A 288,358-nucleotide genomic window follows, 5' to 3' on the forward strand; every position below is an offset into this window, starting at 1 on the left:
TTAACTCCAGCCTAAGCACACACCAGGGTACTCTTTCCTTTCCTTATGGAGAAATATTCAAGTCCGATTCAATCTGTGTATCTTGTACTTGTTCCCCCAACTTACCCTCCTTGCCCCGTGTAAACATTTAAAAGCCAAAAATAAAGTCCTAACTAATACTTCACTGGTTAAAAGATATTAATTGTGCTTTGGGACTTGCAGTGGTGGACTTTTCTGGTTTTGGTTTTTATTTCTTGGCTTGGGCACAAAGCAATTAGGAATATTATCTGTAGTGCTCAGATCTTAGAGATAAATAGGGAAGGTAATGTAGTTAGTCACAAATTGAAAGATTTTGTTCAAGTATATAATTAGCTCTTAATATTCATTTTTAAAATTTCTCAAACGCTTGGATGGATGAGGAGGCATATGAGGCAGTCTCTTTCTGGGTGCCTAAGTGCAGCTTAATAATAAAAATAATAACAATAATCAAATGTTAAAATTCGTAGAAATGAACGTGATAGAAATAGAAAGCGTAAGTTATTTGCATTGTATCTAGACCATGCTAAAACGTCTAGATAAAGTCAGGTATCTGCATATTTAAAAACTGCAGATTGATTTTTGTCACCTTTTTTCTACATGCGTGGGATCTTGCAGATAGCTGGGGGCTGTTCATTCCACTCAGGGAATAAAAACAAAACAATTTGTTCATTCTGTAATATTGAGCCTCTGCACCATACTATGTGCACAACACTATACTTCTGTTGAAATCCAGGGCCTGCTCAGGAAGTATGCCTCCCACTCTAAAAGGTTTATGAATTAAGTCAGATACATGCACATAATCAGATAAATAGCTATTATAGTATGTACTGAACACTTTTTAGGTGTCCAATACCATACCTCGTCCTACCCCACAATCCTTCAGAATAAGATACTATCTCGTTTTATCTTCACAACAATGGTCTGAGGTTACTCATTAACAGATGAGGCTATTAAACCTCAGAAGTAATTTGCCCAACATCACACACCTAGAAAGTAACAGAGCTAGGATTGGAATGCTGGCATGTCTGATTCCAAAAACCATGCCATTATACTACATTGCCTCTCACTAACAATATATGATAACAAGGCTAATGATGGACGAAAGATAGTGACATTACACTCCAGCAGGTGGAACCGAGGTTAAACAGAAATAAGAACTTAGTTTTTATGGAAAGATTGAGAGACACTGAAATATGTTACCAAGGAAAGATGAAAAATCTCCTTCCAAAAAGATTTTATGAGATAGACAGATGAAAGTCTGGAATGGTTAGATGCAGCCTAAAGACAAAAGAGATAGTTTAATTGGTCGGTGATATGTAATTTCATCCTCTCAAACTTCATCACTGTTAGAATTAACCTTAAGTTTGAAACAAATAACAATTCTTTGTCAATTGCTAGTGGAGTAAAAAAATGCATTAATATTTTGTCTATGTTACAGAAGAGAAAGCAGATTTTTTTTTTTTAAAAAAGCACCACAACAACTGGTACGTTAGGGTGTTTTGTACGTTAGGGTGTTTTGTTTTGTACTTTGTCCTTAACTACCACAGCCTACCTTTTAATTTTTTTGAAACTAGATTGAACATAATATCAGACAATAGGTATCGATTTACTCCCCACCCCACTAAAGTGATCATTTCTAGAGTAAAAACCAGAGCCATTTAATGACATCACAAAACAGTTTAGCACAGGAAGCAAAGTAGGATACCATGGATGGCTGCTTCTGCTAGGGGAATTTAGGAAAGCAGAATGTAATCTCCCAATTTAGAATTTGGCCAGTAGACAAGAGTCTAACGCCCCTACTCTTGTGAAAAATAGCAAGGAATCTTTAATAAGCACCAGTAGTCATGTCCTTAGTTCTGCATTTCATCTAAAAGACAAAGCACTATCATGGCTATCCTGCCAGGCTAAGGGATTGATGCAATGGGAAAACCCAAAGACAAGGACACCCCAGCTGAATTACAAAAATAGTTTTTCCCTAGAGGATTTTCAATTCCAATTCCAAACCTCACTAGCATAAAGAAAATAGACAAACACAAATGTGATAATTGCAGAAAATACATCATTACCTGACCGCTAGGGGTTACTATCTATGTACTTTGTTGTATTGGCTGACTAAACGGGGGAAAAACACTAACCTTTATCTTTGTGTTAACTTCTCCTGAGCCTGGCTCATCTCCCATACTAACCTTGAGCCTCAAGATGCTTTATAAATCCCTTGGCAAGTAGTGGTGGTGGTGGTAATGTCTCCTTTAGGCCTTTGAGGAAATGCCTCTCCTGGCCTTGTTTTCTTGCAAAGTCACCAGCATAAAAAGAAACATATTTCATTCAAACATAAACGAAATCCACAGAACAAATTCTGTGAAAAAAATTTTTTACATCTATGCAAAGTGCACACTGGGTGGATAGAAAAACTGACCTTGCTCAGGATTCTCTTGACTTGAAGTATAAAGGTCAAAATATGATAGAGCACATGGTTTCTACCCACTGCTGATACTGGAGTGCAGTGATAATACCCTCCAGAGGAAACTTTAAGTTGCCTTCCTCTCTTTGTAACTGACTGTCAATCTGGGAGCTGAAGATTCCACTTAAAAAAAAAAAATAGGCCATAGTCTCTGTGTCAACAAAACACATTCAAATTGTGAGCATTTTTATTTCTGCAATTTAGAAGCAGCTGTAAATTGCTGTTAACTAACTCCTGTCAAAGGCTTTGTTTTACAACTGTGGGAAAAAATACTTGAACAGAGGTTATGCATATTATTTATTGTGCAGCAAAGCTAGTAATTGAATTAAACCCAAGTTACTTAATATATTATCATTGCCTCAATTTGTTCTCATGTTTACAACATAGTTATTTTTTCATTTCAGAAAATGAGAATAATTATAATTCGATGAGGTGGTGAACTTAATGTTGCAAAATTATTTTCTTAGGTTTCTGGGGTTGTGAGTAAAAGGAGGAACATTCACATATTTCATTGAAAAAAAAAAAACCTGCCATTTATGCCCAAACAAGTGTTATTTTTATCCTCTGTCATCAAACTTTCTCAACTGTCATCCTTGAACAACTGCAGAATGTAATATTCTTAGCTACCACTTTGATCTAACCTTGTACACATATAACACATGGTTGTTGTGGTGGAGGTGGTAATCAGTTCCCTTTTATATTTGAATGAATACGTGAGTAAATACTGAAATTCTTTACCTACTTTTCAATTCAAATTGGTAAATCAGTTTTTGTTTTTCTGAGCACAAAACAGATCCTTCCTTCCAAAATTCTTTCTTTATCTAATGAACACATTTATGAGCAAAAGCACCATGATCTACCTTGGATTGTTTTCTAGTTGTTTCATTTACATCTTCTATTGTCAACTTGAGTACAGACTAATTGAATGTTGTTTTGCTACCTATTTCCTTTAGAGAAAGTTCTATAAACTCCTTAATGAGATTTAGATATGCTAATATCTACTCTGAATGTGGAAGAATTAATAAAGCTAGCTAGTTGTAGATTGGAGAAAAAGGCTTTTTAGGAAGAAGATGATCAAACAGAGTGTTATTTGGGGCAGTTAGAGGAGTTGTGAACAATCAAAACATGAAGGTGTCTGCTGTAGTTTGGAAAAGTCTTTACTTGACTGTTTTTCTCTTTTCTCTCTTTTTAAAAGAAGAATTCATCTACTAGCTTCTGTACATATATTGGGGTTTGAAAATGTACGTAATGAAACCCAATTGGCCTCACCTCCAAAGTTAATTATAAAAATATAGCTGTTTAACTAATCTCATTGTGTTCTGGTGCACCTATTCCGGTTGGCTGGAGGTACAGTTTGGGCAGGGTGAGGATAAACATTGTCGATTAAAATATAAAAGTCTGTTCTGAAATAAGTCTCTTTTGTACAAATAATCAATTTAAAGTACAAACTCACTCATGGCACCGAGGAGCAGAAATCTGATCCCCATAACCTCTGCTGGATCCCAGTTGAAGTGTAGCTCATTTTGCCTCACTCTATTCACTGCTTAAATGTTCACAATTTATGGCTTATTCTCTCACCATGAGTAATACACAATGATTGTGTCAGGAAGCTCAGTCGTCTCTCATTACTTACTATTCAGGATTCCTATCCTAGCTCCTAATAGTGCAGCTAACCCTCCAAACTTCAGCCAGATCCTCCATCTGGCCCCTGACATTGGCTATCCACCCTACAGCCTTTTCTTTGGGGCTGTTCACCTTATGCCACAGCCACTGCCTGGTAAGTAGGCTGCTGCTTAATCCTCAGCTGCCTTCTGCATCCTCCACAAGATTCCACAAGGGATTCTAGATTTCCTTCATGCCACTTGACGGTCTTCTAAAACCTCAAGCTGCTATTTCTATTGCAGATACTTCATGGTAGCATATGGCTTTTCTAAGGGGCTTGAAATTTCCCATGCCACACTCTGCTCTGTGTTTCCTCCAAAATTCTCTTGGTTTGTTCTTTCTTTCTTCTTTTTATTGAGATATAATTCACAAAGGATACCGTCCACCCATTTAAATTTTACAATTTGATGATTTTTATAATATTCATGTAGTTATGCAACCTTCAACATAATCAATTTTGGACACTTTCATCACCCCAAAAAAGATACCCCATACCATTAGCAGTTACTCGCCATTCCTTCCTATTCCTCTTCAGCCCTGGACAACCTCTAATCTCCTTTCTGTCTCTATGGATTTGCCTATTCTGAGTATTTCATATACATGGAATAATAGAATATTTGCCTTTTTGCGTCTGCTTTATTTCAGTTCACATAATGTTTTCAAGGTTCCTCCATGTTGTAGCATCTACCAGTACTTCATTCCTTTTTATGGCCAAATAACATACTGTTATATGGATATACCACATTTTGTTTATCCGTTCATCGATTGACATTTGGGTGTTTGCACGTTTTGGTTGTTATGAATAATGCTGCAAAGAAAATTGGTTTACAAGTTTGTGTGTAGATGTGTGTTTTCATTTCTCTCATTTCATTTCATTTCTCTCATTTACCTAGTGGTGGAGTTATTGTGTTATATTGTAACTCTGTACTTAACCTTTTCAGAAACTACACACTGTTTTCCAAATTGACTGTACCATTTTAGAATCCCATCTTCAGAGTCAAAATTGGGATTACAATTTTAAACTTTTTTGTTAAATTTATTCCTATTTTATTCTTTTTGATGCTATTGAAGATGGAATAATTTTGTTAATTTCAGTTTTGGATTGTTCATTGTATTTTTTTTTTTTTTTTGAGATGGAGTCTCGCTCCAGGCTGGAGTGCAGTGGCATGATCTCGGCTCACTGCAACCTCCGCCTCCGAGGTTCAAGCAATTCTCCTGCCTCAACCTCCCAAGTAGCTGGGACTACAGGTGCACGCCACAATGCCCAGCTAATTTATGTATTTTTAGTAGAGTCGGGGTTTCACCATATTGGCCAGGCTGGTCTCGAACTCCTGACCTCAAGCGATCTGCCCACCTTGGCCTCCCAAAGTGCTGGGATTACAGGCGTGAGCCACCACACCTGGCCTCATTGTATAATTTAGATCTTGTATCTTGCAACCCAGCTGAATTCATTTCTTACTACTAATAGTTTTTTGTTGGATTTCTTAAGATTTTGTGTACACAAGATTGTGTCATCTGATAGTTTTACTTCTTTCTTTCCAATCTGGATGTATTTTTTTTCTCTTGTCTAATTGCTTTGCCTAAAACTTCTAGTACAATGTTGAATAGAATTGATGAGAGCAGACATCCCTATCTTATTCCAGATATAATGGGGAAAGCTTTCTGTCTTCTAGCATTAAGTATGATGTTAGCTGTGAGTTTTTAATAGCTTCCCTTAGGTTGAGGAAGGTCCCTTCTACTGGTAGTTTGTTAAGCGTTTTCTTTTTTAATTTATCATGACAGGTTGGATTTTTTGTCAAATGCTTTTACTGTGTCTATTGACAGGATAATGTGGTTTTTGTTCTTTATGTTGTTGATGTGGCTTATTACTTTAATATACCATAAAATTAATACTTTATATTAATTTTGGGATAGTAAACAAATCTTCCAGTCCTGAGATGAATCCCACTTTGTCATGGTATATAATTATTTTTTATATGTTGCTGGATCCATTTACTAGTATTTTTGAGGATTTTTACATCTGTATTCATAGTACATCTACATTCAGTGGTCTGAGTTTTCTTTTCTTGTGATGTTTTTGTCTAGTTTTGGCATCAGGAAAATACTGGTCTCGTAAATGATTTGGGAAGTTTCCTTCTTCTATTTTTTGGAAGAGCTTGAGAAGGATTTGGTGTTGATTCTTCTTTAAATGTGTGGTAGAATTTAACAGTGAGGCTATCTGGTCTTGGGCTTTTCTTTGTTGGGAGTTTTAAAATTTATTTATTTTTTAGTTTGAATTTTTTATGTGTTCATAGTGTATATATTTATGGAGTACATGAGATATTTTGATACTAGCTTACGATGTACAATAATCTCATCAGGAAAATGGGATATGCATCACCTGAAGCATTTGTCATTTTTTTGCATTACAAACATTCCAATTATACTCTTAGTTATTTTTAAATGTACAATAAATTATTGTTGACTGTTGTGCTATCAAATACCAGATCTTATTCATTCCATCTATATTTTTATAGCCATTAACCATCCCCACTCCCCTCTCCCTCACAGGGAGTTTTTATTATTACTGACTCAATCTAGTTATTTGTTATAGGTGTGTTAAATTTTTCTGTTTCTTTTTGAGTCACTTTTGATAGTTTGTATGTTTCTAGGAATTGGTTCATTTCATCTGGTTTATCTAATTTGTTGTCATACAAATGCTCATAGTATTCTATTATAATTCCCTGTATTTCTGTAAGGTCTGTAGTAATATCCTCTCATTTCTGATTTTAGTAATTTCAGTCTTTTCTCTTTTTGTCTAACTAAAGACTTGTCAATTTTACTGTTCTTTTTAAAGAACCAACTTTTGGTTTGATTACTTTTCTCTATTGTTTTTCTATTCTGTATTTCATTTATCTCTGTTTTAATCTTTATTTCTTTCCTTCTGTTTGCTTCTGTTTGCTCATCTGGCTTCCAAGATGGCAGGTTAGGTTATTGAATTGAATTATTTCTTCTTTTTAAATATAGGTATTATGGCTATCATTTTCCCTCTAAGCACTTCTTTAGCTGCGTCCCGTAAGTTTCTTTTTCTTTTCTTTTCTTCTTTTTTTTGGTTTTGTTTTTTGTTTGTTTGTTTGAGATGGAGTCTTGCTGTGTCTCCCAGGCTGGAGTGCACTGGTGCGATCTCAGCTCACTGCAACCTCCACCTCCTGGGTTCAAGAGATTCTCCTGCCTCAGCCTCCTGAGTAGCTGGAATTCCAGGTGTGCATCACCACGCCTGGCTAATTTTTTTGTATTTTTAGTAGAGACGGGGTTTCACCATGTTAGCCAGGCTGATCTCAAACTCCTGACCTCCAGTGATCCACCCACCTCGGTCTCCTAAAGTGCTGGGATTACAGGTGTGAGCCACTGTGCCTGGCCTATAAGTTTTGATATTTGTTGGTTTTGTTTACATTTGTCCCAAAGTATTTTCTAATTTCCCTTGTGGTTTGGCCTATTGGTTATTTAGGAGTGTGTTGTTCCATTTCCACATATTTGTGAATTTCCTAAATTTCCTTCTGTTTTTTATTTCCAGCTTCATTCCACAGTGGTAGATAATATATTTGGTGTGATTTCAATCCTTTTAAGTTTTTTGAGGCTTCTTTTATGACCTAGCTTATGATCTATCCTGAAGAATGTTTCATGTGCACTTGAGAAGATTATGTATTCTGCTGTTATTGGGTGGAATGCTGTATAGGTATATGTTAATTCTAGTTGGTGTATAGCATTGTTCAAGTCTTCTGTCTCCTTATTGAGGTACAGGAGTGGATCATTCGTAGCCATGATAAATAATTTGGCTTTTATTCAAAGAGAAATGGAAAGACACTGGACAGTTTAGTGAGATCAGTTTTGCTGGTATTTGGAGAATGTAATGCAGGAGAACAGAGCAGAGATAAGGAGATCAGTCAGGAGACTTCAGTAATTCAGGATAGGCCTGGACCTAAGTGGTGGCGGTTAAGATAAAAAGAAGGGAGAATTTCCATGTAAATTTTGGAGGTAGAGTCAAGAAGACTTACTGATACATATTTTGTTGAGGTCAGGAAAAGGAAAGAATTTATGATTATGACTAGATTTCTGGTTTGGGTAAACAAATAAGTGGTGATGACATATTGACATGGAAAAGATAAGGACAGGAGCAGGTCCACGGGATATCAAGACTTCTTGACAATATAAGTTTAAGGTGTCCACTAAATATGCAAATAGAGATATGAAATAGGTAGGCAGATATGCATGTCATGAGCTCAAATGAAAGGTCTTGACTTGATAAATAAATTTGGGAGTTAGCATACAGATAGTATTAGAAGCCATGGTCTGGACAACAGAACATAAAGAAGGAATATAAAGAAAAAAGTGAAAACCAGGATTGAGTCCTGAGATTGGGATGAACTGGCCAATGAGACTAAACAAGAGTAGCAACTGACGTAGTGGGAAAGCCAGCAGAGTGTTGTGTCACAATATCCAAAGAAGAAAATCTTTTAAGAAGGAAGAATGGTTAATTATGTTAAATACTGAAGGGACTTCAAATAAAATGAGAATAGAGAAGTGTCTATTATATTTAGCAACATGCATGTTGCATGTTGCAATAACATGAGTAGTTTCATTGGAGTGGCAGGGCCAGAAGTCAGACTGGAGTGCATTGAAAAGTGAATGGGGTGGTGGGGAGCTGTAGATAGTATATGTAGACAACTCTGTTGAAATACTTGACTCTGAAGAGGAACAAAGAAATGAGATGGTAGCTGTAGAGGAGCACTATGTCAAAGGAGGGTTTTTATTTAACTAGCAATAGTTCCTAGAAATATTATTTTAAGTAGTTGTTATTATTATCATTATTAGTATTATTTATTTGATAGTCATCACTACGGTGTTCAGTGAAATATACTTACAAGCAATTCTTGAACAGAAACACTTCTATCCTGAAAAGAGCAAATACTGAGACCTCAAAGCATCGATTATTATTCTCTTCTAGTCTCATAAATAAGGAGATCAATATAATAGGGCCTGCCAGAAAAGAATGAGAACTGATCTGGATGGAAATGATGAACACAGAGAGAAGACAGGCAACAAAATGCTGTTTATAGAGTTATGGAGTGAGAGAAATAGTTAAAAGGTAAAGAGGAAGGGTGTTAATTTTATAAACTAGCCTTGGGTTTCCAGTGAAAATTTTGATGTCATGATATTTTTACTGCTTCAGCAAACTTTTGTTCCCCAGATCAACAACAAGGCCTAGTGATTACTTTGAGCATAGCTTGGCTGGGGCTGTAGCAAACATCTTCTTAGGCCTTTAGCGTATCACCCATTCATTTACTGCACAACTTCAAGCAAGTAATTTAACTTCATTTTCCTTATCTCTTAAATTGCATATCAGTACATATTTTGTAAAATGGTTGTAAAGATTAAATAAAAGAATGCATCTAACTAAAATGCCTGTATCAGCTAAATGAAGTGTTCTAACAAGTAGACCCAAAGACATAATGGCTCAGTAAAACAAACATCTATTTCCTTTTTTCTTTTTTTTTTTTTAGGTGCTTGACTCTTTTTTTTTATATATATACTTTAAGTTCTAGGATACATGTGCAGAATGTGCAGAACATGCAGGTTTGTAACATAGGTATAGACGTGCCATGGTGGTTTGCTGCACCCATAAACCCATCATCTACATTAGGTATTTCTCCTAATGCTATCCTTCCCCCAGGCCCCCACCCCCTGACAGGCCCCAGTGTGTGATGTTCCCCTCCCTGTGTCCATGAGTTCTCATTGTTCAACTCCCACTTATGAGTGAGAACATGTGGTGTTTGGTTTTCTGCTCCTGTGTTAGTTTGCTAAGAAAGATGGTTTCCAGCTTCATCCATGTCCCTGCAAAGGACATGAACTCATCCTTTTTTATGGCTGCATAGTATTCTGTGGTGTGTATGTGCCACATTTTCTTTATTCAGTCTATCGTTGATGGGCATTTGGGTTGGTTCCAAGTCTTTGCTATTGTGAATAGTGCTGCAATAAACATACAGGTGCATGTGTCTTTATAATAGAATGATTTATAATCCCTTGGGTATATACCCAGTAATGGGATTGCTCAGTCAAATGGTATTCCTGGTTCTAGATCCTTGAGGAATCGCCACACTGTCTTCCACAGTGGCTGAACTAATTTGCACTCCCACCGACAGTGTAAAAGCATTCCTATTTCTCCACATCCTCTCCAGCATCTGTTGTTTCCTGACTTTTTACTGATCGCCATTCTAAGTGGCATGAAATGGTATCTCACTGCGGTTTTGATTTGCATTTCTCTAATGGTCAGTGATGATGAGCTTTTTTTTCATATGTTTCTTGGCTGCATAAATGTCTTCTTTTGAGAAGTGTCTGTTCATATCCTTCGCCCACTTTTTGATGGGATTGTTTGTTTTAGAAAAAATCCATTGTTAATCAGGCAGATGACTTTGGAGGAAATATTTTTTTAAAGCCATCCAGCAGAATGCCTTCTCATCTTTATAGGACCAACTTCCTGGTCCTTCAACTGTTTCTGTGTCTTCTCACGTTGAAAAAAATGAAATACAATGTACAGTAACCTTTTAATCAAAACACAGCATTGTAGGTGGAGACTGAAAGCTTGCCATTGTTTGTTGCTTAACAGCTGATCCTGGTATTCTGGTGATGCCACTGTGCTGCTTCATTACACTGAACACATCATTTTTTCACTATATTAATCGTATGTCATTTTTTTAAACCGTTAATACTTATGTGAGAATAAGTGTAAGAAAATGATTGCTTATCAGTAGCATATAAATTCAGAGTCAGGAATGATCGTGATGCCAAACAACCACAGATTGTCTACCTGGGTTGCTGAAATAATAACACCTTTGCTTTCTTCAATGTATACAAACTTTGTTTCATGCACAAAATTATTTAAAATATTGTATAAAATTACCTTCAGGCTATGTGTTTAAAGTGTATATGAAACATAAATGAATTTCATGTTTTTAAGTGCTTTTAAGCATTTTTAAGTGTTTTCCGTGGGATAGTTTGTATATCTAGTCCACCATAGTACCAGTATTGTACCATATGTTTTCTCCACTCCTGCTCTGAGGATGTAAAACTGTTAGAAAAAATAAATCACAAAATTGAGCTGATTGGCTCCATAAAAAAATTATGATTTTCTGCCTCAACTGAGCCTTCTCTATTGTTCTACAAATCTTTAATTCATCTTTATTCAGTTCCCTTTCTGATTTCCCACAGCAGCTGTTTCAACCCATTACTACACTTCAATCCTCCCACTCCAACCTCTTCATCTTTTAATCATTTCAGAAAATGAAGCTTCCTACTTCACGACAAAAAAAAAAAAAACGACTTTCAGGTGAGAATCCATTCAACCCTTCTTCATTTCATTCCAAAGTTTTCTCTGTTTTTCATCCTTTTCCTGCTTCCCTCCTCTCTTGGAAGAAGGGGTGTTCTTTCTTACCCCCTTTCCTGCTCTCTCTACCTATGATCTAGAATAGTGTTACTCAAGGTGTGGTCATGGACCCCTTCCAATCCTCAAACTGTTTGATACTGATCTACAACAGCATAAGCACTGAAATTGAGAGTAAGAATTTAGAAACTTCCATAGCAATTTGATAAATTAATTTTATGTTCATTGGCTCTAATAATGAAAAATTGGAGTTTATATTTTGAATGTCTTTGTTTCTGTAGTGCATTTTTTCTAGTAACTCATTTTTATTATGTTTCACAGAAGTACCAATCTGCAACAGCTTGAAAATTTGAAAACCTGATCTTTCACCACAGGTAGTTTGAGAAGTATTGGACTAAAACCCATCTTCCACTAACTTGTCTGAGATTTGACTCCATGCATTAACCCTTTTCTCTCTCATTTTTTCACTCTCACTCTCCATAGACATTCTTCCATATTGCCTTTGCCTACGGTGTTGCCAACTTATTTCTTACTTTCTGTTTACTTCCAGCCTACTTGAAAGAATAACTCTCATATACTGTTTCCACCCTCCTCATCTCTTTAGCCCTCAAACCACAGCAATTTGACTTATGCCCCTACTACTGCTCCAACAAAAGTCACCAGTGATGTCTAAATTGCCCAATTCATAATGGCCCTTCTAGTCCTTGTCCTATCAGACCTCTACTCTGTGTTTACTAAAGACCACCCCTTCGTTTGAGGACCTCTCTTCTCCTATGTTTCTCTAATAGCCCTCATCTGATTGTTGCTTTCTTTCTCATGGTCTATAAAGAGAACCCCAAACTCTCTTTTAGGGTCTTCTCTTACTCCAGCTACCTGTCCTTCAGGCCTCTATCCTCAGACTTTTCCTTTTGCTCTGCATTTATTGCCATCAATTTACTCAACATCTGTATGCTGATGAATCCCAAATATCTTAACTCCAACCCTGACTTCTCTAACCAAGCTGCAGGCTGAGTTTTCAATTGGCTTACTAGATAGTTTCACATGGATATCCCAAAGACACCTGAAATTCAACTTATCTGAGACAAAAACTTATTATACACAACCTTGGCCTTCTTAGGTATTCCCTATTTTGGTTAATGGCCTCTCTATCTACCTGATTACCCAGGCCTGGGAGTCATCTTTAACTCTTACTTATCTCTCATTCTCATGCTAAGTCCATCAATACTACCTTAAATCCATTCCACTTCTATCGCCTTATTTCATCAGCTTCTACTGAGAGCCATGTGGGTACTCTCTCTATATTCAGTCTATTTTTGGCATCTCCGTCAGAAGGAATATTCAGAAAACATTGTTCTGATCTTATCACTTTCCTGCTTAAAACCTTTGGTTAATTTCTCATGGTCTATAAGGAGAAACCCAAACTCTCTAGCATTGCATATAGGAACATTTACAATCACACTCCAGACTAGTTCTCTAGCCTTGTCTTTCACCATTTTCCTCCCCCCAAGACTTTGTACTCTGGTCAGATTATTGGCAGTTCCTTGAGTATGCTATGTATTTTCACTTCTCTATTTTTATTTTAGGAAATTTATTTTATTCCCTTCTTTGCCCATGCTGTTTCCTCTTCTTGGAATGTTCCTCTCCACTTCTTTATTAATAAACTTCAATTCATCCTTTAAGTCCTAAATTAAATATTGCCTCCTTTATCAGGCCACTCTGATATTATAGATCTATCCCCTTCTGCCACCTCGTCTCCCTTCCTTGAGGACAACGACAATGTTATGAATCTTTATGTCCTTGGCCCCATGACTACCACATAATGTTTCTTGAGTGACTACAAGAAGTAGAAAATAAAAAAGGAAAATACTCTCCATAAAGGGCACTCTCTAAATAAAATAATTATATCTATGAAATAATTTTTTTCATATTCTAAAGAAAAGAAAATTTTAGCCCCTTAGGTAGTGGTATCTGAAAGTTACCAGCAACAAACTGTCAAAGAGCATGTTGTGGATTCATTTCTTTACATCTCAAAGACAAAAGAATATATCTTTTTCTTCTTAAATATGCCATACAATACATAGTACAGTAGTAGTAGCATTGTGTGTGTTCAATAAATGCATACAATATTGAAATCAACTGCAAAAATGTAGATTCATGATTACTGCTGCTTACTAGTACCATGCCTCAAATTAAAAACTCCTGTTAAGAAGTGTAGCAGGGCTTGGGGAAGGATTATGTATTCAAATATTATTTTTAAATGATTTGTCCTTGTTGTTGTAGATCTTTTTCCCTCCTACAAATCAAAACATAGACAAGCCTTTCTGTTCCCCTTTCTTAGGTGCTTTTGCTTGCAAGGTCAAAATCAGAAGTTCAGGAAGATCACCTGAATCCAGAGCTTTTGATTTCAGAAGCCTAGGTTCATTGAGGAAAAGTATGCTGACTTGTCCCAGAGGGTTAACAGGTGAATGCTTTTGAGTAGAGGTGGGAGAAGCTGTCTGACATAGAAGTTGAGCTTCTCCGGGACGAGAGGAGATAGGAGTAATGGTAGATTCCATGAGCATCGAGGACTACTTTTGCTGCCTTTTAGTGTACTAAAGAAGATAAAAGATCTCAAGAGAGAACGGAGACATGGTACACTTAAGAAAGTCTGAATACTAGTCCATGAGGATGCCAACCTCAGCCAAAACACCCCGCTGTCACCACCAATGTGCAAGAGTGGCACAGAAGCAGCTACTCCATCTAACTTTAAGGGGATTTGCCTGACAAACATACCAACAATGTTGGGTATGCACAAAAGGGCATAGGACCTACACTGAAAGTTGTGTTCTGGGTATCATTTGCTAGGGTCTTCATACAACCTTGACAGAAGGAGGTAAAAACCATGAGGGAGATTGAATTTTTAGCCAGCTGGAAAGGTGAAAGGCTCAGAGCAGATTGAATTTTGTTGTAGGGATATAAAGAAATGTGACATTTTTTGCCAGTTAGAATGGCGATCATTAAAAAGTCAGGAAACAAGTCTTTGCTATTGTGAATAGCAAAGACTTGGAATCAACCCAAATGTCCAACAACGATAGACTGGATTAAGAAAATGTGGCACGTATACACCATGGAATACTATGCAGCCATAAAAAATGATGAGTTCATGTCCTTTGTAGGGACATGGATGAAACTGGAAAACATCATTCTCAGCAAACTATCGCAAGGACAAAAACCCAAACACCGCATGTTCTCACTCATAGGTGGGAATTGAACAGTGAGAACACATGGACACAGGAAGGGGAACATCATACTCTGGGGACTGTTGTGGGATGGGGGGAGGGGGGAGGGACAGCCTTAGGAGATATACCTAATGCTAAATGACGAGTTAATGGGTGCAGCACACCAACATGGCACATAGACACATATGTAACAAACCTGCACATTGTGCACATGTACCCTAAAACTTAAAGTATAATAAAAAAAAAAAAGTCAGGAAACAACAGCTGCTGGAGAGGATGTGGAGAAATAGGAACGCTTTTACGCTGTTGGTGGGAGTGTAAATTAGTTCAACCATTGTGGAAGACAGTGTGGCGATTCCTCAAGGATCTAGAACTAGAAATACCATGTGACCCAGCAACCCCATTACTGGGTATATACCCAAAGCATTATAAATCCATAAAGACACATGCACACGTATGTTTATTGCAGCACTGTTCACAATAACAAAGACTTGGAACCAACCCAAATGCCCATCAATGATAGACTGGATAAAGAAAATGTGGCACATATACACCATGGAATACTATGCAGCCATAAAAAAGATGAGTTCATGTCCTTTGCAGGGACATGGATGAAGCTGGAAATCATCATTCTCAGCAAACTAACACAAGAACAGAAAAGGAAGCACTACATGTTCTCACTCATAAGTGGGAGTTGAACAATGAGAACACATGGACATGGGGGTGCAGGGCTTATCACACACTGGGGCCTGTCGGGGGGTGGGGGTCTCGGGGAGGGATAGCATTAGGAGAAATACCTAATGTAGGTGACGGGTTTATGGGTGCAGCAAACCACCGTGGCACGTATCTACCTATGTAACAAACCTGCACGTTCTGCACATGTACCCCAGAAGTTAAAACATAATAAAATAAAAATAAAATAAAATCAGGTTGTTTGCTTTTGTTGTTGTGTGGTAGGAGTTCCTTATATATATTATGGATATCAATTCCTTATCAGATATAATATTTAAAAATGTTTCTTTTTATTTCATGGATTGCCTTATCACTCTGTTGGTATTCTTTGATATACAAAAATTTTGAATTTTCATAATGTCCAGCTTACCTCTTTTTTCTTTTGTTGTTTGTGCTTTTGGTGCCATATTCAATAAATCATTGCCAAAAAAAAAAAAAAAAAGAAATGTGACATTTTTGCACCCTGGTTGTGTGGACCAAATTTCATGGCTGCAATTCTAATTTGGTGTTGTTGGTTACTTACTTGCTCACTTTGTACCTTAAATTTATACTTTTTAAAAACAAAGATAAGACCTTCCCTCTACCTTACAATATTCTTATGACACAAAAATTAAATAAGGTAAGAAAAATTGCTTTGAAAAGGCACAAATGAGTATATTTTAGGAAATTACAGAAATCAGTGTGAAAAAGAAACCATATTTGATAGCTTTAGTTCCATATTGAACCTAAAGGATATATTATGATAAAATTGATAGCACAAATATATTTATTATCTTAATCTAGGTTGCCTGTATTGAGATATGTTTTTAATATTTTCTCTACAAATGCACTAGTTGTTTTCCTTAGCTTTTCTTTAATTTTCTTGTGTTTAATTGCTTTCAAATGAAAGAAGTCCAGATATATAGTTTCCATTATGAATTACATCTTCAATAATTCGATCTTTACTGAGGACAGTGTTATTCCTAGGGTGTAATGAACTGTAAGAACTGCTTCATAACATATAGTTGCTGATGCCTCATGTTCTGGACCACACAGAGTCAGACCTTGGCACATTTCTGCCTGCTTCATTGCCAGCTCCTTGAGCAAACCTTATAACCTGAGAGTGTCTGGGTTGCCAGAGTCTGCAGAATCAGATTGCCTAAGTGAAGGGAGGGCATATGTAATATATAAGAGGCACCATTGCACACTAATGGTTAAGGGCACTGACTCTGGATGGTGACTACATTGCACAACTCTAGGGGACACTTGGCCCAGCTTTGAATCCATTCTACCACATAACAAGTACATGATATTAGACAAATCATTTAATTTCAGCCTTGTAAAATGAGGGTAATAATAGTATCTTCTTCATGGGGTTATTGGGAAGATTCAATCACATAATGAATGTAAAGCCCTTGGCACAGTGCCTAACACTGTGCATACCAAATACATGGTAGCTGGTACCAATATAAAAGTATCAGTGGGCAGGGGGAGGGTGGTGGAGAAATGATTCCAAGACCACCTTGGGAGCAAAGATCTGGATTTGCTGGAAAGTCAAACGATCACTAGGAAATGCCATCTGGGAAAAAATACCACGTAGTTATGTGTCTGATTATGATTTGACACATACATTCCTCACTACAGGGCAGGAACTTTGTCCTGATTACTGTGATATCCAGCATAGAATGTTGCCTCACACGTAGTAGTCACTCAATAAACATGAGATAAATGAATCAAACTAGGGGTTGCCGATGGCATAGGTCCCAGAGCTCTCTAGCAGCCCACCACTGACAGCTTAGCACAATGCCCTGAATGTAGTATGTGCTCAAGAAAGAATGAGTGATGTAAGAACCTCAGACAGTGCTGTACTTTACCATATCAGTTTCCACTTTACCTTAGTTGGATAAATTACATCACCCAAGTTCAGCTTTCCTTGTGTTGCCTCTATTTCATCAGCTCCAAAGCCCTATCCCAATTTTAGAATCCCTAATTCATCATGTACATTCATTTGGCAAATACTCTTTGAGTGCTTAGTACATGCCAGGCATTATGCTAGATGCCATGAACCTCCTGGAGCTTGTTTAGTGGGGAGACTAGCAGCATGCAAGTCAACAAACAGATAAAATGATTTCAAACAGTGATAACTGAGTGCTATAAGAAAAGTAAAACAGGGTAACTTTATGGGGGATTACCTTAGATTAGGTGGTCAGGAAAAGGTCAGAGAGAGCCTCATTTCTAAGGATGTAACACCTAAGTTGGATGGTGAAGATCAGCAGCTGCAGAAATAAAAGCAGGTTGCTCTCTTGGAAGTGCCCAGTTTCTTCTGAAAAGCTGTGAAAAATCTCTCAAAAATGGAGGACAGTTAAACAAAGACTGGAGACTGCAGGAGGAGAAAGTGAGAAAGGATTGGCAAATTACCATCCTGCCTAAACCAGTCTTAACCTTTTTGAGCTATTTTTAGAGGTTAGGTGTTTCATTGCATGTCAAGGTTAGAAAGTCACTTAGAGATCATCCAGATCCGTGCTATTCTGTATGCTGTATATATACCCCTGGTGGTGCATGAGATGATTTTAGGTACTTGTAGATGAACATTATTTATTTTGATGTGTATTTTTTTAAAAAAACATCTAGGCTGGGTGTGGTGGCTCATGCCTGTAATCCCAGCAGTTTGGGAGGCCCAGGTGAGTGGATCATCTGAGATCAGGAGGTCAAGGCCAGCCTCGCCAACACGGTGAAACCCTGTCTCTACTGAAAAAAACAAAACAAAACAAAAAACAAAAAAAATTAGCCAGGTGTGGTCACATGTTTCTGTAGTCCCACCTACTCAGGAGGCTGAGGCAGGAGAATTGCTTGATCCCAGGAGGCAGAGGTTGCAGTGAACTCGGATTGCCTGGGCGACAGAGCAAGACTCCGTCTCAAAAAAAAAAAAAAATCTAATATCCAGCCCATGATTTCATGATTATTATTGCTTTGATGAAATTAATGTAGGAAGAGCCATGCCAAGTCACTTTCCAGAGATCAACTTGGTTGGCCAAGAATGGACTCTGGATAGGCTTATGGGATGAACCTGAAGTAGGGAAGGCTGCCACCCCCACCCCCAGGGAATGAGAGATAGAATGCCCAAATGCCCTTCCTGTAATTTATGTTATTCTTGGATATGTCAAAAATCATGCAGGTTATATACAGATGGAAATATTGATTTGACTTTCTTGCCTTTGAATTCCTTCCACAAAGAAATTATTTTAGAGCCTGTAAACATCTAAGGAAATGGCAGGTCTTCTTGGTGGTTAAGTGAAAAGCCTCTAGAGTTAGTCATTCCTGGATTTGAATTCCAGCTCTGCCATTTAATTGCTATGTGACCTTGGGCAAGTAGTTTAAACCTGTATACACCTTAGTTTCCTCATCTGCAGAGATGGGGACTCTAGGACCCATTTCTTAAAAGAGTTATTGAAAGGATTAAATGAGATAATATATGTGGGAAGTACTTTTCCTAGTGTCTGTCACATAGTAGGGGCTCAAAATACATTATAGCTCTAATTATTCAAGTTTTCTGGGGCAGTTTCCATTTCAAATATTCTGTTGTGTTTTTAGACTATTCGTTCTCATTTGAAATTCTAAAATGTCATCACTGTATTTTTCTTCAGCATTTGAAGGAGGGTTTGTTTTTTCAGGTATAAAGACACAGAACTGCCTCCACTTTCTACACTTGATTTGAAAATCTCAATCCTAGTCAGAGACATCTTATTAAGACCCAAAGCATAGGATGGCTACTATAAATAAACAGAAAATAAAGAGTATTGGTGAGGATGTAGAGAAAATTGAACCCTTGTATACAGTTGGTGGGAATGTAAAACGGTCCAACCACTGTAGGAAACAGTACGGCAGTTCCTAAAAAAATAAAAAATAGAATTATATGATCCTTCAATTTTGCTCATGGGTATACACCCAAATGACTTGAAAACACTGTCTTGAAGAGATATTTGTACACTTATTTTCATAGCAGCATTATTCATAATAGCTAAAACAGGAAGCAACTCAAGTGTCCATCAACAGATGAATGGATAAGCAAAATGTGGTATATACATACAATGAAACATTATTCAGCCTTAACAAAGAAGGAAACTCTACAATATGCTACAGCATGGGTGAAACTTGAGGACATTATGCTAAGTGAAATAAGCCAGTCACAAAAAGACAAATACTGTATGATTCTACCTATAGGAGGTACTTAGAACAGTCAAAATCATAGAGACAGAAAACAGAACAGTGATTGCCAGGGACTGAGGGAAGGCAAGAATTGGGAGTCATTGTTTAATGGCTAGAGTTTCAGTTGTACAAGATGAAAAGGGTTATGGAGATGGACGGTGGTGATGGTTGTTCAACATTATGATGTGTTTAATACCACTGAACTACACATTTAAAAAGTTAAGATGGTACATTTTATGTTTCGTGTATTCTAAGACAATAAGAAATTTGAGAAAAAAGAAGACCTAAGGCAGACTTGTACCCACAAAGAATGGAGAAGGGAAGAAGAGTGATCTTTGAACACAGAAGTACCAGGCAGTGAAATTTTGAGTTTTCCTCAGAAGTACAATGAGTGGACAGACAAGAAGCCAGGGTGGGAGAGACCTTTCATTGGGTGTGACCCTTCATTTCCAGTTCTACTTGAAGATTTTGCTTCAATTAACACAAAGGTGAAGCTCAGATTGTAGATGGCCTGACATTGCTTATGATCAGCCGTTTTTCTAAATTATCTAAACCTCATTATAATTATACATATGAAATGCCTGGTAATAAAATTGCACTGTAATTACACAGCCCTTAACATCAGTATTCAACCTGCAGGCTCCAGCTGCCCTCTGATATTCATTATAATCAGGTTTTGCCTGTTTACAAATGGCAGGGGAGGTAAATCCCCTCGATGGGTTTTGTTCTGGAATCTGTATGCCCTCCAGGGTCAGCTGAAACTCATAGAAAATTGTCCTTTAATATTTGAATCAATATACATGTATCCAAACTATATCCTTCTTCTTCATCAACTCTCTAGTTCTGCATACCTAATTAGATTCATCAATTCCTCCGTAGGCTTCCCAAGAGAGAGGAGAATTAAGCAATGGGTCAGCCAGCGAACTGCCTGGGGTGCCAATTTAAAAGGGATGTTTAAAAATCCCTGGAATAAAACATAAATATGGTGCTGCATACCTTGGGTTTCTGCCAGTACTTCCTAAAGTAATTGGTGAAATGAAAATTGGCCACTTCTTTCACCTAAGGAGGCTGGGACCTTTGAGTAAAAAATTAAAAACAAAAGCAAGCCAGTCCTCACTGGTGCCAACCACTCTATATTCATGACAAGCGCGTGCAAGTTAAAGGGTGTGCCACCAACGGTGAGATTAGCAAGCTGGGAGTTGCTGAAAGTAGGCAACTCTCCACGATCACCTGATATTGAGAAACAAAATACGGCATGTTGCAATGCTCTTTATCAAGAATGAAGGGTTCATTTCCTTATCTAAATTTTAAATCCTCTACTATACCTTCCCCAAAGTTACCTGGTTTGGAGAATTGCAAAAGGACACTGAGGACAAAATAAAAACTACAGAAAAGTGGGAAATGGTTTGTTGTCCAAAAAAAAAAAAAGGGGGGGGGGGAGCAATTCTAAGGTCTTTTGAATGTGATTTTATTTATTTATTAATTATTATTATTATTATTTTTCTTTTGGAGAAGGAGTTTCACTCTTGTTGCCCAGGCTGGAGTGCAACAGCACGATCTTGGCTCACTACAACCTCCACCTTCTGGGTTCAAGCAATTCTCCTGCCTCAGCCTCCCGAGTAGCTGGGATTGCAGGCATGTGCCACCATGCCCAGCTAATTTTGTATTTTTAGTAGAGATGGGGTTTCTCCATGTTGGTCAGGCTGGTCTCGAACTCCCCACCTCAGGTGATCTGCCCACCTCAGTTTCCCAAAGTGCTGGGATTATAGGCGTGAGCCACCATGCCTGGCCTGAATGTGATTTTATAACTATATACCTGTAAGTTATCTGATTTTATAATTATATCCCTGTAAGTTACTGCCATTATATTTAGTTTTGAGTGACAAAACAAACAAAAAAAGAAAGTAATAAATCAGTAATTTAAAATGCCAATTTGGATTTTTTGCTGTAGTTGAAGGCAAAACACACACACACACACACACATACACACACACACGCACGCACAACATATTGGTTAAGCTCATAGGCTCAGATGTGAGCCTACCAGAGATTAAATCCTGGCTCCACTACTTACTAGCTGTGTGATCTTGGCTAAGTGACTTAAACTTTGGGCCTCACCTATTAAATGGGGATGATGATGGTGGTGGTGATGATTACGATGATGACGTTAACAGTGCTCACCTCCTAGGGTTAAATGAGATAACGCATGTAAAGTGGTTAGCATAGTTCCTGACATATGGTAAACACTCAATAAATGATAGCTATTATTGTTATAAGTGTAGGTAGTGAATTTTTTATTTCAAACATAAGGGAACAAGGCATACACTATTTAAAATAGAAACTCAGTCTCTCCCTACTCTCATTAAGTAAATGTTGACCAAATAGTTTAAATATATTCAGGTGAAGAGGCACCAGAACATAAGCCTGCCTGGGGCATCCACATTATCTCATCCAGTCTTGCTGAGGAGGGCAACTGTGGTACAATCAAAAGAATGCTAGGTTTTTAGAACTGGAAAATCTGGCTTCAGGTCCCATCTCTGCCACTTAATAGTTACTAGTGTGACCATGAACAAATCATATAACCTCTCTGAGTTACAATTTCTTAATATGGAAATGAAGATACCTATGTTATAGATGAGTGGTGAGGATTGGAAAAGGTTGTATGGAAAAGCATCTGGCACATATTAGGCATTCAGCAATTGTTTATTGACTCTGAATCACAGAAAGAAAATAATTCTATGGAGATTTTAATACTTATCTGTCATCAAGGATGATGGCTCAAGTTTCTGAACAGCACTGATTTTGCCTCAAATTAGCTTCTGCCATTTCTTGTGAAAAGGTCAATATTGCTGTCACATCCATAAAGCTCCAAGATGTAATTGTGTATGCCTGCTAAGACTTTTTAAAGCAGGGTGATAGAGTTTGGCTTAAATGCCAGCACAGACCTTTATACATAAATGTAGTACTGAAAAAGTGCTGAAATATTCCAAAGATGCTACTATTAATACCAACTTCAAAAATGATGAGGAAGTTGATGGCGGCAACTATAGTAACATGTTTTAGTTTTTTATGTTTTGTTTCACTTTGTTTTAAGTCACTGGCAAGATTATACTCCAATTTGTCCTCTATTGACTACTGAACAATATTGTTTGTGGAACATTCCTGGAATCTGTTTGACTGTAACATAATCTGGTTTTGTGTACATAAAATTAGATTTAATACAGAAATAGGAGAAGTGAACAGCATCAAAATAATTCCAGAATACTCATAGGCCTTATAAAAATATTTGACAGCATTAGCTGACTTCCACTCTGATAGTTACAGAGCAAATTTAGCAGTCTCTAGAAGCTCTTATTCAAACATATAGTAATCCCTCTTTATACATGGTTTCACTTTCAGTGGTTTCAATTACCCACAGCCAACTGTCGTCCGAAAATATTAAATGGAAAATTTCAGAAATAAACAATTCATAAGTTTTAAATTATGGACGATTTTAAGTAGGGTGATGAAATCTTGCACCATCCTGCTCTGTCCCCTGAGACATGAATCTTCCCTTTGTCAGGGTAACCACGCAGTCTAAACTACTCACCCATTTGTCACTTAGTAGCCATCTCAGTTATCAGATCGACTGTTGTGGTATCACAGTGCTTGTGTTCAAGTAACTCTTATTTTACTAAATAAGTGCCCCAAACTGCAGGAGTAGTGAGGCTGGAAATTCGGATATGCCAAAGAAAAGCTGTAAAGTGCTTCCTTTCAATGAAAACGTAGGCCAGGCTCGGTGGCTCATGCCTGTAATCCCAACACTAGGGAGGACGAGGCAGGTAGATAGCTTGAGTTCATGAGTCTGAGACCAGCCTAGGCCACATGGTGAAACCTCGTCTCTACAAAAAATACAAAAATTAGTCAGGCATAGTGGCACAGGCCTGTAGTCCAAGAGGCTTGGGGGGCTGAGGTGGGAGGATTGCTTGAGCCTGAGAAGTCGAGGCTGCAGTGAGCTGAGATCGTGCTACTGCGTTCCAGCCTGGGTGACAGAGCGAGACCCTGTCTCATTTTTAAAAAATAGAAAAAAAAATAAAAGCTAAATATTCTCAATTTAGTAAAGAAAAAAACAACTTTTATTAAAATATATTGTTATAATTGTTCCATTGTTATTAGTATCTATATTGCCTAATTTATAAATTAAACTTTATCATAGATATGTATGTATGGGAAAAAACATAGTGTATACAAGGTACAGTACTATTTGCCATTTCAGGCATCCACTGGGGGGTAATAATGTCAGACAGATGACAAAGTAATGTATAAAGAGCCTTTTAGAATCAATAACTAAAAGACCATTAAAAAAGTGGGCATACATTAAAATGAATTTTCTTTTTTTTTGAGACAGAGTCTCAGTCTGTCACCCAGGCTGGAGTGCAGTGGCACAATCTCAGCTCACTGCACCCTCCGCCTCCCGGGTTCAAGTGATTCTCCTGCCTCAGCCTCCTGAGTAGCTGGGATTACAGGCACACACCACCACGCCTGGCTAATTTTTGTATTTTTAGTAGAGACGGGGTTTCACCATGTTGGTCAGGATGGTCTCGAACTCCTGACTTCATGATCTGCCCACCTTGGCCTCCCAAAGTGCGGGGATTACAGGCATGAGCCACTGCACTTGGCCTAAAATGCATTTTCTAGATGATTGAATAACAATAGTCCTTTGATATGAGATAATGACTTGGTTTATGGCCTTAATATACTACTTAATTACTTAAGACATTTATTAATAGAATGATAAATGTATAGAGTAACCTGTAAGCATGACATACTTTTGCTTTCAGTAGTTTCATGTAAACAAAAAAACTTGAACCAACCAAAAAAGGTTCAGGACCAGACGGATTCACAGCTGAATTCTACCAGAGGTACAAGGAGGAGCTGGTACCATTCCTTCTGAAACTATTCCAATCAATAGAAAAACAGGGAATCCTCCCTAACTCATTTTATGAGGCCAGCATCGTCCTGATACCAAAGCCTGGCAGAGACACAACAAAAAAAGAGAATTTTAGACCAATATCCCTGATGAACATTGATGCAAAAATCCTCAATAAAACACTGGCAAACCGAATCCAGCAGTACATCAAAAAGCTTATCCACCATGATCAAGTGGGCTTCATCCCTGGGATGCAAGGCTGGTTCAACATACACAAAAAAATAAACGTAATCCAGCATATAAACAGAACCAAAGACAAAAACCACACGATTATCTCAATAGATGCAGAAAAGGCCTTTGACAAAATTCAACAGCCATTCATGCTAAAAACTCTCAATAAATTAGGTATTGATGGGACGTATCACAAAATAATAAGAGCTATCTATGACAAACCCACAGCCAACATCATACTGAATGGGCCAAAACTGAAAGCATTCCCTTTGAAAACTGGCACAAGACAGGGATGCCCTCTCTCACCACTCCTATTCAACATAGTGTTGGAAGTTCTGGCCAGGGCAAACAGGCAGGAGAAAGAAATAAAGGGTTTTCAATTAGGAAAAGAGGAAGTCAAATTGTCCCTGTTTGCAGATGACATGACTGTATATCTAGAAAACCCCGTCGTCTCAGCCCAAAATCTCCTTAAGCTGATAAGCAACTTCTGCAAAGTCTCAGGATACAAAATCAATGTGCAAAAATCACAAGCATTCTTACACACCAATAACAGACAAACAGAGAGCCAAATCATGAGTGAACTCCCATTCACAATTGCTTCAAAGAGAATAAAATACCCAGGAATCCAACTTACAAGGGATATGAAGGACCTCTTCAAGGAGAACTACAAACCACTGCTCAATGAAATAAAAGAGGACACAAACAAATGGAAGAATATTCCATGCTCATGGATAGGAAGAATCAATATCGTGAAAATGGCCATACTGCCCAAGGTAATTTATAGATTCAATGCCATCCCCATCAAGCTACCAATGACTTTCTTCACAGAATTGGAAAAAACTACTTTAAAGTTCATATGGAACCAAAAAAGAGCCTGCATTGCCAAGTCAATCCTAAACCAAAAGAACAAAGCTGGAGGCATCACGCTACCTGACTTCAAACTATACTACAAGGCTCCAGTAACCAAAACAGCATGGTACTGGTACCAAAACAGAGATATAGACCAAGGGAACAGAACAGAGCTCTCAGAAATAATACGACACATCTACAACCATCTGGTCTTTGACAAACCTGACAAAAACAAGAAATGCAGAAAGGATTCCCTATTTAACAAATGGTGCTGGGAAAACTGGCTAGCCATATGTAGAAAGCTGAAATTGGATCCCTTCCTTACACCTTATACAAAAATTAATTCAAGATGGATTAAAGACTTAAATGTTAGACCTAAAACCACAAAAACCCTAGAACAAAACCTAGGCAATACCATTCAGGACATAGGCATGGGCAAGGACTTCATGGCTAAAACACCAAAAGCAATGGCAACAAAAGCCAAAATTGACAAATGGGATCTAATTAAACTAAAGAGGTTCTGCATAGCAAAAGAAACTACCATCAGAGTGAACAGGCAACCTACAGAATGGGAGAAAATTTTTGCAATCTACTCATCTGACAAAGGGCTAATATCCAGAATCTACAAAGAACTCAAACAAATTTACAAGAAAAAATCAAACAATCCCATCAACAAGTGGGCGAAGGATATGAACAGACACTTCTCAAAAGAAGACATTTATGCAGCCAACAGACACATGAAAACATGCTCATCATCACTGGCCATCAGAGAAATGGAAATGAAAACCACAATGAGATACCATCTCACACCAGTTAGAATGGCGATCATTAAAAAGTCAGGAAACAACAGGTGCTGGAGAGGATGTGGAGAAATAGGAACACTTTTACACTGTTGGTGGGACTGTAAACTAGTTCAGCCATTGTGGAAGTCAGTGTGGCAATTCCTCAGGGATCTAGAACTAGGAATACCATTTGACCCAGCCATCCCATTACTGGGTATATACCCAAAGGACTATAAATCATGCTGCTATAAAGACACATGCACACGTATGTTTACTGTGGCACTATTAACAATAGCAAAGACTTGGAACCAACCCAAATGTCCAACAATGATAGGCTGGATTAAGAAAATGTGGCACATATACACCATGGAATACTATGCAGCCATAAAAAATGATGAGTTTATGTCCTTTGTAGGCACATGGATGAAGCTGGAAACCATCATTCTCAGCAAACTATGGCAAAGACAAAAAACCAAACACCGCATGTTCTCACTCATAGGTGGGAATTGAACAATGAGAACACTTGGACCCAGGAAGGGGAGCATAACACACCGGGGCCTGTTGCGGGGTGGGGGGAGGGGGGAGGGATAGCATTAGGAGATATACCTAATGTAAATGATGAGTTAATGGGTGCAGCACACCAACATGGCACATGTATAGTTATGTAACAAACCTGCACGTTGTGCACATGTACCCTAGAACTTAAAGTACAGTAAAATATATATATATAAAAAGAAAAATACTTGAAAATAGTAATACCTGAGGACACATGGGAACAATAGACACTGGAGAGGGAGGGTGTGGACCAAGGGCTGTAAAACTACCTACTGGGTACTCTGCTCACTACCTGGGTGACGGGATCATCCATACCCCAAACCTCAGCATCACACAGTATACCCAGCTAACAAGCCTGCAAACCTCAGCATCACACAGTACACCCAGCTAACAAGCTTGCCCATGTGTTCCCTGAATCAAAAATAAAAATTGAAATAATTTTTTAAAAAAAGAAAAAGACAATAGTATTACCCATAGGACAAAATTTGTACTGTTAGCAATAATTATTTTGTGTCTCATTTAGAAACAATTTGACTTTTGTTCCAGAGTTTAAATTTTGACAAAAATGGCTTTGAATAGACCTTTATAACCTGATGCCATAAATACAAGGTTCTCTGATACCTTCATTTATTATATCAATATTGGGCCTAAAACAGTACTCTGTAAAGCTTAAATTGGTATTAAATATGATCATCTTGATGTCTATGATAGATAATAAACAAGGTCATACATACCTTACTAAGCAATTTTGGTTTTACACCAACATTTTATTCTTTAAAAGATTTACAGTAATACAATTATTTAGCATTTCAAGTTGTGTGCTTTATTTAGCAAGTGAGAAAAAATTAGAATATTGAAGTATTTGCATAAAAAGTGAAATGATAGTGTTTTATAATCTCTATTGTATTTCCTATTACATTTTTATATGTTACTTTCCCATTGTTCCTGAATTTGTTATCCTATTATAAACAGAAACATGGATGAGTTAAAAAAAAAGTGGACATAGGCTATGAGTAGATTATTCAAAAAGGAACTACAAATGGTCATATAATCAATAAACATATGAAAAAGTGTTAAATCATCTCACTAGTATTCAAAGAAATAATAAACCACAGTAAGTTACTATTTTTCACTAATATGATATTGCTAAATATCATTTTTTAAAACTTGCACACTAAATTTTATTGTATGTTGCTGCCAATGTATATAAAACAATTACCCTTGTGAAATAGAAATTCACGAAAATTCAAAGGTAGATGTTAAGGACTGACAAAAGTAGAATTTTGTATATTACAGCACATGTGTTACAGGGATAAGCTTTTGTACAGGCTTCAAATGTATCTCTCTTGAATATTCACTGGATCATAAGAAGTGGTTTGGGAAACCTTTGAAAGATTCATTTTACTACAAAAAGGAACAGACTTTCTGGGGTTTGAAGGGATTTGTACTTGAAGATACTCCAGTCAGCAGAGGGTCATGTTGAGCATTCTGCAGACAGAATTGTTTCAAGTCTGCTGCTGCCTGGGAAACTTTTACGCTGTTAAGCCCGGCCTCCAGCTGGAGCTGTTGAACCACTTTCTTCGTAGCGGCGACGCTGGAGGAGCCAGACTCGGTGAACGCGGGGGCCGGGTCGATTCGTGGGTCGGTGGGTCGTGGGCCGTGGGTCGGCGGTCGGCGGGGCCGCTAAATATCATTTTTAAGATGCTATTAGAAGGGCTCAGGAAAACCAGCATTCCTATACATTGATGATACAAACTTTATAGCAGGCAATGTGTGTATTGGTACCTGACATATAGTATTCCCTCAGTAAATATTTCTTCAATGAATGGATAATTTTGTTGCTGACATTAAAATAAATTTTCAGACATTTTGACAATGTGCCTTGGCACAATGCTCTGAATTCATAAAACTGCCACTGAATCTTACTATTGTTGGCTCCCAACCTTGTGGAAGTTTATAATGCCCTGCTATTGTTAGCTTGCTTTCATGCCATCTTTCCCCTTTCTTCGAAATGCTGTATGGCATATATATTTTTAATTAAAGTGCCTCATATATAATTTTGTTTTGAGATATTCTCAAAAAAACTCATGGTGAACCTCAGGATAATTGTAGCCACCTTAGAGGGTTGCAGATTTTGGGCTGGGAAGCACTGCTTGGCAGCCATCTGTGTGATGCTTTTCAATTGTTAGTTCTTCGCTAATTCTGTAATGTATTCTTCTCACAATGTGAACAGATCTTTTCTGTCAATAAGGAAAGCATAATTTTGTTAATGATAGGTAAGCACCTTATTATCTGTATTTGGCAGGCTTAGACATATTGCTGTCTTTTGGAGAAAAACAGCTGTTTCCAGATGTTATTAAAGCAGGCATTACCACTGACAAAGCTTTCTCACAAAGTATCTTACAACAGTTCTGTGTGCTGTCAGAGCTGCTCGTACCAAAAATTCTGTGGGAGTTAGGGCCCTGTACTTTCTAATTGCTAACTGCTTTGATTACAACCTCCTGCTCAGATATTACAGTGAGTGACATTTCCATCTATACACATGATTCCATCTATACAGATTTTCTTCTCTTATAATCACATGGCTTCAGTGTTATGACACTTCTGATCTTTGTGAATACTTGCCCAGAATTCTGACACTTCCATTAGTAGCACACAGACAGTTTGGACCTGTTGGAAATTGACACAATGTATTTTGCTTATTCTGGAAGCATTAATTTTAATTTCTCTTTTGTGAATTTATTTATGTAAATGTAATCATCTGACTACATGGTTACCTTTTTTTTTTTTTTGGCATTTCTCAATTATTTTGGCCGGTTTCTCATCCGAAAGAATTATTATTATAGCAACTTCTCAGTACAAAAGATTAATTATTGTAGTAACTTCAGTGCTCTTTTTCCACCAGATCAACAGTTACTTTGTATTTAATAAGCTTTTCAAGGCTTTTGTTGAACTTACTGATATCCACTTCAGTCTTCTTTTTCATTTATTCTTTCAATACTAGAACCCACCAGGAAAAATTATTCAAAAGCTGGTAATAATTTAGTGACTTGTTTTTCCTTCTGACCTATCTAAAGAAGTCCCTTTTTGCCTAAGTACTTAGCTTTCCATTCTGTCCCTATAACCTAGAATTCAACAAAACATTCACGACCCACGCAAACTATGAATTTGCTTTAAACTACATATTTACATACTACACTGTTAAACACAGGCTTTGAGAGAAAAAGCACACTGCAACTAGAGACTCATGATATTATCTTGAGAGCAATTATTAAAGATTTTTAAAAAGTAAACCAGTGATACTTCCATCTCTTGGGTTATTGTATTGCTATTAAGAAGAATGAGGCAGATTTTTATTGAAATGGAAAGATATCAAAAATATACTGTCAAGTAAAATTAGAAAATCACAAAACAATGTATAATACGGTATGATTTATGTAGAAATATATATATGTGTATGTGTTCTTATGTATAATTCACACTTATGTATATGCATAGAAAAAGGTCTGGATGGATATAAGTCAAATTCTTTTCGTTGTTGCTATCCCTAAGAAAGGGGAAGTAAAATGGGCAGGGAAATGCACGTGAAAACAGGTTTTACTTTTCACTTTTTGTAAAATTTGAATTTTTCACGAGTATATATTACTTTTAAAAAACTAACAGCCCCTTATGCCATTTGCTGTTATCATCCCCAGGCCTGAACTGTTATATGAGCAAAACAAGTTCAGTGATAGGATCTCATTGGCCTTAAAAGAAGAAAATAAAAATAAAGTAACAACAATAATAGTTGCCATTTGTCCAACAATTATCTTGAGTTAGATATTTCACAGGAATTATCTAATGCATGCCTTATAATAACCCTGAAAAGTAGGTTCTGTACCCGATTAGGTATGAAAAAACTAAATCTCAGAGGGATTAATTCGTCAGAGGCCACATAGCTGGTCTCTTAGCCTGTTGAGGCTGCTATATCAAGAATACCCCAGATTGAGTGGCTTAAACAACAAACATTTATTTCTCACAGTTCTGGAGGCTGAGAAGTGCAAGATTGAGATTAGGGTGCCAGTGTGGTGCAGGCCTTCTTCCTGGTTTCCTCACATGGCAAACCCCGTTACCTCCTAAACCCAGTTGCCCTCTCAAAGGTCTGACCTCCAAATACTACCACATTGGAGATTAAGGCCTCAACATATGAATTTTGAGGCAAACAAAGTTCAGTTCATTTGTATTTTTATACCAAATTCAGCTGGTAAAAGCAGTTGGGCAGGAATTTCAACCTGGATTTATCTGGCTCTTAAGCCCGTGTTGTTATTACTGAACAACATAGCCTAATTGGAAGTACATAAATGGAGTTTACGATGGTGTCAGGGACTGTTTTTAGTATTTTTATACTGTTCTAAGTACTTTTTGTATATAATAATTCATTTATTCCTCACAACAATTCTGAGTTAGGTATTATTATCATTATAGTTTTATCATCTTAATTTTTCAAAATGAGGAAACTGAGATACATACACATTACTTGTCAAATGTGTAAGAGGCAGAGCAAGGATTTGAATGAACCCAGGCAGTCTTATCATACATGCCACTGCATCTCTAGGGATCATGTGTAAGAAAGTCCTGTATGTGTCTCCCATTTCCCATTCTCCCATCAAGGAGATTAAGGAAAAGATGACGTATACTGGTAAAACACAGACTTAATCAAGCTAAATAAAGTCATGGGCTCAAAGAAAGCCTGCCATCTTATGTTTTACAAGTGAATTCTTAAGTATCTATACAATTCTCAGTAGGCTATCTTTCAAAAACACTTCCATCTGAAGTGAAATGTTCCCAGTTTGAAATCCAGAATAAGGTATAGGTCTGTGCCTTAAGGCATTCCCGCCCTGTTTTGAGAATATGAAACAGAAGAATTGTGCCATACCAGAAGAGAGAAAATAAAAGTGGGCCTGAGGTTTCCATCTTTGGTGAGGGGCTTCTAGTCTCAAATAAAGTTCACCTTACTCCTCAACCTGATAAAAGGCACCTATAGAGACCCGACAGATAACATCATACTTAATGGTGAAAGACTAAAACTCTTCTGCTAAGATCAGAAACAAGAGGAGGATGTTCACTCACCCCTCTTCTACCTAACACTGTACTGGAAGTTCTCAACAGGGCAATTAGGGAAGAAAAAGAAATAATAGGCCTCCAGTTTGGAAAGGAAGGATTCAAATGATCTCTATTTGAAGATAGCTTGATCTTATACATAGAAAACCCTAAAGAACCCACAAAATAACTATTAAAGTAAATAAAAGAGTTCAGCGATTTGCAGGAGAAATATACAAAAATCAGTTGTGTTTCTACACACTAGCAATGAACAATCTGCAAATGAAATTAAGAAAATGATTCCAGGCTGGGCATGGTGGCTCTTGCCTATAATCTCAGCACTTTGGGAGGCTGAGGTGGGAGGGTTGCTTGAGCCCAGGAGTTTCAGAACAGCCTGAGCAGCATAGTGAGAACCCCGTCTCTACAAATAATAATAAAAAAAATTAGCTGGGCATGGTGGCACACACCCTGTGATCCCAGCTACTCAGGAGGTTGAGGCAGGAGGGTCACTTGAGCCTGGCCAGTTGAGACTGCAGTGAGTCATGATTGCACCACTACATTCCAGCCTGGGCAACAGAGTGAGATCTTGTCTCAAAAAAGAAAAGAAAAGAAAAGAAAAGAAAAGAAAAGAAAAGAAAAGAAAAGAAAAGAAAAGAAAAGAAAAAAAAGAAAAGAAAAGAAAAAAAAGAAAAGAAAAGAAAAGAAAAGGATTTCATTGCATCAGAAGAATAAAATAGGAATAAATGTATCCAAGAAAGTATAAGAATGTACACTGAAAACTATGAAACATTTTTGAAAGAAGTGGAAGAAAACATAAGTAAATGGAAAGAAATTCCATGTTCGTGGTGTGCAGGAAACAATATTGTTAAGACAGCAATACTACTCTAACTGATCTATAGCTTCAACACAATCCCTGTCAAAATCTCAGTGGCTTCTTTGCAAAAAATGACATGATGATCTTAAAATTCATATGGAAATGCAAGGGCTCCAGAGTAGCCAAAACAATCCTAAAAACGACATTAGTTGGAGGATGCACACTTCCCAATTTCAAAACTTACTACAAAGCTACAACAATCAGTATGGTACTGACATAAGGATAGACATATAGATCAGTGGAATAGAATGAAGCATCCAGAGATAAACTCTTACTCTTATGTTTGATAGATTTTCATCAAGGGCACCCAGACATTTCCATGAGGAAAACAGAGTATTTTTAACAAATAGTGCTGAGACAACTGCATCTTCACATGCAAAAGAATGAGGTTGGACCCCTTCCTCACACTATATACAAAAATTAATTCAAAATGGAGCAAAGATCCAAATGTAAGGGCTAAAATTATAGCACTATTAAAAGGAAACATAAATGTAAATCTTTATAGCTTTGAATTAGGCCATACTTTCTTAAATAGGACACCAAAAAACACAAGCAATAAGAGAAAAAAATGATAAACTGACTAAATCATAATTAAAAACTTTAATGAATCAAAGGAAATTAAAAAACAACTCAGAGAATAAGATGTGAAAGTGTTTGCAAACCATGTTTGATAAGTACTTGTATCCAGAATATATAATTCTTACACAACTCAATAAAAAAATACAACCCAATTTAAAAACAGGCAAGGCCAAAGATCTGAATGTACGTTTCTACAAAGAAGATATACAAATGGCCAATCAGCACAAGAAAAAGATGTTCAGCATAATTGTTAGAGAAATGCAAACCCAAACCACCATGAGATACCCCTTCATGCCCTCTAGGGTGGCTATAATTTTTTTTTTTTAAAAAAGAGATAATAACAAATATTGGCAAAGATGAGGAGAAAATGGAATCTAAAGGGAATATTAAATGGCACAGCCTCTGTGGAAGATTGTGTGGCATTTTCTCAAAAAGTTAAACATAGAGTTATCATATGACCCATAAATTCTATTCCTAGGTATATGCCAAAGAGAAATGAAAATACATGTTCACACAAAAACTTGGATATGAATGTTCATGTCTGCATTATAGCCAAAAAGTGGAAACAACTCCAATATCCATCAACCAATGAATGGATAAACAAATGGTGGTATATCCGTACAATGGAAATGAATGGAATACTGATACATTCTACAACATGTAATGAACCTTGAAAATACTATTCTAAATGAAAGAAACTAGTCACAAAACCCATCTATTGTATGAGTCTATGCATAAGAAATGTTTAGAATAAGCATATCTATATTGGCAGGAAGTCGTTTGGTGGTGCCCTAGGGGTGGGGTGGAGAGAGGGTTTGCCAGGTAATGGGAGTGACTACTGATGGGCATGGAGTTTCTTTGTGGGGTGCTGATAATGTTCTAAAATTAATTATGGTGATGTTTGCACAACTCTTTGAATATACTAAAAACCATTTAATTGAACATTTGGAATGGAGACAGTATATGGTATGTGAACTATTTCTCAATAAAGCCTCTTTGAAAATTTCACCTTGAGTTCCTCATGCAGCTGCCAAGTGTGATTAGAAGCAGTGGCATAATTAATAAGAGTTCCCCTAATACTTTCAGATAGATAGCTGCCACATAAATTAACTCACCCAACAAATATTTATTCAACATGCACTATGTTAGCCACTGGACCAAACAGAGAAGGTGGAAAAAAACTGCCACCATGAAGCTTACATTCTGGTAGAAATAATAACAAAAGCTTATAGCATTCATTATTCACTTACCACAATGCCAGACATTGTTGTAAAACGTTTATATGTCTTCTGATTTAGTCTTGGTAGGTTGCATTTTTCTAGGAATTCATCCACTTGTTCTAGGTTATCCAATTTGTTTGTGTATAGTTGTTCATAGTAGTATCTTATGATACTTTGTATTTCTGTGGTATTAGTTGTAATGTCTTCTCTTTCATTTCTGATCTTGTTTATTTGAGTCTTCTCTCTTTTTTTCTTTGTTAGTCTGGCTAACAGTTTGTCAATTTTATCTTTTTAAAAAACCAACTTTCAGTTTTGTTAATGTTTTCTAAAATTTTTAGTCTCTATTTTGTTTATTTCTGCTTTAATCTTTGTTATTTCCTTCCTTCTGCTAAGTTTGGGCTTACTTTGATCTTCTTTTTCTAGTTCCTTGAGGTGTAATGTTTGTTTATTTAAGAGCTTTCTTCTATTATGATGCAGGCATTTATTGCTATAAACTTCCCTCCTACGACTGCTTTTGCTGCATCCCATGAGTTTTGGAATGTTATGTTTCCATTCTTGTTTATCTCAAGATATTTCAAAATTTCCTTTTGAAATTTCCTCCTTTGACTCATTGATTGTACAGGAACATATGTTTTGTTTAATTTCCACATATTTATGAGTTTTTCAAGGTTCCTCCTGTCGTTGATTTCTACTTCCATGCCATTGTGGTCAGAAAAAATAATATAATTTCAATCTTAAATTTGTAAAGACATGCTTTGTGGCCTAACATGATCTATCATGGAGAGTGTTCCATGTGTACTTGAGAATGATAGAAAACCTTAAAGACTCTACCAAAATCTGTTAGAACTGATGAACAAATTCAGTAAAGTTTCAGGTACAAAGTATGCAAAAATCAGTAGTGTTTCTATATACTAACAATGAACTATCTAAAAAAGAAATTAAGAAAATCCTATTTATAATTGCATCAAAAAATAAAATGTTTAGAAGTAACTTCAACCAAGTAGGTGAAAGATCTGTATAGTAAAAACTATAAAATATTGATGAAATAAATTGAAGAAAACACAAATATATGGAAAGATATCCCATGCTCATGGATTGGAATAATTAGTACTATTAAAATTTCCATTCCGCCCAAAGTGATCTACAGATTCAGTGAAATTCCTGTCAAAATTCCAGTGTCATTTTTCACAGAAATAACAACCTAAAATTCATATGGAACCAGAAAAACTCTTAATAGCCAAAGCAACTTTGAGTAAAAAGAACAAGGGTGGAGGCATCACACTCCCTGATTTCAACATACAGCGAGCCCTCTGTATCCATGGGTTTTGCACCTGTGGGTTTGACCAACTGTGGATCAAAAATATTCCCAAAAAAGTGTCTGTACTGTACATGTATAGACTTTTTTCTTGTTATTATTCCCTTTAAACAATATAGTATAAAAACTCTTTACATAGCATTTACATTGTATTAGGTATTATAAATAATCTAGAGATGATTTAAAGTAGGCACGAGGATGTGCATAGGTTATATACAAATACTATTCCGCTTCATATCAGGAACTTGAGCATTTGTGGATTTTATTATCTGTGGGACGTCTTGGAACCAATCACTTATGGATACCAAGAGATAACTGTATATTAAATAAAGCTATTATAATCAAAACAGCATGATACTGGCATAAAGACAGACATATTGACCAATGGAACATGACAGAAGGCTTAGAAATAAACCCAAGTATTTATGATAAATTGACTTTCAACAAAGGTGCCAAGACTATACAATGGGGAAAGGACAGTCTTTTCAATAAATGGTGTTGGGAAAACCGGATATCCACATGCAGAAGAATGAAACTAGACCTCTATCTCTCACCAATTCAAAATAAATAAACTTGAACATACGACCTGAAACTGTAAAACTACTAGAAGAAAATAGGGAAAAAGATCCACAGTATTGGTCTGGACAATGATTTCTTGGCAACAAGAAAAAGCAGAGGCAACAAAAGCACAGACATAGGCCACAAAAGCAACATTAGACAAATAAGATTGCATCAAACTAAAAAGCTTTTGCACTGCGAATGAAACAATTAATAGAGTGAAGGGACAGCTCACAGATTGGTAGAAAATACTGGGAAACATATATCTGACAAGGGGCTAATATCCAAAATACATAAGGAAATCAAACAATTCAATCACAAGAAAACAACCTGATTAAAAAATGGGCAAGGCAGGAGTTCAAGACCAGCTTGGGCAACAAAGCAAGACCCCTGTCTCTACACAATTTTTTTTTTTTTAATTAGCAGGATGTGGTGGTGTACACCTGTAGTCCTAGCTACTCAGGTTGGTGAGGTGGGAGGATCACCCGAGCCCAGAGGCTGGAGGTTGCAGTGAGCTGTAATTGTGCCACCACACTTCAGCCTGGGCAACAGAGCAAAACCCTGTCTCTAAAGTTTTTAAAAATTTAAAAACATGGGCAAAGGATTTGGATAGACATTTCTTAGGAGTTGTGAATTGCCAACAGATATGTGAAAAAAAATGCTCAACATCTATACTCATCAGGGAAATGCAAAGTAAAACCACAATGAGGTATCATTTGTTAAAATGGCCATTATCAAAAAGATGAGTGATACGTGTTGGTGAGAATGTGGTGAAAAGAGAATCCTTGCACACTGTTGATTGGAAGGTGAATTCATATAACCATTTGGAAAATAGTATAAAGATTCCTCAAAAAACTAAAAATAGAATTACCGTATGATACAGCAATGTCACTTCTGGGTATAAATCCAAAGGAATTGAGATCAGCATGTCGAAGAGATATCTGCACTCGCATGTTCATTTTAGTATTATTCACAAAGTCAAGATGTGGAAGCAACCCAAACAGGTGAATGGATAAAGAAAATGTAGTACCTATACACAATGGAATACTATATAGCCTTAAAAAATAAGAAAATTCTATCATTCAAAACAACATGGATGGAACTGGAAGATATTATGCTACATGAAATAAGCCAAGCACAGAAAGACAAATATTGTGTGATCTCCTATGTGAAATCTTAAAAAGTGGATATCATAGAAACAAAGAACAGAGAGGTGGTTACCAGAGGTTAGTGGGGAGAAGGAGGGTTGGGGAAAAGGAAGATGTTGATCAAATTATATAAAATTTCAGTGAGACTGGAGGCATGACCTTTTTTTTTTTTTTTTTGAGACAGAATCCTACTCTGTTGCCCAGGCTGGAGTGCAGTGGCACGATCTCGGCTCACTGCAACCTTCACCTCCTGGGTTCAAGCGAGTCTCCTGCCACAGTCTCCAGAGTAGATGGGATTACAGGCATGTACCACCACACCCAGCTGATTTTTGTATTTTTTTAGTGGAGATGGGGTTTCACCATGTTGGCCAGGCTGGTCTCAAACTCCTGACCTTAGGTGATCCACCTGCCTCGGCCTCCCAAAGTGCTGGGATTACAAGCGTGAGCCACTGCACCGGCCAACTAGAGGAATAACTTTTAATGATGTATTGCACTACATGGTAACCACAGTTAATAATAATATATTGTATATTTCAAAATTGGTAAAAGAATAGCTTTTTAATGTTCTTACCACAAAATAATGATAAATTAGCGAGGTGATAGATATGTTCATTAGCTTGATTGAATCTTTCTATAATATATACATAGATCAAAACATCACATTGTACCATATATATATATATATACATATATATATATACACCTTATCACTTGTCAATTAAAATAATTTTGAAAGGAAAAAATAATAATATTTTGTAAGTATTATCATATTTAATGTCCACATCAACCTTATGACACATAATATTATTATCCTCATTTTACAGATGAGATAACTAAAGCTCAGAGAAGTGAAGTTACTTGCCTGAGGTTGCATAGTTAGCAAGAGAGCAGAGGGAAAATGGAATCACTTCTCCCTAATTTTCGAGCCTGTGTACCTAACTACTACATTATAAATTTTGCATTCTTATATTAAAATATTGAAATGAGTAGCTCAATGAATTTAGCATCTATTTTTAAGCATTTTGAGAATTACTTTCCAAAATTCTTCATTTATTTCTTCTTTCCTCAAACCAATTCATTAGTTTGAATTTTGCAAATAGAAAAATGAGAACTGAGTACGTATACATTAGCTTAGATCTATTAGTATAGATCACACATATACATGAAATTTAACACTGTATTTTTGAAAGATTTAAATGAAAATTTAATAACATTTTTAGATAAATACATGGGAAAATCAAGTATTTGGTAGTCCTCCAAAGTAATGTAGGTGTATCTAATATGTTTCACAGCAAGTGTTGAGTGATAGATATACATAAAATCAGAAAAGAAAAAGTAACCACTTCATAAATCTTATAAATGGTGCCTTTTTGCACGTTTTACACTTTTTCAAAAGTATTTCAGCTTTTAATTTATTTGATTAGAACCATTTGAGAGACTGTTTCCTTGATATGAAATGCAAGCACACTTATTAGTGATCATGGTCAAAACCAAATGGCCAGTTTCTGCCAGCAAACGATTAACTTTGATGACAGATGTGTAAACCAAAAAGAATTAAATTACTTGGTAATCATTCTTCCTTGCTGTAGGCATTAAATAGTATTAGATCTTTAGGCATGAAATATATTTAATCCGGTTGTTAGATATAGTTACATTTTCAAAGCTGGATGAATCTTGTATTTTCACTGAGTACAGTTCTCCAACTGATGTGTCAAGGATGATGCTTGTATAACTATAGGAGGGAAATCCTCTGTGATTAATGCATGGAGAAGAAAACACTATGCTCTTCCCTGTGGGTGCAGGGCATGTTTCTACATACCCACATTGTGTGGGAGGCAGAGTGGTTATACTTGCCCTTCTTGGATTTTTTCTCAAGGCAAGATCCTGGCCTCATCCTCCAAATGCATGTTCCAGTCCCTCTCTCACATCAGGGGTGTTTACGAGCCTGACTTGGATAACTTTTGCAAAATATACTTGCCTGGCTCTCTGTCTCCCCATTGGACATTTGTTTCATGAGGAGTATCATTTCTAGGGTAAAAGCGAGCATTTTGAAAACAAAAATTTTCTTTGCCATTTTGTCATAAGAATTATATTTAATGAAATTAAAAATAAAAATAGGTGATTTTGATGTTCACCCTAGGCTAAGAGGACCACTGCTGTCTTTGAGGCATTTACAGACATATGGAAATCTGAAGCACACTTAGAGTTGCGGGTTCTTTCTCTGTAATTCTTTTAAACTGGGCATAAACCTCAAAGGGAGTGTAAAATGCAGAGTGTTGTCAACTTATCACTCCAAGAATATTTTTTTGCACCCTTTTAGTTTGGAAGGGTCAAATTGAGATGACAGAGGAATAGTGGATAAGAGCTATAGTGCTATTAAATTACATTCTAGAGTTGGGAAAATCGAGACCCATAATCCTAGGAATTATTAATGATAAGAGCTAACACTTTCTGAGTGCTTACCACATGCCAGGCCCTATACTGAATGCATCATGTCCATTTTCTCATTTGATCCTGACAACCACCTGTGAGGCCTCATTTTAAAGACAAGCAAGCTGAGGCTCAGACCTTGGATTTGTCCAAGGGCACTCAGTTGGTCATTTACAGAGCCCTGATTCAAACTCTCTTTTGCTTGATTACAAAGCCATTGCTCTAAAAGATTAGATTATACTGTCTGTATTTGCTTCTGGGAGCTTATGGAATTCACTCCTATCTGTTCTCACAAGGAACTCTATTGGGTTTTGAAAAAGGCTAAAGAATTGAAAAGAAACTTTGTAGGCTGGGAAACATAGTGTCCTCTGAGCAGTGAGATAGGCTAAGCTCAGAGGACTGGGCTCTGGAATGTGGAAAGGAGACGTGCCCACTGGAGAGCAAGTCAGAACTTTCGTGAGCCCTGCTCCAGGTCCCAGGAGAAAGTGCCAGCCATGAGGACTGGAGTATTGCCTGGTAAGGAGAAGATTATTATTTTATCTAACACATTCTTCTATAATGCTGTATATGCTAGGCACTGGTCTGCACTGCTCTAAGTACTTTATAAGTATTAACTCCTTTACATCTTGTAACACTTCCCTGGAAATAGGCATTATTATTACCCCCATAATACATATGAGTAAACTGAAGTTCAGAGATGTTAAAGAACTCGTTCAAGGTCACATAGCCGGTTAAGTGCCAGAGCCAGGCTTTGAACCTAGGCAGTCTGGATCTAGTGGCTGTGTTATATTGCTTCGCAACAGAAACTTGATTTTTCTTTCTTCTGTGTTTACCATCCTTTCTCAATCACTCCTGGGCAAGTCTACTTTGCTAGCAAATTTCCCTTACCCCTTTGGCTTTTTTTTCACCCATGAACCCTCTAATGTTTTCTGCAGCTTCTTTGAGCTCATTCTTTATCCTCCACACTGCCTCTTTTGGCATTACTCATGAACGACATGCTCTTTTCATCTGCCAAATATTTTTTCCATAAATTATCCCATCTCAACTTGGGAAGTCACAATGGGAAGTATTGTTCCTATTTTGTGAATGAGGCAACTAAGGCAAGCAACTTTCCTGGAGTCTCACACAACCATCTAGTGGCAAAGTGGACTAGAATCCAGATTCTCTGATTCTGAATCTAATGTTCTTGTCCATTGCACCATCTGATGGAATTTAACTATCTATTCATTAATTAATTTGTTTACTCATTAATATTGTAAAAATATACTGAGTGTCTTACTGTATGGTAAGGCACTGGGTGCAAAAGTCGGTATAAAAATTGTTGCTCTTAAGCAACAGACAACACAACGAGAGAAGGTCTCACCATAAAAAGTTAAATAGTAGCACATATACTAAGTGCCAAATGAGTGGTCTGGTCACATCATACAAGAATTTTGAGGTTGGATATATAGCATCAAAGACTGCTTTATCAGAAAGCTGAGACTTGAACTTGGCATAGAAGGGTACTTAGAACTTAGAGAAGAGAATGGAGCAGCACTTTCCAAACTGTGGGAATGGTGTGCATTAAAGCAGTCCTTTACAACCTTTATTGTGTCATGGCACGCAGAGAAACACATAGTATTTGTAAAGCACACTAGGGTGAATGGAGGAAGCAGTTTGACATCTAGAGACCAGCATTCTAGGAGATTCAACAGCACTGTCTCTGGGCTCAGCTGAGGACAGAGGAGAAATCTCATAGCCTCAGACACTTGTAATATGTTTGGGAAGGTCTGCACTAGGTATTGGGGGCACACTGTGGTCATGGTGGGTCTAAAGACCACTGACAAGCCCACAGGGATGAAATGAAGGGAATTTCCAGAGAAGCCATAGTAGATACCATTGGAAAGAAAAGTTATGGGCAAATGATGAAGGGCTTTTGAATTTTATTCTGTGGACCTACAGAATAGGTAGGCAAAATATACATAGCACTGTTTTAGAAAGATTCCACTGGTTTCCATATGGCAGATTAACTAGAGGGAAGAAGAGTAGTCAAGAGGCTCTTACCATTGTCCAGGTGGGAGGTGATGTTGTCTTGAACTAGATTGATAGTAATAGAGACAGAGAATGGTGGGCAGAATTGAGTTATATTTTGGAGGTAAAAGTGTCAGAGTTTGGTAATAGAATTGCACAATGGAGAGTAGAAGAAAGGGAGGTGACAAGGAGGATTTCAAATTTTCAAGTTTAAGCAAATACTTATGAATAGTGATGCCATTCTTTAAGATAGAGAGCCCAGGAGAAGTAGAAAGATTTTTTTGGAGGGGAAGAACAAATGAGATGATGAGTTTCAAGTTGACATTTGGAGGCAAGGAAACCAGTTAGGAGGCTATTGTAAAAGCCAAGTAAGACAAGGTGAGACGCTGGACTACAATGGTAGCAGTGCGAATGGAAGGAAAATGGTGAATTGAGAGACATTATACAGGAAGAATTGATAGGATTTTGTCATGGACTAACTTCTGGAGTTGAAAGGTAGAGGAAAGCTTAAAGCCTAAGATCTCTTCTGTCCTTTATCTTCTTAGTGATGCTCCGATCTTCGTGGCTTAATATACTATCTATTTGCTGATGAGTCACAAATTTGTATCTCCATACTTTTATGCCCAATTGCCTGCTGGACATATCAACTTGCATGCCTAATAGGTATCTCCAACTACCATGTTCACAACTGCCCCTGCCCACAACCCCCAACAAAACCTGCTGCACTCACAAAACCTGCTCCTCACAGTCTTCCCCGTCTCCCTAAATCTCAATTTCATTCTTCCAGTTGCTCAGGCAGAAGACCTAGGAAATCAATCTTGATTTTTCCCTCTTTCATATCCTACATTTATTTGATCAGCAAATCTTATTGGTTCTACCTTCAGAATATATCTAGAATCTGACCACTTTTTCATTGCTACTATCCTGGTTTATGTCACAATGATCTACTTCCTGGATTATATTGCACTAGCCTCCCAACTGTTCTCCTTGCTTCTGTTCTTGCCACCATCACTGAAGTCTATTATTCTCTCACTGTTTTTTTGGAATCAGGATAATTTTATTATGTGAATGTCAGATCATGTCACTCCTCTGCTCAAAACTCCTCCAATGGCTTCCCATCTGACACTCAGTAACAACAAAACCCCTTATAATGGCCCATAATGCTGTATACAACCCAGATATTGACATACTCATGTCCTTCAGGTGATGGATCAAATATCCAACTTGGTAAAATCTTCTCTGACTACCATATTTAGTATTGCAAGCGCCTTCTTGCCATTCTCTATCTGCCTTCCATGTTTTATTTCTTTATACTTTGAATACTACTAGATGTAATATGTTTATCTATTTATTTGTTTATCATCTGTCTCCTTCTGCTAGAACAGGAGCTGGAAAACTTTTTCTGTAAAGGTCCAGATAATAAATATTTTAGGCTTTGTGAGCCAAGCAATCTTTAACACAACTACTTACCTCTATCATTGTTATACAAAAGCTGCCACAGATGAGCATGGCTGTGTTCCAATAAAACTATATTTACCAAAAGAGGGGACAGGCTAGATTTAGCTAATGGGCCATAGTGTACTGACCCCTGCTAGAATGTAAATTCCAGGAGGGCAAGGACTTTTGTTTACTGCTATATCTCCAACATCTAGAATAGTACCTGGCATGTAGTAGGCACATGATGTATTTTACTGAATGAATGAATCAGTGGGAGATTGGAAAGCTGTGGAATAAAAAATATATATATAAGAGAGCCATTGATGGTGCAAAATCCTGAGCAAAATCTAGCTCAAAATGGGTTTGCAGCATATCAACTCTCCTTCCTTCTTTTTCCCCTCATCCCTACACTAACACTTAAGCTTGTCATATAAAGTAAAAGTTGCTTTCATTGCCTGTGCAATTCTCCCAATGTGTGAAATTTCATCTGACTTCCTTTAATGTTGTCATTTGTCTATTTAACCCTCCTGACTCAGACTCCCTCTAATAACAATAATAACTCAAATACTCTGTACTAAAACCAGAATGCTGAAATCAGTATTTTTAATTAATTTGAAACAACTGCTAGCAATAGCTTCTATTGACAACTCTACGCTTTTCAACATGTAATCATATTCTGAAGTACTCCCAGAAGCTGGGCGACTGTTACTCTTATGATGTGAGATGATATTTTCCTTCCATGCATTCAATGTGAATGGTTTGTTCTGAAAAACTTCAGCTTTCATGTACTCCTAATGGTAAGAATCACATGGTAGGAAATGTGATAAATGAAGTATTTACCAGTTCTTACTGACTATTCTTTCATACTTCCCTGGATCTCTTACAGGCACTAAAGATATCCTGTAGTTATATGACTTCCTATTGAAAATGCACATTCACTCATTCATTATTTTATATAGTCTTCCACACATTGCTAACATTTGCCAAACATTCACTATGTATGTGGTATTGTGCTGGGGGCTTTATATATATTAATTCATTTAATTCTTATAAAACACCTAAGTGATATATACTATCATAATTTTATAGATGAAGGAAATGAGGTACCAAAAGCTGAAGTAATTTGCTCAAGGCCCCACAACCAGCAGAAAAGGAAGCTAGCATTTCAACTCAGGTCTGCCCAACTCCAGAGCCAAGATTTATCTATTGTTTTTTGTCACCTCAACAAATATTTACCATATGCCATGCAGCACACTAGGCAATATCTACAAAGATGAATAGGGCATGATCTCCTTGGCCTTCCAGAGGTAACACTAGTTGGGGCTATATGGGTGGGAATGGAGTGTCAGATGCAGAAGCTAAGGAATTTTCTGTTTACAAACAGGTGGGTGAAAAAGTAGACAAAGCACTGTGAATTTGTGGAGTTTTGAAAAATGGTCAGAGGGCTACAGACTGAGAGGGAATAGGGCCACTAACTCCAGAATTAAAGTCAACTGATAGGGTAGAAACATGCCATTCTCAGGGGCTTAAGCTGACAAAGAAATTGCCCACTGTGGAAATGAGATTGGCTGCCCACAGAAAAGTATTTACTGATAGATAAGGGACCTCCCTATATGTCATTAAGGAGTAATGCTCTAAAATGTAATCAGTGGAAAACACAACTGTAGCCTTGGAAATGCTATGGCTGGGAAAGTCCATATAACTAAGACGGGGTTCATGATATTGTGACATGTACCAACAGGTTATTTGACCATTATAGAAAGAAAAACAAAAATAATTAGAAAGAGAAGTTGCTTTTATTACTCTGTGCCCTGGCCTACTGACACATTTATTGGCTTTCTGATAGGGTGATGGATGGATGCATCAGACTGAATAAACTACATGACTCCATCTTTTCAGATCATCCCACACCATATACTATCTCTTCACTCACCGGTAATAACAGTCACCATATAACAAGTGCCTACAGAGTCAAACACTTTACATAAATTATCTTATTTAATCCTCAAAGCAACTCTATGATATCATAGAATTCTATTATTAGTTCCATTTTCAAATGACGGAACTGAGGCTCAGAGAGGTTATGTGACTTAAGCCCATAAAACGGAATGAGTGGTATATTAGTTTCCTGTGACTGCCATAACAAATTGCCACAAACTTGGTGGCTTAAAACAGCAGATATTTATACTTTCACAGTTCTGGAGGCCAGAAGTTCAAAATCAAGGTGTTGCTCCCTACAAAGGCTCTAGGGGAGATTCTGTTCCTTGCCTCATCCTAGTGGTTCCAGGTGTTGCTTGGCTTGTGGTAGCATCATTCCAATCCCTGCCTCTGTCTTCAGATGGGCTTCTCCCTTGTCTCTGTGCCCTGTCTCTTATAAGGACACTTATCATTGGATTTACAGCCCACCCTAATCCAGGATGATCTCATGTAGAAATCCTTATCTTACATACATCAGCAAAGAGTCATATTCTAAATAAGTTCACATTTTGTGGTTCCAGTTGGATGTAACCTTTGGGGGCGGTGACACAATTCAACCCACTACATAGAGCCTAGCTGGGACTCTAGCCTATCTGACTCAAAAACTCTGGCTGTTTCCACTAACTAAAGCAGGCTGCTCCCACCAAACAAACAGCCTTTTGTCTTTATTTGGTTTCCTAAGTAGATTTCCTACTGGGATTTATCAAGATGAATTAATAAATTGACATTTTGGCTTCCAAATTATTGCCTTATAAGTTTAGGTTGTGTGAAATTTGTCAACTAGAGCCTGATCAATCCCTGGTTAAAATGGGCAAAATTGAGTTTTGGAACCTGTGAAGCTGATGAATGGATCCTGAATAGGACCAAGGTCCATTTACAGTATAAGCATCCCACAGCCTACCAGCCATACTAATTTCTTTACTATATATGTGACCATAATATAATGGGATAGCACAATATTCTGAGTCTACAGAAGAATGTCTAATCATCTAAGAGCTTACAGGGGGAATTTTTGTGTACCTTAATATTATATCCAGAAATATTCCCTGTAGTGCCTACTATATTTGTTCCTGAGCCTCAGCTCCCTGCATCGAGTCACAAGGAAGATGTCTCTAGGAGTTCATTATCACATTAAGATAAGGATTCTGTAGAAAAACGGGAATCTAGAAACAGTAGGGACTTCCTGTACCTCTACATCAGTGTCTTTGCAGGGCAATTGCCCTAGCTGACCAGTTGACACTGGCCTGCTCACACCTTAATTATGAATAGAATATTCCTAGGGATGTCTTTCTCAGATTGTGGTCAGTTTGTGTGCCGCCTATTGTGGTGGTCCACTGAGTGACACCTGGGAAGCTAGTTAAAAATGTCGGTTTCCTGGTCCTTATAGCAGGCTTACTGAGTTAGTGTATCTGAAGATAGGGTCAGGAGCCTGTATTTTAAAACAAGATTCTGGAATAATTCTGATACACATTCAAGTTTGAGAACCTTTGCCTTCTGGTGAAATCAGGCTTCCATGACGTTGAAATACAGAATAAACTCCAAATGTTCATTTACAATTCCAGCCAATAATCACTTACCATATTGCATTCTTGTAGCATGATCTGCATGCTTTAGTTCATGTGACAATATCATTTCATATAGCTTAATCTAAATGAAAGCAAAAGCAGTATGGCAAGATTTCTTAATCCTGCTCTCCTGAGACAATTTACATAACTTTTGGGGAGAATGCAATAACCTTTCTCTAATATCTTAAACTGATCTCTAAGGTTCTTTTTGGCTCCAACATTCTGATTCTATCAATGTTCCTAGGGCTTCAAATCTGTTTGTGCAAAACACATTGCTTGTTACAGACTAAACCTATTTTCCTTCTTCCAGGCAACAAGTTTCTGAAGAAAACTGGTTGCTCATGATCTTTCTGGGTGTTTTCTAATAATATATACCTTCTCACAACATTATTGCAAAGAGTGAGTGAGGTGATCTATGCACAGTGCCAAGCATAGTGCCTGACACAAGGAAGTGGTTAGTAAATATGCATGCTGCTTCCAGTGCATTGTGACAATACTATCTCTTGAATTATTGAAAATATAACATCAGGAATCTTCAGCTGAATGAAAACTAGGGAATTAGCTATATCGACAATATTAGGCTTATTTGGCTTTAGGGGAACTAGATAGAACTGAAATCTCTGCAGACTGGCTCAGCTGCAGAATAGAGAGATGGCTTGGGGAGGACATGTGTTGGTTCCTGCGATGCATATTGTCTTGGAGAAAAGCTGCTATGACTCTGGCCCAACAAAGGTTTTGTCCTAAAAGTCTGCTTCCAATCCCCAGCATGCTTCCTAAGCTAGCATTTCTCAAAATGTATTCCATGGAGTACTAGTTTCTGAGGATTGATGTTGATAGTATTACATAAAGAGCTCCATGAACAAGCAATGTTACAAACCACTGGGTTAGTCAAATGTGGTTTCCTGGCTGCGCGAATATTCAGAGTCCTTAATAGGTCAACAGGTAATGTGAATCTCCAAAAACTAATGGGGTATACCGGATTTAAAAATTTTTGTGACCTCACTCACAGAGATGGTGGTGAGGGACTAGTGGTTCTGAAAAATGCAATTACGAGAACACTACTCCAAAGTGACTAGTGACTTGCTAACAAAGTGACTTGCTAACAAGAATGGACACGTTTTATCACTTTACATGATAAAAGTTAAGAGAACAATTATGTGCTAAACTATAGAGTACTGTCCCTCAGCCCCCTAGTGTCTCCATTTTCTTCTTTGCTCAGCTTAGATTCTATAACCATCCTTAAAGTCACTGTTTAGCATACACCCTAGATTCCCTAGGCTCTCTCTGCTTTCGTGTGATTTGAATAACAGACATCCAATCATTGTTAAATCCTACTCTCTTTATTCCCAACCTGCCCCAGCAGCCGAATGAGATTGGATATACGCTTATAACCGTCCTAACCAGTCTTGCTTTAGATTCATGACCACTGACTTCAAATGGGCCCTTAGTACTATCCGCTAACTTCACTACATTCATTTCATCCATTCATTCTTGAATGTTCCTGGGTGGATGTTTTACATCTTTCCTTTCCTCAAACTTCCGACACTTGTTTCTACATTTTCCCTTTCAGCTGCTACCTTGCTTCCTATTTCACTGAGAAAATAGAAGTTGTCAGAAAAGAACTCCCACCAACCTATTTGTGTTTGTATCCACACACTCTGCCTTCCCTCTTGTCACTGTGAGCGAACTGTCTGGGATTCCACTGAATGCTGACTCCTCTACTTACGCACTAAATTTTATTTCTTTTTGCCTAATCAAGGTCATTACTCAAGTCATTCACTCCTCCCTCATGGCATCAATTTTTCTTTCACTGAACAACATCTTCAATGTTTAAAAAATCTGTTCTCTTCACCCAAGCCATAGCCTCATTTCTCTCCTCCTCAGAGCAAAAATTCTGGAATGAGTTGTCTCTGCTCATTAGTTCCAATTTCTCTCCTCTCATTTTCTCTTGAATCCTCTCCAGTCAGGCTTTTGCCATCATCACTCCACCAGAATGATTCATATCAAGGTCAACAATATCTCCTCAGTATTAAACTGAATGGTCATTTTACTGTTCTCCTTTTCTTTCGCCCAACAGCGGCATTTGACACAGTTTATCAATCTCTCCTTGAAACACTTTTTTCTTCCACTTGGCTTCCAGGGCACCATGCAATTCTTAGCTCTCTTTCTACTTCACTAGCTACTATTTCTTAATATCCTTTACAGGTATGTCTTCATTTTCCTGATAACTAGGTTGTCTGATTGGCATCTCAACTTGAAATTATCCAAGGTCAAAGTGACTACTTTCCTTATACCTCCTTCTCCCACAGCCTTCTTTATCCATTCTTCTGGTTATTTAGGCCAAAGCCTTGGAGTCTGACTTGACTCCCATTTCCTCTCGCACTGCAGATCCTATCTATCAGCAATACTTTCAGCTGAATAGTTGAAAGTTTATTTATTTAGAAACAGCGTCTGACACTGTCATCCAGGCTGGAATGGAGTGGCACAATCACAGCTCACTATAACTTCAGACTCCTGGGCTCAAGGGATCCTCCTGCCTCAGATTTCCCAGTAGTTGGAACTACAGGTACTCACCACAGTGCCTGGCTAATTATTACTATTATTATTATTATTATTATTATTATTATTATTATTTTGTAGAAACAGATGTCTTGCTTTGTTGCCCAGGCTGTTCTTGAACTTCTAGCCTAAAGTTATTTTCCCACCACGGCCTCTCAAATTGTTGGGATTACAGGTGTGAGCCACTGCACCTGGCCTAAAAGTATATTTAGAATCTGAACACTTCTCTACTGCTATAACCTTAATCTAAGCCAGCATCATTTCTTACTTGGATCATTACAAAATCCATTAAACATGTAAATCAGATCATGTCATGCTCCTGCTCAAAACCCTCCGTGGCCTTTTATATTGTTCACAATAAAAGCCAAAGTCTTTAGAATGACCTACAAGATTCTACATGATCTACCTTCATTCCCATTACCTCTCTGACCTCATGCCCTGCCACTCTCCTCATTGATTACTGAGATCAGCCATATGGCTTACTTGCTGTTTCTCAGACATACCAAGAAAACTCCCAGAGGTCCATTGCTTTTCCCTCTAACTAGGATGTTTCTTCCTCATAGAGCGTCATGCTTATTCACTTGCTTCTGTCAAATCTCTGTGCAAATGACACTTTATCAGTGATACTTTCCTTACCATCTTATCTAAAAATTGCCACTCTGTGCATGCTTCCTACAACTTTACTCTGCTTTATTTTTTCTTCACAGTGCTTGTCATTTTCTGATATATTAATATTGATTTGTTTGTTTACTGTCTATCTTCACCACCAGAATGTAAGCTTCAGGAAGGCAGGGATTTTATTTTGTTGCTGCTGTATCCCCAGTCTGTAATGTGGTGGCTGGCACATAATAGGTGCTCAATAAATTTCAGATTATTATAATAAAGAATGATTCCAAATGCAATAGGAATTCCAAGATTCCTGCCATCTTCAGATGGACACAGATATCCTTCATCATCTGCAGCAATCCCCCTCCCAGTGCCAAACTCTGTGACACTGCGTGTCTGGTAGTGAGTTTAGTCTTTGCATGAGGACTTCCAGGAAGTTCCATAGATTCTTAAGCAAAGTGCTCCATTATTGAAGCTATTTACCTAGAAAGATCTTTGCGGCTGTGTGCGGTGGCTCACACCTGTAATCCCAGCACTTTGGGAAGCTGAGGCGGGCAGATCAGGAAGTCAGGGAATTAAGACCATCCTGGCTAACACAGTGAAACCTCGTCTCTACTAAAAATAGAAAAAATTAACCAGGTGTTGTGGCACGCGCCTGTGGTCCCAGCTATTCGGTAGGCTGAGGCAGGAGAATTGCTTGAACCCGGGGGGTGGAGGTTGCAGTGAGCAGAGATGGCGCCACTGCACTACAGCCTGGGCGACAGAGCAAGACTCTGTCTCAAAAAAAAAAAAAAAAAAAGAAAAAGAAAAAAAGAAAAAGAAAGACTTTTGCCAAGGGTCCTTTCCTGATACATAATATTTTTTGAATAGGTATTAGGTGTACACGATCCAAAGTGCCAAATGTTCAAAGAGCAAGTAGTGAAAAGTATATTCTACCACTCCCACTGCTACCAACTTATTCCAAGCCACCCACATTTTTTAACTGGAATTATAGCACAATTTTTTTAGAAACAGAAGTTAGATGATGTCACTCCTCTGCTAACATCAGCCTGGGGCATGTCATCACGCTCAAGGTAAAAGCTAGAGTCTCCCTCTGCTCCTAGCCACCAAGATCCCTTCCTGGAGGCAAACACTCTTACTAGTTTATTGTGAATTTTTTAGAGATAGCATATATATTATACACACATATCTCCATGTGTATAATTCATTTTTAAACCGTACACACTATTTTTTATATTTCCTTTTTCTCACTTTATTCTACCTCATTCTTTTTAATAGCTACAGTTGTATCAGTATGGCTTCTGTATTCTCCAGAGATTCTTACTCTGCAGTCCATGTATGGGCTTCACTGGGTCTATGAATCTCCTGAAATTGCATGTTGACACTTGTGTGCATGTGTGCATGTGTACATGTACATCTTTTAGCAGAGCAGGCCCATATCTTTGATCAGATTGAAAGGAATCGGAGACCCAAAATGAGTAAGATACCACTATATTGAGTCTGAATCTGCCTTCCTGAAACACCTACCCTTTAGCCCGAATTCCACTGTTTGGAGCAGTTCTGTCAGGACCTAGTACATAGAGGACATACAACAGGTAACTTGTGAAATGGATGAAGGGACAACATAAAATGAATCTATTCTCTCCCTCTCTTTTTAAATTTTTTTAAATTTTTATTTATTATTTTTTAAAGACGGAGTATCACTCTTGTCACCCAGGCTGGAGTGCAAATGGCACAATATTGGTTCACTGCAAACTCCGACTCCCAGGTTCAAGCGATTCTCCTGTCTCAGCCTCCCCAGTAGCTAGGATTACAGGCGCCTGCCACCATGCCCAGCTAATTTTTGTATTTTTAGTAGAGACAGGGTTTCACCATGTTGGCCAGGCTGGTCACGAACTCCTGACCTCATGTGATCCACCCGCCTCGGCCTCCCAAAGTGCTGGGATTACAAGCGTGAGCCACTGTGCCCGGCCTATTCTCTCTTCTTTGTGTTAGCTTTTGGTTAGCCTGAGGAAACTATCATATTCTAAGTCATCCCTTTTCTAAAGTTAATGGGTTTCTTCCTCAAATGCCATCGGGGCAAGCTGTTAATTTAAAAAAGTGAAGTGGATCAGATGTGAGACAACAGCAAGTGGTGAGACCTGTGGAGTCCACATGGATAAGAAGTTCACATTCAAACTCACGTATAACACATCCGTAATCAAACAAAAAATATTTTCAGGCCAGTTTTGGACTATGGGCAGGCAGCTTGCAAATGTAAAAATTTGGACCTCGTACAGTTTGTTGATACTCCTTTCACATCTTCTGCGCTCTATCAATTCACTTTTGTCCTCCCCATAGGCCTGACAATTTAATCAAACTAAGGTAGTGCCTGCATCTCAAATACCCCTTAAGATTCCTTGCTATTATTCCTTTGCCAATATGGCTCTTTCTGTATAAAATGCCTTTGTGGAATATTCTCTATTTGCCCCTCAAGATCCACTTTTAAAAATAGACTATTTTGTAGAGCAGTTTTAGGTTAACAGCAAAATTGAGAGGAACATACAGAGAGTTCCCATTAGCCCCTAAAGATCCAGTTTTCACCCTTCTTCATCCTCTTTGTGTACCCCCTGAGACGCACCTTTATAGACTGCATTTAAAAAAATATTTTTAGTTATTGTGGGTACATAGCAGGTGTATATATTTTTGGGGGTACACGAGATGTTCTGATACAGGCATGCAATGTGAAATAAACACATCATGAAGAATGGGGTATCCATACCTTCAAGCATTTACTCACTGAGTCGCAAACAATCCAATTACAGTCCTTAAATTATTTTTAAATGTACAGTTATCACTGGCTATAGTCACCATGTTGTGCTATCAAATAGGAGATCTTATTCATTCCATTTTTTGTACCCAGTGACCATCCCCAACTCCCCCCAGCCCCCCACTACCTTCCCAGCCTCTGGTAACCATATGAATTGGCTTCCTTGTCCTCTGAATTCTTCTTGGATATGGCCAGTGTAAGGCACTAACAGGGGATTGGAGATCAGAGACAGGTTAAAGTCTGGGTATTAATTCTCCTGGCTCCCTCTTTATGGAGTGGGTGCAGCTTGGCCTTATCCTGTTAGAAGGATCTGCTGTGAGCCACAGACATTTTTTTGGCAGTCATCTTCTATAGCTATGGCTACTCTGTCTAGGTTCTGGTTAACTGCTCTCTCTCCTTGGCTTTTCAGGTCTCAGGGTGGTAAGTGCTCCCTGGGGTGCTTCACCATCCTTTTTGCTTTCCCTTAACGATGCTCACACTGTTATAAACAGTCTGTTCATTAAACTCCACTCACTTCCCTGTTGAATATGCTCTCAATATCCTACTAGATCCTTTACTGTTACCAATGCCTTCAACTCCCTTGTGTACTTGGTGTACTCCCCATTGTTAAGGTCCCAGCTCCTGGGACAATGTGGTGCATTCCTAGATATCACTCCCTCTGAGAAAGTTAGCTATTCCCCCACCTCTTTGAGAACATTTCTTACAACACTCTGTGTTTAGATCTTGGGCTTCTTATGATTGGGAATGAAGCCTATTCATTATTGTTTTCTCAACTCCTGGCCAAGTAGATGTTTGGTGAGTATTGGTTATCTTTTTATATAGTATTTTATATCTTTGTGAGGAGGATATAAAATCAAGGAAGGAGGATATTTGCTTTTTATTTCTTTCACATTATTTGATTTTAAAAGAAATGCCTACACATTATTTTTTAAAAATTAAAATGAAAAGAAAAAAGTAGTAAAAGTGGCACTGTCCTTCACATCCATGCTGGAAGTAACAGTGGTAATGGTTTTTGTTGTGCATCCTTCCAGTATCTTTTTATGCACATAAAGGCTTAAGTTTGTGTACATAAAATGTAGACTCACATATTTCTCTGCTCCTTGCTTTTTTTTTTTTTAACTTAACAACACACCTGTCTTTCTATATCAGCCAGTGTAAGTATACAGACATACTGCATTATGTTTTATGGCTGCATTGTATTTCATTTGATGAATTTACCATAATTTATTTAACAAGCCTCTATTATTAGTTAATCTAATATTTTCACTGTTAAAAGCAACACAACTTAAAACACAGAGACATACTGGATCAAATTTAAGCCCAAAAATATATGGCTGAGCTCCAGAAGCAAGAAAGGAAAACTGTCAGATTCCAGAGACAAGAGAAAACTCACAGTCACAGCAATGAGCATAAATTGAAACTTCACCACTCACAGGAAAAATGGGACCAGGTATATTCCTTAAAGGATGAGGTTATAAGTCCTCTGGAGGGCTTAGAATTGAATTAGAATTGTGCTTCCCGCATAAAACAAAGATTAGAAGGATGCTGCCCCATTTATTATTTAAAAGCAGATTTCCCAAATAGTCAGGGGTACAATAACAACAAATCTTACTTAGTACTTACTGTGTGCCAAGCATTGTTCTACATGTTTTACATGTATTTATTTGTTTAACAGTCACAGAAACCCTATGATATTAGGTACTATTATAAACCCCATTTTATAAGTAGGGAGTAAAACATTAAAGTAACTTGCGCAGCTAGAAGGTGGCAGCTCTAAAATTCAGACTCAGGCATCCTGACTCCAGGAACATGCCTGTAAGTAAATGTGCTATACTGCTTCTCTACAAACAGGATGTAGGTCATCTTCCTTAGGAAGAGGTGGAAATAAACTCACCCATAAGAAGTTTAAAACTTTAAACCTGAGCTGCACACTAGTATGAAACCAAAATTCACAGTACCCACATAATGCAGAAACCCTGGGGTGAGAACTTAACATAAAACCTGGCTCAGAGCAGGAACACAATGAAACTCTAGCAGAGGCAAATGAAAAACCGCCTGTAGACCCACCTCCATAGCTCAGAGTCCAATTCTCGTGGAAGGGTTCTAACAGAAAACAGTTCCTGCAGAAGATAAGCTCACATGCAAAAAAATGATAAAGCACATGAGGAAATTGACTGGAATGAGTTAGTTGGTATATACAAGAAATGGGAGAATTATGTCCCAAGAAACTACAGATAATACAGTAATCTGAAAGGACTTTATTTTTGGGGGTTGTCTCTTCTTTTTGTAGCCCTCATGTATGAAAGAACTTTAAAATGTTGTATGTTTGAAGGTTTCAAGATGTAAAAAAGGAACATAATACATAAAGCAAGAGCACAACTTCCCTCGGTGTGTGTACACAAATTAATAGGCCAGAAATGAAGAATATAGAAAATTTGGGATGAGCATTGTAAGATTTTAGTTCTAGCCCCAATGGAATATTTAAAAAGCCAAATGACAGTTTAAACTACAAATAAGTTATGAGTGAAGACAGAACAAATGGAATAACAAATAGAGCTGAGATAATCATAGAATATAGCATGGCACTATAAAAATGCTAAATATGAAAGGGAAAATAGAAGACACATATAATATAACAAGAAACTTCACATTCATCTAATAAAGCTCCAGAAAAAAATAGGAAGAGATAATATTCAAAGAGAAATAGCTGATAATTTTCTAAAACTGAACAGGACATGAGTCCTGAGATTAAAACCATGTACCTAGTTCTAAGCAGAATAAAGACAAATTGATACCCTGTAGATGCAACAGGGTGAAACTGTGGAACATCAAAGATAAAATGAAAATCTTGAAATCTACTATAGACAAACAATGCTGCAAAATATTTCTGTAGAATAGATTCCTAAACATGGAATTTCTGGGCCAGGGTATATGCACATTAAAAAAATGAATATGTTTTAAATGCATGAGTGAGTGAATTAATGAGTCTAATAGTACTTCTCTCAATCTGGACATGTATTTATTTTAGTACAGCCTGAGATTGGATCCCCCAGCTATCTATTTATTTATATATTTGTAACTGCATCACCACTATTGATTTCTATTGAGCATAAGACCAATTAAAATCCCCAGGACTTTTTCAAATGAAAGGCTGTCAAATGAGGTCCTCTTTAACATGTACTTAGGCAATTAATCTTTAAAACTTAGAAGCAGGGCTATTAAGATATTGGTGAGATCACTGAGAGCTAGAGCTGTTAAAGAAGGTTTCATAAAGGAAGTAGGACTTAGGCTGCGTAGAATTTATTTTCGGTGGAGGGTGCAAAGGACAGCTTCCATGTTTGTGGGATGGAGGTAAGAAGAATGATAAGGTGCATGAATAGACCATAGGATAGGAAATGAGCTTGGGGTGGATATGTAGAGGGTGGGTGAGTAAAGAGATAAGGTTCAAGGGAAGGGGTGGGACAAGATTATGGAGGGCCTAAGAAGCCAGGGAGAGTGTCTGCATATGATATTATACATGGGCAATTGGAAGTCCCTTCAGCCTTTTTAAAGGAAATTATATGTTATCTGACTGGCCAATGAAAGGCTAACTAATCCAGGAAGGAGCAAGAAGGCTGGGTGAAGTAATGCAGGCCCCTAGTTCTCCTGTTTCTGGGTTACTGGATAGGTTATATAGCAAGTAGTCAAGCTTAGCAAACAGCTCAGGGACACTAGGGTGACTTGATGTTAAACTGCCTGACTAGTGAGAATTAAGTGTAATAAAACTGGAATTGCAAGACTAAAAATGGTATTTAGGCAGAATACTCTACTAGCAAATTCAGGATTCTTTAGAGCTGAGTGGGAAATATAAGAAAGAAAGATGCTGGATGCAGGAGAACAAGAGATAGAATGAGAAAGTGGAATATACACTGGAATGAGCAACAGGAAACCTTAGTTCTAGTCTCAGCTCTACCCCTACTAACCGCACAACTTTGTGCAGATTACTTAAACATTGAGGCTAGTTTCCTCCTCTGCAAACAACCTAGAATACAAACTCTAGAGGGTGGTAACCAAATCTGCCATGTTCATCATTATATCTCTAGCCACTGGTACAGGGCCTAGCACGTAGTAGGGGCTCAGTAAATATTGGATGAATAGATGAATGAATGAATGAATGAATCAATCAATCAATCAATCAATTAGAGCCTGCCCTGCCTGCCTTACAGAGTTATTATAAACTTCAAATGAAATCAGGGATGGGGAAATATTACATGAACCTAAAACACTGAGCAATCCGATGGTAAAATACTACAGCTACTACTCACAATTATTATTTTAAAAATTAAATTAGAATGCTATTTGTAGTCCTTTAAGGGTGAAATCATAAGTGGGCTAATGATTTCAAGCTTTCTTAGCATGGAAAGTAAGAAGAAAAGGAAAAGTATAAGACATTTTGAGTGAGGTAAATAAAACATCAGAATCTGTGTTCTGAACCATGTTCTGTCATTTGCATTCAATGTGCTTATGGTAGGGCTAATATTGACGTCAGTTATAGTTAGCATTCATTGACTACATATAATAATGCTATGTCCTGTGTGTCCTTAAAAAAACAGAACACCCTTCAAAGAAGGTAGTCGTATTCTCATTTTAGTGATGTGGAAACTGAGATTCAGAAAGGTTAAATGACTTGCTTTTAAAACCATGGTAAGGTGGTTGCAGAACCAGACATTTTCTCCCAGATCTTTTTGTCTCTGAAGCCAGTGGGAAAAAAACTGCAGATAAATAGATTTCTCTACACCATAAGGAGGCCTTTGCTAAGAGACAGCAGTTCAAAGATGGAATGGGCTGCCTCCTGAGCTAATGAGTTTCTCATCACTAGAAGCAGGATCGCTATGTAATTTGCAGGGCCCAGTGCAAAATGAAATGGCCTTATGTCCAGGAAGCTGGTCTTGGCTGGTAGTTTGCAAGCAGAAGTTAGCCTGCCTCTAGACAGGGATGTCAGAGTGAGGCGTCAACATGAGCTGATGCACAGGACCAGATGGCCTTAATCTGAGACTCCATGGCTCTATTCTATTAGCCCAAGTGGGTTAAGGGAGCATCCCAAGGTAGCTGACATGACACCTTAGAGGCTTCAGATGAGAGAGAATTCTGCAAGAGGGCTCGGAGAGAGCCGTGGTGCTATGATCATCTGGGGCACTGAAAACATGCTCTGCCCTATGAGGCAGCACCAACACTTAGAAGAAAACAAAAAAGAAACTCTTTTAGTGGAGGTGAAGTGTAATGAAAAGAATTAGACAGATGTGGGTTCAAATCCTGGCTCTGGCAATTACTAGCTAGCTATTTGCCTTTGAACAAATCACTTAAACCTCCCTGTGACTGTTCTGTCATCTGGAATATGATCATAGTACCTGCCTTGCAGGGGTGTGGGGAAGGAGGCAAGTCAAGTGTATCTGGCACTGGGTAAGCCCTCCATAAATGTTAACTGTTGGATGTGTTTATAAACCACTGGGAGTGGGGACGGTATGACGTTGGGTCATTTGCCTTTCCTTGAGCACTTCATGGACCAATAGCCAAATCTGCCGGACCCACCTAGGGGCATGGAAACCATTTCCCACTCTAGTGCTGCTAACTACAGCACTGCAGTAGTGGTAGGCAGTGGGTGAAAGTGGAGTGGGGCCACTAGTAGATAGTAATTAACAATAAACTCTCCAGGAGAACAGGGCCCTCAAGCTTTTCCCCTAGCCTTGAAGATACTCACAGGAGATAACTGCCCAAGTCCAATCTTGGAATCCTGCTAGTTGAGTATTTTACCCACAATGACATTTCATGAGATCAGGACTAAGAATAAAACTCACTTCTGCCCAGTAGAGCTATACGCATTAGTCACTTGGAATAGCAACAATCTTAATATCTTTCTATTTGTCTGCAAACCCCACCATCCCACCTCTTTAAAATTCCATGAAATGGCCAGAATAGCGAAACACCGATACCTACAGTTTTCCGGGAACTTCATTGTCCCTTACGCAACATAGAAAGAATGGTATGAGAACTAAGGGAATATTGCAGTAAATCACTGAATTTCTTGGCTTTCTTTTTTTCTTTTAATAATAAAAAGCACTCCAATCAAACTATTAATTAACTGGGAAAAGGCTGGAACTACTATGTACTAATCCTCGCCCATATCCATGTGCTGCACGGTATTTTCTTACTCAGGACTGGTGGAACATTTCTTTTGTTTTTGTTTGAAAAATTACTTTTTATTTGGCCTTGGGCTGCTATCATAACTTCTCTTTTCACTAGATTGCATAAGCCATACATCTGCACACATTTTTGATTTGTACAGGGAGTTTGAATTTTAATATCTACCTCCATCTCAAAAACCTCTCCTCTTTTGTCCTTTTCTTCAAGATTCTGATTTCCTGTGGACATTCATTTTGAAATATTTCCATCATAACCTATCTTTGGGTATCAGAAGGTCCTTAATGTTGGAAGTTCATTGAATAATTGCTTATTTTAATAGGTGTTTATTTTCATTCACATTTCTCCCTCCACTCAATCCCTTGGGGCAGTACCCTAGTTCACCTCTTCATCCACTCTCTCCTTGAATGTTGCGATAGCCTCCTAAGCAGCCACTCCACATCCAATCTCCCCATATCCAAAGTATCCTAAACATAGCTACCAGTCATCTCTCTAAACCACAGCTTTTGGCAAAACATCCTTAAAGTTTCCCTTTTGCCTAAAGAGCAACGTACTAGCTCCTCATCCTGGCATTCGAAGCTCTCTATGTTTATATGTTTGCCTATCTTTCTTTTCCACCTTCTTTCCCATTACTTATCTGCATATAGCTTTAGCTTCTACCAAACTACCATTCTTTGTTTTCAGAGCACACCCTATACTTTCCAGCATCAGTGTTTCTTCCACCTGGAATTAACTGCCTGCCACAGAGATCTCTGTTCATCAGCCTATTCATTCTTTAATGCCCAAGACACATGCCACCAATTTCATTTGAATGGTCCTTAGAGACACTGAAATGGTGCCTGCTGTACACCCGTCCACCCTCGACCCCCGCTGCCCACTGCTGGCTCTTCCAGTCTTGTGAAACATTAACCTCTCCTAACAGCAATCACAGCTTCTCCATGGAGAAGACACTGAAATGGTGCCTGCTGGCCACCTGTCCACCCCCCACCCCTGCTGCCCACTGCTGCATCTGCCAGTCTCGTGAAACATTAACCTCTCCTAACAGCAAGCACAGCTTCTCCATGGGGCCTGCTCACTCTGGCCCTCTGGTCCCACCATTTTTCTCACTACTCAAATAAAGTTTGGAGACCTTTCCCTGATTTTTAAGAACACGCTAGCTCTTTCATGATACTCGTTATCATACCACCCCCGTCTGCTTTTCAGTGTACCTTTCAATTGCTCTCTAGTGTTCCATTCTTGATTGTTTTCCATTTCTATTATAGCTTTCAAGGAGAGTCTTTACTTGGCCTACTTTCTTAGTAAATGGTTTGGTGAGATTCTGATTTTCATCTGATATTAATTCTTTCTCCATGAGAGACAGAGAAAAATGAAAAAAATGTCTCGCCTTCAGTTATTCTTTTCATATTCTTTGAAATTCTAAGTCACAGAAGTCTTCTGTTAGGCTGCTACCTTCATTTTAAGAGACTCTTCCCTCAATGACAAGTTGTGACTTCAGAACTAATGGCAGCCTCTCATGGCTTTCTGCTCAGTCCCATTTTTCTTTTCTGGATCCACTCTGGGCCCTCTTTAAAGTGATTCAACTTCCCAAGCATGTGATTTTACGTATTTTAAAAACAAGTCTTGTTTTTTCAACTCATTCTGAAATGTGGCTGCTAAAGTAAATACCCAACCCTCTCTAACACATACATACCCTCTTTCACATACACATGCACATGCACATGCACATGTAAACATACTCCTGAGGGATGAGGAAAGCAATGGTAAATGAGGAAGCAAAAAAATACCATTTTTCATTTAGACAGACTTCCCAATACTGATGAACTAAAATTCAGGGATTTGTGATTTGAAATGCATGGATGGCCTTTGAGTGGTCTTTTCAAATCCCCTAAATATATCAATTTAATAACTTATTGAGAATCTACCGTTTGATGAGTGCTGTGTAGATGTATCTATATATATCATATAATTTATTTCTTGCTACAACTTTTTGAAGAGATTATTATAATCCTCATTTACAGATGAGGAAACTGTCTCTGGGAGAGGAAATGATTTGCCCAAGATCCCTTAGGCAATAAGTAGTAAATCTGACTTTGAAACACAGGTCTGATTCCTTATCCCCACCAGATTTCCCACGCATTCTGGTACAGGTGGTGTTTCAACAGATGGAAATGGGGCAGGGTAAGAAAGATAGTATGAATAAAGGTACAGACATGGGAAAATGTAGCTACGCATAGGACAGTAGCAGGAATTAAGGTTGCAAAATTGTGTTAGGGACATAACACACAAGGATTAGAAACTTGAACTTCCTTCCATTGTCCCGAAGGGACAATAAAAGATTTTGTACTAGGACAACAATATAATCAGAGAGCCAAATCAAGAATGCAATCCAATTTACAATAGCCATACAAAAAAATTAAATACCTAAGAATACATCTAACCAAAGAGGTGAAAGATCTCTACAGGGAGAATTAACATACACTGCTGAGAGAAATCAGAGGCAACACAGACAAATGGAAAAACATTCCACACTCATTAATTAGAAGAATCAATATTGTTAAAATGGCCATACCGCTCAAAGCAATCTACAGATTCAATGCTATTCCTATGGAATAACCAATGTCACTTTTCACAGATTTAAAAAAAGATTTTAAAATTCATATGGAATTTAAAAAGAGCCCAAATAGTCAAAGTAAACCTAAGCCAAAAGAACAAAGCAGGAGGCATCACATTACCCAACTTCAAACTATACTACAAGGCTACAGGAACCAAAACAGCATGTTGCTGGTACAGAAGAAGGCATACAGACCAATGGAACAAGATAGAGAATGCAGAAATAAAGCCACACACCTACAACCAACTAATCTTTGACAAGGTTGATAAAAAATAAACAATGGGGACGGGACTCTCTATTCAATAAATGGTGCTGGGATAACTGGCTAGCCATATGCAGAAGATTGACACTGGACCTCCAGCTATCACCATATACAAAAATTAACTCAAGATTGATTAAAAACTTAAATGTAAGACTTCAAACTATAAAAACTCTAGAAGGAAACCTGGAAAATATCCTTTGGACATCAGCCTAGGCAAAGAATTTATGACTGAGTCATCAAAAGCAATTGCAACAAAACCAAAAATTGACAGGTGGGATCTAATTAAACCAAACAGCTTCTGCACAGCAAAAGAAAATATATTTATTATCCACCCTACAGAACTGGATAAACTATTCATAAACTATGCATCCCACAAAGGACTAATATCCAGCATCTATAAGGAACTTATATCAACAAGCAAAAAACAACCCCATTGAAAAGAGGGCAAAGGACATGAACAGACGCTTTTCAAAAGAAGACGTACAAGTGGCCAAAAGACATGAAAAAATGCTCATCATTACTAATCATCAGAGAAATGCGAATCAAAACCACAGTGAGATACCATCTCACACCAGTCAGAATGGCTATTATTAAAACGTCAAAAACAGCAGATGTTGAAGAGGTTGCAGAGAAAAGGGAATGCATATACATTGTTGGTGGCAATGTAAGTTAGTTCAGCCCCTGTGGAAAGCAGTTAAAGATTTCTCAAAGATCTAAAAATAGAAATACCATTTGATCCAGCAGTCCTCTTACTGGGTATATATCCAAAGGAAAATAAATCATTCTACCAAAAAGACACTTGCACTTGTATGTTCATCGCAGCACTATTCACAACAGTAAAGACATGGAATCAACATAGGTACCCACTGATAGTGGATCGGATAAAGAAAATGTGGTACATGTACACCATGGAATACTACCCAGCCATAAAAATGAACAAAATAATGTCCTTTATGGGAACATGGATGCAGCTGAAGGCCATTATCCTAAGCAAATTAATGCAAAAAAAAATCACTTATTCTCACTTATAAGTGGGAGCTATACCTTGGGTACACATGGACATAAAGATGAGAACAATAGACCTTAAGGACTCCAAAAACTATCTGGGTGATGGAATCAATGGAAGTCTAAACCTCAGCATCATGCAGTATACCCTTGTAATAAAACTGTACATGTACCCCCTGAATCTAAAATAAAAATTAAAAAAATTTAAACAGCTGCATTTTAGACAGATTAATCTGATTCAAGTCTGAATCTGTGCTGTTGATAGTATTTTTAAAAATTATTTCCTAAGAATTCTTTATTCACTCCAGGCCTATGCTTTGGTCAGAATTCTCTCTTTGTTTTTCAATACTTTAGTGAAAATTCAGAAGGCCATGTGGAAAAAAACAGAGGAAACAAACCACACACAAACACAAGATAATTATATACAAGTCTGGGAAGAAAGAGCACAATGGGTCATGATGAACTTCATTGAACAGAGGGTGAATAAGCAACGTTCCAACTGCACAGGAAAAAAAAAACCCAGCAACCCAAACACCACCACCAACAATAAGAAACAAAAGCAGCCAGGATCTGGGAGACATGGATGAAGCTTGTGAAAATGGCACTTTAATACTTTCTGATTCCCTTTCTTAAAAGAGCAGAAGAGAAACTAAAAAGGATGAAGGGGAGAACCATGGATTTGAGGGTTAAACTTAAAAGGAAAAATAGAAAGGAAATAGGAAAGAAGGGTGTAACTCATAGCTGGTTTTAATATATCATCCCAGTCTGACAACCAAGGCAGTCTCCCTGCATTAGAAGGCCACACTAAAAGTAGATGAGTTGTAAGCAAACCTCCCACTGGTCATTAGTTTGGCAAATTAGTGGGTTATCTCTCAGAGTCCTCTCTTTTTCTCCTTTCCTTTTCCTCTGCATTCAATTTGTCACCCATTCCTACAAGTCTACCTCAGAAGGGTTGCCTGAATCAAAGCCCTTCTCCCCATTTCCTCTCACGGGGTCACTGTGTTAATTAAATTCCATGTCGTTTCTCAGCTGGACCAGGCTTCCTGCCTCTAATTCGTTTCTTCCTCCCTCTAATTGAGGCTTCAATCTGCCCCAATATTGAGCTTCCTATACTCTCTTGCTTATAAACCTTCTTTGGTGGCCCATGGCCTGTAAGGTACAGTAGAACTCACTCAGTTTTACATGATGCAGTGGGAGTGGAATCAAAGGGTTCCCCTAGACCCATGGATGAAGAGATGACTAAGGAGCTAAGTCTGGGATGAGAAACTCTTGCAAAAAGCCAACTAATAGCTTTTTCCTCCTCATCTCAGAACCACCCGTCTTCCCAGAGTGTGTGTATACGAGATGAGTTACTTAAGATTGCACCCAACCTGATGGTAGATTGGAGAAGGCTATCTGTCCCTCTCTCAGTTGAATATATGAGGGTCTTCTTCCCAGGAGGCTTGCCCACAACAGTCTTCTTTTCCACCATGGCCCATCTCCTTTCCAAAGAGTATACACTTCATACCCTCCTCCCTTCAAGAACGCCTATCTTTGCTTAGCAAAATTCGTTTCCCAAGCTTGGAGAGAGGAAAGGGGCCTTTTTCCAAATCAGGGGTAAATAAAAAGGGGCAGAATCTTACAGTAGACATCATATTAGAGCTCATTTTTATGAATTCTTCTACTGTATATAAGGTCCTCACTTTCTTATTACTCAGCCTACCACTCCAGTTTCATCTTCCACTTTTACTGCTTCTCCCCACCCCTTCACAATCCTGACATACCCTGAACTCCAGTCATACTGAACTTTCCAACATTCCTCAGATAAATCAAGCCTTTGCAGAAATTCATGCACAAGCTGTTCCTTCTGCTTAGAACATCCTTACTCTTCTTATCTCGCCAGTAAATTCCTACTCTCCTTTAAGACCCTGCTCAACTATTGCCTCTTCTGGGAACTCTTTCCAGACTGTTCCAGATAGAATTAATTAATCCTCCTTTGAGCTCTCATAGCATTTTTCCATATCCCTATGATAGCACCATCCTTATCATGGCAAAACAATATAACAACTAAAGGGATGGGCTCTGGAGGCAGACTGCCTGGGTTTGAGTTCTTCCTCTGCCACTTATAAGCTATGTGATGTTGAGCCAATTACTTTGCCTCTCTTTGCTTCAGCTTCGTCATGTATAAAACAGAGTAAATAAGATGATACTTGTAAAGCCTTTAGAACAGAACCTGACACATTGGAAATGTTAGGAAATATTATAAATCATCATTTCTTCTATTGTTTTATTGTTATTGTATATATAACCTACTTGTATATGTAATATACTTGTGTTATTATATAGCACTATTATAGCATTACTTAACTTTTGCTGTGTCTGTGTCTTGTCTTCCAAGCTGGTTTATAGTGTTTTGAGGGCATAGTGCCTGGTGTTAAGTATGGGCTCATTAAATATTTGTTGGGGTCAGTATATTATAGTGAAAAAAGCACTGGAATCTGAGAGACTTGGGTTTGGATCTTGATTCTGCTCATAATTGTTGTATGAGCTCAATCTTCCTGAGCCTCAGTTTCCTCATCTATAAAATGAGGATGATAATAAGAGTACCTACCTCACAGGGATATTTTAAGAATTAAATAACTTAGTACATATAAAACCTAGCACATAATAACATAAAAAGCACTCACTAAATGGTTCTTATTATCAACTTTGTATCCCTTTACATTTAACTTAATAAATACTTTTACTTGAATGAATGAACCCAGCCATCTTCTGGAACTTGAGGATCAAGGGAATCCACGCAGATACTCTAATTGTTCCTAAGAATCCAGAGGAAAATGTGAGTCATCTCCATTCTGTATCATGGCTCACTCTGAACTGGGTTACCATCCTCCAGAAGGTGACAAATGTGGCTGGCTGAGTCACTATAAGAGCTTTTCTGTAAGGATTTGCCCGAACCCCCCACCATAGCTCATTGGACATAGTATCTTTCATATTAGGTGCAAGGTGCATACCCTTCCTGAAATGGGCAGAATAAAGAGGTGCAAAACTCCTGGGGAATCAGAGTGGCTATGAATTCACTCTTCTTTCTTATTCTGTTGCCTCTTCCCTTTGTTTGGTTTATTTGCTAATCAACTTTCCCCACACTCACATCTAGTGTAGCCCAAGTCTGTGCAGAGAAGACACTTTGAAAGCCTATGACTATCATAGTTCCAGCAGAATAATAGAAAAATAACAAGTGTTGACTATTTGGTTCTGATGTAGCACTGTATTGAAGAACATAACATTCGAGATCCAGATGGCCTGAATTTGAATCCCAGCTCCACCACCAACTAGCTGTGAGACCTCAGGCAAATCACTTAACGTTTGCATCCCTCCATTTCTCTATCTGTCAAATAGAAACAATAAAAGTACTTACCTACCTCTTAGGGTTTTGTGAGGGTTAAATGAGTTAATACATACAGAACACTTAAAAGAATGTCTGGCACATAGTAGGTGCTATATAAATATTAGCTTTTAAAAACAGCTTTATTGAGATATAATTCACATATGTGAATTATATCTCAATAAACTCACCTATTTAAAGTGTACAGTTCAGTCATTTTTAGTATTTCACAGAGTTGTGCAACCATCACCACAATCTAGTTTTTAGAAAATATTCATTAACCCCAAAAGGAATCTCATACCCACTGGTAGCCGTTTCCATCCTTGAAGCTCCCTCTCCCCCTTCCCAACTCCAGGTAATCACTAACCTACTTTCTGTCTGTATAGATTTGCCTTTTCTGGACATTTTATATAAATGACCTCATACAATAGGTGGTCTTCTATGACTAGCTTCTCTCCCTTAGCATAACTGTCTTTTAAAAAATTGCAACTTTCATTTTAGATTCAGGGTGTACATGTCCAGGTTTGCTACATGGGTATATTGCATGATGCTGAGGTTTGGGGTACAGCTGATCCCATCACCCAGGCAGTAAGCATCCAATAGGTAGTTTTTCAGGCCTTGTCCACTTCCCTTCCTCCTCTGTCTAGTAGTCTCCAGTGTCTATCTTTCCCATATTTATGTCCATGTGTACCCAATGTTTAGCTCCCACTTACAAGTGAGAACATAGCATAATGTTTTTAAGGTCCATCCATGTTGTATATGTATCAGAGCCTACTTCCTTCTTAAGGCTGAATAATAGTTCATTATATGAATATATCATATTTTGTTTTTCCATTTATCAGTTGAGTGACATTTTGGATTGTTTCTATCTTTTGGCTAGTATGAATAATGCTGCTATGAATATTCATTTACAAGTTCTTGTGTAAAGATATGTTTTTAAATCTCTTGGGTATATATCTGGGAGTGGAATTGCTGGATCATATGGTAACACTATGTTTAATGATTTGAGGAACCACCAAACTATTTTCCAAAGAGCCTGCACTATTTAAAATTCCCTCCAGTAGTGGGAATGACACTTTCAATTTTTCCACATCTTCACCGGCACTTGTTATTTTATTTCATTTTATTTTTTATTTTATTTTTATTTTATTAAATTATTATTTTTTATTATATTTATTTTATTTTTATTTATTTTTTATTATAGCCATCCTACTGTGTGTAAAGTAGTATCTCCTTGTGGTTTTGATTTGCATTTCTGTGATGGCTAATGAGGTTGAGTATCTTTTCATGTGTTTATTGACCATTCTTATGTCTACTTTGGAGAAATGTCCCTACAAATTCTTTGCCCATTTTTAAATTGGGTTGTCTTTATATTATTGAGTTGTAACAGTTCTTATATATTCTGCATGCAAATCTCTTGTCAGATATATGTTTGTGAATATTCTGTCATTCTGTGTATTTTTTTCATTTTCTTGAAGCTATTATTATTAAATAGAAATTTGTAAGTTCACATATAATAAAGAGGACAGATTGTACTGGAAAGAATGAGATCTAAAATCACCTGATGCAGCCTATGGTACACTACCCTGCTCCTGCACTCCTTTGAAATTAAATTCAAAACAGATCAAGCTTCTCCCCTGTGCCAGGCACTGTGGGGGAATAAGACCTAACCTCTATTCTCAAAGAGCTTTGTAACTCAGAAGAGAAGATGCAAACATGTGGAAACTTAAATAATTATAACATGTTTAAATAGCAGTTCAGGACCACAACAGAAAAGATGCCACAGGGCACTGTATGATTAATTTCCAAATGAATTGCACAGAAAAGAATTGCTATGGGAACTCAAGGGAGGGAGAAAGCACTTGGGGCTGAGGTGGTCAGGGAAAGCTTTAAGGAGAAGGGATCTAAGCAGTCTGTAATTAACTACCGCTGTGCCTGTGTAATACTAAACAAAGACTTGGAGAGCAAAAAATATTGACTGTTTTTGAGGTAAGGCATCTTAATGATTAAATTGATACCACCATTTCTTTTCAACCTCTGCAGAAATCCCCACAGTCCCACCTTTCCAATGAAGACTTATGTGGCCTCTGTCTAGTCCAGAGGTTACCAATTAACAAAGTTAACAAGCCATATCTGGCTTACAGACACATTTGGTTTGGCCCAATTAAAATATTAGAACTAGCTGCTAAAACATTTAAGTGGACAAATTTCACATAAAATATCAATTTCCAGTTTCTCTAGAAAAATCAGAAGACCTGGCCACCCTGCATTGGAACATGCATTCTCTGGGACCATGGCCAATGGCACCCCTGCTTGCACCTGCAGAATTCAGTTTGAGACTTCCTAGAATCATAGTTCTTAGACTAAAAGGTATCTTAAGAGTGCATCTGTTTCTATTCCCTGCCTTTGGGGATGTATGGTATTATAATGTTACCCTCAATTTACAACTTGATTTAGAATATCAACTAAAACCCACAGAGAATTTGACTTGCTGCAGGCCACAGGGCTATTAACTGGAAGCGGGGGGGCTAAAACCCATGTTCTCTACTTCTCAACGGAATGTTCTTTCAACAATCTGTCTTTACAGTCTGGATGAATATTGTTTAGTAGCATTCTTCTGGCACTTCCTAATCACTGCTTTGTGTTGTTGGACGATTTTTGATATGATCGTTATCTCTCTCTCTCTTTTTTTTTTTTGAGGCGGAGTCTCACTCTGTTGTCCAGGCTGGAGTGCGGTGGCGCGATCTCGGCTCACTGCAAGCTCCGCCTCCTGGGTTCACGCCATTCTCCTGCCTCAGCCTCCCAAGTAGCTGGGACAACAGGCACCCGCCATCACGCCTGGCTAATTTTCTTTTTTTGTATTTTTAGTAGAGACGGGGTTTCATCGTGTTAGCCAGGATGGTCTCGATCTCCTGACCTCGTGATCCGCCCGCCTCAGCCTCCCAAAGTGCTGGGATTACAGGCGTGAGCCACCGCCCAGCCTGATCGTTATCTCTCTTAAATGACATTGTAACATCCCAAACTGCAAAGGGGCCCACATCAAGTTTTTCTGTGAAAGCCCATGACATGGAGCACAATGCTTTGTACTAAATAGGCACTCAGGTGATACTTGTTATTGATTGATAGGCTTGTGAAGAATTCAGTATGTAACCATCCTTCCAAACCTGGGTGTGTTAAAATGTGTTTATTGTTCAGAGACAAAGGTCTGGTACCTTTAAGAAGTCTCAGCTTTGCAATGAGTTTGTGGGGCAGCTGCTTGGCATAGATACTGGGGAGGGACAGGGAGGAGATCATTATGTAGGCACATGGCGCTAGGATGTACCTTACTTTGTCTTGGCTGTTTTCTGAATGGTAACAGGAAGGATGAAATAATAGCAGGTATAGGAAAAGTGATTTAAAGCCTTGCCTTAGATCAGTGGTTCTCAGGCGTGAGGATGCATCAAAAGCCCCTGGAGGGCTTCTTAAAACACAGATTGCTATATCCCACCCCTGAGTTTCTGGTTCAGTAGGTCTGAAGTGAGTGGGGTCCACAAATATGCAGTTCTAACAAGTTCCCAGGTGATGCTGATGCTCCTGGTCCAGGGACCACACTTTAAGAACCATTGCTCTGCCAAGCAGTTGGCTCAAGAGTAGCTAATTAGAGAAATCTGAGCACAGTTAGCAACTGGAAGCAAAAAGTCCATGAGGAAACTGTGTGATGTATGTAGTGGGGAGAGTGTGAACTGGCTAGGAAACCAGAATGGTCGGATTCCAGTACCAGGGGTATCATATCTTTTTAAGCAGTGTCCAAAGAATAAGTATATTTTAATTCACATATTCCTGACTCATTTTACTAGTGTTTCCCAAAATGTGCACTGTGGAACCCTAGAAGATATTAATAGGTATGCAATGAGATTAGAAAGGATCCATACTCAAAGATGTTGGAACATTTCGAGTTAAAGAAAATTGAACAGGATTCTTTACGGCTTCTAAGAGCCTTTAAAACGTGAATAAATGCACTGCAAAATCTCCAAGGAAATATAGAATATGCAGTATTTATTTTATTAATTTATGCAGAATATTCAGAATTAGTTGACCAAAGATGCTTTGTTAACACTTGGCTGTTTTTCTGTAAAATGTTGTTTAGGAAACCTTCATTGGTTTACACCTGAAATGCCACAATATTTTATCAATAGATGAGGTTGCTTGCAACAGTGGAAACAGCACTGGACTGGGAGTCAAAACATCTGGGATTTTGTTCTGTCTCTGCCACTTAGGTCTGCCACAAGTTGGCTTGCTCCCATGAAAAAGATGGGTATGATTGAAATTTATCATCCCTTTGCAAATGGTAGCAGCCAGTAGTAGCTCCACCCAAAATAAGTAAATAAAGTCTCACACAATCAATTTTTTTAAATCTAGTTTACCATACCCTTAAAGTTATTCAATCTCTTTTTTTTTTCTCATGTTACCTTGTGTAACAGGTATTCAACCTTCAAAGCCAGAAACATGAGAAGCCTTATGCTGAGAGTTTGATAGAAAGGAAGGGAGGAAGGGAGAAAGTAGAAAGGGAGAAAAGGAAGAAGAGAGGAAGGGATGAAAGGAGGGAGGGGGGAGGGAGGAAATGAGGAACAGCAGAAAGAAGGAAGGAAGGAAAAATAAGAAGTCAGACAGTCAGGTCATTGCAGACCATGAGTCCATCTGAAAAGAAAAGGCTGAGAAGCATAGACACATCCTGTGTTTATTTGATTCCTGGCTCTAGAAGAAAGTTTTATTTCACCAAGGACACTGAGTCAGCTCGCTTGTTTACCGCAGAGTATTGGAAGCGTGTGAAGTGTGTTTCTCCCCCAATTAACCATTAGTTGTTTTTTTTCACTTGAACAAGATACAAACTTGACCCAATGGAGAAACATTGCAAGTTGTATGTGGTAGGATGCCATAAAATATCTACATTGATATTTAAATAAAATACATGCCTACATTAAACAATGTTTGAAAAGAAACTGATGGGATTCAAGGCTGAATTATATTTACTGAATTCCTACAAGGTACATAAATATATGCAACATGGAGTCCCTTGTAGATCCATGATGAAAACATATTTTTTTTAAACACAAGGGTCAATTCAAGTTGAAAAATAAAATAAATGTTTACAAGCTTTCTGCCTTTTTTAAATTTCAAAGTGAAAATAATATTTAATTGCATTTAAATATATACATATATTTTAATAACTGATTACCTATTTGATTGCATAAAAGAATGACGAGAACATCAACACTGCTTTTAACCACAATATTTGAGAAGTAGCAGCCAGAAGTGTTTTTTTAAATATTTTATCTTGAAATCAGATCTCATGTACCTAGGTGAACTGAATATGCCCAGAGGATCTTAAGGGACTCTCCACTACTGTAGATCCAAAAAGCAGAGGGCTAAGTAGAAATCCCACTTGCTGTCATCCAGCAAAATAGAGATGGCTCTGCTGCGTTCTTAGATCATGTTTAGTTTCAGGAGGGGTTGAGCTGTAATGACTAAATTATCTGGTCACTCTAACCAAGCAGCTAACTAATCCAGTCAAACCAACTTATCAGTCACGAAAGTGAAATTTTTTTTTCCATCTAGAATTTGATCATAAGGGCTCTCAAGAAGGAAGCTCCTTGAGTCTCCCTTGTAAACCCTTTCTGCAGTATGCCTTTCTTTCCCACGACTGTTGAAAATTATTTATTCTTGAACCAGCTTCAGTGGTGAACAGCAGCTGGTTGCTACCCTCTCATACCCATTTTTTGTCATCTGGAACATGATTATTCAGCGTAGCCTCAACTTCAAAAGGTGCCTGATTTACTCTGGGATTGGGAATGGAGAGAATAATTTTGAAGCTCTTTCTCTTTGCCTGTTTCCTTCCTTCCATAACTTTGGGTTATTTTCTAGTGATCTTCAGTATTAAAAGGTATACTGAAAGCTCTTTTCTCCCAGGCTGATTTTCAGCTTGTCTACTGAGCTTTTTTGGGTTTGGTTTTATAGAATGAAATCCCCTTGTTTGGTTTTCCCCACATTCACACCGAGGCTGCGAATGTCCACCAACTCAATTCTGAGCTACAATTGAGTAGTGTATTAAGAATACATGTGACTGCCACATGGGCCCTGGACTGCTGAATTCATGGTCAAATCATTGTTTTCCCAGCCATCATGCTTGGGGGCACCACGTCAGCCTACAGTGAACATGGATTAATAAGTGCTGATTTAGACTAAATAGTTTTCTGATAAGTGGTACATTAAAGATTTCTCTTCCCCCTTTCTATGATTTGTATAGTAGCCACAATTTTCTATATCATCATTTCAGCCTCCCCGTACTACTTTATGTAGAAATCTTGCACATTCCTACCTCCGGCTTTTGCTCAGGCTACGATTCTATGGCAGTGGCAGAACCATTTTAGGAATGTCTTCTGCCGTAATTTTCTCTTTGTCCCACCACTTCCACTTTTAACTTCTGGTATATTCCCTAATCAAAGAGGCATCTAAGTTGTCTCTAGTGAGAAACCGTCTATATATATACAAAGCCATAACATGTAGATGAAAAGGACATACTGTCATCTCTCTTGTGCCAGACACCCAGATGTTGGCAAGTAGTACTTGGACCGAACAGCGTAGTCGTTGAACAGCATCATCTTCCCCTTTTTTAATTCATCCAGATGTTTTGGCATCACAAACACATAGCCAGATTTCATCCCTGATTTTGTCAAAGGCTTTAAAAATGTGAAAAATAATATGCTTCTCCTCTGATGAACAATTACCAATGAACTCTGTTCAAAAGGGAAAACATAATGTTTCCTTTTAAAAGACCAATAATATTGAATTAAGATAAAGTTCCCATGAGAGTATATTTCACATTCTCATGAATCACGGATGAGTTTATTATGATCCATGCTTGTAGGAAAGACTGACAAATAAATTCATATTGATTTGACATTTAAAATAGCATGTCTAAAAATGTACAGCATCACATTAAGTATCAAGTAATTATTCAACTATCAGCTTCAAATATACGTGGGAGAAAATGGGTCCAGAACCCAAAATGTAGTGAAAGATTTAAATGCTCAAATTTCTACCACAGTTTTATTTATTTATTTATTTATTTTTGAGACAAGGTCTCACTCTATCACCCAGTCTTTGTGCAATGGTGTAATCATGGCTCACTGCAGCCTCAAACTCCTGAGCTCAAGTGATCCTCCCACCTCAGCCTCCCAAGTAGTTAGGACTTACAGTCATGTGCCATCACGCCTGGCTAATTTATTTTATTTTTATTTTTCTAGAGACAAGGCCTTGCTTTGTTGTCCAGGTTGGTCTTGAACTCCTGGCCTCAAGCAGTCCTCTCACTTCGGCCTCCCAAAGGACTAGGATTATAGGCATGAGCCACGGTGCCCAGCCTTCTACCACAATTTTTAAAGAAGCCAATACCATACATTAATCCATTTACAAGGGCTCACGCAAGAGTGCCTTTTGAGCCTGTGTTTGACAGGAAATTTATATTCAGATCATTGTGCCTAGAGTATATAGAGGGGTTACGGCAAAGTGCTGTACTTTGGTTAACAGTAAAGTGACTCAATTGATGTACCAAGATATTGATCATTTACACCCTTTAGGCCTGAAAAATATACTTTTCTTTGTGTTCCATGAAATTAAAAAGGCAGGGAAGCATTAAAGAGACAGCAATAAAAAGATTTGATGGTATGTATATGGGAGTTTGAGTGTTTGAGCTGGGGTTGTGAGTTTGTGGGTGGATTAGAAAGCATATGGCTAAAGACATGTGCAACAGATGCAAGGGCCTGGGCTTTGGCCTTCCCTTTGAAACTTCTTTACGGGGACATGTGCTGCCTTGCTTCCTGGATTAAGACCACATTTGCACAATTTGCACATTGTCCCTCTTGGGCCTGCTTCCCACCGGAGACTTCATCTCCCACGAAAACCAGGCAAGAAGAACTTAAGAGAGCTGATTGTGAAGTCCAACTACATGGGTTCAAATCCTGGTACCATCATTAATTAGCTGGGTCATTTGGGACCAGTTAACTTCCAGGACCCTCATTTTCCTCATCTACACAAAGGGCTAATAACAGTATTTACCTCAGAGTTGTTATGTAAAGTGCTTATCCCAGAGCCTGGCAGAGAGCAGACACTAGTTGATCATTATGATTATTGAGCAATTACTATGTACCAGGTGCTTTATTTTCATCTCTGATCCTCACAACAGCCCTACAAGGCAGATACTATTATCTTCAGTTTACAAGTGAAGAAGCTGAAGCTCAGTGGGATAAAATACACTGCTCAAGGTCACGCAACTAGGAAGAGCAGAAACCAGGCTCCAAGCCCCTCTGTCCCTCAATCCTAAGGCCTGTGCTATTTGCCATATCATCATCCCACTGGTGCCTCTAAAAGTTTCTTCTTCTAGGGTTCATCCCTCTTCTCTCTTCATCCTCCTCTTGGCCTACCCTGGCCTAAGAACTGCTTGGCACAATCCTATACAGCAGGTCCTTGAATAACATTGTTCTGTTCAAAGCCATTTAATTATCATGTTAATGGGGAAAATTTGGTTTTCCCCAGGGCCACTGTCCATGGACAGGATGGCGTCCTGTCCAGGGTGGTTCCCACCTTTCGTGCTCCTTGTGCTGCCAGGATGGGCTCCGGCCACCTGTGACCCTGAACTGGAATCAGTGGGTTAGAAAATAACTGAATGAGTGAATGCAAATCATTGGAAAATGAAAACTCGTGAAGTACACAATGACCATACAAATCCGTGATAATAAATGGAAAGCGCTCAATGAGCTGCCACTTTTGTGATTCTTCTGGAACTGCTGGGTGGCAGGAGGTGCTCCTTATGATTTTGCTTTGCAAATGTTTATTCCTTGACCTGACCCGCCATTGCTACAACCGCTGTCACTCATTGATTTACCAAAAATTAGGCAAATAATTCTCTTACTTGTTTTTATTAATCTTTCCTAAATGTATGTGTAGCTCACACTTAATGTTTAATTAACTTATTAATGTTTGATATTAGAAGTGTTTGGGTGGTTTTTGTTTGTTTTTTTTTTTGTTTGTTTTTGAGACAGGGTCTCACTCCTCTCACCCAGGCTGGAGTGCAGTGGCGCAATCACGGCTCACTGCAGCCTCAACCTCCCAGGATTCAGGTGATCCTCCCACCTCAGCCTCCTGAGTAGCTGGGACTACAGACATGTGCCACCATGCCTGGCTAAATTTTTGTATTTTTAGTAGGGACAGGGTTTCACCATGTTGCCCAGGCTGATGTTTGGATCTTTATTTAGAAGTTTGGTGATATTTTTGTGACCAGAAATATGCTGTGGGTACTTAACTCTTGTTTATATCAATTAGCCTACAGTAAAATTAGTTTTGTTATTCGTTGTTTCACTTAAAGTCCAGTTCCCAACAACCTGTCAAGGACGTTCAGTGAGGGCTTACTGTACTCAGAGACAGCAGAGAGCAAAGGGCAAGAAGGCTGGATGGAGGACGAGGAGGCCTAGAGCCCCTTGCCTGCTTTTGCACATGCATCTGCTCCTGGTGGATGACTCACTTAACCTCTCCGTGCTTCTGCCTCTTCAACTGGAAAATGGAATCTGTAAGTTGCGGCACTAGGGTTGCTTCTGTGACATTCTACTAGTCCTTCAGGAAGAGGAGGCCATCCCTCTATATGTCCAGTCAGCATATGGGGAACAGTGGGGCTGTGTGTGACTCACCCTGTGGTGTGCCAGCCTTAGGCTTATACTCCCAGATCCTGAGCTAGCAGCTAGAGCTTTGGGATCTGGAACTGTTACAGGGCCAAAGAACCTGCTCAGCTTCAGGGCTGCTTCTAGATAACTGCCAGCATGTGGGCAAAGCATTTGTCATGGAAGATGGGGAGTGCATGTAGGTTGTTTCAGAAGGGGCTGCTTTGTGGGAAGCCAAACCTTTTGGCAATGGGCTCAGAACTGGCTTTCCTTTTTGGGTGTCCTCTAAATTCCGAGGGTGCCCCCACACCAGAGGGTCTCCACTTCTGCTCTCCCTAGCCTAGTAGGGAGATGAATCTGATCTTTTGTCTCAAAGCCCACATTAAAGAGGACCATTGCATGCTTCATCACCAGGCTGTGACTCTGAGACCTCAACTCATGTCTTTTTCCCTCTTCACCAGGGCAGAGGCTAGACTGTTTCCTCTCCTCTCCCTGAACAATAGCAGTGCCCAGATTTTGGAGGGCATACCACCTACCTGGCACTGTGCTAAGTACTTTGCCTGCATTTCCTTGGCAAGCCTCATGTAATCCTACAAGGGAAGTACCATTTTGTCACGATTTAACAGAAGAGGATACAAAAGCTCAGAGCCTGGAGGTGACTTGCTCAAAGTCACACTGATAGTAAGTGGTAAAGCTGGGACTGAAATACAGGTCTAACTTTTGAGACAACCTTTTTTCTTTTTCTTTTTTTTTTCTATTTCAATTACATAATCCTAATCCTGTGCATGTTTGAGGGGGAGAGACAGGTGAGGGAGTGAGACGGCAATTTACTTGTGACTTAAGGAGGCCCTGAAATCTCCTGGGAATGAGGATGGGGGGGCCTATGTGAGTTGCTCAGGGCACTGGTAATGCAGCCCACACCAGAAGTCAGTGATCTCCAACATGGAGGGCTCCAGGCCTGCCTAGCTGCTGGCTACTGGAGGCCAGAAAAAGACAGCTCCAGTGTCCTTCTAGGCTGGGGGTGGTTCTTGCCTCCAGGGCTTATGGAAGAACTTATCAGACAAAACTCTGCCCTTTCAAGCAGAAAAATACTTTCCAAAAACATAGAGAGGTGAAGTGGGTACTTTTCAATTTTTGTCTGATTATCTAATATCTAAATGCTTTTTCTTCACTTTGGAATCCTGACCTGACCTGTTTTGTGCCCTGTCCACCCACCACCACTGAGTCAAAGCTCAGGGCCTGGTATCCAGTATTAGTCATACCTATTTGTTGCCCAAATGAATGGGGCTGAACCCTGGTCTAACTCCAAAATACATGCTTGAAAAAAATTATTATGGAAATTTTCAAACACATACACAAAAGTAAAAAATATAGTATAATGAACCCCCAGGTATCCATCACCCAGATTCAACATCTATCATGATTTTCCATGTTAGCTTTACCTATCTCTCTTTCTTTTTCCCTTTTATGCTTTACCCCTACATGTTTCATTATGCAACTCAAAAATAGGGATTTTTTTATATACAGTGATGAAATTATTATCCCCCCTTCACCAAACTAACAATAATTCCCTTCAAACCATGCTCTTGAGCACTACACTGGAGTTCCTCCATTCTACTTTCTTTCCCAGTCCCCAACAGGAAGCATTTCTCAGGCATCTGCTCTTGCACCTCCTCAGAGCTGGAATTACAGTTTGATGTGTATTGGGTACTCACAATGTGCCCTTTTAGGTAAGCAGGGGGCCAGCTTCCCCTCTCCCTGTTTTACAAAGAAGAATGGAGACACAGAGCTATTAAGTGCCTTGTACAAGGTCACACAGTCAATTAGTGGCTGATAAATGGGACTCAAGCATTGTGGCTGGGTCTATACAGCCCCAAACACAGTTTGCAAGGAAATTAAGTGAAGGGACTCGTGTCCTGGGGACAGTGCCATGTGTTTTCTGTTGCTGTTGAAGTCATTGCACTTAGCCCATCAGGACAGCCTGATTGATGGGATCAGTTGGACTCCTATGTTTGTTTTCCTGCATTTGACTGGATTGCAACAATCACCTACAGGCAGGCTGGCCACACCCATGAGTTTTTCTCTTCTTTTTTCCATGTTCCTGGAGCTGACTCCAGAGACCTCATTTCTCCTGTCTTTCTAGGCTTGGACTTGCTCTCTGCCAAAGCAGATGACTCCCAGAGCAGCCACAGTCTGGGACAGGGCAAATATGAGAAGCAGAAGGACTAGCTTAACTGCTTTTCCGTTCCTGCCTCCTTCTTGTTCCAAAGACTTACTCTTAGGTGCTTGGCTCTCCTAGCTTGACCTCCATGTCTAATTCTCTAGACCTCTTCCACTCCCCTGATATCCCACCCACATTTTCCAAGTAAGTCTCTCAGAGCCTTGTATTCCAAAATACAAACTGGCTAGTGGAAAGAAGGAATCATTGCTGTTGACTAGTGGATGACTGATCAGTCAGAGTCCAACCAGGAAAATAGAAATCACTGAGTATTTATTTAAGGGAAAAGGAATTCAATGCAGGGAATTGATTACACAGGTGATGGAAAAGCTGTGATGCCAAGCAGAGGACAAAGAAGCAACCTAGAGATTAGTCACAGCAAGGAGCTGCTACTTTTCCTTGGCTAGAACCTCAGGGCTGGGACACTTAGTAGAAACTCGAGCCACAGTAATCCGGTCAGCAGTGCCAGAGCCACAAAAAGAGACACAGTCACTGCTGGGGACACCACATGAAGCAGAGCGGGAGGGAGAGAAATACCCTGGTTTCTCTCTCTCTTTGGCTTTCTAATATCCTAAAAGTGCCTTCCATTGGCCAAACCCATCAGAGCCTGGGGAACAGCCTGCAAAGGCCAACCTGTCCCATCAGCTTCCCTGCTACAAGAGCTGAGATGTGAAAAGGAAGGAATGGACTTGGGGGTGCAAACAGGCCTGGGGACAGCACAGATCTCCTCCTCCCCGCCACCCCCCAACTAACTTACTTGGATATGTCAGGGTCTATTTGGAAACAGTACATTTACTCAACAGAATGATTCTAAAGCTGACAAGAAAGGGTCTTAAGGAAAAGGGTGTGGGTGGAGCACGAACCCGCTTCCTTGACTACCTGCAAGTCTTAGCATCCAGATTCTACCCCAGTCCTCTTATTTCACTTCCTCCTGCACGCTCCATCCCTCCTCCTCCCACACATAGGCTGACTCCAACAAAGGCAGGCCGGCCATTTTGCTTTCTGGCAATGTGTGATGCATTCATTGGCTCCCAGGACTGTGTAAACCCAACCTTCTTGTCTGCAGGGTTTCAGCGTGGCAGCCAGGCTCTGCACTGCAATGCTGTCAGGCAGGTGAACCCACTGGCACCACAGTCCAGAAAACATATCTCCTGATTCCTCAGGTGTTCTACACGTTTGAGTGTGTAGGTGAAGGGAGATGGCTGGGAGGGGGAAAAGAAAGACATCAAACTATGTATGTGCTTTCCCACACCTTATTTCATTTACTCTCCACAACTCCTCAAGGCAGATGCCCTTCTGCCCATTAAAAAATAAATTTTTAAATCTTAGAATACTTTTAGATTTACAGGACAGTTGAAAAGAGAGTACAGAGAATCCCTATGTATCCTTCACTCAGTTTCTCCTGATGTTAACATCTTACAAAATCATCTTATGTCTTTTTTTTACAAATGATGAAACTGGGGCTCAGAGAGGTTAGTGACTTGCCCAAGATCATAGAACTAGGACACAGCAGAAGAAACAGGCATAAATCCAGTTAGATCTTAACTGTATCACACCACCAAGTTGAATTATTTGTTTCCCACTCATTATATTGGAAGTCACTCTCTGAACCTTGAACCCTTCACTTCACCTCATAGTTGGGTTGTAAACATTATCAGAGAGGATTTCTTCCATAGATCCATAGTACGTTAACACTAAAAGGTACATCTAAGACCATTTAATCTAGGGAAGGCAAATAAGTTTCATTTCATTTGCCAACTTTAATTGAGCAGTAGAGGCTGTTTGGAATTCAGTGCTGAGAATAATTCTAAATCTATGTCTTTGCTCATTAGGAAAGAAATGCTGTGACTGATTACTGATGCCTGCCATAGATGTTGAATAGGAGAGTGGTGGAACTCATGTTACCTATTAGCCATCTCTCAGTGAATGTCTCTGCCTCATTAGTGGTACAGCTAAGAACAGAACTCAGGCTCCTGACTCATGGTCTCTTGTTCTTTCTGGTTTCCAATGGACTCACAATAACAATAATAATATAATACAGTGGATCACCTAATGAGTGTCTACTCACTGCCAGGCACTCTCCTAAGCATATTCCACTTTCTGCACCTTACTTTTAATTCTCACAACAACCCTTCAAGGTAGGCACATTCAACCCCAAACTTAGAAATGCAGAAGCCTAGGCTCAGTGAATTTTTAAAACTTACCTAAGGTCCACAGTGAGCAAGTGGTAAAACTGGAATTTAAACTTAGGCTGGTCTGGCTCCAAAGCCTAAACCTTGTGGTCTCACTTCCTGCAAACACAATGTTGAATTTGCCCTCACAGCAGGTGGAGATGACCCTGGTCCCACTGCTTTGATTAAGACTAAACTGGAGTGAAAAAATCATTTTTGTTCTTACTAATTTTCTTAAAAAGATTTGTTCACAGGTCCTTACTTAGATGGAACTGATTTCTTTGGGCTGTTTCATATTAGATGTGATACAAATTGACATGTTAGGAGAGCTGATGTGAAAGGCGACCTGGTTCACTTACAAATAAATGATTAATATAATCTCATTGTGCGGCTAGTCTGCATTACTGATTCTCTCACTTGGGAGACTCAGAAAAACAACAGGTCAGACAATAAAATCCATGCTAGCGTAAGACTATAGTGTGGGATGACCATGGATGAGTCAGGGAGAATAAGAAGATAATTAACTAAGAGGGAGTTCTATGGAGTTCGAAGATAATTAAAAAATGTTCCTTCTCTATCCTAAGAATATCTGACATTATTAGCGAAGGCAATGAATAAGATAAGGAGAAGAGGTGAGTTAATTAGAATTATGAGATACAACATTTTAAAGAAATTGACAGGGATCACATTTCAAAGGAAAGACATTCAGTTCAACCGACTTCATTATAGCAATTCAACATTGATTAGGGACATGTTATGTGTGTGGCTGTGCTCTGTGTGCTTAGAGGAGCTATTGAGATGCTGTAATCTTCCTCCCTGACATTCTACTGAATAGATACCCAAGTTTTGGCAGCACAGTAAATCATCTCTTACACGCAGATTTGGGTGCAATTTCTAGAATTGTTTCTGCAAAATAGTATTATGTGCCGCTGAGTAGATATCTTGTATGCCAGATATTACTGTTCCTGTCAGGCTAAATGTTCAAACAACATGGAAGCCTCAGTGATAGCCAATCCATTATTTATCTACCTATATTCACTTCAGTTGCCAAAAGTATTCTAAATATAAGGAATCCCTTCCTTAGAGGCCCCAATATGGCTTTCCTTATTGTTCTGAGTCCTTTCTAACTGGTTAATGCCCATGCCATATTCGTTATCATAAATTTTGAATAGCATCTTTTCTCTGCTCAAAGGTGTCGCTCAGTAATACGCTACCTCTTCTGACTCCTCCTCCAGTGTAACCTCTCACCAGTCCTCACTACATCCTGAACTGATGTTCCAGCTCCACTTAAATCTGTCCTGTTTTGTTCCTTAAAATATGCTATTCCCTTTACTTGGAATACACTCTCTTTCCTTGTCTGCCTAACCATTGCTGCTTGTCTCGCAAATATTTTCTCTGTGAAACTTTCTCAGTGCCCTTAGGTACCCTCATGGCCCTCCTAAATTTATCTCTATTATAATGTTTTATATTGTATGGCAAGAGTTGGTTGGATCTTTGCCCACTTGAATGTGAGCTCCTTGAGAACAGGGACTATTTTATTTATGTCTGAGTCTCTAGGGAACAAAAGAGGGATTCAGGGCTTATGTGGTAAATGAATCAATGAATGCTCCCAGTTCTTCGTCATCTTTAGAGACTACTTCCAGGGCTTTTAAATTTGGACTCCCTTTTCTTCCAAGAGGTGGTGAGAGCAGGGTAGATGGACATGATATTTAATGAATTTCTTTTAAGTACCAGACATTGTGCTGAACCATTTACACAATCTCACATCTCAAGTCGATGTTTTTATTTTCATCCTCGTTTTACAGATGAAAGTGGAAAATTCAGACCAGTGACTTGCCACATTCAGAGGAGTAACGAAGATACATAGCAAGTAGGCTGCAAAGCTAGGATTTGAACCTAGGCTCCAATACGTGCATCAGCTCCCTTGCACTGTGCACTCTTCCCTCACTTGTGTGTATGGCGAGCAGAGTCAGCTCTGGGCAAAATGGTGAAATAAGCCAGGTTTGTCTTTAGTGTCTTCAGACTCCCAGTGTGTCTCGGGGACTCAGTACTACAGTGCCACCTACATGCTGCAACACCTACTATGGCTCCTACAGGCAGCCCATCCTGCTGAGAGCTTCTCCTTCCTAGCTCCTCTAAGACCTTGACCTCTGGTTTGTGTTTTCTGAAGGTAAACTGCCTTAACCTAACCTTTTCCAGAGCACATATTATATTTATTGGTGCCCTCCCAGAAAGCCATCTTTAGCTTAGGAGCAGGTAGCTCCCACGGGAGGCATGTAGGTGTTTCTGTGTTGTGGTAAGGGGAAGGGGTTGTCTGGGGGCCTCTATCGAGATACACCAGGGAGGCTCCTCCTACAACCAAAGGCTGTTTGGCCCCTTTCTCAGATGGCTGAGGGCCCTGGAGTCAGATCAATAAGCATTTGAATCTTGGCTCTGCCATTCACTGATTGTGTGATTTCCCACAATTAATCTCAGTGAGCCTTCGTTTCCTCCCCTGTAAAATGGATCTAATAACAGTTCTCACCTCCTGGACGTGTTGTGAGGATGACATGAGATAACACAGTTACGGTGTCCAGTACAAAATAAGCATGTAAAAATGTTACGTGTTCCCTTAAATCTATTTTTACTAGTCTTCTCCCTCACCCCCATAACCATCCAGGTCTCTCTTTGCTTCTTTGTTTCTCTTTTCCTCTTCTCACCAACAAGTCTCTTTCTTCAAAGTCTCCCTTTCCTTTCCCAACTCCCTCCCACCAGTACGCTCAACCTTTGGCAACCCTCTGTCCCACACTTTCCAGGTCAATCCCAATTCCAGATAATCTCTCTTGATGTCCAACTGCACGACCTGATTTGAATCGGAAAACAGTGAAACAGAGTCCCTTCCTCTGAGGAATGTTGCTATGGTCTATCTTAGATCAAGAAGACAAGAGCTGCCTTGGCGGCCCTACATCATAATCTGATGAGCATGAAGGCTCACCTTGCCTATAAATATTTGTTTTTTGCCTATGAGTGATGCCAGAAACCGTCATGGTCGGCATACAATTCCTTTGAGTCAAATTGCAAGGTTTGTCTGTCAGGGTTGCCTTGGTAAGGCAGGGTTATTATTTATATCTGAGTGCAAATTCCTTGATCAGAGCCTTTCTTGTCAGGGAGAGGAGACCGGAGGGTTCCAGGGAGCCTACTCCCCAAGGAAGAGGAAGGCTGTGCTAGCATGGATGGGGCATGTGAGTGTGGGAGCTCAGCTGACTGAGAGCTGTGTCCCCGGCTCCATTTTGCCTAGGGGCGGGCCCTGTGTGTTGCAACAGATGTGTGCTTTGGAATCACCAAGGTTGGGAAGCCAGGCCTCAGAGGGAGTGGCTGGAGGCTGATCTCATCCTGAAATGATGTGGGCTTGGATTCCCAGAGGGTGGAGAGGAGGACCTGTCCAAAGGGAAGGACATGCTTTAGGAGGGAGGTCTAAAGACAAAAAGAGGGCTTTAGTTATTTTTTTGAGCTTAGGTGTAGGTGATGGTTGGGGGTAAGTGACGAAAGAAAATAGTTCCTGAAAGGGGGGTGTCTCCTTTCGTGATTAGGAACAGAAGAATGAGCTTAAGGACTGCCCCCTTTTCTTCAGGAAGCAAACAACTTCTGAGGGTGTGACAGGGTTCACTGGGTGTTCCCCTTTAAGGGAGGTTAGCCCCTATGTGAAGCTGCTTGGCTTGTAGAGGATAATTGGGTGTTACCCAATCCAGATAAGCAGAAGCTCAGGTGCCCCTCCCTGTAGGCTTCTCAGCTTTCTTTATCACTTGCTAGGCAGGCCCTGCCATCCTTGGGAGTAGGTATGAGAGAGGGAGTTGAGAACACAGAACACAGCTGAAAAAGGAAGGCCAGAGATGTGACACCCCCCAGCCCCAGGGATTCTACCACACGTTGCAAACCTCACAGAGGATGCTTATTCTACAAAATTTGTGGGCATATTCATAGGTACTATGGAGCTAAGTAATTTGAAAACAATAACAAAACCCATTTACTGATTATTTGGTTAATAAAGACCTCATTCCTTCAAAGCATGTTGCTAGGAGCCACTGAGAGTGGACTTGACCTGAGGAGCAGCAAGGAGCTTCCTCCTGCTGTATACACAGACACACACAGACAGACAGACACACACACACACACACGCATGCGCGCACACACATGCACACGCCGGATCCCTCTCCAAACATGTCCATGATACCAGGGCAGCAGAATTGGGGCACATTAGAGACACAGGCTCTGCCCGCATTCTGAAGCTCCCTGTCATTCCCAGGTCCGGGTGCTGGGCCAGACTCCCCTTACCCAGACTCATAGCCTCATAGCTGGAAACTGAGAGCCTTTGTAAGTTTATGACAAACTCATTTGGCAGCGCAACTTGAACTGACACGAGGTTATTTATAGTCTTTATTTTTCACACCCTGTGTGAATATTCATGTGTTTTTGCTCCAGAAATATCAATGTACTTGATTACTGGGTACCGCCTCAGACCCCACTGGAGGTGACACATATGTGCTGTATACACCCAATTGCCTTTTAAAAGTCCAAAGCATTCTGAATTCCTTCAATTATACTAAGCCTCCCACTGTCTTATAATGATCTGTTTGGCATGTCTCCCTCATTAGCCTATGAACTTCTTCTCCAGTGCTCAGCACACAGTCCAGCATGGGGTGGAAGCTCGACTAATGTTTTAGGAATGAAGAATGAACAGTCTTTAGTGATTCCGGAGACTTGTTGTCATGTTCTTTCTTACATCTAAACTAAAGTACGTCATGCTACCATTCGTTTATTCTGTGCCATCAATAGCGAGGAAGAACAGTTGGTCAGGCTCTTTCATTTTTTTTCCTCTTGAGGCTAAATCGTCCTTATAATCCTAATACCTTTAACCTTTTCCCCTAGATCCTCTTTTCCAATCCCTTAATCGTCTTCATTGCTGTCTTCTGAAGTCTTTACAGGTTCTTCCCTTCCGAAATTGTGGCCTAGTGCTTAGGATAGGGCTGCAAAGAGCCCAGCTATTACACATAATAGGCCTCTGGTTTCTATGGTGCTTTTCTGATCAGTTTCATTTGGCTGGGCTAAGAAGCTTTGCCTTTAAAAATACACTTGCAGGACAAACTCCAGGGGCATGAACGACTTTCACCTGAGCATGCTGGTTGGCAATAGGAAGGGAAAATAGCACTGTCTGATCATAAGAAACTGTAATTACGAAAGCTGAAAGCAACAGGTAACACATGCAATAGGCACCTGTATACAAAAACCACTGTTGATAATTACGGTACCTCAGCCTATTATTTTTACCTTGGGAGACCCGGCCTCGTTTGTGGGCGTCATGTGCCTTTTCTCTAATAAGGTTGCTAAAGGCCGTTTCTGACCACTTCCCATTAAATTCAGGGAGTGAACCTGACTCTGTCAGGGTTGCTGCAAAATCACCGGATTAAGTTAAACTCACTAATTAAGCCTGTTAGACTTCCTGTAACTCAACGATTTTTCTTGGCATAAGTAAAAACATTTGACTCAGAGGCAAAATGTATTATATTAATAACCAGGAAACAACAAAATACACATAGTAGCATTTTTGGAAGCAAATTCTGTCATCCGCATTCTGTTGAAACGGCCATTGTCATTTCTCCTAATAGCCTAAAGTGTTTACTTTTGGGGTGGAAACTACATATACTGTGATGGAGATTCAGAGATACATTTTTTTTGTCAGTTAAATTCGAAAAATATATTCAGGTGTGCTTGTTGCTTCCCCCAAGCATGAGTCAGAGCCTTTTGTGGGGTTTTGTGTAAATGTATTTTCTAAGAGGTGCTGTTGGGATTTTGCATACAGGTCATTCTTTTTAAAAAGGTCACATTGCAATTTTTCTATCCTTTCTTGTGTTGTTATCCCTCAGGGAAGAAGATGTAGAATGCCAAATTGCAAAGGGAGCTTGTAAAGAGGGGAACATTAAAATTGGATAACCAGGAGCTCCCAGAGAGGGCCTCAGTGGCTGAAAGGAGCCCCTCCTGGGCAAGTGGGTAGCAGCATAAAAGCCAAATTAACCTGGGAGGAGAAGGTATGGAACTTTTGGAGAAACACTTTGTTTACCTCACCATCTTACCATGTCCAGCTGGCTGTTTCTCCAAGAATGTTAGTGCTCCAGAAGGGAGGGAAACCTGTCCCCACTGCTAATAGAAGAGGTTGGAATTTTCTTTCAGAGTTTCCAGATGTCCTTGGCAAATGCTAGCGATAGTCATTCTCTCTCTTTTAATGATTATAATAAGCTGCTTTTTAAGGGAACATTAACTGTGTGGTAGGCGCTATGCTAAGTGTTTTATATAAGGTGTCTCTATTAATCTTCACTATGATCCTTCCAAAAAGGTATTGCTATTACCCTCAATTTCCGTAGGAGGAAACGGGCCCAGAGAAGATAGACAACCTGGGCAAGGTCACCCAGCTAGTAAGTGGAGGAGCCAGAACTTAAACGCAGATCCATCTGACACCAACACCTGGTTCTGAACCACGGTGTGCAAGTCCTTGTAAAGTCAAACAGTCCCTTTAATAAGCTTGACTATATTTTCTCTTTTACCAAATCACAGAACATCTGGTCTGCTTAATTTTATGAGACTGTAATTACAGCAATGAAAAGGATGTTAGCCTACTCTGAAAACCCTAGCTGAAGGGCTTTCTATTGCTTTGTTTAGAGATTTGTTCTTTTCACTCCACCTCCACCCCCCACTACCCAAATTGGATAGTAAGTTCTTCAAGGAAGGTTCTGGAAAGTGTTTTTTTTTTTTTTTTCTTCAAGTTCTGTGTTACATGTGCAGAACTTGCAGTTTGGTTACTTAGGTATACAAGTGCCATGGTGTTTTGCTGCACCCATCAACCTGTCACCTACATTAGGTATTTCTCCTAATGCTATCCCTCCCCTAGCCCCCCACGCCCCACAGGCCCCAGGGTGTGATGTTCCCCTCTCTGTTTCCATATGTTCTCATTGTTCGACTCCCACTTATGAGTGAGAACACGTGGTGTTTGGTTTTCTGATCTTGTGATAGTTTGCTGAGAATGATGGTTTCCAGCTTCATCCATGTCCCTGCAAAGGACGTGAACTCATTCTTTTTTATGGCTGCATAATATTCCATGGTGTATATGTGCCACATTTTCTTTATCCAGTCTATCATTGATGGACATTTGGGTTGGTTCCAAGTCTTTGCTATTGTGAATAGTGCTGCAATAAACATACGTGTGCATGTGTCTTTATCGTAGAATGATTTGTAATCCCTTGAGTATATGCCCAGTAATGGGATCGCTGGGTCAAATGGTATTTCTAGTCCTAGATCCTTGAGGAATCTCCAGTGTCTTCCACAATGGTTGAACTAATTTACACTCCCACCAACAGTATAAAAGCGTTCCTCTTTTTGGTTCTGGAAAGTCTTATGCTCCTCTGCTTTCTATAGGTCTCACAGTGCCTGGCATATAGTGTGTGCTCCATGAATATTGACTGATTGATGAATGTGTGGAGGTTCCGTGCAATAGTTTTTGGGTTGTTCAACACCATTTCTCAATGCTAAGCAAACAGGTTAGAACCTTCAAGATGTCTGTTGTCTTAATCTAGCTGCTTGCACTGAGGTAACTTTTTAATATTATCTCTGCACAGGAGCTGAATGCCTTCTTTGGCACCTGGATGATTGATTGTGTTTTCTCCTTTTCCTCGGAAAGCTCTGGTATTGCGCAAACGCTGCTTTAGGTGATTAACAATGCCGCCACCTTCACCAGTCACCTTTGCAGACAATTCTTGAATTTTATAGGAATGTGGGAACCTGTTTAAGTATAGTTTCTAGTTAATTCTGCTTCCCCATCCTGGTTTGCTCAATGCTACATAAAAGATTTTATCTGTGGAATGAGACAGAATAGAAAAAATAAAAATACATTCTCGATGGCTGGGTGAAGAGAGTCCTTAAGATTTCACCAGCTTGGTATTTCTCACTGTTGGAACTTCAACCCAGGATGCAGATTCATCCTAGTGAGCCTCACAGGAACCTCTGCCTTGGTTACAGTGGAAATATATAGGATAGGACAGATAAGGTCAGCAGAAGCCACTTTTCAGCACATACCATGTGATTGCTAGAATAATAAAAATAACAACCATTTACTAGCAGATTTCTATGTGGCAGGTGCTGTGCTAAGCATTTTCCAGACATTCATTATTGTTGCCATTTTTCCAGGTGAGCAAACTGCAGCTCAGAGAGTCTAAGTGAATTTCTTTGTCTTTAAGCAGTATGAGATAGACCCTGGACTTGAACTCAGGTCTGTCTGATTCCAGAGTACACAGTCCTTTTGCGACAGTGCTTTGCAGGGAGCTGTGCTGGTTTCTCAAATGGATTGGGGCTATCTGTGCGAGGCTGACAAGAAAACTATTTAAAGGCTGGTAGAAGAGGGCCCTAACAGAAGGTCTGCCTCTCATTTTCTTTCTATTTGCAGAAGATAATTCTTTCCTGTTTCAATATCAGAAGGGGATCTAGCTGAAGGCAAAGGCCACAGGATTCTGGTGAGGCACAAGTTCAAACCTTGCTGTAGTTGGACCTGTTCTACTATCAACAGCCTGGGTCTGTGGGTGATGATAGCGTCGGGGGGCTGGAGATTGGAAGTTCAGAGTGGAAGAGCTGGCATATGCCGCAAAATGCACCCTGTTGGGATGGAGTAGGAAACTCAACTGCAGCTGAGTTTAGTGGGGCACCCAAAGAGAGTGGCAACAACAGGTATCAATTTAGAGAAGCACTTGGCTTTGGTGAAAGCAGAAGTCCTGCCCAGCCTAGCTGAATTGAGCAGGAGCAGGTGAGGCTTAGGAGTCCGGCCAGGTGCTAGTAGCAAGGATGGGACTCTAGTCCTTGGAGGCAAGGGTGAAGGAGTTGGGAGCCTGGGAAGAACCAGACAAAACCCCAGTCCCACAGAAACTGAATGACTAGACTGATGGCTCTCAACTGAGACAATACTGCCCCCTAGGGGACTTTTGGAAAATGCAAGCGGGTATTCAGAGGACCGGAAATGGGGATGCTAGATGTTCTCCAACGCCCACGACAGACTTGCAAAATGAAAAATAGTCTAGCGTCCCGAATGATTTTTGAATGTTCTGCTGGACTTCCATGGAGCTGAAAACTGCTTTTCTAATTATCTAAACTTTTACTATAAATGTTTTATACCTAAACACAAAGGGTTTTGCTCCCCCTGCCCCGACCCGACAGTTTTAATCAACTATTCCGTAAAGATATGGAAGATTACACGGTTACAGAGGTTCACACAGACTCATTCACCATTTCAGGAAATCATGTCAACAATTGTGATGTTGCTTTTGGAATTAATCAATATAGCATATTAGTTTGTGTCCATAACTGTTGTATTCATGAGGATTCTATATAAAGGCACAAGCTTCTGACTACTTCATTTAATCATTCAATGTAGTCCTGTGTGAGCATTTACAGAGTTAAATACATAGTGCTTTATTATGTATTGCTTTATTTTCTCTTTATGTGGCAGGACATATAGCTATCTTTTTGAACTTATGCGTGTAGGTACGTTATAGTACCTAGAAATTTAATTTCAGGATAGTAAAGGGGTGAAGCAAAAGCAGATTTATTATAAAAGAGAGGATGTTAAGTCTGATAAGGTTGAACACCACTGTGCTAGCCTGTTGGCTTCGTGAGGGCCAGGACCATGTGTTTTGCTTCCGTTTGGCCTAATTAACTGAGGTGCTTATAAATAATGAATAATGAATGTGGATGCAAGCACACAGCTGGAGTCAGGCATGTAGGTCAGCATAGTCAGGGTATATAAAACTGGCAGGAGATGGGGACTTTTTTTTTGAGACGGGGACTTTTGATCACCAAAAGAGGGCAGGATCCCAGTTATCAGAAGAGAAACCGTAATTCAGAGTTTGCCTCAAAGCTAGAGCATCCTAATGTCAAGGCCCAGGGCTTCTTACAGTCCTCTTATCTCGAGACATGCTGGAGCCAAGGGACTGACGTCAGATGGTCCCAGTGGTGAAGAGAGTTGTGTTTACATTCTCACTTGCTGGTATCAATCGTAGGGGCCCAAAGACCTCACTATCTAAAAAGAGGGCTGTTTTCCAGCTTGGCTGTACCTCTTTGCATTGTTTTGTCTGGCCAAGACAGAGAGGATACCAGGGAAAATGAGGCTCGAGTATTGTATGTATAATCTGTCAATGCCCTCCATACCCCCATTAGGATCTCAGGCTGTCTTGGCCTTCAGGCAGATCCAGCTCCCCCATTTTTCTGTTGTTGCTGCTGTTGTTTTTTTTTTTTTTTTTTTTTTTCACTCCCCTGATCCCATCAATAATAGGTGTACTCCTTCCTTCTGGGTCCTGTCCTCAAAGGTAACTGCTAAATATCTGACAAATGAATGGCTAAAGCCTTCAGGGCTCCTGATAAGAGAATGGGCTCCCACTTAGCATGAAGGGCAGGGGCAGCACCTCACTTAGAGATATGATACATAAGTACAGAGGGAGGTGTTGAACCGCCTGTTGTCAGGAGCAGAAGGGACCCTGAGGTCATCTGGTTCACTAGATCCCAAACCTGGCTGTACAATGGAATTACCAGGAATGCTGTTGAAATACAGATACAGTGTGGCTCCTAATCCTCAGAGTCTAATTCAGTAAGTCTGAGATGAGGACTTGAATTATCTGCCTATTATTAACAGTATCACTGGTGAGTTCGATGAGGAACCTAGTTAGGCAAACCACTCAGACTGACTTTCTCGTTTTATGGGTAGCCAGCTGCGTCACCGACAGGGATGATGACTCACCCCAGGTCACAGAGCAAGTCATGGCAGAGTTGGAAATGGAATTCAGGGTTTTTTCTCCGCTGTATTGGTGGTGGGACGATCTGACATTATTAGTGTGGGAAGAAGGACCTTAAATTTCACTGTACAAGCTGCTGCTCACTCTGCCTAGAGGTAGAGGACAGAGGGCATCTTAAAGGTTGTTTTTCCTTATAATAAGCAGTACATTTACTTCAGAGTTTGGAAGTGAATCAACAAAATACCCATCAACATTAGTAGGACAAGAAGAACTCGCCAATATCTTTGATGATGTCTATCCACGGAAAGCCAAGTGAAATAATGGAGGTAATTATCCACCTATTTTGTTCGAACACTTTGACCGAAAATCTCCTGGTAACTAAGGGAAAATAGGAGCTTTTAAAAATTGTTGTCTCAAGTAGCCTGAATGACTTCAACTCCCACTTCACTTTTCTTTTTCTGTGGAGATGCTCTCCCAGATGCCTGTCTCCTGGGGGTAGCAGCTTTCCACAGACAAAATGTCCACAGCTTTGGGAAGTATGGAGGGAGAAGGGAAACATTAGGTGAAATGGGATGTCAGGTCAAGCTGCGTTGGTGGTAATGTAGTCACCTGTCCTTTCAAGATAACCTTTCGGATCCTAGATAATATCGTAGCTGGGGCCTTGGGACAAGTCCCAGCAGCCTCCAAGCCACAAGCTTATCATTTTGGCATAATTCAAGGCAGCCTCCTTGAAAAGCTCCACGATGGCAGCTGCTCCATCAGCAACTGGATGGAAACAACGCCAAATCTCTTTATTTAAAATTAGACACTTCCTATTTTGGTTCCTAAATGGCAAATCTATCTGCTCTGTGCCTCCAGTCTTCTGTGTCCAAAGCTGCCTTAATGTGAGGTATTTCAGCAGCGATCAGCAAGTGTCTTCCTATTTATAAGCAGCAGAGCTGCCATGGGTCACTGCACTTGTATCTCTGAGCAAGAGAAGTCAGGGGGCCTATTGGAAAGGAAAAATGCTGTGGCCTCCAACAGTGAACCTTAGCGTGGGTCAGGGAAGACTGTTCAAGTGCACCAGAGAATGGAGCTGTGATGAGTTCAGTTTTGTATCACTAGCATGGAAGTCAGTAGCCTCAAGATCTAGGAAGAGTTTGGTCACCACTAATTTGCTACATGACCCTGGGCAAGAGTCGTCCCTTCTCTGGGCTTCAGCCTCACCACTTCTGGGGAAAAGGATGCACCATTTAATACATGGTGCCATTTACTGTGACAACCGGCCTGCCACCAAAATATAAAGCTGAATCTTTATCTCACTCCTTATTCCAAAATATAATCCAATTAGGTCAGATTTAGATGTTAAAAAGAGAAACCGTTAAAAGATTAGAAGAAGGCATAAGAGAATATTGAGGTAGGGAGTCTTTGCAAAGCAACAAGAAACTGTAGAATCTATAAAGAAAAAGAATGATAGATTTGACTATGCAAAAATTTAACAACCTGAGTATGGTGAAAGATATCTCATGCAAAGTGGAAAGACAACATATAAACCAGGATAAAGTCACAACATAGAAGGAAGACGATGGTTTATTATTCAGAATACTCCAACAGCTCCACTGTAAGAAGTGCATTATATTCTTTACAGCACTTACCATGATTTACAATGACACGATTTAGCTACTTGCTTTTCTATTATTTCCTCTGCTTACATGTTAGCTTCATGAAAGCTCAGGCTTTGCTTACTCACTATTATATTTCTAGTGCTAGACTGGTGCCTGGCATACAGTAGGTACTCAATAAATACTTGCCGAAGGAAGGAATAGATGAGCTTCTGTAGACCAGTGAGAAGATCACAAACAATTCACTAGCAAAACGCTCAAAGAATAATGAACAGGCAATTCACAGAGGAAATGCAAAGGGCCTATGCCCTATTAAAAGGAACACCAATCAGTAATAATTAAGAAATGCAAATTAAAACAATATTGAGATGATTCAGATGTCAGCTTTTACCTCTCAAATTGGCAAAAATTTAAAAGGTCACTAAAACCCAGGGTTTGTGAGAATGTGGTGAAACAGCACACTCATTCACTCTTGATGCACATCTGGAGGGCAACTGGAAATGTTATTTGAGTCAGCAAGTCCTCTCTTAGGAGTTTACCTTTGCAAAATGCTCCATGTATAAGGATGTTCATTTAAACATTATTTGTAAATAGGAGCAAATTGAAAAAACTAAATGACCTCGGTGAAGGACTGGTTAAATCATATACAATACATCCCAGTAATGACATACTAAGCATTACTATGCTAATGATTAAGAGTTTGAGCCTTGGTTAGACTGCCTAGGTTTGACTTCCTCCTCTAGCTTTTACGAGCTGTGTGACCTCAACCAAGTTTCTAACCTCTCTGTGCCTTTTCTCATCTGTAAAATGGGAAAAATAACAATTCATGAAGTTGTGAAGAGTAAATGAGATAATTCATATGAAATATTCAGATAGGACCTGGCACAGAGCATTTAATAATTGCTACCCATTACTATTCCAACTACTAGTATAATAATGACAATGACGATGTAGCCACAAATAAAGACAAGCTAGGTCTTTAAATACTGATGTGCAATGATATCTCCAATATAGTATTGTGATAAAAGCAAGTTGCAGAAGAGTAAGTAGAGTAGGATCTGATTTTTGTTAAGGGTATTATATGTTACACATACAGGAAAAGACTGGAAGGATAGACAGACTGTCAACACTGGGGAGTAGAATAGGAGAGGTACATTTTCCCTTGAGCAATAATTAGAGTTGTTTGAAACAAGCATGTGTTACTTTTATAATAAACAAAAGATGTAAAGGGGAAAAAAAAGCTCCGTTTGGAATTCCGAGGACAGTTAATCCCACCAGGCTTCACATCCCCTAGTTCTTGGCCACAGCCCAAACGTTAAGCCTCCTTGCTCGTCATCTGTCCTCTCCCATACCATCCTCATACTGCTCAGTGCTCCCATCCCCGCCACCCTGACTCATCCACCTCCCCACTACCGCCCTCTCTCACTCTTCTCAGTACCCTCTGGAAGCCCCCACCTTGCAGTAAACAATTCCCCCTACACCCTGGATAAATTTTACAGAACACTATTGTCTACCTCCGGGCCTGGAAGTGCTGAAACCTGAGTCTCCACGGCGGATCTCACGGCTTTGCCACCAGCGCCCTCTAGTGGACACTGTCCACACTCCCACACTACAGGCACCCTAGGGCTGGGAGGTGGGGTCTGTGCTCTAGCTTCCCCTGTTTGCTTCCAGGCTGTTAGTCCTCCGTCCTCAGCCAAGAACTCCTCCTTCTCATGCCATCTGGCTACTTCTCTCCTCGTTGACGCTTCTTTATAACCATCCCCTCCTGGTCAACCCCCCCTACCCCCACATTCAACGAAGAGTTCGACATCTGGCTCATTGTCTTCTTCTCCACCCCAAGTCCTGACATCATTCTGGGTGAGTTGGACATCCGTGATCCATGTACAGGACACACTCTCATCCTAGCCTTACCATGCTTCATCATCAGTCAGAACCCCCTACCATCTACACCTTGCTGGCTGGCCTCAACGCTCTTCTTTTTACCTCAGGAGGCTCTCCAGGTTTTTGAGCCCCCTCCATCCATTTCTTCCATCCCATCAGCCCCTTTCACCTTACTACCTTCCCTCTCCATCCTCGAACATGATGACGATGATGATAAGAGTAACAACTAATATGTATATGCCAGGCATATACTACCCATCTTATTACATCATTTCAGTAATCTCATGTTATCCTCACAATAACTTTATGAGGAAGATACTATTGTGGTTTTCCTTTTAATGAGGCTCAGAAAGGTTGAGTGACTTACCCAAAGTCCCACAGCAGAGATGAGATTTGAAGTCAGGTCTGTTTGCTTTCAGAATCCGGCGTATATCCCCAATTCCCTTGCCCTGTGTCTTTCTGCTGCATCCATGAGGCAAAATCCCAAGTCTGGATAAATTTAACTGACAGTTTCCTCCTCTGTGCTTATGCCCAGATGAAGGAACATTGCTGGAGAAAATCCCATCACTTTGTTGGTTAGTCCCACCAGAAAGTCATAGTTTCCAACCTCAGCGGGGCCCTCGACTCAGCTAAACAATCCTTCTAAGTAACTGTCCTGACAATAGCACTTGCAAACTTTCTCCACTGCCCTCTGGAGTCAGACTGTCTGGGTTAGAGTCTGCTTTGGCCACTTCCATGCTCCATACCATGCCAGCCTTTAAGAAAGGGTGAAGTGGAGCAAAAAGGATGAGGGGAAAGGGGAAGTGATATGTATTGAGTGTCTTCTAGGTACCAGCCACTGTGCCAGGTGCTTTGCATGCAGTATTTCATTTAATCCTGCCAGCAGCTCTGCAAGGGCAACACTCTTGTTATTTTTGCTTTACAGAGGGGGAAGCTGAGGCACAGACAGGTTAAGTCACTCACTAACATGACACAATTTGTATGTGGAGAAGCCATCTCGTTCGTTTAGACCTTCCTTGTCTTGATGAATTATTGTGACAAGCTGCTAAATGGCTCCCCTGTTACCTATCTCATGCCCTACAATCTACCCTCCATTCTGTTGCTGGGACAATCTTTCTAAAATGCACACCTGACTGTGCTACTACTCTGCTTAAAGTCCTTCCAGAGCTTCCCCTCGGTCTTCAGAATGAAACGGAAACCTTTGATCTTAATGATTTCGCCCGTCCTTCCTTTCTGACTGCATCCACTACCACTTGCCCATGCAGTCACACAGAACTATTTTTGGCCACCTGATGACACCTTGCTTTCTTCTGAAGAAAGAAGAAAGCCTATATATATATATATATATATATATATATATATATATATATATTCTCTGCCTCCCCATCCTCCACACCCTTTCCTGCCCACTTTAAATGCTCCTCTTCTGTGCTTTCACAGCATTCATGTTTATCCCAGTGTGTTATAATTTCCTGCTGTCTTGTCTGTTTCCCCCATTAAACTGGAAGCAGCCTGAGAACTGGGATTGTGCCTTAGTCATCTCTGTACTCCCCAGGGCCATAGCACCAGAGCCATGGTTAAATCTATGCTTGTTGAATGACTGAATTAATGAATGAATGGAGTGAATGAGAGAAGAAAAAGCTCTCACTTGGGAAGTTTAGTGACATGAACTGTATGGTATCTGATTCTTGGCTGAAGCTGCTGCAGTTTTTCCCTATGACTACAGTGCTATAAAAATATGTCTGCACGTGGATAAAGACTGGAAGAGAACTTTCCACACAAAACTAAGAGTTGTGTTAGAGTGGTGAGTGATGGATGCTTTTTTCCCCATTTTCAAAATGTTCTTTAGTGCTGCTTTTGGATTGTTTTGGCAATGTAGCAGACATTGTAGAAATGGAATGTGGGGCTCCCATGGAGGAATCGACAACCAATATGTACTGATGCCCACTGTACTCTTCTGGGTTCTGGGTGCTGTGGGGAGACGGGTGGGTAAAGGCGACTCATTCTGACTCGGGTTTGCCTGGTCAGGAATCTTGCCAATTAGGTTGGATTTGCTGGAATAAAATGAGAACTTTCAAGAGTTTTCCACGCTCCTGGGTTGAGGTATTTCTTTTCTCCCAAAGCTGGGCCGCAAACAAAGATGGCTTTTGTTTGCAGTAAAATACTCATTCCTTCAATTTTGTCCTGCAAAGTGACTTCTATAGCTTTGGGAGTCAGGTTTGCTGAGTGGGGAAGCTGATTTTCCATGCTTCATTGATTTAGAAATGACCAAAAATGTTTGCCTTTTCTGGCTCTTGAATAAAATGTTTAGGAATTTCATTGGCAAAATGATGAAATTATTCTTTTACTGCTGCAAGATTTCCAAAACTATATATCATGAGTTAACTTAACCCAGAAGAGGCAAAAAAATGGGAAGCAGACTCAGATGATGAATACTCTGCCTTAATTGGGTGCTTACTCACTCTGCCGTGGCAAGGCACTGTGTTCTGGACTTTGGAGATATCTCATTTAAAACTCTCAACAGCCTGTGGGGAAGGGACTGTTATTGTTCTCATGGTAGAGATGGTCATAGACGCTCAGCTCTGAAATCATGAGACCAGGATTTGAAGCCGAGTTCAGCTGGTTCCATGGGCACACACTAACCATTTGGCAACAGTGCCTCTAGACTAGTCTGGCTACAAAGGGACAGAGGTATGTATTTATTTTGATTTAACGAACCCTTGTTTAATGTTTACCATGTCCCGGGCACATGGTAACTGCTTTACAAATGTTAAATTACTCCTCATAGACAACCCTGTGAGGAGGTACTATTATTAATATCATATGACAGGTGGGAAAATGGAGGCACAGGGGTGTTAAATCACTTGCCCGGGGTCACTCAGGCTAGCATGTGACAGAGCTAGAGTTACCATCCAAGTGGCCATGTTCAGGTGTGTGGCCCATTACCTTGACTCTGTGCTGGTTAGCGTGCTACCGCCTGTGCCCTGTCTGCATAGCTCTGGCTCAGAAACACTGAAGACATGGGCCTCTTTTTGTAGTTTTGTAACAGATTTGTGCTTTTAAAAGTATTTTCCACCATTAAAGCCCTACGTTCTGCTTCTAAGGGTCCCGTGGGGTTGGTGGGAAGGGTGAATACATACTCCTGTCCTTCTATAGCAAGAGTAGCTTAGAGGCTAGGTTGCCCAGTGGTTAGAGCATGCCCATGGTGCCAGCTGAACTCAGCTTTAAATCCTGGCCTCATGATTTCAGAGCTGAACCTCTCTGAACGTCTGTATCACTATCTTTGCTAAAAGGAAGAGGAAGCTTTCTCCCGATATCTTCATTTACTTCCAATTTTCAGTTTTTGGGGGAGAGCTGGGTTTCCTCCACAGCTAGGCACTGGGTGGCGAAGGGCTTTTGGACTGTCACCACTTTTCATTCAACAGAGACTTCAGGATAGCACCCTTCAAAGGCAGTCTGTTTGGGGTCACCAGGAACAGACAGAGTGCTCTTCCCTATCGCACTCATCCCACCTAGCCCCATCTATCCTTACCCACTCTGAATCCCTCCTCTCGGCACTGCCTCATTCCCCAGAGCCAGGCCTAGACGATGGCGGCTGCTCAGCTCGGAGGGAGGGGGAGTGAAGAGGCAGCAGGCCCAACCCGCCAGCTTGAAAGCTTCATTTGACAGGGGAGGAGGCACATCTGGTTTGGGTTTTCAATTCAATTCAACAATGATTTATTGTGGGTCTGCCAGCTGCAGAGGTTCTGGGCTAGGCTAGGCAGCAAGAGATGCAAAGATAAGTAAAATATTGTCGGTGCCCTTAAAGGAGTTTTCTAGGTTGTAGGGGTGTGTAGACCCAAATGAGCATTTTTTTAATGTGATAAGCCCTGTGCTTAGCAGTTTACCTTGCCTACATTATTATGTCTTTGCATCTTCCCAGCAGGTTTTGTGACGGAAGTGGGTAAACTATTATCACTTCATTTTATACACATGAGGAAACAGAGCCTCAGAGAGGAAGAGACTGGCCCAAGGTCACTGGGTTAAGAACGGAGCAAACCAGTTCTGGAACTATTACATTCTTCTGCTCCCCAGAGATGACGAAGATGATGATGATGACGAAAAACACTTACTGAGCTCTGGAGGCCAAGTCTTGTGCTATGTGGGCTGCAGATATTATTTTATTGGCAACTTCCAACATCCCATTGAGGCTGATGTTGTTATCCCTTTTTCTAGAAGGGAAAATGGAGGTAGCCTTGGGAAGTGATGGAGTTGGAATTTGAAACCAGGTCATTCCAGTCCACCGGCCTGTACCATAAAAGAGGTGGACACAGGGTGCCATGTTCAGGGGCAAGAGCAATGAATTGTGCCTGGAAAAGCTTCATGCCAGAGATGGCATTTACATTTGGCCTTGAAGGGTGAGATGGGGTTATGATTGGTAGAGTTGGGAGAGAGGGCATCCCAGTTAGAGGGGATATTCTGAGCAAAGAACCCAAAGAGATGACTCGTGGAGCATTTTGATTGAGAGGCTGTAGGTTCATCCGGCATGCAGGCCGGGGACTCTGGGTGCAGAGGAACAATGTGAAGGAAACCAGAGATACGCCTGATGGTCTAACACATTTTTGTCAAGTTGAGGTTCTTATTTTTTTAATTAAGAGCAGGTACTCTGCCCCAAAGGCTTTTCAAATGATACTATCTTGCAACCCATGAGCAAACACACTCAAGACTCTCAATGTGTAAGTACTTCTGTGCTGAGAGCTGCGGTGAATACAAAAGAAAACAACTCAATTCCTCAAGCGTGTGCCGAAGGCCCCCGTGTGGTTGAGGAGGCAAGATACACACAATCAGGAAAAGCAGCAGCTAGCACAGGCAGTTAGTGATCAGGGCCAAATGAGTTTTTCCAGCCGTCAGATTTCAAGCAACATGAACGAGAGGAAGGCAGGCAAGCTTAAGGCCGGGTGGGGCAATCTGTGTAGCTAGCGTCAGGGGCTCTGGCGAGGCCTCCCTTCCCCAAACTGCCACGATCTCCAACCATGTCTTGATCCCCCAGAGTTTGTTAGGGAAGATGGGACCTTATGGGATCAGAGACAGCCCATGGGAGCTGGGAAACGGAGCCGAATACCTGATATTCCTGATCCTCCAATTTTCTACACTTAGTCTCATTTCCTGGCAGCTCCTCCAGCTGCTGAATTGTATGTGTATGTGTGAGCCGTATTTTAAATTAAGCAGTGAGTTCTTTCAGCTCATCATAAACATGCTAAAAAGCTTCAGCCACGGCCTGAGCCCACCCCCGCCCTTTACACACACAGGCAGCAGCTGGGGCCACTCGACCCCACACTCTAATGTGCATTGCCTATGACTCACCAGCAAAAACGACTGTATGTTTCAGTCTCCCTGGGTAGCTGATTCCTAGTTGTGGTGGGAAATCTCAGTCCGATTTGGAAGGCAAAGGGCCTCAGCCCCGCCCTACTGACTGTGAATTCTACAACATATGGAGCGCCTACCTTGTGCAAGGCATTGTGGGTAAGTCCATTCATCTCTCTGGGCTTTCCATTTCCTCAGCTTCAAAATGCATGTACTAATCCTGCTGGCTTTACCTCCCTCCTAGGGCTCTGTGTCTCAGCCACACTGGTCTTTCCATTTCTGCAACATTCTCGGTCTTTTCCCGCCCCAGGGCCTTTGCACGTGCTCCTGCCTGGACTGCCCTTCCTCTTGCTTTTGGCATGGGAGGCCCCTTCCTAACCTTTCAGTCTCAGCTTAATGTTATCTCCTGAGAAGAGCCTTCTCTGACCACCCACAGTTAGATGCCTCCTGTTCCTCCCTTACATTTCTTTTATTAGCAATGGTTCCTTAACCCCACTTACTGCTCTGGGTAATTATGTCTATTTATATTTGTCTATTTATGGTATGTCTCTCCCACTGGAATGTAAGCTCCAAGAGGACAGGGACCTTGTCTGTGTCACTCAGCAATGTGTCCCTCTCCTCTAGAGTGGTGCTTGGCACATAGTAGGCTGACATAAGCAAAACCATCTGGAAAATATTTTCTTCCTGAGGTTCTTGCCAGACATATGGTTGCTGAGGGAAAAATTATGGCAGAACTGTGTCATTCCATAGGAAAAAAAATCAGGCTGAAAGGGAAGAGTTTGTTGAAAACAGTTCTGTTTTAGAAACCAGTCCTTGGAGTCTCATCGCCAGACACAGTCTTATGAAATTAAACAAAAGAAATAAAAAGCATAAAAAGCTAAGTTTTTATTGGGTATTTACTATGTGCCAGGAACTGTTCTAAGTGTTCTACACAGATTATCTCATTTAATCCTCATCATAACCCAATGACGTCAACTCTATTATTAGCTCCATTTAACAGACGAAGGAATTGAGGCTCTGGGATGTTAAGAAAAGTGCCCAAGGTCACACAGCTAGCAAGAGGCAGAACCAAAAGTTGAACTCAAGGCAGTCTGAGTCCAGGTCCACAAACTAAATCATCTATGCCACCTGCAGCCCCCACCTCATGTTACCCTACACCTCCCACGCCACCCCCAGGCACGATTCTACTACAGCACTGGCCACATTGCAGAACAGGGGTTTGTTTACTTGTCTGTCCTTCCTACTAGATGAGGAGCTTCTCAAGTGCAGAGACTGGATCTTATTCATTTTTGCTTCCCCTGTGCCTGAAAGAGAGCTTGTTCTGGAATAGCTACCAAGGAATATTCATTGAATGAGCAAATGAGTGAGGGAGTAAGTGAATCCATATTCCTTAATATTTTCAGGCTTCAGGCTTATGGGCTCATGTGTATTTCCCTGGTCAAGCATAGCACTGGGCACAAGGGTATTCTGGTGCAAGAGGTCCCTCTCACCACAGGGTACAAGGAAGACTAGCTCTGACTGGGAAAACCAAAGCAGTGTTCCACAGAGCAAGGGGCTTGATCCAAAAGGTTTCATTTTATCATCGGTCTAAAAAGTAGCTGGACCTGTTTAGGACTTAAACAAACTTTCAGTGTTCCAATCCCATCTCAAATCCTTTGCAGAATGAGGCAGGGTGTGGGGAGGCGGTGGTGGGGCAGTTATAAATAAACAAATACCCACAAACCGGCTGGTTTTTTAAACAGAATTTGCTTCAGTCAGTGCTGCACCACATTTTCCCAACTGGCCTCCGTCGTGAGAACAAGTGGGAACTTTCATACTGAATGGCTTTATTTTTATTCCGACCAAATGAATGGCAGGAGTTTTGGCTCAGGAGGCAGGTTTCCGATCCTCAGCACACAGTTTGCTGCCCTACTGTGCCCCGTCCATCACACACAGCGCCCTGCACAACATACCCAGTCATTGCATCTGCTGCCTCAGCCCTTGAAAATAATTGGGTCATTGTTTTATTACACCAGCGAGAGAGCTGCAAGCCTGTTAGGATTATGTCATTGATATTTGCGTGAAAAGGCAATCATGATATGCTGGTCATTTAACACAGCTGGGAATGCAACTGTGTTGTCATTGTTTAAGGTTCTCATCCAGCCCCTCTGACTTTGTTGCACAGCCCAGCCAGTGTAAATGGATCACTCTGATGTATGTCACCTTTAAAATGCTTTCTAGCCCTTCAAGGGACCAAGCGGGATTTAACTCTTTTCATGCACTTGGACTTTGCTGCTTGTAGGCACAGCAGTCTGAAGGTGAGAGATGCTTGCTTTTCATGCGTGTGGGAGTTGTACACCCTAGTGGCAGGATGCTGCAATACAGTGTCATTTGTTCACTAACTGCTGATCAGAGCCAAGGACAATTTTGGCTCAAGAACAAATGAGACCTAATGTCTGTGAGGGAAGACTATGTAGATAAGTCACGGGTCAGAGTTGTGTTGTGACTTGTATTGTGTGCTAGTTTCTGTAGGACTTGTGCTTTCATTGCAATTGTCAGTATGCCTAAGCAGGGGTCTCTGCTAATGAAATTCGAGCATATTTGCATTTATCGACAGGTATTACTGATGGCAGAACATCTTATTTCCACACAAGGCAATGAGTAACATTGACTATAGAAGTGTAAACAAAGCTCAAATTTGTGTGCCAATTTGTCTATTTCAACTCATCGATCCTCTTCTTCCACTGGCATGCTAGCCTGAGTTTTATGGCATATGGCCATTAAAGTATTCTTCAAGGGAATCTGTTGCAGACGCCTGTTCATCCCTCTTCTGGTCCCGGTCCTTGCCAAACCAGCTCTGTGCCTTTGCCTACCACCTTGAGGTGTGACAGGAAAAGCTGACCCAATAAGGGAGTCAACTGAAGGGATGGAGTGGCTTAGATGCAATTCGCCAAATCTCAATGGCCATGGCTATAAGGAACACAGGTTCCTGAAGTTTTCTTGGCAACTGGCTCCAACTGCTTTGCCTTCTGGATGCTTTGGTATTTGTGTTGTTCTAAGTTCCCAGTTTTGATCTATTTTTGCCTTATGGCTGCAGCTTCCCTTTCTGGAAAATGGGGCTCTGGCTGGGATCAAATGAGAGAACACACCCAGACTTGGCATAGTGCCTGGCACAGAGTAAGTGCTCAACAAATGGTAGCTGTGGTTTCTTTTTCCCTGTCCAGGTTTCTTCTGGTTCTGTTCTCTGTACCTCCAGTATTGGCCCAGAACCAGGACCTGTTCCCTCCCCTGACTGGCAAGTCAGATTACCTGGCCCTCAGACAAGCTGGGCTCCCTTTTCTGGCAGCCTTTTGTTGTCCTTACCTGTTGCCATGTGCCACTCAGTGTAACCACAGGCAGACCTCTGCCAATTGCTGACTTTAACCTATTGAATCCTGGCAGAGAAGAGTAAGTTTGCAGACTGGAATTTGCATGTCTGGGCCAGATACGAGACCAGGAGGCAAAGCCCTATTTACCTGTCCTCCCCAGTTGTGAGCAAATCACCCACATTCTGGTTAAAACCAGATGTTTCACACCCATGACTGCAATGCCACACATCAAACAGTTGCTTACAAAGAACACAAAGTGGTTTTCACATCAGAAATGTAACCTGCAGGTCACTTCTCAAATTTCCTAGCAGCAACTACCATGCCTGGGTATTTTTCCCTTAAAAATGACAACCTTGTTGGGTCTCTTGTAGGGACTTTAATTTGGAAGCCCTGGGAGAACCTATATGCTCTTTTCAAGAGGGTCTCTGATGGCTTTAACCCACATGGAGTTAATATATTGGAAAAGATAGGAGATCTTCCCCAAACTCACCTGCTCCTTGAAAATGCTATTCAGTTGCCTTGGCGAACAGCCAATCCAAACATTAAAAAAGAGATAGAGAATGCAGGAATCCTAAATGCTATTCTCAGTGCATGTCCAAACAAGAACTGGGGGCTGAGGGGCAAAGAACAGAAAGAGGAGAAAAGACAGTTTTTGTAGCCTAGGCCGTGAGTTGATCCCACCCTGTCATGTCCTGTACCCTTCATGCTCATAAAGAAGACAGAGGAGGCCGGGCTCGGTGTCTCATACCTGTAATCCCAGCACTTTGGGAGGCCGAGGCAGGCGGATCACCTGAGGTCAGGTGTTGGAGACCAGCCTGGCCAACATGGCGAAACCCTGTCCCTACTAAAAATACAAAAATTAGCCGGGCGTGGTGGCACATGCCTGTAATCCCAGCTACTCGGGAGGCTGAGGCAGGAGAATTGCTTGAACCCGGGAGGTTGAGGTTGCAGTGAGCCGAGATTGTGTCTTTGCACTCCAACCTGGGCAACAGAGTGAGACTCAGTCTCAAAAAAAAAAAGAAAAAGAAAAAGAAAGAGGAAGGAGAAGGAGAAGGAGGAGAAGGAAAAGGAGAAAGAGAAGGAGAAGGAGAAGACGTGGTGGCGTCATGACTTTTCTGCTAGGGTTAATTGCTCAGCCTTAGAGGCTCTCCAGGCTGGCAGGTCACACTAGGGCCAAGAGTGAAGGGTCCATTCAGTAAGGTCACTGCCATGATCAGTTCTCAACCACTTTAACTCAGTTTTTCTGTTGCTGCTTTGTTGGTTAGTGGTGTGTTTGTTTCTACCCATTTGGGAGAAGGGTAGGAAAGGAACTAAGATGATCAACTATTCCATATGTGTCAGGCCCTGTACTTGTCTTTTCAAACACTTATTCACACTCTGAGGGACTCTCTCAGGTCCAGCAACTGTGTAGCTATGATGTGAAATAGCAGCTTCTCTCTATGCATTCACTGGGAATGGTTTGTTCTGATCACGCAATTTTTTCCAGTGCTTCCAACGTTAGGTGTTGCATGGTAAGAAACAGATGGTTAAGTATTGAGACAGTTCTTATTTGGAATTGTCTCTTCCTCCTTCTCCTCTCAGGCAGATGCTAAAGGATGTCTGTAGTTTTTTCATGGCATTTTGCTAAAGATGCACATTCATTAATTCATCAAATAGCTTTTTTTGAGACATTATTATGAGTGAGGTGTTGTGCTATGATATGCTTTCTATACCATATCTTATTTCATCCTCACCACAAAGCTGTGAGGTAGGTACTATCATTATCTTAATTTTACAATGAAGAGACTGAGGCTCAGGAAACATAATGCAAGGTCACACTCAGTTAATAAGTTGAGAGCTAGGATTCAAACTCAGGTTCATCTGACTCAGTTACACCACACTTCCTCCACATAGCACACTGTGGGCCTGTCACAGCTCTTGAGGACAAAATTCATCCTTAGAAAAGTTTTCTTACTCCACTTTTTGCTGATACTACTGCTGCTGTTGCTGCTGCTACTACTATTACTACTACTGCTACTGTTTCTCCCCCTCTATTTATCCAGAACTGCATTTTTCCAGCGCTTCTAGGTGCTTTGAACCCAGCTACCAGTTGTAGAGTTCAAACCCAGGCCTGCATGAGTCCCTTGCACCCATTCTACTTTTCTGCACTGCTTGTAATGTAACGCAGGAGGTATGGGACATCCATAACTCAGGTAGGTAATTGACTGCAAGCTTAACATTCACTCACCAATCATTTATTGAGCACATATTAGATGAGCAACCTATGGCTCCTGCCCTGGAGTTGTTCATAAGACCTTCCAGGCAGACAGCTATGGGACGAATACAGTTGAATTTATTAAATCTACCTCAGGCAAAAAACCAAGCATGTAATTATAAATAGTACATCAGAGTATGTGTAAATGGGGTTCTGTAAAAGGTTTGAAAGAGTCAGGCCTGGGTTAGTGTTGAGAACAAGGAGCAAGAAGCCTCTGCCACCAAATAACAACATGAGTGTTGTCCCGTTAATCTCTCTGGGCTTCTGTTTCCAGATCAGGGACCTCAAAATAATAGTCATAGTCACCATTTATTGAGTACTTTACTGTTAACCAGGCAGTATGCTAGGTGGTTTTCATTTAGTCTTGACAACAGTATTCTCGCTTTCCCTTTTCTACAGCTGAGACTCAGAGACGTTAGGTAATGTCTAGGTCACACAGCTCTTCAGTGACCAGTTGTTTCTATGTCAGAATCCTCTTATAATCACTGAGTTGTATCACTTCCCTTGCCTCCTGCTCCCAAGTCAAGTATTCTCTACTATGTCGCCTGAAAATTAAAATTAAAATCAAGGATAATCTTGTTCAACTGAGCCAAGAGGATAAACATTAGAAATAGCAATTAGTAGATAGAAATGTTGCCAGGAAGAGCTATACAAAAGCATAGAAAGGCAACCAAGGGAGTTAATGATGGGGGTGTGGCAGGGGTTGCATGTTGATGGGTAATTGGATCCTGGCCAGCTCTTACCTTCTTCCTTCACCTTCCCACTCCGCAATTTCTCAGGCTTCTCTAGAGAGCACAACCCACCTAGAGACAGCCTGTGCTGCCACAGGAGGGCACCAGGCCAGGAATGGCAGGCCTAGGGCAGTGGGGCTCTGGGCTGGGAACCATAAATAACCACTTTAATGAAAACCAGCTTTGGCCAAAAGCCTTGTCATTTCTTAAGAGGTTCTGTGCTTCTTCTAATGACCTAGTTACTTGAGAAAGGCCTAGCCTAACATATACAACAACAATAACAGTTGCCCTATAGTGAATACTTACTATGGGCCAGGGCCTGTGCTAAACACTCACTAATTCATTGAATCCTCACGCAGCCCTACAGGAGCAAGTACTATTATTTCCCCCACGTTACAGAGCAGGCATCAGGCTGAGAGAGGCTAAGTCATTTGCTCAAGATCATACAGCTGGTTGGAGCTGGAATTTGAAGCCTGAAGCATCTAGTTCCAGGGCCTGAGCTCTTTAATTCCTATATTTAATGAATGTCTGTCGAAGGAATAAACAGATGAATGAACAGAAAAATGTATTCATTTCACTTCACTTTAACAAACATTTATTGAGTGCTCTGTGTCAGCTCCTGTGCTAGGCATTGAGGATTTGTAAGTTTAGCGCGCGCGTGCGTGCACAGACACACACACACACACACACACACACACACACACATCCTGCATGGCCCCTGCCCTCCAGGGATTCACAAAAGCATTCTCTATTGTGGCTTGATTTCTTCTGGAGAGAAGTAATTTGAATGTCTTGAACAGCAGTTTTTAATGATGCTATTAAATTTAACCTAAAGCGGGGGTTGTGCACCGGTGAGCAAAGTGTTTCAAATGAGAATGTGTCTTTGATTAATCATCGATTCAGCCAGAGAGTAGTTACTACCAGAAATGGAGCTGCAACTCCTATTATATTAGCTAATTCTTCTTCCATCTATCATGTCTCTATCTTGTCGAACCCTCCCACGATACAAAAGTTATCTGTACCCTAATGGACAATTATCCCATCCATCATTCCTGCTGGTCTTGTTGATTGCTGGTAGTCTACTTGCTCACGGAGGAGACTTACAAATAGTCATGACCAATGATGCACTGGAAAACTGCTCATTTTTAGACATTTTAAATCTATGTAGAATGAATTATTTTTCAGGCTGTACTTAAGCTGCATTTGCTTTGTTGGTTATGTAAGAGGAGATATGAATTCCTTACCTATGTGTGAGACATGGCATCTAAATATTTTTAAATTCCTCTGGGCAGCAGCCCCCTATACATATTTGTTAAAATGATGAAAGAATAAAGTAAACATACCTAAAGTAATTCCAGAGGAGCAGGCTTCATACCTGGAGCTCGGGTGGGTGGCCATCATGTCAGGGTTGTCACCGTCTTCCTTTTCCTTTCTAAGTACTTTGAGGAGAATCCCAAGTTGATTAGGGTCAAGGTGAGGACTCATGGTGCTGAAAATAGGGATTGAGTGGACAATGAGAGATGACTGTTGAATTCCCTGGGACTATTGCTATGAGATTTGAGGGCAGAAATGCCCCCCTCTCCCATGTCCTACCCTAAGCCTGGTAACACATTTAACTTTTTGTTACAGTAACTACCATGCCCAGTAAAATCGGAGTCACTGGTTGGCCAGGGCAAAAACCCAAGAGTTGTAGTTCATTCGTCTTTATTTCTCACCTCTACATTCAGCCAGTCACTAAGCCCTGCCACGTGTATTTCCTAAGCATTCATTGAATGTCACCTCTTTTCTCCATTCCTACTGCCAGGGCTTTAGTTCAGGACTCCTCCCACCTCCAGACATCTCTTGCCTTGATTCCTACAGTACCGTCTGGTTTTCTCACCTTCTCTCCTTCCTCCTCTGTGACCATTCTCCCCAAAGTGGCCTGAGTGATCTTTCAAACATGCAAATCAAATCATTTCACACCTCCACCCCCTCCACTTAACACTTGTAAATAGCCTCACAACACCTGAGACTTGAGGCTCTCAAAATGTGGGTCCTGGGGCCAGCAACACCAGCGTCTCTGGCAACTTGTATGTACTCATTAGAGTACCTACTGAATCAGAAACTCTGAGAGTGCTCACCCCACTCTGTGTTTAACAGCCCTCCAGGTGATTCTGATGAGCACTCAAATTTGAGAACTGGCCTCCTAGAGCCATGGTTCTCAATCCTGGCTGCACATTCAAATAAATGGAGGGAGCTTTTAAAAGTTCTAATGCCTCTCCTGCAGAGTAATTAAATCAGTTTCTAGGGGTGGGATCCAGTCATAAGTATTTTTTTAAAGTTCCCCAGGTGCTTCTAATATACAGTCAAGGCTGAGAACTACTGCTCTATAGGATGAAGTCCAAACTCCCTAACTTGGCATTTAAGGTCTATCTCTTTGGTCATAACCACCCCCAACCCCATGCTCTTGCTTGTTCATTCTAGAATTGAATCACAGGGAGTCATTTACAATTCTCTTAGAGCCACACACGGTCTCTTACCTCTGTGCATTTGCACACATCATTCCCACTGCTGTGCCCATCCCTTCCTCCCTCCCTTCACCCAGCTAACACCATCTCATCTACAACACATAGCTCAGAAGACACCTCTAAGGAACAGTTTTCCCCATCCATCCAGTCCGGGTTAGATGCCCTTCCTTTGTACTCCCACAGTGTCCACAACGTAGCACTAGATACATTCTCTTGTTCTTCTCTGGTTAGTTGTCTGCTTTCTCTACCAGTCTGAGAGCTAGGATCCCCACCTGGCACACAGTAGATGTTCCATGATTCTGTATGTCCTGTTCCCTCTTTTTGGAGTGACCTTCTGTGCCTTGTCTGTGGCCTTCAGGATGCAGCTCAGATATCACTTCTTGGGAATCTCAGAATTCTCTGTCTGGACCCTTTCTCTAGGCTCCCGCAACAATCTAAATGTAATCTGATCCTAGCCCTTAGCACACAGGGCTATCAGGCTGCCATAGTCTGTTTACTTATCTGCCTCCCTAACTGAACTGTAAGTAACTTGAGGTTAGGGATAGAGCCTTGTACATTCCTGTATCCCAGCTCCTAGCACAAAGACTAACACATTATAGGTGCTCAGTAGTCATAACCATCTGCAGAATGAATAACTGAATCAATGATGACCTTTTCCTCTTCTCCTTATCATCAGCCACTATTTCTGTCCAGGCCCCCGCTGCTTTATTGCAATAGCCTTCTGACTATTTCCCATCTCTCCTTTCTCTGATGCCATCTGAACACTTCCCCCCCTCTCCAAGATGTGGCTTTCTAAAACCACAGTCACCCTATCCCTCCCCTGCTCAAACACTTTCAGTCATTCCTCATTGTCTGCAGGGCAAATATCAAAGTGGAATTCCAGATCCTTCCTTCCCAAGAGTGGTCTGCCTTCCCAACCATACCTGCCCCCATTCCCCTATGGAAGACCAGCCACATCATCTGAGGGTCCTGGTGCAAAATGAAAATGTGAAACCCTCTGTTAAAAAATAATCAAGGATTTCAAGATAGCAGCAAAGGAGAGCATTAAACCAAGCATAGGGCTCTTCTGAGTTCAGGGTCCGATGCGACGGCACAGGTCTGCCCCTATGTGTATCCAGCGCACTGGCCAAATGCACTTGCTCCTCCTTCAACTGCTCTGTAGGTTCACTTTCTCCATGGCTTTTGTCAGGCTGTTCCATCTCTTCTACCCCACTGGCCAATTCAAAGCTTGTCTTCCCTGTAGATCCACCCTGTTCTTCAAGAATTGCTCAATTCTCATCTCCTACTGTTCCACACCACAGTAGTTTCTACCACACAGCCTGATATTAATAATTATTTTTATATGTGTGTAGTCTTGCCTCTCTACTGAATTTTAAGCTACTTGAGGGCAAGGACTCTATTTTGTTCATCTTAATTTTTTTTATAGACTTAGCATAGTACTTTGTAATCATCTCACTTGTTGAATGACTCAGGGAAGAAATAATACAACTCTAGTCATTGAGTTTGCCAAAAAACAGTAGACACTGAAAACCTGATTTAAATCCCTCATTATTAGCTATGTAACATTGAAGGAGTCACCTCACTTCTCTTTGCCATCTATATAAAAGGATGATACTTAGAGAAAAAGTTTTTTTTTTTTTTTTTTTTTTTTTTGACAGAGGCTTGCTCTGTTGCCGAGGCAGGAGTGCAGTGGGATGCAATCTTGGCTCACTGCAACCTCCGCCTCCTGGGTTCAAGTGATTCTCCTGCTTCAGCCACCCAAGTAGCTGGGATTATGGGCACATGCCACCATGCCCTGCTAATTTTGTATTTTTAGTAGAGATGCGGTTTCAGCATGTTGGCCAGGCTGGTCTTGAACTCCTGACCTCAAGTGATCCGCCCGCCTCAGCCTCCCCAAAGTGCTGGGATTACAGGTGTTGAGCCACCACGCCTGGCCAGAAAAAGTAATTTTTTGTTAGTATCTTGTTCTTTGGCAATGTTTTCAAAATCTTCTTTTGTTTTTTAATACATGTAAAACTTATTTTATATTTTATATCACCTAATTGCACTACCTGAGGTCTTTGAAGACCTGATTCTGTTTTCATTGTTTCTGGCTTCATCGTGTTCTTTGTAATTTTGGATTATGAGTTCATGTTCAACCTGACTTTATCCTTGGTAATCCTATGAAAACTGGGTTGTGAGCATGTTCTTCCAGGGAGGATTTGTGTTTGGTTCTTCCAAGTGCATCAGGGCACTATTAATCCAGGACTTCTTCCAGTGAATTGTTTAGTCCCAAAGGCAAGGGCCATGTCTTCTTTGTCTATATGATCCCAGGGCTTAACTCAGGGACTCGTAGATGCTCAACATATATTTGTTGATTGAGTGGATGAATGAATATGGTACTTTACCAGCTTCTCTTGGAAGCCCAATAAGAATTGTGACCTCTGGTATTAACAAAGAACAGTAGGCACATCAGGAAAATAATAATTACTAACATTTATTGAGCAACGATTATGTGTCAGGTATCATTCTAAGTGCTTTGTGTGTATTAACTCATTTAATTCTCACTGTGATGCTGTGAGGTAGGTTACTATTATTATCTTCACATTACAGAGGAGGCACCAGACTCAGACAGGCTGAATAACTTGGCCAAGGTCACATAGCTAGTGAATGGCAGAACACATATATGAACCCAGGCACCCTAGAGACACATCTACTCACCACCCTGTATTGGAGAAGAGATCAACAGTAGTGACAGACGCAATAGAGTGGAAATTTTCAGTACTGCCAAAACTGTGAGAGCCATATAGGCCACACTAGGCATGAGAAGGAAGTTGGCACGGTCTTGTGTTGTCAGTTAACCCTTGTATACAGGGTTTTCATTTCCCAACCAGAAAAGGAGGAGTTTGAAAGCAGGAGCCATGAATTACAGCTCTTTGAAATGCTCAACATAGATTTGCTGAGTGAATAAATGACTGTTTTGAAATTAAACACAGGAGTGCTTTGAATAAATTACTTTGCATCTTGTATGTCAAACTGAAATTGGTGAGACATCTTTCACCTTGTGTTAAAAACTAAAAATCCCTAGATGTGGTCATAACATGGCTGGTTATAATGACGCCTTGCATTTGTACTTGTGTATGATACTCAAGATTCCCTGAGAAAAGGAATGAAGAAACTTGGATTTTGCCTTCATAGGCCCTGAGGCTGTCAGGAACCAAGGGCCACTGTGTTTGTAATCCATTCCTTTGGCTGCTCTCCAAATCTAGGAGGACCTGGAGGAAAGGGGGGCTTTATTTTCTATCTTTGCCAAGATCAGGAAATAATTTGTGAACTCTCAGTAAACATTCTGGGGGCCTTCCCTCTAACACTGCTTTGGTGGAATAATATCTCCAGTTTTCACCAATCTTGGTTCAATATTTACCTGGGGGTTTGCAGTGATCATGGGGACAGGGCTCCAACATGAAGTGAAGGTTCATGAGAAGGAAAATGAAGGGAAGGCTGTGTGTGTGTGTGTGTGTGTGTGTGTGTGTGTGTGTGTGTATGTGCTGGCTGAGGGATGAAGGTGGGAGGAATACCAGGATTCTGAAGCAATGAGAGCGGGATTGGGAGAGAGAGTGCATGTTGAAGAAGAAATAATCACCAGTTCACATGGGCTCCTTTTCAAGGGTTTTTCTTTATATAAACAATTTGCCTGGTTCCAATTAGAAGCCCACATTAGGCAGTTAGCTCCAATTTGGCAGTTCATTCTTAATTTGGCTTTCCTTATGGGTGGGAGGGAGGGCTGACAGTTAAAAGGTTGATGGGAAAAACCTTGGTATCCTGGTGTGAAGACAGACCCTGGGATCAGAAGTTTGCCCTGATGACTTTGCCAATGTGTTCATTGCCCCTGTCCTGCTGGGGGCACATACAGCAGGCCCTTCTTTCTCATATGCCCTTGACAGATCAGGACTCACTGCTAGAAAACCCCTGGGGAAGTCATTGCTGAAGACTCTAATGTGGGGCACATTAGGTTTGAGGAGCAGGGGGAACATTCAGGCAGCTGGCAAGGTCTGGGCTACCAGGAGACATTTGGGAGTTAGAAGCATATTAGGTGAGAGTTGACACTGTCCAAAGGGAGTATATAGGAGGAAAAGCAGAGGAAAGGGCTTATGGAGTCATTACAGCCTGTGAGGCGGGAACAGGGTTTGGGAGTACTAAGGGTTTGGGGAGGGTTTATGTGTTTATTCACCCATTCGTTTATTCAACATTTCTTGAGCTTTATGGCAGATGCTGAGTTGAAGAGGAAGCTGGGGATTTAAGAGGGAGAAGAGTTAAGAGGGGATCCCTGGGTGGATCCAGATGAAGGAGAAGGGAGGGGCTAAGTGCCTAGGCTCGCTCTTGCCAGGAGAGCACATCTGTTAACACAGAGCTGCATCTGTATCTCAGCCAGCTCTCTTCCATTTCATCTCCTCCTCTCTACCCACTCTCGCAAGACAGGGAGCCACATGGCGGCTTCCTACTCCCTTGTACCACTCCACCCCCCCGCCGGGTTCTTTCTAGGCACTTAGCTGTGGCATCAGCAGCACCCCTTCTGAGAGATCAGGCAATCCCCAAGGGTGAGTGGTGGTGGTAGTGGTGGGGAGGGTTGATAGCTTTGAGAGAAGAGCTGGAGAAGGCGCTGTCTGGCTGTAATTAGCCCCAGCTGCTGTTGCGAGGCAGCATTGGGGGCCGTCAGGAGTGTAAATGCATGTGTATGAACCTGTGAGCGTGGCACCTCATTGCTATCACTCTATTTTTCACCGTATTGTGTGCTGGCTGCAGCCTCGCTGCTCTGAAACCCCTCCTGTCCCTGAGGATCCCGAAAGACAGAGTGTTCCACAGGCAGCACCAGCTTGAATCACTAATGCTATTAAACAGGAGGACAACAAATATAGGCCCCCATATGTCCTGGATATGCAAGTCCCTGCTCTCTCTTTCCCCACCCCTGCTTCCTGAATGTTTCCAAGTGAGTGAAGTCCCAGCACTTGAAATTAGCAACACCTCACTTCTGCACAGCCTTTTGGCAAAGAGCTTTCACAGCTGCCATGTCATGCATCCTCAGACGCTTCTAGGAGCAGCATTTTATAGGTGAGGACCCTGTGGTTCAGGGAGGTGGAGAGATTTGCACAGGGCAACCCAGACAGTCGGTGGCAGACTTGTGTCCGGGAAGCAGGTCCTCGACCTCCTGGCCTGGTGGTCCATCCCCAGCAGAGCACTGCCAAGAGGGCTGCTCCCGGGTGGCTCCAGCTGCTGCTGTCTGTGAGCTCGTGAGAACCTGTCAGCTGTGGCTCCAAGACCTGCCTCAGTGATTGCTGAAAACGCTGAGAGTGCTGAAAACCAGGACCCTCAAGCCGAGCCTGACGTCAAATAGTTTATTGAGTACCTGCTATGTGCCCATCACTGTGCTGGTGCTTATGGGAGACACAACAGGGGTAGTGCATAGCCCGTATCCTCAAAGAAGTGATAACTTGGATGAGGAGACAACTCTTAGATACCAAGTCCAAAGGCAATTCCAAGGACTTCTCTCTCTTTCACTAAGCAGTCTGTTGTCAGTGACAATGACACAGGAACCCCTTCTGAATTCATCTGTCTTATCGCAGGCCTGGGGTAGGAGGGGATGGGAGGATGACTAGGAAGGGTAATGAGGAAGGGCAGAGAGATGGGGGAAGAAAGGGAAAAACTGGAGCTCCTAATAAACACCAGGCACATTGTGAAGTTTATATGTTATACATAGATGATTTGTATTATGCTAATCATACATGTACATGAACATATACACACAAACACATACACAAACACATACACAATCACTTTCCAGGGATTGACTCAGCTATTTGGCTCACTCTCAATCACGAAAAGAGCTTAGGACAGTGACACTTAGAAAGCCCTGAATGAGTGTTAACTAGCCTTTCTTCTTATCATGATCATCTTCATTGTCATTATCGGCATATTATATAAATTATCTCATTTATTTCTTCTATCTACAGGACTTGGCAACTATTATTTTTATTTCCAGTTTACAAATGAGGAAACCAGTATCTTATTTTATCCAAGCTTGTGGGTATGGAGAATATAAAGAAGAATTCAATATGGTTCTAGGCAAACTTTGGGGCCTTCCCTATCTAGTGGGAGGGACCGAGGCACACATAGGCCCTCATGGTCCAATAGGTGCTGTGGTAGAGGAACACATCTGGGGAAGTTGGGGAAGGCTCCACGAATGAGGCTTGAGCAGCATCTTGAGGGATGGCAGGTTATGTCAGGAGGAACAGTGGAGGCAGGGGAAGACATTCCAGGCAAAACGAGCGGAATGACAAAACGAGTGACAGGGCCTAGTGCATGTTTCAAAGGGCAGGACAACTGTAGCTGGGGGCACCACTGGCAGCAGCAGGAGGGGAGTGGACGAGTGTTTGGGGTCAGCTATTCAGAGCCCTGTTGGCCAAGCTGAAGGTTTTGTCCTGTGAGCAAGAGGGAGCCACTGGAGCTTTTCGTTAAGGCAGATTCGGGACAGACTAGGAAGACAGTCCTTACCAGGGTGTCGAAGGATTGGAGGGAAGAGAGGCCAGCTGCATGCGGACCAATTGGGAGACCATCTCCAGGGTCTGGGCAAGAAGCAGAACAGGCTCTGAACCACGACTGTGGCAGTGAGAGCTGAGAGGAGGGGATGACTCAAGGCACATGTCAACAGGTAGAAACCTCAGGGCTGGCTGTCATGGGGTCAAGGAGAGGGAAAAGGTGCCAAGGACCCTGAGGTTCCAGCTTGGGTTCGTGGTGATACTGTCAACTGGGGCAGGGAACACAAGACTGTTAGTAGAGAGGGAGAGTGACGGGAGACAGGCGACAAGGTCCATTTGGACTTGTTGGGTTTGGAGTGCTGGATAGCGGACATGTCCAGCAAGAAACTGGGAATCTTGGCTTTGAGCCTAGGCGAGACATGGGGGCTGGAAAGCCACCACAGTCAAGGGATATTGGTTGACCTCAGGGGACTGGATGGGGTTTCTCCTCTCCCATTTCACTCGTCCAGAGCAAGGGCTAGGGACAGAGCCCGGTGAACACCAGTATTTAATGAGGGAGGTGGTGGGGGACACCAGCCCGGAGTGAGAAGACACTCTTCTTTGGACCTTCCCAGAAACATCATCCCTTTCCCCTCATGATCATGGTCCTTGTTCCAGGGCTGCACTCAGGCCAGTGACAGAAGGAAGGGAGGGATGGAGGGAGGGAGGGAGGGAGGAAGGGAGAAAGGGAGGAAAGAAGGGAAGGAAGGAGGGAGGGGGGAGGAGGAAAGAGGGAGGGAGGGGGGAAGAAGGAGGGAGGGAGGGAGGAAGGAAAGGTGGGAAGAAGGAGGGAGAGAGGAGCTCTGTGCACAGAACTCATGCCTGCACAGGGGCCATGAAGCAAGGACAGGACAGTCACTTCAGCTCTGGAGTTCTTTAGTGTGAGAGTATGTTCTAACAAAACCTAATAAATCAACAGCTGTGGGTTGGGGGGCAGCAAGGACAAAGACCACAACTCTACAGTGACCCCTGGAGCACTCAGTGTCACTGACTGCATCTCCACTGCTGCAGAGCTGGGAGCACATTCATGACAGCATTTTTCAAGCTCCTGTCTGTGCAAACCACAGCCGGTCTCCTAGGAGTCCTAACACTTTAATTAGACCTAGCAGGTCCCAGAACAAAATCCCATAATCCCCAAATCTATAGCAACAAGTTAGGCATGAGAGTTTTAGTTACACTCTGGATGTAAGAGAACCCTAACTGCCACTTTCTTTCTGAGTCTCTGAATGACCTTTGACCAATCCCTTTACCAGAAATATTCATCCCGGATGGCCTTGGTCTCTGACACCTTGAGGACTTCTACTGATTTCTCTGTTAAATCCCTGGAACCACACCAATAATAGTTCTGAACATTTTACACCCATCATCTCATTTATTCCTCACAAATATTATAAACCCTGTTTATATATATGTATAATATTTATAGTAACAAGAATAGCAGATATTTTGCTGAGGGGAGGCATGGTTCTAAACAGGTTACATGAAGTAATTAATAATTCCACATGAACAGCACTATGAGGTATTATTACTGTCTCCATTTCACAGGCAAAGAGCAAATCACAGAAAGAATGAGTAAGTTGTTCAAGGTCGCACAGCCTATAAGAGTCAAAGCCTGCCAGTGTGGCTCCACTGTGCTATTAACCAGTAATGTCTTCTATAGCCCCAACTAGCTCAAAATGGTTCTAAATGAAGAATCGCTGTGCATTTTGCACCTCAGACTGCTAGCATCGCTGATTTAGGTCTGGAGTCTAGATAACTGAAACTACTCAGGGTCTTTGTGAACTAGCTTCAGAGCTGCTGCTTGGACAAGACTGGGTCAGGACTTCGAAGGCATTTCCATGTGCTCCTGGAGAGTCAGGATGTAGGCTGGGGTTCATTATGCGACCCAGCTGTGTGGCTTTCCTCCCCACCCCTTACCCCCATTCACCAAGATAGAATGCACTGTTTCTTAAGGTGTGGCTTAAGGAGAGCTCTTTAAATGTTCAGATTCTAGGGCTGAAGCACAAACCCGCTCTGTATCTTTATAGAGGTAACTGCTGGAATATGCATTTTAGTAAACTCTCAGGCTGAATTACTTTGAGAATCATCAGAGTCTACTTTGACAGGATATAGGCTTGTCTTCTGATTCTAGAAGTACCATAAGCCTAACTAGGGGTGCTTCCCACTCCTCTTTCTTGCTGAGCAGAGAAGCAAGGGAGACTAGAATGCAGAGAACATGCTGAGGGCATGCCTGCACAGAAAGCTGAGCTCCTCGTCACCACATCCCTTGAAAGAGTGAACTCTGTATCCCCAGGAGAGGATGGGGAGGGACACAGAGAGGAAGCTATGGAAAGCCTCTGGGGCCCAGACAAGGGAGTCCCCTGAGGGAGGTAGAGAGTGGGGCTGTTGGAGGAGGAGAGCAGCTATGGGCCAGCAGCCTCAGGAGCTGAGAGTCACAGTGGGAGTGACTGTGGCTTCAGAGTGATGCCATAGCTGCAGTGAGCTGTACAGGAACCAGAGACCCAAAGTTTTCTGTAGGGCTCCTTTTGCTTTGTTAGCACTTCAGGAGTTGGATCCTTCTGGACCCTGATCTCCCAGAAGTGATTCCATTTCACCTGTAGGAGGTGGGTAGCAAAGCTCAGTCTGTGGCTGGGGAAAGCCAAGGAAGTGATTTCTCGAATCTTTAGCAGTGAATCCATCTATTTAGTTAGCAGGGGGATGGAGCAGATCAGAACTAGTGAGAGGAAAGGCTTAGGAATGCTCTCTAGTGGGACTGGGAGGAAAAGGTGAGAGGGTGACATTAACTGAAGGAGATGGTGAGCCCCTGACCCCTGCAGTTGTGAGACTTGCACTGAATGGGATGATCTGCTGCTATAACCTATCCTCAGGCAATGAAGCATAAGCAGAGAGCCAGGAATGTTAATCATTGCTGATTTTTATTAAGCATTTCCTTTGTGCTAGGCACTGTACTGGGCTGTACATGCATCATCACATTCAGTCTTCACAACATTATATGATAGTTCCTATTACTGTGCCCATTTTACAGATGAGGTTTAGATAGATTATACCACTTGCCCAAGGCCACACAACTAGTAAGTGGCAGAGCCAGAATTTGCACCCAAGTGGTTTTAATCCAAACCGTGTCCACTAGGCCTTAGGAAGGAGCCCACATAGAGCTGTGGGGATGCTGCATCCTTGACCTGTGGCTGTACATAGGCAACCCCTCTTCATACCTTATAGCTCTTGGTAAATGAAGTGAATCACTGTATCTACCATGAATCTCCTTGGGAATGAGTTCAATGCTGGTATCAGAGGAAGCAAAGGGTGGGAAGAGGGTCTCCAAAGTCTAAATCTTAGTGTGGTCCCCTCCTTTGACCTACCCTCTCTGGGCTGAAGAAATGCCAGGATTGAGGGGGTAGCAGAGTGTTAGATCTGTTTGTTCCGTGTACTGAGGCCTCATAACATTTTTGGAGCCCTTGTTCAGTGACTCAGGTAATTCAGCCTGAGGGCACCTTTGCAGAGAGTTCCCCTATCTCGTATCCTATGTTAGTACATGAGATTATTCCTCCTTCTTGTACCCCAGTTACATTAAGTGGGTGTTATTCCCCAAATCCTGAGTCTCTGCCCCAATAAGTTGCCTGTACCCCATTTTAGCAAGAATAGAATCTTCCCTTTCTGCCAACAGAGCTTCTTGGCACTTTGGCCTTGCCTGGGTCCTGCTTGCAGACTCCTGTTCTGAGGCTCATGTTTGTACCTAGAATGATTTCATGTTCCTCCTCTCTCTTTGTCCCTCTATCAGAACCTGCTTTTAGGATGGGAGATTTAAGAGGCTGATCCTCCCAAGAGGTTGGCATTTTAACTGATGCCAAAGCCCTGAGTCAACAGAATTATATACTTAAAAATTTTCAAGCCCTTGGGAGCGGATGGAGAGATTGGAGAGGCCAATGGAACATTCTTAATGCTCCTGGAATGCCACAAGGTGGACATAAAATTCAGGCTTCCGCCAAGACAGGACTTGGATTATTTTTGTTATAATCAGAATCCGTAATCTGCCCCCACCCCAGCACTCAGGGCTTTGATCAAAAGTCTTCCAGACAATGAACCTCTATAATCCAAGCATCATTTTCTCAGAGCTCCTTAGCAGGAGGAGAGCTAAGAAACTTCATGAATTACCAAGGACCAAGCAAACAGGCCATAGTGAAGTCAGAAACAAATTCCTCCTGAGACTACTTTTGTCCTATAGCCTGAAAACAAATCCAGTCTCCGCCAGACATAAGGTGGAATTCCTGTCTTGATTTTTTTTAGCACTGATATTAACATTTTTCTTCTCAAATCCTTTTCAGAACCAGCCCTTTTAGAACACAAATTAGAAGCTATTTATTTTGTCAATCAGAGAAACTGAAGGCAGCCAGCCTTGGCCAAAGGAACATCTTTGCCTTTGCCTTTGCTAAGGACAATGTTCCTTCTATTGTGCTCTGTGGAAATAAAAGGGCAAAATATGCTTGCCTTCTTTTATTCTTATTCACGGCTGAGGGTCATATGAAAGTTCAGAGAAGAGCACAGTTTTTAGTATGGGTCGTGGCAGGTTTTCCAGATGGCTTCCTAGCCAAGATATTCCTCCCACTCACCTCCAAACAAGTTATGTACCCCTAAGAATGATTTGGTCTCAGTGTTAGGGGAAGAGGGTAGGTAGCAGGGCCTGGCTTTGTCATCCTGGGCTATTTTGAGGAGACTTCAGCAGTCCCCAACAGAAGGACAAGAGGGGCTGATTCTCCGTTTGTGAGCAGCCATTGGAGCTGCTTCAGGGACTGACAAGCTGGCCAGAGACAACGTCCTCTCTCAGGAAAGCAGTAAAAGCATCAGAAATGCTCCTTTCCTGGGGAGCCCTTAGTTATTTTGGCCTCACTTTCCATTAAAATAGGAAAGCATTGAAAGGGACCATTCGTGGGATAGCGTGGAGCCTCCCTATTGTGGCAGCATTTCTAACTGCGTTGAGAATTAACCATATTGCTCTTCCTTTTTACCATGGAGGAGTTTCTAGATTTTTATTTATACCCTACCGCTTACAACATCTTTCACTGTTTCAGCAAACTGCAGCATAAAAGATGGAGAAGCCAGCAGGGGCTGTGCCCACGATAATAGCTGTGGTTGCATTTAAGACATTCAAATGCCAAGGGTGCACTTCTCCCATTAAGTCCAACATAAGAAATCAGGTGTGCACAACATTGACGAACAGAAGACCCCAAAGGACAGGTGGAGTTTCTGGTATGCTGTGGTCGGGGGGTGGGGTGGTGAGCTTGGGAAAGAACGAATAGGCATTTTCATTTTCCAAACTAAGAAGCAGTTTCGGGCGAAGGGGAGCGGTGGGGATGTCAGAAATTCTTCTAACGCCATGGACCTGCCCACACCTGAGTCAGATAATGATGACCTTCCCCAGGCCCTGCTTTCCTCTCCCCCTCCCCAAAAGACAGCATGAGCATGAGTAAGCTGGGTACTTACAGGTGCAGAAGAATTTGGAACAGGAAAATGGAGCTTACAGGCTCCCGAATGCCTGCCGAGTCAGTTGCATCAGATTAGGAAGTGATGATCCTAAGAATAAGATGTTTGGAAAATCTTGTCCCCCGAAAGCCCCCTGCTTTGTCTTCTCAGCCCACATCCAAACCCAGACCACCCCCAGGATGTCTCTCATCTTGCCAGACTGCCTGGTGCCTCCGTGCCCCTTACCGTGAGGGTGCTGGCAGCCACACTGCTTCTTTGAGCCTGTGGCCCGGCAAGGTAGTCAGGCTCATGGGATTAGGTTGGCAGGAGCGACTGTCCTCTAAACGATTAGCCCAGAGAAAGAGAGAGAGAGAGAGAGCAAGCAAACCTGAAAACGGGTCCAGGGTAGAGAGCTCCAGGTCCTTAGCATGTTCCTGGCGTATTCCGAAAGTGGCATCCACAGCAGAGAAAGTGTCCCAAAATAGCTCAGGCTGCCAATGCCTTGCTGAAACCTGAGAAAGAATTGCTGAATTTAAAGATCTGGGTCGCTGTGGGTGTGTGATCAAAGTGCAGATTTGTTGGTAGGAGGAACTCAAGCCATGAGCTTAGGAGTGACATGAGGTCACTTGGGTCACGGCCTGCCTTCTTGTTTCCAACTTGCTGAAGTTGGTGGCAGTGTCAGAGAGCTCCTCTGTGGTGAGGCAGGGGTTTGGAAAGAGGTCCTAAGGATGCTGTTTTCATGCCCAGGTCTCTGATGTGCTAACAATATGAAATAGCAGTGCCCTGTTTTCTGCATTTCAAACAAAGGAACTGATACTATGCAAAGGTTTCTTTAGGTTATTGCTCCATGACTGATGAAATTCCCTTTTCAGTAGATTTTTCATTTCTTTTGGCCTTTGGCATAAGTAAATGTCAGCTTCTTAAAAATCAACAGAGAAGAGCAAACAGTAGGGTCTCTGTGATTTTCTTGGGATTTGAGAAATCTTCCCTCCCTAGCTTCTGACTGGATCATGTCTGTACATTGCTGCCTGTGGTCCTGGAAAGGACGAGGTCCACCCAGACATGCTGTCTCATTTTTATATTTGCTGAGATCTTGGGACACTCTCCTTTCATCAGGTATGTCAAAAACCTTAGGATTGTCTGCAGAGAGTGTGGTTCAGTATGTGGAAAGGCCAGCATATGTCATTCTTGGACTGGCCCTGGGGTTTAAGAAGAAAAAGCCCAGAATTTGGTTTCCAATTCCAGCTCTGCCTGTCTTTTGCTGTATGAATTTGGGCGAGTCACTTCTCTTCTCTGGACCTCAGTTTCCTCTTCTGTAAACTGAAGACAATAATCTTCATCCTAATTCTAACCCAAATGGTGTAAAGAGTAACTCAAAGAGTTGAAAGCATGCTACAAATGGCAGGGTTTGGCACACTCAGTAAGTGGTGACATTTTTCAGTTCTTCAAAGGTCCCTGATTGGTAGCCACTACCTGCATCCACATGCCTATAGCGAGCCCAAGACATCCCACAGTACTAGGCACTATGAGCTTCATGTCTAGGAGTCTAAATAGTTTCCACTTTCAGTTGTGGGACTTTTGGCAAGTAGCTCAATGCTTAGTAGCTCAGTTTTCCCATCTGTCAAGTGGGTATACAAACGAATAATAATACAGGTCCACAGTCCTTTATCTGAAACTGTTGGAGCTAAACATATTTTAGAGTTCAAAATATTTGGATTTTAGAAAAGCAATGTGGTACATATAACATATATATCACACCTTAATGAGATCCAAGATAATACCCTGTGATCAAACTCATTAATATTTCTAAATGGGATAAATGAATAGCCTCATGTCAATTCAGGCCCAGTTTTGCCACCAAATGAGCTTGCCACAGAATTTCAGTTTTCAGAAGCTTTGGGGTATCAGAGAGGCACATAGGAAATTGTGGACAATGAAAGAAGTTAATACTTACTTCGTGCATGTAATGTACCAGGCATTGTTCTAAGTATGCATTAACTCATTTAACTGGCCCAATAAGCCTATGAGGTAAGCAGTATTATTATTATCATCCCCATTTCATAGATGAGAAAACTGAGATTCAGAAGTTAAATCACTTTCCCAGGGTCCCAAAGCCAGTTAGGAGCAATGCTGGGATTCCAACCCACACAGTTCAGCTCTTATCCACCTTCTCTGCCTAACCCATGGGGTTAAATTGAGGCTTTAAATGCCTACAGGGGCCGAGCAGGTCACTTAAAAAGTAAAGGTGGCCCTATGGGTACTGAGGCAAACTGGTGAGCACATGCCTCACCTACAGGGAGCAGGTTGTTGAGCTCTGGCTGATTGTTGCTATATTGGAATTTGGATTGAAGTCTTTGTGTGTGTGTGTGTGTGTGTGTGTGTGTGTGTGTGTGTGTGTGTTTCAGAAAAGCCAGAAATCCAGCTTTCTATCTGAAATTTCCTGACTTTTAAATGTTGGCAACTAATTTTAAAAAATGTTAAAAACGTTGTACGGGTCAAATAAAATCTGTCTGCAGTCTGGATTTAGCCTGTGGCTGCCAGTTTGCAAGCCCTGCAAGGAGTAAATAGATGTGAAAGTGCTTTGGAAACTTAAAAACGTGCTCTAGAAACAGAAGAGTCTAATTTTAGGGTTATATCTTGTTTTTTCCTTGACTGTGGTCTAGTTTTTTAAAAACTTGTGTTCCCAACCTGATGGAGATGAAAAGTCAGAATTAAATAGAGACTTCAGTAAACTTGACTACTTCATTCCTTTGGCAGGCTGGATAAATGAGAAGCCTAGGTGTACTGGATGGACTAAGCCTCAGAATTCCTGCCACACCCACAAGCCCCTTCTAAGGAGTTTCCATCCACAGACCCTAGCTGAGGGAAGTAGCAGTTTCTTATGAATAGGTGACTATGCTTGGTACCACGTGACTCTGCTTCCCCCAGCAATAGCCACTTGAGCCAGGAGAGGGCATCTGATCCATGAGCAGTCACTCTATAGGCTGGCAAACAGCCTATGAAGGAACCTGGGATGAGAACTTTGCCCAGCAAGTACAGTTACTGAATTTGGACCAATGAGAGTCTCTCTCTTGGGGAGTTTGAATACCAGACCTAGAAAGAGTGAGCAATTGGCAACAGGGGCAGAAGCTGAACACAGAGAAGGCAGGCAGCAAGGACCCCGGATAAGCAGGACCAGGAGAGATTACTGAACTTCAACTATGTGCCAGATTCTTTACACGTTGTTTTATTTAAAACATTCAAAGAACATGCGAGGTAGGTACTGTTATTATGCCTGTTTTACAGATGAGGAAACTGAGGTGAAATAACTTGAAGTATTGGGGTTCAAGCCCAGGCCTGTTTGGAGTTAAAATCAGAGTGTAGGAACCCCAAAGCCAGTGGCTCTGAAACTCTAGTGTTTCAGAATCACTTGGGTTAAATGCAGGTTCCTTGGCGTCACCCCAGACCTATATTGAATCTGACTCTTTGTGGGTGGAGCCTCCCTCCCCCTACAAATCTCTGTTTTAGCAGTTTTCCCAGGGAGCACTTGATGCAGGGTTTCCCCACCACACTTTTATTTTGAGAAATGCAGTTTCAGAGGGTATGGCAAGTACTGTGTACTGTGCTACCTTTACCTACAGAACCGAGGTCAATGTCAACAGATGTGGTCAAATTCCAATTTAAAGTCTTTTGGAAATGGGACCAATTACGTAAAGAAGAGGACCTTAGTTTGTTTTCTTCCTTCATCAAGGAAGTCTACATTGTTACCAGTTATTTGAGAGAAGAGAAGATTGAGATGAATGCTTAATAGTTGTAAACACGATCGGATCTGCACTTCAGGGTGGGTGCAAAGCTAGCATATGTTCACTAAGCATTTTCCATGAGGTGCATAAACTGTAGAAACTCGTGCTCTGGCAACAAAGAACATGAGAGAAAATTACCAAATGCAGATAGACATATTGTAAACCATGGAGCTTAAAATGTAAACCTACTTGCTAGGCTGATCATAGAGGTTCTTCTCGGCCCCAGAGAATTTGTGCAAGAATCCTGTCCATGCCTTTATTTACACCATTAATTAAAAATGCTAATCAGGAGAGGATCAAGGCTATGGACCTCCTTCTAGGTTGTTGCAGAACTCCCACTCTGGCAATGGTATTCAGCTGGTTTTGAATTTTTCTGCTTTGAGAACTATCCCTGGGAAGACTAGTGGTCTGAAGTTTGCTTGGAGAGTCTCAAGCCAGAAACTGATTTGTGGTCCAAATGCTTAATGGCATCAGACACTTATTCCTACAAGAGAGGCATGTGGTCCAAGGGGTGGCAGAGGTCAAATGTGATGGCCAAGTTCTGCCTCAGCAGGGCTTGAATCCGTACTTGGAAACTTTTATTTCTCTCTGTCCATTCCTGTGGATACTTTATCTGTGTTAATGTCCTCATTTAGGCTAAGGTCAAACTCTGTTCTTCTCTCTTCTGGCCAGAAAGACTTCCTGTTTTACAGGTATATGGTCTTATCTGTGTTGATATTTTAACTCTGAGTGATTCCCTAAAGCAGGTCCTTGGACAAGTGCCCATCCTCCAGGAGAACTGCAGCAGTCCACCGTGCAATGCGAAAGCCTGAGGACTAGGTAGTAAATGTTTCGCAGAGAAGAGAAATCTATTTCATGTATTATTCTTTATTCTGAGGTTATTTCCTTCTCTTTTGGTGTTGAAAGGAAGCCCTTTCTTTTTAGAAAATGATGATTTGTGGTTGTTCTGTCTCCTAATGATTTTACTTGGGAAAATAAAAATCTGGAAGTTCAATATCAGTCCCTGAAATTTTGGGTTGCATTAGCTGCAAGTCTGGGAACCTGGTCTAATTTTGAGTGTTCTGCTAGCACGTCTAGGTACCTCCTATTGCCACTTATGTTCTAAGTGCTTATAAATTACCTGCTTCGTAATCTGCAGCAGAATCTCTCCGAGGAGTGACATCAAGCTTACAGCTTTGGAGTTTACGGTATACTGGTCTGTAGTTTCCTTATTTAAGAAAATTGGGACACTGCCCATTTGCAGTCCTCTGGTATCCCTCCTGTTCTCTCTGATTCCACAGATCCTTCAGGCCGGCACCTAATGCAAGGCAGTTCCGTTTGCTCTTCTTATAATGTTCTTTTCCCTATAGAGTTGGACATGCATATACATGTTGTTTGGGGAATTTGCAGCACATCCAATGAAAGCATAATTCCCAACTAACAGTCAAATCCTTTTCTTTGGAGCTACCCAGAACACACCTACCCTCTCTTCCATATGACAGCCCTTCAGAGACTTGAAGACAGTGTGTGACTCTCCTGTGAGTTAAGAGCACTGGCTGAGTCAGACAGACCCGAGTGACAAGCCCAGCTTCGCTCCCTCTCAGCGGTGAGAGGCAAGGTAAGTTACTTCATTTTAATTTCTCTCCAGTTCAGTTCTTTAGCTAATTTAGAAAATGGGAGTAAAAAAGCCACTTTATTGGTTTATCGTTCAATAAATAAGATGAGGTATGTAAAGTGTTTAACATAGTGCCTGGCATAGTAAGCACTCAGTAAATGCTAGCTATTTCCCCCTCTTTATTTACAAAGAGCCGGTGCGCATTTTAAGTGTCAGGGCTGTGGGGGAGGAAGGAAGTGGGGAGGGCTTCTACTTCCCTGAATGATCAAGGAAGGAAGAAGATCCTAAAGTAGACCAGGTATTTCTTTAGCCTTAGGTTGTCTGTTTTCAGTTATCTGGATGCCTATTTGCTAGGGCTTGGGGAAAGAATATTGTTGAGAATCTAGGGAAAGGCTTATTTTCAACAGCTGGAAAGCTATTTGTTGACATATTGAACCGTCCCTTGTTTATTCTTATTTCCCCGAGCAGCTAGCCGTGCAATCCCCTAAACTCAATTACCTTTTGTGAGGCGGCAGGAGCGTGACACCTCCTAGCCATATTGATCAGTGCAGACTGGGTGGGACGTGAGGGACCTGAGAGATGCTAAGCAGCAAATTCTGGGCTTTTCCTTCCTTAGAAGGCCTCTCTTCTCTGTGTTCCTAGAGACTCTGGCTTTAATAGAACGGAAATCTATGCCTCACATGGGCTGAGCGTGCAAGAACCCTCTCTCAGTAGCCTCCTTAGAAGCAGGCTGATGAAAATAGTCACAATGGGTCAGAACTTGGAACCCTGGAGTGACCAGTGCTAGCATGGTTTTCTAATTGCAGCTCTTTGCACACACTGGGTTTTGAAAGCAATTGAATGATATGAACTCTGAATGCCATTGCAGCTAGAGAAAGTTTGGAAGGAGACACACCCAACTGTGAACAGACAGAGGAATGGGACTTGCGGGGGGATGGGGGGGTGGGGCATTTTCAGGAGTTTAGCTTTATCTGTATGGAGGATTTCAAGTCTTCATCCTAAGAATATATTCCTAGATTACTTATGTAATTACTAAACATAAATAAAAGTTAGAGAAAGAAGAAATTATTTTTAAAAACAAACCAAAAATAAAACACAAAATAAAGTGGTACAACCATTAAGCTTGTTGGGGTAGAAAGGTTGCTCGGGTGTGGGGTGGATGTCGGGGATCCCTAGAGAGAGCTTGCAAGGAGAGGAGTGAAAAGGGCTTGAGAAAGAACCCTAGGGAAACATCTCTTAAAAAAAAATAAAATTAACTTTTCTTAGTTTTTTTCGTTTCGTATTATGGGTCCATTATAGACCAATGACAAAATACAGATAAGGAAAATGAAAATTGAAAATCCCCTCTAATCCCATCATTCAACTGTGGTCACTGTTGGCGTTTTGGTATATATCCTTCCAGATTTTTTTTCTATGCAGAAATCTACATATTTATCTTTATGATAATCAGATCCTCATGTACACATTAGAATATATTTTCAATGGCTACAATAGTGGCTGCTACAATTGCACCATGATTCGTTTAATCATTAAACAAGTTGTGTTCTAACATTAGACACTCAGGTTATTTCCAAAATTGTTGCATTAGAACATAAACAACAGTGCCCTGTAGCTGTGTGACATTGGGAAAGCTAGTTAACCTCTCTGTTCCTCTGGTTTCTCATCTGGAAAATGAAGGTGCTAATAGAACCTACCTCGTAGTATGTTGTGAGTGTCAAATGAGATCATATAGGTAAAGCACTTAGCACAGGGCCTGGCACAGTAAATGTTAGCTTTAATTGTTAGGTGTGTTAATAATAATAATAGTAGTTGTTGTGAGGCCATTGTTAATAGAATGGCTATTCTGTGACTTTTTTTTTTTTGCTTTGATGGGAGAGGAGAGCGACTGGAATTTTTCTTTTGAGTAGTATACTATAGTGAGCTCTGGAGTCACACAGAGCTGTGTGCCTTTGGTCATGTCAATTCATCTCACGGAGGCTCAGTTTCCTTACCTGTACGCTGAGAATTTAAAGGACCTAGCTCACAGGGTAATTGTCAAATCAAATGAGATAATGCTTGTGAAACCCTCAGCCCCATTCTTGGCATATGGGAAGAGTTCAAGCAATATCAGTTGTTGTTGTTGTTGTTACTATTACTACAAGGATTCAGCCATTTGTAGTAAGAAAGTTTCCTTGCTTTGTGGTGTGGGGATGTAGGGGAGATGGCAGTGAGAAGAGTACTCCGAGTTTCTAATCACTTGTCTGATTACGAAGAGATAAAATTATTTTGGAAACAGAATGGCCAGGGCTGAAATCTGGGCTTTTAAAAAAATTATTATTATTATTTTCTGTGACCGTGGTCACACAGACTTCTCCAAGCCTATTTCCTCGTGTATAAAATGGGAATGATCTCAATGCCTACCTTACAGGTGTTGCTGGGAGGTCGGAATTATATAATGAATGTGTAGTGCGTAGCCCAAGTGCTCAGTTGTTGGTCGTTAATTATGAGGTTTATAACGACCTGAATGCCTCCCTTGTCAAACTCTGTATCCCTATACCTGGGCTACTTGAACTTCACCTGGAGGCTTTGCCCTATCCAAGGCTCAGGGACCAATTCTCCCCTTAGACTGAGGGTTTCTCCCCTTAGACTGAGGGTTTCTCCTCTTAGACTGAGCGCACCAATTCAGGAAAACTGGAGTACTCTGGTAAACCTTTCTGCAAGCTCTACTCTGACCTTGTGCCCCAGTTCTAGAAAGCAGGCTGTAGCCATGTTTGTATGAACAAGCCCTCACCTGGTATGCTCAAGGCTGGTGTGTTTTTCTTGCTAGCTGTCTGAAATCCATGGAGCCTTTCTGTTGAATCCTAGCCCTGTGGCAGGGATACCGGTTGCTGGATTTTTCTCCGTGTCTCTGACCCTGGGGTAAATTGTCTTTGTTATGATTACCATTACAGGGCCCTGTTACGGTGTTTGCTTGCCAGCCCCCACTGTCCATCCTCCCAAACCCTCTTTCCCTGCACCTGAACCTCTTTGACCATTTCTGATGCTGCTCCACTCAATCTCCAGCCTCAGTTTCTCTCCCTCGAGCCCTCTGCCTGTGCCTCTGCCTGGGTCCTAGGACTCCTGTGTCTGCTCAACCACAGAGGGCACGTATCTTGTTTCCTGAGCCAGGACCCTTTTCATCTCATCTTTTTAATTGTGTCAATCTCCTCTTTTCTTTGGGCAGAGTGGGGTGGGGCATAGGCTAGTGGGACTGTTGGGGGCGACAGGGAAGAGGGGTGGAGTTGCATAGGCCAAGTGCTAAAGTGGAGCTTCTGGAGGACTGTCAAGTGAAAGGCGGCCAGAGGCAAATGTCAGAGCCTATATAGAGGCAGGAATCTGGGACCAGAGAGACAGAGCAAGCAGTAGCAAGTCAGGAGCAGTGGGGCGGGCGGGTGGGCGGGCAGGCTGGCTGGCGGGCAGGGGGGAGTGGCAGGGGATAGCAAAGGGAGATTGCAGAGAACAGCTGTTGGTACTGGGTCTTACTTTAATGAACTGGCTGGGCACGAGGTATAAGTTAATTGGCTAGAGTAAAAGAGCTGGGGGCGCAAAGGATACTCACTCCCTCTTCTCCGTCACTGGCAAGGTAAGATCTTCCTGGGTTTTGCCTGGCGGGAAATTGTGGCATGTTCAGATAGTTTTCTGAAGATGGGAGGTGGAGGTCTATGGCTGCTCTTTTGACTCATCTTTCCCATTGCACCAATTATTACAATAACCAGGGTGTCAGCAGGAGGCCAGCATTTCTTTTATGACAACCCATCTTGGGGTTGTCCAGGCTGGAGATAGAGGCAGGGTTCTCGGTAGTGTGACTAAGTGGGAGAGGTGGATCTTTATAGCACAGCGGTGAAGAGTAGGGGGCCCTGGAACTGCATGGACCCAGGAATCCGTGTGACCGCCGGCAAACTATTAAGCTTCTCTGGGTCTGAATTTTCTCATTTGTAAGATAAAGGAAGAGTACAACCAAAATCTCTTAGTGCTGCTATGGGAACCACATGAGATGATACATGTAAAGTGCCTAGCAGAGTGTTTGCCAGTCAGTGCATGCTAAAGAAATGTTCACTGTTAGCATTTCTGTTGCAAGTTTTCTCATTATTATGGAATCACAATTCCATGAGGTTGATGACTTTTGTGACATTGTCCCAAAGTAGCAAGTTTTCTGCTTTTGGCATGGGCAGGCTGTGGGGACATGTCAACATTGTGTAATATTTGCATTGGCTTCCAAGCCGTGTGTCCAAAAGCCCCTTCTGGGGCTGCTTATTGGAGCAGGCTGGAGGGGTGAGGCTCTGGATTGCCCACCCCCATGTCATCAGAGAAACCTGAAACTTGGACATGCTAGAGACTGGGCTTTAAGTGACCCATGATCTGGGATGTCAGAGAAATAATTGAATGCAAGCTCAGGGATGCCAAACACTAGGCAACCCCCAGGAGGGGGTCAGAGTCAATGATATACAGTTTGTTACTGTTGCAGTGACCCTATTTTAGCCTTGACCCTAGCTAATCTGAGAAAGCTGGTAAAATGGGGATAATAATATCTATTGCCCAGGAGATTGTAAGACCCAAATGGGATAATGCTTACAAAGGCCCTCACGTTATAGGAAGTTGTGACAGTTGTCTAAAGTACAGTGCCTGGCACATACTACGTGAAGCAATAAATAAATAGTAGTAATGGGGTGGTGGTTGCTGTTATTAATAAGAATAATGAAAATAATAAGCAGAATTTTCAGTTCATGGAATGTTGCTCTCAGTCATTGATCAGATAAATGTCTCCCTTTTCCTGAGAACATTCAGGGCCATCAGGGTAGTAAAATGAGGATTAAACCACTGGCAGAATTCAATGAGCCCCAGGAACTAATGATTATCCTGGGGCAAAGGACTTTCCCATTCAGGCCTGCCAGTACCATGGCTGGCTTGTGAGTACTGCCGTGGGATAGAATACAGACCAGGAACCCGCATTTCTCACATTTGGCCAGAAGGTGGTGCTGCTGCTTTATTTGAGTCAGGACTGCCCAGGCTCCTGGCTGCGGAGGTTGCCGGCGTTTACAGCATTTACAAACTGAGAGGCTGCGTTGGTTTGAAAAGGATAGAGGCAGAAGGGATATTTGCTCCAGCTCCAAAGTTGTTCATTGCTTCACAGCTTCTTTAATCTGATAGCCTCACCTTCAATGCCATATACCTGACAACGCATAAACACAGGTCTCCACCATGAACAATTAGTCTATATCCCAATCTTCTTGATACTGGCTTTTGACCTCTAAACTTGTTTCTTGTTTACAGATTTTCTTGCCCCTTGGGCTCCCTCCACACTGTCCTGTGGCTGTGGCAGATATGTCAATACCCTTACATTCACTGCGATTCAACAATACAATGAGGGAGGAAAACGTTGAGCCCCAAAACAAGCAGATGGCCTTCTCTAGACCAATGACAGAGACCAGAGCAGATGTTCAGATTCTGCATTCTCATGTACAGTTGCCTATAGTCTCAACTTCAGCCTCAGACCCTGGAGGGACATCCACACAGTTGATGACATCTCCAGTCTTTGACACCATGTCTGCACCTCTAATGGGAGTACCAAACTCTGGAGCATTGTCCCCACCCCTAATGCCAGCCTCAGACTCTGGGGCACTTTCCCCATTGCTAATGCCAGGCTCAGACCCTGGGGCACTGTCCCCGTTGCTAATGCCAGCCTTAGATTCTGGAACATTGTCCCCATTGCTGTCCACTTCAGAGTATGGGGTAATGTCCCCAGGGATGATGACAATTCCTGACTTTGGAACGATGTCCACAACGCTAATGGTAGCACCAGATTCTGCAGAGATATCACCATTGGCAATGCCAGCTCCATCCTCTGGAGCGATGTCTACACCTATAATGAGCACTTCATCCTCTGAGGCAATGTCCACACCATTAATGCTAGCCCCAGATTCTGGAGAGATATCCCCAATTCTAATGCAAGATATGAATCCTGGAGTGATGTCTACACAGCCAGTGCCAGCTCCCAGCTCTGAGGCAATGTCCCCATTGCAAATTACAGATGAAGACACCGAAGCAATGTCTAAAGTGCTAATGACTGCTCTAGCCTCTGGAGAGATATCTTCGCTGCTAATGTCAGGCACGGACTCTGAAGCAATATCCTCACTGATAATGTCAGCCGTAGCTTCTGGAGGAACATCACCCCAGCCAACAAGCACCCAAAACTCAGGGGCAATACCTACCCCGCTCATGTCAGATCTAGACTCGGGAATAATGTCATCACTTTTAATGTCATCTCCAGGCTCTGAAGTAATGTCCACACCGCTACTGTCAGTCCCAGATGCTGGAGAAATGTCCACATTACCAAAGCCAGCTCCGGATGCTGAAGCAATGTCCCCAGCACTAATGACGGCCCTACCCTCTGGAGTGATGCCCACCCAAACGATGCCAGCCCCAGGCTCTGGGGTGATGTCCCCATGGTCAACACAAAATGTAGACTCTGAAATTATGTCTAATCCACCAATGAGAGTAACAGCCTCTGGGGTGATGTCTGCACCACCAGTAAGAGCTTTAGACTCTGGAGCAATGTCCACACCGCTAATGGGAGCCCCAGCCTCTGGAAATATGTCTACATTGCAAAAGGCAGTTCCAGCCTCTGGAGCCATGACCACCTCACTGATGACAGTCCCAAGCTCTGGAGTGATGTCCACAGAGCAAACGTCAGCCATAGCCTCTAGAGTCATGTCCGCACAGTTAACAATGGCCAAAACTTCTGGAGCAATGCCCACAGGCTCTATGAAAGCCGTGGCAAAACAACACACGAGAGCCACAGCCTCTGGAAAGATGTCCATGCCACTGAGGAGAGCTCCAGCTCCTGGAGCAATGTCCACCCAACCAGTTATGGCCACAGCCTCTGAAACAATGTCCATGCCACAACTGACAGTCTCAGCCTCTGGATCAATGTCCATGCTGCAAATGAGAGCCCCTGTCTCTGAAGCAGTGTCCACGCCACAAATGAGAACCATGGCCTCAGGATTGACATCTGCAGCACAGATGAAAGCCATGACTTCTGGAGCAATGTCCACCCCACTAATGACAGCCCAAACCTCTGGGTCAACATCCACCCTGTTAATGAGAGACACAGCCTCAGGAGTGATGTCCTGTCCACAAATGAGAGCTCTGGCCTCTGGAGCATTGTCCAAGCCACTAATGACACCCAAAGCCTCAGGAACGATGTTCACGGAACAAATGACAACCACAGCTTCTGAAGCAATGCCCGCACTGCTAATGAGAGACACAGTTTCTGGAGCTCTGTCCATGCCGCAAATGACAGCCACAGCCTCTGGAGGGTTGTCTGCATTGCTAATGAGAGACACAGCTTCTAGAGCAATGTCCACATCACAAATGACAGCCACAGTCTCTGGAGGGATGTCCATGCCACTAATGAGAGCTCAAGACCCAGGAGTAATGCCTGCCTCACTAATGAGAGCGAAAGCCTCTGGAAAGATGCTCAGTCAGCCAATGAGCACCCAAGATCCTGGAGGGATGTCCGTGTTGCCCATGAGATCCATGACCGCTGGAGGGATGCAGATGAATGCCCCAACCTCTGATGTGATGTCCACACCAACAATGAGAGCCTGGACTTCTGAAGCAATGTCCACACCACTAATGAGAACCTCAGACTCTGGAGAGAGGCCCTCACTGCTCACAAGAGCTTCATCCTCTGGAGACATGTCCCTACCACTAATGAGAGCTCCAGCTTCTGGAGAGATAGCCACGCCTCTGAGATCCCCAGCTTATGGAGCCACGTCTGCTCCACAAATGACAGCCACAGCCTCTGGAATGATGTCGTCCATGCCACAAGTGAAGGCTCCCATCTCTGGAGCAATGTCCATGCCACTAACAAGATCCACAGCCTCTGGAGGGATGTCCATGCCACTGATGAGAGCCCCAGCCTCTAGAGTGACATCCACATCACAAATGATGCCCACAGCTTCTGGAGACATGTGCACACTACCAGTGCGATCCCCAGCCTCTGGAGGGGTGTCCCCACCACTAGTAAGAGCTCCAGCCTCTGGAACTACGTCCACACCACTAAGGAGACCCTCAGCCTGTGAAACTGTGTCCACAGAGTTAATGAGAGCTTCAGCCTCTGGACATATGTCCACTGCACAAACAACAGCCATGGTCTCTGGAGGGATGTCCAAGCCATTAATGAGAGCCCCGGCCTCTGGAACAATGCCCATGCCTTTAATGTCAGCCATGGCTTCTGGAGAGATGTCTATGCCGCTAATGGAAACTATGGCCTCTGGAGCAATGTCCACATTGCAAACCAGTGTTGCGAACTCTAGATCTATGTCCTTGCCACAAACAACATACACAGTGTCTGGAGGGATGGCCACAGCGCCAATTAGAGCCTCTGCTTCTGGAGCAATGTCCACATCATTTATGAGAGCCTCAGTTTCTGGATCGATGCCCATGCCACTACCAAGAGCCACAGCCTCTGGATGTGGCATGGGTATGTCCATGCCACAAAGGACAGCCACAGACTCTAGAGGGATGTCCACACCACTAATGAGGGCCTCAGGCCCTGGAACAATGTCCACACCACAGACAGCCTTTGGAGTGATGTCCACTCTGGAAATCAAAGCCACAGACTCTGGGGAGGCATCCACCTCTCACATTAACATCACAGCCTCTGGATCAAAGCCCACACCGCACATGACTGCCACAACTCCTGAAACTGCGAAACCACCACCAAAGGAAGTGCCATCCTTCGGAATGTTGACCCCAGCACTCTGTTACCTCTTAGAAGAGCAGGAAGCAGCCCGGGGCTCATGCTCTGTGGAGGAAGAGATGGAGATTGATGAAGAGAAGCAAATGAAGGGGTTTTTGGACGATTCAGAGAGAATGGCATTTCTGGTGTCTCTTCATCTGGGAGCAGCAGAGAGGTGGTTCATCTTGCAGATGGAGGTAGGAGAACCTCTCTCAGATGAAAATAAATCTTTCCTGAGAAGATCCCAGGGCATATATGACTCCCTATCTGAGATAGACATCCTCAGTGCTGTTCTTTGCCATCCCAAACAGGGCCAAAAGTCAGTCAGGCAGTATGCCACTGACTTCCTGCTGCTGGCCCGACATTTGTCTTGGTCTGATGCCATTCTACGGACCAGGTTTCTGGAAGGACTCTCAGAAGCTGTTACCACCAAAATGGGTCGGATCTTCCTGAAGGTGGCTGGCAGCCTAAAGGAGCTGATAGACAGGTCTCTGTACACCGAGTGCCAGCTGGCTGAAGAGAAGGATTCCCCGGGCAACTCAAGCCAGGTTCTGCCAACAGCCTGTAAGCGGAATAATGAGGAGGCCATGGAGAATGAACTGAGCTCTCAGCAGCAGACTGAGGAGGTAATGAGGGGGAAATCCGCTGAAGGTTTTTGAGCAGAGAAATGAGGAGGTCACGACAGGGAATACATCCTGCTTCCTTGAGTAGAATCGGGAAGAGGCAAGGGGGAGGCATGGAGCTCCTAGACCATTAAATCCCAAGCTGGAGTTTCATCAAGTGAGCATGGCTCTGCAGTTATTTTGGGTATATTAACTACTTTGAGGAACAATGTCCTGCCCAAGTTACTGAGGACGTGGGATAGTTGAAGCACTAATTCTTCTCATTATGAGGGAACAGGATGGGCTCAGTTCCAATTCTCCCCTTGTTCCAATTCTAATAAACGGGTCTTTTGGGAGCTGGGGCCCATCTACAGCAACATGTGTTGTGCAGTCAGGTCACTAGGGAATTAGAACAGCCTACTCCTTGGTCACACTGTATGCAAGTGAGATAAATTAGCAAAGTGCCTTGATCTGCTAAGTCACAGAACTTATCCAGGCAGAACACCCGTTGTCATAGTAAGTGTGCCTCTTACTTCTGTTGTCTTTTTCTCACTCCCAGCACCAGCATATTTCCAAACGCTGTTACTACCTGAAAGAGCATGGAGACCCCCAAGAAGGTCTTCATGATCACCTTGGACAGAGCACAGGCCATCATCAGAAGGCCCATACCAACAAGTAAAACTCCATGGAATCTTCTCCTGTGATATCTGACTCGACCGCTAACTAGAGGACTGGTTCCTGGACCCATTCCATTCAACTACATTATAAACCTTGTTGCCTTCACCCTTCAGCCTCCCGCTCCAGGCACATCCCACCTTACCCCTCACTTGGCTGATTTGACCTTCTCTTTCACCCACATGCCTATGACCTGCCCTGACAATCAGAGTGTGGACTACAAGAGTGTATGGTGTATGAAGTTCTAAACTCCCATCCCCACCGAGGCCAGTACTAGTTCTTGGTCCAGGGAGAAGTCTAGGCAGGATAAATCATATCTTACCTCAAAAAACCCTTAGCGTATCTTGCCGTGTGTCAGCAGGCAAACTTGAGGAAGCCCTGGTTCTATTTCACCTGGCAGGGGAGCCTATAAGGAGAGCGATGCCCACTCCTATACCACCCTTGTAACCCAGTAGACTTGCCCCATATGCCCCAACTCATAGCACCTAAAATGGGTCTCCAGGGTCCTTGCCCTGTTTATAGTATCCATCCTGAACCATTCGTTTTGACCCATAATAATAGTGATAGTATAATGGCTACCAGTTATTGATAATGTGTCATGTGACAGGCATTGGGCTAAACTCTTGACAAGCACCATCTCACTACATTCTTACAGTAACATAACTTGTTCTTGTGTTGTCAGCTTCTGACCTCTTGATCTGTTGTTTATGGCCTTTGTCTTGTCCCTCAGTGGGGGTTCTCTAGCTCTGACCTCTGGGTGACCCCCTCAGTTGTTGATTGCTCTCACTCCCCTTGGCTGTTGTGCTTCATGGCCAGCACTCTTGATGAGGGTCTTGGTCTATAAACAGGCATAGATAGTTAGAACATAATGTGAGCAGTGTTTGCCTTCAGGTGGTGGGGTTATGGGTAGTTTTTATTTTCTTCTTTCTACTTCTCTATACATTTCAGATTCTCTACAGTAAGCATGTGTTACATTTGTAATTATAAAAGTAAATAAACTTCATTTATGAAAAAAGAGTTCATTGTGGCTCCTAGAATTTGATTTACTGAGTCCTTTATTCAACCAATATTAGTTATGTAACTTATGTCAGCTACTCTTTGGGGGACAGACAGATAAGAGTCCTGCTGATATGAACATTCCATTCCAATGGAGTGGGGGGAACAAGAACACACTGAACTTAGATTGGAATTGTGAGGGCTGTGAAGAGAAGAAATCAGGACAATGGGGAATTTGATGCAAATAGGACCAATTTATGTATTCAATAGTAGTCCATATAATTGAGTTACTCAAAGATCTTTCAACAACAGTAGGAGAGACATGATTAGAAACTTATTTTAGATAGTTAAATTGGCAACAGTTTGGAGACAAGATGGAGGAAGGGATCAGAGAGAAGCTGAGCCCTCTACTGCAATAGTCCAGGTAACTGACTGGCTAGGTGACTCAATCTAGGGTGGTGGCAGCAGAGATGGTAATTCAGGAACAGAGACCTAACCTTCTCTGAGGACTCAAGTCCACGGCTCCAGGACTCAAGTCCATTGCTCCATTACCCTAAACTTTGGGACTGATATCAGGAAGAGGAAAATGATACTCAGGAAAGACAGATTGGCAGATAAATCGGCAGCCCCATTATACTGTACATAAAAATCTGGCTGTGTGGGTTGCCTGCAGCTCCCTCAATCACCAGTGCTTTTGCCTCAGGAAAAAGCAGGTACGATAAGTCAGGAAATATGAATTCCAGAAAGAGAGATGGCCAGCCCCTAGGGACCAAGCTTTCCCCTCTTCTCTGGGTCTGTTGGCTCACACCTAGCCCGGTCCCGAGTAGCTAGGATTACAGGTGCCTGCCACCATGCCTGGCTAATTTTTGTTATTTTTAGTAGAGATGGGGTTTTGCCATGTTGACCAGGCTGGTCTCGAACTCCTGACCTCCAGTGACGTGCCCGCCTTGGTCTCCCAAAGTGCTGGGATTACAGATGTGAGCTACCACGCCCAGCCAAGACTTGACTTTGAGTACTTCTGTCTCTCCCTCTAACAAGCTGGATAGTTTTAAACAGGCAGGACACTGTATCTCTTGAGACTTCAGTTTCTTCTCTAAAATAGGAGTAATTATCACTGTTCTGCAAACCACACAGCATAAAGATTTGTGATAGTGCTTGGAAAAATCAAATGCAAGACATACAAATGTAAGATCTCGTTATTGTCTGTTGAGGGGGATCAGAATATGCCACCCCCAAATATGTCACTTTAGCATTGTGATTATTTTGAACTGAGGGCAACTAAGAGGTGCAATTAAGGAGTGGCAAATGCAGAAAGAGTTCCTTGCACCCCCATATGTGTTAAAGTAGGACATAAATTTCCCTTTGTGAAGATGTTTTTCCTCTCCTCTCCTGTACACGTTATATATTCTATATAATAGATAGCACATGTTATATATTCTATATAATAGATAGCACATATGTTATATATTCTATATAATAGATAGCACATATGTTATATATTCTATATAATAGATAGCACATATGTTATATATTCTATATAATAGATAGCACATATGTTATATATTCTATATAATAGATAGCACATATGTTATATATTCTATATAATAGATAGCACATATGTTATATATTCTATATAATAGATAGCACATATGTTATATATTCTATATAATAGATAGCACATATGTTATATATTCTATATAATAGATAGCACATATGTTATATATTCTATATAATAGATAGCACATATGTTATATATTCTATATAATAGATAGCACATATGTTATATATTCTATATAATAGATAGCACATATGTTATATATTCTATATAATAGATAGCACATATGTTATATATTCTATATAATAGATAGCACATATGTTATATATTCTATATAATAGATAGCACATATGTTATATATTCTATATAATAGATAGCACATATGTTATATATTCTATATAATAGATAGCACATATGTTATATATTCTATATAATAGATAGCACATATCTTATATATTCTATATAATAGATAGCACATATCTTATATATTCTATATAATAGATAGCACATATGTTATATATTATATATAATAGCACATATATTTATATTATATATAATATATAGTACATATATTATATATTTTATATATATTTATATATATATATAGTTTTTGAGGGTACAAGTGGTTTTTGGTTACATAGATGAATTGTACAGTGATGAAGACTGAGATTTTAGTGCACCTGTCACCCAAGACACTCATGTATTTACCTTCCCACAATTTACTTCCTCTAGAAGCCCAAACCTCTTTTCATTTGTCTTGTCACTTCTCCATAAATTATCACCCTTTGTTAAAGTGGCATATAAGCCTCTGGATCTTACCGCTTCTTTGTGTCTTCAGTTATTTTCTCTGAAAGCCCCTGTGCATGTAACAATTGAAATATTAATATCAAACAAAATTTGCATTTCTTTCCTCCTGTTAAAAATCTGTCTTTTATTAGTGTAATCTTCAGGTTCCAATTACAGAACTAAGAAGACAGAGGAAAAGAATGTTTCCTCTCTTACACTTGCTTGGCCATCAGAGTGTTGGGAAGTGGATGGGTTAGGATAGGACTAGTTGGGACATATTCAGAATCCAGTCCTTTAGGGGTTCTATTTAGACTGTGAAGGCAGGTTTAAAAGTAAATCCATATGTAACAAACCTGCACATTGTGCACATGTACCCTAAAACTTAAAGCATAACAACAATAATAATAAAAAAAAGTAAATCCAACACAGAAAACTGGCAAAAGCCACAGTTTAATATTAGCACCTATGGAGCACTTAACTATGGAGCACTTAACAGAGGCTCAAGCTCTGGACTAATTACATTATCTAGATTATCTCATGTAATCTTTACAACAACCCTGAGAAGTGGATGGTCTCATTAATCCTATTTTACAGACCAGGAATCTGAGTCACAGAAAGGCTAAGTAACTGGCTCAAGGCTACAGAGCTAAGAGGCAGCAGAGCTGGGATTTGAGCATGTGCAGTCTGACCCTAGAGCCTACACATGCAATGCTCCACTGTATGTACAGCTTCGTTATTCAGAACCAGATGGCTCCTGTGAGCATTCACTCTCTTCTCCCGAACAAATTTGCCACTGAACAGAGACCGATACTTGAAGTTCATAAAGTTGGAGGTCTGAGCAAAAATGGCCCTGCTTTTCTCTTTCCCTGTCTTAGATCCAGATGTGAATCTTCCTGGAGGTATTTGGGGAATGTCTTCAATATTCAAGAAAAAGTATCAAGAGTTGTGGAATTTTATTGAGCTCGAGAGATTCTGCCAAGGGTCTCACTGTAGCCTCAGAGTGCAGTAGTCTCTGTTCTGAGCTCTGGCCTAAGAAGGAGGATAAGATTCTTTCCTAAACATCTTCCCTTTGAGCAGATATACATCTTGGACCCAGATTCTGTGTGGAAGGGTATAGGATTCTGAAAGTGGAAGGCATTTTTATGGTTACACCAATAGCTGACACTTCTTTCTCATCACTTATTTCTCCTTCCTTTTCACTTCTTCCTCAGGAAAGGGGAAATGTGGGTAAGGAAGAAAAATGATTAGTCCTTTAGATACTCCATATCGCTGTCTTCCAACAGCACCCCCCTCCCACCGATGGTTAACCTAGTTTTAACATCGAGGGGGAATACACACACTAAAAAGGCACCAGACACTTCTGGTTTTAGCAACTTGGTAAAGATAACCTAAAGTGGTTTTTCCCATTGGAGACTCAGAGAAATGTTGGGTAAAGTGTGAGAAAAAACTCACAACTGAGCCTGACATAAAGAAGGAACATCCCCAGGGACAAAAAACAAAGAGGGATCTTAACAGCAGACCAATAAACTGTTGAGCTCTCTAAGGCTTGTGTAGTGGAGTGAGAAGAGATCTAAGCTAACTACATACAGTGTCTGAAGAGCAAAACTCTGGACTTCTATATTCCATATACTCTGCTCTGCTCAACTATCATGCAAGAATAAGAATGAAACAAAAACATTTCCTGACAAAACTGAGACAATTCACCATTCTTAAAAAACGTGCTGTACTTTGAACTAGGCTGGGCCTGGGACAGCTGACAAAATTAAAAAAAAAGAAGCCCCTGCCCTTTGACAAACTTTGCTGAAAATTTCACTGGTTTAAGCACTGACGTGTAAGTGGATATTAAACAGACTGACCCTTGCTTTCCCACAATTTCCTCTAATAGCTTTTTAAAAATTTATTATATTTTGGTAACAGCTTTATTAAGACACAATTCACATTCCATATACGTCACCCATTTAAAATGTGTAGTTCTGGCTGGGTGGAGTGGTTCACACCTGTAATCTCAGCACTGTGGAAGGCCTAGTAGGGAGGATCACTTGAGGTGAGAAGTTTGAGATAAGCCTGGGCAACATAGTGAGATCCTGTCTCTAGAAAACAAAATTTAAATTAGCCAAGTGTGGTGGCACATGCCTGTAGTCCTAGCTACTTGGGAGGCTGAGGCAGGAAGATTGCTTGAGCCCAGGAGTTTGAGGCTGCAGTCAGCTATCATTACACCACTGTACTCCACCCTGGGTAACAGAGCGAGACCTTGTCTCTAAGAAAATAAATAAACAAAAAGTAAAGTGTATAGTTCAATGTTTTTTAGTGTATGCACGTAGTTGCACAACCATCAACATAATCTAATTTCAGAACATTTTCATCACCCCAAAAAGCAACCCCATACTTTTTAACAGTGACTCCTCATTCACCCCCCTCTCCTCAGCCCCTGGAAGCCACTAATCTATTTTCTGTCTCTATAGATTTACCTATTCTGGACATTTCATATAAATGGAATCATATTTCATGTGATCTTTTGTGATTGGCTTCTTTCACTTAGCATAGCGTTTTCAAGGTTCATCTGTATTGTAGCATGTATCATTACCTCATTCCTTTTTCTAGCTAAATAATATGTCCTTGTATGTATATACCACATTTTGTGTATATGTTACTCAGTTGGTGGACATTTGGCTGTTTCTACCTTTTGGGTATTATGAATGTTGCTGCTGGGAACATTCATATACAAGTTTTTGTGTGAACATATGTTTTTATTTCTATTGTATAGATATCTAGGAGTAGAACTGCTGGAACATATAACTTTATATTTCACCTTTTGAGGAACTGCCTGTTTTCCAAAGCAGTTGCACTATTTTACATTCCCATAAACAGTATGTAACCATTCCAAGTTCTCCACATCCTTGTCAATACTTGTTGTTATCTGACTTTTTGATTATAGCTATCCCAGTGGGTGTGAAGTGGTATCTCGCTGTGGTTTTTATTTTATTTATTTATTTTTTTGAGATGGAGTCTTGCTCTGTCGCCCAGGCTGGAGTGCAGTGGCACGCTCTTGGCTCACTGCAAGCTCCGCCTCCTGGGTTCACGCCATTCTCCTGCCTCAGCCTCCCGAGTAGCTGGGACTACAGGCGCCTGCCACCACGCCCGGCTAATTTTTTGTATTTTTAGTAGAGACGGGGTTTCACTGTGTTAGCCAGGATGGTCTCGGTCTCCTGACCTCGCGATCCACCCACCTCAGCCTCCCAAAGTGCTGGGATTACAGGCGTGAGCCACTGAGCCTGGCCTGTGGTTTTGAATTGCATTTCTGTGATGGATAATGATGTCGAGCTTCCCTCTGATATGTTTTTATTACAAAGATAACCATCCTGCAACATATTGCCATGAATATTGTTGGGAGGCTCCACTTTGGAGAATATGCTGAGAGAAGCCATGGTACTCTTTGCTCTCTAGCCCACCCCTAAATGTGCTATTGCCTCAAACCACTTTAGGATGTTGGAGTGAGTTTAGAGAGGCAGATACTCCTGGCCCTGCTTAGACCCATAACAGCTTTCAGCTGCTGCCTTGTGCAACAGCGATTACCTAAGAGCAAAGGTGAGTGTGGGCTTATATTAATATTTTAAGGTTTGCTGGAGGCCCAGGAACCTGAACTGAAAAGAGGATTCCCAGGGAAATGTGGCCTCTGTCTTGCGAATTCTTCCTCCTTCCACCAAAACCTAAAATAACCTAAACGCAGAATTCATTACTGTGGTCATTCATTGGAATACGACGCTTTTTTATTCTGACACCACTCAGAGTTTCTCCGTAATTCAATCCCCCAAAGTTAACCACTTCCACTCTGAGAGGGAAGGGAGGAAGAGGAAGACGGAAGAGAGGGAAAGTGGGGAGTCGGGAGAAGAATAAAATGACTTAAAAATCTGGGTTTCAAATTCCAACTGTGCCAGTGACAACCTGTGTGACTTTGGAGGAAGTTACTTGACCATTCTGGGCCTCAGTTATCTCATCTTTACCATTGTTTGACTCTCATTTGGGAGCCAGAGCAGGTGATAATTCCTTTCACCTTTGGACATGCACCAGGTGTAGGTAGGAAGGTGTCTGAGTGGCCTGGGGAGAGGATTGCTGGGAGAAGCCCACTCTGAGCCATTGCTAGAGGGCAGCATTGTTTCAGTAATTATTCTAATAATGCTGTCTGGGGTGTGACTGGCTCAGAATTCTTTAATTTAAAAATATATTTTCTTCCTCTTCCATAAGTGGCTTTCTTACAAAGGGCAGGTAATGTGTGAAAAACTGTAGAGAAACCAGAGGAAGAGTGCTTCTAGCCCCCTGCAAATTTCATTTTCCGTTAACAAATTTAAGGCGGAAAAATAAAGATTTTATACTTTTATTTCTAATCAAACCTATTTGATTTTGGTCTTCTTTGGATACAGTTACACAAATATATTTTCCTCTTGGAAATTTCCACTAGCATCACCAGGGAAATGCTTAGGTTCACTGGAAATCTCTTCCAGAGGTTGGCTTCACAGGTTCAGTGACAAAATTTCTTATCAGGGCATTTATTATTTTCAGGCTCTTCCTTCCTTGGTTTATATTTATTACAATCCAATAATGGAATACTTAGGAAATTGATTTGTTATAAATAATTATCCAGGCCAGGTGTGGTGGCTCACGCCTCTAATTCTGGAATTTTGGGAGGCCGAGGCGGGTTGACCACTTGAGGTCAGGATTTTGAGACCAGCCTGGCCAATATGGTGAAACCCTGTCTGTACGAAACATACAAAAATTAGATGGGTGTGGCAGCGCATGCTTGTAATTCCAGCTACTTGGGAGACTGAGGCAGGAGAATGGCTCGAACCTGGGAGGCGGAGGTTGCAGTGAGCTGAGATCACACCACTGCACTCCAGCCTGGGCAACAGAGCGAGACTCTGTCTCAAAAAAAAAAAAAAATCAGATGTTCCCAATTAAATCTTTTGATTACTTGCCACATTTTACAGTCCGTAAGTTTCTGTATGTCAAGGTGGCATCCCAAGCCACTCAAACCTGGGGAAAAAAATATACTGGGTATGGCCACAATAAGTGTTCAAACCATGTATTTCTAGCTCTGTCTCCTTTGGCTATTGCAGATTCTTCAGTCACCCTCTGAAGTCATGCTCTTCCCTCAACCTCAGTATGCACACATACTATTTCTAGGAGAGGTAGGGGTTGCCTCACATGTGATGTGCTCCTAAAGACAGGTCTATCACCATTCGTCAAGGGAAAGAAGAAAATACACACATTGCAACTATAAGCAGGGGGGCAGATATATTTTCACTTACACATGTACTCCAGTTATTTGGTAGTGGTAGAGCATTGTTCAGAAGGATTCTCAGGTCACATTTACTATCCATAAGAAAGTGCAAGCAAGCAATTAATTACTAATGTCTGCTAAGAACAAGGGTGTGGGTGTATAAATTTAAAAAATTGCCATCCTTAAGGTAAAGTCATGCAAGTACTTTTAATTTATTATTAATAATGAGAATAATAAATAATATATATTTAAAAAGCAACGTAGGATATTATTTCTGAAAACCTGGGATGCCTCATAGACTATCCAGGCAATGGCTGGTCCTGGGGGTGCAGAGTGTACAGCTGATCCTCAAGAACTCCTAGAATCAGGCACTTGAATGCCATCAGTATTCTTGTTTTTTCTTCCTGCTTCGCATCTCTGCATCTGTCTGAACATCGACATCTTTTCATTCTGTAGGCTGACTTTCTCCACGTGGTGGACAATCTAGGCCCCTAGTCCTACACCAATATGGCAGCCACCAGTCACATGTGTATACTGAGCACTTGAAATGTGACTAGTTCAAATTGAGATACACTGACTGTAAGTAGAAAGCATTTGCTGGATTTTGAAGGTAGAAAAAAAAAAGAATGCAAAAAATCTCATTAATTAAGAAAACATTGATTGCATGTTAAGGTGATAACATATTGGATGTATTGTGCTAAGTAAAATACATTATTAAAATTAACCTCACATGTTTCTTTTTGAATGTGGCAATTAGAAAATATAAAATTACATACTTGGCTCACATTATGTTTCTATTGGACAGCGTAGCTCTACAATGTTACAACTTACAGCTACTTGGGGAGTGATTGATTGAGTTCTCTGGGACCACAGCACAAAAAGTGAGCAAAAGGGGCCTTATTGGTGAAGTTGAGCCAAATGTTCACCCCCTAGAGCATTTCTTTATGGCCCAAGGGAGAGGGTCATGTGGGAACATCGCAGCTCCTGCTGGGACAGAAAATTGGAGTGGGCAGAGAGACAATTCCCAGAAGAATAGAGGAGGCTGGTGGGTGGATAAAGCAAGACGTGTCCTCTAATTCAGAATCATTCTAAATGCCTTTTTTTAAACCCTCAAGCTCCCGCAGACAATGATAAAGCAAGTTCCATTGATTTTACCTCCACCCACTTTTCTCTGTCCTTAATGTATCCACTACTCTGTTAGTTCAGTCACTGTCATCTCAGTCATTTGCAATCACTGGCAAGTGACATTAAAATAAGCATATGACAACCAAATGACTGTTTCTTCCTTCAGGATAGGCATTTGGGAAGGCATATACCCATTTGCAAGCAAAATAGTTTGAATTATGTCCAGGTTCTGCCACTCATAATGCATATGACCAGAGCTAAGTCATGTAGTTTTTCTGGTACTCAGTGTGCACACCTCTAAATTGAGAACAGTATGAGCCCTACTTACCAGGGTCATTGGTGATACCTATGGAAAAACTATTGTGAGAATCCTTTAACATGCAGAGTACTATTTTACAGATTGGATTCAAATGCAAAAAACAGCTGTGCAATGCCTCCTTTAGAACTCTTTGTTGCCGGGACACATTCATCCAATACCCTCAGCAGATCTTCTTGCTTTGAAGGTAGATTTAATTTTGGAAATGTTCAGAAATCTGTAAGAATCAAGTCTAGTGAATGATGTATGCTCAAGCTGAGTAATACTAAGTGTGGTTAAAAACAAGAGGTATGAATGTAAAGCAATGGTGCTGGTTTTATTCTCTCGCCAAGAAAGGTTCCAGAATTTTTTATTACAGTGGCATTCATTGGTAGACTAAGTGGATAATCGCTACTACTGGCTCATCTGATGTACCATGCTCCTTGCTCATTTGCATGTGAAGGCACTGAAGTGTTGGTTGTTTTTTTTTATGTACACTAAAAGCAGTTTGATTATTGGGGAATCCAACCTCTACAATATCATTTTAGGCTTTAAAAAACTCTTTCAAAAATTATTTCTCTTGAATATCACCAATAACCCCATAGATAGAGTATGTCCTATGCCCAATTTAGAGATGTGAAAACAGAACCAGAGAAGACAAATAGTTCTGATGACAAAGCTGACAGAGGTGAAGCCTGGATGTGCTTAGACTATTTGGCTCTGAGCCTGATTTTCCTGTTGGACATGCTGTCTTACTGGCATCTCCATTTCTACACGTGTAAATTATAATGATTATAATAATAAAGATAAGACAAAAGTACAGGGAAGTGAAGTGATTTGTCCAAGGTCACAGCTGGTAAAGTGTTAGAGCTCAGATCTGGATGCAGAAACTACTCTCAGTCTGCCTAATGACCTAGGCATTTCCTGAAGCATTCCATTTCTGTCACAATCAAATCTTCCTTTTTTCTTTTTCTTTTTGTATAACAGTTTTACTGAGATATAATTGACATATTACATAATCCACCCATTTGCAATGAACAATTCAATGGTTTTTAGTATATTCAGAGAGTTGTGCAACCATCACCACAATCAATTTTCGAATGTTTTTATCACCCCCACAAAAGAAGCCCCGTACCCATTAGCAGTCACTCCCCATTCCCCACCACCTCCCCAGCCTCCTGAAACCACTAATCTACCTTCTTATCTGTATAGATTTGCCTATTCTGGACATTACATACAAATGACATCATACTTTTAGGGCTGGCTTCTTTCACCAAGCATTTTTTTCAAGATCTGTCCATGTTGTAGCATGTATCAGGACTTTTTTTTTTTTTTTTTACTTTTTAGAAAAAAATTTTAAATTATACTTTAAGTCCTGAGATACATGTGCAGAACGTGCAGGTTTGTTACATAGGTATAAACATGCCATGGTGGTTTGCTGCACTCATCAACTCGTCATCTACATTAGGTCTTTCTCCTAATGCTATCCCTTCCCTAGCCTCCCAACCCCCGACAGGCACCGCTGTGATGTTCCCCTCCCTGTGTCCATGTGTTCTCATTGTTCAACTCCCACTTATGAGTGAGAACATGGTGTGTTTGGTTTTCTGCTCTTGTGTTAGTTTGCTGAGAACGATGGTTCCCAGCTTCATCCATGTCCCTGCAAAAGACATGAACTCATCCTTTTTTATGGTTGCATACTATTCCATGGTGTATATGTGCCACATTTTCTTTATCCAGTCTATCATTGATGGGAATTTGGGTTGGTTCCAAGTCTTTGCTATTGTGAACAGTACTGCAATAAACTTAAGTGTGCATGTGTCTTTATAGTAGAATGATTTATAATCCTTTGGCTATATACCCAGTAATGGGATTGCTGGGTCAAATGGTATTTCTGGTTGTAGATCCTTGAGGAATCGCCACACTGTCTTCCACAATGGTTGAACTAATTTACACTCTCACCAACAGTGTAAAGTGTTCCTATTTCTCCACATCCTCTCCAGCATCTGTTGTTTCCTGACCTTTTAATGATCACCATTCTAACTGGCATGAGATGGTATCTCATTGTGGTTTTGATTGGCATTTCTCTAATGACCAATGATGATGAGCTTTTTTTCATATGTTTGTTGGTTGCATAAATATCTTCTTTTGAGAAGTGTCTGTTCATATCCTTTGCCCACTTTTTGGTGGGGTTGTTTTTTTCTTGTAAATTTGTTTAAGTTCTTTGTAGATTCTGGGTATTAGCCCTTTGTCAGATGGATAGATAGCAAACATTTTCTCCTATTCTGTATGTTGCCTGTTCACACTGATGATAGTTTCTTTTGCTGTGCAGAAGCTCTTTAGTTTAGTTAGATCCCATTTGTTGATTCTGGCTTTCGTTGCCATTGCTTTTGGTCTTTTAGTCATGAAGTCTTTGCCCATGCCTGTGTCTTGAGTGGTATTGCCTAGGTTTTCTTCTAGGGTTTTTATGGTTTTAGGTCTAACATTTAAGTCTTTATCTTGAATTTTTGTATAAGGTGTAAGGAAGAGATCCAGTTTTAGCTTTCTACATATGGCTAGCCAGTTTTCCCAGCACCATTTGTTAAATAGGGAATCCTTTCCCCATTGCTTGTTTTTGTCAGGTTTGTCAAAGATCAGATAGTTGTAGATATGTGGCATTATTTCTGAGGGCTCTGTTCTGTTCCATTGGTCTATAGCTCTGTTTTGGTACCAGTACCATGCTGTTTTGGTTACTGTAGCCTTGTAGTATAGTTTGAAGTCAGGTAGAGTGATGCCTCCAGCTTTGTTCTTTTGGCTTAGGATTGACTTGGCAATGCGGGCTCTTTTTTGGTTCCATATGAACTTTAAAGTAGTTTTTTCCAATTCTGTGAAGAAAGTCATTGGTAGCTTGATGGGGATGGCATTGAATCTATAAATTACCTTGGGCAGTATGGCGATTTTCACGATATTGATTCTTCCTATCCATGAGCATGGAATATTCTTCCATTTGTTTGTATCCTCTTTTATTTCATTGAGCAGTGGTTTGTAGTTCTCCTTGAAGAGGTCCTTCACGTCCCTTGTTAGTTGGATTCCTAGGTATTTTATTCTTTTTGAAGCAATTGTGAATGGGAGTTCACTCATGATTTGGCTCTCTGTTTGTCTGTTATTGGTGTATAAGAATGCTTGTGATTTTTGCACATTGATTTTGTATCCTGAGACTTTGCTGAAGTTGCTTATCAGCTTAAGGAGATTTTGGGCTGAGACGACGGGGTTTTCTAGATATACAGTCATGTCATCTGCAAACAGGGACAATTTGACTTCCTCTTTTCCTAATTGAATACCCTTTATTTCCTTCTCCTGCCTGATTGCCCTGGCCAGAACTTCCAACACTATGTTGAATAGGAGTGGTGAGAGAGGGCATCCCTGTCTTGTGCCAGTTTTCAAAGGGAATGCTTCCAGTTTTTGCCCATTCAGTATGATATTGGCTGTGGGTTTGTCATAGATAGCTGTTATGATTTTGAGATATGTCCCATCAATACCTAATTTATTGAGAGTTTTTAGCATGAAGTGCTGTTGAATTTTGTCAAAGACCTTTTCTGCATCTATTGAGATAATCATGTGGTTTTTTTCATTAGTTCTGTTCACGTGCTGGATTATGTTTATTGATTTTCGTATGTTGAACCAGCCTTGCATCCCAGGGATGAAGCCCACTTGATCATGGTGGATAAGCTTTTTGATGTGCTGCTGGATTTGGTTTGCCAGTATTTTATTGAGGATTTTTTGCATCGATGTTTGTCAGGGATATTGGTCTAAAATTCTCTTTTTTTTGTTGTGTCTCTGCCAGGCTTTGGTATCAGGGTGATGCTGGCCTCATAAAATGAGTTACGGAGGATTCCCTCTTTTTCTATTGATTGGAATAGTTTCAGAAGGAATGGTACCAGCTCCTCCTTGTACCTCTGGTAGAATTCAGCTGTGAATCCATTTGGTCCTGGACTTTTTTTGGTTGGTAAGCTATTAATTATTGCCTCAATTTCAGAGCCTGTTATTGGTCTATTCAGAGATTCAACTTCTTCCTGGTTTAGTCTTGGGAGGGTGTATGTATCGAGGAATTTATCCATTTCTTCTAGATTTTCTAGTTTATTTGCGTAGAGGTGTTTATAGTATTCTCTGATGGTAGATTGTATTTCTGTGGGATTGGTGGTAATATCCCCTTTATCATTTTTTATTGCATCTATTTGATTCTTCTCTCTTTTCTTCTTTATTAGTCTTGCTAGTGGTCTATCAGTTTTGTACCACCAACACCTTCTTTCCTCAGAAATGCTTTGGTACTCCACAACTTCAGATGAGGCCAAAAGAGGTATTTGTATTTCCATGTATCTGTGCTCTCTGACAAAATTCTCCTTCCTTTACCCACCTCAATTCAAATACTTTTTTCCTCCAGAATCTCTGATTAGAAAATTCACTGGATACCTTAAAATAATTGAGATACATGATCTTTGATAAAAACACTTGACCCTATGAGGAACCCCTGGTGATGGCTGCAGAAAAAGGTGTAGATGTTATTTAGGGAAGGAATCCAAGTATTTTTTGTTTTTGGGGGAATCCAAGTATTTTTTTTTTTTTTTTTTTTTTTTTGAGACGGAGTCTCGCTCTGTCGCCCAGGCTGGAGTGCAGTGGCGCGATCTCGGCTCACTGCAAGCTTCGCCTCCCGGGTTCACGCCATTCTCCTGCCTCAGCCTCTCCGAGTAGCTGGGACTACAGGTGCCCGCCACCACGCCCGGCTAATTTTTTGTATTTTTTAGTAGAGACGGGGTTTCACGGTGGTCTCGATCTCCTGACCTCGTGATCCGCCCGCCTCGGCCTCCCAAAGTGCTGGGATTACAAGCGTGAGCCACCGCGCCCGGCCGGGGGAATCCAAGTATTAACAAGACCAAGATCTCAATTCTTCTCATGGCCTTTAATTTCCCTCTGGAGAGAAGACCTTTCACCTCTTAGCCAATACTTGGGAAGGACCAAAAAGATCAACTTTATATAGCAAGAAGTTCCATTCTGAGTTTAAATTGTGCCCGTGTTTGGGACTTGGATGTATCCTTGCATGCAACTCTACTTGCATGAGGCACTGAGAAGCAACCAGGAGAGAATGTATTCTAACTGGACAGGGAACCAGGCTGGCAGGCTCCAGTTACACAGCATTAGTTGGGGAGAGAAAGATAAATCTGGAGAACACTGTTTTATATCACTTAGATGTGTTTGTAACTCATCACTCCTTTGACAGAGTGTAAATAAAATGAGAGACTCATTCCTTTCACTTCACCATAGAACTCCATGAAGCTTTGATGCCTTGAGGGCCAAGTGGCAGCCCATGGAAACAGAAGCAGTGCCTAGCAGAAGTGACAGTGGCCAGCAAATACAGTGGTACCCAGCAAAACCCTGTTATGGAGGCAATGGAGTTGAATCTCGGAAAGGCAAATTGAGTTGTGAACTATGAAGAATAAACCACATTTTGCTGACTCTGGTCTCTAAGACCTGAAAAGTTTTTCTGATTGTTCTGGAGGATAACTCACAGGTATGCACAAAGTATACAGTCAGAAAGCATTTGGTGTCTGCCATTTTTCCCTTTAGCTCTCTAGCAGACTTTTGCAGACATTATCACAGCCCAAATTCTGAAATGAGAATACAATTAGGTGCCCAGACAGACGCAGAGGTCATTCACTAGTCTTTGAATTAGCATCAGGGTTTCTAGACCCTAATTAAAATGGCCACATTCTCAGGATCCAAGGTGCATGAACATATGAACCATGTGGAAAAGCCAAATTCTTTTGAACTGGAGAGACAAATGTTGGATGAAAACTGGCCCAGGCAGAAATGGGATTGCAAGGATTCAGAGCTGCAGTTCTTGAGTATTATAGAGCCAAATGCTGATAGCTTAATCTACCAAAGTAGCTGCTTCATGATATTAATTTTCAGGGATTTTGTTTTCTACTGTTTTGTTTGTTGAGCTAATAAGCCTTCAAGGTGGTACAGAACATCAAATACTATCTTCATTTCTGACACCAGGAAGAGGAGGTCATGTGCCACCAAAGGCAGTGATGAGGCCCAGAAGTCATTAACCACTATTCCTGCTGCTGCTGTTGTTCTCACTTGGCCTTGCTACTGAGGATTCTATCCCTATCATGGGTACCTCAGCCCTTAATATTTCTCTTTACCCAAACTGTGTTGTAGTGAAGGTTTGACCTTGACAGGACAGTGATGCTCTTTTGTCAAAAAAAAAAAAAAAACCTGGGGCACAGATAATTCAAGACATAGATGTGTAGACAACTTGAGAAAATTCACATTCAGAAACATATAATCAGCCATTCATTCATTCATTCATTGGGCATTTACTGAGTGACTAGTGTATATTTGCCTCAATCATAAATGTTTATTGACTACATATATTGCTAAATGAGCACGTAAACACAAATGTGTGACTGTATCTTTCTTCAGATGCTCTGAAGGTAAGCAAAATTGATTTAGCTATTTTCCCTTTGTTATGCATTTCTCCACCTAATCCCTTCACCTTCCTTGGAGAATTATTATGGATGATCCAGGAGAGACCCAAGTATGATAGACACGTCAATGACTCCACACAGATATCCATATCCTATTCCTTGGAAACTATGATTATGTTATGTTAAATGTCAAATGGGAATTAAGATTGCAAATTAGCTGGCCTTGAGATTGAGAGGTTACCCTGGATTATATGTGTGGGCCCATTGTATCACAAGTGCCTTTATAAGAGGAAGAGAGAGGCAGAAGAGGGAGAATCAGAATGATGAAGCATGAGAAGAACTTGGCTTGATGTTGCTGGCCTTAAAGATAGAGGAGGACCATGACACAAGGAATACAGGTGGCCTCTAGAAGCTGGAAAAGGTAAGAAAGTAAATTACCCACTAGAACCTCCAGAAGGAATACAGTTCTGCTTACCCCTTGATTTTAGCCCAGTGCGACCCATTTCAGACTTCTGACCTCCAGAACTATAAGGTAATAAATTTGTGCTGTTTTAAATCACTAAGTCGCATTAATTGGTTACAGAAGCAGTAGTAAAACATGTACACAAATCAGTTGTCTAAATCAATGGTTCCCAACTTTGATAGTGCAACAACTGTAGAGCTTTGAAACTCCTGATGCTCAGGTTACTTCCCAGACCAATCAGAAACTCTGTGGGTAGACTCAAGCATAAGTTTTTTTTTTTAAGCTCCACAGATAATTCCAATGTAGAACAGGATTGAGGACCACTGGACTAAATACAATTTTTGTATCACTATATTTTAACCGTGAAAATCACATTTGGCTGAGAATAATCTCTTCTTGCCTATTTCTACCAGTTTGTCTTCTAGCAGGACAAGGAAAAATGAAAAGAGACAAAAGCTCCAGAATCTCTGGACCATGAGGCCCAGAGAAAAGAGCTTAATACAGCCTCCCAAGCAATTGGAGTGAAAGGTAAAGCATGGCCGGATGCTTGCCTCCAGCTTCTGTTTTGGCAGATTCAGCTTCTTCTAAATGTCTGAGTATGTATTTCTATATAAAATACCATTTGTTTTGTCTTCAGTATGGCACCTAAAAGTCATTAGAAAATGGACAAATGTTGCCAACTGAATTTTAAACGTGACCTATCAAGACTTCCATATGAGAGAGTAAAGTCAATTGAATGCCCAACCAAGTAAATTCATCACTCACCAGAAAGCAGTGTGAGCCATAACTCACTAGCACCAGCCAGTTGGAGTTTAGAGTTCTGGATATAGATAAAGTAAATCTGAGAGTTGTTTCTGAAGAATGAGGACTGAAGAATAGGCTGTATATGAGATTAACAGTGCCTGTAGAAGGAATGAATTATACAGACATCCCCTCTATATCCATGAGGGATTGATCCTAGGATCCCCATAGATACCAAAATCTGTGGATGCTCAAGTCCCTTATATAATATGGTGCGTATAACCTACGCATCCTCCTGTATACTTTAAATCATTTCTAGATTACTTATAATACCTAATAAAATGCAAACACTATGTAAATAGTTGTTATACTGTATTTTTAAAAATTGCATTATTTTTATTGTTGTATTGTTATTTTTATTATTATTTTCAAATATTTTCTGTCTGCAGTTGGTTGAATGTATCGATATGGAGGGCTGACTGTACTCTGAACCTAATCCCTCCTCTTGATTCAGGAAGAATTTATTTACTCTGGCAGATTGGCCATGACATGTAGACAATATGGGTACAAAGAGTCACATTAACTCTTTCTGACCACTAGAGAACATGGCATTGAATTGACAATCTATTGAGAAAGACATTGTAGATCCCCAATTGACTCTGTTTTCTGCTTTGGCAAGGGGCTGATGAATTTCCATACATTCATGGAGAGCAGAGGGTGAAGAATGTAGAAAGCCTACTTTCATTCAAGGAGGTGGAACATGTTATCCCATGTACCCTGGGTTAATGTCTGGTCTTAGGTAGATCAAATACTTGCTGTAGAGTTGACTCCAAAGGCCTGAGTAGGGATAAAGGGCCAAGACCAGTGTGCCGAGGCTGACTTGCAGCAGTTGATTAGCAATAATTATGTGCATCTCTTCCTAACTCTGTGTTCAGCGACATCATTTTGGTAGCTTAAAATCAGCCATGATGGAAGTATTTACACTACAGAAATTGGCAAATACTACAAATCAACACCCATCCACCCCCATCCTTCCTCCCCCAGAAAGGCAGTTATTAAACATTTACCAACACACTGGGACTTAATATACAGTGAAACAAGCTGGGTCTGAGAGGTGTGGTAAAAGAATGAGGAATGTTTTACTTGGAGAAGGGAAGACTTGGATGGACATCGCTGTGCTGTATGGGAAGAGGGATTAGATGTCATCTTTATTTCTCTAAATGGTAATTCATAACACTGCACACATGTGTATGTGGCAGGGGAATTCCATGGCAACTGTTTTTAACTCAGTATAAAAAATAATTTATTAATGTTCAGCACTATTTAAAGAAGAAAAAAACTGTCTCAAGAGGTAATGAGCTCTTCCATCACTGGAAGTGAGCAAACAGAAGTTGAAAGCTCACTAGGCAGGTGTATTGTAGATGAATTTGAAGGGTTAGATAGTACGGGGACTGGACTTTATGAAATCTAAGGTCTCTTCCAACCTTGAGTTACTTTTGATTTTTGTGAATATATAATTGATAGGTTTAGAAGAATTTAAAGAGGTCTTAGCATTGATAAGAGTTCAAACCCAGTGTAAGGGGAAATGTTTTGTAACAGCTCAAAGAAGGCTTCTTACTCCATTCATACCATTCTCCTTCCCAACTGGTTGCTTTCATTCCTCTCCATAGCAGTAACTAATGGTAAAATAAGCAGAGCACAAGTGTCCTATGCCCCCACTTTTATCCTTCTTTCTCTACTACAGATTGACACTGTTAAAGAGGGTCTTGCCTCTATCAGTTGACTGTATGTATCTTAGGAAAAAGCCTTACATATATTTTGTTTTTGCCAAGTGCCTCTGAAGCCTCAGATGCTACCTCAAAGTGCTTCCCAAAGTGAATTGAAATAAGAATTCTACTCAAGGCATGAAGAAAAAAAAACCACTCTAAATTAAGTAGGCATTGGAAAGAATTATACTAGTAAGAAGAGTAGTTACATATTAACGTTGCCTGAAGCTATGTTCTATAAAGTTATATCAAACATGGAAGCCATAACAATAAACATAAAAGAAACAGAGAGGAGGTTAAGTATATTAAAAGTCTTTCCCTAGCAGCTCCTCTTTAGTGTACTGACTATTTTCATTAAGCCAACAATGATTTCTTTAAGATCTGACGTACATGGGTCAGTAACGGTTTCCATGGTTTAGATAGTTATCTACCTGCATGAGGTATTTGAGGTATTCACAGAATGAAGGCAAGAGAATAGCTGACTTTTGAAGCACCTCCCTCCTTTACCTCAATCCACTTGGCTGTTGATTGAATGGAATGAAAACTCTTTTCTCTCCCCCTCTTTGTGTGTATGTAACTATTAATATGATATATGTGGGTGTGAGTGGTATATATATATATATATAAAATATATAAAACAGGTTTGGGGGTACTTGGACCTTGTTCATAAAACAACAAACATTTTATGATTAAAACACAGCTATAAGATTGGAAAAAACTACTTTAAAGTTCATATGGAACCAAAAAAGAGCCCCCATCGCCAAGTCAATCCTAAGCCAAAAGAACAAAGCTGGAGGCATCACGCTACCTGACTTTAAACTATACTACAAGGCTACAGTAACCAAAACAGCATGGTACTGGTACCACAACAGAGACATAGATCAATGGAACAGAACAGAGCCCTCAGAAATGATGCCACGTAGCTACAACTATCTGATCTTTGACAAACCTGACAAAAACAAGAAATGGGGAAAGGATTCCCTATTTAATAAATGGTGCTGGGAAAACTGGCTAGCAATATGTAGAAAGCTGCAACTGGATCCCTTCCTTACACCTTATACAAAAATTAATTCAAGATGGGTTAAAGACTTATATGTTAGACCTAAAACCATTAAAATCCTACAAGAAAACCTAGGCAATACCATTCAGGACATAGGCGTGGGCAAGGACTTCATGTCTAAAACACCAAAAGCAATGGCAACAAAAGCCAAAATCAACAAATGGGATCTCATTAAACTAAAGAGCTTCTGCACAGCAAAAGAAACTATCATCAGAGTGAACAGGCAACCTACAGAATGGGAGAAAATTTTTGCAACCTACTCATCTGACAAAGGGCTAATATCCAGAATCTACAATGAACTCACACAAATTTACAAGAAAAAAACAAACAACCCCATCAAAAAGTGGGCAGAGGATATGAACAGACACTTCTCAAAAGAAGACATTTATGCAGCCAGAAAACACATGAAGAAATGCTCATCATCACTGGCCATCAGAGAAATGCAAATCAAAACCACAGTGAGATACCATCTCACACCAGTTAGAATGGCCATCATTAAAAAGTCAGGAAACAACAGGTGCTGGAGAGGATGTGGAGAAATAGGAACACTTTTACACTGTTGGTGGGACTGTAAACTAGTTCAACCATTGTGGAAGTCAGTGTGGCGATTCCTCAGGGATCTAGAACTAGAAATACCATTTGACCCAGCCATCCCATTACTGGGTATATACCCAAAGGATTATAAATCATGCTGCTATAAAGACACATGCACACGTATGTTTATTGCGGCACTATTCACAATAGCAAAGAGTTGGAACCAACCCAAATGTCCAACAACGATAGACTGGATTAAGAAAATGTGGCACATATACACCATGGAATACTATGCAGCCATAAAAAATGATGAGTTCATGTCCTTTGTAGGGACATGGATGAAACTGGAAAACATCATTCTCAGTAAACTATCGCAAGGACAAAAAACCAAACACCGCATGTTCTCACTCATAGGTGGGAATTGAACAATGAGAACTCATGGACACAGGAAGGGGAACATCACACTCCGGGGACTGTTGTGGGGTGGGGGGAGGGGGGAGGGACAGCATTAGGAGATACACCTAATGCTAAATGACGAGTTAATGGGTGCAGGAAATCAACATGGCACATGGATACATATGTAACAAACCTGCACATTGTGCACATGTACCCTAAAACCCTAAAGTATAAAAAAAAAAAAAAAAAAAACAAAACACAGCTATAAGAGACTACCTCTGGATTGGTAGAGTAAGCACTTCCAAAAATGCACTCCTTCATAAAAGCAACAATAAACTAGGAAAAAATGTCAAAATCAACCTTTTAAAAAACTCTGGAAATTAGCCAAAGTTTTGATAACTTCATTCAGGAAAAATCAATAAATCTTGACAAGAATAGTGAGCTTTCTGGCATTTAAACTTGTTCTATTTCCATCTCTCTCACCCCAGCACAGAGGTAGCCTTGAAAATCAACAGCTTCACAACTATGGCTGTTGTGAGAACCAGAAGCCAGGCAGCCATGAGGAGGCAAAATGGGTTTGAAGCTCCCCTATAAAGCCTTATTTCCAAAAAATCTTAATTGTTGGGCCTGGCGCTGTGGCTCACATCGGTATTCCCAGCACTTTGGAAGGCCGAGGTGGGCAGATTGCTTGAGCTCAGGAGTATAAAACCATCCTGGGCAACACTTTAAGGTAGCATCTGAGGCTTCAGAGGCACTTGGCAAAAACAAAATATATTTTAGGCTTTTTCTAAGATACACGCAGCCAACTGATAGAGAAAAGACCCTCTTTAACAATGTCAATCTGTAGTAGAGAAAGAAGAATATAAAGCTGGGCATAAGGTCACTTGCACTCTGCTTATGTTACCATCAGTTATTGCTATGGACAGGAATGAAGGCAACCAATTGGAAAGGAGATGGTATGGATGGGGTAAGAAGCCTTCTTTGAGCTGTTACTAATGTGTGGAAATTAAGCAGCATATTCTTAAGAAATTAGAAAATTCTTTGAGATTAATGAAAATGAAGACATATTATACCAAGACTTGTGGGATACAGTAAAACTGTTCTTAGAGAGAAATTTATAGCTCCATTAAATTTATAGCTGTAATAAAAATTAAGAAATTTAAAGCTCTATTATAGATCTTAAATTAGTAACCTAATCTTACAACTTAAGACACTGGAAAAAGAAGAGCAAACTAAACCTAAAGTAAACAGAAGGAACGAAATAATAAATATTAGAGTGGAAATAAATGATATAGGAATAGAAAGATGATAGGGAGAATCAACAAAAACAAAAGTTGGTTCTTTGAAAGGATTAACACAATTGACAAATCCTTAGGTGGATTGCACAAAGAAAAAAGATGACTCAAATTATTAGAATCAGAAATAAAAGAGACGACATTATTAACAACCTTACAGAAATAAAAAAGGATTATAAAGGAATGCTATGAACAATTATATGCCAATAAATTCGATCACATAGGTGAAATAGACAAATTTATTTTCCTTCCAACTTTTGTTTTAGCTTCATGGGTACATGTGCAAGTTTGTTATATGAGTAAATTGTGTATTGCTGGGGTTTGGTGTACAACTTATTTTGTTACTCCAGTAGTGAGCATAGTATCTAATAAGTAGTTTATTGATCCTCACCCTTCTCCCACCTCCCACCCTCAAGTAGTCCCTGGTGTCTCTTGTTCCCTTCTTTGTCTCCATGTGTATTCAGGGTTTAGCTCCCGCTTATAAGTAAGAACATGTAGTATTTGGTTTTCTTTTCCTGCATTAATTCATTTAGGATAGTGGCCTCCAGCTGCATCTGTGATGCTGCAAGGGACATAATTTCATTCTTGTTAATGGCTGCATAGTATTCCACAGTGTATATGTCCTATATTTTCCTTATCCAGTTCACCACTGATGGGCATCTAGATTGCCATATATCCCTGTTTCTCCAGGATTGGTACTTTGTTTAGTTCATTTGGTGAAGTCGTATTTTCCTGGATTGTCTTAATACCTGTAGATGTTTGTCTGTGTCTGGGCATTGAATAGTTAGGTATTTATTATAATCTTTGTAGTCTGGGCTTGTTTGTACCCATCCTCCTTGGGAAAGCTTTCCAGGTATTTGAAAGGACTTGGGTGTTGTGATCTAAGCTGTATCTGGTTTAGGGGGAACCCCAAGCCCAGTAATGCTGTGGTTCTTGCAGACTTGTAGAGGTATTGCCCTGATGGTTTTGGACAAGATCTGGGAGAATTCTCTGGATTACCAGGCAGAGACTCTTGTTCTCTTCCCTTACTTTCTCCCAAATGAACAAAATCTCTCTCTCTGTTCTCAGCCACCTGAAGCTGGGGGTGGAGTGACACAAGCACCCCTGTGGCCACCACCACTAGGACTGCACTGAGTCAGACCTGAAGCCAGTGCCGCACTAGGTCTTGTCCAAGAACTGCTGTAACCAATCCCTGGCTACTGCCTATGTTCACTCAAAGCCCTGGGACCCTACAATCAGCAGATGACAAAGCCAGCCAGGCCTGTGTCCTTCCCTTCGGGGTGGTGAGTTCCCCAAGGCCTGGGTCCTGAGATGCTGTCTGGGAGCCATGGACTAGAGTAGAAAACCTTGGAAGTCTACTTGGTGTTCTATCGTACTGCAGCTGAGCTGGCACTCAAACCACAAGGCACAGTTCTTCCCACGCTTCCCTCCCACTTTCACAGAAGGAGGAGCCTTACCCTGTGGCCACCGCCACCACTGGCCCACACGGCGTACTGCCAGACTACCACTGATATTCCCCTAAGGCCCAAGGGCTCTTCAGTCAACTTGTGGTAAATGCTGCCTGGCTTGGGACTCATCCTTCAGGGTAGTGGGATCCCCTCTGAACAAGGGCAGGTCCAGAAATGTCGTCCAAGAGCCATGTCCTAGAATCAGAGACCTCAGGAGCCTGCTTGCTGCTCTACCCTACTGTGGCTGAGCTGGTACCTAAGGTGCAAGACAAAGTCTCATTTACTTTACCCTCTGCTTTTCTCAAGCAGAAGGAGTCTTGGACAGGCCTCTAGATTGATTTCATGTCTTTGTTATGGTGAATGGTGCTATGATAAACATATGTGTGTATGTATCTTTATGGTAGAATGATTTATATTTATTTGGGTATATACCCAGTAATGGAATTGCTGGTTGAATGGTAATTCTAAATCTTTTGAGAAACCTCCAAACTGCTTTCCACAGTGGCTGAACTAATTTACATTCCCATCAACAGTGTGTAAGCATTCCCCTTTCTCTGTAAACTTGCCAGTATTTGTTATTTTTTGACTTTTAAATAATAGCCATTCTGACTGGTGTGGGATGGTATCTCATTGTGGTTTTGATTTGCATTTCTCTGATGATTAATGATGATGAGCACTTTTTCATATGCTTGTTGGCCTCATGTATGTCTTCTTTTGAGAAGTATCTGTTCATATCTTTTGCACATTTTTAATGGGCTTGTTTGTTGTTTTGCTTGTTGGTTTAAGTTCCTTATAGATTCTGGATATTAGGCCTTTGTCAGATGCATAGTTTGCAAATATTTTCTCCCATTTGTCTGTTTACTCTGTTTATTCCTTCTTTTGCTGTGCAGAGGCTCTTTACTTTAATTAGGTCTGACTTTTCAATTTTTGTTATTGTTGCAATTGCTTTTGGAGTCTTTGTCTTGAAGTCTTTTCCAGGGCCTATGTCCCGAATGGAATTTCCTTGCTTTTATTCTAGGGTTTTTATAGTTTTAGGTTTTACATTTAAGTCTCTAATCCATCTTGCATTGATTTGTTTATATGGTGAAAAGAAGGAATTCAGTTTCAATCTTCTGCATATGGCTAGCCAGTTACCCCAGCACCATTTATCAAATAGGAAGTCCTTTCCCCATTGCTTGTTATTTTCAACTTTGTCAAAGATCAGGTGGTTTTAGGTGTGTGGCTTTATTCCTGGGTTCTCTAACCTGTTCCATTGTTCTATTAGTCTGTTTTTGTACCAGTACTATGCTGTTTTTGTTACCATAGCATGTAATATAGCTTGAAGTTGGGTAGTTTGATGCCTCCGATTTTCTTCTTTTTGCTTAGGATTGCTTTTCCTATTTGGGCTCTTTTTTTGGTTCCACATGAATTTTAGAATAGTTTTTTTTTTTCAAATTCTGTGATAGACATTGTTGGTAGTTTGATAGGAGTAGCACTGAATCTGGACATTGCTTTGGGCAGTATGGCCATTTTAACAATATTGATTTTTCCTATCAATGAGCATGGAATGTTTTTCCATTTGTTTGTGTAATCTCTGGTTTCTTTCAGCAGTGTTTTGTAATTCTTGTTGTAGAGATCTTTCATATTCCCGGTTAGCTGTATTCCTAGGTATGTTGTCCTGTTTGTCGCTATTGTGAATGGCATTGTGGTCTTGATTTGGGTTTCAGTTTGGTCATTATTGGTGTATAGAAATGCTACCAATTTTTGTACATTGGTTTTGTATCCTGAAACTTTTCTGAAGTTATTTATCAGATCTAAGAGCCATTGAGTAGAGACTTTGTGGTTTTCTAGGTATATAGTCATATAATCTGTGAAGAGAGATAGTTTGAATTTCTCTCTACCTATTTGGATGCATTTTATTTCTTTCTCTTGCCTCATTGCTCTGGCTAGGACTTCACTTTGTCCTTTTTGATCATTGTTGGTTTACAGTCTGTTCTGTCTGAAATAAGAATAGAAATCCCTTATCTTTTTTGTTTTCCATTTGCTTGATAAATTTTTCTCCATCCCTTTACTTTGAGCCGATGGGTGTCCTTGCGTGTGAGATGGGTGTCTTGAAGACACTATCCAGTTGGGTATTGGTTCTTTATCCAACTTGCCACTCTGTGATTTTTAAGTCGGGCATTTAGCCCCTTTACATTCAAGGTTAATATTGATACATGTGGATCTGATCCTGTCATGGTGTTGTTAGCTGGTTGTTGTGTAGACTTGATTGTGTAGTTGTTTTATAGTGTCAGTGGTTTTTGTATTTAAGTTGTTTTATGGTGGCCAGTTGGGCATCTGAGGGTGAGCTGCAAGTGGATGTGGCCAGACAGGGACCCTGGGACAGGCCGGCATACGGGTGCTCAGATTAGACTGGCCTTATCCCACAGGCAAGATAGCCCTGTTCTGTTCAAGTCCAACAGTCACCAAAGGCCAAAGCCACCTAGAGGGCATGGCAAGCCTTCGGGGATGGGTGTCCCCGTCTGTGCTCCCCTGCAGCTGTTCCTGCACCAAATCTTCCGGGCTCTATGCAGGCTGTTGTCCTGTCCCTGCCAACTCTCCAGGTAGCTCTCTCTGCCAGCTCAAATGTCTCAAATGTCAGGTTCTCATGCCACCCCCACAAGAACCCTGGTCCCCTGTGACTTGCCTTGCATAGTTTGAGACTAGGTTGCTTCTTTTTAAAGCTAACTACCAACTAGGGTGACTGACTGTGCAGATTTGTGCAAAACTAAGGAATTTTAGGGATACTAGAATTTCAGTCCTGAAGGCAGGACTATCTCTGAAAACCTGAACTGGCTGATCACCCTTATCCTAGTCCACATCTTGGCTATTGGAGGCTTGCAGCAAATATCTTAACTGCTGGCTTGCAACTTGCATGATGCAAGGTTTTCCTGCCTTTTTCTGAATACTGTGCCTCTCTTACAGGTTTCTCTTCTTCCTATCATTCATCCACCAGTCAGATAAATGAACAAAACATTTATTTTCATTCTTTAAGCAAATATTCATTGTGTACCTCCTATATTCTATGCATTATAAAAGATACTGGTGATACAGAGATCAACAAATCAGACAAATTTTCTCCTTTATGGAGCTTACATTGTAGTCTGGAGGGACTGGTAATAAACAAACAAATGTGTTATATGGACTGCACATACAGCAAGGAAGAAAAATAATACAGGATTAGGGAATAGAGAGTTATGGGATAGGGAAAATGATATTATAGATGTGATGCTTTTATTTATAAGGTGACATTTAAGCAGACCCCTGAGTAAAATGATGGTATGAACAATGTAGTTAGTTGGCAGTGGTGAAGTTAGGCTGAGGGAGCAGCAAGTGCAAAGGTCCTGAGGTAGGAGCATACTTGGTTTCTTTCAGGAGCAGAAGAAAGATTGATCTTATCTTTTGCCCTCTGTTGTTACTGACTCAGGGGTTCATTCACTCTCAAGATTTTAACTACTAGCACTACAGTACTCCCTACTACACCCCTGCTACACTACCTTCATGTTCCAGTTAATTCAGAAAATTTTTCCTGAAACAAGGCTACAGTAACCAAAACAGCACTGTACTGGTACAAAAACAGACACATAGACCAATGGAACACAATAGAGAACTCAGAAATAACACCACACATTTACAACCATCTGATCTTTGACAAACCTGACAAAAACAAGCAATGGGGAAAGGATTCCCTATTTAATAAATGGTGCTGGCAGAACTGGGTAGCCATATGCAGAGAATTGAAACTGGACTCCTTTCTTATACCTAACACAAAAATTAACCCAAGATGGAATAAAGACTTAAATGTAAAACCCAAATCTATAAAAGCCTTAGAAGAAAATCTAGGCAATACCACTCAGGCAATAGGCATGGGCAAAGATTTCATGATGAAATCACCAAAAGCAATTACAACAAAAGCAAAAATTGAGAAATGGGATCTAAAACTAAAGAGCTTCTGCACAGCAAAAGAAACTCTCATCAGAATGAACAGGCAGCCTACAGAATGGGAGAAAATTTTTACAATCTATCCACCTGACAAAGGGCTAATATCCAGAATCTACAAGGAACTTAAACAAATTTACAAGAAAAAAAACAAACAACCTGATCAAAAAGTGGGTGAAGAATATGAACCGACACTTCTTAAAAGAAGACACTTATGTGGCCAACAAACATATGAAAAAAAGCTCATCATCACTGGTCATTAGAGAACTGCAAATCAAAACCACAATGAGATACTATCTCATGCCAGTTAGAATGGCGATCATTAAAAAGTCAGGAAATGGCCGGGTGTGGTGGTTCAGGCCTGTAATCCCAGCACTTTGGGAGGCTGAGGTGGGCGGATCACAAGGTCAGGAGATCAAGACCATCGTGGCTAACAGGGTGAAACCCCGTCTCTACTAAAAAAATACAAAAAATTAGCCGGGTGTGGTGGCAAGTGCCTGTAGTCCCAGCTACTTGGGAGGCTGAGGCAGGAGAATGGTGTGAACCCAGGAGACAGAGCTTGCAGTGAGCCAAGATCAGGCCACTGCACTCCAGCATGGGCTGGGCAACAGAGCGAGACTCCATCTCAAAAAAAAAAAAAAAAAAAAAAAAAGGCCTGGCTCAGTGGCTCACTCCTGTAATCCCAGCACTTTGGGAGGCTGAGGCAGGCAGATCAAGAAGTCAGGAGATCGAGACCATCCTGGCTAACATGGTGAAACCCCGTATCTACTAAAAAAAATACAAAAAATTAGCTGGGCATGGTGGTGGGTGCCTGTAGTCCCAGCTACTCGGGAGGCTGAGACAGGAGAATGGCATGAACCCAGGAGGTGGAGCTTGCAGTGAGCTGAGATCGTGCCACTGCACTCCAGCCTGGGCGACAGAGCAAGACTCCATCTAAAAAAAAAAAAAAAGTCAGGAAACAACAGATACTAGAGAGGATGTGGAAAAATAGGAACGCTTTTACACTGTTGGTGAGAGTGTAAATTAGTTCAACCATTGTGGAAGACAGTGTGACAATTCCTCAAGGATCTAGAACCAGAACTACCATTTGACCCAGCAATCCCATTACTGGGTTTATACCCCAAGGATTATAAATCATTCTACTGTAAAGACACATGCACATGTATGTTTATTGCAGCACTGCTCACCATAGCAAAGACTTGGAACCAATCCAAATACCCATCAATGATAGACTGGATAAAGAAAATGTGGCACATATATACCATGGAATACTATGCAGCTGTAAAAAAAGGATGAGTTCATGTCCTTTGCAGGAACATGGATGAAGCTGGAAACCATCATTCTCAGGAAACACACAGGAACAGAAAACCAAACATCACACGTTCTCACTCATAAGTGGGAGTTGAACAATGAGAACACATGGACACAGGGAGGGGAACATCACACACTGGGGCCTGTCGGTGGGTGGGGAACTTGGGGAGGGATAGCACTAGGAGAAATACCTAATGTAGATGACGGGTTGATGAGTGCATCAAACCACCACGGCACAGGTATACTTATGTAACAAACCTGCAAGTTCTGCACATGTGCCCCTGAACTTAAAGTATAATAAAAAAAGCAAACAACCCCATTAAAAAGTGGGCAAAGGACATGAATAGACACTTTTCAAAAGAAGACATTCATATAGCCAACAAATATATGAAAAAAATCTCAACATCATTGATCATTAAAGAAATGCAAATCAAAACCACAGTGAGACACCATCTCACACCAGTCAGAATGGAGAGTATTAAAAAGTCAAGAAACAACAGATGCTGGAGGGGTAGTGGAGAAAATGGAATGCTTTTACACTGTTGGTGGGAATGTAAACTAGTTCAACCATTGTGGAAGACAGGGTGGTGGTCCCTCAAAGATCTAGAAGCAGAAAAACCATTTGACCCAGTAATCCCATTACTGGGTATATACCCAAAGGAATATAAATCCTTCTATTATGAAGATATATGCATGCATATGTTCACTGCAGCACTATTCACAATAGCAAAGACATGGAATCAACCCAAATGCCCCTCAATGATAGACTGGATAAGGAAAATGTGGTACATATACACTATGGAATACTATGCAGCCATAAAAAGGAACAAGATCATGTCCTTTGCAGGGACATAGATGGAGCTGGAAATGGTATCCTCAGCAAGCTAACCCAGAAATAGAAAACCAAACACCACATGTTCTCACTTATAAGTGGGAGCTGAACAATGAGAACACATGGACACATGTGGGGTTGGGGGGGACAACACACACTGAGACCTGTCGGGGTGTAGGGGGGAGGGAGAGCATCAGGAAGAACAGCCAATGGGTGCTGGGCTTAATACCTAGGTGATGAATTCATCTGTGCAGCAAACTACCATGGCACATATTTACCTATGTAACAAAACTGTGCATCCCACACATGTACCTTGGAACTTAAATAAAAGTTGATTAAAAAACATTTATTTTGATTATATCTCGGTCTATTAGTTCTCTGCTTGAAAACTGCTAGTTGATTCTGATTTGCCTAAATAAAAATCCAAACTCTTCCCCTAGTCTCCAACTCTATCTCTTATGCTGTTTCACAGATTTTGATTCCTGTCACCCTTTTACTGGTCTATTTCAGCTCAGCTCATCTCTCGTTACTGAATGTTTTTATTCTGGTAAAAATGTACATAACAAGATTTGCCATTCTTGTCATTTTAAGTGTATACTTCAGTGGTATTAAGTACATTTGTATTGTTGTTCAACAATCATCACCATCCGTCTCCAGAAATGTCTCATCTTCCCAAACTGAAGTTCTGTACCCATTAAACACGAACTACCCAGTTCTCCCTTTCCCCATCTTCTGACAACCAACAATTTTCTGTCTCTATAAATCTGAGTCCTCTAGATCCCTCACATAAGTGAAATCATACAATGCTTCTATAAATATTGGTGTACAAATATCTTATTATTCCATGCTTTTAATTATTTTGGATCTATATCCAGAAGTGGAATTGCTGGATCATATGGTAATTCTATGTTTAACTTTTTGAGGAAACACCATGCTGGTTTCCATAGTGGATACACCATTCTATATTCCCACCAGCAATGCACAAGGATTTCAATTTTTTCACATCATTGCCAACACTTGTTATTTATTTTTTTAAATAGCCATCCTAATGGATATGAAATGGTACGTTCATGTAATTTCAATTTACAGTTTTCTAATAATTACTGGTGTTGAGTATATTTTCATGGTTCACTGACCATCTGTATAACTTCTTTGGAGAAATATCTATTCAAATCCTTTGCCTAGTTTTAAATTGGGTTGTCTTTTGTTGTTGTTGAATTTCAGGTTTCTTTACATATTCTGGATATTAACTTCTTATCAGACATATGATTTGCAAATATTTTCTTTTTTTTAATTTTTATTTATTTTATTATTATACTTTAGGTTTTAGGGTACATGTGCACAATGTGCAGGTTTGTTACATATGTATCCATGTGCCATGTTGATTTCCTGCACCCATTAACTCGTCATTTAGCATTAGGTATATCTCCTAATGCTTTCTTCCATTCACTGGTTTATGTTTTCATTCTGTTGATAATGACATTCGAGGCACAAATGTTTTTAATTTTAATAAAGTCTGATTTATTTTTTGTTTTGTTGCCTGTGTTTTTGGTGTCATAGCCAATAAATCATTACCAATCCAATGTCATGTAGCTTTTCCCCTGTGTTTTCTTCTAACTTTTGTAAAGTAAGGGTCTAACTTTGTTCTTTCATATGTAGATATCCAAATTTCCAATACCATTTGTTGAAGAAACTTTCCTTTCCCCCATTGAATGATCCTGGCACTTTTCTAGAAAATATTTTGATCATATATTCTAGGACTTATTTCTGGGGACTCTATTTTATTCCACTGGTCTATATGTCTGTCTTTGTTCCAATACCACATTATTTTTATTATTATAGCTTTGTAGTAAGTTTTTAAAACAGGAAATATGAGACCTCCAACTTTGTTCTTCTTTTTCAAGATTGTCTTGACTATTCAGGGTTTCTTGAGATACCATATAAATTTTAGAATGGGTTTTTCTATTTCTGCAAAAAAAAAAAATACTTGGGATATTTATAGGGATGGCATTGAATGTATAGGTTGCTTTGGGAAGCATTAATATCTTTTTTTTTTTTTTGAGACAGAGTCTCACTCTGTCGCCCAGGGTGGAGTGCAGTGGTGCAATGTTGGCTCACCACAACCTCCACCTCCCTGCATCCCAGGTTCAAGAGATTCTTTTGCCTCAGCCTCCTGAGTAGCTGGGATTACAGGCACACACCACCATGCACAGTGAATTTTTGTATTATTAGTAGAGATGGGGTTTCACCATGTTGGCCAGGCTGGTCTCGAGCTCCTAACCTCAGGTAATCCTCCTGCCATGGCCTCCCAAAAGTGTTGGGATTACAGGCGTGTGCAAGTATGTTTTTCATACAATGACTTATTTTCCTCTGGGTGGATACCTAGTAGTGAGATTGCTGGATCAAATGGTAGATCTACTTTTAGTTCTTTAAGGAATCTCCACATTGTTTTCCATAGTGCTTGTACTAGTTAACATTCCCACCAACAGTATAAAAGTGTTCCCTTTTCACCACATCCACACGAACATCTATTATTTTTTTATTTTTTTTGATTATGGCCATTCTTACAGGAGGGAGGTGGTGTGGCATTGTGGTTTTGATTTGCATTTCCCTGATAATTAGTGGAGCATTTTCCCATATGCATGTTGACCATTTGTATATCTTCTTTTGAGAATTGGCTATCCATGTCTTTAGACTATTTTTTGATGGGAATTTTTGTTTTGTTTTGTTTTTGCTGATTTGTTTGAGTTCTTTGTAGATTCTGGATATTAGTCCTTTGTTGGATATATAGATCGTGAATATTTTCTCCCATTCTGTGGGCTGTCTGTTAACTCTGTTGATTATTTATTTTGCTGTGCAGAAACTTTTTAGTTTAATTGAGTCCCATCTATTTATCTTTGTTTTTGTTGCATTTGCTTTTGGGTTCTTGGTCATGAAGTCTTTGTCTAAGCGAATGTCTAGAAGGGTTTTGCTGATGTTATCTTCTGGTATGGTTTCAGGTCTTATGTTTGAGTCTTTGATCCATCTTGGGTTGATTTTTCTATAAAGTGAGAGACGGTGATCCAGTTTCATTTTCGTACATGTGGCTTGCCAGTTATCCCAGCACCATTTGTTGAATAGAGTGTCTTTCCCCACTTCATGTTTTTGTTTGCTTTGTCAAAGATCAGTTGGCTGTAAGTATTTGGCTTTGTTTCTGGGTTCTCTATTATGTTCCATTGGGCTATGTGCCTATTTTTATACCAGTACCATGCTGTTTTGGTGACTGTGGCCTTATAATATAGTTTGAAGTTGGGTAATGTGATGCCTCTAGATTTGTTCCTTTGCTTAGTCTTGCTTCAGGTATGCAGGCTCTTTTTTGGTTCCATATGAATTTTAGGATTGCTTCTTCTAGTTCTGTGAAGAATGATGGTATTTTGATGGGAATTGCATTGAATTTGTATATTGCTTTTGGCAGTATGGTCATTTTCACAATATTGATTCTACTCATCCATGAGCATGGGATGTGTTTCCATTTGTTTGTGTTATCCATAATTTCTTTCAGGAGTGTTTTTTAGTTTTCCTTGTAGAGATCTTTCACCTCCTTGGTTAGGCATATTCCTAAGTATTTTCTTTTTGCAACTATTGGGAAAGGGGTTGACTTCTTGCTTGATTCTCAGCTTGGTCGCTGTTGGTGTATAGTAGAGCTACTGATTTGTGTACATTAATTTTGTATCCTGAAACTTTGCTGAATTCATTGACCAGCTCTAGGAGCTTTTTGGATGAGTCTTTAGGGTTTTCTAGGTATACAGTCATATCATCAGCAAACAATGACAGTTTGACTTCCTCTTTACTGATTTGGATGACCTTTATTTCTTTCTCTTGTCTGACTGCTCTGGTTAGGACTTACAGTACTATTTTGAATGGAAGTGGTGAAAGTGGGCATCCTTGTCTCGCTTCATTTCTCAGGGGCAATACTTTCAACTTTTTCCCATTCAGTATAATGTTGGCTGTGGGTTTGTTGTAGATGGCTTTATTACCTTAAGATAAGTCCCTTCCATGCTAATTTTGCTGAGTGTTTTCATCATAAAGGGATGCTGGATTTTGTCAAATACCTTTTCTGTGTCTATGGAATGATCACGTGATTATTGTTTTTAATTCTGCTTATGTGATGTATCACATTTATTGACTTATGTATGTTAAATCATCCCTGCATCCCTGGTATGAAACCCATTTGATGATGGCAGTTTATCTTTTTGATATGCTGTTGGACTCGGCTCACTGGTATTTTGTTGTGCATTTTTGCATCTATATTCATCAGGGATATTGGTTTGTAGTTTCCTTTTTTTGTCACATCCTCCCCTGGTTTTGGTGTTAGGGTGATACTGGCTTCATAGAATGATTTAGGGAGGATTCCCTATTTCTCTATCTTTTAGAATAGTTGTCAATAAGATTGGTACCAATACTTATTTGAATGTCTGATAGAATTCAGCTGTAAATCCGTCTGGTCCTGGACTTTTTGTTGTTGGCAATTTTTAAATTACTGTTTCAATCTTGCTGCTTGTTATTGGTCTGTTCAGAGATTCTATATCTTCCTAGATTAATCTAGGAAGATTGTATATTTCCAGGAGTTTATCCATCTCCTCTAGGTTTTCTAGTTTATGAGCATCCAGGTGTTCACAGTAGCTTTGAATAATCTTGTGTTTCTGTGGTATCAGTTGTAATATCTCCTGTTTCATTTCTAATCCAGCTTATGTGGACCTTCAATCTTCTTTTCTTGGTTAATCTTGCTAATGGTCTATCAATTTTGTTCATCTTTTCAAAGAACCATCTTTTTGTTTCATTTATCTTTTGTATTTTTTTGTTTCAATTTCATTTAGTTCTGCTCTGATCTTTGTTATTTCTTTTCTTCTGCTGGGTTTGAGTTTGGATTGTTCTTGTTTCTCCAGTTCCATGAGATATGACCTTAGATTGTCTATTTGTGCTTTCAGACTTTTTGATGAAGGCATTTAATGCTATCAACTATCCTTTTAGCACCGCTTTTGCTGTATCCCAGAGTTTTGATAGGTTGTGTCACTATTATCATTCAGTTCAAAGAATTTGTTAATTTCCATCTTGATTTTATTGTTGACCCAGTGATCATTCAGGAGCAGGTTACTTAATTTCCATGTATTTGCATGGTTTTGAGGCTTCCTTCTGGAGTTGATATCAAATTTTATTCCACTGTGGTCTGAGTATTTGATATAATTTTGATTTTCTTAAATTTACTGAGACTTGTTTTGTGGCCTATCATATGGTCTATCTTGGAGAATGTTCCATGTACTGATGAATAGAATGTATATTTTGCTATTGTTGGATAGAATGTTCTGTAAATATCTGTTAAGTCAATTTGTTCTAGGGTATATTTTAAATCCATAGTTTCTTTGTTGACTTTAGGTCTTGATAACCTGTCTAGTGCTGTCAGTGGAGTATTAAAGTCCCCCACTGTTATTGTGTTGTCATCAATCTCATTTCTTAGGTCTAGCAGTAATTGTCGTATAAATTCAGGAGCTCCAGCATTAGGTGCATATATATTTAGAACTGTGATATTTTCCTGTTGGAATAGTCCTTTTATCGTTATATAATGCCCCTCTTTGTCTTTTTAAACTGCCATTGCTTTAAAGTTTGTTTTGTCTGACATAAGAATAGCTACTCCTGCTCACTTTTGGTGTCCCCTTTACCTTAAGTTTTTATGAGTTCTTATGTGTTAGGTGAGTCTCCCGAAGACAGTAGAAACTTGGTTGGTGAATTCTTACCCATTCTGCCATTCTGTATTTTTAAAGTGAAGCATTTAGGCTGTTTATATTCAATGTTAGTATTTTTTTTTTTTTTTTTATTGAGACGGAGTCTTGCTCTTTTGCCCAGGTTGGAGTGCAGTGGTGTGATCTTGGCTCACTGCCAACCTCTGCCACCTGGGTTCAAACAATTCTCGTGCCTCAGCCTCCCAAGTAGCTGGGACTACAGGCACGTGCCACCATACTAGGCTAATTTTTTTTTGTACTTTTATTAGAGACGGGGGTTTCACCATGTTGGCCAGGCTGTTCTTGAACCTTGACTTCAGGTGATCTGCCTGCCTCTGCCTCCCAAAGTTCTGGGATTACAGGCATGAGCCTCAATATTAGTATTGAGATGTGAGGTACTATTCTATTCATCATGCTAGTCATTGCCTGAATACCTTGGTGTTTTTTTTTTTTTTTCAGCTAGTCCTGCCTCCTATCTGCCATCTTAATCCCCTCTGATATCTTAATGATATTGAGTCTTCCAATTGTGAACATGGGATGGGATGGGCCGTCTTACCAATTTTGGTGTTTTTTTTTTCATTGTTTTTGTTTTATAGGTCCTGTGAGATTTATGCTTTAAGGAGGTTCTATTTTGGTGTATTTCGAGGAAAGCTTTCAAGATTTAGAGCTCCTTTTAGCAGTTCTTGTAGTGCTGGCCTGGTATTGGTGAATTTGCTCAGCATTTGTTTGTCTGGAAAAGACTATCTTTCCTTCATTTATGAAGCTTAATTTCGCTGGATATAGAATTCTTGGCTGATAGTTGTTTTGTTTAAGGAGGCTAAAAACAGGACCCCAATCTTTTCTAGCTTGAATGGTTTCTGCTGAGACATTTGTTAATCTGATAGGTTTTCCTTTATAGGTTATGTGATACTTTTGCCTCACAGCTCTTAAGATTCTTTCCTTTGTTTTGACTTTAGATAACCTGAGGACTATGTGCCTAGGTGATGATCTTTTTGTGATTAATTTTTCAGGTGTTCTTTGAACTTCTTGTATGTGGATGTCTAGATCTCTAGCAAGGCTGGGGAAGTTTTCCTCAATTATTCCCTCAAATACATTTTTCAAACTTTTATATTTCTCTTCTTCCTTGGGAACACCAATTATTCTTAAGTTTGGATATTTAAGATAGTCCCAAACTTCTTTAAGATTTCACTCATTTTTAAAAATTCTTTTCTCTTCATCTTTGATGGATTGGGTTAATTCAAAAGACTTGTCTTTGAGCTCTGAAGTTTTTCTTCTGCTTGTTCCATTCTATTGCTGAGACTTTCCAGTGCATTTTGCATTTCTCTAAGCATGTCCTTGATTTCCAGAAGTTGTGATTGTGTTTTATTTATGCCATCTACTTCATTGAAGAATTTTCCTTTCATATTCTGTATCATATTTTTGATTTCTTTAGGTTGGACTTCCCCTTTCTCTGGTGCCTCCTAGATTAGCTTAATAATCAACCTTCTGATTTCTTTTTCTGGCAATTCAGAGATTTCGTCATGGTTTGGGTCCATTGCTGGTGAGCTGATATGATCTTTTGGGTTGGGGGGGACGGTTTAAAGAATCTCGTTTTGTTATGTTACCAGAATTGTTTTTCTGGTTCCTTTTCATTTGGGTAGGCTATGTCAGAGGGAAGATCTAGGATTCAAGGGGTGCTATTCAGATTCTTTTGTCCCACAGGGTGCTCCATTGATGTAGTGCTAACCCCTTTCCCCTAGGGATGTGGCTTCCTGAGAGCTGAACTGTAGTGATTGTTTTGCTTTTCTGGGTCTAGCCACCCAGCAGAGCTCCTGGGCTCCAGACTGGTACTGGGGAGTGTCTGCAAAGAGTCCTGTGATGTGATCCATCTTCAGGTGTTGCAGCCATGGATACCAGCACCTGCTCCACTGGAGGTAGCAGGGGAGTGAAGTGGACTCTGTGAGGGTCCTTGCTTGTGTTTTTGTTCTGTGCACTGGTTTTGTGTGGGTTGGCCTCCAGCCAGGAGGTAGGCACTTTCAAGAGTGCATCAGTTGTGGTCCTATAGGGAGGAGGCAAACTTGCCCTAGGGATACCTGGTTAAGCATTCAGGTTTCTCAGGTGGTGGGCAGGGTCATAGAGCTCCCAAGAGATTATGACTTTTGTCTTTGGCTACCAGGGCAGGTATAGAAAGACCACCAGGTGGGGGCAGGGATAGGCATGTCTGAACTCAGCCTCTCTTTAGGCTGGGCTTCCTGTAGCTGCTGTGGGGAATGGGGGTGTGTTTCCTAATCCAATGGAGTTATGTTCCCAGAGGGATTATGGCTGCCTCTGCTGAGTCATACAGTTTGCCAGGGAAGTGGGGGAAAACCGGCAGTCACAGTCCTCATCCCACTCCCATGCAGCTCACAGTCCTAAAGTCCAGTCTCATTCCCACTGTGCCCCCTCAACAGCACTGAGTCTATTTCTAGGCAGCTGGTGACCAGGGCTGAGAACTTGCCCCAGACCACCAGCCTCCCTGCTGAGAAAGCAAGCAGATTTACAGGTTTTTGGCATCTCAGGGAGCCTGCAGCAGTGATCCTGTCCTTAAAAGGGTCTGTGGATTATCTCGGCTTTTCTGGTATGTTCCTGTGGTAGTTCTTGGAGCAAAAGTTAATGATGTTAGTCTGCACACACTGCTGTCTCTGTCCAGGTGGGGGCTGCAAGCTAGTCCTACCTCTTATCTGCCATCTTAATCCCCCTGATATCTTAGTCTTCCAACTGTGACTATGGGATGGGATGTCTTCCCGATTTTGGGGGTTTTAAAAATTATTTTTCAGCAATATTTTGCAGTTTTCATTGAACAAGTCTTTCACCTCTTTGGTTAAGTTTATTCCTAAGTATTTTATTCTTTTTGATGCAATTGTAAATGAATTGTTTTCTTAATTTTCTTTTCTAATCTTTTCTAATCGTTCATTGTTAAAGCAACTAATTTTTCTGTGTTGATTTTGTGTCCTGCAACTTTGTTGAATTAGTTTATTAGTTCTAACAGTTTCCTTGTGGAATCTTTAGTATTTTCTGCACGTAAGATCATGTTATTTTAGAAAAAAAAATTTATTTTTCTCTTTTCAATTTGGATAGCTTTTATTTCTCTCTTTTCTTCTTTCTTTCTTTCTTGCTTTCTCTCTCTCTCTTTCTTGCTCTTTCTTTCTTTCTCTCTCTCTCTCTTTCTTTCTTTCTCTCTTTCTTTCCTTCTTCCTTGCTTAATTGCTCTGGCTGGGAATTCCAATACCATGTTAAGTAAAAGTGATGAGAAAGGGCACCATTGTCTTGTTGCTGATCTTAGAAGAAAAGCTTTGTCTTTCACTGAAGAGCATGATTTTAGCTGTGGGTTTTGCATATATGGCCTTACGTATGTTGAGGTAGTTTTATTTTATTCCTAGTTAGTCCAGAGTTTTCTTTTTATTATGAAAAAGTATTGAATATTTGTGAAATGCTTCTGCTGCATCAGTTGAAATGATCATATATCTTCTTGCCCTTCATTCTAGTTATGTCATATATTGCATTGATTTTAATATGCTGAACCATCCTTGTACTGCAGGCATAAATCTCATGTTGTCATGGTCTCAAATCCTTTTTATATGTTGTTGAATTCTGTTTGCTAGTATTTTATTGAGGATTTCTGCATCAATATCCATGAAGTATATTGGTTTGTAGTTTCCTTTTCTTGCAGTCTTTCTCTGGCTTTGGTATCAGGGTAATGCTGGCCTCATAGAATGAGTTAGAAAGCATCTTCTCATCTTGAAGTTTTTGGAAGAGTTTGAGAAAAATTTGTATTAATTATTCTTTAATGTTGGTAGAATTCATCTGTGAAGCCATCTGGTCTTGAGCTTTTCTTCGTTTGGAGATTTTTGATTACTGATTCAATCTGCTTACCAGTTATAGGTCTATTCAGATTATCTATTTCTTCATGATTCAGTCTTTGTTGCTTGTGTGTTTCTAAGAATTTGTCCATTATATCTTTGTTATCTAGTTGGGTTGTTCTAGCAGAATTTTTCATACAATTATTCACAATATTCTCTTATAACAAACAGTTTTTATTTATTTATTTTTATTTATATATTTATTTTAGCTGGAACCTGGGTCTTGAGGGGGTTGTCCTGCAACTTCAGTCTGCAGGGACCTGCCTGGCACCAGAGTCTACTGAGGTAACTCTTGACCCTGTATCTGCTGTATCAAGCCTGAACTTTAAGACCACTGATTATATAGCAGTACTTTTTTCTTTTGCCCTTGGTTTTGATACTCTTTGATTTATTTCATTATAGTTATAAAGTCTATTAACTTTTTATGATTTGTCATTGTTAACTTATATGCATCATTCTTTCATGTATATAATACTGTAGATGTGGTATTGCTCTGCGGTTTTTTAGTATTTTGTTATGACACTTAAGACTAAACATCACTACTCTAATTGAATAGTTATTCTGCTTATCTCTGAGACATTGAGCAGGCAAAGTATCATATCTAGAGAGGACACAAGAGTCTCCCCAAAGTGACCATATTGTCTTAAGTGATGAAATCCTAAACTATGATGTTGGTGTGATGAATAGAAAGTATGAGTAAGGAGTGTATATCAGAGGTATCAACAAAATTAACAAGTGGGGCTAAATGTGGTCATACTGATGAATTTGCTTACGTGGGACATGGAGGTTGAAGGGGCCATTCACTAAATCATATGGTCAATAGTAGGAACTAAGAGTAGAGGACTTGAATGCTGCTTGACTATGGCACAAGAAGATGAAGAAAGAGTCAAAAATGACTCACTCCAAGATTTCGAGCTTTGATGACTGGGGAGACAAAAAAAAAAGGGAACAATTATGGGAGAAAATCATGAGTTTATATTGAAATAAGCTTGATTTTGAGGTGACCAAGGACCACTGACATGGGTGATATAGAGCTGGAGAAATAGGACTGTAGTCCCAGGGAGAGATTTCTGTTAGAGCCAGAGTTGGGAGTCATGTATATGGGTAAATATGAAGAGAAGAAAAGCTGATGGCTAGGAGAACCATGATGAGGGATTAGATACTTGGGAGACGAGCTTCTTGAAGAAGAATAATACAGATACCAAGAGTGGGCAGATTGGGGAAAGGAACATATGTAGTAAGATACCATGGTGTAGACAAGAAATCTAACACAGAATGGAAACCACATGAAAACGCAAAGATTATACTATTTTCTTCAAAAGTATTATTGCCTTCCAACTATTCCTTTGTGGATGACTGGGACTGAAGCAAGCCAAGGAAAATCAAGATTCTGCTGGAAGAATCTAAGGAAGACAAATTACCACAAGTATCTCAGAAGAAGAGAAGACTCAGATGGTAGAAGGACAATGAAATGTTTATGCTTCATGAAAGGAATGCTAAAGAACAAGGCTTTTCATTGGCTTTTTTTCTCATTTCCTAGAAGAATGCAGTAATTAGGATATAGTCTGACCTTTCAGTGTGTATGTATACTTAACATTGGTGAAGAGTGGCTGAATTGGGCAAGGCCAGGATTCAATGTCTAGGTCCATTTCTTTCTTTCCTCCACCAACTTTTAAAAAATCCTCTTGAAAAACATTTAAGCAGTGTGGCAAATATGTAAAAGATTTATGGAAACTCAAGACTCAAATCGCGTTAATTTGGGATTATGCAATTGCTCAGTGTGAAGACTGTGTCAATATTTGTGTTCTGTACTTCTATCTTAATAGGTTTATTATTTGGCTTAAAAACTAGACTTTAGGGCCGGGTCCGGTGGCTCATGCCTGTAATCCCAGCACTTTGGGAGGCCGAGGTGGGCGGATCATGAGATCTAGGAGTTCGAGACCAGTCTGGCCAATATGGTGACACCCCGTCCCTACTAAAAATACAAAAATTAGCTGGGTGCGGCGGCTTGCACCTGTAGTCCCAGCTACTCGGGAGGCTGAGGCAGAAGAATCGCTTGAACCCAGGAGGCAGAGGTTGCAGTCAGCTGAGACGGTGCCACTGCACTCCAGCCTGGGTGATAGAGCGAGACTCCGTCTCAAAAAAACAAAAAAAACCCAAAAAAACAAAACAACAACAACAACAAAAAACTAGACTTTAGGCTGTAATGTAGAATATTAGGTGTTGACTCCAAAACAAATTTGTTTTCATTGAACTTCAAAACATATTTGTTTATATGTTTGAAATTAAGTTATGTCTCTTGTTACCTAGCTCAAACACATATTTTGGATGCATTTTCCGCCCACAAATAATTGTCAGCAAAACAGGAAAGTTATATTCAAGTTAAATAGGCAATGCACCTTTACTGATTCAGAATACCTCTGGCATTGTCATATGCTGAAATGGCTCTCACTTCCAGCTTTGCTGAAGGCTTGCTCTTCTCCCCTAACAGTATCTGTTCATATTAGTAAATAGCTATTGAAGCAACGTTCTCAGTTGCAGCAGTTTGTTATTGTAATTCCCCCAGCTGCCTTATTGATTTGTTTTTCTACAATTGTTTGCCACTTCCACATACAGTTGAACATGCAAAATAACTATTTTAAAATCCTCTTTCAACATGGAACCACATTTGAACTAATTTTCCTGGTGGAGGCTGAAAAATCAACTGTTTAGAAGTGGATGTTAGGTGGGTCATTTCTGGTCTTTACATGAATTGTGTCAAACATCATCTTCTCAGTGAGGTTTACCTTACCCACTCTATTAAAAATTGCAACCCTCACCCTTACAAAACACCCCGTACTATGTTTCCCTCTTTATTCTTCACCTCAGCACTCATTGCTACCTAACATACTATAACATTGACCTATTTATTTTGTTCATTGTCTCCCCAACCAGGATGTAAGCCCATCAAGGCAAGAATTGCTCACTGTGGTATCCTCAAAGCCTAAAATTATGTCTCACATGTAGTATAGACTCCTAGTAAATATTTGTTGAGCAAATGAAGTCAGAGTCATTCTTAACCTAGAGGCCAAGGGCAGAGCAGGACAGCTCTTTGAATAGCATTGTGAACTGGTTGGTGATGTTTTAATGCTCCTACATTTCTTAATAGATTTTCTAGGCTAAATAGTGGAGATGGAGTTGATTAATGTAAGTCTTCCTAGAGGTGTGTTTGGAAGTGTGCTTTGAAAAGGAAGAAGGCCAGAGAATAGGGGAAAATAAAAGAAAGACCTCCCAAATTGAAGAAATACTATTCTCCAGAGTGGGGATAATTAGCTTAGCTAAAGGGGAGAGTCCTTATCCAGCAGTACTCGGAAATTAGAATACGAGGATTGTTGTTAGTCATGGGCCCTGAAAGCCAGAGAAAGGGGTTTGAAGTTGACATCCCAGGAAGCAATAACTATACGAATACAATCAGCAGATGCCAAGGTTCCTGCTACTTTGTAGCCGTGTGACATTTTACAAGTTACTAATATCTGTGTGCTTCAGTTCTCTCATCTGTAAAATGGAGACAAAAATAGTATAGCGTCTACCTCCTAGCATTGTAAGAATCGAGATAATACAGGCAAAGTACTTGGCACAGTGCCTGGCATATACTGAACATTAAGTGTATATTAAGTGGATTTTACCTATTATCATCATCATCATTATAATGTTGTGAGTCTTCTCATAATTTATTATATTACGAGTATTTTATATTTTCTAGTCAAAACTGTTGTTGCTTTAGAGTCACTCTTTAGAGAGTTGCTGTGGTTGAAAATATTGTTGGGTGGAATTCGGGTGAGTGTTAGTTCATGAGCAACAATCATGAATCAGTTTTGTCGGGCTACCCATATGAATGCTGACACCAGTAACTACAGGATGCAGTGGATTCTGAATAGCTTCCTGGATTCTGGACAGCCTGGCAATGGACAAAATGGGGAGGGGAAGGCAGATTATCTGAAATTCTTAGATTTTGGCACTGAAGGTGAGCTCTGCATATAGACTACTATACTATTACCTTTTTATAGAGAGAATTACCTGAGTGTAATTCCTCACACTTAATGATTTTAGCAAGTAGCCAATGAAGGAAAAGTCGTGGAGTTGGTAGATGAAGTGAAACCATCATTGTCATTTGAGGTCTTGGACACAAGATATGAAGTTTATTAGTACTACATATCTTAATCCATTTGAACTGCTACAACAAAATATCTTAGACGGAGTAACTTATAAACAACAGAAATTATTTTTTACAGTTTTGAGTCTGGGGAGTCCAAGATCAAGGTGCTGGTGGTGTCTCTGGAGGGCCCACTTTCTCATAGATGACACCTTCTCGCTGTGTCCTCACATGGTGGAAGTGGTGAGGGGTTTCCTCTCAGGTCCCTTTTACAGGAGCACTCATCCCATTCCTGAGGGTTCCACTCTGATGGGGTCCCAAAGACCCTACCACCTGCTAGTAACATCACCTTGGGGGCTAGGAGTTCAACAGATGAATTTCAAGGGGACACAAACATTGAGAACATAGCGCCACATATGGCAGACAAGGAAGAGGGAGCCAGAACGCAGGACAAGTCTGTTCACCAGGACAGTGCAGGATACCTAGGGCAGGCGGCACTTAATTACATTACTCAACTCAATCAGTTAGGTCATCATGGAGTAGTCCTGTCCACGTGCTGTAAGGGCCCCAGCTCCTGGACTAGGATTTGATTCTTGAGAGAAAGCTGGGCAAAAGCAAGCTGAGAAAATCACTCTATGGATCAGGAGGTCATATGGCTGAGAAGGAGAGCACATATACAGATCGTTGGTGATTATCCACTTTAAGTTGCCAGATGGACTGTGAAAGACAAGTATGATTTGGACATGTGGGATTGTTTGTGGGGAGAACAGAATTCAAGTCAAAGGGAATAAGGTAGGGAAATAAATGGAGCTGAGAAGGTACAGAGTAGCTGAAATGTAGGGGTAGGTTAGTGGTGTGATATAAGGCTGGAAAAGTAGTTTGGGGCCATTTTGTGAATGGCCCCAAATGCCAGATTAAAGAGTTTTAGGATTAATTCAAAATAATGGGAAGCTATTGAAAGTTTTGGCGCAGGAGAGTAATATACTTAAAGATGTGCGTTGGAAGAATTAATTTGTTGGCAATTAGGTGGGTGGGTTTCAGGGATGTTAACTTGGAGATGAGGAAACTAGTTAGGAGGTGATCTCTAATTGGACAGGAGGACATTTAGGATAAAACTGTGGTTGTGGTAGTGGGAATGGAGATGAAAGGACAAAGCCAAAGCATTTAGATGCTCAATTTGGCAGGAAGTGACATCTGAATGGCATTAGAATGCAAGCTCTAGTACAGCAGGGATTTTTGTCTGTCATATTCACTGCTGTATCCCAAGCACCTAGAATAGTCCTTGGTACATAGTTGGTGCTCAATAAATAGTTTTTGAATGGTGCCTAGACATTGTGCAACTTCTATACACTAACCTGTGGTGTGTGTTTGCACACCTGACTCCTGAAACTCAGCTCATCTTTCACACTAGCTCCAAGCCCTACCTCCCATGGTGATGCACCCAATTCCTGCTCCTCTATTCATACTCATGACCCACTAATACTTACAGTCTTAATGATGATAGCATCTTGAGTTCAGTTTTTCTCCATTCTTCCCATTCCAATATTTTAGCTATATAATTTAGGTAACAAAAATATTTGTTTAGGACCCAGAGAAGACACTGTGCAAGGTCTGCCAAAGAAAGAGTTGTGTTGTTTCCATGGATCAAGTTGAAAAGAGAGCAAGAGTATATTTGGAGGGTCTGCACTATAGGAAGGAAATGGGCAAGGTTTTCGCTGTGTAATGACTTGGACAACAGCTAACAATTTGGTGTTAAACACTAATTTAATAAAAATTCCCTCAAATAGGTAGACTCAATTTTAAAAATTAATTTTTAAAAGTCCACTTTTGCTTATTTGGATACTCTGTAAACTTGAAATAAGTTCAGTTATTTACACAGCTTTTGAAAATATTACCGCATTCTGGTTTCATAACAGTAGAATAGAAAAACAGTTTTAGATCTTAGTTTTGAAAAATACCTGATTTTCCAGGCAGCCAAATGCAACCGAAGAAAAAGATACCAGTAAGTGCATGTTTGAGACCACTGAGAAACTCAGAGCAACCAAAGTGAATTAAAAGAAACCAAGAGAGCCAAACAAAATGCTTACCAATTGGGTATCAAGAAAAGCTTTACAATCATGCTTGTAATTCTAGCTTTTAGAGTCAGAAGGAATTACAGGTAAAATTTCAGGTAGCTTTGAGACTTTTAGAAATAGCTTGTGTTATTTTAAAGACCATACTCATATAACATCCTTGTATATGACCTTTCATCTTGAGGAAGCTTAAGAAATGCTGGGCTCCAATTTCCCCTAGTGCCTTTTTAGTAGTAAGTTAGATACATGAGAAAGCAAAGATGTACAGTCAGCCTACTAGGGACAATTTATTGCATAGCTGTAGAGAAATACGATTCATCTGATTCACTCAAAACTTTCTTCCAGGTAGATAGATTTTGCCAATTTGGTTGAGTACATTTTTGAACTTTTCAAGTGTCACTTTTGGTCCTATTCCTTAAACTCAAACACTCTCCTTGGGATTTTAGGGGCTGAGGGCCTGGCCTGACAGAGTTATGAGAAAGGCCATTTAGCTTGGGCTTACTCAACTTTGAAAGAAGATTTGCAGTTAGTTAGCTGAGATTGTGTCTAATGTGAAGACAAGTAAAGCAAATAACTCTAGCCTCTTAAAGTCCACTTGGATGCACCAATCTATGTGGGTTGATTGCCTACACTGATCAAATATACCAGAAAATTGCCAGTTCCCTTTTGTCACTTCTAAAGTGGAGAGGCCATTTGACATAGTCTAATCTAGTTAGTAGGTTCCTATTAGGTAGGATCTCAAAGGAATATCATAACCAGCCTTAATTGCAGTGAACTTCAAGAATGACAGGGTGATGGAAAAGCTTGGGTCTGTGTCTTCACTTTTGGTGGCATTATTTTTTTTCTCAAATACATCAATGAGGCACAGTAAATAATCCTGCCATGTTCTTGTGATTATTCCACCTTTTAGATGAGCCACAGTTGGTGGTTTCACTGAAAGGTAATTAGATTGGTCTCAGGTATCACCATAATAAGTGAATTCTGAATTTATTGTCACCAGTCATTTCTTGGAAGGCAATAACCATATACGTTGTGACTAGTAAATTACTGTCAGATAAACAAAAGTGACCAATTATCCAGGTTTCCTCAGGACTCAGGGGTTTCCTAGGATGTAGAACTCACAGTGCTAAAACCAGGACAGTTCTTGGCATAGTTGGTCACCCTAAAAGTTCAATCTTGAGCATTCACTAATTAAGACCATATAGCATAGTTGTAAGCACATACTTAAATCTGGTTCTACCACTTAATACCTGTATAAGGGTCACAATATCCTTGATGTTTAAATTCCTCATGTGTATAAAATTTGCATAGTATTAGAACCTACCTCAAGGAGTAGCTGTGATGATTAACTGAACTAATAATATTGCATCAAGTGCAATGCTTGGCACACATAGGTGCTTAATAACATGTTAGAAATTATTTAAATTAGGCTGGGTGCAGTGGCTCATGCCTGTAATCCCAGCACTTTGGGAGGCGGAGGTGGGTGGATCATGAAGTCAGGAGTTCAAGACCAGCCTGACCAACATGGTGAAACTCTGTCTCTACTAAAAATACAAAAATTAGCCGGGCATGGTGGCATGCACCTGTAATCTCAGCTACTCAGGAGGCTGAGGCAGGAGAATCGCGTGAACCTGGGAGGCGGAGTTTGCAGTAAGCCAAGATTGCGCCACTGCACTCCAGCCTGGGCAACAGAGCTAGACTCTATCTCAAAAAAAAAAAAAAAGAAGAAATTATTTAAATTAGCTATTATTAGGCTTGCGGGCAAGATGTTGCAGTTGTGAAGGGCAGAGGTAGCGGCCAGACAAGGTCCTGTGTATAGGCAGCTCAAGTAAAGAATTAAAACTGATGGTCTGCCACTTTTATTCTAAGCATATAGAATTACAGCAATAAATATTAAAAATACATAGCTAAGTTTAAAAACAACAAAGTGATCTTCTAAGTATCATAAAGAAAGAGAAATCATGGAGCCATAAGGGAGGCTGTGGGGGCTAAAGGAATGAATATGGGCCTAAAGGACTGAGATTTTAAATATTCAAATGGGAGTATAGGGTGTGCAGTACATGCCAGAGAGCTAAAACTGGCCTTCCTGCTTAGAACTTGGCGCTGAAAAAGCTTTGCACCATCCATGAATGGTATTTGGGCCTACATGGGTATGAGATCCTAATTGGCACTGCACACATAATGGGGAATCACTGAATCAAAAGTTAACCTAAAATCTAGTTTGAAACTATGAATTTCATATGTTCTTGGCAGAGGCAAACAAAATGGTCCCATTGGGAGCCTAGCACAGAGGCACATGAAGGACTTCTAAAAATATAACTTCTACTAAAGATGACCTTGCAAACAAAAATTATAAAACATGGAAATATCTGAGGCCAAAACACTCCAGACACCGATCAAAGGGGAACTCATACCTGAGTAAATAGAGATAGTAGGGTATTCTAAATGAGGATGTAAAATAAGAACTTTTATAATGTTAAAATTGAGGAAGGAATAGAGTCCATTAAATAGGAACGGATACTATGAACGAATATTGGTAAGATTTTTTGTTAAGGATCAAGTAGAAATATTGGAAATGAAAACAAATCATTGAGTATTTTTGCTTCTAGGCATTGTAGAGAAACTGTACCAGACTTGTGCATCTACTGTACACAGTTAGGAAAGTGGACAAATATATGAGGCAATTGTTTCCAGGTATCAGCTAATAGGGAGTGTAAGAGAGTGATCTCCAAGAAAACTGAAACTTATAATAGGGTGAGTCCCATGGTCACTCTGGTTACTTATCTGGGGACAATTTCCTGAACACAGCACAGGGAAGTGGATCCCAAATGGAATATGACAATACTCTTGAGCTAATGAGGTAGAGATTAAATTTTGGGTCTATTGAGGCAGATGAAAATTGCAGAGTAGAGTACCCAAGAGGAATGAGCTGCACAGAAAGAGTTCCCATAAATTTATTGAGAGGTGTTCCTATGTGTGTCTTTGGCAAAAGTTTTGTTTTTACATGTATAGAGTGAGACTCCATAAGACTGAGCTACAGCAAGTTTGAGAGTTGAATGAAGATAATAGAGGTAGCACAGTCGTGGGGAGTGTTGAAGAATTCGACCAGTCAGGGTGGAGAGACCTCAATGATATCCTAGGCATTTAGCTGGGGCTCAAGAAAAAACAAAACTTAGGAGTAAGGACCACATTTTAGAGTAATCACCAATCTAGCTTCACCCTAATAAAGCCTAAAACCAATCCTTGACAGGGTCAAGAATAGCTGGCAATGAATTAACCGCTTGCTAGAGCAAAACCCAAGAAGAGCCAATTAAACTTGAAGTAAGTAAAATTTAAAAAATAATAAAGATTAGAGCAGAAACCAATGATGTAGAAATTAGATAAATAATAAAAAATTAATAAAGCAAAATGCTCCTTGAAATGATTAATAAAATTGATAAACCCATAGCAAGACCAATTAGGAAAATAGAAAATACAAATTGGAGCAATCTTTGTCACTAAAGAATCTATAAACATTAAAATGATAATAAGGGAATATTATAAACAAGTTTAGGCCAATACATTTGACAACATAGATTAAATGGGCAAATTCCTTGAAATAAGCAACTTGCTAAAACTAACCCAAGGATAAATAGAAAAATCCAAATAGATATCTATTAAATACATTGAATTCATAATATAAAACCTTTCTTCAAAGAGAACCCCAAGCCAAGATAGTGAATTTTATTAAATATTTATGGAAGAAATCATATCACTCTCATACAAACACTGTCAGAAAACAGAGACCATCATAACCCTGACATCAAAATTAGATTAATATGTGAAGAAAATTACAGACCAATATCCCTCATAATCATAGGCACAAAAATCCTTAAGACAATATTAGCAAATCAGATGCAGCAATATATAAAATGGATAACACATCATCACCAAGTGGGGTTTACCCCAGAAATGTGAAATTGTTTTAACATTAAAAAATCAATATAACTTAGTACATTAAAGACCAAAGGATAAAAAACCTACAGTAATCTCAATGAAGAATAATCATTTGGTAAAAACCAATGTTTATTTATGAATATATATATTATATATATATATATACACACACAAATTATGAAAAGGAAGTAAATTCCTCAATTTGATAAAGTCCTTCTACACAAAAAAGACAGTTAATGTCCTACAAAATGGTGATATAGTGAATACTTTCCCACTAAATTTATGAATAAGGTAAGGATTTTATTATTGGTTATAGGCAGTGCAATGAGGCAAAATAGAAATAAAAGCAATAGATATTAAGGAGAAAGATATGAAAATATCTTTATTCCTAGGCAACATGATTATGTGCATAAGGAATCCTAAAGAATCTACAGAAAGACTACTAAAATTAATAGGTGCATTTTACATGGATGCAAGATACAAAGTCAATATATGAAAATCAATTGTATGCTATGAACAAAATTTAGAAATTGTAATTAAATAAAATAGTACCATTTATGATAGTAACAAAATTACGAAATACTTAGGGATAAATTTAACAAAATATGTGCAAGATCTGGACAATGAAAACTAGAAAATATAGCTGAGACAAAGCAAAGAGGACTTAAATAAACAGAGGGACATATTATTTGAATGCATCAGAAGACTCAATATTGCTAAGATGTTCATTTTCCCTAATAGAACCATAGATTCAATGCAATCTCAAGAAAAAATTCAGCAGTGTTTTGGAGAAAATGGCAAAGTGATTTTGAAATTCATATGGAAATGCAAAGAACCTAGAATATCCAAAATAATTTTGAATAAGAACAAAGTTGGGTGATTGCTAGTGTTTCAAGACTATATATAATGTTATAGTAGTCAAGTAAATATGATATCAGTATAAACATAGGCACAAAGATTAATGAAACAGACTAGAGTCCAGAAATGGAGCCACACAATAAATGGTGCTGAGACAAATGAATATCCAATGATGAAAGAAAAATAAAATTAACCTCAACTCATATCTTGTTCCTTTTCTTTTCTTTCTCCTTTCCTTTCCTTTCCTTTCCTTTCCTTTCCTTTCCTTTCCTTTCCTTTCCTTTCCTTTCCTTTCCTTTCCTTTCCTTTCCTTTCCTTTCCTTTCCTTTCTTTCCCCTTTCCTTCCCTTCTCTTCCCTTCCCTTCCCTTTTCCCTTCCCCCTTCCCCCTTCCCCCTTTTCCTTTTCCTTTTCCTTTTCCTTTTCCCTTTCCCTTTCCCTTTGTCTTTCCCTTTCCTTTCCTTTCTGTACAGAGTCTTACTCCATCGCCTTCAGGCTAGAGTGCAGTGGTGTGATCTCGGCCCACTGCAACCTCTGCCTCAGAGGTTCAAGTGGTTCTCCTGCCTCAGCCTCCCAAGTATCTGGGATTATAGGCGCGCATCACCACTCCTGGCAAATTTTTGTATTTTTAGGAGAGATGGAGTTTCACCATGTTGGCCAAGCTGGTCTTGAACTCCTGACCTCTTGAACGCCTGCCTCGGCCTTCCGAAGTGTTGGGATTACAGGCGTTAGCCACTGCACCCGGCTTCATACCTCATTTCATACAAAAAATTAACTTAAAGTGAATCATGGACCCAAATATAAAATATAAAAGCTAAATATAAAAATGCTAGCAGGAAATATAAAAGAAATTCTTCGTTATCTTGGGGCAGGCAAAGAAGGTAGAAGCAGAAGGAATATTTCTAACACATTCTATAAGGCTAGCATTACCCTAGAACCAAAAGCAGACAAAAACATTACAAGAAGTAAAAACTACAGACTAATACTTTTCATGGATTTAGTTGTAAACATCCTCAACAAAATATTAGCAAATAAAATACAACAGTATATAAAAAGAATTATATACCATGACCAACAGGGGTTGATTCCAGGTATGAAAGGCTAGTTCAACATTCAAAAAGAAATTAAGGTAATTCAACAATTCACATCAACAAGCTAAAGAAGAAAAATCTCATGATCATATCAATAGATACAGAAAATGCATTTGATAATCTAACTTCAATTCATGATAAAAACTCTCAGAAAACTAGGAAGAAAAGAGAACTTCCCCAATTTGATAAAGATTAGCTATAAAAAACCTACAGCTAACATCATACTTAGTCATGAGATACTGGATGCTTTCCCTCTAAGATCAGGATCAAGGCAAAAATGTCCCATCTCACCACTACTGTTCAATACTGTATTGAAAGTCCTAACTAACGCAATAAGAAAAGAAGTGATATACAGATTGAGAAGGAAGAAATAAAACTGTCAGTATTCACAGATGACATGATTGTCTATGTAGAAAATCTCAAAGAATTGACAAAAACAGACAAATAAACCTCCCATAACTAATAAATGATTATAGCAAGGTTGAAGGATACAAGGTTAATATAGAAAATTCAATTGCTTTCCTATATACTAGCAATGAACAACTGGGATTTGAAATTAGAAACACTAGACCATTTAATTGACTGAGAAAAATGAAATAGGAATAAATCTAACAAAAATATGTACAAGGTCTATGAAAAAATTAGAAAACTGATGAAAGAAATCAAAGAAGATATAAATAACTGGAAAGGTATTTCATGTTCATAAAAAGGAGGACTCAATATTAGTTAGATGTCAACTTTCCCAAACTTGACTATGTTCAATGCAATCCCAGTCAAATCCCAGTGTTATTTTGTGGGTATTGATAAACTGATTCTAATGTTTCTATGGAAAAGCAAAAAGATCTACATTGGCCAACACAATATTGAAGCAGAAGAACAAAGTTGGAGGGCTGGCACTACCCAACTTCAAGACTTACTGTAAAGCTACAGCAATAAAACCGTGGGTTATTGGTGAAAGAATAGACAAATGGATCAATGGAACAGAATAGAAAGCCCACACAGAGACTTACACAAATATAGTCAACAAATCTTTGACAAAGGAGTGAAGGCAATCTAATGGGGAAAGGATAGTCCAAAGAGACTAAATGGTTCTGGAACAACTGGATATCAAACATGCACACGAAAAAATCCAGATATAGACCTTACACCCTTCAGAAAAATTAACTTAAAATGAATCATAGATTTAAATGTAAAACACAAAACTGTAAAACTCCTAGAAGATAACATAGAAGATAATCTAGATAACCTTGGGTCTGGCGATGACTCTCATTGATTGTGCCTTTGATAAAATATCTTTGAAAAAATTTGATAAGTTAGACTTTCACTAAAATTAAAAAGTTCTACTCTGTGAAAGAAGCTAGGAAGAGAGTTAGAAGATAAGGCACAGACTGAAAAAAAATTTGCAAATATATATTTGATAAAGGACTGTTGCTTTAAATGTACAAAGAACCCACAAAACTAAACAATAAGAAAATGAAAAACCCAATTAAAAAATGGGCAAAAGGTCTAAACAGACACCTCATCAAAGAAGATATACAGATGGCAAATTAAACTTATGAAAAGGTGCTCAAAATCAAATTTTACTAGGAAACTGCAAATTAAAACAATAGTGAGATACTACTACATGCATATTAGAGTGGTCAAAATCCAAAACACTGACACCACCAAATGCTGGTGAACATGTGGGGTAACAGGAACTCTCATTCAGTGCTGGTGGGCATGCAAAATGGTACCCTCACTTTGGAAGGTGGTTTGGAAGTATCATACACAGTTAAATACAAAAGTTGAAAATTTATGTGCATACAACAATCTGCACACAAATATTTGTAGCAGTTTTATTCATAATTACCAAAACTTCAGTAGGTGAATGGATTAAGTAAACTGTGATACTTCCAGACAATAGAATATTACTTAACACTTAAAATAAATGAGCCACCCAGCAATCAAAAGACATGGAAAAAACTTAAATCTATATTACTAAGTGAAAGAAGCCAATCTGAAAAGGCTACATACATATTCTATGAGTCTAACTATATGACATTCTGGAAAAGTCAGAACTATAAGGACAGTAAAAAGATCGGTGGTTGCCAGTGACTCGAGGGGATGAAGGGATAAAAAGTGGGGCACAAGGAAGTTTTAGGGCAATGAAACCATTCTGTATGATGCCATAATGATAGATATATGCCAATATACATTTGTCAAAACTCATACACTACAACACAAAGAGTGAAACGATGTAAACTATGGATTTGTGTTGATAATGATGGTCTCAGTGTAGGTTCATTGATTGTAGTAAATGATATTGATGCTGGGGAGGTTAGTGAAGGGAGTGAGGTATCTGTGTACTTTCCACTCAATTTTCTTCTTGTATTTTATTTTATTTTATTTTATTTTATTATTTTATTTTATTTTATTTTTGAGACAGAGTCTCACTCTGTCGCCCAGGCTGGAGTGCAGTGGTGTGATCTTGGCTCACTGCAACCTCCGCCTCCTGGGTTCAAATGATTCTCCTGCCTCAGCCTCCTGAGTAGCTGGGATTACAGGCACACACCACCATGCTCAGCTCATTTTTGTATTTTTAGTAGAGACGGGGTTTTGCCATGTTGGCCAGGCTGGTCTTGAGCTCCTGACCTAAGGTGATCCACCCACCTCTGCCTCCTAGTATTTCTATGTGAACCTAAAATTGCTCTAAAAAATGAAGTTTTTTTTTTTTTTGAAAAAGGATTTGAGGCACAACTACTTTAAAGAGAGAAAGAGAACTTCAATTCATACCTCACTTCATACACAAAATTAACTTAAAGTGGATCATGGACCTAAATGTAAAAGCTAAATGTAGAAATTATAGAATAAAATATACAAGAAAGTCTTCAAGATCTTGCAGTTGATAAAGGTTTCTTTAGATACACAAAGAGCAATAACCATAAATTTTTTTAAATGATAAGTTGCATTTGTTAAATTAGTCAGATTATCCAGAGAAATAGACCAATAGGATGGGTAGGATGGGTAGATTACACACACACACACACACACACACACACACACATTGAATTAATTCACACAATTATGGAGGCTGACAAGTCCCAAGATCTGTAGTTGGCAAGCTGGAGATACAGAGTCATTCCAGTCCAAAGGCTGGCAGGCTTGGGATCCAGGAAGAACCCATGTTTCAGTTTTTAGTCTGAAGGCAGGGAAAAAACTGATGTCTCAACTCAAGCAGTCAGGCAGAGGAGTTCCCTCTTGCTCAGCCTTTCTGTTCTATTCTGGGCCACAAATGATTGGATGAACTCACTCACATTAAGGAGGGCAATCTGCTTTACTGAATTCGCCTATTCTAATACTAACCTCATCCAGAAACACCTGGAACAATGTTTGGCCAAATGTTTGTGCAAGCATCAGTGCCCCGGGCACCCTGATGAGATTAATATTTTCATTTTATTTCAATTTGTGAAAGAAAGAGCTTTGGTTTTCTTCATAATGGCCACTTGTTCTGTATAAGCATAAGACTGGCTGCTGGACTGGTTCCTCTCCACTGTACAATATCTTAAGGCCCTTTTTCATTTACATTGAAATGGTGAAGAAGCTGTGCTAGAGGAAGTGTAGCCAGTCAGCAGAGCCCCATATTCAGTGAATTCTATCAGATAGTTTACTTTAATTTCATCTGATCTGCATTGTATGGTAGCAATGGTAATCTCTCCATGATGTAGGATTTTTACTAGGCTCTGAGATCCTCTTCCTTCTATCATAGATCTACAACCCTTTCACTGCTAATTAATATATCTTAAGGAAAGGCCAGGAAAAGGAGCTGCAATTTGCAGGAGCTGGTCTTGCTTCTTGTGAGCAACTCTTGGGGGGTGCATGGGGAGGTTGAAAGTTTGGCAGGCTAATTTTAAATTTTTAAAGTAACTGCAACCTTCAATTATCCAAGCTCTGAATGGAGCCTCCATAGATTTTGTGCCATGTCCTCAGTGGCAGCCCGCAGTAGCTGCTGCTTTATTTATTTTCAAACTTACTATGGCCTTTTCTTAATCTAAAGAAGAAAGACAAACATCACATATTCACATCATTAGAAGTGTAACTTTTCCTCCAACAAAACATGAGATTGGCATGTCAGGAATGCAGATGTTTGTCTGTATCTGTGGATTCCAGCCTTTCTCACAGTCTCCTTGCTAATTGTTCTGCCAAGCAGCTTTTGACTTTTACAAACCAAACCTGATCTGTGTTTCACTGCTCTTTTTCACAAAATTCAATCTCAAAGAATAAAATAACTAAGGTGCCCTTAAAGGATATATGGAAGGAAAAAAGAAAAACCCTAAATCAATAGAAATTGAATTAGAGGTTGAAATCTTGAGGATAAAATTACATTTAAATGATTGGAATTCTTTTCTTTTTATGAGATAATAAAATTAGGCTCCTTAGTAACTATTTCTTGGGATTAAATGAATGGCCTTAGAATACTAAGGGGGCTAATCTGTAGTGATTATGGGACCCAAGGCTGTTGCTACAGCTACAGAAAAAATGCTTGACTATATTTTCTGAGTAAACAAATAAGTTACTGGTAGCTTAACAAAACTGATGGATCAGTCTTAATCAGAAAGAGAATTATTTGAATTTGTGTAGAAAGCCTGCAAACATCTAGATGAAAAAAAAGAATTAATTAAATCAACCATTCGTATGTTTATATTTCCATGGTACCAAGCATCAGGAACTGGAAAACAACTGAATAATTGATTCAATTTTAGATGTTTTACCTGGGTGCCTCTGCAAACATTGTAAATCTTTTAAGGATAGTTATCATGCTTGGATACTTCCTTTCTCTTCCACAAAATGCCTACCATTATCGCGTCCTGCAATAACTGCTTGATTAAATGGTTGGTAGGATGTTGTTAGTCTGTATAAATAATTTACATTTATATCAGTCTGAAAAGCTACCTGTGACAAAGATGCCTAACTGACCCCAAAGATTCCTGCTGCCATTTCACATTGGAGGGTTGCTGTTGAATAGCAGCTATCTAGCCAGGAACTGCATATCCCCGTCCCCTTCATATTTAGATGGGGCCATATGACTAATTCGAATTGAACTTTAGAGGAATCGCTTTGTGTTATTTTATGCCTAAGTAGTTAAGAAGCAGTGACTTCAGTCTATTTCTTCATCTACTGGCTGAATAGAGAAAATTCCAAGCTCCCCCAGGAAGGCAGAGGCATGAGATGGAAGGATTTGGGTTCTTGATGTAGATGTGGAAGCCCTTTATATCCAGAAACATTCACATTGAACTGTGAAATACTTTTACTGCGTTATGACACTGAGAGTTTTGAGCTTATTAGAGCAACTAGTGATATCTTAACACGCCGTGAATTTTAGTATCTGTGGGCTGGAATGATCACCTGGAGGTCACTTACATTGAGTCTCCATGATATCAACAGACTGAGAAAGTGGTAACTACATTTTGGTAGGTCTCACAGCCTCACAAGGGAACTGTGTTGAATATCTTGTATTTGCCATTTCCAAATCCAGTCTTTTCCCCATTCTTTCCTGCTCTCTGGCCTCCATAATCTGAACTATACTGATTACATCAACCAGCTCCCTTGCGCTCTGGCATCTGGCTGAGTTTGGCTAATGGGACGCTCCCACAGGAGGTCAGAGGGAAGGATGCGAATGAGTTCAGGGTATTGATTCCTTCGGTTCTCTTGCTATGAGTTTTCCTTGGGATGGCTGTGTCCCTCAGCCAAAGGTCACCGCTTCTTTCAAGGCAGCCTTCTCTGCACCACTTTCTTCTAACTTTAGTAACCATTCTTCCCTGTTGTTTCTTCAGATCTAAGTCTGATAACAGCTTTGCTGCTAATAGCTCTGAGTTATTGCACTATCCATTGTGTGTCCCCTATGTTTCATTTACTTTCATATGGTCTTTTATTGCAACTCTCCTGAAATTCTCCTAACTTGAATGTGTCATCGGTTTCTTTTTGGGACCATAACTAATACTGGGAACCAGAATTTGATGCTCACAAGACAGTTTTCGGTAGTCAATATGAATGGGGCCCTTTGAATCTGCCAGTCCCACCCAATTCTGGTTATGTGCATATTTTTGTAGGGCTTCTCATTTTTTCTCGTCTCAGTAGCTATAGTGATTGAAGCTAGCATTTTTGCTCTATCATTGGGATCTGAGGTTATAGCCTAAACAAGTTGGCTACAAGTTGGACATTTCTTCAAAATGTTATGTATGTGCATTTTGTTTTCTACTATCTATCTATGCTTTAAAGATATGGAGCATAGTAGTTAAGAATATTTGGCATCAGTTGGCAGGCTTCAAGTTAGGAATCAAGTTATGCTACCTCTATTGTTTATTAGCTATGTTACCTTGGACAAGTTACTTAGTCTCTGTAAGTCTCAGTTTCTCACCATTAAAGTGGAAATGATCATATTACCTACTTCATGGGGTTGTATTGAAGCCTAAATGAGTGATTTATAATAAATATTCGGTAAATTTTAGCTCCATTATATGCTTCACTGAAATTGATGTTCCATGAAGATGAGCCTTGTTTAGTCTTTGACTTTATATACTGTCATCATACAGTCACACAAGTCACAGTTTGAGAAGCATGAATACATTTTCATGATGTCTAAAATTGTTTAAGAAAAGCAGCTGTAAGGGCCAAATTTCTGATATTTGATTTCTCAGAAGACAGGAAGGAAGGAAGGGAGGGAAGGTAGGCAGGCAAGCAGGAAGGAAGGAAGGAAGGGAGGGAGGGAGAGAGGAGGGTGAGAGAGGGGAGAGACAGAGAGAGAGAGAGAGAGAAATCTCAAAGTGGCTGAATAACATAGCAATTAAGAACATAATCTTGGTTCAAATCCTGTCTCTGATGCTTATCAAAAATGTGACCTTGGGAAAGTTAATTGACCTCTATGTAACCCATGTTTTCATCGGTAAAATGGGGGATAGTAATGATATCTTTCTCATAGAATTGCTATAAAGATAAGACGAGTTAGCAAATGTAAAATGCCTACAACAATGCCTGGAACACTGTAAGCATTATATAATTGTTGATTATTTCCTTGGATAAATTCAGAACCTAGTTATAGTTCCTTATACTTAATTTCGATTTTGAATTACTTATGGAGTGGGGGCATTATGGGCACTCTATGTTTTTCAAGTGCTTCGTGTCATTGAAGAAAATTTTATTTAGACATTGCCCTGCTTCACAGTGTGTTGCTTGTTTGGAATACACTCCCTAGACAACCTCCACCCTCTTAAGAGTAGCCCACCACATGCTTCTTCCTATTTAGAGGCAAAATTATCAAAGCCAACCTCAAACTTTCCCACACCTCAGTTGCTCTTTCTTCCTGGGCTTTCACGGCACTCTATTTACCACATTGTGTATGTGGATATTTCATTCACTAACCCAAGAGCTCTTGTCTACATCTTTGTAACTCCCAGTGTCTTGTACATGGTAGCCTTTCAATAAACATTGGTTGAATTGAAGCATGCATTCAGTTACAGTCAATGCAATGGTCTCATTTTACTTTAATCTTTGCCACAACCATACAAAATAGGTATTAGTATTCCACTTTATAGATGAGGAACTGCAGATCAGAGGGCTAAGTGACATGCCTAGATTTACATAAGAAAACAAGTAGTAGATCTGGGGTAGAACTCAAGTATGCCATCCATTTTCAAGTCAATGGCTAACCTATTTTAACAAGTAAACACTATGGCAGTGTATTAGTCCGTTGTCACACTGCTATAAAGACACTACCTGAGACTGGGTAATTAATAAACAAAAGAGGTTTAATTGACTCACAGTTCCATATGGCTGGGGAGGCCTCAGGAAACTTACAATCACAGTGGAAGGTGAAGTGGAAGCAGGTACCTCTTCATAAGGTGGCAGGAGAGAGAAGCAAGCAAAGGAGGAACTTGCCAAACACTTACAAAACCATCGGATCTCATGAGAACTCACTCACTATCATGAGAACAGCATGGGGGAAACCGCCTCCATGATCTAATCACCTCTCTCCCTTGAGACGTGGGGATTACAGGTCCCTGCTTCCATGCATGGGGATTACAATTCAAGATGAGATTTGGGTGGGGACACAGAGCCAAACCATATCAGGTAATGCAGAAAGACTTTCTGATGTCAAGACCAGATCTCTGTTGCCACAAATTAGGCTCATTTTCTCTCATAGAATAATGAGACATTTAATGTATAATAAATCATATAGTCTTTATAGTAATTTCCAAGTGTTCCACTAGTTAATTCCTGGCTAGCAGGTAGAATAAATCTTAAATCATTTCTGGTCTATTCAGTCAAAATAGTTGACTATTTTTTGTGAACATGGTCTTGGGATAAGGAGAGCCTTATTTGAAGCACCGTTCATAACATATATCAGCATGCCTTTGATTGTGCAAACGAGTTTGCAATAGATGGAGTCTCTTTATATTAAGGCCTAATCTACAGGCACATGATTAAACTGAGTGTATTTGAAATGTCTTAGTGTTTCTAAGTTGCCCAGCTTATGCAGATGGCTCCATAAACCAAGAGAGTTGAATTTCTAATTCTCTGCCATTGAGGGGTCATGGGCTTGGGTTAATGAATTGGAGTCACCAATTTTTCATCATGTCTGATTCATGAGCTCTGTCTAGATTCTGTTTCAGGCCTTCCTTATTTACCAAGGAGACTGTCTTCTGCTCACACAACAAAAGAGAGAAAACCTAATGAAAACTATGTGGAAAATGAGGAGTTGTTTCTTCTTCAGATTCATTTTGGCTGTAGAGTACATGCACATGCTCGAGGGTGTGTTTTTGTAAACTTCCCTTCCCCTCCATCCCTAAGTTACTTAGCTGGCTTACCCCATGATTGTGACTAAGTTGGAACAGTCCGCTTGGGTGTGCCTTTCTCTTTCTGGAGAGAGTTAAGTAGTAACAGGATCAGATCATTTTGACTTGAGGGAGACTGCAGTTGGGGTTGTTCTCGCATTGTAACTCTTTCTCCTTGGTATAGCAAATCCTTTGTCTCCTAAGAGCCTTCACCTTTGAGTGTTCGCTAGGATATCAGAAGACAGTGAGAAACAGAAGTTTTCATTTTCACGGGGACTAATGTTGGATTCTACAAACTTTGGCTGCATGTCTAGGATCCAGTTGTTATTTGTAGGGCACAGTTGAAAGTATGTCCCAATAGAAAAATCTCTAAGCATATGTACATGTTTCTTCACCCATATACATCTATTTTGTATTTTAAGTGTGGTTTGGAGTTGATCTGCATACTTATTAGTCGCTAAGAACCCTGAAGAAGAAAGTATAACATTTGTACATTCACAGAAGTTTAAGAAAAACTCAACAGTTTAATTCACACCTCAAAAGGAGTTCTTTTAATGACTGTTAGTTACTCCTTTGGCTATTATAACTATAATCTACATTTTCAAATCTCCCTGTAGGCCCCAGTGCCCTGTGCCAGGGTCCCAGATACTCTCAGGTTTCTTCTTGCCCAAGTTCTTTCAATAAAGGGAAGTCAGACTTTGTTTCCAAGCTTCCTTGAGCTAATTTTCCTCTTTTACTTTTCTTTCACCTAAATTTTTTTCCTTCCAGAATTGGCCCTATGGATAAGTAAAGGAAGTAGTTTTCTGCTGTGATTTCAGAAGTACCACGTGAGGCACTGACCAGAGAGTCCCACACAAGGATTTCCAACTAATCAACCCCAATCTCCATTGTAAGAGCCAGATCTACTTTCTGAGATCCTTTCTTTCTTTGCAGCAGCAGGGCCCAAAGTTTCTGACTGCTTCCCTGTCCTCCATAGCTGACTTACTTGGACTCTTTCTGCCCAAACTTGATTGCAGAATGACTAGCAATCTTCCTGGTGCCTCACCTCTGCTGCTGTTTCTAACGATAATAGTCCATTTGGGGGTCCAGAGCAGAGGTCTGTGAACTATGTTTCACTGTCTAAATCTGAGGCCACTACTTATTTTTGCAAATAAAGTTTTATTAGAATACAGCCACACTTACTGGTTTATTTTCTGTCTATGATTGCTTTTGCATTGTAATGGCAAAGGTGAGCAGTTGTAATAAAGACTTTGATGGTCTACAATGTCTGAAATATTTACTGTTTGCCACTTAACAGAGAGTTTGCTGATCCTTGCTCTAGAGGTTTGAAGGCTAATCACTAAAGGAGAATAAGCAGGGGCATAGGAAGGCTAATCACTGCAGGAGAACAGATATGGGCCAGCACAAATAGCAAACATGGAGCCAAGTTGTAAAAGTTAGAATTTCTTATGTCACGGTTTCTTTTTTCTTTCTTTTTTTTTTTATTATTATACTTTAGGTTTTAGGGTACATGTGCACAATGTGCAGGTTTGTTACATATGTATCCATGTGCCATGTTGGTTTGCTGCACCCATTAACTCGTCATTTAGCATTAGGTATATCTCCTAATGCTGTCCCTCCCCCCTCCCTCCACCCCACAACAGTCCCCGGAGTGTGATGTTCCCCTTCCTGTGTCCATGAGTTCTCATTGTTCAATTCCCACCTATGAGAGAGAACATGCGGTGTTTGGTTTTTTGTCCTTGCGATAGTTTACTGAGAATGATGGTTTCCAGCTTCGTCCATGTCCCAACAAAGGACATGAACTCATCATTTTTTATGGCTGCATAGTATTCCATGGTGTATATGTGCCACATTCTCTTAAGCCTCTGTTGTCTCCCCTTCCCAGAACTAAGCTGCTTGACTCTTTCCGGCAGGCTTCAGCTGTACCCATTCTCTAGGACCAATCCTGACTACAGTCAGAAAGGACCAACAGTCCTAATGTTCTGGAAAAGGGTATTAGGTTAATCTTGTTTTAGGTGAGACCTGACTTTGTGTTGCAGCTCTATTATCTTCCCTTCAGCCTTGTTTCCTGATTGTTCATTTTGTCTTAACGATCTAGTGCCCAGTTCCACTTTGTCTATGTCCTCTTGGCATAGGAATCCTGTCACATACACATTGCCCAGTGGTTGGGGCCCTGCTATTTGCCAACGTATTGCCTGGATATTGACTTTCTACTTAGATTTTCAAGTGTCACTCATCTCTGGATAACCAGTTGCTGTATTCTGTTCAGCCATGGGGATACCCATTATTTCATTTTCTATCCCTCAATGCCAACTAATGGAACATTAAACAAATGGTTGTTGAGGCCCTGAAGAATGAGGTTTTTGCTCTCATTTTTGCTCCCTCGTTCTTAGAAGCCAACAATGATTCAATATTTGGGATGTCTATGTCCCTAATGGATATCTCTGGGCCTCCCCACAGTGGATGAGAGCCTTGGTGATCCAAGAACACCAGCCTTGGCTGAGGAAAGAAGTATCATATAGTCCATGAAAGCTCATAGAAACTTTGACTCATCTGACCTTTTTGTGGCTGACTAACGTGATTTTCATGGCTATTTAAAAATTTCTTCTGTTTACATTCTTAGTATAATTTTTGCTTGCCTTTCTCCCTTTCTTTTAACTTTTCTTTTTTTGATATTTGTGCACTTTGACTCTGATAACTGAGAAATAGGGTGAAGACTTCTGCATGAGGCTTTACCTTCTCGGATGGGTTAACCCTTGCATGAGTAGTAGGGTTTTAACTTGGAAGCCCAAAGAGGTCAACCTACAGCCCTAATATCCCCAGAATCTTAACCATGGTATCCAGAAAAGGCAGTAGGAACAGGAGACAGAACCCTGGTTGGGGAACAAGAACCATATTTTGTCTCTTAATAAAACAGTACTTAACACAATTCCTGATGTAGATTATGTACTCAGGAAAGCATCTGTTAAATAAATGAATAACTGTATAAAATTTTTAAATACTGGTTTAGCCCATTCTTCCAGTTAACATCTGTAGGTTGTTGTTAGCAGTGGGCTTTTTTTTTTTTAATCAGGGTAGGGGGAGTTACAATACTCATCTGACCAACATAATTAATCTTTATCCCTCTATTTCCCCAACACACAGTGATAAAACACAGCCTGTGCAATTAAACATTTGAATTTCTTCCTAAAAGAGAACTGTTTTAAGCCATACCAAACCTGGAAACTTTGACATGAGGTGACAGCTTATATTTATGGCATTCAATAAAATTCCCTGCTCTAGAGGACATCCCTTCCCATAAAGACTTGGATGACATGAGGGTGAACTAAGACAGTAATAAGTTAAAACTAGCTTGTGTTTTCAACGTAGCTCGAGTTCATAAGGCACAATGTGCCTGGCCTTGCCAGATGGATCAACCCTACAGTAGTGCACTGTTTCTGATTCCTATCAGCTACACCTAGTGTGTTGTAGCTGTGGTGCAGCTCAGAGCTGGTGGAAAAAAGTTTCCTTCTGTCTGTTCAGACATCATCTCAGCCAGATTTAAGGTGCAGTGACTCTTTATCATCTTGGCTTTTTTGAGCTATTGATCCTCTCTTTATAGATGAGTAAACAGACACAGAGAGGTGAAGTGATTAATTAATTAGTCACCTAGCTGTATCAGGGACTAAACTTGAATATGACTTTCCTGGTTCTCCAGTTCAGAGTTCTTTTATTTCCCAGGCTGCCATCCTGACTGTGGTGACATCACTTATATCATTGGGCTAGCTTGGCTCTTATGGCAGGCACTCTCACCACAGAGATTTTATATATGTCTGACATTATAACCACTGGTTGAAAAGAAGGAAATAATGGCTCATAAATCACAGTCACTTAATTGATTGACTATCCAACAAAAATGACTAAATGTACATGTGAACAAAGAAAACAGAAATTATCACCCTTCCTCAAAGTAGACACATCTGTACAAATTTTCCATGTAGGATGAATCAATTTAACTAATTGTGCTGGGATATGATTTATCAGTTTGGAAAGCAATATGATATATTTTATGTTTCCTTAAATTTGTTTCAAAATAATTCTGAGGTTTTTGCTCTCATTAAAATCCTATCTACCTACAGAAGAGCCTTCAATGATCTCTTACTGACACATTAGATAATTAACGTTTATTGTCACCTATGTGAAGACATTCTTGTGTGTGTGTGTGTGTAGAAGGAAAAGTATTTAATGGGCAACATAACATATACCATTCCTGCCATTGAGGACTTTAGAATCAAACTGGGGGGCAAAGCTAAGACTTAAGAAACCAGCATAGAGCAATACAAGATGTATATGGCTAAATGCTAGTGTGAGTATTATTGATTATGGAGAGAGATGGCCTTAGTCTGAGGCAGTCAAGGAAGGTTTTTCAGGAGGCAGAGAACTTGATCTAGGTTTTGAAATGTATTAGTATGTTCATAGGCAAAGGAAACAGAGGAAAATAATTCCAAGTAGAGAAACAGCACAGGAAATATAGGAATTAGAAGCATAAAAGTTAGAAGGGCAACAAGACAATCAGTATAAATGAATCGGAGAGTATGTCTATGGAGGGGTAAGCTCAGCCCAAACTCCTTTGGCTACAATTCAAACCCTACTTTACCTGTCTCATATAGTCATGATACAATCCAATGACTTTTCTTCTTCCCAAAGAATAGGCCAAAGACCATTGTCCTGATTAAGTCCAGCATCCTAGTGGGATACCTTCCTTCACACATGTGGGAAATGATCAAAATTAATTGCGTTTCAAAAATTTGCTGGTAACTCTACCAAAGCCTATTAAATCAGTGTGAGTACTCAAAGAGCAGATGGAAAACATTGGTCCTTAAATGACTTTTTTTTTTTTTTTTCTAGAATGAGCAATGTTGTTAGAGATCATAGGGAAGGTCATGGAAACAGTTTTGGAAACTTTGCTTGCAGGAATTAATTGCCTTCAGTTTTGAAAGGGCCTATTTCTTCCTCATTTACAGTCAAAATTTGGTGAAAGGGAAAAGTTGCTACTACATAATGGCAGGAAAATACCCACTATTTCAGTTCTCTAAAATAGGTGGAATTGATCCATCTCTTTGGCAAGCTGTGCCGTAATGTCTGGGGTAACTTTTTCCCTGGTGCTCCCATTACCACTTCAGATCCTTTGTTAAGCAAACAATATAGGAGCTTTCTTAAAACGGGGCTCCAAGTGCTTATTCTCAAATAAGCCCTGCCTCAGTTGCAAGGTCTTTCATCTGAAGATGACCTATCTTACGTGTGTGGGAATACATTTTTCCATGATTACTTCAACAGCTGCATTCTGATAATCTGCCTGGGGAATAACTGTTGATGGATAAAATACAGTCAGCTCATCTTGCCAGTGAATAATGTGCTTTCTGGTTCTACCACATGAAAATGAACTGCTCAGATCCTCTTCATCTGGAATGATTTCCAGGGAAGAATGAGTGACTGAAACTGCTGACACTTTCAGAATAAACCCTTGATGTCTTTGATAATTGCTCCAAGTGATTTGTTTTGGGATAAGCTTGCACACCATGTAAGGTAAAGTGACTGATTCTACAGTGATCCAATTGTTCCCTTGTCTCCCCGTTTACATATAACAATGTTGTCAATGTTTGATTGAAAACACCTAGCAGGCAAGGAATGTGCTCATCAGAACTCTGCTCTTCAGAGTTCCAAAGAAGGGATAAAACATCTTTTATCACCATCAAAATAGCCATAGAGTTGCTTGGAGACACATTTGGGGCAATGTGATTCACTGTATCTGGTTCCAAATTCCAGATAGATATGGGAGTTAAATAGGAGATTAGGAGTTAAATAGGAGTTAACTAAATAGGAGATGAGGTTAGAAGGAAGAGAAAATATTTAGATATTTCTTTTATTGGTTTATATGTGAAATTCTACCTGGAACCAATTAAGAAAAAGTAAGTCCCTTTGTTTATGCAACTGGATGCAGATTTGGAGAGCAGTTGAGTTTCAAACAGAAGTAGTCCTTACATCCAATGGTGAAATGGTATTTATATATTTAGTGGTATGAGTTAAGGTTGCTTTTCCTCCAAAACAAGGATTCTCAACCTAGTGGAGAGGAGGAATTGCAATAGGTAGAATCCCTAAGCCCTTCTCTGATGTATGCCCTGTGGGAGTGTTGGAGATGTCCTTCTCAGGGTTCTGGCCAGGTAGTTATTTAGGGAACAATTCACATATGAGACAGGTTCTTTGAAAGTCCACGTGTGAACCTCTGAGGGATATATATGCAACATCAATCCAACTTCACTTCTTCAGTGAGGAAGTTCCTTCTTGTGTGGCTGATGCAGTCTGGAGAAAATTCTTCTCTTGTCCTCTCGATTAAAATTTAGTTCTTTATTTGGTTGATGCATTCACCACAGCCATTCTCTTCTATTTCTGTAATTCACCTTTGGGCCTTGTAGTAGATTGGTATTGCAACGACTACAAATTTGTTCACATTTCCCTGCTCCATGTCCTTCTGATTTTTAACAATTTCTTCATTTTCTTTCTATAAGTGAAGTGAGTTATAAACCCAATTGAAATGATAGAAATTAGGCAGTACTTTAGAGTGCCTATTTGACTTATTTGTTAAAAGAATTGGTACAGTTTAATTAAACTACAATGTAATCTACCCCATGGGGTAGGCTGTGTGACCCCATAGGGGTTTGGCTGTGTGACTTTCCTTGACCATGGGACCATAGAACATGTAATGCAAACAGACATTTGAAAATTATTTACACATTGGGACTTGTTCTCTTTCATTGTTTATAGGAATCCTGTGAAGGACACAAGTGAAGAAGCCCGTGCTAACCTGCTGAATAAAGAGAGATCTGTGGTCCAGTCACCCCTATTGCTTCCGCCTATAGCCTAAGAAATGCTGGATAAGTGAGTGAGGCTATCCTTGATCATCTAGCTGCTAGCTGACTGGCAAGCTGACTACAACAGCATAAAAGAACCCAGTGGAATTGGAGAGCTAATGAACCATAAAACTCAGAGTTGATATTTTAAAATGCTTTATAGTTTTCTTTTTATATATGCACCACTATAGTGTCCATTTTCAAATTATTCATCTGTTGGTTCCTAAGGAAAATTAATAGTCTGTAACATAAAGTTGATTTAAAACTTGGATATGAAAAGTATTTGTAGTGTTGTTACCTTTTTTAGCAGTGGAGTGAGTAACATCAATATATCTAATTAATACCAATAGAGATTTTCCCCCATTTGACCAATTATAAAAATATCATTAATATTTTTCAGGATACATTGTGTTTGCATAAGGGCTTTGTTATAAAATCATTACTTTTTCCAGGAGGATATGTGAATATGAAAGAACTTTCAAGTAGTTCCAATGTTCCTCCAGACATGGGGTAGATTACATTGTAGTTTAATTAAACTGTACCAATTCTTTTAACAAATAAGTCAAATAGGCACTCTAAAGTACTGCCTAATTTCTGTCATTTCAATTGGGTTTATAACTCACTTCACTTATAGAAAGAAAATGAAGAAATTGTTAAAAATCAGAATACAGTTGACCATTGGATAACACGAGTTTGAGCTGAGTAGGTTTACTTATACACAAGTTTTCTTCTGCCTCTGCCACCCCCTGAGATATTAAGACCAACTCCTCCTTTTTCTCAGCCTACTCAGCATGAATATGATAAAGATGAAGACCTTTATGGTGAGCCACTTCCACTTAATGAATAGTAAATATATTTTGTCTTCCTTATGATTTTCTTAATAGCAATCTCTTTTCCAGCTTACTTTATTATAAGGATACATACAGTATATACTAGGTATAATACACAAAATATATGTTAATCGACTGTTTATATTATTGGTAAGGCTTCCAGTCAACAGTAGGCTATTAGAAGTTAAGCTTTTGGGGAGTCAAAAGTTATACACAAGTCTTTCACTGCTTGTGGGTGGAGGTCAGCACTCCTAATTCTGTGTTGTTCAAGGGTCAACTGTATTACAAATAACCCATAGGCAAATAGAGTCTTCGTATGGCCTGCAAAACGCATAGAGTGAGTAGGGCTAAAATTACTTGGCAAAAACAAACAAAAAAAGATTTTTCAGGGTGAAAAAATAAGTTTCTTTCAAGAGAAAAGAGAAAAAGAGACTCCAGCAGTGATTACCCCACCTGGCTTAGACCAGAAGAACCATCAGGGCTGGGACTATGGTGAGACAAGTGAGGCATTCAAAGCAAAAAATGAGAAGAGGCACTCACTTTGAGGGTCATGCAAGTACAGGGTTCCCAGCATGACCCTAAGAGTAAATGCCTCCTTCAGTTTTGTGCCCTAGGAAGCTCACTTCAGCTCACTCTAATCCTGGCCCTGGGTGACCACAGAACGATGAGCCAAATAACTGGTGGTTATTTTAAATCACTAAATTTGGGGGTGGTTTGTAACACAGCAACAGATAACTGGTACATGTTGGCTATTTCCTCCATTCTTGTTTCAGAATGGCAAAATGAGCCCTGAGGGAATGGAGCTGTAAATCCAATTAAATTAATGAGCTCCCCAAGAGTAGATCCCCTGATGCATTCAATAAACAAAAAGTTTTCCACGTCAACTGTGGATTCCAAGTCATTGTCTGTTTTTGGTTTGCTTTATTTTAGGGGTGGATGGTGTCTCATTCTTCACAGATAAAGCTGGTGCCAACTGACTTACTGCTGGCAGAATGTAGCTGGTTCCTTTGTTACCATTCAGCACTGGTGAAAAATTTTAACTGCTGTTCTCTTAGGTAGTACTTTTCAGAGGGAGGTGATCATAATCTTGAAAGACACAATCCCAAACACCATAATCCCAAGTGTTGAAATCCCAAAAGTTAAAAATTCTTGAATTCTAGAATTCCAAAAATCAAAATCCTGAAAATATAAATCTAGAAAAAATAAGTTGAAATACTTTAAAAGATATTTACTTACATTTTAAAAAGAGAGATTTATTGAGAAACATACAAACATGATAGAATACTTCATAGGCCACTTCATACAGCAAAATAGGCAATAACAACATACATATTTTTGCAAGCATGAACACTCAGGTATACGATGACAGTCCACAGGTATAACAGTTATGAGCAGATGAACCATTTTAATAAAGAAATAGCTCAAAGAGGGAAATGTATAAATACATATCACTATGGTTGGTGATTGTGTGCACCCAGCTTTAGAACTATAGTTATCTGAAGTACCATGATCTTGTCAAAAGATCTGAAGTACCACGACCTTGTCAAAAGATCTTGGATAGAGAATATTTCTCACACACATCAGATGTTAAAAAGCTGACACGCCATTCCATCTGCATACGTCAAGCAACTTAAGCAATTTCCATTCTCTTATGGCCTTGGTCTAGTTGCAATATCAAGTGCTTTGCTTTTATTTCTAATTGCATTAGTGAAATTATCTAACAAGTAACCATGACATAGTAATTTTAGGAACTTAAAAATTTTTCACCTTTTTTGTTTAGAAAAAATAAAAAAGGAAGATCGTGGTTTTTTTTTTTAATGTGGCTCTTCTCAGCCTCTTTTTTAAAATAAAGGAGGCTTCTTATATCTCATACTTTCTACCTCCTAACAAAAATAACAAAGCAAAGTCAGGATCAGTGATTTGACCTTTAGACACCTTGAGATGGTCTCTTTTTGACAAAGCTATCCCTGAATCGGAAACAGCTGTTTTCTTCTTGCTGCCAGGCAGGGCTGGCTGTTCCTCATATAGTATCCCAAACATCCCTAGAAAACCTAGAGGAGATGGATAAATTCCTGGAAAGATACAACCCTGCTAGCTTAAATCAGAGAGAATTAGAAACACTGAACAGACCAATAACAAGCAGCAAGATTGAAATGGTAATAAAAATATTACCAATGAAAAAGTCCAGGACCAGACATATTCAGAGCTGAACTCTACCAGACATTCAAAGAATTGGTACCAATTCTTTTGACACTATTCCACTAGATGGAGAAAGAGGGAATCCTCCTTAAATCTTTTTATGAAGCCAATATCATGCTAATACCAAAACCAGGATAGGACATAACAACCAAAGGAAATATCTCTGTTGAATCAATATCTCTGATGAACATAGATACAAAATTTCTTAACAAAATACGAGCTAACTGAAACCAACAGTATATCAAAAAGATAATACACCTTGATCAGGTGGGTTTTATACCAGGAATGCAAGGATGGTTTGACATATGCAAATCAATTATGTGATACATTATATAAACAGAATCAAGGACAAAAATCATATGATCATTTCAATAGATGCAAAAAACATTTGATAAAATTCAATATAACTTCATGATAAAAACTCTCAACAAACTAGGTACAGAATGAACATACTTCAAAATAATAAAGACCACATACAACAAATGCACAGCTAACATTATACTGAATGGGGAAATGTTGAAAGCCTTTCCTCTAATAACTGGGACAGGACAAGGATGCCCACTTTCATCACTTCTATTCCTAGCCAGAGTAATTAGGTAAGGGAAATAAATAAAAGGCATTCAAATTGGAAAAGAGGAAGTCAAATTATCCTTGTTTGTCAATGATACAATTTTATATGTAGAAAAACCTAAAGATTCCACCAAAAAAACTTAGATTTAATAAACAAATTCATTAAAGTTGCAGGATGCAAAATCAATGTACAAAATTTAGTAGTGTTATACACCAATAATGATCTAGCTGAGAAGGAAATCTAGGAGGCAATCTCATTTACAACAGCTACCCAAAAAATGTCTAGGAATAAATTTAACCAAGGAGTTGAGAGATGTCTACAAGGAAAACTACACAACACTGATTAAAGAAATCAGAGATGATGCAAACAAATGGAAAAAAATCCCGTGCTTATAGATTGGATTAATATCTAACTAGTATCAATTAATATTAGGTTAATATCTGAGCGATATGAGGATCAGCCAGACTTTTCTGGCAGCAAGAGACAGCTTTTTCAGGATCCAGAATGGCTTTGTTAGAAAGACATCTCAGGCTGGGCGTGGTGGCTCACGCCTGTAATCCCAGCACTTTGGGAGGCCGAGGCAGGTGGATCACGAGGCCAGGAGATTGAGACCATCCTGGCCAACACGGTGAAACTCCATCTCTATGAAAAATACAAAAAAATAGCCAGGTATGGTGGCAGGTGCCTGTAGTCCCAGCTACTTGGGAGGCTGAGGCAGGAGAATGGCGTGAACCCAGGAGGCGGGGCTTGCAGTGAGCTGAGATCAAAAAAAAAAAAAAAAAAGAGATCATCTCAACATGCCTAAAAGTCAAGACACTGATCCTAACTTTGCTTTATTATTTTTGTTAAAATGACCACACTGTCTAAAGCAATCTACACATGTAATGTAATCCCTATAAAAATACCATTGTTAACTTTTCACTGAATTAGAAAAACGAATTCTAAAATTCATATGCAACCAAGAAAAAGCCGAAATAACCAAAGCAATCCTGAGTAAAAAGAATAAAGCTGGAGGCATGACATACTTGACTTCAAATTATATTACAAGGCTATAGTAACTAAAACAGCATGGTACTGGTATAAAAAGACACATAGATCAATGGAACAGAATAGAGAACCCAGATATAAAGCCATATGTTTACAGCCCACTGATCTTTGACAAAGCCATCAAAAGCATATACTGGGAAAAGGATACTCTCTTCAATAAGTGGTGCTGGGAATATTATATTGCCATATGCAGAAGAATGAAGGTGGAACCCTGCCTCTTACCATGTACAAAAATGAACACAAGATGGATTAAAGACTTAAACATAAGACTCAAAACCATAAAAAACTAGAAGAAAACCTAGGGAAAACTGTTCTGGACATTGGTCTTGGCAAAGAACCTCGAAAGCACAGGCAACAGAAACAAAAAAATAGACAAATGGGACTTTGTTAAACTAAGAAGCTTCTGCATAGCGAAGGAAATTATCAACAGAATGGACAGACAGCCTGCAGAATTTGAGAAAATACTTGCAAACTATTCATTCAACAGGAGATTAATATCCAGAATATACAAGGAACTCAAACAACTCAACAACAACAACAAAAACCACAGAGATAATTCCACTTAAAAGTGGGCAAAGGACATGAACAGATATTTTTCAGAAGAAGACAAACAAATTACCAACCCATATATGAAAAAATGCTGAACATCGCTAATCACCGGAGAAATGCAAATCAAAACCACAATGAGATATCATCTTACCCCAGTCAGAACAGCTATTATTAAAAAGACAAAAAAAAAAAAAAAAACCAACAGATGTTGGTGAGGATGCAGAGTAAAGGAAATTTTTTGTACACTGTTGGTGGAAATGTAAATTAGTATAACCTTTATGAAAAACAGTATGGAAATTTCTCAAATAACTAAAAATAGAACTACCAATGAATTCAGCAATCCCACTGGATATCTATCCAAAAGGAAAGAAATCAATATATTAAAAAGACACCTGCACTCATATGTTTATTGCAATACTATTCACAACAGATAAAATATGGAATCAACGTAAGTGTCCATCAATTGTTGATTAAAGAAAATATGGTATATATATGCAATGAAATACTATTTCAGCCATAAAAAGAATAAAATTACGCCTTTTGCAGCAAAATGGATGGAATTGAAGGTTATCCCCTTAAGTGAAACAAGGCAGGCACAGACAGAGAAGTATAGCTTGTTCTCACTCATAAGTGTGTCAAAAAGCTTTTTCTTACATTTAACCTAAATATTTTGTGTTGCAATTCACCTTTTCCCCTCTGAGTTCTATGCCTCATTATCTCTCTCCATATGCCCAAAGACAACTGAGCTGTGTCTTTTGGAGCTTTTCTGATGACTGAGTGACTGGGTTGAATTGACAGACCAGTTTAGTCAGGCATTTCCTTTGACTTACTACTTTTTTTCTATCCACTAAATTGACTAGTTGTTTGACTGAATCCACCTCACCAGCCAGTCTTCTTGGCACTGTGAATTTCTGTGTGTGTGTGTGTGTGTGTGCCCACGCCCAGTGGTGGGATCATTATACAGTGGTTTCAATCACTACTTTCTATTGAACCAATCAACCTTGGTCCATTTACCTGGCATTGCAATCAGCAGCAGACACCACAGTGGATATATATCACCCCAGTTACTGTGATGAGTAGAGAGAAGATGGGCTTGATAGATTCAACTGGAAATTCTGTTCTGATTTGGCCTCTGAACATATAGAACAAACAAAACTGTGAAACAGGCATGTTTGATTGGTGATGCCCTCCTGTCTCATCTTTCAGGGCCTCAGTCTTTGGCTACTTTCCTGGCACAGTGCTCATGCTCTCCATACCTTTTGTTTCCCCCAGTAGCCAAATATCTGTCTTATGTTCCAGCCTGTGGGTTCACTGCTCAGTGGTTGAAAGTAACATCATTTATGGGTGACTCTGGGTGTTGAAAGATGAGGCAGTAGGAACAAGTCAAGGTTGTAGGTAAGAAGTTGGTGAAAGTGGGACTGTATTTCTCAAAATTGCCTTTGCAAGAGGTTAATTCTGAGGGATGTAAACAGAGTTTATGGGTAGAAAGTTTCTGTGGCTAAATATTATAATAGTCTGCTGGTTTTGGGAACCCTTCTTGTCTTGTTCTTACTGTGCAAACTCGGGAAAATCACCTTATCTCTGAGAGCCTCAGTTTCATTATTGGTAAAATGGGGATAATAAACACAGTATGAAGATCATAAGATTGTGTGGAGAATAGAATAAGCTAATGCAAGTAAAATTCTTAGCATAGGGCCTGGCATAGTAACTGCCCGATTAATGTGAGCTTTTTTTATTCATAAGTACCTTTTGAACACTAGATTATACAGGTTACTTCTCGGATCCTCTGATATGCTGATGTGCCTAGTGTATAAACACAAAGAGGTTAGAAAAAGAAGCAAATGCTTATTAGATCATGGAACCTCTCTTTCTGTCAATATAATTCTCAATAAACTTGTGCTCTGTGAAGAGCACTTTGGGAAGTTCTGGTGTAGAGAAAGAAGATGTGATTTGGAGACAGAAAGAACACTTAGGTTCCAGGTTGACTTGACAATGACTTCTATTTCTTTTTTGACTTTGTTCAAGTCCCATAATCTCTCTGAGCCACAGGTCTCCTATTTGTAAAATTATGAGCATGAGTTTACCTGTGTTACCTCCCTTGTAAGATACAGGGAGAGAGAGTTTTATAAGCTATCACCCACTATACTAACATCAGGGATCAGAAGTAGGAATGATCATGGTGAATCCAGGTGCAAGAAAAGGTGGAAAAAAGGACTCCTTGTGTGGTGAATTCAAGGGTGTGGTCAGTGAGACCTCAGGATGACAGTGAATATAACTGAAATGTGCACAAAGCAGAGCTCCCTGGGACTTGCAGTATGAGGCTGTCTGGATTTCTAGGCTCCATCCAGTTCTCTAGGCTCTTTTCTCATTGCAGTTAGTCTCCAAAGCAGGCACTTTCTCTAGATGGACAGGAGAGTTCTAAGGAAATCCAAGCACTCCATGATCTATTGGTCAGATTCCTGGCTTACACCATTTGCTACTTTTCTCAGTGTGGATTTATAGAATCCCTGAAAATAAAATAAAGACCTAATTCACAAGATTTCAGTCGCTGGAAACAGCATTCAGTGTTTTCTTTCCAAGGCTCTTTTAAAGGCAGCCTATAGGAGAGGTAATGCATACCTGAAATAGTAGGTTGATGGGGAAGACCATCTGGGCCAGGAGAGGCTCATCAGCACCCCTCAAGTTATATCAGAGAGATGACTGTCTCCTTCCTCTACAAAGTAGACCAGGCACAGGCTTGAATTAATTTTTCCTCTGCCTGTTGTTCTCAGACACACACAGCCCAGTGGAAAGACTATAAACAGAAAGCATGTGACTGACTTTTGTCTGTAACATTTTGGCTGGATGTTAAACTTTCCTGCCTCGGAACCACCCACTATTTCCTTCATCAGTAGCTTTCAGCATGCTTCTTCCAACCGGTCTAGATGCTTGATTAGTATAGTGGAAAGAGCACTAGGCTGGGAATTGAGACCTGGAGGCCCAGTCTGTGCTACTGACTCACTCTGACATAAGACAAGCTATGACCCCTTCCTGAACCTCAGTTTTCTCATCTGTTACACAAGGCATTTCAACTGGGGTGATCTCAAAGGTCCCTTCCAGTTCAGTCTATGGTTTTACTTATTTATTTTCATCCCTGAGATTGGAGTCACCTTCATTTCATCTTCCTGCATGGAGCATATCCATTTAGGTTAATTGCAGGATGTTGGAGAGCTGTCCAGGAACATCTGAAGCATTGAAATATTTGTTTGAAATTAATCAGACACAACAAGACATGCAGGTGGCTGCTCTTTTCCTTCGACTTTTTGCCTCCTAGGATTCTGCCTCCTGGAAGGTGTTCACAGGCCACAGCTGCAGAGCACAGCCTGTGGATTGTTGCCTAGAAGAACATTCTCTGTAAATGGGAGTGGTTAGGGCAAGACCACTAATTGAACTCCTTTCCCAGGAAAAATAGGGGTGAGAGTGTTGAGGGAAAGGGTACAGGGTAGGGGTCAGAAAATCCAGACTTACCAACAGCAAGAACCGAGGTCAAAGCCTTTATTTCTTGGCCCCTGGTCTTCTTGTCTGGGGATTGGCTTGGATCGACGTCATGAAAAAGACTGTCTCATGCTGGCCTCCACCCAGCCTCCAGATGTTTCTAAATACACTGATGCCTGGGGTCACTTAGGCATATATCCCCACAGTGGCCTGGCAGTTTTTCATTTCTCATCAGTGCTTGAACCCTGATGGGCCTCTCTCAACCCCACTGCCTTCTGCTCTTCAGCCACAGTCTCACTGAGCTCTCTAATCTTGGAGCCTTTGCATATGCTGCTCTCAGCCTGACTTACTATCTTTTATGGGGAATCTTTTTCTCCTTTAAGACTTATCTCAAATGTCACAGTCTATGAGAAGTCTTCTGCTATTGCCCTATGCCAAGTTGATCGCTTCCTCCTTTATGTTTCCATAGGACTCTAGAAACTCCTCTACTTTATACCCACTATATGGCAAGATCCATGAGAGCAAGGACCACTGATTTTGGAGTTAAGATATTGTTAGCAATAATGTGTCATATAGTTTCAAGTAGCTAAAAGGAGGATATTGAATATTCCTAACAAAGAAATGATAAATATTTGAGATGATGGATATACTAATGACTCTGATCTGATTATGATACATTATATGTATTAAAACACTACTATGTACTCCATAAATAATTACAACTATTATTTGTCAATTAAAAAACTTTTAAAAACTTACACTTAAAAAGATAATGCTAGCTCCAGGAAGAGAAAAATCCCCAAAATTCAATCTCAATGGTTTAACAAAATAAAGTTTATTTTTCACTCACATATAGTTGGTGATAGCAAGGGTAGGTGGCAGTGTTATGTTTTCTGCTCTGTGAAGTTATTTAGGACCGAGGTGATGGGGAGCTAGCATCTTTCACATGTGGCTTCCAAAGTCCCCTTCCATTAGCCCACCAATGGGAGAAAGTAGAGAAGATCATGCACCTTAGGTGTTTTTATGGGCAAGGTCTATAAGTGGCACACATCACCTCTGTTCTTTACTGTTTGCTAGAACGCAATCACATAACCACATCTAACTTCAAAAAAAGGCTGGGGAATGTAGTCTAGTCATGTGCTTGGGAAAAAGAAGAAGAAGATTTTGGTAAACAAGGCTGTCTCTAGAGGCCACACTGCTTTGTTCACTGCTGAATCCCCAAGACAGAGCCCAGCAATCAGGAGGTGGTGCACCTTGGATTGTGATGGAAATTCCGCCACTGGGCTGTGAACTCATGGTCTAGTATCTTATACCCTGATCAAGCACAGGTACATACCGTGGGCTCAATAAATGTTGATTGGTCATTATTACAATTGGTGTATGCAGGAGGTGTTCCTATTCCAGAAAAAAAATTGATGTAACACCTCCTAAGGGCAACTCATTCCTTAGTATGTAGCCCCTGGTTGGGCTGGCTTTTCTAACCACCAGAACACTCCTGATCCCTTGGTCTTTGACCTAACTTTATCCAATCACCAGAATTATCTGCTCCTCAGACTTCTTGAAACCTAACTGCCAATTCCCGCCTAGCCAGAGAGTTCTGAGCGTCTTTCTATGTAAAGGCTTATCTTATTTCATCTCCTTTCTCTCCCCTTCTCCACAAAAAGGCACTCAATTTTGCAATTTTTGTTTTTACACTGTCCTTAGCTACCTTCTGCCCCATTATTTTTATAGCTGGAGGGATGGAGGTGATGAGGTAGGGGAGATGCTTATATCCCAGCCAACATCAGTATTATGAATATCTCACAATGCTTGCCTCTGCTCTAACTTGGTCAATTCCAGCCCAGGCCAAACTGACTTCTGTGGTTTAGCCAATCAGCATATATATTTTCTGGAGATACATTGCTGGAGCCACAAACACATACATTAATGGTGGCCAAGAAATGTGTTCTTGTCCTGCAGCTGTCAGAATCCAGAATATCTTACCAGCTAAAGGTTCACTCAGCCACACATTACTATTCCTTATGGAATTCCTCTCTGTGAGAGAAATAGAATTTGGAGGCCAGGCATGGTGGCTCTTACCTGTAATCCAAGCACTTTGGGAAGCCAGGGTGGGAGGATCACATGAGCCCAGGAGTTCAAGACCAGCCTGGGCAACATAGTGAGACTCTGTCTCTACAAAGCATTTTTAAAAATTAGCCAGGCATGTTGGCATGCATATGTAGTCTCAGCTTCTTGGGAGTCTGAGGCAGGAGGATGTCTTGAGCTCAGAAGTTAAAGGTTACAGTGAAGTTAAAGGTTGATATGATTATAGCCAGAAGTTAAAGGTTACAGAATTTAAAGGTTATGAATGATTGCACCACTGCACTCCAGCCTGGGTGACAGAGTGAGACCCTGTCTCAAAAAAAAAAGAAATGCAGCAGGTCGGATGGCCAGGACACAGAAATACTTCTGAAGAGGCCTGGGGAATCACCTGGACGTGACAGGGAACATTATTTAGCCAAGGAAAACACAAGATTTGGGGTTAGACCTTGGCTAGAGTGAGCCAAAAGCAGGTTTGCAATATTGCTACTGTTAGCTTAGAGAAACCACAGTTCACTCTCCTGAGGCCTTCCTCTTGCTGCAGTGTGATTTTTCATTCACTGCCTACAAGGGCCTGGGACACTGTACCCCTCAGCTCTCTCTCCTACTTCCTATGGCTGCACCTGCTCAGGTAATTTCCCTGTCTAGGAAGATGACAGCCAATGTGCCTCTACTCTTCCTTATACCTCCCCGTCAGGCCCTGTGATTGGGACAGAAAGAGATCTAAAGGTCTGACTCTGAGTAAGTAGGGAAGTTGGTTATTATTCCTCAGGAGGCAGCTGTCCACTTTGCCAGTACTAAATGGCAGCCTTTGGCTGGCCCAATTATTTTTCCAGAAAGGGGTTCTTTTACCTCCACAGAATTTGGATCACAGACAACTGGATGCAGTGGTTTATTTTACTTTTTTTTTCTTTACTTCTGCTTTAGATGAACATATGAGAGCTTGTTCAATTGACTAAGGTTCTCAGACAGAGATGGAAAATGAGCAGATAGTATAAATGAGCCTAGGAAACCAAATAAAAGAAATCCCTCGGGCTTTGGACTCACTGGAGGGAAGTCAAGAAGTGAGCCCCTTCTCTGATACCTTGAGGGTGAAATGGCCCCCGACTGCCCATGGACTGGTGGGGGTCATAACTTTTTTTTCTTTTTCTTTTGAGACAGAGTCTTGCTCTGTTGCCCATCCTGGAGTGCCGTGGTGCGATCTCGGCTCACTGCAAGCTCTGCCTCCCGGGTTCACGCCATTCTCCTGCCTCAGCCACCCGAGTAGCTGGGACCACAGGCACCTGCCATCACGCCCAGCTAATTTTTTGTATTTTAGTAGAGACGGGGTTTCACCGTGTTAGCCAGGATGGTCTCGATCTCCTGACTTCGTGATCCGCGGTGGGGGTCATAGATTTTAAGGGGAAGGGAGGTAAGTGCAAAACTCGAGTCCACCGAGCAAAATACTATGAGACATAGTCATTGAAGCCATTTTTGGAGGAATAAAAACTAAAGAAGCTGGGACACATGTTTTTCTTTGAAATTTTAATCTGAAAGTAAAAGAAAAAAAACTGAGGGAAGAGAGCTTGTGAAGAAAGAGATACATGTGAGATACAGAGGGTGGGGTCATGGGTTACAAAGAAACAAAGAGAGTGAGAGAGAACAAGAGCAAGAGTGAGAGCAAGGGCAAGAGCGAGAGCCAGAGATAAATGATCTCAAAGAGCTGGCCCCAAATACTTTTTTCCTTTAAAAGAGGAGGGAAATGTTTATTTGGATTAATCAAGAAAACAAAGGGAAATCTAATAAACACTGTAAATTCTGCTACCAAAGTGTTTATGTCAAACATCTCTTTTGTCTGTAAGTATACTATTCAGCAAACTAGAGGAAAAAAAATTCTGCGGTTGTTTATTTGAAAAAATGAAGAAAACTCCATCAACAGAGAAATAAGCTTAATTTAATAATTTGGGGAAAATAATTGCATGAAGTAGCTTTTCCTACTCTGCTTTGAAAGCCCCTTCTGAGTCATCAGAGGGTCCATAATTCCAGTATGTCGCTAAACGAGAATGATGGATTTTGCACACACATGAATCCTTTTAAGGGCAGCTCGATAGGACAGTATTATCTCTAGGATGGGAGGCTCAGTCAGCCACTCAAGCTAATCCTGAAATTGGAATAATTGAGTTTAATCATCACTGCCTCTGTGACCCCTACCCACCCACGGTTCTCAAGAAGACGTTTTCAAGAGCTGTGGCTCTGACTCAACAACAGTTTTAATGATTTCCAGGAAACGGATTGTTGTTCAAGTTCAAGAACAAGAAAAGAGAGGCTCTTAATCTTTGTGAAGAGCCTAAATTAGTATAGTCAAGTTCCTCGTTTATTTATGCAATAGTAGAAGCCCCCATACTAAAGAATTTCTGATAAGCACTTGAAGGGAGGCTAACAGAGTGGGAAGGCAAAGTAAATGATGTAAACCAGTCCAGGGTTAGCTTTCCAAATTTGCCCTTTATTGACTGATGTTACGCAAGTTCCCTAACCTGAGTTTATTTTTTTTCCTTTGTACAATTGGGCTGATAATAATAGTACCCATCTCACATGATTATTGCTAGGTTTAAATGAGATAAGACTATAAGTGTTTGGTAGTTACTACTTATAATAATTATAAAAATTACATTAAAAATTCAGTCAATGTAATCCAACATGTCAATAAGTTAAAGAAGGAGAATCACATCATATCAATTGATGTGCAAAAAGCATTTGGCAAAAATCTAGCACCAATTCATGATAAAAACTCTCAGCAACTTAGGACAAAGAACAAAGAATAATTATCTACACCTGATAAAGAGCATCTACAAAAAAAGTACAGCTAACATCATATTTAATAGTGAAATTTTGAATTCTCTTTTCTCCTAAGATTGAGAAAAAGTCCGGGGTTTTCATCTCATTACTCTTATTTAATATCATACTGGAAGTTCTAGCCACTGCAATAAGGCAAGAACAAAAAATAAAAGGCATACCTGTTGGAAAAGAAGAAATAAAATGTTCTCATTTACAGATGGCAGAACTGTCTAGGTAGAAAACCCCAAATAATCTACAAAAAATTTCCTTAGAACTAACAAATGGATTTAGCAGGGTCACAGGATATAAGATCAACACTCAAAAATAAATTGCATTTCTACATACTAAAAAATGAATATGCAGGAAATAAAATTAAAAACACAAACTATTTATGGTCACTTTGAAATAAATGAAATATGTAAGTATGAACTTAACAAAACACATAGGATCTGAATGCTTAAATTAGAAAACACTGATTAAAGAAATCAGGGAAGACCTAATTAAATGGAAAGACATAGTGTCTTCATGGATCAGAATACTCAGCATAGTAAAAATGTCAATTATCGTCACATTAATCTTTAGGTTTAATACAATTCTTATCACAATTCTAGCAAGGTATTTATTTTGTAGACATTGACAAATTGATTCTAAAATTTATATAGGAAGGCACAGGTCCTAGAATAGCTAAAACAATCTTGTAAAATAGAATAAAGTGGGATAAATTACTGTACCCAATATTAACTCCTTCTCTATGGTTAAAATAATCAAGATAGTGTGGTATTGATACATAGGTAGGTGGCATATAGATAATGGAATAGAATAGCAACACACACAATTATATTGTTGACGAAGTTGCAAAAGCAGTTCAATAGAAGTAGGATAGACTTTTCCATAAAAAGAGTCAGAGCAACTAGACATCCATAAGCAAAAAATAAAAACCTCATCCTCAAAAAGTTACAAAAATTAATATAATTATTTTTAAAATTGTTTATTTTAAATTCATTTTTATTTTTATTTTTTAATTTAGATTCAGGGTATGCATGTGCAGGTTGTTTCATGGGTATATTGCATGATGCTGAGGTTTGGGCTTCTATTTATCTTATCACCCAAATAGTGTACACAGTACCCAATAGGTACTTATTCAACCTGTAGCCCCCTCGATCCTCCCTTTTGGAATCTCCAGTGCCTGTTGATCCCATATTTATATCTGTGAGTATCCAATATAAAAAAATGGTTAATATATTAAAAATTAACTCAAAATGGATCATAGACTATAAATGTAAAACATAAACCTATAAAACTTCTATTTTTTAACTTTTAAGTTCAGGGGTACAAGTTCAGGATTGTTACATAGGTAAACTTGTGTCATGGTAGTCTGATGCACAGATTATTTCACCACCCAGGTAATAAGCCTAGTATCCATTAGTTATTTTTCCTGATCCTCTCCGTCCTCCCACTCACAATGCTCTGATAGGCCCCAGTGTGTGTTGTTCCCCTCTATGTGTCCATGTGTTCTCATCATTTAGCTTCCACTTATAAGGGAGAACATTAAGGTTTTCTGTTCCTGCATTAGTTCACTAAGGATAATGGCCTCCAGCTCCATCCATATCCCTGCAAAAGACATGATCTCACTTTTTATGGCTGCATAGTATTCCATGGTGTATATGTACTACATTTTCTTTATCCAGTCTATCACTGATGGGCCTCTAGGTTGATTCCATGTCTTTGCTATTGTGAACACTGCTGCAATGAACCTGTGCATGCATGTGTCTTTACAATAGAACGATTTATATTCCTTTGGGTATATACCCAGTAATGGCATTGCTGGGTCAAATGGTAGCTCTGTCTTTAGGTCTTTGGGGAATCACCACACTATCTTCCACAATGGTTGAACTAATTTACACTCCCACCAACCGTGTATAAGAGTTCCTTTTTCTCCACAACCTCACTAGCATGTGTTATTTTTTGACTTCTTAGTAATAGTCATTCTGACTGGTGTGAGATGGTATCTCATTGTGGTTTTGAATTATCCTTCTCTTATCAGTGATATTGAGCTTTTTTTTCATATGATTGCTGGCTGCATGTATGTCTTCTTTTGAAAAGTGTCTGTTCATGTCATTTGCCCATATTTTAATGGAGTTGTTTGTTTTCTTATAAATTTGTTAAAGTTCCTTATAGATAATGGATATTAGGCCTTTGTCAGATGTATAGATTGTACATATTTTCTCCCATTCTGTAGGCTGCCTGTTTACTCTGTTGATAGTTTCTTTTGCTGCACAGAAGCTCTTTAGTTTAATTAGATTCTAGTTGTCATTTTTTGCTTTTGTTGCAATTGCTTTTGATGTCTTCGTCATGAAATCTTAGCCTGTGCCTATCTCCTGAGTGGGATTGCCCAGTTGTCTTCCAGGGTTTAAAACTATAAAACTTTTAGAGAAAAACAGAGAAGAAAATTTTGGGGATCTATTGCTGGGCAGAGAGTTTTTAGACTTCACACCAAAACATACTCCATAAAATAAAAACTGATGAATTGGACCTCATCAAAATTAAAAGCATTTGTTATGTGAAGTCCATCTGAAGAGGATGAAAAGGCAAGCTACAGACTGGTAGAAGATATTTCTAAACTATGTGTGCCAAAAAGAACTAGTATCTAGAATATATAAAGAACTCTTAAAACTCAATGGTAAAAAAATCAAACAATGTAATTAGAAATGGGTTGGTTCCAAGTCTTTGCTATTGTGAACAGTGCTGCAATAAACATATGTGTGCATGTGTCTTTATAGTAGAGTGATTTATAATCCTTTGGGTATATACCCAGTAATGGGATTGCTTGGTCAAATGGTATTGCTAGTTCTAGATCCTTGAGGGATTGCCACACTGTCTTCCACTAATTTACACTCCCACCAGCAGTGTAAAAGCATTCCTATTTCTCCACATCCTCTCCAGCATCTGTTGTTTCCTGACTTTTTAATGATCACCATTCTAACTGGCATGAGGTGGTATCTAATTGTGGTTTTGATTTGCATTTCTCTAATGACCAGTGATGTTGAGCTTTTTTTCATATGCTTGTTGGCTGCATAAATGTCTTCTTTTGAGAAGTGTCTGTTCATACCCTTTGCCCACTTTTTGATGGGCTGCTGTTCCTCAAAGTTCCTGAAAACCCCTTGAAATCAATTTCTCCCTACACCTAGGCCCAGACAAAAAAAAAAAAAAAAAGAAATGGAGAAAAGTTAAAAGAAATATTTTAGAATAAAGGAAATACAGATGTCAACTAAATGCATAAAAAGATGTTCCAACATCAATAGTCATTGGAAAATACAAACTAAAACTAAGATATCATTATAAAATCTACAAGAATGGCTAAAATAAAAAGTAGTGAAATAAACAAATGTTGGTGATGATGTAGAAAAACTGAGTCACTCATATTTGCTGATGAGAACGTAAAATGGTACAGTCTGGAAAACAGTTTGGCAGTTTCTTACAAAACCCAACATGCAATTACTATATGACACAGCAGTTGGGGATAAGTGATATCAGGCACTTATCCCAGGGAAATAAAAACATACGTTCACACAAAAACCTGTACATAAATGTTTACAGCATATTTGTTCTTAATAGATCAAAACTAGAACCATCCAAGAGACCTTTAAATGGGTGAATGGTTAAACAAACTGTGGTACATTTATGCTGTGGACTACTACACGGCAATAAAAAGGAACAAATTATTGATATATACTAAATTTTATATACATATATATACATATATACATATATGTATATATTGAGATGGAGTCTTGCTCTGTCACCCAGGCTGGAGTGCAGTGGCACAATCTTAGCTCACTGCAACCTCCACCTCCTGGGTTCAAGCCATTCTCCTGGCTCAGCTGCCCCAGTAGCTGGGATTACAGGTGCGCACCACCATGCCCAGCTAATTTTTGTATTTTTAATAGAGATGGGGTTTCTCATGTTGGCCAGGCTGGTCTCGAACTCCTGACCTTGTGATCCGCCTGTCTTGGCCTCCCAAAGTGCTGGGATTACAGGTGTGAGCCACCAAACCTGGCCCTTTTTTTTTTTTTTTTTGACTTTTAAGTTCAGGGATACAGATGCAGGTTTATCACATAGGTAAACTTGTGTCATGGGGGTTTGTTGTACAGATTATTTCATCACCCAGGTACTAATCAGTTATTTTTCCTGACCCTCTCCATCCTCCCTAATACCTGTAAGTTATTTTTCCTGGTCCTCTCCATCCTCCCACCCTCCATCCTCTGAAAGGCCCCATGTGTTTTTTTCCCCTCTATGTGTCCATGTGTTCTCATCATTTAGCTCCCACTTGTAAGCAAAAACATACAGTATTGGGTTTTCTGTTCCTGTGTTAGTTTGCTAAGGATAATGGCCTCCAGCTCCATCCATGTCCCTGCAAAAGATATTATCTTGTTATTTTCTTATGGCTGCATGATATTCCATGGTGTATATGTATCACATTTTCTTTATCCAGTCTATCACTGAGGGGCATTTAGGTTGATCCCATGTCTTTGCTTTTGTGAATAGTGGCACAATGAACATGTACATGCGTGTGTCTTTATAATAGAATGATTTATATTGCTTTGAGTATATACCCAGTAATGGGTTGTTGGGTAAAATGGCATTTCTGTCTTTAGGTCTTTGAGGAATTGCCACACTGTCTTCCACAATGCTTGAACTAATTTACACTCCCACCAACAGTGTATAAGCATTCCTTTTTCTCTGCAACCTCGTCATATATGCTGAATTTTAAAAGCCACTTCCAGAAGGCTACATACTGTATGATTCCATTTATATGATATTTTTATATGATGAATTTTAGAAATGGAGGACAAATTAGGGGTTTCAGGGGTTTAGGGACAAGAAGGCATAGTTGGGGGGGCTAGTGAGTGTGGTTGTAAATGGGTAACAAGAGAGATCCTTGTGATGTTGGCATTATTTGGTATCTTGATTGTGATGATGGATACACAAACCCCTATATGTGCTAAAATTGTATAGAACTTAACACACATACACGAATAAAGGAAAATATGAATAATATGGGTGGATTATGTCAATGTCGATATCCTGGTTGTGAGTTTTGTACTATAGTTTTCTAAGACGTTACCTTTGGGGAAAATTGGGTAAAGGGTACATGGGATCTTTCTGCATTATTTCTTATAACTGTATGCAAGTCTACAATTATCTCAAAAATTTCAATTAAAAACTAAAATTTATGAATCTTGATATTATTTCTTTTATAAGGAACACTGTCACCCAAATCCACATTTCTGGTCTGCTCCAGAGTGGAGAGTTGAGTTGAGAGCTGACTTGTATTGGAAGTTTAAGCATAAAAGGTTCTCTTTTATGGTTGTTCATTAGGGAACTCCATGAAATTCTCAGAGGGAATTGTGGAGTCAAGCCATTGGGCCCCAGCTTTGCCACTTGTTAACTGTTCTGACCTCTGGCCAGTCTATCTTTTTCCTCATCTTTAGAATGGAAGTTATAATTCATTCTTCCCAAGGAAATAATAAGGAGGAAGGGTGTAAGCAGAAAGGCATCAGTTGCTCTCTGGTAGCAGCTAACTCTTGAGGCAGGGATAGGGTATGTCCTCCTCACATTGGGTTACTCACTGTGCCTCAGTCTGGCACAGTGTTTCTCCATAAGAGTACTATGGACATTTTATGAAGGGCACTTCTAGTATGTGTAGATTGCCTCACACATTGCAGAATGCTTAGCTTTCATGCTTCTCACCCACTAAATTATAGGAGCATCATCACCACTTCTTCATTAAACAACAACAAAAGCCTCTATAAATTTCCAGCTGTCTTTTGAGGGAAGTATTGAATATTGTCCATTTTTGGGAACCATAACTCTGTGTCTTGCTAGTATGTAGGAGGTATTCAGCAAATATTTATTAATGTTTGACTGATGGATTTTTTTCTCCTGGGCTAAGGCTCGGGTCCATCTAACCATTGGTCCCTGGATTTGGCCTCTTTGCAGGTTTGTTTGCTGCAGCCAGCACGGCACCCAGAAAACCATTTGCATGGGCATCATTTCACCAGGATTCTGACTGTAGCAGTGAATGGGTGATTGCTTGTAGGACTGACACCAGCCTGGCTACCTTGGGAGATATAAAAGGAGGACAAAGGGAGTGCTTTCTCCTTTATGCATTTTGGAGGCTGCAGGGCTAAGGCTTGAAGGGCTACAAGGGCCCCTTCACCACATTATTGAGCTAATGTATTCATTGCAGGTACAGTCAACTCTCAGCTATCCTCAGATGGAATATCCAAATTACAGTGAAATAATTAGGCACAGTTAGTAGATAATGAAGCACTTCATGAGCACTGTTTACTAGTTTTTGCTTCCTTTTAGTCCCTTATGGGGCCTGCAATCCAGCCAAAATGCTTATTTACCTCCTTCAACCAACAAAAATATAAACTAGAAATTCAAATTCAATAGGTTGAGAGTAAGAAAAGGGGCTTTTTAAAAAGTTCCTGACATAGTTAATCCAACCTCTCCCTACAGCCCCAGATGCTATCAAACTTCCTTAGTTGCTCTGCAGGAAAGGGGGCATATCTATATGCACAACAAATTTATCTCTGCTATGGTCTAAATGTGTCCCTCACAATTCTTGTGTTGAAAACTTAATCCCAAATGTAACAGTGTTTGGAAGTGTTGGTAGTTAGGTCATGAGGGCTCTGCCTTCATGAGTTAATGCCACTATCAAAAAGGCCTTCTGTGGTGGGTTTGCTGTCTTCCACTCTTCTGCCATGTGAGGACACAGCTTTCATCCTCTTTTGCATTTCACCTTTCATCATGTGAGGATGGAGCAAGAAGGCTCTCACCAGATGCTGGTGACTTGAACTTGGACTTTACAATCTCCAGAACTGTGAGAAATACATTTCTGTTCTTCATAAATCGCCCAGGCTCATGTATTCTGTTACACCAGTACAAAACAGATTAAGATGACCTCCAAAATCACTCACAAATCCCTCCGCTTCTCTCTCTTCCCATTTTCTCTTATCTTCACCGTAACCCAAGTCACTGTTATCTGTCTCTATCTTGTCTGGACCATTGCAGTAGCCTCCAGACAGGTAAACAAATATTTTGCTCAGTGCTTTTTTTTGTTCTTGCTTCTGTTTGGCATTACAATTGCAACTTTATTATTCTTGTCTAATAATTGGAGTTTTACAAATTAAAAAGCTTTAAAAAGTATGAGTAAGAAGAGGCTAAGATTTGGGAAAACTTTAGGGAGGATCCTCCCTAAAGTTTACTTACTTTAGGGAATATCCTGTAAGGTGCATTTGTTATTTGTATAAAAATAGTTGCCGTCAAGATGTTTTGTTTCCTTAGCAGTTGAATTGCCTCCTTAAATCTTCTGTATACTATTCATTGGTTTAGGTTGGTCTGTGATTCTTAGATGGGGAAAGGATTACCTACAATTCCTTCCAAAAATTGTTCGTATTATTTTTTCTTTTTGTACAGAACATTTTTTAAGAGTATAAATCCAAATCATATCACCCCCATTCTACCTGCTGTGCACTCTGCCTGCAATTCACTGTTCTGGGTGCTAAGGATGCAGTGATGGTCCAGGCTGACAAAGCCCTCAGGAAGCTCACAGTCTTCTATGGAAGTTGACAAATAAGCAATCAATCATAATAATAAATCTCTAATTACAAATTATCTTAAGTGCCCTAAAGGTAAAGGAAAGATGTTATAAGGGAGAAGGCCCCTTAACCCCACTCGTCACATTTTTGGCTTCTCTCTCTCTCTTTAGCTTTTAATCTGAAAATAATTTCAAATTCATAAAATGGCATACCTTTTATCCAGATTCATCTGATATTGACATTTCACCTCCCTATTTATTTTATTATTTGCTTTCTTTATATATACATTTTAAAAATCAGTGGAGAATAAGTTGCATATGCCATGGGTCTTTATTCCTAAACTTTAGCATGTATTTTCTATATATAGAGATACTCTCCAACATAATCACAGTACAGTTATCAATCACAAGAATTTGACATTGATGCAACCATTTTATCCAACCTACTCTTTGTACTTGAATTTGTCAGTTGACCCAATGTCCTTTATAGCACTTTCCTTCTTCAGTAGAAAACCCAATCTATAATCACATATCAATTCATTGCCATGTCCCTTTAGCCTTCTTTACTCTGGAACAGTTTCCCAGCCTTTCCTTGTCTTTAGTGATACTGACAACTTTGAACAATAGATTCCTCTTGCTATGAACTGAATTGTGTCTTCCCCCTCAAAATTCATAAGTTAAATTCTTAACCCCTGTGTGATTATATTGGAGATCAGGCCTTCAGGAAGTTAATTAAGATCAAAGGAGGTCTTAAGGGTGATGCCTTAATCCAAGAAGAGCAAGATACACCAGATCTCTCTCTCTTTGGTAGAGAACATAGGAAAGGCATTTGAGGACACAGAAAGAAGGTGGCCATCTACTAGCAAGGAAAAGAGCCTCACTAAGAACCAACCCTGATGGCACCTTGATCTTGGACTTTCAGCCTTCAGAATTGTGAGAAATAAATATCTGTTATTCAACCCACCCAGTCTCTGGTATTTTGTTATGACACCTGAGCAGACTAATACCTCCTCTGGCACCCACTTTAAAAATAAAATGCCTCAGGGGGTGGAGCCAAGATGGCCGAATAGGAACAGCTCCAGTCTTTAGCTCCTGGCATGAGCGACGCAAAAGACGGGTGATTTCTACATTTCCAACTGAGGTCCCAGGTTCATTTCATGGGGGAGTGTCAGACAGTGGGTGCAGGACAAGTGGGTGCAGCGCACCAAGCAGACCTGCAGCTGAGGGTCTTGACTGTTAGAAGGAAAACTGACAAACAGAAGGGACATCCATACCAAAACCCCATCTGTACGTCACCATCATCAAAGACCAAAGGTAGACAAAACCACAAAGATGGGGAAAAAACAGAGCAGAAAAACTGGAAACTCTAAAAATCAGAGTGCCTCTCCTCCTCCAAAGGAACACAGCTCCTCACCAGCAACGGAACAAAGCTGGATGGAGAATGACTTTGACGAGTTGAGAGAAGAAGTCTTCAGACGATCAAACTACTCTGAGCTAAAGGAGGAAGTTCGAACCCATGGTAAAGAAGTTAAAATCCTTGAAAAAAAATTAGATGATCGGCTAACTAGAATAACCAATGCAGAGAAGTCCTTAAAGGACCTGATGGAGCTGAAAACCACGGCACGAGAACTACGTGACAAATGCACAAGCCTCAGTAGCCGATTCGATCAACTGGAAGAAAGGGTATCAGTGATGGAAGATGAAACGAATGAAATGAAGTGAGAAGAGAAATTTAGAGAAAAAAGAATAAAAAGAAACAAACAAAGCCTCCAAGAAATATGGGACTATGTGAAAAGACCAAATCTACGTCTGATTGGTGTACCTGAAAGTGATGGGGAGAATGCAACCAAGTTGGAAAACACTCTTCAGGATATTATCCAGGAGAACTTCCCCAATCTAGCAAGGCAGGCCAACATTCAAATTCAGGAAATACAGAGAATGCCACAAAGATACTCCTTGAGAAGAGCAACTCCAAGACACATAATTGTCAGATTCACCAAAGTTGAAATGAAGGAAAAAATGTTAAGGGCAGCCAGAGAGAAAGGTCGGGTTACCTACAAAGGGAAGCCCATCAGACTAACAGCTGATCTCTCTGCAGAAACTCTACAAGCCAGAAGAGAGTGGGGGCCAATATTCAACATTCTTAAGGAAAAGAACTTTCAACCCAGAATTTCATATCCAACCAAACTAAACTTCATAAGTGAAGGAGAAATAAAATACTTTACAGACAAGCAAATGCTGAGAGATTTTGTCAACACCAAGCGTGCCCTAAAAGAGCTCCTGAAGGAAGCCCTAAACATAGAAAGGAAAAACCAGTAACAGCCACTGCAAAAACATGCCAAATTGTAAAGACCATCGAGGTAGGAAGAAACTGCATCAACTAATGAGCAAAATAACCAGCAAACATCATAATGACAGGATCAAATTCAAACATAACAATATTAACCTTAAATGTAAATGGGCTAAATGCTCCAATTAAAAGACACAGACTGGCAAATTGGATAAAGAGTCAAGACCCATCAGTGTGCTTTATTCAGGAAACCCATCTCACGTGCAGAGACACACATAGGCTCAAGATAAAGGGATGGAGGAAGATCTACTAAGCAAATGGAAAACAAAAAAAGGCAGGGGTTGCAATCCTTGTCTCTAATAAAACAGACTTTAAACCAACAAAGATCAAAAGAGACAAAGAAGGCCTTTACATAATGGTAAGGGGATCAATTTAACAAGAAGAGCTAACTATCCTAAATATATATGCACCCAATACAGGAGCACCCAGATTCATAAAGCAAGTCCTTAGTGACCTACAAAGAGACTTACACTCCCACACAATAATAATGGGAGACTTTAACACCCCACTGTCAACATTAGACAGATCAACAAGACAGAAAGTTAACAAGGATATCCAGCAATTGAACTCAGCTCTGCACCAAGCGGACCTAATAGACATCTACAGAACTCTCCACCCCAAATCAACAGAATATACATTCTTTTCAGCACCACACCACACCTATTCCAAAACTGACCACATAGTTGGAAGTAATGCACTCCTCAGCAAATGTAAAAGAACAGAAATTGTAACAGACTGTCTCTCAGACCACAATGCAATCAAACTAGAACTCAGGATTAAGAATCTCACTCAAAACCACTCAACTACATGGAAACTGAACAACCTGCTCCTGAATGACTACTGGGTACATAACGAAATGAAGGCAGAAATAAAGATGTTCTTTGAAACCAATGAGAACAAAGACACAACATACCAGAATCTGTGGGACACATTCAAAGCAGTGTGTAGAGGGAAATTTATAGCACTAAATGCCCACAAGAGAAAGCAGGAAAGATCCAAAATTGACACCCTAACATCATAATTAAAAGAACTAGAGAAGCAAGAGCAAACACATTCAAAACTAGCAGAAGGCAAGAAATAACTAAGATCAGAGGAGAACTGAAGGAAATAGAGACACAAAAAACCCTTCAAAAAATCAGTGAATCCGGGAGCTGGTTTTTTGAAAAGATCAACAAATTGATAGGCTGCTAGCAAGACTAACAAAGAAGAAAAGAGAGAAGAATCAAATAGACACAATGAAAAATGATAAAGGGGATATCACCACCAATCCCACAGAAATACAAACTACCGTCAGAGAATACTATAAACACCTCTATGCAAATAAACTAGAAAATCTGGAAGAAATGGACAAATTCCTCGACACATACACCCTCCCAAGACTAAACCAGGAAGAAGTTGAATCTCTGAATAGACCAATAACAGGCTCTGAAATTGAGGCAATAATTATTAGCTTACCAACCAAAAAAAGTCCAGGACCAGGTGGATTCACAGCCGAATTCTATCAGAGGTACAAGGAGGAGCTGGTACCATTCCATTTGAAACTATGCCAATCAATAGAAAAAGAGGGAATCCTCCCTAACTCATTTTATGAGGCCAGCATCATCCTGATACCAAAGCTTGGCAGAGCACAACAAAAAAAGAGAATTTTAGACCAATATCCCTGATGAACACCGATGCAAAAATCCTCAATGAAATGCTGGCAAACCAAATCCAGCAGCACATCAAAAAGCTTATCCAGCATGATCAAGTGGGCTTCATCCCTGGGATGCAAGGCTGGTTCAACATACGAAAATCAATAAATGTAATCCAGCATATAAACAGAACCAATGACAAAAACCACATGATTATCTCAATAGATGCAGAAAAGGCCTTTGACAAAATTCAACAGCACTTCATGCTAAAAGCTCTCAATAAATTAGGTATTGATGGGACGTAACTCAAAATAATAAGAGCTTTTTATGACAGACCCACAGCCAATATCATACTGAATGGGCAAAAACTGGAAGCATTCCCTTTGAAAACTGGCACAAGACAGGGATGCCCTCTCTCACCACTCCTATTCAACATAGTGTTGGAAATTCTGGCCAGGGAAATCAGGCAGGAGAAAGAAATAAAAGGTTTTCAATTAGGAAAAGAGGAAGTCAAATTGTCCCTGTTTGCAGATGACATGACTGTATATCTAGAAAACCCCATTGTCTCAGCCCAAAATGTCCTTAAGCTGATAAGCAACTTCTGCAAAGTCTCAGGATACAAAATCAATGTGCAAAAGTCACAAGCATTCTTATACACCAATAACAGACAAACAGAGAGCCAAATCATGAGTGAACTCCCATTCACAATTGCTTCGAAGAAAATAAAATACCTAGGAATCCAACTTACAAGGGATGTGAAGGACCTCTTCAAGGAGAACTACAAACCACTGCTCAATGAAATAAAAGAGGATACAAACAAATGGAAGAACATTCCATGCTCATGGGTAGGAAGAATTAATATCATGAAAATGGCCATACTGCCCAAGGTAATTTATAGATTCAATGCCATCCCCATCAAGCTACCGATGACTTTCTTCACAGAATTGGAAAAAACTACTTTAAAGTTCATATGGAATGGAAAAAGAGCCTGCATTGCCAAGTCAATCCTAAGCCAAAAGAACAAAGCTGGAGGCATCACACTATCTGACTTCAAACTATGCTACAAGGCTACAGTAACCAAAACAGCACGGCACTGGTACCAAAACAGAGATATAGACCAACGGAACAGAACAGAGCTCTCAGAAATAATGCCACATATCTACAACTATCTGATCTTTGACAAACCTGACAAAAACAAGCAATGGGGAAAGGATTCCCTATTTAACAAATGGTGCTGGGAAAACTGGTTAGCCATATGTAGAAAGCTGAAACTGGATTCCTTCCTTACCCCCTATACAAAAATTAATTCAGGATGGATTAAAGACTTAAATGTTAGACCTAAAACCATAAAAACCCTAGAAGAAAACCTAGGGAATACCATTCAGGACATAGGCATGGGCAAGGACTTCATGTCTAAAACACCAAAAGCGATGGCAACGAAAGCCGAAATACACAAATGGGATCTAATTAAACTAAAGAGCTTCTGCACAGCAAAAGAAACTACCATCAGAGTGAATAGGTAACCTACAGAATGGGAGAAAATTTTTGCAATCTACTCATCTGACAAAGGGCTAGTATCCGGAATCTACAATGAACTCAAACAAATTTACAAGAAAACAACAAAGAACCCCATCAACAAGTGGGCAAAGGATATGAACAGACACTTCTCAAAAGAAGACATTTATGCAGTCAAAAACCACATGAAAAAACGCTCATCATCACTGGCCATCAGAGAAATGCAAATCAAAACCACAATGAGATACCATCTCACACCAGTTAGAATGGCCATCATTAAAAAGTCAGGAAACAACAGGTGCTGGAGAGGATGTGGAGAAATAGGAACACTTTTACACTGTTGGTGGGACTGTAAACTAGTTCAGCCATTGTGGAAGTCAGTGTGGTGATTCCTCAGGGATCTAGAACTAGAAATACCATTTGGCCCAGCCATCCCATTACTGGGTATATACCCAGTGGATTATAAAACATGCTGCTATAAAGACACATGCACATGTATGTTTATTGCGGCACTATTCACAATAGCAAAGACTTGGAACCAACCCAAATGTCCAACAATGATAGACTGGATTAAGAAAATGTGGCACATATACACCATGGAATACTATGCAGCCATAAAAATTGATGAGTTCATGTCCTTTGTAGGGACATGGATGAAGCTGGAAACCATCATTCTCAGCAAACTATCGCAAGCACAAAAAACCAAACACCACATGTTCTCACTCATAGGTGGGAATTGAACAGTGAGAACACGTGGACACAGGAAGGGGAACATCACACATTGGTGTCTGTTGGGGGGTGGGGGGAGGGAGGAGGGATAGCATTAGGAGATATACCTAATGTTAAATGACAAGTTAATAGGTGCAGCACACCAACATGGCACATGTATATATGTGTAACAAACCTGCACTTTGTGCACATGTACCCTAAAACTTAAAGTATAATTAAAAAAAAAGAAAAAGGTACATAAAGAATGTCAAAAAATCACTTTGGGGCTATAACCACCTTTTCATATATGCAGTATGAACTTGATGAATATGAGTTAGGTCAATGTGTGATTATCAGGTATTTTTTAGGTTGCTTGACTTAGATATATAAAGTACAAGATTCATTACTTTACTCAATGAATGTTCTTTGAGCATAAAATTTGTCACACATTGTGCTAGGTAATGGGGATATGATGGTGATCAAAACAGTATGGCATAATACTTAAGAGCATGGACTCTAAGACCAGACTAAATTTGAACCCTGGCTCTGGGAGTCATTAGTTTTGTAGGCTTGTCCAAGTTACTCTGCCTCTCTGGGACTCAGTTCCCTCCATATATATGACAATAATAATGCCTCATGAAATCACTATAAGAATTAAATGAGGTAATCGTAAACTACTGAAAAAATGCCTGACACATAGTAAAACTAGCATAAGTGTTTGTTAAACAATAAAGTCTTAAGCAATCTCTGCCTCCTAGGAACATAGAGTCTTGTGGGAGAGACTGACTTTAATTTGTTAAAAAAAAGCTCACAAGCAAATATAAAATTCAAGTGTAGCATTCAAGTAATGCTACAAAGGAAAAAGATTTACATGGGACTGTAAGAGTTTGTGTTATAAGGATTTGACCAGGGAAGGCATCTCTAAGGAAGTGATATTTGAGCTGAGAATAAGTAGGAGTGTATTAGGCAAAAACATGTTTGGGGAAGAAGCAGGAAGGATGACAGTATTTCCTGTCTTCCTAACTAAGCACTCTGTTTAATGATGGCGTGGCCCAAGCTTCTGTCTTCTCCATCATACCCGTCAGACATGGGGAGGACCCACACTAAGTGTCCCAGGCAAGTCTGATGATGTTTGTAACAAGAAAGAGCTGCCATTCTGGAGGATTATTCTCCTCTTGCCTGGCTACCCCAAATCTAGGGAAAATCTTCACAAACCAACTGTACAAAGAATGCTTGGGGGTATTAACGCATTTGGTCTAGAAGGCAAGGCCATGGAAGAAATCCAGCAGTTTGGATGATGAATGTAACTCTCCCTGTTAGCACTTTGGCTGTTGTATTGTTTCGAAGGCATTTGCTCGAGAGATTCAGCCTTGGGAATCAAAGGAACTTGCTGAGAAGACACTGTGGCCTGAGGCTCCTCGTCCTTCTTCATGGTGTTCAATTCCTAAGCCCACGATCCTCTGGAGGGGCATTCTTTACAAACCAAGGTCTCTGTTTCATCACATGTGGCTAACGGATCAGAATCATCAGCCACCTGCAACAATTTTATTTCCAGGGTTCTTTCTCTTGTCAACTACAGATCAGGAAACAAATGCATGAAAGAGGATATCTTTTTTCCTCTTTCAAAATAGAAGCAGGTGACATCATTTGCAGTAAGGAACTGCTGAAAACCTTAAACAATTCATTTCAGGGCACTTTCTGGGGAACATTTCCATCCGGTGTAGTGATGTGGACCAATCCAACCCACCCATTTTGTTTAGTGCACTGCTATATTTTAAAATGTTTCTTGTTCATTTTGAGAAACCAGATAAAAATTATAACAATACTTTCTTTACGATAGAATTCTTTGTTTGCAATTCACTGAAAACCTGCCCAAGTAGTCTTAACCAAACATAAAAGGAACTTACTGAACAAAGTAACTGTATAGTTGGGTGAAAACTAAAAATCCAGCCTTGGGTTAGCCTTATGCTGCTCATTCAGTCTCTTGCTCTCTTTCTCTATTTCTCAGCTTGACATCCTCAATGAGGACTCCATTCTCAGGTCCAGTCTGTCTTCTTGGTCTAAAAGAGGGACATGGCTGCTACTTCCAGGGGTACACACTACCCCATTCGTGTCAAAAGCATTTCCCCCCAGTATTCCCAAGCCAACGTCTTAAGATTCAGTCTAATTTGAACATTTTGGGTTATATAGCCACCCCCAACCAAACACTATGTCCAGGGGATGCAACGAGTGTCTGGCTTATACTAGTTTGTGTTCCATAAGTCCGTTGGTCAACTGCCTCAAAATTACATGTATCCTCAAATGGGAATCAGGATTTTTGGGAAGGGAGAAAGTAGAAATGAGTGATGGAAAGGCAAACAACAAATGTCCACTCTGTGCGACACAAATTGTTGCTTATATTAGGTAATCGTTTTAACTTTAAACTTGTCTAAACCCCTTCACACCCATTAGCACACTACAGCCTTGCAACAACCCTAACAGGTAGTCAGTACTGGAAATATTGTTCCCACTTCATAAATGAGGAAACTGAAGCCCAGATGAATCAAGTGAATTCAATAAAGCTGCACTGTTGCATAGTGTTGGAGACACTTGACCCTTGGGTTTTAGAAATCTGATCTTCTAACACCAAATCCATATATTTATATGAATTATGTTCATTGTATCTTATTTTTTAATCCCATAACCCACTCCCATTCCCCTCCTTCCTACTCTCACAACCTTCCTAAGATATTAATATTTAACATGTAGTTTTTGTGTTAGATTGTGTTCTTTCAAACTGTGTATTTTTGTTTTGTGGGCATATCTTCTTAATCTATATAAGTAGTATGATCTTATATTGCTCTTTCTCTTTCTTAGTTTTTTCTTTTTTTTTTACTTTTTAAAAAATTTTTATGTAACTTTAAGTTCCGGGATACATGTGCAAAATGTACAGGTTTGTTACATAGGTATATGCATGTCATGGTGGTTTGCTGCACCTATCAACCTTTCATTTAGGTTTTTAGCCCTGCAGGCATTAGCTGTTTGTCCTGATGCTCTCCCTTCCCTCCCACCACCAACAGGCCCTGGTGTGTGTTGTTCCCCTCCCTGTGTCCATGTGTTCTCATTGTTCAACTCCCACTTATGAGTGAGAACATGCAGTGTTTAGTTTTCTTTTCCTGTGTTAGTTTGCTGAGGATGATGGCTTCCAGCTTCATCCATGTCCCCTGCAATGGACATGATCTCATTCCTTTTTGTGGGTGCGTAGTATTCAATGGTATGTATGTACCACATATTCTTTATCCAGTCTATCATTAATGGGCATTTTGGTTGGTTCCATGTCTTTGCTATTGTAAATAGTGCTGCCAAAAACATATGTGAGCATGTATCTTTATAGTAGAATGATTTATATTCCTTTGGGTATATACCCATTAGTGGGATTGACGGGTCAAATGCTATTTCTGGTTCTAGACCCTTGAGGAATCACCACACTGTCTTCAACAATGATTGAACTAGTGTATATTCCCACCAGCAGTGTAAAAGCGTTTCTACTTCTCCATGGCCTCGGCAGCATCTGTTGTTTCTTGAATTTTTAATAATTGCCATTCTGCCTGGCGTGAGATGGTATCTCATTGTGGTTTTGATTTGCATTTCTCTAATGATCAGTGATATTGAGCTTTTTTCATATTTTTTTTGGCAGTATAAATGTCTTCTTTTGAGACGTGTCTGTTCATGTCCTTTGCCCACTTTTTGATGGGGTTGTTTGTTTTTTGTTTTGTAAATTTGTTTAAGTTCCTTGTAGATTCTGGATATTAGACCTTTGTCAGACAGGTAGATTGAAAACATTTTCTCCATTCTGTAGATTACCTGTTCACTCTGATGATAGTTTCTTTTGCTGTGCAGAAGCTCTTTAGTTTAATTAGATCTCATTTGTCAATTTTACCTTTTGTTGCAGTTGCTTTCGGTGATTTCATCATGAAGTCTTTGCCCATGCCTATGACCTGATGGTATTGCCTAGGTTTTCTTCCAGGGTTTTTATGGTTTTGCATTTTGCATTTAAGTCTTTAATCCATCTTGAGTTAATTTTTGTATAAGGCATAAGGAAGGAGTCCAGTTTCAGTTTTCTGCATATGGCTAGCCAGTTTTCCCAGCATTGTTTACTGAATAGGAGATCCTTTCCCTTTTGCTTGTTTTTATCAGGTTTGTCGAAGATCAGATGGTTGTACATGTGTGGTGTTATTTCTGAGGTCTCTGTTCTGTTCCATTCGTCTGTATGTCTGTTTTGGTACCAGTACCATGCTGTTTTAGTTACTGTAGCCTGGTAGTATAGTTTGAAGTCAGGTAGCATGATGCCTCCAGCTTTGTTCTTTTCACTTAGGATTGTCTTGGCTATACAGGCTCTTTTTTGATTCATATGAAATTTAAAGTATTTTTTTTTCTAATTCTGTGATGAATGTCCACGGTAGTTTGATAGGAATACCAGTGAATCTATAAATTACTTTGGGCAGTATGGCCGTTTTCATGATATTGATTCTTCCTATTCATGGTTATGGAATGTTTTTCCATTTCTTTGTATCCTCTCTTATTTCCTTGAGCAGTGGTTTGTAGTTCTCCTTGAAGAGGTCCTTCATATCTCTTGTTAGCTGTATTCCTGGTATTGTATTCTCTTCATAGCAATTGTGAATGGGAGTTCATTCATGATTTGGCACTCTGCTTGTCTATTGTTGGTGTACAGGAATGCTTGAGATTTCTGCATGTTGATTTTGTATCCTGAGACTTTACTGAAGTTGTTTATCAGCTTAAGAAATTTGGGGACTGAGACAGTGGGGTTTTGTAAATATAGAATCATGTTGTCTGCAATCAGAGACGATTTGACTTTCTCTCTTCTTATTTGAATACCCTTTATATCTTTCTCTTTCCTGGCTGCCCTGGCCAGAACTTCCAATATTATGTCGAATAGGAGTGATAAGAGAGGGTATCCTTGTCATGCACTGGTTTTCAAAGGGAATGCTTCCAGCTTTTGCCCATTCAATATGATATTGGCTATGGTGTGTCATAAATAGCTCTGTTATTTTGAGATATGTTCCATCAATACCTAGTTTATTGAGAGTTTTTAGCATGAAGGGATGTTGAGTTTTATTGAAGGCTTTTTCTGCATTTATTGAGATAAGCATGTGTTTTTTGTCAGTGGTTCTGTTTATGTGATGGATTACATTTATTGATTTGCATATGTTGAACCAGCTTTGTATCTCAGGGATGGAGCCGACTTAATCGTGGTGGATAAGCTTTTTGATGTGCTGCTGGATTCGCTTTGCCAGTATTTTATTGAGGATTTTTCCATCAATGTTCATCAGGGATATTATCCTGAAGTTTTCCTTTTTGGTTTTGTCACCTCCCAGTTTTGGTATCAAGATGATGCTGGCTTCATAAAATGAGTTAGGGAGGAGTCTCTCATTTTCAATTGTCTGAAATAGTTTCAGAAGGAATGGTACCAGCTCCTGTTTGTAATTCTGGTAGAATTCGGCTGTGAATCTGTCTGGTCCTTGGCTTTTTTTGGTTGGTACGCTATTAATTAATACCTCAATTTCATAACTTGTTATTGGTCTATTCAGGGACTGAACTTCTTTCTGGTTTAGTCTTGGGAGGGTGTATGTGTCCAGGAATTTATCCATTTCTTCTAGATTTTCTAGTTTATTTGCATAGAGGTGTTCATAGTGTTCTCTGATAGTAGTTTGTATTTCTGCAGAGTCAGTGGTGATCTCCCCTTTATCATTTTTTATTGTGTCTATTTGATTCTTCTCTCTTTTCTTCTTTATTAGAATAGCTAGTGGTCTATTTTGTTAATGTTTTCAAAAAACTAGCTGCTGGATTCACTGATTTTTTGAAGGGTTTTTCATGTCATTATCTCCTTCAGTTCTGCACTGATCTTAGTTATTTCTTCTCTTCTGCTAGCTTTTGGGTTTGTTTGCTCTTGCTTTTCTAGCTCTTTTAGTTGTGATATTAGGGTGTTGATTTGAGATCTTTCTAGCTTTCTGATATGGACATTTAGTGCTATAAATTTCCCTCTTAACACTGCTTTAGCTGTGTCCAAGAGACTCTGGTACATTGTCTCTTTGTTCTCATTGGTTTCAAAGAACTTCTTGATTTCTGCCTTAATTTCATTATTTACCTAAGAGTCATTCAGGAATGGGTTGTTCAATTTCCATGTAGTTGTGTGGTTTTGAGTGAATTTCTTAATCCTGAGTTCTAATTTGATTGCACTATGGTCTGAGAGACTGTTTGTTATGATTTCAGTTCTTTTGCATTTGCTGAGGGGTGTTTTACTTCCATTTATATGGTCAATTTTACAATAAGGGCTATGTCGCACTGAGAAGAATGTATATTCTGTTGATTTGGGGTGGAGAGTTCTTTTTATTTTTATTAAAAAGTAAACTTTAATGTGGAAAATGCAAACTTGGGGTAGACAAAAGATCACACACAAGGCTGTCACTTCACACTTGTAAGGTTGCACAGCGGCCGGGCAGAGGCGCTCTTCACATCCCAGATGGGGCGGCAGCTGGACAGAGGCGCTCCTCACTTCCCAGACAGTGGGCAGCTGGGCAGAGGCACTCCTCACTTCCCAGACGGGGTGGCGGCCGGGCAGAGACGCTCCTCACTTCCCAGACAGGGCAGAAGCCGGGCAGAGGTGCTCCTCGCTTCCCAGACAGTGGGCAGCTGGGCAGCGGCGTTCCTCACATCCCAGATGGTGGGGTGGCCAGGCAGAGGCGCTCCTCACTTCCCAAATGATTAGCTGCCGGGAAGGGGCGCTCCTCACTTCCCAGACGGTTGGCGGCCGGGCAGAGGCGCTCTTCAATTCCCAGACGGTGGGGCGGGCGGGCAGAGGCGCTCCTCACATCCCAGTCATTTGGCGGCCAGGCAGAGGTTCTCCTCACTTCCCAGACAAGGCTGCTGCCGGGCACAGGCGCTCCTTACTTCCCAGTCAGCTGGGTGGCTGGGCAGAGGTGCTCCTCACTTCCCAGACGAGGTGGCCGGGCAGAGACGCTCCTCACTTCGCAGTCAGTTGGGCGGCCGGGCAGAGGCGCTCCTCACTTCCCAGACAGTGGGCAGCTGGGCAGAGGTGCTCCTCACTTCCCGGACGGTGGGCAGCTGGGCAGAGACGCTCCTCACTTCTCAGATGGGGCGGCGGCGGGCAGAGGCCCTCCTCACATTCCAGACTGGGCGGCCGCCGGGCAGAGGGGCACCTCACTTCCTAGATGGCTCGGCAGCCCCGCAGAGGCGCTCGTCACTTCCCAGACGGGGCTGCAGCTGGGCAGAAACGCTCCTCACTTCCCAGACGGTGGGGCAGCTGGGCAGAGGTGCTTCTCACTTCCCAGACAGTGGAGGGGGGAAGGAGGCGGGTAGAGGAGCTCCCTCACATCCCAGATGGTGGGGCGGCTGGGCAGAGGCACTCCTCTCTTCGATTTGGGGTGGAGAGTTCTGTAGATGTCTATTAGGTCCACTTGGCCCGGAGCTGAGTTCAAGTCCTGAATATCCTTGTTAATTTTCCATCTCATTGGTCTGTCTAATATTGAGAGTAGGGTGTTACAGTCTCCCACTATTATTGTGTGGGAGTCTAAGTCTCTTTGTAGGTCTCTAAGAACTTGTTTTTATGAATCTGGGTGCTCCTATGTTGGGTGCATATATATTTATTATAGTTAGCTGTTCTTGTTGAATTGATATCTTTAGCATTATGTAATGCCCTTCTTTGTCTTTTTTGATCTTTATTGGTTTAAACTCTGTTTTATCAGAGACTAGGATTGCAACTTCTGCTTTTTTTTTTTTTCACTTTCCATTTGCTTGGTAAATTTTTTTCTCCATCCCTTTATTTTGAGCCTATGTGTTTCTTTGCACATGAGATGGGACTCCTGAATACAGCACGCCGATGGGTCTTCACTCTTTATCCAATTTGCCAGTCTGTGTCTTTTAATTGGGACATTTAGCCCATTTACATTTAAGGTTAATATTGTTATGTGGAATTTGATCCCGTCATCCTGATGCTAGCTGGTTATTTTGCACACTAGTTGATGCAGTTTCTTCATAGTGTCATTGGTCTTTATATTTTGGTGTGTTTTTGCAGTGGCTGGTACCAGGTTTTCCTTTCCATATTTAGTGATTCCTTCAGGAACTCTTGCCAGGTAGGCCTGGTGGTGACAAAATCCCTCAGCATTTGCTTGTCTGTAAAGGATTTTATTTCTTCTTCATTTATGAAGCTTAGTTTGGCTGGTTATGAAATTCTGGGTTGAAAATTCTTTTCTTTAAGAATGTTGAATATTGGCCCCCACTCTCTTCTGGCTTGTAGGGTTTTTGATGAGAGGTCCACTGTTAGTCTAATGGGCTTCCCTTTGTAAATGACCTGGCCTTTCTCGCTGGCTTCCCTTAACATTTTTTTCTTCATTTCGACTTGGAGAATCTGATGATTATGTTTCTTTGGGTTGATCTTCTCGTGGAGTATCTTAGTGGTGTTCTCTGTATTTCCTGAATTTGAATGTTGGTCTGTCTTGCTAGGTTGGGGAAGTTCTCCTGGATAATATCCTGAAGTGTGGTTTCCAACTTGATACCATTCTCACTGTCTCTTTCCGGTACTCCAATCAATCATAGGTTTGATGTTTTTATACTGTCCCATATTTTTCAGAGTTTTAGTTCATTGCTTTTCATTCTTTTTTCTCTAATCTTGTCTGGATGCCTTATTTCAGGAAGATGGTCTTGAAACTCCTATATTCTTTCTTCTGCTTGGTCAGTTTGGCTATTGATATTTGTGTATGCTTCACGAAGTTCTCATGCTGTGTTTTTCAGCTCCATCAAGCCATTTATGTTTCCCTCTAAACTGGTTATTCTAGTTAGCAGCTCCTATAACCTTTTATCAAGGTTCTGAGCTTCTTTGCATTGGATTAGAACATGCTCCTTTAGCTCAGTGGAGTTTGTTATTACCCACCTTCTGAAGCCTACTTCTGTCAATTCATCCATTTCACCCTCCATCCAGTTCTGTGTGATTATTTGGAGAAGATGCACTCTGGTCTTTTGGGTTTTCAGCATGTTTTCATTTATTCTTTCTCATCTTCATGAGTTTGTCTACTTTCGATCTGTGAGGCTGTTGACCCTTGGTTGGGATTTTTGTGGGGACTTTTTTTGTTTATGCTGTTGTTGCTTTCTGTTTGTTTGTTTGTTTTTCTTTAAATGGTCAGGTCCCTCTTCTATAGGGCTGCTGCAGTTTGCTGGGGGTTCACTTCAGGCCTTCCTCATCTGGTTTGCTCTCACGCTTGAACATGTCATTTGAGGAGGCTGGAGAACAGCAAAGATGGGTGCCTTCTCCTTCCTCCGGGATCTCTGACCTTGAGAGGCACTGACCTGATGCCAGTAGGAACACCACTGTACATGGTGTCTGAAAACTCCTGTTGAAGAATCTCCCCCAATTGAATGACACTGGGTGCAGGACCAATTTAATGAAGCACTTTGACTGTCCCATGGTGCGGGGGGTATGCCATGTTGGGGAGAAACTCACTAGTCTGGGCTGCCCGGCTTCCTCAGAACTAGCAGGAGGAAAGACTAAGTCTGCTGGTCCGTGGAGAGTATGGCCATCCTCTCCCCCTAGGGTCTCAGGCCCAGGGAGATCAGAGTTCTGTCCCTAAGCCCCTGGCTGGAGTTGTTGGAGTTCCTGCAGGGAGGCCCCACCCAGTGAGGAAGGATGAATCAGGGTCAGGCCTGAGGAAGCATTCTGGTGGCAATCTGCCACAGCCAGTGTGTTGGGCTGCAGGGAATACCTCTTGGGACCAAGCGGTCCAGCCTCCTTGGCTTTTGCAGGGGAAAAGCACCGCCTGGAGCTATAGAGATGGCTGCCACCCTTCCCCTGCCCTGGAAGCTTAGTGTGTTAGGCAGCTAGCAGTCCCAGCGTTGGCTGCCAACCCTCCCCCAAGGAGCTCAGATGGTTTAGACAGCAGGCAGCCCCAGCTGTGGTGATGCTGCCCCTCCCCCCGGGAACTTGGCAGGCTTAGGCAGATTGTAGCTGAGTGGCTGTTGAGAATCTGCACAGCTCCATGGTTGGGACCCTAGGCCCTGGTGGCATGGGCTCACGAGTGGGATCTTCTGATCTGTGGGTTGCACAGTTCTGTGGAAAAAGCACGGTTTCTCAGACTGGGTAGCATGCTCTCTCACCGCCTCCCTTGGCTGGGGACTGGGGGCTCCCCTGCCCCGTGTGGCTCTCAGATGGGCTGCCACACCACACTGGTCTTCTTTCCTCTCTGTGGGTCACACGAGCCACCTAGTCAGGACTGATGACAGAACCTGGATACCTAGGTTGCCAATGGGGGATTTGCACACTGTTTCGGTTCTTTTCAATGGGAGCCTACAATCGCTGCTGCTTCTAGTTGACCATCTTGGCCCCACACCTCCACCCCCCAACCCCCATTTGTTAGTTTTTTCATTCAACATCATGTTTCTACATCAATCCATGTTGCTGTGCATACATTTAATCTGTTACTTATAAACATTGCATAATACTTCATGGCATGCCTCTACCACATTTTGCCTATCCACTGGCTCAGTCAAGTGCTCCCCCCTGGGATTCTGCTACCTTCCACCACCACAAATAGCACTCTCATGAACATCTTCACACATGTCTCCCCACGGTCTTATGTGAGGATTTTCTTGGATAATATACTCAAGAGCAGCATTGTTGGGTCATAGGATATATGTATATTAATATTTTAATGTGGCTACATTAGTTATATGAACCTCAAGCCAGTGCAGCCTTTCTTGGCCACTGTTTCTTCAATTGCAACTCCCATGTAACATTTCAAATTCCCCCTTTCTTTTATATAGGCATACTATTTTTTAGCTTTTATACCACATTTTTACTCTGCCTTTTCTATGTTTAGCTACACAAATACTTACAACTTTGTTACAGTTACCTACGGTATTCAATACGATAATATGCTGTACAGGTTTGTAGCCTAGGAGTAATAGTTTATACCATAGAGCTTAGGTGTGTAGTAGGATATACCACCCAGGGTTGTGTAAGTACACTCTATGATGTTCACAGAAAAACTAAATCACCTAATGACACATTTCTCTGAACATATCTCTGTCATTAAGTGATGAATGACTGTATGACTGTGTATTTTATATGTATATAGATGTTTAAAGTATTAATTTTTATAAAACTGCATCACAACCAACAACACAAATGAACAAAAATCCCAAATGAAATATGATCAGACATGATTTCAGAAAGATTGCTCTAGATATTCCATGAAAATGCCTTGTAAAGAGACAAGATGACTTAGGAAGCTATTGCAGGAACTCTGATGAGAGAAAATGGTGGATTGGACTAGGGAGGTGGCAATGAGGATAGAGAGAAGTGAATGAATTAAGAAAAAGAAGATTTACAAAATAGAATTCACAGACTTGACGAGAGAATTGGCTGTGGGGAGTGAAGGAGAGGAGGGCATCAATGATAACTCCAAGGTTTCTGCCTTGGATAGAATATTTGTGTCATTCACTAAGATGAGGAGCACAGGAGAAGCAAGTTGGGAAAAGCTGATGTGATATGTTCAGTTTTGAACATGTTGATTGCCACATGCCTATGAGATAACCAAATAGGAAGGGATATCAGAAAAGAGGCCGGGGCTCAAGAAGTCCCAGTTTTACTGCTTCGTGACTATGATAACTTGGACAAGTCATTTTGAGAACTGGAGCCTCAGTTTCCTCATCTGTAAAATGGAGTAACAAAATATTCATCTTTATTAGTGTTATTAAAGTTATCAAATGTAAAAGTTTATGTGAGAAGGTGCTTTGTGAATTCTAAAATCCATATAAATGGTAATAATAAATATTTTCAAGGGGTATGAAATGGATGTGGGGAGAAAGGGAGATTTTCCAGGGACATTCAGGAATTCTTTGGCCTGCAGAGAGACTACAAAGCTCTGTCTGATTCATGGTGGCATCATCAGGCACATTCCAATCTCTGGGAAACTTATTCCTACAAAGAAATTATTTCCAGTGACTTGGTGTCATGGCAATTTAGCTGACTTGGGCCAGGATTGGAAGAATTGGAGGGAGGCTGCTTAATCCTGGCAGCAGGAAATTGGGATGAGGCCAATGCAAATGTGGCAGGCTGGGAAACATTTTTGCAGACAGAAAGCATTTTTTAAGATTTGTATTGTAAAATATACAAAATATAAAATTTACCATTATAATTATTTTAAAGTGTACAGTTCAGCGGCATTAAGTACATACACATTGTTATGCAACCATCACTGCCATCCATCACCAGAACATTTTCATCATCCCAAATTGAATCTCTGTACCCATCAAACAATAACTCCCCACTTTCTCCTACTCTTGATTCCTGACAGCCATAATTCTACTTTCTGTCTCTATGAGTTTGACTATTCTCAGTACCTCATATAAATGAAATCATATATTTGTGCCGTTTCATTTGGCTTATTTCACTTAGCTTAATGTTTTCAGGGTTCACCCATGTTGTAGCATGTATCAGAAATTTCATTCCACAGAATTGCCATTCAACCCAGCAATCCCATCATTGGGTATATACCCAAAGGAATATAAATCATTCTACCAAAAAGACACATGCACACATATGTTCATCACAGCACTATTCACAATAGCAAAGACATGGAATCAACCTAGTACCCATCAATGGTGGATTGGATAAAGAAAATATGGCATATATATACCATGGAGTACTATGCAGCCATAGAAAACAATGGAGTTATGTCCTTTGCAGGAACTGGAGGCCATAATCCTAAGCAAACTAACACAGGAACAGAAAACCAAATACCACATGTTCTCATTTATAAGTGGGTGCTAAACACTGAGGACACATGGACACAAAGAAGAGAATAATAGACACTAGGGCCTACTTGAGGGTGGAGGGTGGGAGAAGGGTGAGGATCTATAAACCCTATCGGGTACTATGCTCCCTACCTGGGTGACAAAAGAATATGTACACCAAACACCTGTGACACACAATTTACCTAGATAACAAACCTGCACATGTACCCTGGAACCTAAAAGTTTAAAAATAAATAAATAAATATGGTTTTATTATACACAGTTAATCAACATGGCAATATTTAGTGATTTATAGAAGGTGAGTTAAATCTTACCACTTTATTAGCTCATTGGAGGCCCTTTTACTTTCCTATGCAATTCTGTTGCTGACTTTTTATTAATGAATTATTTGAATTTAATCGTAGGAGTGCTATTTTAACATTTTCCTCTGGCCCTCAACACAATAAAGAAAAGTATTACCACAAAAAAGAATCTCATTCCTTTTTAAGGCCAAACAATATTCCCTTGTATGTATGTACCACTGTTTATTATCTATTTGTCGTTTGATGGACATTGGAGTTATTTGTACCTTTTAGCTATTGTGAATAATGCTCCTATGAATAATGATGTACAGAAATCTATTAAAGTCTCTGCTTTCAATTCTTTTGGATATGTACCTAGAAATGGAGTTGCTCGATCATATAATAATTATATGTTTCTTTTTTTTTGAGGAACCACTGTACTGTTTTCCACAGTGGCTACACCATTTTACACTCCCACCAATGTGTGCAAGGGTTCCACTTTCTGTATATCCTTCCCAACAATTGTTATCGTCTGGGTTTTTGTTTGTTTGTTTTAATAATTATAACAGCTAAATTAATGGGTATGAGGTGATGTCTCATTGTGGTTTTGATCTGCATTTCCCTAATGATTAGTGATGTTGAGCATTTTTTCATGTATTTTTTGGCCATCTGTATATCTTTTTTGGAGAAATGCCAATTCAAATTCTTTGCCCATTTTTGAACTGGGTTTCTTGTTTCTTGGTTGTTGAACTGTAGGAGTTCCTTATATGTTCTGGATACTAACCCCTTATCAGATATATGATTTACAAATATCTTCTTTCATTCCATGGAATGACTTTTCACTGTGTTAATAGTGTCCTTTGATTCACAAAATTTTTAGTTTTGATGAAGTTCAATTTCTTTCTTTTTTCTTTTGTTGCCTGTGCTTTTGATGTTATACACAAGAAGTCACTGCAAAATCCCATGTCATGAAACTTTTCCTCTATATTTTCTTCTGAGTTGTATAATTTTAGCTCTTATGTTTAGATCTTTAATCTGTTTTAAGTTAATGTTTGTATGCAGTATAAAATAAAGCTCCATCTTTATTCTTTTGCATGTGAATATCCAGTTTTCCCACCACCAGTTGTTAAAGAGACTGTCCTTTCCCCGTTGAGTGGTCTTGGCACCCTTGTTGAAATCATTTGACCATAGATGCATGAGTTTGTTTTTGGCCTCTTGATTCTATTCCAATGAATATGTCCATATGTCTGTCTTTATGCCAGTACCATACTGTTTTGATTACTATAGCTCTGTAGTAAACTTTGAAATCAGAAAGTCTGAGTCTTCCAATGTTGTTCGTCTTTTTCAAGGTTGTTTTGGCTATTCTAGGTCTCTAGAGATTCTACATAAATTTTAGGAGTGATTTTTCTATTTCTGTAAAATTATTGAGTTGCGTTGAACCTGTAGATTGCTTTGGGAGAAAGAATTTTTGAGTCATTTTCAAATGTGATGTTTCAGTTAAATCAACACTTGTGTTTCATTTGTTGCTTATAAAAAGCACGCTCATGAGTAAAGAATTTAGGAAAGGCAAAATGATAATAATAATAATAATAATAAGTATCTGGAGAACAATGTTCTGGATGGAGAGTCAGAGATTTTGGGCTATGCAATATGGTTATAGACACAGCCTGTGTCCTTTTGCAAATCAGTAGCGTATACTATGCCTTGGTTTCTATCCACCTTGAGACCCAAAGGGCCTTTGAGGTAGCTCAAATTGGCCTATTGCAGAGCTGTAAAGCTACAGTGATATACAAAGAGACTTCACAGGAAGGCTTTATTAGTGGCTCATAGCTGTTAAATCAATCACTCTAATTGAACCCAAAAGAAATAAAATTACCATCTGTTTATTGACATGATGGATACATCTGCCTTATCTAATGAAGTCATCTACAAGTCTTGAAAACTATCCAGAAGGAATAATTTGGAAGGATGTGAAGAACTTTGGAAAATGTGTGCCCCCACCCCAAGCCTAACTCACCCATTCTAAACTTCCTGTCCCTGGACAAGCTATATCCTCTTGACCATATTACTATTAACAATATGAACATTTATAAAACCAACTTAAAGCCAAGTGGAGCCAAAATGCAGATGATACTCCCTTCAAGTTTGGTCCTTCCCTACTCTGAGATAAGAGGCAGTACCTACAACCTCACCTCTAGAGTATTTCTTTTTATTATGACCTATAATACCTTACCTGTATAGCTCCTGTATTAGTTATATATTGCTGCATAACAAGTTACCCCAAAACTTAGTGGCTGCAAACAACAAGCATTGGCTACCTTAAAATTTCTAGAGACCAGGAATCCAAGAACAGCTTAACTGAGTGCTTTGGTTTCAGAGACTCTCATGAGGCTGCAATCAAGGCCTCAGCTGGGATCGCAGTCATCCGAAGGCGCAACCAGGGAGGATCTGCTACCAAGCTCACACACATGGCTATTAGCAGGCCTCAGAAGATCTTCCAAGCTCACTCATGTGTGCCTCCCCATAGAGCTGCCTCATAAATGGCAGTGGCTTACCCCAGAATGAGTGATCCAAAAAAGAGTGAGGGGGAGCCCCCAAAATGGAAGCCACAGAATCTTTGTATAGCCTAACCTCAGAAGTAACATGCCATCACTTCTGCCATATTCTATTTGTTAGAAGTGAATCATTAATTGTGGCCTAAAAAGTAAAGAATTACAGGGGGGTTCAAATCCCAAAGGGTGGAAATCATTGGACGCCATCTGAGAGGCTGAGTACCACAACCCCTCACCCTGCCCCACATTTCTGCAGCCTTATTTTGGAGTCCATTAATGCCATGGCTCTAAGGACTCCCAGCATATAGGCTATTTCCACTTTCTCACACTTGCCATGCTCCCTTTCCCCCACCCCCATGACAGGATCTCTGTTCAGGTTGTTTTCTCTACCTGGAATACTCTTCCTATTCTCTTCATTTACTTAATGTGTGCTTATCTTTCAGGATTCAGCTCAAGAATTAGTTTCTTTAACACCTCTTTTTCATTGATCACAGTGGTATATTTATAATTTGGGTATGATTGAGGAACATCTGTCTTCCTCAATAAACAACATGAGAATAAGAACCATGTCTGTTTGTCTTTACCATTGAACTATCATTACCTGTCAATATTCCTGACGTATAGTAGGTGCTTAATAAATATTTATTGAGTGAAGTAATCAACAAATAAATAAAATACTATCATCTGAGTAATATGAAAATAAGGGCTCCAAATATCTGCCAAAGTAATAATACACACAAGGAAATGCCCATGGCCCCCCGACTTTGTGATATGATTGTCATCAACAGGGCTCAGTCTTCAGGCCTTTAGTTGAGATGTTCACACGCTTGGAGGTGACCTTATATTGACTTTGAGAAGAGTAGAGAGTGGAGCTGCCAGACATATCTCTAATGGGGTTGAAATTCTAATTCTTAGGGGAAAGCAACATTTTAATTCTCAACACAGGGAGGGATAGAGCAGGTTGCACAATCACTATTGCCAAAAAGGTTTTTTTTTAATAGCAAAAATAGCAGAATTTTTTACCTATCTAGTCTTGCCCCCACCTGGAAGCAGGAGAATGGCATGGCATATTGATGTGCTTTCTGGTTCCTAGGGTTCTAAGGCATTCGTCCCCTTAACCAATCTCCTCAGTAAGTGGTAGAGATGAGCTTGGTACTAGAAAACCTCAGTGAGAGGAAGAGATCCAGTGCCTCTGGAGCTTCTCCTGAGAAGAGCTTCTGGATTTGAAATCAAACATTCCTGAAAAGCAAGGCCTGCTCTGAAGTGGAAAAGAGTGAGCAGACCCTTTGTGCCCATATAACTCACTCATTCTCCCAAGAGCCTTTTAAGGGAAGGAAATGGTGAAAGTCCCCACTTACCACAGCATAATTATTCAGGCTGATAAGCGGAACAAAGAGACCACTGTCTCGATGGGGTTTGCAACCAAAGAGGGGGGTCTTTGAGCTGGATTTGCTCCAGCATCCCAGGGCTGTTGAAAGATTGGATCATTAAAAGTTTATGGCCTCATGGAGCTATTTTAAGCCTGTTCCATCCCTCAATGCTGGCCTCAAAGCTGCCACAAATTCTTTCATCCCCATGAACTGTGGCTTGGAGTGAACAAAAGTGAGACTGCTCCTTTGGAGGGAGAGAAGCCTGGGGCTGAAAGATGGGGTTGCAGGGAAAAGGGTTTGTTGTAACTAATGATCTGCCTGTCAGCACTGTTGTCACTGCCATTGTCACCATGCTACTCAAATATTCTCAGGAAGCTCAGTAGATGGGGCATGCTCACATGGAATCAAAAAAGAAAGCAACTGCCCTGCCCACTCTGAATAAAGCAGAGTGTACCAAGTAAGAAAACTGAGTCCTAACCTCCTTGCCTGGAGGAAAACAGAGTAGAGAGGGAGGAAGATAGGGCCTCTCCAGGGATGAATTTGCTTATTCTGGAAGCAATGCAAAATGTTAAATTTGAGCTGAGGTATCTAATGCCAGAAGATCATGCCTTATGTCCACAGACCTACAGTCCTGGGCTTTTCTTATCAGATGTTCCCTTTAGAGGTGTACAAAATAAGTAACTATTTTGGAAAATACATAGTAATTATATTAGTGAGTGTTCCAAAAGATTTTCAAAACCCATGGGGCTCCCAGTAAAAATTGGTTCCCAATAACTCATTCAACAAATATCTTTGAATGCCTACTATATGATAGAAAGTGTCCTAGGCCAGTTGAATATAACAGCGGACCAAGTAGACAAACGTCACTACCCTCATGGAGCTGATATGTTAGTAGGGGGTGACAGACCATAAGTAAGATAATTTAGTAACTAAATACTGTGTCAAATGCTGATGGATACTATGAAGAAAAATGAAGCAGAGCTAGGAAGGATACTAAGTACCGTGCTTGGTGGTGGGGTTTCATGATTTTAGATAGGTCAGGGAAAATGTCATGGAGGAGGTGACATTTGAGCAGAGATTTGAAGGCAGTGAAGGAAGGAGTTATGTGAATATCTGTGGGAAGATTTTTCCTGACAAAGAGGAGGTCATGTGGTAAGACCTGGCATGGTTGAAAAACAGCAAGGAGATTAATGTGGTTGAAATGATGTAAGGGGAAGAGGTGTGGCAGGAATTGAGATTGAAGAGGTAACGGGGGACCAGATGGTGTAGTGCCTTAAAAGCTAAGGATTTGAACTTTATGACAAGTTAGATGGGAAGCCTTTCAGTAAAGGAGTAACACTATCTTACTTACATTTTAAATAGATCACTCTGGCTGCTACTTGGAGGATAGATTATAGGGAAGTGGGAATACCATTAGGAGAAAACTGCAGAAATCCAGACAAGTGAGTATGGTGATTTGAGCCAGTAAGGTGGTAGTGGAGAGAAGAGAAATACCGATATTTAGAATTTTATATACAAATTACAATATACATGGAAAGTAGAGTTGACTAGAATTGCTAATGATTAGGATGTATATAATATAAGGAAAGTTAGAAATCAATAGATCACTAAAAGTTATTCCTCCAGTATAACTGAAAGTTTGTAGCCTTTGATCAACATCTCCCTTTTCCCCATCCTTCCTCTTCCCCCACCCCAGCGTCTGGTAACCGCCTTTCTATTACAGTGACATTGATGTTTTTGTTTGTTTGTTTTTGCTTTGTTTTGTTTTGCTTTTTGAGATGGAGTCTCGCTCTGTCACCCAGGCTGTAGCGCAGTGGCGGGATCTCGGCTCACTGCAACCTCCGCCTCCTGGGTTCAAGCAATTCTCCTGCCTCAGCCTCCCCAGTAGCTGGGACTACAGGTACCTGCCACCATGCCCTGCTAATTTTTGTATTTTTAGTATAGACGGGGTTTCACCATATTGGCCAGGCTGGTCTTCAACTCCTGACCTTGTGATCTGCCCGCCTCGGCCTCCCAAAGTGCTGGGATTACAGGTGTGAGCCACTGCGCCTGGCGACATTGGTGTTTTTATATTCCGCATATAAGTGAGAAGATGTGGTTTTTGTCTTTCTGTGCCTGGTTTACTTCACTTAGCAAAACGTCCTCCAGGTTCATTCATATTGTTGTGAATGACAGAATTTCCTTCTTTTTAAAGCTATATAGTATTCCATTGTGTATATACATCACATTTTCTTTATTCATTTATCAACTGATGGACACTTAGGTTGGTTCCATATCTTGGCTATGGGATGATGGTTAAAGAGTACAAAGCCCCAATTAGATAGGAAAAGTAAGGTTATTTTCTTCTTTAGGATATACTGAATTACATGGTGAATATACTAAATAATAATGTATTGTACATTTCAAAATTGCTAACAGAGTAAATTGCAAATGTTCTCAACACAAAAAAAGATAAGTATTTTATGTTATCAATGTGTTAATTAGCTTGATTTAATTCTTACACATTGTGCTCATAAATCAGAAGATTACTTTGTACTCGACAAATATATAAAATTATAATTTGTCAATATACAATTTAAAGAAAGAATGTTTGAATTAAAGAATGACTACAAAGCTTTTGGCCTAAGCAATTGGAAGGATCAACTTGCCCGCAACTGAGATGAAGATAAGTAGAGGAGCAGATTTGCGAGGTGGACATCAAAGTTTGGTAAATATTGGATTTGTGTTGTCCCAGGCCTGGAGGGACTAGAAAAAAAATGGCAGCAGCTGGTGGCTACATTGAATGGTCATGGAAGAAAATGCATTAGAATAACCTCACCATAGTTGCAGAAAGAGCTGGTTGGTGGTAGATTGAGAAAATAGACCAACTTGGACCTGAGCCTTCCTCTGTCTCTCCCTTCTCCTGCCTGGATTCCAGTGCCTCCACTGACCCACACTCATCCTGCTGGTCATTCCCTTATGTTCTATTCTAGGGGTTGATAAATTTTCTGTAAAGAGCCAGATCATAAATATTTTAGGCTTTGTGGGCCAGTTGGTCTCTCTCACAGCTACTCAACTCTGTCATTGTAGTGCAAAAGCAATCATAGACAACACATAAATGAATAAACATGCTTGTGTTCCAGTAAAACTCTATTTTCAAAACCAGACCATGACCCGATTTGGCCTATGAGCTGTCATTTTTCTTCCCCTGCTCCAGACCTCCGTTGACCTGTCCACCAAAACACAGTCTTCATGTGTCCACTCAACCTTGTGACACCACAATCTAATTTCAACATGAAATATTAAATGGGCACCTCCAGTAGCTATCCCTCAAATATGGCTGAATATTAATGTTTTAGTGGCAGAACAAATGCTCTCATTGGCATTATTTTACTCTATAATGTAAATAATCTCAATCAGAACCCAAAGAAGATCTTTTCATTTCAAATACAGGGAAGAAAGGTATCTCATAAACATTTAAATTTTTCCTGAATTGACCCTTATTTTTTAGAAAAAAGTTACTGGCCGCTGCTCTAGAACTATCTCTGTCCTCTCCAAGCCAACCAACATGTCCTCTCAAGGCCCTGACAGGTGACTTTGTAATCCAGTTTTAAGGTGTTAATGGCTGCCACCTCCCAGAAAGTTTACCATCCAAAGCTTACTTTTGAGGGTGCAGCACTAAATGGCCTGCTCTTTCTGGAGTCAGCACAAATTGGTTAACCTGTACAACTTCCAGCTCCAAGTGTAAGGAACAGCTCAGTTCACATGCGTGATCATTGGAACTTGGTGGACCTTTGCAAGATGGACTGTCACAATGAGCAAATTTGGATAATGCTCTTAACTTATGAAAAATATTAGATATTTTAAAAAGATGTACAGAAAAATATAATGAACACCTCCATACCCAAAACCCAGATAAATAAATAAAATATTATAGATATAGTCAAAGCATTTTTTATACCCCTCTCTGATTTCCTATTCTTATTTTCCTCTTATTCACACAGAGGTAACCTCTATCTTGAAGATGCATGTGTCCCTTCTTTGTAATTTTTCTACTTATAAATGTACGCATATGAATGTATCCCTAAATAATATGCAGTATTGTTTTTCATGTTGTTAACCTTTGTATCAATGATATAATAACTATAAATATGTTTTCAAGTTGGATCTATAATTGACACATATACTTCAAGTTTACTCATTTGCACCACTACAGCCTTCCATTGTAAGAATAACCTCATTTTATTTATCTATTATTCCATCAATGATTTCTTAGGCTGACACCAATTTTACATTATTTCACACAATGCTGCAAGGAACATTCTGATTCAGTCTCCTGGTGCCATATGTGAGAAGTTGAATGCTGCTTTTTTGCTGAGCTTCTCAACCAATGTTCATAGAACACCCACTCTATATAAAAGTGGCACATGTGGGAAGACAAAGTTCTCTCCTGGAGGATCTGGTGACCAAAATGCTAAAAGGTCTTCAGAATTCTTTTATTTCATTGTGGTTAGCCAAATAGTTTTGACCTAAACCAAGCAAACAAGCCAGGAGAAGCTAAAATGACAAGGTCAAAATTACCTTCTTTCTTGATTCTCATTTCAGTATCTTGGTCCCTGAGAGTCAAAGCAATATATTCTTGTTTGGCCACAGACTCTTCTTGCTTGGCCTGATGGATCTGCATACATCAGCGATGGAGAGAGGCTTAAGTAGTCAATAATAATCAGGTTCTAACGTCATTTCATTAAATGCCACATATGACAAGAGACTTCCAGATGGTAGAGTCAAACCCAGGCTGTCTTGCAGTGCAAAGGCAGAAGGTAACTGAATAACTAGCCAACTCTCAGATTTCCAAATTTTTCCCCAGGTGTTTCCTGCTGTTGCTGTGTTATAGAGCTAGACAAAAGGGCATCTGATGTTTACAAATTTTTACTAAGGAAGACTCATGCTGTAAAGTCAGTGAGAAAGTTGACAGTTTGGACATTAACGTGGACTGGCGCTTTTTCTTAAAACATTTCCCAAAGATTTTCTGTTTCTCACTGTGTTCACATTTGCCGCCTTTATAGTTTTCCCTAGAGACTGTCAATTTTCTAGGTCTGCCAGAAACAGGGAAAAAAACTTGAAGCATCAGTAGATATTATCATTTAAGTCAAGTTATAATGGAAGTATTTTCTCTCCTCTTGCTCCCCACTATTCATTGCATCCTTTATCTCAAAAATATCCTATGCTACTCACTGTTTTTAAGAACCTGAGGAACCAATGCAACTCTATTATCTACAGATGGCAGCCCTGCATTTTGGCTAGTCCGAAAAAAACTACTGTTGAAATCCTTACAGACACATTTACTTTCTTATATTCACCCCTTTACAGCTGCCATATTTCTCATGATCTCCCTTTAAGCATGTAGCCTGAAGCCTAGTATGGAGCTCTGAGTTACCTTAGTAACTCTCATGCCCCATTCCACACATGAAATCTAGTTTCCTCTTCCATACGCTAATGCTTTTTCAGGAAAAGACTGAATAAAATATAGCAATGTTAGGCTGTTTCAATGTGATACTTCATCAAGGTATTAATTAGAGTAATTCCTATTACATAATCATATGAAAAACACAGTAAAATAGATCTCTTGGGATTGTGGTCAGTCATTTCTGTAAGTGTAGTATTTATTACCACCAGCAAATGTTAAATGAAAGCTGGTAAATAGAATAAGTTTATTTTTTAAAATTTATAATGTATTTTGACATGTACAAGAAAAATACAACTACAGTATTATATCAAGCCCATTATTTCAAAAATATTGCTGCTTAGGATGAAGCTACATTTTTTAATTGACAAAAATTGTATATATTTATGATTTACAACATGATGCCTTCATATATATAATATTTATCTATATATGTCATGTCATGGCTAAATCAAGCTAATTATCATATGCTCACATACTTATCATTTTTGTGGTGAGAATACTTAAAATTTACTCTTTCAGCAATTTCTAAGTATATTGTACATTATTACTAACTATAGTCACCATGTTGTACAATGGATCTCTTGAGAGGCTACATTTTTTTAAAGTGAGTCAATTTGATAAAAAATATTAAGTGAATAATAGCACATGTGTTCTACAGATATAGCAAAAATAATAAAGGTGGTATGTAAATGAGTGATGCTTAGAAAACACTGATGTAGGTAAATGTTTTTGTTGCCTTCCAAGGACTCTGAAAAAATGGCCCAGGAGTTCTAAAATCTATTTAGATATAATTTAAAGATATTTGTAAACAACTTAAAAATTTTAACTAAAGAAAATTAAACTAAAAGCAATGCATACACTCAAAAATGTTATAGATGCCAAATGTTAACACATTGAAGACCAACAGTGCATTCACTTGAGCTCCTCAATAGACTCATTTTTATGCAGAATTCAAAATAAACTTTACTTGTCATTCAGTTTAATTAAAGTATATACCATAATTCTACAGCATACTGTTGGATAAGGGAATAGAATGCCATTTGCAAATACTTATCTGTGTGGGTCAGAATATTAGAATATTCTATATATAGAGTATAGAATACTGTGCAACCAAAACAAATTACAGAGATGAATGGCTACAACTGCTCCATAACTTCCTATTTCAAATGTTTGTGTTTATCAAAATAGTCATATTTATTAATTTTTATAATTATATATTTGGGTTATCAAATAAGCATCTTAGTAAATTACTGCTTTTATCTGATTTATATATTCAGGTCATGTATAGAATTTTATTTGAAAAGGGGGTTTCATTAATTAACAGGTGTGAAAAGCATTGGTGGAGATGAAGCAGCCAGTTGAATTACTAGAATTTTCACTACCATAATGCATTGGGATTTTATATAGAATGAGAGAGGAAGATTCTGCTTAGTAATAAGAGTTAACAACCATTTAGCACTTCTTATATTTGTCAAGATAGATGAGGTTATGTTGCAGTTACGAATTACTTCAAAATTTCAGTTGTGAACCACAAGAGTTTATCTCTCACTTATGCTACGTGTCTCTCATGGCTTGGTTAAGCCTCTGTTTCATACTGTATTTACTCCAGGACTCAGACTAAAAGATCAACCTCTATCTGGAACATCACAGTCATATTGCAGAGGAAAAAAAGGAATATGACAAACCACATACTGGTTCTTAAAGCCCCTGCTTGAAAATAACCTGTCATTTTTGCTCATATTTCATTGGCCAAACTGAGTCACATGACCACACCTGCATTGTACAGGGCAGAGATGTATAACCATTCCACTGGGAGGAGCACTGCCAGAGGGGCACAGAATATAAGTAAACAGCTCTATAATCTACCTTGCTTATTATGTGCCAGGCCCTCTTCATTTATGACTTAAAGTAACCTGGTAGGGTAATTACTATAATTACCCCATTTTAGAGATAAAGAAATGGAGGCTCAGAGAGTTTAGATGACCTGCTGAAGGTCACACAGCTGAGTAGTAGCCAAGCTGGGATTTACAACCCAGCCAGTCTGGCTCCAGAGCCTGTGCACTATTCTATAGTGCTTAGGTTTGGCTTCCCACCAAACTGACAGGTATTGCCCTTCAGCACTAGCCCACAGTGGGTATGTTAAATAGATTATAAAATTATAGTGAAGACTATAACTCCACAGGAGCCTTCAGTATAATTCCATAGTGCATTTAATGGATTAATGTATGAATTCCACAAAGATGACAGTTTCAGACATCTTCAAATACAAAAATCAGACACACTCAAAATAGTGATAGTTCATTGCAGCTCAGATATTCTGTTACCAAAAGGTACTTGTTTTGGTAACAAAAAAGTTGGTATATTTATAAAGATTACTGCTAGCCTTAGAATTAAGCATAGCATGTAATCTAATTGTCTTCCTTCCTCCATAAATTAGAAATAAGTCACCAAAGGCAGAGGCTCACCCAAGCCTGCTTTTGGGGTATTTCTTAATTTATACTCAAGAAAAAAAGGATCCTGAAACAAAGAGCCTCATTAGGCAGACTCTGACTAAGGAAGGACCCATGGGCCTTAGGGTCAGAGGATCTCTATTTTGGGGAACAATACCACTAATATGGCAGCTTCTGAGTGGAGCCAGGACCTGAGTTTTTGTGTAGATATGATGCCCCTGGGGACCAGTCTATCAGGAAACAAATCACTAACTGGGCTGGAATTTCATCAGGGCAAAAGGCAGCTGGAGTTGTGAAACTGAGGATCCCTAACAAACCGGGGCAATAAATCCCTGACCACAGACTGAGCAAATTCAAAGGTTGAAGTCTAGAGGCAAATTCCTATGGGTAGATTTCATTGCCATAGTAGCAATCTCTGGACTTCTCCATCCTCATTTCCTAATAATCCTGTCTTTGCCTGGAACATTTATAAGCTTTTAAGCAGGTAAGTGAGTAGAGGAAAATTTGTTTTTTAATATAAAATCTGCAAAATGTCCCAGCTGAGCATACCCGTGTTTTAACTCATTCTGTCCCCATAACAACCCCATGAGAAAGATACTCATATTAACCTGATTTTATAATGAGGATACTAAAACTTATAGACGTAGGTTAACTCGTCCGTGCTCCAGGAAGGCAGAGAATGTGACTATGTCCCCTATACTTCCAGCACCTCACAAAGTGCCTGACACATAGCTGATGCTCAGGAAATATTAATAATTGAATGAATGAGTAAGCAATCGATTCCTTTTGCACTATGCACAAGCCATTGGGCCTCATTTATATTATGTCTTCATGCAGTTCACTCCTCATAATTCTGCCTGGGCCACCATCACTGTCTGACCTTTATTAAGGCTTGAGGTGGGGTGACAGTGGAAGAAAGGTGGTGGCTTAACCAATCAAATTCAAATTATTTCTTTCCACATTTGCTTTTAACAGCAAACAAAGTAATGCAGTCCTGGAGAAGGCAAATCTTGGGGAAAATGTTTTCCCAAGACTACATGCCTCATCTGTTTCCAAACACAGTTTCCACAGGCCCCATATATATTTTTAATGTAATTTACACTCCCCATCTAAACAAGGCAGTGTAAAAAGGGCACTATTCTGCATTATAGATTTTGGTCTTGATTTCCAGCCATCAATGGAATTAACCACATTTTGGCCTTGGAGAGGTTGCATTCCTGATTCTCTCTGCCATCTCACTTATAAAGGCAGAAGAGGGAAGCAGGGTGCCAGGGAGAAGGCATCAGCTTGGCGTCTGTGGCATAACCACTTGGAAATTCCATTCTCTGCAAAATCCACATCTCCTTCCTGTAGGTCTTGTGGCTGGGGCCCACAACTAGGACAGAGGCCACACAGCTGCTCTCCTTTTAGCCCCTTTTCCTACCCCCATCCAGGGCAGAAAGATGCTGATGCCCAGACATCCAAGGGGACAAGGACTTTGTCCTCTTGAATCTCCTTCCCTGAGGACTTTAAGAATAAGAAAAACTTTTCTTTGTTGGGACTAAATCCTGAATACATAAGCTCTTCTTTGCCATTCCGAGAAGGTGGTTTTTGAGAGGTTGAGCTTAGAGCCACTTCAGTTGCCAGGGTCTTCCACTGGGGCAGTGGTATTTAAATATTTCTTAGCTATGAAACACTTTCTAAAAATGAAACAATATATAAAATAGACAAAAAGTGTCGCTACTCTGGTAAAGTAAGGGAGATTACCTAGACCTCTGACAGCTTTCTCTCCTTATATCAGCCTCTGAACACTCTCCATGTCTGGCTTACCGGCCTCTGTATCCCCGCTCTGTATTCAAAGCCTAGTACATAGGGGGAAATCATGATCATGTATTGAATGAATGGGGGTGTCAGCGATTTGTGGCAGCTGATGTTGTTACATGACTTGTCCTCCTGTGATGTGTGCCTGCCTGTGTATGTGTACTGAAAGAAAGAGGCACTAAAAGCTGAAGATTGGAGTGCATTGGAGCCGAATGGCCAAGTCTTTGATGATGAGCTTGCAACAGCTGGAGTCTGAACAGGAGCTGAATGGTGAATGGCTCAGCAGGCTGCTAAATCCTGCAGATTTGCAGGCAAAGCTGGTTCATTTGCTTCATTCACTTGTTAAACCATTTCTGAGTAGCTGCCATGTGGTAGGCTAGCTCCTAAGAGATAAAGATGACTAAAACACAATCCCAATCCCTGCTCTCAAGAGGCTCATGATCTAGTGCAGGAGACGGATATGAAAACAAAGCAACGCCAATAAGCAGTGTAATGGCCATAATCCATTTTTAAACAATTAAACTGACATATCGTTTATTCCCTGGAAGTCTTGATGTCGTAGGTTTCACAGAATCTGTAGGTTTCTACTCTTCAGGGGAAGGTGGATACCAAAAAGTCATTTTTTAGCTTTGACTGACAGATTAAATTTTACTTTTTTAATCTACAGCTGAGGGTTTTTTTTAAAAAAAAAAAAAGATAAAAAGTTAAAGTACACAAAGTATGTGATGCATCTTAATTTTCACTAATTTTTCACCAAAAGTTAGCATTTACGTTCATTATGAATGTAGGCAACAACAAAGTAATATTACCCATACCCGTAACTTTGTCACCAATAGAAATGATGACAGATATTTTATATCAAACTAATATTCCCATAGTTATCTCAAAATGTTATTTACTCTCATCATTACTTCAAAATTATAGTGGTTACTAGTCCTGCCACTAGATCTTATCATTTAATGCATTAATGAACCACAGGTAGTATTCTATCATGAAATTGTTTTCATATTTTGATAACTGTATTTCAATATAATTGGCTTTCCTTACAATCCTATGTACTTTTTTATCTATTTAAAAACAATATTCTGAGAAGGGGTCCAGAGATACCATCAGACTGCTAAAGGAGACTACTATGTCACAAAATGACTATGAACCCTTGTTGGACAAGTTTTAAGAGTGAGGTTTTATCAGTGAAGAGAAGAATTTTCAAATGCCAAAAGCTTCCCTTATATATTCTAATCAAAGCACAGGGTTTTACTCTAAGTCATGAGAGAAAAGAACTTAGTCAAAGATGCAAAAGAAGTTCCCACCTGCCTAGGGAGTAAAGACCACTTTTAGGATCTGGGATATGGAACTGTGGAGGAAAGAGGAAAATGAGAGGGGCAAGTAGACAGATGCCAGACGGGCCTGATAAAAACCACACAAGCAGTGAGGCATGTTCCTCACAGACTAGGAAGAAGTGATGCCTCCTTGGAGAAGTCCTGCATTCATCCTGGTGTTGAAGCAATCTGACACATCCAGGTGGTGAAACAGCAATAGGGGAGGGAGTTATCTAAGAGCATGAATCTGATGTAGCACTTCTGTTTCTTCATAGCCTGCCTCTGGCGTGCAGAAAATCCAGAGTTTGAAAGAGTAGAAAGGACCAGTGGGCCACTAGAAGCCTAGGTTTGTAATAACAAAACTACAAAATCAGGGAGCTTTGCAATCAGAAACAAATAGCTAAAACTAGGGATTTCAACAACAGGTGCAGCCAATGAAGCCCCTAAAAGACTGAAGGGACCTACTGCACATCATTCTTTACATAGCTGTAAGGATTGTTCCAAACCAGCCCCTCCATAGCAGAGAATAGTGAACATTCAGAAAAATTAGCATGGATCCAAGGCTCCATCCTCCGTAACCCCACTTCCCCCAGGTACATTATTTTATAGGAGGGGAAATGAAGTTAAAACATGCAAGACTTGACGTTTATCCAAAAAGGCATCTCTTTCCTTTGGCACAATGAATTATGTGTCTGCACTCCCTCCCTGCTACTCACGTGGGTGATAAGTTCCTAAGGTAGCTTAGTTCAATTCTAGGGAATATTTTTGCACATCTGAATTGCTGGGTATACATTCCAATCCTGCTGTACATATTTTTGTGTCATGATGTAAAAGTCAGTTCAGATTCAAGAGGAAGGCAAAGGAAGAAGTGTTCAGTTCTATGAGAATGTGCATGGTGAGATAGGTGTGTCAGAAAAGGCAGTACTGAGGAGAGAATGCTTGAGATGTGCCTTGAAAGACGAATATGTTCTCTGGAGGCAGTCAGGTACTTTACTTGCAAAATCAACCTTCTTGGTCAAGAAAGTAACTGTTTACATAATATGATTTGAAGGGTATCATAAAGGAAGGACTTCTAATGCCCCCAAAATAGCACCCAGAACACTATCACTCAAGATCTATTCTTTTGATCTTAAATGGTTTCTAAACCAGTGCTTCTCAAACTATAAAGTGCATATGAAAAACTTGCAGATCTTGGTAAGTTGTGGGTTCTGATTCAGTAAATCTGGGTTGGGACCTGAGAGTCTGCATTTCTAACAAGCTCCCAGGGGATGCTGGTGCTGCTGGTCCATGGACTACACTTTGAGTAGCAAGGTACTACAGTACCTTAATATGTGTAGCTAATAATAGCTAACATTTACTGTGCTTTTATTATATGGCAGGCATTGTACAAAGCCCTTCAAACACTATCACCTCATTTGATCCTCACCACAATCCTATGAGGAAACAGAATTTACAGTAATCAATTTCAAAAATTTTTCAATAATTTGCAGGTCACTGCTGAGGTGAACCTGGGATGGAATACTGGCCACCCACCTGTCTTAGACCCTAACACTTAGCTGTCACATCCCAGAAGGTGTAACAACTTACAGTGACAGTTTTTGTTTCACTTTGGTGTTTTTTCTAAAGAAGCTAGATCTTTTGATGGCAGCCAGCATGTATAGCAGATATAAATATTATTGATTTGGTTAACAGGGCTAAGAAAGCCAAAGCCCAGTTGCTCAGCCACCCACTCATCTCTCATTGTGGCCTTCAAAGCACCACCTCAGACCCCTGGGGCTCTAGTTTACAACCTAGTGATTTGAAATCTTATGAGTTACCCTTCCTGGGAAGATTAATGGACAATTCATCGAGAGTCAGCTCAAGGTCTGGATGGAGTCTCAATAAGGGGCACTGGAAACAGAGAGAGCACCAAAAGGAGAGAGGGGCTGTTACAAACACAGTCACATCCCTGTTTGCTCAGAATTTGTTCTATCTTGGTAATGTCTTCTCTGAAGCTTGTCTGAGTTTACCTGGTTTCTCCATTTCTCCCCACCATTGGCTTGTGCCCCTGAGCCCAAGAACAGAAATGGCTTCCTGGTTTACTCCTCCTAGCATCTAACCTAATTGCTATCCCAAAGCCCTGGCAACTAGGGCTTATGCCCTCCTGGGTCAAGCTTTAGAGCATCTAGTCCCAGGGTTTTAAAACTTTGCTTTGTGAAATGTGGAGCTCCTCTAGACCCTTCAGTCACACTACTGGGTGGATGAGAGCAGGAAGGATGAGTAGAGGGGGTTGGCAAGGACAAGCGATTTATCCATCACAGAAGCAGATAATCTGAGAGCCTAAAGAGTTGGGAGTTCCAAAACTGCTGATTTTTGTTTCTGATACAGACCATTGTTGCAGGAAGTCAGGGATCCCGAACAGAGGTACCGGCTGGCACCGCAACAGAGGAACATAAATTGTGAAGATTTCATGGATATTTATCGTTTCCCCAAATTAATACTTTTATAATTTCTTACGCCTGTCTTTACTGCAATCTCTGAACATAAATTGTGAAGATTTCATGGACATTTATCAGTTCCCAAATAATACTCTTATAATTTCTTATGCCTGCCCTTACTTTAATCTCTTAATCCTGTTATCTTCATAAGCTGAGAATGTACGTCACCTCAGGACCACTATTGTACAAATTGACTGTAAAACATGTGTGTTTGAACAATATGAAATCGGTGCACCTTGAAAAAGAACAGAGTAACAGCAATTTTCAGGGAACAAGGAAAGACAACCATAAGGTCTGACTGCCTGCGGGGTTGGGTGGAATAGAGCCATATCTTTCTTCTTGCAGAGAGCCTATAAGTGGATGTGCAAGTAGGAGAGATATTGCTGAATTCTTTCCCCAGTAAGGAATATTAATAATTAATACCCTGGGGAAGGAATGCATTCCTGGGGGGAGGTCTATAAGTGGCCGCTCTGGGAGTGTCTATCTTATGCAGTTAAGGACTGAAATACGCCCTGGTCTTCTGCAGTACCCTGAGGCTTATAAGGTTGGGGAAAAGATCCCGCCCTGGTAAATTTGAGATCAGACTGGTTCTCTGCTCTCAAACCCTGTTTTCTGTTGATTAAGATGTTTATCAAGACAATACGTGCACAGCCAAACATAGACCCTCATCAGTAATTCTAATTTTGCCCTTTGCCTTGTGATCTTTGCTTTGCCCTTTGGCTTGTGATCTTTGTTGCCCTTTAAAGCATGTGATCTTTGTGACCTACTCCCTGTTCATACACCCCTTCCCTTTTGGAAATCCCTAATAAAAACTTGCTGGTCTTGTGGTTCAGGAGACATCACGGACCTACCAATATGTGATGTCACCCCCGGCGGCCCAGCTGTAAAATTCCTCTCATTGTACTCTTTCTCTTTATTTCTCAGACCGGCTGACACTTAGGGAAAATAGAAAGAAACTACATTGAAATGTTGGGGATGGGTTCCCCCAATAGACCATCCTAATATAGGCATTCTGAGTCCTCCTCTGCTAACTGTGACCTGATTAATGCTGTGTCTCTTGGTTTCCGATGTGGGCTATGGAATGCTTCCCACTGCTTACCTGACCCTAGTCGTCTCTCCTTCTGAAGTCAGGGGAGACTTTCTGCCATGAGTCTCATTGGATTCTGAAAATAAACACTAGATAACTGTTTTAAATGCATTTCAACCCTAGGATTGTCTCTGATTATGCTCTCATCTCATTCAGCTATCTGTTTCAAATGTCATCTCCTTGGAGGCTTCCTTGATCATCCTATCTAAAGAAGCACTCCCATGCCCTGCTTTGCTTTCTCATAGCACTTATCACTACTTGACTTTGAATTATATTTATTGTCTCTCTCCCTATTAAAATGTAAGCTCCAGCTCACTACTGTTTCCTGCAAAATGTAAATTATTGCCTAAGACATAATGGATGCTCAATAAACATATGTTCAATGAATGGATAGATGGATGGATAGATGGATGGATGGATGGATGGATGGATGATTGAATGAATCCAACTCACACTTAACCATAGAGTTATTGAGTAGATCTGTGGAGCTTCGCTTTTCACAGGAGGCATATAACATAAGTTATACATTCCCTAGAATGTAGCAGTGGCTTAATAACTAACTGAATGAAAGAGAGAAATGACTATAAGGAGAGGAGCTTTGCTTAAACTAATGATTTTTGCACTTGTGAGGGCATTGTGAACACCCACTCTAGGAGGGTATAATATCACAATCAGAATCATTTAAAAAGCACTAAGACACTTTCTAATATTAAAAATGTGTTGTTCAAATTTTTATTTATAAATTTAAAATATTATAAAGGGAAAATGTGAAAAAGAAAGATTGTTTTCCTGATAAAAACTACAAAAAGGACATGACTTTTTGTTCATCAAAAGGTCAGCATGTCCTATAATGATTGCAGGCAACACTGGACTGGCAGTCTCTAGGGGCACCTCTCACTTGAAAATTCTGTGATTCTAAGCCTAGGCACATCCCATGGCATATGATCCTGCTGTACAACATCTCTTTCCTAAGGAGTGCCTCTCACGAAGAAAATGTTGCTCAAATTGTTTTCCCCATAGGAAAAATAAAAAATAAAAAATTAGCAAACCACAACTGACCTGTGGTTAAAGCAGTCTTGAATGAATATTAACAAGAAGAGGATGAAACAAAGACAAGTTTTCCCTCTCCTTCCCTCCCCCATGCTGATCACATTCCATTTTTCAAGACAATGGCAGCTATCCAGCAGCATTTAATTTATGCAAATCCACAGCAGCTCATAGGTGGAACTGACATAGCAAGGGGCCACAGAAGGCAGACCTTGATGTTCTAATTGAGATTCTATCCTCGGATGGCTGTGGAGAATGTAAAATACCTCATATATAATCTAGGCTGCTTCCACTAGTGTCCAAACTCGCTGCCAGATGAAGGGAATCAGACACTGGCAGGCTTTGACTCTTGAAAATGACTCTTTAAAATTACACAAATAATACCTGGTCATTGAGGAAAAAAAGCAGAGTATAAATAAATCAAGAAGTCATTAAAATGATCAAAAACTCAGGGATAGCTACTGTTAATATCAATATTGTAGACCTTTTTCCAAGCATATATATACATGTATTTTTCAAATCTTGAAATTATAATGTACTTTTTTTCACTTAGCAATATATTATAAAGATTCTTTCAAGACATGCAGGTCTACATTATAGTTGCAGTGAACAGACAGTGAATATGTAATTATTGGGATAATTATTCTAAAAGTGATACTCCAGGGTCAAGGAGTATGTTCATTTTAAGATTTATGATATTACCTTGTATTATCATACAAAAATAACAATAATTATTATTACTACCATGAGCAGCAATTATTGAGATCTTACAATATGCCAAACATTATTTTAAGCATTTTATACGTATTATCTCCATTTAATCCTGTAAACTAAAAATAAAATTGTAAGCCCCCTAACAACTGAACAGACGCCTTCTTGGTTAAGGGGATCCCAGAGAAATCTGAAAAATTGAGTTTTTGATCATGATGGGAAGGGAAGTCAAACACACCTCGTTATACCCCTCCCTTTTGGAGTCTAGGCACAACTGAGCAGTATTAATGTTAAAATGGAGATGATAAGACTGACAAGACAGAGTCTTCGTGGCAATAAGATACTTAAATATAAACAAGACCTAAGGCCATGAAAGGGAAGAGTTAAATCAGATTTGCCAGCCATCAATCTTACTAGATAGCATTTTTATCTTAACTTAAAACATTTCTATCTGCTGACTCCAAGGTTTAGACAGAGCCTTACTCCTTTAACCAACTGAAAATTAAAGAATCTCTGAATACACCTATAATCTGTAAGCCCCCACTTCAAGACACCCCCATCATTCTAAGCCTGTGCACATCCTATGGCATGTGATTCCGCTGTACAACATCTCTTTCCTAAGGAGTGCCTCTCAGAAAAGAAAATGCTGCTCGAATTGTTTTCCCCATAGAGCCAAACCAATATATACCTTCCATGTATTCATTTGTGTCTTTGCCTATAACTCCTACCTCCCTAAAATTCATAAAACCAAACTGTAACCTGACCAATTAGGGACTGCTTACTCAATGCTTCTTGGGTCTGTGTTTTCCTCCGGGCCATGAGCACTCATATTGGCTCAGAATTTACTTCTAAAATACTTTTCAGAGTTTGTTTTTTCCGTTAACAATCTTCACCACAATTCTATGTGATAGGTATTATAAAGCCCGTTTTACAGATGGGGAAACCAGGTAGAGAGATGTTAAGTAACTTGATTAAAAGTTACACAGCTAGCAAGTACCAGAGTCCAGAATATAACTCAGAAAGACAGTAGCCTAAAATCTCAACCACCATACTCCCATTGCCAACTTGATAACGCAAACAATCAACTTTAAGCTTTTAAGGTCTAGCCCATAGCCTGAATTATAGTTATTTCCCAATGTTTTACTAATTTATCCTCTTCCTGACATCCATCTTCTTTCATTCTTCCAAGCAAGCACTTTATCCAAGGAGTTTGCCACTGGATTCTTAGCCCAAAAAGACAAAATACCAAATGTAAACTTCTAATTTTTTTAAACAAAAGTGCTATGGAAAACCATTGTAAAGGAAAGCCATTTCCAATGGCTGGCAACAATCTAGAGGAAACGCATTCTAATTTGGACAATATGTCTCTTATTTACCAAAAAAGTCCTCCATGGAAATGAATCTTACCTGAATCTCCAAACTAACTTTGCATTCAATTTTAATTGCAAATGTTTGCAAGCAGGTGTGATTGGGGGTTCACTGGTTTTGAGGTTACCCTGTTACCTGTAGCTTTTACCCATTAGGGTGGTGATTACTTATGGGTACTATTTTTCCTTCCACTTTTACCTCTGAAGCAGCTTGAGCTTCAGCTCTTTCAAAAGAGTAGAGAAACTAAGCATGCTTGACCTGGGTTTGCATCTTGGCTTCACAAATACAAACCATGTGACCTTGAGTAAGTTACTTAACTGCTGTATGGCTTATCCACTTCATTTATAAGATGTGGGTGATAAAATCACACCTAATTCACTGGTATTTTGTAAAATGGGTTTGTATGAAGATTGAACGAGTTTATGTAAAGTGCTTAAGAGAATGCCTGACACATAGTAAGTGTTCACTGTTAATATTGTTGTTACCATTATTATTATTATTAAAGCACTGCAAGGCCTACTTTAAAAAGACTTATAAAATGTTGGTGAGGATGTGGGGAAAGTGGAACCTTCATACATTGCTGATGGAAATGTAAAATGGCACAGCCCACTGTGGGAAAACCATTTGTTGGTATTTCAGTAAGTTGAGCGTAGAATTACCATAGGAGCCAGCAATATCATTCCTAGGTATATACTCAAAACAATTATAAACAGATGTTCAAAGGCTTGTACACAAATGTTCACAGTAGCATTATTCACAAAAGTAGAAACAACCCAAATATCTACCAACTGAAGAATGCATAAATAAAATGTGGCATATCCATACAATGAAATTTTAGTTGGCCATAAAAAGGAACCAAGTACTGAAACATATTATAATACAACATAGACAAACCTTGAAAACATTATGCTAAGTAAAAGAAGCCAGTCACAAAAGATGATATATTGCATGATTCCATTTATGTGAAATGTCCAGAATAGATAAATCCATAGAAACAGAAAGTAGATTCGTATTTTCCTGGGTCTGGAGCAGGGAGAGAAGAAGAACAAGAATGGGATGACTACTAATGCTTATGCAGTTTCTTTTTGGAGATGATGAAAGTGTTCTAAAATTAAACTGTGGTGATGGTTGCATAAGTCGGTGAATATGTTTTAAAAACCCTATTGGATTATATAACTAGAATGGGTTAATTTTATGGTATGTATCTTATAGCTCAGTAATGTTGTTTTTGTAAAAGCTTATATACCTAAAAGGGGTTAAGTTCCCCTCACACCACTTTGCCAGCAGTTTTGATCAAATGTGATTCAGTCTTTTTGTGGTCTTAAGTAGATGATGATCAGATCAAAGATCAGTCCCTCTCCTGAGTCGTATTAACCAGATTGCACCATGGCCCTCTAGGATCCTTGTAATCAAGTTGTCTGTTTTGAGTCTTACTACAGTCATGGGAATGCTCATTGTCCTGTGGTCTGCCACATTCAGGATAATTTCATGCTGCAAATGAACCATGTTGGAGAGCAAAAACCCTGTCTATTCTATTTTCCATTGTATCCACAGTGGCTGTATGGCACATATTAGGTGCTCAATAAATATATAATGAATGAATAAATTGATGGATAAATAGACAGCAGAATGAGTTGTGGCAAGACTTTGTAACTAGAAAGACTTGAAAATTTGAATCTCATGTCCGCTACTTACTAGATATGCAATATCCAGCAAATCACTTAAATTCTCTCAAACCCAATTTCTTGTAAAATAGGGAAAATAATACCTCCTTCATAAGCAGTAAGTTTTAACTGAGGTAATACATGCTATGTGATAACTCAATAAATGTTAGTTTCCTTCCCTTTTCTTCCACCAATTAAAGAAGCCCTGAGGCACTGCAGCATTAACTACTGATAAATAGCTTTATGTTAAGTCCTGAGGTGGCAGTAAACATGAGCATTGACACTTTCCTAAGCACAAACTTAATGTCATGTGATATCTGTCCTCAATCGTGGAAGCTGGCAGTGAAATTTGAGCCCATAAAATGCCAGAATTGGGAGGGCTCTTAGTAAGAGATCATCTTGTTCAAGCACTATACTTGATAGATAATTCTCAAATGCCACAACATTAGTGGGCCATTTGGAGACTCTGGCTTAATAAAAATGAGTAGGCAAAGAAGTAGCTGGCAAGGTGAATGGCAGACATCTGAGGGACCATTAGTGAGAAATTCCAGGAGTGATTTATTGTCCTCACCCCTGAAAATGTCCCCTGTGATATTTGACAGTTTAATCACCATGTGTGTATTTATACAGGGTGACGCAAAGGTCACTGTACAAGAGAGAACCACTAGAGGAACAGGTGTTGATCTTCAACCTTCTAAATATATTAGTCAAAGCTGAATGTCTGCAGCAGGAAAAAAAAAACAGTCAGCATATCTATACAAGATCCTGCTTACACTTCAATTTTAAATCTTAAATTTGAAAAAGGACCAAATTTTAGTTTTGTCATTCAATTTTGGACCTCATTTTCATACGAAGAAACTATCTAAATTTGGTTCCCTGGTGTCCAGTGAAAGGTGGTATACAACTAAAAGAGATAAATAATATCTTTATTATTAAGGTCCCAAATGGAGAACCAAAACGATAGCTAATGAAAGAAATAATGGGCCCATTTGGAAAGCAAATAAAAAATAATTACTTTACTAACTTGTTTTCCATAGTTAACTTCAAGTGTGACAGATATGTCTATTTTTATTGTATGGAGAAAGTGTATGTCACAGAGTCTGTCTCTTTATTTATAAAATGCACAGAAGCATCAAGGATGATATTGGAAACCTAAGAGGAAAAACAACACTGGGAGGCAGTAGAGCTTAGTGGTTAGGAACAAAGGCTTGTTATTCAGTCAAGATCAAAGTCCAGGTTGATGTAGGAAATAATCAAACATCCCACTGACATACACGCACACACACACACACACACACACCACAAACTCACACATTCCAGATACATAGAAATGCCTAATATTTAAAGTATAAGTATAGAGTCACACTTGAAAGTAAGAAATCTCCAAGTGCCAGAAATAAAGAAAATACCCCAAATGGTATTTATTTTTTTATGATTCATGACTGAAAGAGATAAGTGGACCACATATAGTTCTTAGGGCCTGTAATTTTAATGCTTAAAAGAGGATGGGAATCAGAGTCCCAAGATCTGTATATGGCACAGTTAGAACAGGTATATCTGTGGAAGGATTGAGGAAAATGGAAAGGGTGTGTCTATTGAAAAAAAAAAATCAAATCACTGGCCTAACGACAGCAATTATGTGGTCCTTGCTCCAAGTCACAGGTGGAAACAAAGTCAATCTAAAAAAGCAATGCTTCCAGATGATATGACATGAAGTGAGAAGAAAATAATCACAGAAAAAACATGGTAACCAGAAAATACAGAATAACATATGTTGCAATATATGTAAATGAATTAAAAACAACTTTTTTGAAGAAAGGGACATTGAGATTAGGTATGCAAATTTCCACTATATGTGATCTACAAGAAAAGTACCTAAAACATGATGACAAAGAACAGTTAAAAGAAAAAGGCGGATAGCAAAAGATGTAACAGGCAAAATAGAATTTAAGGTGAAAAGCATTAAGACGAAGAAACACATCACTTAATGATTAAAAAATAGCCACTCACTAGGAAAAAGTTGATTTGTATGCATCTGAAAGTAATAGCTCCAAAATCTATAAAATGAAAGTTAACAAAATTTACATGAGAATAACCAAATCTATAATTATGGTGAGCGATTTTAACATACCTCTTTCAGAAACTAATACATAAAGTAGACAAAAGTTACTAGGGATATATAAGATGGATAAAACAATAAAATTTAGCTAATAAATAGATACATAAAAACACTGACCAATCTGATAAGGACATATACTGTATAATTCCAACTATATAACATTCCGGAAAAGGCAAAACTCTGGAGACAGTGAAAAGATCAGTGGTTGCCAGAGGTTTGTGGAAGAGAGGGATGAATAAGTGGTACACAGGGGATTTTTAGGGCAGTGGAACTATTCTGTATAATACTATAGCTGTGGACACATGTCATTATATATGTCAGTTGAGAAAAACGATGAAACAAGTCTCAATCATTTTAATAGGTTTATTTGCCAAAGGTAAGGGCACACGCCCAGGAGACAGGTCTATGACTTTCTCCAAAGATGATTTTCAGGGCTCCAAATTTAAAGGGGAAAGGGCGGGATATTGAGAAGCACACAATTGTTATGTAAGAGGGGGGTAGGTAAAAATAGTTATTCACGCCTTTGTCTGGCTCAGGGAATCTGCATTTTTACATAAGATGACATAGACAAAATGAGGCAGGGGAACAATCAGATATGTATTTGTGTCTGGTAGGCAGGGGGTCACTGCACCTGTAAAGATAAGCTATCGATTTACATTGCCATAGTGAAATTTTAACAGAAACACCTTAGGGTACAGATCTTGCAGATCACTAGGAATTTCCTTGTGGGCAAAATATGGGGGAGACGTGGAGCTTTTCATTTTGTAGTCATCTAATATAGGAACCAAAAGAGAGGCAGGTTTGCATGACCCAGTTCCCAGCTTAACTTTTCCCTTTGACATAATGAGTTTGGGGTCCCAAGATTTAATTTTCTTTCTCATTCCCCCCTCCCTTTTTCTTTAAAATCTTTTTGGAGAAAGCATTTTAGAAGGAATACGGGTTTCTGGCCTCAGGTTGCTTTTTCCTCCTTATTTTGAGCTGGTTTCTCATTGCTAGGATGGCTTATTTCTAGAAGTTCAGGTCCCACATTGCTAGGAAGGGTCGTTGCTAGGAAATAGCGTCCCACATTGCTAGGAAGGCTCATTCCTAGGAAGTCATGTCCCACGAAGATAAAAAAAAAATACGTAGATGAAAGAAGGAAAAGGAAAGGAATATATATATATATATATATATAAAACCATGCATATATGTTATATATTTTATATATATATATATAACCATATGGCTTTGGATATACTCACGGCAGCACCCGGGGGACCTGCACCATCATAAAAACTGAATGTTGTGTTTATATTCCAGATGAATCAAAGAACAAAACACGATTTATGACTGATATGAAAACCCCGATAACCAACCTGTCAGATCCCAAACTCTCACTAATCGATTGGTTGAGTGGTTGGTTTGGATCCTGGAAAACTTGGTGGCAGAAGCTATTTCTTATAGTAGGAATAATAATAATAATTTGTGTTCTGTCCTGTTTCTGCTTACAATGTTATTATGGTATATGCTTGCAAATAAGTCATCATGCAACTGAAAGGGCTAGGGCAATGATTGCCCAGAGAATTGCTCTAACCGAGGAGGCAGTAATATAGCCTGACCCAGCTTCCAGGTTTGCTTCCCTCCGATTGCTATAAATCAGGCCTAGGACTATATAGGAACCAAAAGTGGGAGGCAGGTTTGCACGAACCAGTTCCCAGCTTAACTTTTCCCTTTGGCTTAATGAGTTTGGGGTTCCCAAGATTTAATTTCCTTTCACATGCGTTTGACAAAACTCACAGAACCTGCAACACCAAGGGTGAACCCTAATGTAAACTAAGGAATTTAGGTAATGATATGTCAATGTTGGTTCAACTGCAACGAATGTACTACTGTGGTGTGTGATGTTGATGGTGGGGAGTTTATGTATGTGTGGGCGGAAGGAGTATATGGGAATCCTCTGTTACTTTCCTCTCAATTTTGCTGTGAACCTAAAACTGCTCTAAAACATAAAATCTATATATTTTTTTAAAATACATGTTGCATCTACCAACTGAAAAACAAATATTTATTTCAAGCACACATGCGAAATTTGTAAAAATTGAATGCATTCTAGGCCAAAAAACTCAAAAAATTCAAAAGTATGAATATCATACCTCATTCTTCAACCATAATTCTGATAAATAAAAATCAATAACCAAAAGAAACCCCTCAAAAAGCCAGATACTTTAAAATCGCAAATATGCACTTCTAAATATACATGTTACAGAATAAATCTCAATGAAAATTATCAAATATTTAGAAATGATTGATAAAATAAGTACTACATATCAGAAGTTACAGCAAATAGCTAATCAGTGGCAGGCCACAGCTGGTTTGTACCACCTCCTAGGAGCTGGTTTTTAAATATTCAAGAATTTGCCATCCCATTGTTAAATGGCTTGAAATCATCTATGATGGGAACATTTATACTATTGAAATCAGCAAACACTATAGATCAGGCTTTCTTTATTCAACCTTTTTTCTGTCTTTTTTGATTTCTTTTCCTTTTTTTTTTTTCAAAGAGTCTGTTTACCACTCCACCACTCAGAAGTAAATGTAAAGTTATACATACCTTTATTAAAAAACAAGAAACACTGAAAATTAGTAAGCTAAATATTCAACTCAATAAGGTAGAATAAAAGAATAAAGCAGTGGTGCTAGCAAATGTGGAACAATCAGATTCGAATATAGTGCCATCATCAACCTTGGCAGATGTTTTCATTTATGCTAATGAGTAAGATGAAGTAAAACAACAAAGGCTTATTTTTGCACATCACTTATCAGTGATATGAGTGACTTATTTTCTGACTCAGACAATAGGTTCAAATACTGGAAGAATATTTTCTAATTTTTTGTGCTATTCAAAATAGAATAGCTACAGATACTGGCCGGGCAGGGTGGCTCATGCCTGTAATCCCAGCACTTTGGGAGGCCGAGGCAGGTGGATCACCTGAGGTCAGGGGTTCAAGACCAGCCTGGCCAACAAGGCAAAACCCCATCTGTACTAAAAATACAAATGTTACTCAGGCGTCGTGGCGGGCGCCTGTAATCCCAGATACTTGGATGACTGAGGCATGAGAATGGCTTGAACCCAGGAGACGGAGGTTGCAGTGAGCCGAGATCACACCACTGCACTCCAACCTAGGCAACAGAGTGAGGCTCTGTCTCAAAAAATATGTATATAAATAGAATAGCTACAGATACAATACAGTTTTAAGTTCAGGCTGCATTATTAATATTTTCTTTAACACCTTCATCACATTCTTAAGTCCAGAGAACTAACAAAACAATATATCAAGCCCTGTAACATTGACAGATTCCTGTAGTTTAATACCCTGACCATGGTAAATTTTATTATTTATTTATTTTGAGTTGGAGTCTCACTCTGTCACCCAGGCTGGAGTGCAATGGCATGATCTCGGCTCACTGCAACCTCTGCCTCCCGGTTCAAGCGATTCTCCTGCCTCAGCCTCCTGAGTAGCTGGGATTACAGGCCTGCACCACCACACCTGGCTATTTTTTTGTATTTTTACTAGAGACAGGCTTTCGCCATGTTGGCCAGGCTGGTCTCGAACTCCCGACCTCAGGTGATCCACCTGCCTCAGCCTCCAAAAGTGCTGGGATTACAGGCGTGAGCCACCGTGCCCGGCAAGTTTAATACTCTGACTATGGTAAATTTTAAGCTGCCATGACATTACTGGGAAAAGATGCACAATAGCATACCATTATATAGCATTTCCTCCATTCAGATAGAATAGATGTAAATAACCTCAAGAACATAAATACTAGTAAAATGTAGTAAACTAATTAAGGAGGGACAGGTTTGGGTGCGAATTCAATTTGTTTTTAATATAATTTAATTTTAATTTTATAAAATGTAATTTTAATAATAGTTGTCTTAACAGCCAGATGGCAAATTTTCTGAAAACATTACAATTGATAATCACTAGCTGATATAAGCTGGCTCCAGCACACCACTGGTTAATCCAAAGAATGTATAAAGAAGGAAATGATAAAAGTGAAAGCAGAAATTAATAAATTTTTTTTTTTTTGAGACAGAGTCTCACTGTCGCCCAGGCTAGTGTGCAGTGGCACGATCTCGGCTCACTGCAAGCTCCGTCTCCCGGGTTCACACCATTCTCCTGCCTCAGCCTCCCGAGTAGCTGGGACTATAGGCGCTCACCACCACGCCCGGCTAATTTTTTGTATTTTTCGTAGAGATGGGGTTTCACCGTGTTACCCAGGATGGTCTTGAACTCTTGACCTCATTATCGCCCCCCCTCGGCCTCCCAAAGTGCTGGGATTATAGGCGTGAGCCACTGTGCCCGGCCTTAATAAAATTTTAAAACGGACAAATTATAGGGGTGATGAACAAAACTAAAAGCTGCTGCTTTGAAAAGATTAACACAATAGTCAAATATTTGTCAAGACCAATGAAGAAAAAAGAAAAGATACAAATAAAGAACATTAGGAATGCAAAATGGGGCAAATGCATACATATAAAGCAGAAAGTTTTAAATTATTAGAGAATACTATGTATGGCAATGATTTATGCTGATGATTCAGAGGAATGGATAATTTTGTAGAAAATTTTCATTTAACAAAATTGTCTCCAGAAACCAAAAATATGAATATACTAATGGCCATTAAAGAAAATAGACTTGAAATTGAAAATATCACTCCAAATACAGATCTGCCCAGGCAGGTTTTGTGGGTGAATTTTACCAAACCCTCAAGGAACTGGTAATGTCATCTTTTAAAAACTACTCTATGAAATAGAAAAAGATGAAGAGATACCCATCTTATTTTATTTGCTGTTATAACCTTGATACTAAAACCGAACAAAAACAGAGTAAGAAAAGTATACATTGGGCTCCTTTATGAACAGAAACTAAAAACAAAATCCTAAATACAATTTAAATAAAACCGACAAATCAAATCCATCAGAGTGTAGACACAACCACCATCTTAACCAAATATATCCAGGAATGCAAGGATAATTCAACATTAGGAAATCTACCAAGTCACTGGATTACCAGAATCACTGAGAATTGGCCATTGCGGTTGCCATGTTGAACAGGTATCTTCACTAGAGCAGATTAATGTGGCTTCGGGTATATAGTTTGTACCCATTGATTTAGAACATGTATTATTTTCTATCCCGTTCAGAAAAAGGTATTGGAAACAGATTGCATTCACATGGAATGGAAAAAAATAAACATTTACAATTTTGCCCCAGGTACATTTTAGCTCTTCTGCTTTCTGCCATAATACAGTCTAAAGAGATCTGGACCATCTTCACATTTCAGAACATCACATAGATTCATTGCACTTTTGACATCATGCTCATTGGGCAGAATGCGCAAAGAGGTGGCTTAATCACTGGAGGACTTGGCAAGACACAGGTGTGCTGCACACGGTGAAAGATAAATCCTACAACGTTTCAGAGACCTGCCATTTTGTTAAAATTTTTAAGGTTCCAGTGGTCAGGGACATGCCAAAATATCCATTCCATAGCAAAAGAATACTTGCAGCATCTTGCATTCCTTACCACAAAGGAGGAACCACAACACCTAATACGTCTCTTTGAGTTCTAGAGGTGACACATTCTACAGTGGCCCATATGCTGGATTACAGAGAATGCTGTCAGCTTTGAGTGGAACTAGGAGAAAAAGAGGGCTCTGCAACAGATTAAGGTTATGATTCAAGCAGCTCTTCTGTTTGAAGCATATGATCTGAAAGACTCTATGACATGGAAGTGCCAGTGGTGAGAAAAAATCAACGTAAAATTAATGGCAAATTGTGTTGGAAAAATCACAGTGCTGGTCTCTGAGGTTCTGGAGCAAGACCATCTGCAGCAGAAAATTACATACCTTTTAAGAAACACCTCTTGGCATGTTGCTGGGCCCTAATAAAGATGGAGCACTTAACTATGTGACATTAAGTGATAATGAACCCAGAACTGCTTGTTATGGCCTGAGTTTTGTAACACTCACCAAGGCATAAAGTCAGTCTGGCGCAGCAGTAGTCCATCATAAGACAGAAATTGTACTCCAGGATTGAGATCTAAAAGGATCAGAGGACAATAGTAAGCTACATGAGCAGGTAAACTAGACCCCACCTCAACCACCACCACCATGTCACCCATGGTGCGCTAGCACTCTTCCTTTGGCTTGCTCCTATGGCTATATGGGTCATAGGTTGGGTATAGGTACCTAAATAATAAACAGATCACAGTATGTACAACATTTTTATGCAGTGTCTTCTAAAACTTTATTGAAGAACATAAAAGTAGACCTAAATTAATTGAGAGATAAACCATGACAATTATCTCAAGACTCTTCATAAATGTTAATCAATCCCAAACAAAAATCTCAATAGTGTTTTTTGGTATAACTTGACAAACTGATTCTAAAATTTGTATGGAAGGATTCAGGTCCAAAAATAGCCAAGAAAATCCTATAATGCCAAAGAAGAGCTTGCCTACCAAATAGCACGGATTTTTGTAAAACAATATAGTGATGGAACAGGAAATAGTCAAATAGATCGATACAACAGAAAAAAATCCAGTAATAGAATCATATATATATATATATATATATATATATATATATATATATATAGTTTTATAGATCAATGGAGAAAGGATAAACTGTTCAGTAATTGGTATTGGGATAATTTACTTTGTAAGGAAACAAACCGATTTCCACATTGGTGAAATCATTTTACATGCCCACTAACAAAGTATGAGGATTCTGATTTTCCCCATACCTTTACCAACAACTTGTCTTAAAATTTTTTTTTTTTGCTTACTACAGTTTTCCTAGTAAGTGCGAAGTGATATCTATTTGTGGTTTTAATTTGTATTTCCGTAGTGAGTAATAGATGAATGATGTTGGGAATTTTTTATGTGATTTTTGGCCATCTCTTTATCTTCTTTGGAGATATGTGTCTATAAGTTCTTTAGCCATTTTTAAATTGGTTGTTTGTCTTTTTGTTGTTTAGTTATAGGAGTTCTTTCTATATTCTGGATATTAAACCATTATCAGATATATGATTTACCAATATTTTCCTCCACTCTACAGATTGCCTTTTCACTTTTTTATTGGTAATTTGTAATTTTTGTGGGCATACAGTAGATGTATATATTTATGGGTTACATGAGATATCTTGAAACAGGCATGGAATGTGAAATAATCACATCAGGGTAAATGGGGTATCCATCACCTCAAGCATTTATCCTTTGTGTTACAAACAATCTAACTGTATGCCCTTTTAGTTATTTTTGAATGTACAGTTAAATTATTTTTTACTATAGTCACTCTGTTGTGCTAGCAAATACTAAGTCTTATTTGTTTGTTCTATTTTTTGTACTCATTAACCATCCCCAATTTCCTCCCACTCCCTCCCCCACTACCCATCCCTGCCTCTGGTAGCCATCCGTCTATTCTCTATTTCCATGTGTTCAATTGTTTTGAGTTTTAGCTCTCACAAATAAGTGACAACATGCAACATGTGTCTTTCTATGCCTAGCTTATTTCACTTAACATAATGACCTCCAGGTTCATCCATGTTTTTGCAACTGACAGGATCTCATTCTTTTTTATGCCTAAACAATATTCCACTGTGTATATGTACCACATTTTCTGTATTCATTCATCTGTTGATGAACTCTTAGATTGCTTCCAAATAATGGCTACTATAAATAGTGCCAAAATAAACATGGGAGTGCAGATATCTCTTGAACATACTGATTTCCTTACTTTTACATATATACCTAGGAGTGGGATTACTGGATTATATGCTAGCTATATTTATAGTTTTTTGAGGAACCTCCAAACTGTAATCCATAGTGGTTGTATTAACTTACATTTCCACCAACAGTGAATGAGGACTCCCTTTTCTCCACAACCTCCCCAGGCATTTGTTATTGCCCAGCTTTTGAATAAAAGCCATTTTAACTGAGGTGAGATAATATCTCATTGTAATTTTGATTTTCATTTCTCTGATGATCAGTGATGTTGAGTACCTTTTCATACCTGTTTGCCATTTGTATGACTTCTTTAGAGAAATATCTACTAAGATTTTCTGCCCATTTTTAATCAGATCATTAGAATTTTTCCTATAGAGTTGTTTGAGCTCTTTTTATATTCTGGTTATTAAACACTTGTCAGACAGGTAGTTTGCAAATGTATCCTCCCATTCTGTGGATTGTCTCTCCACTTTGTTAATTGTTTCTTTTGCTATGCAGAAGCTTTTTTATTTGATGTGATCCCATTTGTCCATTTTTGCTTTGGTTGCCAGTGCTTGTGGAGTATTACTCAAAAGATCTTTTTGTTGTTTTGTTTTGTGTTTTTGTTTTTTTTTTTTTTTTTTGAGACAGGGTCTTACTCTGTCACCCAGGCTGGAGTGCAATGGTGCAGTGGTGTAATCTCCACTCACTGCAACCTCTACCTCCTGGGCTCAAATGATCCTCATGCCTCAGCCCCCCCAAGTAGCTGGGTCTACAGGCATGTGCCACCATGTCTGGCTACTTTTTGTATTTTTGGGGGAGACAGGGTTTCACCATGTTGTCCGGGTTTGTCTTGTCCTTCTGGATTCAAAGGATCAACCCACCTCAGCCTCCCAAAGTCCTAGGATTACAGACATGTGCCACTGTGCCCAGCCTACTCAAGAAATGTTTGCCCAACCCAATGTTGTTGAGAGTTTCCCAATGTTTTCTTATAGTGGTTTCATAGTTTGAGGTCTTAGATTTAAGTCTTTAATCCATTTTGATTTGATTTTTGTATATGGTGAGAAATATGTGTCTAGTTTCATTCCTCTGCATATGGATATCCAGTTTTTCCAGCACCATTTATTAAAGAGACTATGATTTCCCCAATGTATGTTCTTAAAAGTGAGTTTGCTGTAGATGTATGAATTCATTTCTGGGTTCTCCATTCTGTTCCACTATCTATGTGTGTGTGTTTATGTCAAAACCATGTTGTTTTGGTTACTACAGCTCTGTAGTATAATTTAAAGTCAGGTAATGTGATTCCTCCAGTTTGGTTCTGTTTGATTAGAATAGCTTTTGTAATTCTGGGTCTTTTGTGGTTTTCTATAGATTTTAGGAGTGTTTTTTCTATTTCTGGGAAGAATGTCATTGGTATTTTGATAAGGATTGCATTAAGTCTCCGCTTTGCTTTGATAGTATAAACATTTCAATAATGTTAATTCTTCTAATCCATGAACATGGAATTTTCTTTTCCTTTTGTGTTTGTCCTCTTCAATTTCTTGTGTCAATGTTCTATAGGTTTCATTTTAGAGCTCTTTCACTTCTTTATTTTTATTTATTTTTTATTTTTTATTTTTTGAGGTGGAGTCTTGCTCTGTCGCCTGGGCTGGAGTGCAGTGGTGCGATCTTGGCTCACCGCAAGCTTGGCCTCCTGGGTTCACGCCATTCTCCTGTCTCAGCCTCCCAAGTAGCTGGGACTACAGGTGCCCGCCACCACGCCCAGCTAATTTTTTTTTTTGTATTTTTAGTAGAGACGGGGTTTCACCATGTTAGCTAGGATGGTTGCGATCTCCTGACCTCGTGATCCGCCCGCCTTGGCCTCCCAAAGTGCTGGGATTACAGGCGTCAGCCACCACACCCAGCCTCTTTCACTTCTTTAGTTAAAATAATTCCTAGGTATTTTATTTTATTTGTAGCTATTGTAAATGGGATTACTTTTTTTATATTGTTTGCTGATGGCATATAGACATACTATTAATTTTTGTATGTTGATTTTTGTATCCTGCAACTTTATTGAATTTATCAGTTATAATAGTTTTTTTTCAGTGGAGTCTTCAGATTTTTCCAAACATAAGATAATATCATCTGCAAACAAGGATAATTTGACTTTTTTTTTTTCCAATTTTGATGACCTTTACTTCTTTCTCTTGTCTGATTGCTCTAGCTAGGATGTGCACTACTATGATGAATAACATGAGTGGCAGTGGGCATCCTTGTCATGCTCCAGATCTTAGTGAAAAGGCTTTCAGTTTTTCCCTATTCAGTATGATATGAGCTATGGGTCTGTCATATATGACATTTATTATATTGAGGTATGTTTCTTCTATACCTAGGTTTTTCAAGGTTTTTAACATGAAGAGATGTTGAATTTTAACAAATGATTTTTCAGCATCAACTGCAAATGTTATATGATTTTTCTCCTTCATTTTTTTGATATAATGTATTACATTAATTGAATTGCAAAGATTCAACCATACTTGCATCCCTGGGATAAATCCTACATCATCATGATGAATACTTTTTTTACTATGCTGTTGAATTTTGTTTTCTAAAGTTTTGTTGAGGATGTTTGCATCAATATTCCTCAGTGATATTGGCCTATAATTTTCTTTTGTTGATGTGTCTTTGTTTGGTTTTGATATCAGGCCTCATAGAATAACTTTGGAAGTATTCCCTCCTCCCCTATTTTTCAGAATAGTTTGAGTAGGCTTGGTATTTGTTCTTCTTTAAATATTTGGTAGAATACAGTGGGGCAGGGCCAAGACGGCCTACTAAAAACAGCGGCATTCAGAGGCTCCCATTGAAAAGAATCATAATAAGCATGTGAATCCTTCACCGGAAACTAAGGTATCCAGGTTCTGTCATCAGAACTGACTAGGAGGCTGGCGTGATCCATGGAGAGGAAGGAAGAACAGTGTGGTGTGGTGGCCCACCTGAGAGCCACATGGGACAGGGGAGCCCCCTCCCCCCAACCAAGGGAGGCAGTGAGTGAGCATGCTACCCAGTTTTTCCACAGAACTGTGCAACCCATGGAACTGAAGATCCCACTCATGCACCCACGCCATCAGGGCCTAGTGTCCCAACCCTGGAGCTGTGCAGATTCTCAAATGCCTCTCAGCTAGAATCTGCTTAAGCCTACTGATATACTGGGGGAAGGGATGACCAGCACCACAGCTGTGGCAGCCTGCTGTCTAAGCCATTTGAGTTCCCTGGGGGAAGGGCAGCAGCCAGCGCTGGGACTCACGACTGTCTAACAAGCTAAGCTCCCTGGGCAGGGGAAGGGAAGCATCCATCTGTATAGCTCCAGGCTCCGTTTTTCCCTTGCTGGAGACAGGGAGGCTGGACGTCTTGGTCCGAAGATGTGTTGCCCACAGCCCAACACACCAGCTGTGGCAGACTGTGGCCAGAGTGCCCCTTCAGGCCTAACCCTGACTCATCCTTCCTCATTGGGTGGGGCTTCCCTGCAGGAACTCCAATAACTCTACCCAGATGCTCAGGGACAGAACTCGGATTTCCCTGAACCTGAGCTCATAGGAGGAGGGGTGCCCACAGTCTCTGTGGACCAGCAGACTTATCCTTTCCTCCTGGTAGTTCTGAGGAATCTGAGCAACCAGATGAGTGGGTTTTCCCCCAGTGAAGCACACCACCTCCACCAAGTGACAAAGTGCTTCACTAAATGGGTCCTGTTCCCTGTGCTACCAAACTGGGTGGGACACTCCAACAGGGGATGTCAGACACCATATACAGGAGTGATCCTACTGGCATCAGATTGGTGCCCCTTGAGGTCGGAGGAGCAGGCACCCATTTTTGCTGTTCTCCAGCCTCCTCAAGTAACATCTCCAGGTGCGTGAGTGAACCAGATTAATAGGGCCTGAATGAACTCCCAGCAAACCACAGCAGCCCTACAGAAGAGGGAGCTGACCATTGGAAACAAACAAACAAACCAGAAAGCAACAACATCACCAACAACAACAAAGCCCCCACAAAAACTCCATCCAATTGTCAGCAGCTTCAAAGATCGAAACTAGACAAACTCACGAAGATGAGAAAGAATAAACGAAAAAACGCTGAAAACCCAAAAGACTAGAGTGCATCTTCTCCTCCAAATGATCGCAATGACTTTCCAGCAAGGATGCAGAACTGGACAGAGGATGAGATGGATGAAGTGACAGAAGTAGGCTTCAGAAGATGGGTACTAAAAAACTACGTTGAGCTAAAGGAGCGTGTTCTAACCCAATGCAAAGAAGCTAAGAACTTTGATAAAAGGTTACAGGGGCTGCTAACTAGAATAACCAGTTAAGAGAAAAACACAAATGACCTGATGGAGCTGAAAAACACAGCACGAGAACTTCATGAAGCATACACAAGTATAAATATCTGAATTGACCAAGCGGAAGAAAGGATATCAGAGTTTGAAAACCACCTTGCTAAAATAAGGCATGCAGACAAGATTAGAGAAAAAAGAATGAATAGGAATGAACAAAGCCTCAAGAAATATGATACTTCACAAAAAGACAAAATGTAACATTGATTGGGGTACCTGAAGGAGATGGGAAGAATGAAAACAAGTTGGAAAACACACTTCAGGATATTATCCAGGAGAACTTTCCCAACTTAGAAAGACAGGCCAACAAGCAAATTCAGGAAGTACAGAGAACACAACTAACATACTCCATGAGAAGTTCAACTCAAAGACACATAATCATCAGATTCTCCAAGGTCAAAATGAAAGAAAAAATGTTAAGGGCAGCCAGAGAAAAGGCCAGATCACTTACAAAGGGAAGCCCATCAGACTAACAGCGGAAATCTCAGCAGAAACCGTACAAGCCAGAGACTGGAGGCCACCCTAAAGAAAAGAATTTTCTTTTTTTATTATTATTATTATACTTTAAGTTTTAGGGTACATGTGCACAATGTGCAGGTTAGTTAAATATGTATACATGTGCCATGTTGGTGTGCTGCACCCATTAACTCATTGTTTAACATTAGGTATATCTCCTAATGCTATCCCTGCCCCCTCTCCCCACCTCACAACAGGCCCCGGTGTGTGACGCTCCCCTTCCTGTGTCCAAGAGTTCTCATTGTTCAATTCCCACCTGTGAGTGAGAACATGCAGTGTTTGGTTTTTTTGTCCTTGCGATAGTTTGCTGAGAATGATGGTTTCCAGCTTCATCCATGTCCCTACAAAGGACATGAACTCATCATTTTTTTGGCTGCATAGTATTCCATGGTGTATATGTGCCACATTTTCTTAATCCAGTCTATCGTTGTTGGACATTTGGGTTGGTTCCAAGTCTTTGCTATTGTGAATAGTGCTGCAACAAACATACGTGTGCATGTGTCTTTATAGCAGCATGTTTTATAATCCATTGGGTATATACCCAGTAATGGGATGGCTGGGTCAAATGGCATTTCTAGTTCTAGATCCCTGAGGAATCGCCACACTGACTTCCACAATGGTTGAACTAGTTTACAATCCCACCAACAGTGTAAAAGTGTTCCTATTTCTCCACATCCTCTTCAGCACCTGTTATTTCCTGACTTTTTAATGATCGCCATTCTAACTGGTGTGAGATGGTATCTCATTGTGGTTTTGATTTGCATTTCTCTGATGGCCAGTGATGATGAGCATTTTCTCATGTGTCTTTTGGCTGCATAAATGTCTTCTTTTGAGAAGTGTCTGTTCATATCTTTTGCCCACTTTTTGATGGGGTTGTTTTTTTCTTGTAAATTTGTTTGAGTTCATTGTAGATTCTGGATATTAGCCCTTTGTCAGATGAGTAGATTGCAAAAATTTTCTCCCATTCTGTAGGTTGCCTGTTCACTCTGATGGTAGTTTCTTTTGCTGTGCAGAAGCTCTTTAATTAGATCCCATTTGTCAATTTTGGCTTTTGTTGCCATTGCTTTTGGTGTTTTAGACATGAAGTCCTTGCCCATGCCTATGTCCTGAATGGTATTGCCTAGGTTTAAAGAAAAGAATAATTTTCAACCCAGAATTTCATAACCAGCCAAACTAAGCTTCATAAATGAAGGAGAAATAAAATCCTTTACAGACAAGCAAATGCTGAGGGATTATGTCACCACCAGGCTTCCCTTGCAAAAGCTCCTGAAGGAATCACTAAATATGGAACAGAAAAACCGGTACCAACCCCTGCAAAAACACATGAAAATATGAAGAACAATGACAAGAAACTGCATCAACTAGTGTACAAAATAACCAGCTAGCATCATGATGACAAGATCAAATTTACACATAACAATATTAACCTTAAATGTAAATGGCTACATGTCCCAACTAAAAGACACAGACAGGCAAATTGGATAAAGAATGAAGACCCATCGGTGTGCTGTATTCAGGAGTCCCATCTCATGTGCAAAGACACACATAGGCTCAAAATAAAGGGATGGAGAAAAATTTACCAAGCAAATGGAAAGCCAAAAAAAAAAAAAAAAAAAAAGGCAGACGTTGCAATCCTAGTCTCTGACAAAACAGGCTTTAATCCAACAAAGATTCAAAAAAAAAAGACAAAGAAGGGCATTACATAATGGTAAGGGGAACAATTCAACAAGAAGAGCTAACTATTCTAAATATACAGGCCTCCAATATAGGAGCACCCAGATTCATGAAACAAGATCTTAGAGACCTACAAAGAGACTTAGACTCCCACACAATAATAGTGGGAGACTTTAACAACCCACTGTCAATATTAGACAGATCAATGAGACAGAAAATTGACACAGATATTCAGGACTTGAACTCAGCTCTGGACCAAGAGGACCTAATAGGCATTTACAGAACTCTCCACCCCAAATCAACAGAATATACATTCTTCTCAGCACCACTTACCTCTTATTCTAAAATCATCCACATAACTGAGAGTAAAACACTCCTCAGCAAATGCAAAAGAATGGAGATCATAACAAACAATGTCTCAGACCGCAGTGCAATAAAATTAAAACTCAGGATTAAGAAACTCACTCAAAACCACACAACTACATGAAAAAGCAACAACCTGCTCCTGAATGACTGGGTAAGTAAGAAAAAAGAAGGCAGAAATAAAGATGTTCTTTGAAACCAAAGAGAAAAAACACAACGTACCAGAATCTCTGGGACACATTTAAAGCAGTGTGTAGAGGGAAATTTATAGCACTAAATGCTCACAAGAGAAAGCGGAAAAGATCTAAAATTGACACCTTAACATCACAATTAAAATAACTAGAGAAGCAAGAGCAAACAAATTCAAAAGCTAGCAGAAGACAATAAATAACTAAGATCAGAGCAGAACTGAAGAAGATAGAGACATAAAAAAACCCTTCAAAAAATCAATGAATCCAGGAGCTGTTTTTTTTGAAAAGATCAACAAAATAGATAGACTGCTAGCGAGACTAGTAAAGAAGAAAAGAGAGAAGAATCAAATAGCTGCAATAAGAAATGATAAAGGGGATATCACCACCAATCCCATAGAAATACAAACTATCATCAGTGAGCACTATACACACCTCTATGTAAATAAACTAGAAAATCTAGAAGAAATGGATAAATTCCTGGACACATACACCCTCCCAAGACTAAACCAGGAAGAAGTTGAATCCTTGAATAGAGCAATAACAAGTTCTAAAATTGAGGCAGCAATTAATAGCCTACCAACAAAAAAAAGTCCAGGACCAGATGGATTCACAGCCGAATTCTACCAGAGGTACAAAGAGAAGCTGCTATCATTGCTTCTGAAACTATTCCACACAAGAGAAAAAGAGGGAATCCTCTCTAACTCATTTTATGAGCCAGCATCATCCTGATACCAAAACCTGGCAGAGACACAACAAAAAAAGAAAACTTCGGGCCAATATCCCTGATGAATATCAATGCAAAAATCCTCAATAAAATACTGGCAAACCGAATCCAGTAGCACATCAAAAAACCTATCCACCACGATCAAGTCAGCTTCATCCCTGGGATGCAAGCCTGTTTCAACATGCACAAATCAATAAACATAATCGATCACATAAACAGAGCCAATGACAAAAACCATATGATTATCTCAATAGATGCAGAAAAGGGCTTCGACAAAATTCTACAGCCCTTCATGCTAAAAACTCTCAAGAAACTAGGTATTGATGGAACGTATCTCAAAATAATAAGAGCTACTTATGACAAACCCACAGCCAATATCATACTGACTGGGCAAAAGCTGAAAGTATTCCTTTTGAAAACTGGCACAAGACAAGGATGCCCTCTCTCACCACTCCTATTCAACATAGTATTGGAAGTTCTGGCCAGGGCAATCAGGCAAGAGAAAGAAATAAAGGGCATTCAAATAGGAAGAGAGGAAGTCAAATTGTCTCTCTTTGCAGGTGACATGATTGTCTATTTAGAAAACCCCACATTCTCAGCCCCAAATCTCCTTAAACTGATAAGCAACTTCAACAAAGTCTCAGGATACAAAATCAATGTGCAAAAACCACAAGCATATCTACATACCAATAACAGACAAACAGCCAACTCATGAGTGAACTCCCATTCGCAATTGCTACAAAGAGAATAAAATACCTAGGAATCCAACTTACAAGGGATATGAAGGACCTCTTCAAGGAGAACTACAAATCGCTGCCCAAGGAAATAAGAGAGGACACAAACAAATGGAAAAACATTCCATGCTCATGGAAAGAATCGATATTGTGAAAATGGCCATACTGCCCAGAGTATAGATTCAATGCTGTCCCCATTAAGCTACCATTGACTTTCTTCACAGCATTAGAAAATACTACTTTAAATTTCATGTGGAACCAAAGAAGAGCCCATATAGCCAAGACAATTCTGAGCAAAATGAACGAAGCTGAAGATACCATGCTACCTGACTTCAAACTATACTATAAGGCTACAGTAACCAAAACAGCATGGTACTGGTACCAGAACAGATATATAGACCAATGAAACAGAACAGAGGCCTCAGATGTAATGCCACACATCTACAACCATCTGATCTTTGACAAACCTGACAAAAACAAGCAATGGGGAAAGGATTCCCTATTTAATAAATGGTGCTGGGAAAACTGGCTAGTCATATGCAGAAAACTGAAACTGAACCCCTTCCTTACACCTTATACAAAAATTAACTCAAGATGGATTAAAGGCTTAAACGTAAGACCTAAAACCATAAAAACCCTAGAAGAAAACCTAGGCAACACCTTTCAGGGCATAGGCATGGGCAAAGACTCCATGACTAAAACACCAAAAGCAATGGCAACAAAAGCCAAAATTGACAAATGGGATCTAATTAAACTAAAGAGCTTCTGCACAGCAAAAGAAACTATCTTCAGTGTGAATAGGCAACCTAAAGAATGGGAGAAAACTTTTGCAATCTATCAATCTGATAAAGGGCTAATATCCAGAATCTACAAGGAACTTAGACAAATTTACAAGAAAAAAACCACCCCATCAAAAAAGTGGGTGAAGGATATGAACAGATACTTCTTAAAAGAAGACATTTATGCGGCCCACAAACATATGAAAAAAAGTTCATCATCACTGGTCATTAGAGAACTGCAAATCAAAACAACAATGAGATACTATCTCATGCCAGTTAGAATGGAGATCACTTAAAAATCAGGAAACAACAGATGCTGGAAAGGATTTGGAGAAATAGGAATGTTTTCGCACTGTTGGCGAGGGTGTACATCAGTTCAACCATTGTGGAAGACAGTGTGGTGATTCCTCAAGGATCTAGAGCCAGAAATATCTTTTGACCCAGCAATCCCATTACTGGGTATATACCCCAAGGATTACAAATCATTCTACTATAAAGACACATGTGCATGTATGTTTATTGAAGCACTGTTCACAATAGCAAAGACTTGAAACCAACCCAAATGCCCATCAATGATAGACTGGATAAAGAAAATATGGCACATGTATACCATGGAATACTATGCAGCCATATAAAAGGATGAGTTCATGTCTTTTGCAGGGACGTGGATGAAGCTGGAAACCATCTTTCTCAGCAAACTAATACAGGAACAGAAAACCAAACACTGCATGTTCTCACTCACAAGTGGGAGTTGAACAATGAGAACTCATGGACACAGGGAGGGGAACATCACACACCAGAGCCTGTCAGAGGCTGCGTGGCTAGGGGAGGGATAACATTAGGAGAAATACCTAATGTACATGACAGGTTGATGGGTGCAGCAAACCACCATGGCGCATGTATACCTATGTAACAAACCTTCACGTTCTGCACATGTATCCCAGAACTTAAAGTATAATAATAAAAAAAGAACAAAAAATTAATAAAATTTCTATGCGCCAACAGTGAACAATCTGAAAAAGAAATTAAAAAGTAATCCCATTTCCAATAGCTGTAAATAAAATAAAATATCTAGTAATTAGTCAAACAAG

At 40.0% G+C, this 288,358-nt stretch overlaps 2 protein-coding genes and 1 pseudogene across 12 annotated transcripts; 2 read left to right on the forward strand and 1 right to left on the reverse strand.

Annotated features, from left to right (window-relative positions):
* Window positions 1-17,717: 17,717 nt before the first annotated feature.
* Window positions 17,718-121,738, reverse strand: GNG5B (G protein subunit gamma 5B). 5 transcript variants are annotated; one of them, XR_010119681.1, is made up of 3 exons: window positions 121,172-121,389; window positions 107,979-108,124; window positions 17,718-17,763 (listed from the first exon to the last, which is right to left on the reverse strand). XR_010119681.1 is itself a non-coding variant. In XM_055267453.2 (2 exons), exons 1-2 carry the CDS (start codon window positions 34,814-34,816, stop codon window positions 28,424-28,426), a joined length of 294 nt encoding a protein of 97 aa, XP_055123428.1. In that variant the 5' UTR covers window positions 34,817-35,561; the 3' UTR covers window positions 27,846-28,423. The 5 variants fall into 5 exon arrangements, 1 of the variants encoding a protein (XP_055123428.1); XR_010119679.1 differs by lacking the exons at window positions 17,718-17,763; window positions 121,172-121,389 and adding exons at window positions 28,649-28,702; window positions 121,539-121,738; XR_010119680.1 differs by lacking the exons at window positions 17,718-17,763; window positions 121,172-121,389 and adding exons at window positions 28,649-28,702; window positions 121,397-121,456.
* On the forward strand, window positions 40,595-137,581 carry RTL9 (retrotransposon Gag like 9). 7 transcript variants are annotated; one of them, XM_055268647.2, is made up of 5 exons: window positions 40,638-40,738; window positions 100,329-100,462; window positions 126,376-126,529; window positions 131,816-135,913; window positions 136,449-137,581. In XM_055268647.2, the coding sequence occupies exons 4-5, from the start codon at window positions 131,867-131,869 to the stop codon at window positions 136,566-136,568; spliced, it is 4,167 nt and encodes a 1,388-aa protein (XP_055124622.1). In that variant the 5' UTR covers window positions 40,638-40,738; window positions 100,329-100,462; window positions 126,376-126,529; window positions 131,816-131,866; the 3' UTR covers window positions 136,569-137,581. The 7 variants fall into 7 exon arrangements, with proteins under 7 accessions (XP_055124625.1, XP_055124626.1, XP_055124622.1 ...); XM_055268652.2 differs by having other exon boundaries at window positions 126,384-126,529; XM_055268650.1 differs by lacking the exon at window positions 100,329-100,462 and having other exon boundaries at window positions 40,595-40,738.
* Window positions 137,582-281,321: 143,740 nt separating this feature from the next.
* The window catches only part of LOC129475375 (cation-dependent mannose-6-phosphate receptor-like), a 21,037-nt pseudogene continuing 14,000 nt past the window's right edge, over window positions 281,322-288,358 (forward strand).

The sequence above is a fragment of the Symphalangus syndactylus genome, chromosome X (genome assembly GCF_028878055.3).
Source record: "Symphalangus syndactylus isolate Jambi chromosome X, NHGRI_mSymSyn1-v2.1_pri, whole genome shotgun sequence".
NCBI lineage: Eukaryota > Metazoa > Chordata > Mammalia > Primates > Hylobatidae > Symphalangus > Symphalangus syndactylus.

Coding starts and splice junctions, on each gene's coding strand:
- RTL9 (XM_055268650.1), top strand. CDS start 131,867: ATGTCAATACCCTTACATTCACTGCGATTCAACAATACAATGAGGGAG. Junction 135,914..136,448: donor CTCAGCAGCAGACTGAGGAG/GTAATGAGGGGG, acceptor TCTCACTCCCAG/CACCAGCATATTTCCAAACG.